Here is a 226060-nt window from a genome sequence, read left to right as displayed (position 1 = left end):
TAACTCTCAAATGTGTTACCCAAGCGTCACGCGTGAAACGCAGGCCCGTTTTTGCCCCACCAGCAGGAGTCTGCTTTTCCCCACAGCTCACATTGTGAGCATTACAGTCTCACTTTCTCCCTTCGTCTGCAGGAGCAATTTCATGTGTTATTTTGCACTCCTTGGATGTTGATAAAATAGATGTATTACACAGTTCCTTTTTGTGAACTGCCTTCATGCGGTATTCTTATGTTGTTTGCATTCTTCTTATTCACTTAATATGAGCTCTTTATATGTTATAGTTTCATGCTCATGCTGATTTTAAATTTTATATGTGAGAAAATCTGTCTTGAGCCTTCCAATTGTTATTTTACTTAGAAGGACCTTATCCACTCCCAAATTTTAAACATAACCTCCACAACTGGTTCTACTAGCTCTGCTGTTTAGTCTTGACTCCAGGTGGAATTCATTCCATGTATGGTATGTGGTACAGATAGCAATTTTACATATTTATTGAGGCATAATTCACAGATAGCAAAGTCCACAGATCTCATGTGTCCAGATCTGCAAGTTCTAACAGGAGCCTTCGCCGGGTAACTCACCTGTCATCCAGACAGGGCCTGTCCTCACTGCCAGGGATGTCCTCTGCCCCTTCCACACTGCCCACCACCCCCGAGAGGCAGGGCCGTTCTGGATCATTTTCAGCTATTCTAGAACTCACGTTACTGGACCGCATGGTTGGCCACTCATTGTGTGTCTGGCTTCTCTCCTCTTGTTCCACAAAGCGTTACTGATCTTTCTTCAGTGCTGAAGAGATTTCCACGCTAGGCACGTTTGGCATTTGCTTGTCCACTTTCCTGTGTGTCATGTCCACCTTGGGCTGTCGCCCACTGAGCTAGGTGACGAATTCACACACACCAGTCACAGCTGGTCTGGAGTGAGTGCAGTTTATCTTTTGTTCCTTTTTTGATGAGTAGTGTACCCTAAAGTACCCTAAGGTATCTTCGATGCTGTGTTTCCTGTATTCTCGTCTGACTGTGGTCTAAGTGTCCCCCGGGAGTTCGTGTGTTGAGGGGTGAAGAGGTGGACCCTTCCAGATGGAGTCTCTGGGAACAGACAGTTGGAGAAGGCCATCCAGGGGAGCCCTGTGCTCACGTCCTCCTGGCCTTGTAAGCAGGAACAGCTGAGCAGAGGCACAGACTGCTCCGTCTCCCGTCCACACCGCTCCCAGAGGCCCCAGCAGATGGCGGCTGCCAGATGTGGGCCCTCAACTTGGAACCAGCAGTGTGAGCCGAAACCAGCCCCTTTTGCTGTGGGTGTGTCTTGAGTGTTTGTGGCAGTTGTGGAAGCCTGAGTAATAAAATATGGACTTAGATTGTGTGTGTTGTCCTTACCTTGAATTCATCTTTTTTGTGTGTGGTACTGGGGATCGAACTCATGACCTTGTGCTTGCAAGACAGGTGTGGTGCCGCTGAGCTACATCCCCGGCCCTCCTTGAATTCATCTCTGTGACTGGAGTGAGGTGGAGGTCATGTTGGCTTGTTGTGAGGTGTCCGGCCTCATCTGCTGCTCTTCAGTCTTTTCCCCAACCAGGCCACCCTGGCTTCTCTGGATACGAGGTGACACACACAAGTGGACTCATTTCGGGACTGTTCTGTTTCACCGACCTCTTGTCATCTTTGTGCCCATATTATCCTGTCTTATTATCGAAGTTCTAAGTATCAAAATTGCACATAGCTGTCAGTTTCCACAGGAAAAGCCTGATGGGAGTTCTTAAGCCTTCTAAATCAACGCTGTTAGGGTGTCCTCTAATATAACAGGAACCTGCTTGAAGTTGATGGATCTTGGCAGATGTCACCACCCCCATGACCACCATGCCAGGCCGTGGGTGCCCTCATTGCCTGTCAGGCCCTCTGCTGCCTTCAGAGCCACCCCACCCAGGCTCTGGCATTACCCTGCACCAGGATTTCCTGTAGCACATACTGTGCCCTCTGGCCTTCTTGGCTTGACACACAATTTTACCAGCTTTTTTTTTTTTTTTTTTTTGGTACTGGGGATTGAACTCGGGACCTTGCACTTGCAAGGCAGGCAGCAGAACCACTGAGCTAAATCCCCGGCCCTTGACACACAATTTTAAATTTTGAAACAATCTCAGACTTAATCGAATTCAGGACTTTGCTCTTGCCAGGCAGGCACGGCCCCACTGAGTTACATCCCCATCCCGAAATGTGCTTTTATCCCCCCTGTGGACAGTTAGAGAATAAATGGCATTCCAGTGGCCCTAACATCCTAAATGTGGCTGTTCCTACAGGCAGTAACACTGCCCTGTAACTGCCACGTCTGGGCACCGGCCCTGCGCCCCTCTATCCAGCCTCAGACCCAGGGGCTTGGCATTGTGCCCGGTACCCTCTGTGGCCATTTTCCAGGGTAGCATCAACCTGGACAAGTTCTCATCCCTTCATTTTTATGACCTTGACACGGTTGAAGGTAACTGGTTGGCTGTCTACTGGAGCGTCCTGGTTTAGGATTTGTCTGCTTTCCTGAGGGCTGGAGCCAGGCCACGTGCCTCCAGAGAAGCACAGGACAGGCCCAGCTCCAAGGGCAGCCGCCGTCGCTCCAAGCTAGGGTTTGTTTGTTACTGATGTGTGAATGTCAGTCACAATTCCAGTGGTGTTGGCTGGGCTTCTGCTACAATCAGGGCACAGCTTCAGGAGGGTGCAGATCCCATCTGCGTCGACTTCGGTTTATTCATGAGTATGGATGCCTGGTTTCCTGTTCTGTCAGTGCCTAGAATCTGTCACTGCCAGTTTCACTTGGGTGTGGCCAGTGTCGAAGCTTTCATGAGGTGGCGCTCTTGCAGCTGTCCACATGCCACAGGTCCCTGCCACCCTCTGAGGCTGTCTAGCTTTCCAGCAGCAAAATCTCCTAGGCTCATTAAGATGGCGGGGGGGTGGGCGGGCAGCGTTGAGACCAGATCTTGCTGTGTAGTTCAGATCGGCCTTCAGCTTACTAGGTAGCCCAAAGCAGGCCTTGAATTTTCAGTGATCCTCCTGCTTCAGACTCCCAAATGCTGGGATTGCTGGTGTGCACCACCGTGCCCGAGATGTTCTTTTAATCAGTACATCTGGACATGCCAGGTGTAGCGCATGCCTGTAATCCCAGCACTTAGGAAGCTGAGGCAGGAGGATCACTGAGAGTTCAAGGCCAGCCTGGACCCCATAGTGAGTTCAAGGCCAGCTAGAATTATGGAGCAAGACCCAGTTTAAAAAGAGAAACAAGGGCCAAGGATTTAGCTCAGTGGTTCCACCATCTGCCTTGCAAGCGCAAGGTCCTGAGTTCGATCCCCAGTACCAAAAAAGAAAAAGAAAAAACAATACGATACTTATTTGGCCCTTACTGTTTGTTTGGGGGACCTATGTGGAGGTCACACAGCTCCCAGGTGGCAAAGCCTCGATCTGCCCTGGCATCCAACCTGAGGCCCTGCTGTCCTGTCAGAGGCTCCCTGGGGGAGGGAGCTTCATATGTCCTTTGCTTCCTTCCATTAAATTGTTCCTGTTTTTATTATTATCTTCAAGTGCTCTTTGAGTATCAAGAAAATTCATCTCTTGTGTATGGATTGCTCACATTTCAGAGGTGTATTTATGTGCTTATGATGGTCTTCAAAAATACTAGCATTTGAGTGCACTTTTGCTCCTGTGTTACAGTAATCTCAAATCTTCCTGATAGCCAGATATCTCAAATACCTCAAATAATCTCAGATTTTCCTGGTATTCTTTTCCTTGAAGCTCCTGGCCCTGTGTGGCTGACCTCAGCTTGGGAAGGTCAAGTTATTAACTGTTATATTCTCCATTCCCTGCCAGCCCTGGGCCAGGAACTCTAGTCCACGTCTCCTGCCATGTGTTAGAGTCCGGGTGCCATGCAGCCCTTTTTCATACTGAAGGGAGAGCCCTCTTCACTGTTCTTTCCATTTGTCCTCATCATTTGCTCTGTCCACTCTTCCATTAGCTTTGCTCTGAATCGCAAGTTTCCTTCCCCGCTGAAATTCCACTTCTGGGTGGTGTGGGGGCATCTGGGAGCCTCGAGCCCTTGGGTCTGAAGCTCAGTGAGCTGGAATGGAGACGAGCCGTCCCAAGGACAGTGCTGTGGCTCTTGGTGCCAGCAGGGAGATTGGCAAAGTTCCAGGTCGACAGGCCACCTTGCCGTAGAGAGCCACCTGCCAGAACCTGTGTGTAGGAACTGCTGAAACCTGGAGGTGGCCAGGAGGCTGGCCTGTGTGGAAAGTCCACTCGGGGCACTGAGGGAGGAGCAGGCTGCCGGCCCGGGGCAGGGACAGTGGGGCGAGACCCAGGGGGACCAGTCAAGGGGGGGAGTGGTTCTGGGGGTAGAACTGGACAGGCCAGCTGGCTGGATTTGGGGGCAGCAAGGCTGCCCAGCTCTGTGCCAGGCGGAGAGCAAGCAGCCAGCAGCATGGCCCGGCTCTAGTTGGAGCAGCCACGCTGCAAGGAGAATGGACACTGAGGGCTACGGGAGCAACTGTGGAGTCGATGTGCGTGGATGCTTCGAGGCGAGCCAGGCGGTGTGCAGGATGCATAGCATTGGTGTCCAGGTGCCTGTTTAAAAGATCTTTCCAGTACTCTTGATTTGGGTCAGTTCTAACTCAGTTTCTTTCTGTCTCGGGAGCTGCAGGTCCATGGGGTCATAACTGCTCAGTGCAGCTGTCTCTAGGTTACACAGTGCATACTGAAGCGCTGCAGACCAGAATTCACTGGCGTCCTCTGATCTGGGATTGGAGGCGCCAGTGCCAGCAGCCCAGCCTGTGCACTCCTCCCATAGTCCCAGCATCTGCCGGCCAGCAGACCCCGCGTCAGGAAGATGAGGCAGGACCTGGACTTGTGTTCCTGGAGGTTCTCTGGATTGAACCCAGTGAGCACTGAGCTGTACCCCACCCTTTTCTTTTTGAGACCGGGTCTTGCTGTGTTCCCCAGGATGAACTCAAACTTGTACTCCTGTTTCAGCCTCCTGAGGAGCTGTGCTTACCGGCGCCCAGCAGGATCTTGACTTCTCTGGCTGCGGCCCTCTACCCCCTGCCTGCCCATGTGCGTGGGCTCTGACCCCCAGTTGTGCAGCAGCTGAGCCTGCCAGGCCTCCTGTACTTTGCCGCCTCATGTAGGCGTGGTTAGGAGCCTAGCTTTGTGAGCAGCTCTACGTGGACCCCACGAGTCTTGGTGACACCACCCCTGCCCCCATGCTTGGGCACTTCCTTGCAGCAGCAGCAGCCAGAGCGACACAGCCTGGTACTTCTGCCACTTCAAGGTCTTTCAGAGCCCCCAGCCTGCCCTGACCCACACACCGCCTGTGATCGCACTTGCATGGCCTGGTCGGGCCTGCGCCTTCCACTGGCCTGGGGCCCATGCAGCTCTGAGTCACCTCCCCTCGGGTGGCCTCATTGTTTCTGCCCCTAAGAGCTGCAGTCCTGTCCTGTCCCTCTTCCGTGTGGCACAGTGGGCCACCCCACAGTGTCCCCTCCCCGCAGTGCACCTCCGGGTCTTCACCCATGAATCCCCACCGCTCCTAACCCCTCCTGACCTGCTGGGCCAGGTCCTCCAGGTTAGAGGAATGAGGTAGGCGTGACAAACTGGTTATGGGGCCTGGAGGTGATGTAGGAAGGCGCGGTCAGTGGTGGTAACTGCGGCCCTAGCAGCGCTGAGGAAGCTGGGAAGGAAGATGGGTTTGGCCGAGGGGAGGTGGGCAGACTGGTAAGGGCACAGGCACAGCCAGCCGCGGCCACACTTCCGCCACACTCTGAACGCCTGCAGGGCACTTGCTGATCTTGACATGAGAACAGGGCTATCCTGCGAACACTCTTTTTTAGACAGGGCCTGAAAATTGAGCGAGATAACCTAAAGCAGCAGCTATGAAAGGAGATATTGTGTAGATGTTAGAGAAATAGAGAGCACACACTGGAGACAGTCAATCAAGGCAAAAACGGGTTCCTTGCAAGACCTAAGTGACAGGAAGAACTCAGAAGTGGACACAGCCACGATCACAGGCAGAGGGAGACGAGAGCCGGGCAACTTTGGCTGCCTGGCCCCTGGGAAGACAGGACGGAGCAGAGGGAGGCGCTGGGGCTGGCCGAGGTGAGGGCTCTGGCCCTGTGCCCTCGGGAAAAGCTCCCCCTCCCTCCCAAGGACAGCACAGAGCAGGAGAGAGACTAGGCAAAGCCAGCGAGTTACCAGAAACCAGGCCTCTCAGTACAGCAGATGATGGGGTGCCTGGCTCTGCTGGCCAGGAGGGAGAGGTTGGCTCAATGCTGGGAAACTGAACAAACATCAGCGCCCTGGCTTGCAGGAGGATGAAAGTGAGCCAAAGTGCAGAAAAGGATTTGACAGGATTTATCACCTACTCGTGGTGCAGACACCTGGAAAATAAAAAGGATTTTTGTGGGGTTTTTTGGTAACAGAGAACAAATTCAAGACCTTGTGCTTGCCAGATAGGTAGGGTGCCACTGAGCTACATCCCTGACCCAAGACAAGGGGATTTTACAATCTGACTAAGGAGATGCTTTTTTTTTAAAGAACACAGCAACTATATTTAATGCTAAAAGATCGAGAGCTCCCCCCCTGCCAAAAAAGAAAGATTGAAAGCCTTTCATTGAACACGAGGAACAGGGCAGAGGCCCCGTGATCACACTTCTGTCTGTCTTTGTATTAGCTGGCAGAATAAGTCTCAACAACAAAGAAGTAGAAAGAAATAAAAGATACAAGAATTGGAAAGAAGTTGGGTGCAGAGGTGCATACCTGTCATTCCAGCTGCTTGGGAGGCTGAGGGAAAAGGATTACTTGAGCCTAAGAGTTCAAGTCCTGCCTGGGCAACTTAGTAAGACCTTGTCTCAAAATTTAAAAAATGAGTAAGTGATAAAAATGGACTGGGAATGTACACGACCCCAGTGGTAGAGGGGTAGAGGGCTCCTGGGTTTGATCCCCAGTACTAAAAGAAAGATAGGCAAGGGCCAGGGATTTAGCTCAGCGGTTCCACCGCCTGCCTCGAAACCTCAAGGTCCCAAGTTCGATCCCTGGTCCAAAAAAAAAAAAAAAAAAGGGCAAAACACTTCAGAATAAATACTATATAAATGCACATGATTTTTGTAAAAATTAGCACTATTGAAATAGGCTAAAAATGGCCCTAATCATTGAACATATATATTGTTCTTGAATTGGAAGCTCCATATCACAAAGATGTGTATTTGCCCCAAACTGATCTGTGCTATCTCTGTCTAAAGCCCACTGTGTGTATCTGCATAACCTGACAAATGGGTTCTAAAAGTTATAATTATGGGCAAATATTCAAGAATAGACGGGAGGCTCCTGGGGAAGAAAACACGGGACATCAGCTTCCGAACCACATTTCAGCCATTAACAGAGGCACCTTGGGTATGGCCCTTGATTAGAAACGAAAGCTCCATGTGCTGCTGGTAACGGGCTTCAGGCAGTTTGAGACAGATGTAGAAACATGATGCCTGGGGCCAAGGATTTAGCTCGGTGGCACTGCACCTGCCTGGCAAACACAAGGTCCTGAGTTCAATCCCCAGTACCAAAAAAACAAAAAACAAAAAAAGCCCCATGATGCCTGACTTACATCACGCAGAAAAAGTTAGTTGCAAGTGGTGTAGAAAGGAAAAGCAAAACCACACAAGATTTATTTATTTATTTTTGAGACAGGGTCTCAATACATAGCTCAGGCTGGCCTTGAACTCAGTATGGAGCCCAGGCTGGCCTCAAACTTGCATCAATCCTTCTGCCTCAGCCTCCCCTGTGCTGGGATTACAGGCATGTGCCACCACACCCAGCATCACACAAACTTTAGAAAGGTATAGGACGCTATCTTCCCAACACCCCGAAAGAACAGGCAAGGGGTATCCACACAGCAATGACCTAAGCAAGAAGTAATTTCTAAGATTCAGAAACCAAGCTCGAAGGAGAGTTGAATACAATACCGTTGAGTTATATTAGTGTTAAGAACTTCTGCCCTTCAAAAGAACCACAGGATAAACAAGAGGCTGGCACGGGGTTAGGGGCAACATAGCAACCGCACATGTCTGATGGAGGAGTCGCCCTCAGAAAGTAGATGACCCGCTCCAGCTGATGAGAGGGGCAGAGAGGACCCAGCTGAGAAGTGGAGGGAATCTCTGAACAGCGCTTGAGGAACGAACATATGATAAGTTCTCAGCCTCTGCTAGTCAGGAGAATGCAAATTAAAGCCAACACAAGATACTAGAGGCCCCCAGACTAGCACAGCGTCAGGAGGGTGCGGCACTGTGGGCTCTGGGCCAGGGCGACCCTGCCTCTTCCTCAGTCTGGAGGAACCTGCCCTGACCCAGGAGGACCACATCGGGCTCGCTGCGGAGCCTGTATCCCAGCGGAAAGGAGACGTGGTCACATGACAGACCGGGAGGAGCGCACGCTGCGAGCGTGCCCAGGGCTTGCTGTCTACGTGAAGCTCAACGCGTGAGCCGCGTGCGCGCACTGCATGGGGTCACCGCACAGCGACAAGTGGTTTGCGCTCTGTGGGCGTTGGGGGCGAGGGGAGGGGAGGGGAGAGGCGGGAGCACGAGGTCTTCTGCGTCCTCCACAGGTCACTGGTGGCCTTCAGGGCCTTTAAAATTAAATGCCGATTATATGAGAAAAAATCCCCTGTCGAGCTCCTGCCTCGCCGCCCGCCCGCGCGGAACCGAAACACAGTGGCAGAGGCAGGACTTAGGGGGCCACAGCAAGACCCTGGCGAGGGCGGGGCTGGGAGCGGGATGCGTGGCCACGTGCGGTCAGCGGGGACTCGCCATGGGCGGCACCCACCACCCAGCTGTGGCCCCAGAGGCCGGAAGGTGAGGAGGGTGGGAGGCCAGGAGGGACCAGGGTCGAAGGAAGCTGGGAGCAGGGGACTCTGCTGCCAGAGCGGGAGCGGGTGGGACACTGAGAGCCAAAGAGCGGAGCACTGGGAGGGTTAGGGTGGCCGAGGTGTGAGCGGCCCCTCGGGTCATTCAGCGGACTTGGAGGCCACACAGGGACACTTCATGACCAGACCCCAGCCCAAGCCCCCCCCCCCCCCCCCCCCGGCTGACTCCGCTTTCTCGGGGATTCTCTCCCACACCCCAAGGGTTCCTAAAAGGCCCCTTCCCAGCCTCATCTTTCTGGCTTCACTGAGAAATGAGAACGTGACAGAAAGTCCTCATCTTCCCCCAGATTAATCGATCAGCTGCCTGCGCCTGCGTCGTCAGGTCTGTTCCTGGAAAAAGGAAAAACTGTCCCGAGTCCTGCGGCCCGTCCTCCTGGCAGCGCACCCCTTCCTGCACCAGCAGTCTCTCCCGAGTGACCCACTCCCTGCAGCTTGCAAACCCCAAGACGCCAGCCTCTACAGCACCAGAGCCCCGCATGCCGCCCCTCCCCAGCCACGGCTGCACGTTTCTGCGCCCCTCGGCACTCACGGAGCGGCAGTGCAGTCTTCCCTGGAGGTGCGCGCACCCACAAGGCACCTTCCTTGTGGTTCCTGGGGGCTGTTTCTTCCTCCAACGTGGCTCCTGCCCTGCCCAGGTGAAGGCTGTTTCCCTAGCAGCGCCTGGCTTCCTGGCGCTGCTCTGGCTGCTGTGGGCCCCGTGTCCTCCCAGTCTAGACGTCTTCCTCTGGGTGACCCTTAGGGTCTGGCAGGGCGATGCATGGGAAGAGACACCTTGGGGTGGAGGTCTCCGGAGGCCGGGGGTTGCCCCCTTGGGCCTCAGACACTGAGAGGGACAGGAGCTGAGAGCAGAGCGGGCACCAGGACTGGCGTTGGTGGGCGGGAGCAAGTGGGGGCAGAATACCAGGCCCTGCGTGTCTCCCTCCAGTGCAGGTGGGTGCGCCCAGCACCCAGGGCAGAGGGGGCACAGCTCCGGGGCACAGACCAGTGGCGGTCCATCCCCTGGTACCATCCACACCTCCGCTGCTGTGCCAGCGTGCAGTTCTCGAATCCGACTGTGCCGAGCGAACATGCTCTTCCCCTCCACGTTGCTGTCTTGGTACCGCCGCCCACATACATGTTAGCTCGGTCCAAAAACTAAGCCTCAGATTTCTCTGTTTTGAACACCCCCCCTCTAGCGCACCTGCAGTATGTTGGCTCTGAACACGGCCTGACTTCCGTCGAGACCACTTCTGTCCTCGGCAGTCCACACAAGCAACTTGCCTTTTGATTTCTCTCCCGACAGGGTACCTGGCAGCCTTCCTGCTCTCTTCCTAGGGAAGGGAATATGAGCAACTGTGTGCTGGTTGGGAAAGGAGATGTTCTGTATGTAAAGGGAAGTTTAAGCCTTCCGGAAAAGCCATTTATTATAAAAGGATATCGTAAATTGTTTTTTTAAAGATGGCCTACTCTTTCCTTCCTTTTTGAGATGGTGGTGTAAAGATGTGATGCCTTGAGCTATGGCAGCCCCTTGGGCCTTGAGGCAACATACAAAAAACCAAAAATCGTATGTGGTGACCATGACAGGGAGACAGGAGGACTGTTCCTGAAGTTGATTTTTATTACGTGAGGTTAAAACTGTGTTGTGTCAACTGCAGGGTTGCCCTCTAAGTGATCCACGGCAGGCCTCCTGCAGGGCTGCCCGGTACAGCTGTCAGAAGGGCCTTTGGGATGCAGGTCTGGGGCCCCAGGCTTGGTCTGCACCACCTGCCTGCCTTTCTGCTCTGCAGCACTAGGGTTACCCCAAGGCCCCGGGGTGGAGAGGCCCCCACAGCCAGCTGTGCGCCCTGGCCCAGACACTCGTGAGCCAGACTGGGGTGCAGACCCACGCGCGACTCTGTGGGCACAGCCCTGGCACCACGAGGCAAGTCTCTGCGTCCTTGGAACACAAATGTCACCTCTTTGAAGATGCAGCTGGTGGCGGCGGCTGAGGTACAGACGGACGCGCGTGGACTGGGCGGCACAGCAGCCCAGCTGCGCACCGAGATCCTGGCGCCCAGGCGGTGTCCGCTAGTGGCCAGGCGAGGGGCGCGGCTGGGGCTGTACACGTGCAGCACCAGCCACTGCGCGAGTCCACGCACCAGGCGGTCAGCGGGCGGGCGCGGCCGTAGCTCAGGTCTCCTCCGCGGTCGGCAACGCGGGGGAGGGACGCGGCGACGCGACCGAGGCGGGAAGGAGGCACCGGGTGCGGCTCCCTCCCCCTCTTCCGCGACTTCGCCCGCTCTGGGCCCCCGGGCGGGTGGTGCCGGGAGGGGCGGGGCGGGGCGGGGCGGGGCGGGGCGGGGCGGCCGAGGTTCGGCGCGGGTCTCGCACTCTAGGCTGCGCCGCCCGGCCGGAGAGGCTCTGGCCGCACGGGGCCGGGGGCGGGGCGGGGCGGTGCGGGGGCGGGGCCAGCGCCGATTCGCCGCGCACCGCCACGTGACCGGCCGCTTATAGGGCGTGGCGCGGCCAGCCGGGCGAGGTCCGGTGCGGTCTCGGTCTCGCAGCTCGTGGCCGCTCCGCTCTAGCGCCCTGCGCCCCGCGCCTTACCTTCCGGGGCCAGCGGGCCGGGGATGCGCGCGGTCCCCGGGAGCCATGGTCCGCTTCGGGGACGAGCTGGGCGGCCGCTATGGGGGCGCGAGCGGCGGGGAGCGGGCCCGGGGCGGCGGGGCCGGGGGCGCGGGCGGCCCAGGCCCCGGAGGGCTGCAGCCCGGCCAGCGGGTGCTCTACAAGCAGTCGATCGCGCAGCGTGCGCGGACCATGGCACTGTACAACCCCATCCCGGTCAAGCAGAACTGCTTCACCGTCAACCGCTCGCTCTTCGTCTTCAGCGAGGACAACGTCGTCCGAAAATACGCCAAGCGCATCACCGAGTGGCCATATCCTGCCGGCCGCGGGCGGGGCGGCGAGGAGGGGGCGGGGCGGGGCGCGACTGTGCGTGGTCGCGGGGGACGGGTGGAAGGGGACGCGCGGGTGGGCTAATGGGCGGAACGCCCGTGCCCCGTGGCCCCCGCGCCCTTCGTTCCCCGGGCCTGGGAGCCTGCTATGGGCGGGAGCGCGTGGCCGACCTGGAGGGCACCCGTGGGCGCCCTGTGGACGCGGCCCGTGCGCGCCCCGGCTGCAGGTGCTGCGCGTGCGTGCGCCAGGGCTCGCGGGACACGTGTGTTCCTGCTCTTGGGTGGGCACGTAGGTCTGTGTGCCTGGGCACCGTGTGCGCCTGCGCGGCCCAGGCCGGCCGAGCGGGCCGGGCGCTGTCCCCGGTGCTGACGACCGCCCAGGCGTGTGGGGCAGGCGCTCCTGACTGCTGAGGCCAGGCCTGCGCTTTCAGGTTCTGGGAGCTCTGGCCCGGGAGGGTGGGCGCGGGCCTGGTGCTCGTCCCCCCCCCCCCCCCGGCTTCCTGGTTGGTCCTTAACCCACGCACTCCTTTCGAGTACATGATCCTGGCCACCATCATCGCCAACTGCATTGTGCTGGCTCTGGAGCAGCACCTCCCTGACGGCGACAAGACGCCCATGTCCGAGCGCCTGGTGAGTGCTAGCAGGGCGAGGGTGGGCGGTGGGAGCCCTGTAGGGTCTGGCCTGGCTGAGCAGCTCTCCTACTGTAGCAGAGAGGTGGGATGGAGCCTCCATAGCTGGCACCTCCCTCCAGGGCCAGCTCAGCCCCTGATGTGAGGACGTGGTGGCCATCAGCTGTCTGTCCTGGGCCTCGAGCCACCGAGTGCCCAGCTGGACTTTGATCTAAGTTTTAAATCTAGAGGCGGCGAGGGCATTCATCCTGGTGAAGACAGGAAGGAGAAGGGCTATGGTGCCCAGGGAGGGAGGTGGCTGTCCACTTTCATTGCAGGGCTGGCAGGTGCCTTGGCGCAGAGCTGAATCTGGGTGATTTCTCCTTCCCACCATCTTCCAGGACTGACGGAAGCCCTTTCCCCTCAGGCCCACCACTCTTTCCAAACAGTCTGAGTCATTTTACCCCCACTTTCCTGCCGATTGCTCCCCAGACCCTGTGGTGGCTGCACCGAAGCACAGAGCTGTGATAATGAGGACAGGGTGAGGTCTGCTCAGGACACCCAGGATTGGTTCTCGGATAGCAGAGGGCAAGGGTAAAGGTGGGTTGGCCAGCTCTCTGGAGAGGGAGGGTGTTGTTTTAGAGTCAGCACCCCTTTGCCCAGCCCCAGCTCTTGAACTGCCCCAGGCCTTTGCCTGGGGTCAGGGTGAGGGCTCAGAGTGCAGAAGCTTGTGGGAGATGAGGCATTAAAGGGCTCTGTATGGAACGGGTGCTCTGCTGCTTTCTGGTGTGGCCTGCCCTACACCAGTTGCCCTGGCCCTGTCCTGTGGGAGACAGTAAAGCTTCCTTGGTGGTGCCCAGGAGTGGGTAGGCACCATCCAGGGTGGGCACCTGGAGATGGAGTTTCCTGGGGACCACAGAAGGCACAGGTGATAGGGTCCCTCCCCTCCTCTGGGCCTCAGGTTCCTCCACTGGTAGAGGCCCCTCTGCTCTGTCCTGATGGTGGGCATCAGCCCCAGAAGCCAGGAAAGAGGGCAGGAGTGACAGGATCCTGGGGTTCAGGCCTGAATAGCAAGGAAGTCAGGGCTGGAGGTAGGTGCAGAGAAGCCAGCGTGTGTGGTGGGTGGGCTCAGGCATCTTCTCATGGTCCCACCTGGTGCCTAGCTGTACAGGCTTCTGCCTAGAGAGAGTGTCTGGGTTAACTCAGGGGGAGGGGGTCTCCTTTGGGAAAGGGAGCAGAAAGTGCCTTTCTGACTGACCCCAGTCCAGCCCGCACCTCAGCCCTTGAGGGTGCTTGGGGAGGACAGAGCTGCAACCCAGGAGAATGGGCTGGCTCCGGTGGTGTGGTCTTCCCAGCTTCCTTCTCCCTGCTTCCATTTCCAGAGCTGCCTTTAGCCAGAGTCCTAGCTTGAATCCACTGCCTGTCCAGCCCTGGCTGTGTGCACATCTTGCATGGTCCAGGGGAGGGCTGGGGTTAGGGTCAGACTGGCCTCCTTCCTAGTGGGCTTCTTTGGGAGTGGTCCTAGCTGCTTTGCTATTTTCCTGTACATGAGCTGTCTGTGAGCCCTGTATTTTGGGGCTAGCAGTTCCCGTAGAGCAGCCGGTCAGCAGCTCTAACCCTCGGGGAGAGGAGACTTTCCTGAGTACAAGAGAGCAGGAGCCCGGAGGCCAAGGGACTGTGTGTGCAGCCCCCAGGGGCCTTGTCGTGGCTGCAGTGAGTCAGCATGGGGGGAGGGTAGCAGAACAGGAGCGCCAGGCCCCTCAGTAGCAGTTGGTGTTGCCAGGCAGGCTGTGGGCTGCCTCCACGGTGGGCAAGATGCGCCGAGGCCATGCAGTGGTCAGTGCTTCCCGTGGGAGCTGGCAGCGCTTTGCAGCTGGTGTCCAGGCTGCTGCCCGGCCCCTCCCTCCCTCGCAGGGCAGAGCGGCTCTCTGAAGGACCCAGGCTCCCACGGTCTGGAGGGAGCACACTCCGGTGGCCTCCTTTGTGGCAGCCAGTCTGCTTCTTAAAGCTCTATTTCCTGGGGCCAGGGATGTAGCTCAGTGGTGCCGAGCCTGCCTGGCAAGCACAAGGTCCTGAGTTTGGTTCCCAGGGCGGGCAGGCGTCAGTCCTCATCACGTCTAGCTAGGGCACTTTGTGCCTTGGCCTCCCACACCAGTGCGCTTGCCCACCTGCCATGCCGGCCTCTCCCAGAACCTTTCTCCCCACGCTCCAGGCTCGGCCCAGACTAGAAGGGTCTGCCCTGCACAAAGCTCCACAAAGCTCCATGACCCTGGCTGAAAAGTGGTTGGGGCGGAGGACGGGGCTTTACTAGGGTCCCCTCCTCGGCCCTGGGGTCAGTTTCCTCCAGCTGGAGTCCTTTCTCAGAATCTAGCTGAGCAATTCTTGCCCCGCCCTGGTGTCCAACGAACCCTGCCTGGGTCTGAGCCTGAGAGTGAATGTCACAGCCCCTGGGCTCAGGCCAGCCTGTCCTGGAGGTGGTAGGACCTGGGACCCTGCTGGGCAGGTGGTTTTGCTTGAGTGCTAGACTTTTTTTTTATTTTCACAAGGATTTGCATGTTCTGCTTATCTAGGAGTTTGTTGACTGCCAAGGCAGGTCCAGGACTGAGTTCTAGGCAGTATCTAGTGTTACTTAGGCAACCTTGTACAGTGGACAGAGGCTGGGTCAGACTGGGCAGTCCAGGGACTCTGCTGTCATCTCTCCCCAGCCCCTCTATTTTCTTGGGACTGGGAGTACTGTGAAGGATGTTGGAGAGGTTGCTGTGGTTAATGCAAAAAAGATTTATATCCTCACCCTGCGGGTGTCTACACTTCCTTCCCTAAGCAGGGCTGCGTGGTACAGTGGGGCAGTCCTCAAGGCTCTGTGGGGTGGAGCACACACTGGGGCGCCAGGATGCTGACATGGGGGTGCTCTCTTGCAGGGGCCTTGGCAAACAAGCACATGCAGGCTGGCAGTGGAGACTCTGGGCTGGAGATGTCAGGGGGCCTCGGGGAGGGTCAGGATGGTCCACCTTGGGGCCTGCTGTCCTGACTACGGCCCCAGGTGCAGAGGTGACTGTGGCTCTTTGCTCCTCCTCAGGATGACACAGAACCCTATTTCATTGGCATTTTCTGCTTTGAGGCGGGGATCAAGATCATCGCTCTGGGCTTCGTTTTCCACAAGGGCTCCTACCTTCGGAACGGCTGGAACGTCATGGACTTCGTGGTGGTCCTCACAGGGTAGGTGGGCAGGCCCTGTGTGCACGGTGGTGTCCCTGGGCCCTGTCTGAGACCGAGGTCTCCGTGCTCTCCCCGGGTGGGAGTGCTGCACGCTCCACGGAGGCTGACGTGAAGCGCCCTGTCCTCAGTAGATGCATCCCGCAGAGCTCACAGCTGACGGCTGCTGGATCCTGTGGCCAGTGTAGCCTGAAAGCTTCCTGCTGGGTGGTGGCTAGGTCTGCGGGTGGAAGGGTGTGGCCTGGGAGGGCACTTGACATCACCCAGGGGCCCACAGCTGCCCTTGTCAGGGCGGGGTGTCCCCTGTCTGGCTCCTGCTCCTGGACGGATGGCCCTTGCTTCACATGTCCCGCCCAGCACTTTCTCCTGAGTGCATCCTCATCACGAGCAGCTCCCAGTTTCCTAAGCAGCCAAGAAGTCTGGGGTTCAGCCTGCCACCTGGGGTGGCACTTTAGAGACTTTGTGGTCTGAGAATTGAGGCCCTGGGGCAGGCCGGCCATGTCTTTTCCCTGCGGCCTCCTGGTCCTGGAGCTCAGGGCCCAGATGGTGAGGAGGAGCTGGCTGCACTGTGGGGTCACAGAGCCTCTGTCCCCATCCATGCAGCCTGGTGTGGGGCAGTGCTGGGGCTGATGAGGGAGGGGACTGTGGGGTCCTTGGGTCTGGGACCCCACGGGAGGAGGGCGTGTTGGGGAGCGGCCTCAGCTCTGTGTCCCTCAGGGCGGCATGGCCCACCCAGGGCACATTGCATTAACGTGGCTCGGTGCCCTGCCAAGGACGCTGTCTGCCCGAGAAGGGGTAACATTGGCTTGGGGTTTGCGGAAAGCCCTCTGTGGCCCTGTGAGATCTGGGTGGTTGGCAGGGAGGGCACCCTTGGCGGATCAGCACGCCCACGTCCGGGGCCCCTGAGTGGGGCATCCGTGAGCCACTGTTTATATCTGTCTCTCTCCTGGACGCAAGTCTCAGAGGATGAGAATGGGGTCTTACTTTCCAGGGTGTCCCCTGGGCCCACCCCAATGGCAAAGTATCAGGGGCGAGGGAGGGGCCGCAGGGTCTGAGTGGGAGGCTGGGGTGCCTCTCTAGGCCCCCACGGTGTGTCAGCAATTCTGGGTCCCTCTGTGAGAGCCAGCAGAGGCTCCCAGGTGGGGGCGCAGCCTATGCTGGGTGGGGCACCCAAGGCAGCTCCCCTTCCTGGTGGCCGCTCCAGTGAGAGGAACGAGGCAGACACTGTGGCTCCCCCGCTCAGTTCCTTTCTCCGTCTGTCTCCCCTTCTCCCTCCTGCAGCCTCTTCATCCCCTCTTCCTGGCCAGTGTCCTGGCCTCTGGTCTCTGCCTCTGTGGTGCTGCTGCCTGGTGAGGGGAACCCCAGATGGAGTGCTGTACCCCAGAGCCACACCGGGCCCTTTGATTGGGCACGTGGGGATGTGGGGACCTGTGTGTCTGTCTGTATGTGGAGGGGAGGTGCTGGTCCCTAGGGCCCAAGGAAGAACCCTGTCCCCAACTCCCTGAGCAGCACGATGCAGTGCGAGGCAGGCACAGCCTTTCCCGTTACTCTGTTGTTTTTAATTAGGGCTTAGCTAATTGCTGCTCAGAAGGCCGGGGGGAGAAGGCAGACACCACCTTGGCTGTTGCCTGGTGACTGATCCGGTCCCAACGGCCAGCAGCGTCCCTCAGGCTTCTGTGGCTGGAGTGGAGGTGTGGGAGCTGCCTGAGGGGATCCATGCTGCTGCTGCCCGGGGGAAGCCTCTAGCCTGGCTCACCACGCCTGCCTGGCTGCCCCTTCTGCGCTTGAACCCTGCAGTAACTGCAGTAAGTTCTGCTGGGATGGCAGCCCTGAGGAGGGGGGTGGGGCTTGGACTGGGGCCCACAGAGGTCCCAGGGGTGTTCTGGGGACCCTGGGCCTTGTGAGAGAAGAAGCTAGGGTTGAGGACAGGGGCTGGTCCCTGGCTCTGTTGAAGGTTCCCAGATCCTGCCCCCCCACTCTGCGGGGCTGGTTCTGCCCCACCCACTCCTTTCCCAAGTGTAACCAGGGCTCTGAGCCCACTGGCTTCGGGCCTCGCTGTGCACAAAGGTGCAGAGGGCAGCAGAGGAGTATGCCCTTGTGTTCCTCTGTCCCTCCTGTCCATCTGTCCCTTCTGCTTGCTTTCCTGCTTCTCTGCCAATGCTTTGTCTGCTCATCCACTCACAGATCCCTCCTTGTTCATTGCTGGTCCCTGGGGTATTGAGGACGGGAACCGAGGCCAGCTGATCTCTTCAGCGCACTCAGCCTGAGCCCTTGACAGGAGCCCTGGATGCACCTGGGTGTGCTCTGGATCCTTCTCTCGTCCTCCTGTTCAGCCGCATTGCCTGCTCTCTCATGGTGCTCCTGGGTCGCATGCTCAAGACCTGACCTGTGTGGGAGCATATGAGAGGACTACGGCTCAGGCACCGGGAGGCAGTGGGTCCTGAGAGTCAGGGCAGGCTGTGTGCCTTGTTCTCGGGCTACCGTGCAGTGCAGGGACCAAGAGCCCAGGGTGCAGGCTGCCCCTTGCTGGAGAGAGGCCTACCTGAGGTCCTGGCTGGGCTCTCGGGATGGAGATACACCCAGCACCAGAGCCGATGGTCAGGGACTGGCAGGAAGCAGTGGAGACCCAGGGATGCTGATGGAGATCATGTTCCCAGGAGCCTGTTCTGTTCAACGAGGCGAGGCTGACGTGGTGGGATGCTCGGGTGCAGCCCAGGGTGGTCTGGGCAGGACATGTGTGGGGTGAGGGTGTGGTGGCAGTCGTCCGACTGAGTTTTGCAGCAGAGTCAGGCAGGGAGCTGTGCAGAGCTGGGGGAAGGTGGAGGTCAGGATGTCAGGCTGGGAGCTTACCTCACAACCTGTCTGAGCACAGGGCCACGAGGGACAAGTGCGTAGCTGCTGGCGCCATGCAGAACAGGAGCCTGGGGTGGGCATGGTGAGTCAGCAGAGGGATGGGGGAGTCCTCCCAGACCAGGGGTTGTCCATCAGGTTTGGAAGAGTGTATCGCTGAAGATTTAGGGTTGGGGGAAATGTAGGCGCCTGAATTGCAGAGCAGAGAAAGGAGGGAGAGTTGGAAGGGCAGAACCAGTGGGTGGCAAGTGGGACCCTCCAACCCGCTCCGCCCTCACCATCCAGTGGTCCTAGGCGAAGTCCTTCCGAGGGACAGAGTGTCGAGGGCGCCTGCTGCTGCCCACCTCGTCCAGGTTGCCGGGGACACAGCAGTGACCAAGTCGACAAGTTCCTGTTCGGGGACGTCGCCTCCTCCATGCAGATGCACGGTGGGCGTGGGCATCAGGACCCAGGCCTGGGGGTTGCGGACATTCCCTGGGTTCGGACCAGGCCAAGCAGCTCCGGCGGGTGGGGATGGGCTGAGGATAGAGGGTGGGGTCAAGTGTGCGGGCACAGGACGAGGCCCGGGAGGGCATGGAGTGCGGCTGCTGTGCCAGTGGCCTGCTGGGGCGCAGTGGGGCGACCTGGAGGGCGGGCCTGAGCGCTCCCTGCCTGCCTTCCCTGCCCTCCCCTGGCTCTCTGCGTGTCCCCGCCCTGCCAGGCCCTGTGGAAGCCCCGTCTCACTGGTGACAGGCCGGGCCTTGGAAGGCTACAGCCCGGGGTGCACGCGCCGTCGCGTCTCAGCCTGCTGCCACCCTCGTGGTCCATGGGGATGGAGGAGACTCCTGGTGCGGCCCGGCGGCTCCCCAGCGGGCAGTGCCAAGCACAGCTTGTCAGTTTACTCCAGATGAAAGTGGGATTTCTTTCTAGGACATGTAATTAGAGCTCCGGTTCCTCTTCCTGTGGGAAGAGGGCAGGGGATGGGGAAGGAAGGCTGGGCACGGAGCACAGTGTCACCCTCGCCAGGGAGGCCCGAGTGCCAGGCTGGGCGGTTGGCACCGGTGGCTCCTGCTGGTCCTGTTCTTTGGGTGACAGGGACGCATGCTGATTCAGGGCACCGGGGGCATCCGGGTGCCTAAGGCTGGGCTCGACAGAGGAGATTGTGTCAGACAGAGGGCAGCGAGGCCATTGTGTCCTAGAAGTGGCCGGAACCAGAGCCCTGGAAGGCCCTTCCTCAGTTGTGCTGTCAGGGTTCCCACTGCTCAGGTGGGAGCTCTGAACGTCCTTTTCCCTCCCCTGCCTGAGGCTTGTAGTTGTCCGTGCAGTGTCGGGAGCTGGTGGTTGGGGCTGAGTCCCGTGATGGCCCCGGGCTCCTCTCATTCTGTGGTCTGGCATCTGCTGCCAGGCCGTCCGTGGGCCTCTCTGGTGACTCAGAACAGGCCTGGCCAGGGGTCTGTGCAGCCCCCTGGTCTGGCCGAGTGTGGTGAGACCCCGCCCCACCCCCCAGCAGGGCTTTCATCCCCCAGCCCCAGCTGTGCACTGGGTGAACCTGGGCACTGAGTGCACGGTGGGTCCAGGACGATGCCCACGCCACATGCCCTTCTGGCAGGCGCCTTCTTGGCCTTCTTGTCCCTGGGAAGGCCAGAGCCCTGTGTCGGTTATGTAAGGCCTGGGATTGAGGCGCTGCCCTGTGGGTGGAGTCTCAGCCTCCCCTGGCACCCGCCCTCGCACTGGTATTTATAGAGGACCTGGCACACGCCGCCCTCTCCTTCCCTTCCCTGTCTCTCTCAGGGATCCTGGCATTTCCTAGGTGGGGGCAGACTGGGCACCCCACCCCCGTCCTCATGCGTGGTAGCTGACTGCCCTGTGGTTCTGAGCAGGGTGGGGTCTGCGTTGCTTGGGCCTGAGGCGGCTGTGCTCCCTGTCCTGTAGCTTGTCGGTCTCTGTTCTCAGTGGGAGCCTCTGCATATGTCCTGGAAGGGAGCAGAGCAGGTTTGGTCCCTGGCAGGGCTTGAGGCAGCGTGCAGACCCTAGGCCCCCACGCTGCTCAGGGAGCCCATCAGCCCCAGCCCAAAGCCCCAGGACACGGGCCCTCCACGGCTGTCACTGCAGGGGTGGGGTCCTGCCAGGCCAGCTCGGGCTCTGGGCTGCCAGTCCTGAGACTCGAGTGGCCCTCAGCCCCTCTCTCGTGCCTTCATCTGACAGGCACAGGCCCTGCTGGGTACCTCGGGCCAGGCTCCTGGCCCTAGCTGTGTGCTCCCGGGTGCACTCTGTGGCCTCCAGCCCTCTCCTCTGCTTCTCTCGGCTGGTGCCAGGGCTGTGCTTTCCTAGCTGTGGCTCCTTCCCTGGGGTCCACGTCTGTGGCAGCTGAGGTCTGGGCTGGTGACAGCACTGCCGGGTCTGGAGGGTGGGGGTGGAGTCAGCTCATCTGCCTCTGGCCATAGCAGGGATCAGGGGCTGGAGGCCCAGAGGCCTCTGGATTTCCTTTCCAGTTCTCCACAAGGACTTGGGGGTCACAGCCCAGCGCCCACCCAGTTTTGCAGGTACAGCTGGTGGGAGGGGTTCCAGGTGGGTGTGCAGCTGCGCTGGCCCGGGCAGCTTCCCTTCCCTCCTGCCTTGGAGCTGGTCCCCGGCCTCCAGTCCCTCCAGAGTAGCCCGTTTTGTTTTGGGACAGGAATCGAACTCAGGACCTTGTGCTTGTTAGGCCGGCGTGGCACTGCTGAACTAAATCCCCGGCAGCTCTTGTGGTCTGCAGGTGGGGGCCTGGCTCCCTTGGGAAACCGCACCCCCACTGCCCGGGAGGCCCCAGCGTGCTGTGCTGTGGCCAGGCTGCCGTGGCACTGTGTGGGGGTCCTGTGCCTCCACAGAGGCATCAGGAGTTTGGGTGCATGCTTTTTGAGGTGACTGGGAGCCCTGTAGGCAAGGTGTGGACCTGTGGCAGCTGCACCCTCCCTGTGTAGCTCCTCTTTCACGCGGGAGCCCAGTGCAGAGGTCGGAATGGTTGCTGATGGCTTCTCCTCGCCAGGCTGGAGCGGGTTCTGGGATGGGAAGCTGGTGGGCGGCCTCCGGCTATTGGGGTGGGCATGGTAGGCCCCTTGCCCAGTTTGCAGCGTCGCTGTCTACTCTCCAGTTGGCACCCAGCTGTTTCTGGAGCAGCTTGCCGCTGGCCTGTTCGTCCATGGACCCTCTTTTCTTCGGGTCCCGAGCCCTCACCCAGCCTCCCTTCTGCAGCTCTGTCTCTGCCTGCTGGGCCCCGAGCCTGCTGTGGGCGTCTCCCTGAGGATGCAGCAAAGCCTTGAGACCAGGTGGCTTTACTCCATTGTGATAGGGAGGCTGAGTTCTGGGCTGTGTGTGTCAGGTTCCTTCTGGCGGGACTAGCTTCCGGGTGTCCTGTGACCCTTTGCAGCTTAGGCCTACTGTGCTGTTGCTGGCATGTGGAGGACCCTGGGAGGAGTCCAGCGTCCAATATGTGTCCCTGTACCTCTGAATCCTTTCTCAGGCTTCCATGCCACCGGTGCCAGACAGGAGGGCCGAGGTGGGGGCCTGAGGAGGTTCTGGGAAGGGGGCAGCCAGTCCTTTGTGTGAGTGTGGGCTGAGCAGGAGGCCAGTGCTTCCTTCTTCCCCTCCCAGGCCGGATCAGTACTGCCACAGGCAGACAGGCGGACAGGTAGGAGTGGCGCCAGAGTGGCCAGAGATGCATGGGCACCCATTGACCCACTGATGGATTTGGGATCCCAAGGCACTGCCCCGGCTCCTGAGCTTCCTGGCCCGGAGCTGGGAGTGAGCAGTGCCCTTCTTCTCAGAGGCAGCTGGAGGGGCCAGATGGGCCCTTGAGCTGTTTGAGAAAAGGTGGGGAAAGAATAAAAACTGACCCCGGTGAGGTTTTCTTGTGGTAGTCCTGACAGTAATAGACAAAGCTCATGAGATAAGTACTGACATCAGTACCTCTCTAAAAAAAACTGAAGTTTTAATTCTGAGCTGATTGTAGATTCATGATTTGCGGTTGTCATACATAGTACAGAGAGAACAGTGCACTCTACTGTTTCCCTGATGGTAATATCTTTAAAAAACTGCAGGAGAAGCTGGATGCATTGCTGCACACTTGTACCCCACACTGAAGGAAGCTGAAACAGGAGAATTGCAAGTTTGAGCCCAGCCTGGGCAACTTAACAGCCTCTCAGGTTTGAAACTCTGTCTCAAAATAGAAGATTAACAAAAAGGGTTGAGGATGTAGCTCAGTGCGAAGGCCCTGAGTTCAACCCTTAGCACTGCAGACAAAAACTTACAAACACAAAAATGAAAGACTAAAGTTAGCATTCCCTCCTTGATGCTGACACTGATGTCATGACAAGGAGCAGCCGGCGGCCAGGAGGGACCCCTCTGGCTGCCCTGTCGTGGCCACACCCACTTTCTCCAGCCTTCCCCACCCAGTCACTAACACTTCCTCCATTGCTGTGGTTTCATCGCTGGGGGAACACTGGGTGAGTAGCGTGATACCTCTGGATTTGCTTTTCCACTCAGCACAGTGTTCGGGAGGTGACTCAGATTGTTGTGTGTCCTACTTTCTCCTTTCTGTGCTGGGGACAGGTGAAGCTCAGAGACACCATGGGTCTGGTTCCAGACCCCTGCAGTAAAGTGAGTCGTGTGTACTTTTTATTTCCCAGTGCATATAAAGGTCATGGTTACATTGTACTTCACTTTGTTTAGTTCTGATAGTGCAGTAGTAGCATTGTATTTAAAATATGTCCTGTCCTTAAAAATATTTTATTGCTGAAAAATGCTCGTGATCATTGGAACTTGCCAGGAGTGGTAATCATTTTGCTGGCCGAGGGTCTTGCCTTGATGTCCAGGGCCTTGGCTGGTCATGGTGGTGGCTGCTGGAAGCTGGGGTGGCCGAGACAGTCTCCTTGGACCACAGTGTCCTAAGCCTGCTCCATTGACTGACTCTTCTTTCCGTATAATGCTTCTCTGCAGTGTGCGATGCCGTCTGAGGGCCTTCTACAGCCAGTAGATCTTCTTTCACAGTTGGGCACAGTCCTTCTAACCCCTGCTTGTTGCTCTGTCAGCTAAGTTCTGAGACATTCTGAACCCTTTCTTGTCGGTCAGCAGTGTCCAGAGCAGACCCCATCTCAGGAAACCACTTCCTTGCTCCTCTGTCAGAAAAAGAGTTCTATTCATTAGTTTCATCCTAAGGGTGTAGGGTGTAGAAATTAGTCACATCTTCAGTCTCCACTTCTTTTTTTTTTTCCTTCAGTACCAGGATCGGACACAGGACCTTGTACTCGCAAGGCAGGCGCGGTGCTGCTGAGCTAAATCTCCGGCTCCGCTTCTGATTTTAGCTAATTCATTTGCTATTTGTACATCTACAGTTACTTCCTTCACTGAAGTCCTGTGCCTCTCAGTCACCCATGAGGTTGGGTCACCTTCATCCACACTGTTGGCATTCTGCACTCCCCCCAAGGGCCACGGGCATGCTCAGCGCTGTCTGGAATGGGTCTCCTTTCTAGAAGGCTTCCCACTTGCTTTGCTCAGATGTGTGAGAGGAATTGCTGTCTGTGGCAGCTGTAGCCTCGGGCAGTTAATTTCTTAACTGGTAAGACTTGGAAGTTGAGAGTACTCCTTGATCCAGGGAATGCAGGTGGCACTGTGTCCGTAGGCATGAGCACAGCATTAGTCTCTGTATGTCTCCGTCAGCGCCCTGGTGTGATCAGGTCATTGTTGGTGAGCAGTAATTTTAAAAGGCATTCCCCCTTTTGCCCTCAGTGCCTCAGATCAAACCCAGGGCCTCCTACATGCTAGGTAAGCACTCCCTAGCCCTTGGAATCCGTTTTTATTGAGTAGCAAGCCTTAGCAGTGTGGGTGTAACATACTTAGCCATGGTATAAATAGAGGTCCTGTTGTGAGAAGGATCTGAGTTGTCCCCCAAAAGGCTCATGTGTTCAGAGGTGGGGCTTTTGAAAGTGTTGGGCCCAGATCGCGAAGTCCCCAAAGACCACCAAGGAGCCGTTTCCGATGTAAACACACGAGGGTCGTTTATTCAAGCTCGAGCAGGGGCACTCAACCGTCACCGATGCTGCGGATCAGGATTGAGAGCCCCAAATTCCAAATCAGCAGGGTTTTTATTGTGGCTACCGCAAGGTTTGAGGATGTTCCATTTAGCAGTTACATGATTGGTTGATATTTAGCAAGCATGGGGGGTTGAGGGGTGGCTGCATGTAGAGTTTATGGAAAAAGGAACAATCAGCACATTGACAGAATGTTCTATAGATAATGGGCCCGGGAGCATCTGTTTTCTGGGCAGACAGAGGATTGAGTTAGGAGCTGTGTCTCTTTTTTTATCTGTTGTCCCACAGCAAGGACATTTTATCATTAGTTTATGGGCACAAAGGAGACTAGGGGAATAGTTGACTTCAGTGAAGTGGAATTTATGTCAAGGCCACTTTACTGTCTTATATTTAAGATGGGAGTCAAACTTTAAACTGGAGTTAGTTAGGTCTCACAAAAGCTGAGTGGATCATGAGCCCTCTTAACTCCATGGATCTGTTGATGAGATCATGATTTGATGGCATTATTGGGGGTGATAAGATTTAGGAGGTGGGAGTGGGTCCTAAAGGCTATAGGTCATGAGAGTGTGACATGGGAACTATCTTTTCCCGTCCCTTCCCCTTGGGCTGTCTCTCTGCCTCTTGGCTGCCCGGAGGTGAGCAGCTTTCCTTTAGCATGTCCCTTTGCCATGCTGTTTCTGCCTTGACACACAGAGCCAGGTGGCCATGGATTGAAACCTCTGAAACTGTGAATCAAAATAAATCTTTTATCCTTTAAATTGATTCTCTCAGGCACTTTGTCACAGTGCATGAAAAGCTGGCCAGCATAGCCGTCATCCAGATGATCCTGTTCCATTTAGTGCAGTTCTTAGGGCCTGAGGCTCTTCAGAATGGGAAGTGAGCCTCGGTTCAGCTTCAGGCCCTTAGCTACAGCTCTGACTTCTTTCTGGCTGTGAAGACTCTGGATTGTGCCTCTTTGCAGTAAGTCCGTTTTGTCCCGTGATGAAAATCTGTTGTCTGATGGGGCCACTTGCAGCAGTTACCTCAGCCAGGCCTCCTACATGCCTCGCTGCAGCTCCTGCATTAGCACTGTGCTCCACTTTGCATTTTCAGGTTACAAAGATGCTTCTTTCCTCATATCCCATGGACCAACCTCTCCAGCTTTGGACTTCTCTTCTGCAGCTTCCTGACCTTTCAGCCTTCCTAGGATTGAGGAGCGTTAGGACCTTGCCCTGGGGTAGGCTTGCCTTGCCACAGTGTTGTGGCTGGTTGCATCTTCTCTCCAGACCACTAAAGCTCTCTCATATCAGCCGTAAGGCTGTTTTATCATTCATTCATTCAAAAGTAGCACTTTTAATTTCCTTCAGATTTTTCCTTTGCCTGTGAAGATGTCTGGGTTGTTTCCAGTTTTTGAAATACCGTGAGCTGCTATATGTATCATGTACGAGTTTTCGTGTGAACATTAAGTTTTCATTTTTGGGGATAAATGACAATACAATCATCAATGCATATCACAGCTGCACATTTAGTTTTAAGAAACTGCCACAGTGTAATCCAGCGTGGCTGTGCCATTGTACATTTTCTGCATTTCCAGCACCAGCGTGTGGAAGCTCTGGTCTCCTCTCACCAGCATTTGGTGTTGTTCTCTTTAGCTGTTCTCATGGGTAAGTGGTGACACTTCTTTGTGGCTGTGAATTGCACCTCTAATGCCAACGATACTGGATATCTAGAATCAAAACAGTCCAGTTAGAACACAAGTGAAATATGTAGAGACATTTATTTGACCAAGTGGAATTTACAGATGGCAAATAAGCATCTTGGTCTCTCTTTTTTTGTCCACATTTTTTTTCCTTTTTGGGGGGGGGTACTGTCTTTGGTTTTGATACTTTAGGGTAATACAAACTCCTTAAAGTAAATTTGGAAATGTTCTCTCCTATTTTCTAGAAGCCATTGTGTAAAAATGGTGTTAGTTCTTCTTTTAGAGTTGATAGAATTATGGAGTGAATGCAGTCTCCAGTCCTGGAGATTTTCTTGGGGGGGATTTAGAGTACTGATTCAATTTCCTTAATAGTCACAGGGATATATTCAAATTATTTTATATTGATTGACTTGTGTTTGTCTTTTTTGAGGAAGTGGTTCCTTTAGTCTAATTGTCAAATTTGTGTGCATAGCTGTTTGTAGTATTCTCTCCTGACCCGATAAGTCTTAGAGGTTTGTAATGACATGCTATGTTTCTCACTTGGTCTCTTTTTTGGTTTTGTTTTGCAGTCTTGTTAGAGGTTTGTCAGTTACACTGATCTTTTCAAAGAATCAAATATTTGATTTTTCTCTTGCTTCTTATTATTTCTTCATTTTGTTTGCTTTGAGTTTATTTTACTTTTCTTTTTCTCAGTTCTTGTGAGAGCTTAGACTAGAGATTTGAAACTTTTCCTCTTTTCTAATGTTTATCTATAATTGCTATAAGTTGGCTTCTTAGCACTACTTCAGCTGCATACCACGCATTTTAATATTTTGTAATGTCAGTCTAATTTAGTTCCACATATTTTAGAATTTTGCTTTAGATTCCCTTCCTGACCTATAGATTGTTTAGATGTGTTGTTTAGCTTCCTGGTGTTTGGAGATTTTACGTATCTTTTTGTTAATGATTTATAGTTTGATTGTGTTGTGGTCAGAGAACACACTCAGCATAATTTTAGTTTTGTTACTTTGTTAAGGCTTCTTTCTTGTCCAGGGTTGGTGAGCATTAATTCCTACTGTCCTTAGAGCATTCCTTTGATGTGGACTGGATCTTGTTTGTTGAACACATTATTAATTCTTCTTATCCGTGCTAGTTTTATGTCTGGTTGTTCTGTGAAGTCTCGGAAGAGGAGAGTTGAAGTCTCCAGCTGAAATTTTGAATCTGTTTCCCATTTCAGGCTTATCCATTTTTGCTTCACATATTTTGTAGCTGTGTTGTTTGTTACGTACACTGCTGTGACTTGAGTCCCTCCCAAATTCCTGGGGGACCCTAATGCTCCAGGCAGCAGTGAGGAGAGAGGGTCTTTGGGAAGTGATTTCCCGTGGGGGCCCCACCCTCATCGATGGGATCATTGCGATGGCTGGCAAGGCCAAGGAGACCTCTTGTCCCTCTGTCTCTGTTGTGTAAGCTCTGGTGGGCGCAGCCGCGAGCCGCTACCCTGGAAGCGGAGGCTGGGCCCTCAGCAGACACTGAACCTGCTGGCTCCTTGATCTTGTTGGACTTCGGGCTTCCAGAACTGTGGGAAATAAATTTCTAGCATTTAAAAGTTTATAAACACCAGTCTCAGGTTGTTGTTTTTTTTTTTTGTGGTAACACCAGTGGACTAAGACACATAATTTAGAATGTCATGTCTTCTTAATAGACTCCATGCATGTGTCCCTCTGTGTCTGTTAGAATTTTATGTCCATTTCTCTGATGCAAATTTAGAATCTAGTCACAGCTGCTTTTTTTTTTATTCATTAAGTTTATTGGTACATTTTAGGTATACAATATAGTTACATTCATCATTGGGAATTTGTACCTGTACATGATGTATCTTGGTTCTTATTTTTTTCCCCCTTCCCCTGCCCTCCCTTCAACCCCTCCATCCTTCCCTATTTACAAAGACTTTGTTTCTGTTTTTTCTTCTTCTCGTATTTATTCTTGCTTTTCTTTTTCTTTCTTTTTTAGTCTTTGCTTGTTTGTTTGTTGTTTGAGACAGGGTCTCACATTGTAGTTCAAACTGGCCTTGAACTCACCAAGCTGCCTGGAACTCAGTGCTTTTCTTTATGTACCCTTTTCTGTCCTATGGTCATCTTAACTCCCTTCATATTTGAAGAGAGTTTTTTGTAGACGGCATATAGTTGGGTCCTGGTTTTTTTGTTCCTTAGACCAATTTTGTCTTTCATTTGGTTTATTTATACCATTTTTGTTTGATATAGCTATTGACATGTTAGGACTTAAACCTGCTATTTTTTATTTTGTTTTGTATTTGATGTTTTCCACTTTTCTGTCTCTCTTGCCTTCCTTTGAGTTACTTGAACATAGTTTAGAATTGTTTTGATTTATCTGTAATTTTTTTTAGTGTATCTCTTGTGTAGATTTCATAGTAGTTGCTCTAACTGTTGCATTATATATCCAAAACTTATCCCAGTCTCCTGGTAGTGTTTTACAGTTCACCCAAGGATAGAAATCCTACCTTAAGGCCCAATGCCATCTTCTGAATGTTGTGCAGTTGTCTGAAATATTTCTTCCTCATACATTCAGAACCACATCGGAGTATGTATAACATTTTTGCTGCAACCTTCAAACATAATTCAGTAAACCCAAAGGGAGGAGAAATTATATTGTATTTATTCCTGTCTTTGTTCTTTTCATTTTTCTTTCATTCTGATGAGTAACAATTCCTTTTCCTCATGACATTCTTTCTGTCTAGGGAACTTTCTTTTGGGGTGGGTCTGCTGGTACAGTGTGAGAAGGTCCTGATCGCCCCTCATTCTGCAGGCGCTGTTCTGGTGTAGGCATCTGGGTCGACACTTCTTTTAGCCCCTAAGAACACGGCACTTCCTTCTGCCTTCCTAGCTCGGATGAGAAGCCCATGTCTGTTGAGTTTCTCAGCTAGCTTCCAAGATGTTTTCTTTTTTCCATTTCAGAACTAGGGCTCTTGTTTGTGCCTTGAGCCAGTCTTTGTGGTTTCACTCAGCTTCTTAGATCTGTAGGCCTGTGTCTCTTGCCGAGCTTGGGGATTTTCTGCTCATAATAGCTTTCTTCTTCTTTTTCCTGCTTCTAATACCTTTGAGCACTTTTCCAGCTCTGCCTTTCATAGTCACATAGGTCCACGAAGCTCTGTTCTGCTTGCTCCTGTCTTTTCCCATCTGCTCTCTGTCTCTCTCTGTTCACGGTATCGTCTTTCATTGTGTCAATCAGTTCGCTTGTTTTCTCCTCTGTCCTCTCTGATCTGCTGTTGAGTCTTTCCACTTAGTTTTTTATTTTGGTTATTGTGGTTTTCAGTATCAAATTTTTCATTTGATTCTTCTTTATGTCCTCTTTCTTTGAAGGTACTTTTCTACTTTTTTTTGCTTTGTTCCAAGCACGCTTCTAGTTGTTGTGAAAGTATTGTATTGTAACTGCTTTACAGTCTGTATTGGGTAATTCTAAAAGGTCTATTGGGGTTGCTGGTCTCTGGTGATCATTCTTTTTCATTCAGTTTGAGGGCTTCCCAGTGTGTTGTAGGGTGTCGTCTTAAAATTTTAATTTTTTTTATTGAAACTTGGACATTTCCACCTGATTTCCCAAATCTCTGGATTTTTTTTATCCTCTGTATTAGCTGGGCCTCTCTTAACTTGGCCTTGAGGGCGTAGGGGTGACAGATCCTCAGAGAGTGGCACCCCACCAGGGTCATGCAGATGGAGGGTTAGGAGCCAGAGTGGGGACTCCAGCTGGCATGAGCCAGAGCCTCTGTTCCTAACCACTAGGCCACTGTGGTTCCTAGAGGTGCAAGAGAGGTAAAATTTACCCTATAGCCCGGGGTGGGGGGGTGTTGTAGCCCAGTTGTAGAGTTCTTGCTCAGCATGTGCCAGGCCCTAGGCTTGATCTCCAGTACTGAAAAAAAAGTACCCTAAAAAGATATGTCCTGCAGATATCCACTTCTAGGTTTGCCTGGCTGCTGTGAGTGTCCTGATCACAGCAGCACTGGCCAGAGAGTGTGTCTCTTCCAAGCTGATGGAGCACTTTAGCCTGCCAAGTACATGGTGTCCTGGGATCACCCTCTCCCAGAAAGGCAGGGTGCAAGGGTCGGGAGGTCAGCCTGAGGGCTATAGGGCACACTCCTTGCCCTGAGGAGCTGGTTTGGGGTCAGATACCATCGGTCCACTCTGTAGGTCTCACTCCGAGTCTGTACCTTGTCTTTGGGAGAGTGAGGAGGATGATCGTGTGTGGCTGGAGCTATCCTGAGATCCAAGCTGGGGCCGTGACCTTCTGCTTTCCCTGTTACTGTGTGAAATGAGGGGCTCTAGGGTTGTGTCATTGCATTTTTGAGACCTCCTGGGTCCCAGATCCAGGGCTACTGCCAGTGCCCCCACCCGAGATCGAGGCCCAGACGTGGCTTCGCACCTCAGTGTTAGCTGAGGATGGCACAGTGTTGCTGATGTCTGGAGGTGCTGGAGTCCCTGGCACACTGTGAGCAGCCTGCGGCTTCCAGAAATGGCAGTGTGGACAGGCCAGGGCTGCCCTTCTTCCACCTGTCTGAGGTTTCCTGAATTTGGAGCATCAGAGGCCTCTAGGGGAGGGGCCTGGGGAGCCCTGGTCCTGGCCTCATGCCCTCCTGGTATGGGGGCTGGGCTGGAGGGCTCAGAGGAGGCCATGGTACCTTTGCCCGAGGACAACCCCCCAACCCCTCCTGTCTCCATGGCAACCACTGGCATCTTGCATGAGAGTAGCGCCTAGAAAGACAGAATTTGGCATTCAGGCCTTTCAGGCCTGCCCTGGCTGGAGACCCCTACCTTGCTCTGTGTGAGCTGGGGCAGGAGATGTGGTGCAGACTGCCTTTTGCCGGCAGAGCATCCGATCTCCTCTGCAGCCTCACATGTCTCTTGGCACTCTCCCTGTTGCTGGGACAGGGCACAGGGTGCTGATGCTGCCACTTCATCACCCTGGGCACATTTGCTGAGTGGGGTCTTCTGGAAGCTTCCGTGCAGCCTACAGGACCCTCCCTGTTGTTCTGCATCAGAGGTGAATGACAGGGTGCTCGGGCAGCCCAGCACTTCCCCTGTCAGGTTCTGCCTGGGATCCCAGTCACCTGGACCTCAGGCCAGGTCTTGTGGACCAGGAGCCTAGGTTCCTCTGGCAGGACCCACCTCATCCAGGGTTCAAGTCAGGCCACTTGGGCTTGGTGAGGCCTGAAACTGGCAACGGGGTGAGCAGCACCCTGGATATTCCTCTGCTTTGCCCCCAGCAGGGATGGGACACCTGCCCAGATCCCATGGCTGGAGGTTCAGCACCCTGAGATGATGGGGGGCACCTGTCCCCAGACCTTTCCTGCTAACATGCTGTCCAAACTAAGCTGTGTTTGAATGTCAAAGGCATGGCCTGCGGCAGTGTGCTGGGACAGCAGACAGTATTGCTGCCCTGGCAGCGGGAGATGTATAGTTACCTCCACCTCCTTCCTGACAAAATGGGAGCCTCAAAGCAGAGCTGTTGACTTAGCCCACAACCCCCTGGCATCTGGCAAGATGGGGAGGTGTTTTTCTCTCTTTTGAGGGATAAGTGAACTCTGCTTGTGCCTAGTAGGGCAGGGACCATGAGATTCATTGCCATCCCTGCTGTAGTTTGACAGCTGTTCCATACACATAGAATGTGGACGCATGGCCTGTGTGAAACTGAGGGATTGAAATTAGTTTTTAAAAATTCATCCCTCTAGTCCCAGCACTCCGGGAGGCTGAGGCAGGAGGGTCACCAGTTCAGTTCAAGCCAGCCTGGACAGCTTAGTGACTTAGAGAAACCCTGTCTCACTCTGTCTGTCGTCACCACCCCCGCGTATCCATGTATCTCTCTCTCTCTCTCTCTCTCTCTCTCTCTCTCTCTCTCTCTCTCTCTCGACTTCTCGCTCTCCCTCTGTCTTTATTTCTATCTCTCCCCTCTCTGTCTGTGTCTCTGGCTCTGTCTCTCTGGCTCTGTCATCTTTCTGAAAGAAATGTGCAGATGCTGGCTCCAGGAGTCGAGGTTGAGGTTCACCCGCGTGACAGGGAGGGAAGCAGCTGCGAATGGTGAGAGCAGAGTGTCTGCTCTGGGCACCTTGTCTGTCTGCGCCGTGGGTCTGGTCAGCCATGCGTCTCTTTGCACAGCGCGGGGATTTCCGGTCTGTCATCCCGTTGTGTTCCTCCCCCTCCGCCTTGCGATGAATGCTCTTGCACACCTGAACTTGGTGAGGCGGACTTGAGGCAAAGGCCTCCTTGTCCTCCTCAGAGCTAGCGTTGAACAAACTCTCTTTTCACCAAAAGTTATTTCCTGTGTTTCTGTGGGGAGCAGCAGGCATTACAGACCTCAAGAGGTCCGGTAGCAGTTTTGTGCAGCCAGTCAGGAGGAGAATCTCAGCTCCTGAGCAGCACAAGTCTTTTGATTTCCATGGGGTGTGGATGGGTGGACTAGCAGCCCTCCCAGTTGGGGCAAATTGTAAGCAAAACTAATTTTTAGGGCCTTTTGTAGTACTCTGATTTGTGTCCACACGTGGGTGGTCTGAGTCGTACTCTGTGTCTGTGTGTGAAGAATATAGTACTGTTTGAATGACTTTTAACTATGAATGTGTAAGTGGATTTACACATAGGTATAGAATTACTTCTTGATTTGCCTTTTTACCCCTCAACATTGTTTTAAACATTTTTTTCTATGTTAATATATGTAGGGGCTTTTGTTTTTTGGTACTGGGGATCGAACTTGGGACCCTCCGCTTGTGAGGCAGGCGGTGGAACCACTGAGCTAAATCCCCGGCCCTGTAGGTTTATTTAATTTTACACACTCACTTTTAAACTGTAGAATAATAGACCATTGTATGCATATTCCACGATTAATTTTTTTTCCTCTTTATGAGAAGCAGTATGCATTCTGATTTTTGTTATTACCAGTAGCACTATGAACACATCTGTATGTACTGTCTAGGAGTAGCTTCCTGAGTCATAGTGCTGCTCATCTAAACATTTACTGGTATTGGCCAGATGCTCTCTGAAACGACTCTGCAGGCTGTTCGTCCTCCAGGAGAACAATTGGAAGAGACGTCGCCTGGTGTCCGTGGGGGCTAAACGAGGATGTGAAATGGTATCTCTTCCTTAATCTAACCTGAATTTTTCTGGTTGCCTGTGGTTGTGAGCATCTTTGCTCCTCCTCTTATGATTTGTTGATTTTTCTGATAAGCTTTTTGTAATTTTCAGTGAATGTTAGGAATTCGTCTGGAAACCAATCTTTTCTCTGTCATATGCATTGCAAATGTCTTCTGCACTTTCTCTGTAGTACTTCTGTGGTGCCGTGTCCATTTTATTGCAGTCCAAATTACCACTGTGTTAGGGTTCGTGACTCTAGGTCAACTTTAGATAGTCTTCCCCAGCTCAGGGCGACAGCGCTGCTCTCTCGCTTGCTTGTTTTCCAGTTTGCGGGCACACTTAGTGGCGGATACATTTAGAATCCCTATGCGAGTACTGCTTAATCTTTTTTTTGCACGCCGACGATTAGGTTCCCTAGCATCTCTTGGTGACTGCTTCATCCCTTGCCAGTCATCGGTTCTCGGTGTGGGGCTTTTCTGGGTTCTCATTTCTGTTCGTGTCTGCTGCTGGGTGATATTGATTGCCAAAGTCTTGAAGCGACTCTAAACTCAAGTGAGGGCTGCGTTGCCTTTTGTCCTTCAGAGCTGTGTGACTGTTCCTAGCCCCTTTCTCTTCCACATGAATTCAGGGATGGATTTGTTAAGTTCTGCTAAGACTCAACAGATTTTTTTGAAGAGTTTTATTGAGTTATAAATCACATACCATGCAATAGTCCCTTTAAAAATATATCACAATATTAATGTTTAAAAATTGTGGTAAGAGGGGCCAGGGATGTAGCTCACCGGCACAGCACCTGCCTAACAAGTGCAAGGTCCTGAGTTCGATCCCCAGTACCAAAAAAAAGCAGTAAGATATTTATAACTTGAAATTTTACATTTAAATCATTTGAAATGTATAGTTCAGTGGCATCACTTACATTCACAGTGTAATTCCTCAGCTATTTTCATTATCCCAGACAGAAACCCTCCCACTAATAACCCTGGCCCCCTTCCCTCAGCCTTTGGTACTCTCTAACCCTTCTGAGTCTATGAACTCGTCTTTCCTAGGTACTTCATATTGGTGGCACCATACAGTATTTGTTCCTTTGTGTCTAAGTCATTTCTTTTTTTTTTTTTTGGTACTAGGGATCAAATTCAGGACCTTGCGCTTGCGAGGCAGGCGTGGTGCCACTGAGCTAAATCCCTGTCCCACGTGTGAGTTATTTTACTTGAATAATGTGTCCCAGGTTATAGCTGGTTATGGTTGAATACTTGCCCATGTGTGCATGGATCACATTTTGATTACCGTTCCTGCATGGATGGACATTTGATTTGTTAGTGCTGTGAGCACCGTATACAAGTATCACTTGAGTTCTCACTTTCAGTTCTTCCCGGTGTCTGCGTGCCCGGAAGTGGGATTGTTGGATCATGTGACTATTTCCGCCATGGCCACACCATTTTGGATTCCCACCAGCAACACATGAAATTCTGATTTCACCACCCTCGCCATTATCTGTCAATTTCTGTTTTTTTCTTTTGTAGTTTTTGTTTTGCCAATAGCCATTCTCGTGAGTATGGAGTGGTATTTCACTTTTTTTTGTTTCTTTTCCCTCCAGTAGTGGGAATTGAACCTAGGGTGCCTTCACACTGAACTACATGCCAAGTCTTTTCTATTTTTTAAAATTTTGAGACAGGATCTCATTAAGTAGATAAATTGCCCAGTCTGGGTCTCATCTTTCTCTCCTGCTGCTTCAGGCCCCCAGAGTACTGGGATTATAGGTGTACACCACCATCATTGTGGTCTGATTTATATTTCTCTCATGATGGGTGATGCAGCACATCTTTCACATGCTCATTTGCCTTTTGTATTTCTTCTTTGAAATTAAGTTTATTCCAGTCTCTTGCCCATTTTCAAATTTTAATTTGAGTTTAAGTTCTTATTTTTTTACCCCAGATCCGTCTCAAATTTTGTCCCTTGTTGCTATGTATTTAGAGCAGATACATGAACACCACACACACACACACACACACACACGGAGGCTTCTTCACCAAGAATCTTGGGTATGCTTCAAAGGTGGTGCCCACAGGCTGTTGGTGGATTGGTTGTGGAGTATGAGAGAGAGGAGTTAGGGATGAAGGCTGGATTTGGCTTAAGCAGGTGATGGGGAAGGGAGCAAGATGGGGAGCAAGAATGAAGGGTTCTTTAGTCACTGTGACATAACAACTCTGAACTTTAAGGTATGTTTTAATACTTATTTTAAGGGAAAAAGTTCTTCAGTTGTATGATGTTTGCTGTGCTTTCTTTTTGAGATCTAATAGAATTGTTAAAAAGGAAGTTGGAAATATGGGGCTCCAGGTCTGGGTTAAAGAAATGACTGAGGAATGACAGGCGTGCTGTGGGTTTCAAAGCTGTTGGGCAGATCCTACGTGCTGTGAGCCCTGGGCCTGCAAGCTTTGAGTCTGGTGGAGGCGAAGCTGCTCGAGGCATGAGAAGGAGCCCTCAGGAAGCAGAGGAGAACAGGAAAGGGGCTGATCGGAGGGTAAGAGACAAGACTGACACCTTAGAATTGGTAAGAGGGAGACCTGGCACGGCATTTTGTGGGGAGGTGGTAAGGAGAGAACACAGCATTTTGTTGGAGAAAGCTAAAGAGAGACAGATCCCAGCACTCTAGGAGGCTGAGGCAGAAGGATCACATGTTCGAGCCTAGCTTGGGATATTAGCAAAACCCTGTCTCAAAATTTTTTTTTTAAAAAAGGGCTGGGGATGTAACTCAGTGCAGTGGCTCTGGTTCATTCCTCAGTCTCTGTCTGTCTGTCACACACACACACACACACACACACACACACACACACACCACACACAAATGAGGGAAAGGAAGTGGGGAAACCAAGGATCAACACTTTTCATGAGTTGTAATGTGAAGAGGGCAGAGAGTCCTGTGGTCAAAAGTAAATATGGTATCATCTATTTTGTTTTTAAGATGGGAGGTATTGGAATATGTTTTTATGCTGATGCAACTGGTCACAATAGTTTTTCTTTTCTTTCTTTCTTTCTTTTTTTTTTTTTTTGGTGTTTTGGGACAGGGTCTTGCTATGTAGTTCAGGCTGCCCTTGAACTCACTGTGTAGCCCAGGCTGGTCTCAAACTCAAGGCGATCCTCAGTCTCCTGAGTGCTGGGAGCACAGGTATGCACCACCATGCTCGGCTCACAATAGTTTTAATACAGTATTACACTTTAATTGACATAGAATAACTGCGCATTCATGGAGTTACAGTGTGATGGTCAGTACGTGTGTACAGTCTGTGGTGATCAGAGCAAGGTGCTGGCCCACATCGAGCATTTCTTTCTTTTGAGAGCATCTGTAACCCTGCTGACTTTGGAATACGCAGCTAGCTGTCATCCAGGGTCACCTCGCTGTGCCTTCTTAGTGCACAGAAGTTGTCCTGTGAACTGTGCCCTTTCCCCTTCTCTCCCCACATTCTGCCCTGCCTCTTACAACCACTGTTCTGTTCTCCACTTCTGTGAGATCAGCTCTTTTAGTTCACAGATAAATGAAAATGCCTATTTGGCTGTCTGGGCCTAACTTGGTTTCACTTAACACAGTGTCCTCCAGGCTCATCCATGTAACCACAGAAGACAGGATTTTATTCTTTTATGGCCTGGTAATGCTCTCCTGTATGTTTATCACGGTTCCTTTGTGCATGCTTCTGGTAAGAGCACCTAGGCAGACTCTGTCTTGGCTGTTGGGAGCTGGGCTGCATTAATATGCCAGTGCAAACGTCCCTTGGACACACTGATTTCTTTTTCTTTGGGGATATATTCAGAAGTCAGATGCTACATAGATTTCCATTACTGGTTTCTTCTTCAATATCTTTCATCAGTAGTTTGTATTTTAAAATGTTCACGATAGGGCTGTAATGCACTGCTGGGTGGCTTGAACTACTGGAAGAATATGCATGACTGTCCTTTTGGGTGGCTTTTAATTAATTTTAGTATTAATAATAATAAAGGCAATTAGATTTGTTTGTACCACTAGTTAGTGGTACAAGCCGCCTGATGAAACAGTCATGTACACACCTCCGGTGGTTCAAGTGGGGGAATGTATTAATTGTAGAGTTAAATTTATTCATGGGTATTTTTGTTGTTATTATAAATAGGATTATTTTCTTGATTTCTTTTCATCTATTTCATTATTAGTGTATAGAAATGCACCAACATTTGTATGCTGCATCTTTACTGGATTTATGAGTTATAGCAAATATATATATGTTTATGTCATGTGCATGATCCCCATCTGGTTGCTCTTTCTCTTATGTGATTGCTCTGGGTAAGACTTCAGTATCCAGTTGAGTAAGAGTGATGTAAGTGGGCATTCCTGTCTTGCTCTAGATCTCAGAGGAAATGCTTCCAGCTTTTCCCTGTTCAGTATGATGTCAGCTGTGTGTTTGTCATGTATGACTTTGCATGTTCCCACCATATTTAGTTTGAAGAGAGTTGTTATCAGTAAGTGTTGTTGAAGTTTCTAAAATGCCCTCTCTGCACCTGTTGAGATGATCATACAGCTTTTGTCTTTCATTCTGTGGGTGGAGATGAACTGTGCTTAGTGATCTGTGTATGTTGAACCGTCTGTGCATACTTGGGCTAAGTCCCACGTGATCATGGTATATAGTATTTTCCATATGTTGTTAGATTTGCTAGTATTTTGTTCAGAATTTTTGTGTCTGTATTCATCAGGGATATTGGTCTGTACTTTTCTTTTCTTTTCCTTTTTTTTTGGTGCCGGGAATCGAACTCAGGTCCTTGAGCTTGTGCAGCAGGTGGCAAAACCACTGAGCTAAATCCCCGGCCCCTGTACTTTTCTTTTTAGTTGTGTCCTTGTCTGGTTTTTCTACAGGATAACAGTGGTCATTCATATAGAATGTGTTTGGAAGGATTCCTTCCTGTTCAACTACTTGGTGTTAATTCTTTAAAAGTTTGGTAGAATCAAGAGTGAAGCCATCCAGACCTGGGTCTTCCTTTGTTGGGAGACTTTTTCTAACATTCAGTTTTATTGTTCATTGTTAGTCTGTTGGATTTCCTATTTCTTCATGGTTTAGTCTTGGAAGGTTATGTGTTCAGTAATATATCCATTTCTTCTAAGTTTTCTAGTTTGTTGGTGTATAGTGAGTAGTTGTTTCTGACAGTTCTTTTCTATGAGATCAGTTGTAATATATCCTTTTTTGTCTGATTTTTGCATCACTACTTTTTTTTCTTTTAGTTTGGCTTAAAGGTTTGTTGCTTATTTCTGCTCTGATCTTTATTATTTCTTTCCTTCTACTAACTTTGGGTTTGATTTGTTCTTCTTTGTAAGCTCTTTGAGTTATATTTTAGGTTGTTTCTTTGGTATCTTTCAACTTTTTGCTGGAGGCATTTGTTGCTGTTAACTTTCTTCTTAGTACTTATTTTGCGGTACCCCATGGGATTTTGTGTATTGTTTTCACCGTCTTTTGTTTTAAGAAATTTAAAAACTTTCTCTCCATGATCTGTTGATTATTTAGGAGCAAATTTCTGTGTAGTTGAATAATTTCCACAGTTCCATCTGTTTATTCTAATTTTATTTCATTATTGTAAGAAAAGTTACATGCTGTAATTTTGATGGGCTAATTTCTGCTCTGTCCTGGAGAATGTTCCATGTACTGATGAGAAGAATATATATTCCTCACCTGTTGGATGAAATGTTCTATGAATATCTGTTAGGTCCATTTGGTCTGTATAACTCCAGTATTACTTTATTGACTTTCTTTTTATTTTTTTGTACCAGGAATTGAACTCAGGACCTTGCACTTGCCAGGCAGGCTTGGTGCCACTGAGCTACATCCCTGGCCTATTGTTGACTTTCTGTTTGGATGATTTGCTCATTGGTGATAGTGGGTGTTGAAGTGCACAGTGATCATTGTGTTGGAGACCACCTCTCCTTTGGACTTGATAGTATTTGCCTTATATATTTGGTTGGTCTGGGGTTGGGTGCATACATTTTTACAGTTGTTATATCTTCTCGCTGAATTGATCCTTTCATCATTGCTCAATGACCTTTCTTTGTTGCTCTTTACAATGTGTAATTTAAAGTCTGTTTTATCGAATACAGATATAACCATTTCTGTTTGGTCTTGATTTCTATTTGCACGGAATATCTTTTTCTGTCCCTTCACTTTCAGTCTGTGTGACTGCTGAAGGGAGTTCCTTATGGGCAATGTGGTATTTTTCAATTTTGGAGAACTTAACCTATTTAAATTCAAGGTAATTATTGACAGGTAATGATCTACTCCAGTAATTATGTAATTGTTTTCTGGTTGTTTTGTATTATTTTTTTCTCTCTTATTGTTAATCTTTGTGGCTTGGTGGTTTTCTGTAGTGATAAGATTTGATTCCCTTCTCTTATTTGTGTTTCCACCAGTGAGTTTTATATTTTCATGATGGTAGTTATAGTCCTTTTTCTTCTAAGTATGGAACTCCTTTAAGCATTTCTTGTAGGGCCTAGTGATGATAAATTCCTTCAGTTTTTGTGTGTCTGAGAAAGACTTTATTTCTCCTTCATTTCTGAAGGCTAATTTCGCTGTGTTATAATATTCTTAGCCCAGAGTTTTTTTCTTTCAGTGCTCTGAATTCATCATTCCATTTTCTCCTGTTTTTTGCTGAGAAATCTGCTTTTAGTTAATGGGGATTTCCTTATATGTGACTTGGTGTTTATCTGTATGCTTTTAGAATTCTCTTTGTCTTTGAATTTTGAAAACTGAATTCTAATGTGCCCTGGAGAGGGCCTCTTTAGGTCTAATTAGGGTTCTTTGAGGTTCATAGACCTAGATGTTCATATCTTTTCTGAGACTTAAGAAAATTTCAGCCATTATTTTCCTGAATACGCTGCCTGGGCTTTGCTCCATCTCTTCACTGTCTGGAAACCCCACATGTAAGCATTTGTTTGACTAATAAAGTCCCATAAGTGCCGTGGGCTTTCTTCAGGCTTTTCATTCTTTTCCTCTGAAATGTCTTCACGAACTTTTTATTCTTCTCTTGTTATAGCTATCAATTGTATTTTTTAATATCAATTGTATTTCTTTATTTCATTCTTTGAATTCCTCAGCTGCAAGATGTGGGGCTTTTTTGGTACCAGGGATCGAACTCAGAACCTTGCGCTTGCGAGGCAGGTGTGGCGCCACTGAGCTAAATACCCGGCCCAAGACGTGTTTTTAAAATGATGTCTGTCTCTGTTGAATTCTCACTCAGATGATGAGTTTTTTCCTGATTTAGTTGAACTGTCTGTGCCCTATTGGTATCTCATTGAGCTCCCTTAAGATCATTATTTTGATTTCCTCTTAAAGCATTTCATACATTTCTCTTCCTTTGGGGTTGGGTACTGGGGAATTACTGTGTTCCTCTAGGACAGTGGTGGTAAACCTATTGCACATGTGCTGTTTTTCTTTTAAAGCAAAAGATGTTAATAAAGAGTTGCTTTTTCTAAACTAAAACCTCACTATTCAGGTTTAATTGCAATGTTGGCGCTTTGGGATAAATAAGTGGGTTTTGGGTCGCGTTTTGGGCACTTGTCTTGAAAAGGTTCGCCGTCACTGCTCTAGTGGTATCGTGTTTTCCTGTTTTTGTTTTTTTTTTTTTGGTACCGGGGATTGAACTTGGGTCCTCGTGCTTGCAGGGCAGGCGGCAGAACCATTGAGCTAAATCCCCGGCCGTGTTTTCCTGTTTATGTCTCTTGTTCTTTTGGTCCGACATCTAGTGTGTAGTTGCCTTTTTCAGTCATATGGCGTTGGTTCTTTTTATTTTCTTCGCTGTGAGGAGAGGATTCTTCTGTGAGTGGGCATGAGGGTGTCAGCTGAGCATGGTGTGTTAGGCTTGATTCTGGGTGGATGTAGGAGTGTGGTCCCTGTGGAGGTCCTGCTGTAACCCTCACTGTAACATTGGTGGTTGTGTCAGTAGCCTAGTGTGTGGTGGGTGTGACTTGATGGTGGGTGCCGTTCCCTATGGACAAAGCTGCCTGGCTGGCTTTGGGCCCGAGGCTATGTGGTGAGCTCTCGGTGGGCCGGGTGCCCCTTGGCTGGCTTTTGGGCTCGGCTTGGTGCGTGAGTTTGCTGTGTGCTGGCTGGCTATGCAGAGGTGCCCTGCGGGAGGGCATGGCTTGGGAAGCCCAGGCCAGGTGCAGGTCCTTGTGGGTGTTGCAAGGTCGCGGGCTCACTGAGCTGAGGGTTGCTGCCGTCTGGCTGATGGGCCGTGCTCGGCTATGAGGCAGGCTCTCTGCTGGGGCGAGGCCACTGACTGGCAGTCAGGTGCGATGGGCTACTGCGGGAGTATTAGCTTCCTTCCTGTGGTAGTCTTCCTGGTCTCTGGGAGATGGGGTTCTGCATGGGTTTGGAAAGCAGATCTCAGACTTTCTGCTGGGCCTAAATTCTGAGGAATGTGGATCATGGGCTGCGGCCACCTGGGTGAGCATGATGGATGCAGGTGGTCTCAGGAATGAGGGTACAACATGACGGCTGGGCCCAGGGTGGGATGCACTCCAGCAGTGGGTCACAGCTTCCGGGTGGGGTGAGAGGCGTACGGTTTGGATCTCTACTCTGGCAGTACAGCCATATGAACTCTGAGAACCTCTCCAAACTGTTCCTGCCCTGTGTTGCCTGTAGAAGTCTCCTAGGCAGTCTTCTGGAGCAGCAGAGGGGCTGTTGGAGGTCTCCAGCTTACTTTTCCCTGTAAAGAGAAGTCCGTCTTGGCTCCACGCTGCTCTGGTGAGGGAGATGGCGTGGGAGAGGAAGGATGTCTCTCTGTCCTTCTGATGGTATTTCCTTGGTGTTTGGGCTCTTCAGGGATCTTACGACTTCCCTGCTACTCTCCAGTGTACTTCCTTAGTCACTTTAATCAGAATTTAGTTGTTTACTTCTTTGTTGCGGTCCCGTTCGGGGGGGGGGCGGAGCCAGTGGCATCTTGGTGACATCATACCACAGCGGTTTTTCTGAGTCCTCTGAGCCCTCTGTTCTACCTTCCCAGCCCCCATTTTTCTTCTCTTCTGAGATAGGCAAGGAAGGGTAGTGCGTGGTGCAAGGCTCCACGTACTCCTTTTCCGCTCAGTGCCACCTGTCATGGGGCAGTTTGAAGTGGACTCGGGGTTCTTGGGGAATATGGTTCAGGCTTGGACTCAGGACAAGTTCATTGCTAGACCAGCGGCCAGGTGTCTGCTCAGAGATGCTGCCTTTGAATAGAGGAGTGATCAACATACAGGTCCAAGTGATGACCAGCATGTATCCTGGTGAGGCCTTTGGGGCTCAGTTCCTGCTTGACCTTGCCTGCAAGCCCCGCCCCCGTGCTGCAGGTGGTTGGATAATGGGGGACACAGGCGCGAACATGTGCTGCTCATGGGAGAAAGGACACAGCTGGTGGGAGGAATGAGTTCTTGTCAGATTCAACGTGGAAGCCCTTACTTCCTTCTTCTTGTTCCTATCAGGATCCTTGCCACGGCTGGAACTGACTTTGACCTGCGCACACTGAGGGCTGTGCGTGTGCTAAGGCCCCTGAAGCTGGTGTCTGGGATCCCAAGTGAGTCCGGATGAGAGAGTCAGGCCCAAGCCTAACGGGACCAGCAGGCTCCTTCCCTCCTCTCGCCACAGTGATGGCCGCGGTTAAGCCCCTGTAGCTCGTCTTCTTTTGGTGGTGGTGGGGGTGCTGGGGATTCAATCTAGAACTCTGTTCATGCTGAGTGCACTCCACCACTGAGCTACACACCTTGTCCCCTGAGCTTGCCACTTTTGACTCCAGGGAACCAGGTAAGAAGGGAGAGAGGAACAGACCTTTTCCAATCCATTCTGCATAGAGTCCCACAGGCCGATCCTGCTACTTTGCCCTGGCTTGGCTTCCCTGGGTGGAAGCTTTGTTGCTCCTCATAGCTGTTCCCAGCTCCTTGCTTCCTTTCCTAGGTAAAAGAACAGATGAGAGATTGATCAAGGTGATAGGGCAGGATTCCCGGGAAAGTATGCAGAGGCTGCAAAGGGCCACATGTCTTGGCTCAGGCTTAGCAGGGCAGTGAGGGGCTGAGATTGGACATGAGATACGCTCCTGGTTTGGGCCAAAGAGAAGAGCATGGGCCAGAGGGTGGCCAGGGGAATATTATGAACCAGTGACCACCCTGGCTGCTGTTCCTCCAGTCCAGTGGAAGTTTGGCTTTAGGTTTACCTGAGGACCTGGGTGGGCAGGGGTCTAGTGTGGTGTCCTCTGGAGACCACTGCATTGCTTGGCTCCTTGTGTTACCACGAACAGGCAAGAGCTCTGACCTGTATCTGGGATTATGGGATTATGACCTCCTGTGCCTAGTCCCTGTGGCCTGAACTCAGTCATGTCCTATGGCCAGTGAAAAAATACTCCCTGGTTTTGGAAGAGCAGTCCTACCTTCCCCAAGGAGTTGGGTCCGTTAGGAACTGTTGTACTTACTTCTTGGGACCCCCCTGCTTTCCCCTCTCAGGATCCCAGCATTCCCTGCTGTCCTCTCCCATGATCCTCTCCTCTTAGCTCCCAGAATTCTCTGGTCTTCCTTCCCAGGATTCCTGTCCTTTTCTCTCAGAATCCTCTCATTCTTTCTCTCAGGGTTCTGCTCTTCCTTCTCTGTATCTTATTCTCTTTCCTCTCAGAATTTTCTGCCCTTGCTCTACCCTGAGTCTTCTAAATCCATGATCTCATCAGCTAACACCCCCACCTGCTTCTCCTCCTACTTTGAGACACTACTTAGTCCACCTCTCCCTAGGACCTCATTCTTTGTCCCTGAGGACTGTCCACTCTGTTCTCCATGAGTATACACTCTTCTGTCCTTCCTCCAGCATTCCCTGCTCTATGTCCTACTTTGAGTGCTGTCGGCTCTGTCTTTGCTCCCCATAAACACTTAACATTCAGCATCTAAGCCCAAGACTCTCAGCTCTTCCTCTCCCTAGGTTCTTGTAACTCCGCCTACACCCCGCCCTGCTCCCTGCTTTACCACTTTGCTATCTGACCTGCCCTGTTCTGCCTGCTCTGGTCCCAGGTTTACAGGTGGTGCTCAAGTCCATCATGAAGGCCATGGTTCCGCTGCTGCAGATCGGGCTGCTTCTCTTCTTCGCCATCCTCATGTTTGCCATCATTGGCCTCGAGTTCTACATGGGGAAATTCCACAAGGCCTGTTTCCCCAACAGCACAGGTGAGGTCCAGTAGCAGCCCTTGGGTTTGGACAAGGATCACAGATTCATTCGTCCAGGAGATAGGCAGTATTCTAGGCGCTGGAGGGGCCTTCTAGGTACCAGACAAGTGAGGTGGTGCTTATACTCTAGTGGAGGGCACAGACAGCAATCTGATAAACACAGGTAAATAGACACATAAATGAAATAATACAGATTGTAGTGACTTCTGGGATGAAAACAAAAATATATTTGAAATAGAATAATTTGGGGCCTGCTCTACAGAGGGTGGCCAGGGGACCTCTTTGCTCAGGTGACAGTTGAACAGAACTCTGAACAGTAGTAAGAGCAGGAGCTGTGTGCTCACCTGGGCAGATATCTTAGTTACAAGTAACAGGAAGTCCAAAAGCCCTAGGTGAGGACCAGTGAGAATAGAGAGAAGTCATGGGATTCTGTGGCCATAGTTAGAACATGAGTCGTACTCTGGGAGAAACGAGAAGACAGTGGAGGGCTTTGGGCAAGATGTGGCATCTTTTGGTCTCTGACTGCTGTGAGGGGACAAAGGTGGGAATGATTGCGTAGGGGAGTTTCTCCGTGCGGGAGAGATGTCTGCCACGGCTTGTGTTTGATAGAGGTAGTTTACACAGATTAAGCCGCAGGATTTTCAGAGTATGTGAAGGATAAGAGAGAAAGAAGAGTTAAGACTCTGAGGTTTGTGCTTGAACTGTAAACACATTAAAGGAGAAAACTCAAAGGACCATCTTAGATACTGAAAAGCTTTTCCTAAAATTTAAATCATTTGTGATTAAGAAAAACCATTATCAAACTGGAAATAACAGATAATTTTGTTGAATTCCTTAAAATTTTCTGCAAACATAAACTTCATTGTAAGTTGAGAGATTTTCCTTTAGATTTAGGAGCAAGTCAGGTTGCAGATGGTTGGTTCTAGCCTATGCAGCTTTGGTAGTTATGACCAGTGACAGGAGACAAGAGAAAGAAGAGAAATTTTGTTAAGAATTAGAAAGGAGGGCCAGGGATTTAGCTCAGTGGTTCTGGTGCCTGCCTCGAAAGCACAAGGTCCCAAGTTTGATCCCTGGTACCAAAAAAAAAAAAGAATTAGAAAGGAGGAAGCAAGTTGGGCATGTGATGCACACCTGTAACCCTAGCACTCTGGGATGCTGAGGCAGGAGGATGCGATTTAGCAAGACCCTACCTCAAAATTAGAAACTGAAGAGAGGGCTGGTGATATATCTCAGTGCAGAGGCCTCCCTGGGCTCAGTCTTCAGTGCTGCAAAAACAAGCACAACAGCAACAAAACTTGTGATTGTTCACAGAGAATGCAGTCTACCTATAGACAAGCAATGGCTCCTTTTAGTGTTTATCAACATATTTGGAGAGAGAAATATATTTATGTGGTCAGTTTTGCCTTCTAACCCTGGAGGTACTTGCTTTGCATACTAGCAATTCCTCAAAATTTCTTCTGTGTTGGGCCGGGGATTTAGCTCACTGTACCGTGTCTGCCTTGCAAGCACAAGGTTCTAAGTTTGATTCCCGGTACTGCAAAAAAAAAAAAAAAAAAAAAAGAAAAAAAAATTTCTTCTGTGTTCATAAAAGGGATTTTCATGTGTTATTATACATTTTTTTAGAAATTTGCTTTTTCACTGGGAGTTGTGAGTGACGAGGACACACGGTCTGCTTGCCATCTTGGTTCAGAGATAGCAGTGTTCTGGTGTCCCTCATCCTCTCTAGCTGGTCCCCCTGTGCCTGCCAGGATGCAGTTGGTAGAGGGTCCCCGCCTGTGGGGCAGTGCAGCGAGGCCTGGCTGGAGGTCCTAGCCTCTTGTCAGGCCAAAGGTTGGGCTGACGCAGCTGCCCTGCAGTGGTGGAGCCCAGCCTGGTGCCAACCACGGCCTTGCTGCCTGCAGAGTGACAGTCAGATCTCAGGAGGCTCTGGTGGTTTGGCTGTGTAGGTGAGGAGAACTCAGGGTGGTTGGTTTGTCTGGTTCCAGCACTAAGGGAGAGATGGACGGACAGAGGTGTCTCAGCAGGGAGGTCTGAGTTGAGAAGGCTGACTGCAGGCCGGAGGAGAGACCTGGTGCAGGTGCAGGTGCAGGAAGAGAGTGGGGTATTGCTGGCTGCAGTGAGCTCTCCAGAGCCCTGGAGCCCCAGTTGGGCTGGAGAGTGTGGTGCTCTTCGTTCTCCTCTCCACAGATGCGGACCCTGTCGGTGACTTCCCCTGTGGCAAGGACGCCCCAGCCCGGCTTTGTGAGGGTGACACCGAGTGCCGGGAGTACTGGCCGGGACCCAACTTTGGCATCACCAACTTTGACAACATCCTGTTTGCCATCTTGACCGTGTTCCAGTGCATCACTATGGAGGGCTGGACCGACATCCTCTACAATGTGAGTTGCCTGGGGGTGGGCTCTGCCCTCACACCCTTCGCGATGTGAGTCACAGCTTCGGTGGGCTCTGGAGCCCCCAGGCTGTGCTCTAGGGTCCCATTTGGGGGCAGTTTCAACTAAGAGCCTCAGCTCGGCCCTCAGCCCTGAACTTCCCTAGGATGAGCTGTAGGGCCCCTGTCCAGAAGCTTTGTCAAAGGGTTCCATGGTCAGTTTATGCTCCAACTCTTGACCAAGGTCCTTCTGGGGGCTCTGGCTGAGGGCCAGGGGTGGAAGTCAGCTGAGAAAATCTCAGAAGATGCTGCTGGTGTCGATGGCAGCAGCACCATGGCTGTGCTCCCCATGGGCCTGCTCTGTGGAGACCTGTCTGGTGGTGTCCCTGGGGACTCACCCTGAGGATGGTGCCTGGGGTCACAGAGAGGCCTGGGAATTCGCCCTAACCTGCAGGTGGCCCACTGTGAACCACAACCGAACCAGTCCTGCTGGGGTCTTTTGGTCCAGTCAGGATCAGGGATGTCTGGGGTGTCTTTGGGCCAAGGCTGAGGCGAAGGTGAGGGAGCAGCACAGGGGCTTAGGGGTGCACAGAGCTGCATCCCGGGAGTACCCTGCTCACGCTGCATTTCTGGGTGGGAGCCTGGGTCCTGCAGGTTTGTTTCCTTCTTGTCTGGCCTGTCTGGTACAGGTTCCTCTTTGGTCTCCACCCCCTCACTGCTGTGCCAGCCTGGGCATGGTGTCCGTCACAGGAGTCCAGGGTCAGGCCTGTGGGAACCTGGCTCACTCCCACTTTCCCTCTACCTGGGTCTCTTTGGTGGACACTGCTATTGACTCTCAAGCAGATCAGTGCCTTTTTTGTGCGAAGACCTCCCCTGCTGCCCCTCAAAAGGCTGTGAGCACCCGGGTGTGAGCACAAGGAAGCTGCTGCCTCGGGGCTTTGGGAGGTGGAGAAGGGCGGCCTGGCCTATGGACTTGGGTAGCTGGGGGTTGTGTTCTGTGTGGGGTCCTCGGGCAAAGGGCGCTCCTTGAGCCACGTGCTTCTGGGTCCTGTGCATCCTCAAGGCCTCTCGAGGTTGTGGCCATGACTGCCAGGAACAGGAAGAAGGAGTGAGGCGGGCCCTCTGCCCTGTGCTCTCCGTGGGTTGATGGGGCCCTGGGCTGCTGTGCGGCTGGGCATTCAGCGGTCACTGGGTAGATGCTGGGGGCGGTCTCTGAAGCCTGCTGAGCAGGTAGAGGAGCAGCCAAGGGAAAGCTGCAGGGTCTGTGGACCCAGGCCCCTTCCCATCTGAGAGTCCCGGCCATGGCAGGCTCACGTGACCAAGGGAACGAGGAGCAGGGACAAAGGCACTGATGAAGACTGTGGCTATTCTCTCTCTGTAACCAACCCAGGAGCAGTTTCCACAAGGACAGGCCCTAAAAATAGCTCTGAGCCGGCCATGTTCCTGCCAGCCCCGCCCAAAGGAAAGGCTGTGTGACCAGGTCTCTGCAGCCTGCACTCAGTACATGCTGGGGCTTAGCTGGCACCCATCATGACTCAGATGCCCCTGTCTTTTTCTGGGACAGGATCCCCTAGGAGGAGATGGGTAGGAAACAGACCCCCAGGCTGGAGGCCCTGGCCAGGAAAGGGCACAGATTTCAGTGGGGACCCAGGGGCACTGGGCACGGCTTGCACAGGGGTGAGCGGAGGCATTCAGCACACGGGACCCAGATGATGGCAAGCGCCTGGAGGAGGCAAGGGAGGATGCAGAAATGTGGGTGGCCAGTGAGAGGGCGCTGGCAGACAGGGCCTGTGAAGTCTGGAAACCAGACCTATAAATGCTTCGGGGCTGCGCCTTGAAAGTTGGGCGGCGGCCCCTGGAGGCAGAGGTGACAGGATTGGCACCATGCACGACCAGAGTGGGTGGCAGGAGCTGCCCAGCTCCACTTCACCTTGCTAAGGGCCTCCAGGTCAGTGTTGGGAGACTGGACAGGAACTTGGAGAAGACTCTGGAGAGGAGCTTTGTGGGCTGCAAGCGCTGGTGCCTGGGCTCCCCATGGGAGGGAGAGATTGAGCAGGGGCCCTGCTGTTGTCAGGGGAGGCAAGGTGGCCAGGATGGATCCCAGAGCCTCTGCTGCAAAGTGGGCAGTGAGTGGGGAAGAGAAGCCGCTCTTCTGATCTGCGAAGGGCTGTGGGATCATATGGCTGCAGAGCTTGCAGAAGTGCCTTGTGAGATGTGAGTCAGCAGACGTTTTCACAGGCTAGAGAGATGACAGTATCTCAGGACAGTGCCATGCAAGAAAGAACTGGCCTGCTCCCTCCTCCACCACCCCTGCTTTGCCACCATGAGGGTCAGCAACCCCGGGGCAGGAAAGTGCTGGGCGTGGAGGACTGTGAGGCCCTGGGCTCCTCTCCCATTGAAAGGGCCAGCTGTGGGCAGCCAGCTCGGGGGACGGCTGTCCACATGCAGCATGTGGCAGTCTGACTGCCAGCTGGGACTGGACATTCTGAGACCTGAATTGAGACTTCCTGTAGGACTTTCTGTTACCCAGGAGTTCCTAGAAAGGCCATTGGACTTGATTCAAAGTTTCCTCTGAGGGCTTGGGAAGTGTTGCTCCCCTGCTGTGTGCGAAGGTGCCATGAGAGGTGGATGTTGGTTGGTGATTGAGATGCACTCAGATCTGAGGAGAGGACTGTTAGGGGGCAGAGTGACGGTTCTGTTTTGATGCTAACACAAGCGACCTGCTCTGGATTGGATGAGCAATGTGAGAGAAACAAGAGTCCAGGATGGTGTGACTTGAGCTCCTGGGGAAGGAGGTGCCACTAACAACAAAGGAAAACTTGGGAGCAAAGCACTCTTCCGGTTTCCTTCTAGTGTGGGCGGGTGAAACTCCAGGGTTTTGTTTTGGCTCCGCAAAGTTGTTGGTCACTGTTTCCATCCGGGTGGAGGTGTTGGGCCTGTAAGAGGGAGCTCAGAAGGGACAGCAGGGCCCAGGATGCATATGTGAAGTCATTGACGCATGGACAGTGCTTGAAGTGATGCGACAGGGTGAGATCGCCTGGTTGGTGACTGTAGGGGAGAATTGCAGCATTTGGAAGCCAGGAGGAAAGGGGGAGCCAGCAGAGGAGGCTGCGGTGTTGCTCTTATATGGGTGGCAGTGCCATTAGGAACGTCCTGTGTGCTGGAAGCAGAGCAGAGTTTCAAGGTGGAGATCCCCTGGGTCCGATGTTGCTGAGAGGTCAAGGAAGATGGAAAGAGAAGCCCTGAGCTTTGCATTTGGCAGGAGGAAGGTTGTTGGTGGACTTGAGGGGAGCAGACTGAGTGGTGGAGATAATAAATCCTGGTAAAGTGTGGGCCACAGCGGGGGAGGCTTCAAGTATAGCCCGCCCTTTCAAAGGAGTTGAGCCGCTGGAGGCAATCCAGGTTAGGGTGAAGGGAACTGGATTCTTACTCTTTTTTTTTTGGTACCGGGGATCGAACTCAGATCCTTCCGCTTGCGCAGCAGGTGGCGAAACCACTGAGCTGAATCCCCGGCCCTGGATTCTTATTCTTAAATTAAATCTAAAACACTGTTTTTCGAGATAAGGTCTCACTATGTAGCCCAGGCTGGCCTTGAACTCCCAGCAGCCCTTCTGCCTCAGCCTCCCAAGTGCTGGGATGACAGCCATGCACCACCACATATGGCTTTAAAATTTAAATTCTGTGAGAATTGTAGATTCACGTGGAGTTGGGAGTGTGACACAGAAGGGTCCCGTGCGCCCGTCTCCCTCCTCCTTCCTGCCCTAACCTGCAGAGCCCCACCCCGGCGTGGCCAGGGTGCCGGTGTTCACACAGTCATGCAGCGTCCCCTCACTGGGGTGCTTTCACGGCCACCTGTCTATCTTGCCTCCTCCTGGATCTCTGATGACCACTAGTCTGTTCACCAGGTCTGTAATTTTGCCATTCCAAGAATATTATGTAGGTAAAACCACACCTAATGTAACTTTTTGGTGTTGCGATTTTTGCTCAGGCATGATTCTCAGGAGATTAGCCGAGATTCTCCTGTGTGTGTGTGTGTGTGTGTGTGTGTGTGTGTGTGTGTCGTCCCTGTGTTCGGTAGCATGGGTGGATCACAGTTTGTTGATCACTGTTGAAGGGGCCCTAGGTTGTTTCTAGTCTTGGGTTATTATGGATAGAGCTGCCATACACTTTTTTGTGGTGCTGGGGATTGAACCTAGGGCCTCTAAGTTATATCCCCAGCCTTTGTTTTTATTATTTATTTTGAGATGGGTCTCCATAGCTCACTAAGCTGCCCAGGCTGGGCTCAAACTTTCAGTCCTTCTGCCTCAGCCTCCCAGAGTGCTGGGATTACAGATGTGTGCCACCACACCCAGCTAAATTGCTGTGTGTAGGTTTCCATTTCTCTGGGATAAATGCCCAAGAATGTAATGTTCTGGGTTGCTAGTAGTTGTGCATGTAGTTCAGAAACTGCAGCTCACCCAAGGGCTGTGCCCTTTCACACCCCACCAGGGCATGAGAATAGTGCTCCTCCATCCTGCCGGGCTGTGGTGTCCCCAGGCCTGCGGGGTCACCGTGCCAGCGTCTTTGCCACTCTGATGGGTGCGGGCTGGTAACACCACTGCCGTTTCTCCTGATTTCCCTTGTGAGAAGCCAGGCGTCTCCTCCTGCTCGTTGGCTGTCCACATTTCTTTTGCAGGGACGTGGCTGTCCCTCTCTGTGCCCTGTTCTGTGGGGACTGTCCTTTCGCTTCAGAGTTTCTAAGGCTCCTTATGGATTTAGGTGAGGTTTCTTGTCAGGTAAGTGGTTTGCAGATATTTCCTCCTTGCCAGTAGCTTGTCTTTTCGTGCTGTTTACCTTCTCTTGCACAGAACTAACATTTCTATACCCTTCCTCTCCCTCCCTTCCTCCCTTCCTTCTTTCCTCCTTTCCTTTCATAGTACTGGGTATTGAACCCAGGCCTTTGCACTGAGCTATGGCCTACTTTTTTTTTTTAATTCTGAGACAGGCTGCTAAGCTTCCAGGCTGGTCAGGAACCTAGAGATCCTCCTGCCTCAGCCTCTCAAGTAGCTGAGACTGTGGGTCTGCAGCACCATACCTGGGACATTTTTAGTTTTGATGAAGTCCAATTTTTCAGTTTTTCCTTTTGTGCATTGGGCTTTTAGTGAGAAGTCTGAGAACTCTGCCTCGTCCTAAATTCTGAAGATTTTTTCCCTGTGTTTCTTTATCCTAAAAGTTTTTTTTGATATTTTACATGTAAGGCTGTGATCCTTTCAGACTTGTGAGGCTTGCTAAGTGGCTCAGAATATGGGCGCTGTTCGTATTTGCACTGGAAAAGAATGAGCATTCTGCCATTGCTGTGTGTATAAATGTTGGTTACATTCTGTTGAAATTCTTCTATATCCTTGCTGATTTTCTGTCTGGTTCTTTTATGAATTGTTGAGAGAAAAATGTAGAGGTCTCTGATGTAATTGTGGATTTGTTTATTCTTTCAGTTCTGTCAATTTTTGCTTCTCTTACTTTGCAGCTCTGTTGTTGGGTACATACACATTTAGAATTGCTTGTCTTCCTGATAGATTTATCCTTTTATTCCTATATATATTCCCCTATGTTTTGGTATTTTTTGGTCTGTTTTTGCTCTGAAGTCTATCTGATACTAATGTAAGCATTCCACTTGTCTTTTATTTTTTTTTAATCTACTTTGTCTTTTGATTGACATTTGTATGAAACATCTTTTCCCATACTTCTTCCAAGGTGCCTACACTTTATAATTGAAGTGAATTTCTTCTAGACAACATATGGATGAATCATGTTTTGAAACACACTATGCCAATCTTTATCTTATAATTGGTGTATTCAGAATATTTACATTTAATATAATTATTGATAGGTTAGCGCTTAAGCCTGCCATTTTAGTTTTTATCATTTACTCTGACTTTTATTTTCTTATTTCCTGCCTTCCTGTGGGTTACCTGAGGAATTTTTTAGACTCCCATTAACTTGCCCGTGTGCTTTTGAGTATGTCTTTGTTCTTTTAATATTACGTTGTGTCTATTCTGTTGTCTCATTATTGGTTGAAGTGAAATGAAAGCTCACCTTCTTTGCATCTCCACTCTTTTGTTTTGTTTTGTGTTTTGAGACAGCGTCACTATAATGTTCAGGCTGGCCTTAAACTTACTCTGTAGTCCAGGCTGACTTCAAATTCTCAGCAATCCTTCTGCCTCAGCCTCCCTAGTGCTGAGATTACAGGTGTGCACTACCACTCTTGGCTCTTCACACTTTTATAACATAACTGTCTTAAACATTTCTTCTCCATTTGTTTAGAATCACATTAGACAATGCTGGAGTTCTTGCTCCAGCTGTCAAACATAATTTAGAAAAGTCAAGAGGAGAAAGAAAACATACTTATCTGTAACTGTACTTTGTTCTTGTTCTTTCTTCCTTTCTAATGGTTAGTGATTCTCTTTTCATCCTTTTCTTTCTGTTTAGGACATTTTGTTATCTGTGCTTTGAGGAACACTCTGCTGGTGGTAGATTCTCCTCATTTTGCTCAGTTTTCATCTTAGGAGGTCCCTGAAAGAGATTTTGCTGGGTATGAATGTCTCTGTTGATGGCTCTTTTCTTTCAGCTCCTTGAAATGTTGGGCCACTATCTTCCACCCCTTGGCTTCTCCTGAAGGGAATTCTTTGGAATCATTTTCCCCTGTAGATAAGGTGTCATTTTACTCTTGCTGTATTTTGTTGTGAATTACTTTGAGTTTATCCTGTTTGGGGTTTGTTCAGCTTTTTGAGTCTGTAGGTTTGTGTATATTGATAAATTTGGGGAGTTTTTAGTTATCATTTCTTCAAGTACTCTTTAGCTTTGCCCTTTGGGACTCTGATGTACTAAATGCTAGATTCCATTCTCTTTCTGATGGAGTCATATCTGTTGTTCTTTGTTCTCTTTTGGTGTTCAGTAATTCTCATGATCCCTGTATTCTGTTACTGTGCAGTGTATTAACATGTTAATCTTGGGCTGGGGATTTAGCTCAGTGGTTCTGCCACCTCCCTTGAAAGTGCAAGGTAGGGCTGGAGATTTAGCTCAGTGGTTTCGCCGCCTGCTGGGCAAGCGCAAGGACCCGAGTTCGATCCCCAGTACCAAAAAAAAAAAAAAAGAAAAGAAACTGAAAGTGCAAGGTCCTGAGTTGGATCCCCAGTACCAAAAAAAAAATGTTAATCCTGCAAAACACCACACTCACAGCAACATGCAAAATGATTTTTCCCAAATACCAGGGAGCCTCACGGCCTGGTAAAGCTGGCCCAGTGGTGACGATCACATCATCTCTGGACTGGCTTTTCCTGTTCCTGGTGGGATGCTGAGTTTCCACTGAGGACTGCACATTCTTTTTTTTTTTTTTTTTTTTTTGCTGCTGGGGATCAAACTCAGGTCCTTACCCTTGCGGAGCAGGCGGCGGAACCACTGAGCTAAATCCCCAGGCCTGGACATTTCTGATATTATGCGTTGTATGGAAGCCTCCTATTATAGCTGGCTTCCTCTGGCACCACTCTGTCAGGGCAGCACTGCTATCTGGTCACATGGGTGTGGAGGTCACTGGCCTCTGCTGATGCAAGGTGGGGATGTCTCCTTGCTGTGGGGTGGGGGCGTAGTCCTGGCTCCCTTGCGCCTCAAGGACCTTCCCTGGTGGGGAGGGTTAGGTGTGTGTCCTTTTGGCTCTGTGTGGTCTCTGCATGTGGTGTTGGGGCTGGCCTCATTGCCGTTGGATGGTGGTGAAAGTCCTAAGTCCATCAGCTTCTCTGATAGCACCTTAGGGTGGAGGAGGAGGGTGCCTCGTGACTGGGTGGGACTGGGTATCTAAGTGTCCCATGTTGTCTCCATTAGTACCAAAAATGGGCCAGGATTCAGTCCTCATGAACCATGGGCTGAGGAGAAAAGTCCTAGGCCCTGCTTCTGACAGCTCCCTAGTTTGGGTCCTCCCTGGGACGGTGGAAGTCTGGGTTCCCCACTGGTTTTTGCCAAAAAGAGTGAGCATGGCACTGCCTATTTCCCTGTGAGGACGTTTGGCCGGAGCAGTGCAGCTGCACTGAAAATTCCGTCTGATGTTTGCCATCTTACTGAGCTGCCCCTTTCCTGTCCCTTTGGTTAGACACGATTGGCTTCTGTGGGAGCATTTTTTGTTCATGACCATTGCATTTCCCGACTGCAGGCTCCTTCAGTTCCAAGTCTGGGACATGCAAGGCAAAGAGAAAGCCTGGGGAACTCAGGGTAGATCCTGGGGTTTCTGCACCTCTTAGTCCTGGGCTTGCTCTGTATATGATGTTCAGAGTGTTAATTGTACTTGGAAAGAGTTATATGTCTACTCCATTTTCCCAAAAACAAATCCTGATTTGTTTTTTGGGGGTTTTTTTGATACCGGGGATTGAACTCCGGACCTTGCACTTGGGAAGCAGGTGGCGGCACCACTGAGCTACCTGATTTTTTTTTTTTTTTTTTGCACCAGGGATCAAACTTGGGTCCTTGCACTTGCGCAGCAGGCGGTGAAACCACTGAGCTAAATCCCTGGCCCAACCTGATTTGTTTTTTTAAATTTAATTTAATTTTTTTAATTTAGAAAATACTTTATTAGTTTCTGTAATCAAACCCACGTAGATAAGACCTTACATATTTAATACAGTGCATTACCCCTGTACAAATGGAAAAAAAAATTAAGTTTAACATTTCTGGACCAATATGGCTGTTAATTTCTGTACAATGCCAACTCAAGACAGTAAACTGGGATAACTTTTTCCAGAGTTGACATCACAGTTAAAGTTTCCAAAGATTCAAATTATATATATGTGTGTGTGTATATATATATTTATATAAAAAGACCAATAATAGCAGTATGTTATGCATCAATAGCAGCAACAGCTTTTCCAGGTTCTGCAGTCATGTGAACAGAATTATAGAGACATCCAGCACACTCCATTTAAAAAAAGAAAGAAAGAAAAGAAAAATACCCAGAAAACAGCAGAGTTCTGTTACTGTTGTGGTACCTGGCACCATTTCTTTTTATTAGCTTCTTAATCATCATCTGGAAAGAAAACATTCTAGAGTAACACCGTTAAAACCAGCTCTGATAAAGCACAGCCACTGCTACGTATCATAAAGCAGGTACAAGATGTTTTACATTCACAGAGGTATGATACAGTACTGTCCTACATCTATAATACTAGAGGATAGAGGATACAATTAAAAAGGCGCTATTTCAGACTTGATTCTACTTTTCCAGCAGAGGGCCCCAAGGATGATATGACACAACTCTGTAAAGAAATGTACTTTCTTAGATAGGATTTCCTTTCATCAGCGGCACAAATTTAATTACTCATTCTCTTCATGAACATCAGCTAAAAACCGTTTTAAAAAAACCTGGGGTGAACACAAAACAACAGAAAAAATAATTCATACGAAGATGATTGAGTGATTTGTTTTTAAGATGAGAATAATATGACCTGACTACTGTAGGGAGTGACCCCAAGAAGGAGGTTGCAGGCTCCCAGAGCTCTAGTAGGTGACAGGGTAGAAGCTGCAGTAGTGACTTGCGCTCTTCCTGGAGGAAGGCAGCCCGAGGGTACTTTCAGGAAGGCTGGTGGCTCTGGTGGACTCTGGTCCACAGGTCTGAGTCATATGTGGGTCTGGGCAGAGATGTAGTCCAAGAGCATGAACTCAGCTAGAGTTGAGTCTCAGCATCACTTCTCCTGGGGGTCCAGGGGTCTTAGTGACCAGTCTGAGTTGGTGTTCAAGGATCAGGATCCACAAGCTACTGTCAGACCAGAGACCCAGGGCCCTCCAGGGTAGAGTCTGCAGACCCTTACCAGGCTGGGTGATGCCAGAGTACATATATCCTGACAACAGCCTGTGGAGAGCAGCCCCAGCCTTGTGACATTGCAAGGCTGTCCCCCCTGCCTCTGTCCTGCTGGGGGCCTGGCCCCAGTGTGGATTCTCTGAAGGGAGATGCAAAGGGTCAGGTGGTGCCCACCCTCTGCGCCCACCTCCCTCCTGGTTTGCTCTAGTACTAGACTCCCATGGAGAGAGGTTCTGTGTAGGGAACAGGGAAGGGAATGTTACCAGGACCTCTGCCGTGGGTCCCTCCTGTGAGCCACCACGGCACAAGGCGAATTAAAGAACAGACAGAAACGAGACTTAAGAGTGGAGAGGCTGGGTCTTGGTCCTGGTCAGCGCTGCTGATGGCAGCAAAGACAAAGGCCCCCAAGCGCATCCAGTGTTTATTGAATGCAATCGTGGGAAGGAATGGGGAGCAGGTTGCTTTGAAGGGATCCAGTGAGACACTGCGAATACCTGGCATGACGGCGCCAGACAGGGCTGTCAGAGAGTCATCACTGCTTACCTTGCTTGGATGGAACAGACCTGTACTGGGACCGGGTGCAGTTAGCAAGCAACCCATTGGATCAGTGAGAAGCCATAATTCAGGGGAAAGGGTTTTAATTGGGGTCATTGCTGACCTCAGCTCCATAACTCAGCAGAGCCCTGCCACTTCACAGACCAGGGCCTAGGTTTCTGTGGCAATCATTGAGAGAGGCACTACACTCGCCCATTAAGTCACGTAGAGCTTCAGTCTGACTCCTGATATAAAACAATACAGCCGAATTATGGAAGGCAAGCAGCAGGGACCACTCATAGCCTGCTAGTACTGGGCAGGGATGTCTGCTACAGTTCTGTACCCCCTAGCCAAGTCCACTGGGGTCCATGCACAGATGGCAACTGTGGAATCAAACTGGATTCAGGACTCAGAAGTAAAAGTATATCAAAGAATGTGTAATAATTTTAAGACCATGATAGTGGAGTTATGGAAAGCTAGAATTTAGCACTTTGAATGCTAAAATGTGACTTCTTCAATTTAACCTTAGAATGGTATGGTGGAGATGTGAAGAAATGTAGCAGGAGACTGTTGGATTGCTTATGCAGTATTTCTTACCATTGTCCAGCCCTTGTGTATTGTTCTAAAAACTAAAGTTTAAATTTTCATGTTATTGCCTGCTAGATGTGCTATTCTCTGGTAGAAAATTCCCATAGTCTGTATTCCAGGAAGTGCCTGAAATTGATTTGTGATGATTTTTAAGTCCATCTAATAAATTATATATGTTTTTAAAAATAAAAAACTGGATTCAGGGAGCTGTGCTATTAAAAGCAAAGTCTCGGGGAGATGGGCTTTCTTAGCTTTCAACAACTCAGATTGTGTGTGGGTGCCCAGCTCCCTTGGGTCGGGCACAGGGTGGCGCCATCCCCTAGGGCTTCTGGGGAACACAGTGGGGACTCGGCCGCTGAGTGGTGGGAGCTACCACTGACAGGTGCTTAGACATAGACCTTTGAGCCTGTGGGGCTCCCTCTCGGGGAAAATGCCTTTGAAGCTGTTCAGGGAGGTGGTGAGTGTCTGACCAGGCAGAGGCCAGGAATGTAGCCTTGAACAGCCTCTGGCTCCCTGGTGATGCTGGGTGATACCTAGCATTGCTGGGCAGTGGTAGAGGGCTCTGTGTCCTCAGTCCTGTGGGATCATAAGCCCAGGGAGGATCCATGGGCTGAGCCTGGACTCCTCACCTGGACCATGGTGTTTGCTTCTGAGGGAGCCTGAGAAGGCCCAGGCATACTTTTGTGGCTAGGGCTGTGTTCTGCTTGTCCTTCATCTCCTCCTTGCTTCCAGACAAATGATGCAGCTGGCAATACCTGGAACTGGCTCTACTTCATCCCTCTCATCATCATTGGCTCCTTCTTCATGCTCAACCTGGTGCTGGGAGTGCTCTCAGGGTAAGACCCTCGGTGTTCTCAGGCGGGGGAGCAGGGTGGAGTCATGTGTGGGCTCCTGTTGTCCTGGGCTCTAGTGGCCTTTCCTTTACGCCAGCCATCCTAAATGTCCCTCGACCATTCACTAGTCTCCTTCCCTCTGTTAAATGTTTGCCTCTGCCCAGCTTCTTCTGTGGAAAGGGGGCACTACTGCGTCTCATTTGGGAGTGGTCTGTGCTGGGGTTTCAGGAAACCTCAGTGGCCATAGGGAGCCCCTCGGTTACCACGGTAGGGTACAGACTTGACTCAGAGTCCTGGCTCTCCATCCATCCCAGCCCTGTCCCAGGCGCCCCCTTCTGCTCAGGTCACTTCTCTGTGCTGTGTGCTCCCCAGGAGAGCGCCTGGGGCTGGAAGTGTTTCCTGAGAGAGGTGTCCTGACCCTTCCTGGAAGTGAGCTGTGGTATGCTGGCAGTGGGCGCACAGCACCCTGCCATCTTCCCCTGGGCTGGTGGAACTTGCACAGGACTGAGGGAGCTTCGTTGCACAGGAGGTGGAGGGGGGGTCAGGCCTGGCTTGCTTCTCTGTTTCCACCTGAGCAACAGACATTGTCATGTAGACATTGTCATTCTGCCCACCCTGAAGACCCCTGCTCACTCTCAAGGAGGGTTGGGGATAGGACCCAGTGGCCCCAAGGGGCAGCTGCCATGCTGGCCTGGAAAGGATCAGACAGAGAGGACAGCAGCTGGCAGAGGCCTGCATGCTCTAGAGCTGGAGCAGCCATAGCCTCTGCCCTTTCCTGTGAGGGATGATTGCCACTAGCATGTCTTTCAGGTCCTCTGCATAGACCAGCTGAGTACATAGTAGAGGAGGTAGATGAGGATTCCTAGTCTGCTGGGGAAGCCAGGGGCTCAGAGAAGGCACCTGAAGAGGGGGCACCTCACCTGAGACCCAGGGAGGAATGAGAGAGGTGGAGGAGGAAGGAGATGCCTCAGGTCAGAGCACGGCTGGGCTAGGGGCTCAGCGGGACGGAGACACATGCTGCATGTGTGCTGCAGGGGTGGAAAGGTGTGGCATGTATGCAACTGTGGGGTGGAGGGGTGAGGCATGCATGCTACAGTAGGATGGAGAGGTGCAGCAACATGTGCGATGCATGGATGGAGAGGGATGGTACTTAGGCCCTGAGGTGGAGGAGAAGGATGGCATGTGTGTGTGCAGTGGAACAGAATCCGGGCACGTATGTGCTCCAGAGGTGCTCAGCTGGAGCCAGTGTGCGGTGGGAAGGGATGTCGGGCTGACAGGGCATGGTAGCAGTCAGGCCTGTGAGTTCATGGGCTTTGGACATGCACACTGCACAGGGCAGGGTTGGCCAGCATGCTGGGTGGGTTTACAGTGGGTGGGAAAGCAGACCCCTCAGGGTTGCCTCGTGTGTGCGTACAGCAGTCAGATGTGGCAGGGCTATGTGGTGAGGCTGTGAAGCTCTTCGCTCCCGACCCACGACCCTGGCCCCGGGAAGAGCATACGGGACGACTCCCAGGTTGGCCCTGCTGGGCCTCCTCTTAGGTGTCCAGGCCAGCACACAGGCCCAGGGCTTCCTCCCATTCCTGGGACACTGGGAGAGGGCTAGGTCGTCCCTGCTCGGCTGCTGCCTAGCAGCCTACTCTGGTCCAGCTGCAGCTCTGCTTGGCCTGTGCCAGCTGCAGGAGAGGCCAGTGTGGAGGTGCTTCAGCCTTGTTCTTCTTCCTTCCTGCAGCCTCTGTTGGGGGTTGCTCTGGGCTCTTTGTACCCAGTGAGGATGAAGCTCAGGGAGGCAAGTACCACACTGGCCCCCAGGCAAAGGAGCTGCTCTTTGGTGGGGTGCAAGCTGCCAGAATGAGATTCTGCTCATGGCTCTCAGCCCAGCTCCAGCAATATCATCACTGCTTCCCCCAGCCCAGGCCCTGCCATTCCTGGGGCATGGACCAGGGAGCCGTCCTGGGTGGGGAGACCACAGTGGACCCTTCCTCCTGGACACTCAGGATGCGGAGTGTGCAGAGGAGAAGGCAGAGGCCTGGGTAGGACTGTCTCTACTCACTGCCTGGGTGGCAGCAGCTCAGCCACTGGTGGGCACTGGCCATGGGCTTGAGGTCAGTCCCGTCAGGACCAGGTTTTCCTTTGTACTGTGGCCTGAAGACCTCCTCCATAGGGTCTAGGAACTTGTGTGTGCCTGCAGAGCTGTATGTACTCACATGTGGGGGGTGTCTGTGTGTGCCTGTGAATGGCTTCCCTCTGCCTCTGACCCTAGGACTTACACTGGGCGTCAGGGCTGGTGTGGCACGGCCAGTTCTGTACTGGTCACCCAGCTGTGAAGGGGTGGGGTCGGGGCAGGCTTAAGCGGGCAGAGGACCTCCCTTCCTGCCCATTGTGAGCCTCAGAGGTTTGATGGCTGAGGCTGCATGGCTACTGCAGGGTTTCCCTCTTGACTGTTTGGCCCATCCAGTCCTTTCTTGCCTGCTTCCTGTCTGTCCCGTCCCCGTCCAGCAGTGGCTTGTGCCTCACCTGCAGATAACAGAGTGGACATTATCCTGTGTGGAATTCTTGCCAGAGCTCTCTGGATAGCAGATAACAGGCCTGGCCTTTGGGATCCATGCCTACGCCTGCCCTAGGCAGGGGCTGGGGTTGTCTCTGCCCCCCAGAAACCCTTTGTCCCCGAGTGCTGCAGTCTGAAGAGGGTTGGCCTGGGCTGACAGGCAGGTTCCCCTGGGAAGCAGAGCTGCCTGGTGCTGTCCAGCACATAGGTTAGAAGAAGGTGGCTGGAAGGGCCCGCTTGGTCTCTGGTGCTGCACGCCAGTGGCTGTGTGGTTTCTGCACTCAATGCTCTGCTTGCTTCCCCTGCCCTGATGTGGTGCAGAGAGTTTGCCAAGGAGCGAGAACGGGTGGAAAATCGCCGCGCCTTCCTGAAGCTGCGCCGGCAGCAGCAGATCGAGCGGGAGCTGAACGGGTACCTGGAGTGGATCTTCAAGGCTGGTGAGAGTCCAAGGGGTCAGGTGCTGCACTCCTGACCTGCCTGCTGTCTCTGTCGCCAGATCTGTTCTGCCTCTGGGGTGAGGTTTGGCGGAGGAAGGCTTTGAAATGAGGAGCCCTTTCTCTCCAGCTTACCTGGAGCACAGGCACCAGGCAGCCATATGGTGCTGAGGACAGCGTGTGGCCCAGCCTAGAGCTGGTTTCTATTCCTTAGAACTGAGGGCCCTGCCCTTGATCAGAGCCCTGGCTCTGGCCTCTGGGAGTTAGGACTTTGTGGCGCCCTTCTTTGGGCCTGGTCAGTGGTCTCCTCCATGGGGCTACCCTCAACTGCTGAGGTCTCACAAGTTGTTCTCCTGTGATCCGCTGTCCTGCAGGGCAAAGTGTGGGTGGGGAAGTGGGCGGGACTCAGCACAGGGTGCTTTCTGGTTCTTGGTAAAAGCAGCCCAGCCACAGGCCTGCCAGCTGCTGGAGTGTCAGCGCAGAGGTGGCGGGTTCTTCCAGGCAGGGTCTGCACTCATCTGAAGGCGTTGCTGGGGCCTGCCCTGTTGGGATGGAGCAGGAAGGCTCTGACCCGGGCTGTGTCCCTCACAGAGGAAGTCATGCTGGCTGAGGAGGATAAGAACGCGGAGGAGAAGTCCCCCTTGGATGGTAAGTGACTCAGTGTGGAGTGCGGACCTGGGGCTGGGTGGGCAGTGCCTGTGTGCATGCTTGCTTGTTTCCCACAGGACACGCTGCTTGCTGAGCACCCACACATTGTCGCCCTAACCAGACACAGGCCAGGGCCTGAGCCTAGCCTCAACACCTACACACAGGCTGTGGAAAGCACTGTTAGACAGAGCTGTGCCAGAGCTGTGTACCTGCAAGTCTGAGCTGAACTCAGTGTCCCGGGACTTGGGGTGCTGCTGCTCCCAAAGGCTATGGGAAGCTCCTGGGACCCCTGGGCCATGAGTGGGGCTGAGGGCAGGCACTGCTGCTGTCACTGGCGTGGCTGCCAGTACAGGAAAGCTCTGCCAGGCTGCTGCACACCCAGGGGTCTGAGCAGGTCAGCGCTGGCCTTGCCCCAGGGGAATGTTTCTGGTTTCCCTGGTGGCCAGACTTCCCCACTGACCTCATTTTAAAGAGAAGAGGAAGCAAACAGCCTCAAAATTCCTTGTCTTCCCTCCTCACTGGTGGAGAGGGGGCCCTAGGGGGCCTGGAATTGTCCTGCCTCAGCCCCAGTTTTAGGACAGGAGCTCAGGAAAGGCAGCCTGCTCTGTGAAGGGATCACCTGCCCTCATCTGGGAGGTACCCTGAGGTGGGTGCCTGGACAGCAGTTCACAGAGTCTCCACTACCCTTGGTTTAAAGCAGTGTTGAAGAGAGCTGCCACCAAGAAGAGCCGAAACGACCTGATCCATGCAGAGGAGGGTGAGGACCGATTTGCAGATCTCTGTGCGGTCGGTGAGTCCCTGAGGTCTGCAGCTCTGCCGGCTCCCGGCTGCCCATGGACTGTGCACCCAGCTTCCTCCCTGTCCCCAGCCACTCCTGGCTCTCTTCTCGCCCAAATGTGTGCTCGCTCATCACAGTACACTGCTAGCTGTGGCTGTGTGGAAAGAGCCCAGGGCTGTACGGATCCCCAGCTCTGAAGGGACCGAAGGTTTCCAGGTGTCTCTCTCAGCCCTCTGTCTCCATCCTGGGCCTAGCCACAGCCCCGGCTGCTCACTCGGGGAGCAGGAGGCTCCAGTTAGCTTATCCTGCAGAGCTGTTTGGGTTTCCTTAGTATTAGAAATGTCTGGCCCTTCCCACCATGGTCTGCCCCCGTGGGTTTTGCCTCCCAGGAGGATGCAGCTGGGGCTCCACCTGCTGCTGTGGGGGGAACCCAGATGCTGGCTGGGGACGTGTGTCACTGTGTGGGCTTGTGTCAACCCACTGTACTCACCTGCTTTCCTGAAATCTGAGTGAACCAGAGTCACACCTGTGTCTTACTGGATCATTACCCTTATGAGGTAGAACCCTAATAGAAAGATGCACACAAGTGGGCATGCGCAAGTGCACTCCTCAGCTTTTTTGTCTTCACTCAGGCCCCAGAAAGCCATGGTAGCCACGCAGAGCTGTGCTTCCTTATCGCCTGCTCGTCTCGGCGTGCATGGGCGCACATACATGACTTGCATGTACACACATACATGCGTGTAGAATTAGTGCAGCTTTTCCTGTTACACAAATAATTTTCTACAAATTTTCTCATGGATACCTTTTGGAAACCCATCTCTAGTCTGATTTCATAAAAGGAAGTGAAGAGTATTAAAAAAATCTTTTTCTGTGGCTTCTAATCATTTACATAACATTGAAATTCTCTGATATTTGTAGGTGAGATGCAACTGTGAGCCATATAGTCCAAAGAGAAAGGAAGGAGGGAAGGAAGGATGAAAGAAAGAGAGAGATAGAACTTAATCAATCTTGTCATTTATACTTTGCTAAGAAATCTTCCATTTTCTCTGGGTGTTCAAACTTGTTTGTATAGAGCTGCAAGTATATTGTCATATAATTTCTTCCATCTCTCCTATATTCAATCATTTGTGTGTTTATTCGCTCAGTAAGTGTTTATTAAGTGCCTACCTTTGCTGCTAACTGAAAAGCATCGGGGCTACCGATGAACAGACAATGAAGGTGCTTCCTCTTTTGGAGTTTTTGTTCCAGAGAGGGCATCAGGCAAGTAGGAAAATAGGAAGAATGTATAGTAGGTCAGAACTGTACTCAAAGGAGGAGAGCAGGGTTGGGGGAGGTCTGAAGGGGCTGGGGGTTGCAGTTCAAAGGCCTCAGGACAAGATTTGGCTTTCAGCAAGGAACTGAGGGAAATAAGGGAGCCTCCCCAGCAGGGTCAGGCCTTGAGGCCGAGAGTCTGGCCTGGGAGGAGGCCACCGCGAGCCAGCACTCAGGCATGGGTGGGTCTGCAGGGTTACTGTCTAGCTTCTGTGGTGGCAGGGTCTCTGGGTCCATCTGAACTCTGTGTTCAAGGTAAACTGAACTAGGGGAGGGGCAGTACCAGAGTGGTGAGTTCGCAGACCTGGAGGCGGAGGGAAGGGAATGCTGCTGACTGTTCCCACTGCGGCTGTGTTTTGAAGACAGACATGCAAGGTTTGCCGAACACTTGGTTGTGGGTAGAGGAGAGACATCGGGGGACAGGTCCACAGGTTTTGGCCAGGTGGCAGAGGGCCGGAGTAGCTCTGCCTGGGAGGCAGAACTGCAGGGGAGTGGGGTGGTGGGCCTGGTTTCTGCCTCAGTTCAGGACATCCTGGGTTTGGGATGCATGTTGGAAGGCAAGGCAGATGCATGTGTTCGTGCTGGTGCCTGGCACGTGGTTGGTGTGAGATACGGGGCTGCCGGGGAAATGTGCAGGCCCCGGCTGCCTCAGATCCAGCCATTCCTTTCGGGTCCCAGCGAGTCTCTCTTTGCCCTTCTTCTTTTTTCTTAATTAGGGTCATGTGGAATATACCTATATCTATATATCTGTGTGATCATTTTAGATACCAGATTTTAAATTTCTTCTCTTGGTTTTCAGTTTTAGTTTCTTTTTTTTATATTTAAATTTATCTTTCTGGGGTTTTTTGTTTATTATTTGTGTAGTTCTTAAAATATATAATTTATTCTTTTTTCTTCTTTAATAGTGAAGGTCTTTTAGGTTTACATTTTTCTCTACATAAAGCTTTGCTGTGATTTTTCCTTTAGGTCAGTTTCTAAATAATCTTTACTTTGCTCTTTGGGTCAAAAGTTATCTTAGGAGAATGCTTCTTAATTGACAAATAGTTACAATATTTTGATTATTATTTCTAATTTAATCAGATAGAGATTGGGAAAGGTCCCTTGTAAATCTCCACACTGAAAGTTTTCCGGTTGTAGCTTCATAGCTGATTTTTAAATTTCATTAGTGTAAGCAGGAGTATGTCCTATGTCTGAGAGATGTCAGCGTGTAGGCCTGTTGGTTGGAGTTCAGTTTGTTGATCATAGTTTGCAGTTCTTTGTGATTTTTGTCTTCTGGATCTGTCTAGTTCTGAGAGGTTTTGAGCATTCCCACTGTGTGTGTTTTTCATAAAGTTCCCTTTGTGTGTCTCATGGCTTTTGTTTGTGTTCTTGGCCATGGTGGAGTTTGACCAACAGGAAGTTAGGATTGTTGTGCCTTCTTCGTAAGTTACCTTTGCTCTGTGCAGCCTGCACTGTGTGGCTCTCCCATGCCTAATGTTAAATGCCATCCACCACTCTGCTGTTTGTCACTATCATTGTTTTTTATTTTTAGAATACATTTGCCTGGTACCGCTTTCCTTTTCTGTTCTTTAACATTTTAAGTATTCTTGTAAATTTATTTATCTGGGTTTTGCTTTTTTTTTTTTTAAACTGTCTTATGGTCTTTCTCTCTTTTTTTTTTTTTTTGTTATTTTTTGAGACAGAGTCTCGCTATGTAGCCCAGGCTGGCCTTGAACTCACAGTGATCCTCCTGGCTCAGCCTCCCGAGTACTAGGATTACAGGTGTGTGCCCATGCTTGGCTGGTCTCTGTTTTTGGTAGAGTCTATTTCTGTTTCGTGTAATGTTTGAAATGTGGTTTTTTCTTTCCTCATTACTTCATGTTTATTTTTTTTATTACATTACTCTTTCCTCTATTCTTCACCCTTATTTTGCTGCTTTGGTCAAGTTATTTTTTTGCCCTGTCTCCTGCGCATTGTTAATCCCAATGTTTTTTTTTCCATTCCGTAAGTGGTATCTTCCCTTCTCTCGTTTCATAGTTAGAAATATGATTCTTCACTTCTTTACCATTGTCACCACCAAGATGCTTTCTTTCCATCATTAAATTGTTCTGTTTCCATGTATTCTGTCCCAGCCTCATCCAGTAAGGGTTTCCCTTGGACTCATCCCACCCTGGTGGAGCCAGGTCACTGTTCTTGGCACCCTGTGGATGCTCCCAGGCCCGACCATCCTGTCCCTGCCTCTGTTGCACATCGCTGAGGCCTGGCCAAAGCCCCTAATTGACTTTGCAGCGTGCTCTCTTCTCTAGTCGTGGCTCACCACAGGCCCACGTCCTCGGCATCACCCGGCTCTGCCCTTTGAGGAGCCCTCACTCGGGCATCATGTGGTAGGCTGTGAGCTCTTGCGTGCTCTCAGGAGTCCTTCCTCAGTCCTCACCCCTAGTGGAGACCTGGACTGCTGGGGCTCTGTGGGTGTGACTCTGTCTTCCAGCTTCCCGCTGCACACCAGGCCCTGGATGCTGCTGGCCACTTCTCTGTCGGCGACATGTTCTCTGCCTGGTATCTGGAAACAAGGGGCTTCATCCTGCAGGCGCAGGTCTGCTTCCGTGAGGAATGTTTTCTTCCATTTGTCTGATTATTTCATCTCCTTTCCTGGATGTCTTTACTTCCAGAACTCTTGCCATTTCATTTGCCATCTCTGGGTTTGCTCCTTTAGCTCTCTTAATGATTTCTCTCGCTACACTTCCCCTCTGTTTCACACATTACTTTACTTATGGTTATCCCCTGTGCTATTAGGGTGGCTGTCAGGCCCTGAGTTGTCTCATCTATCCTACCTGACCCCACATGACAGGTGGTTCATGTTATTTTTAAGTGAAGAGCTTCCAGGCTGTGATGTCACTAGGCCAAGGGGTGACTGCGTTTGGGTCCATGTCAGCTTGTTGCTTGATCCATGTCACTTTTACTGCCCCATGCTAGGCACAGAGACACTCAGGAGGGACTCCTCTGCCTCCTTACTGGCCCCTGGGAGTTGTTGAGTGCAGGGTGAATTATGCACTGTTTTCTGTGCTTCATTCAGGGCCTGACACAAACAGTCTACCTGTTTATTGAACAAATAGTGTTGACCAGGGCTACCAAGGACTTGGTGTGAGCTCACCCTGCCCTGCAGCACCCAGGAGAAAGGAGGCACGTATGTGCTGCATCAGGCCTTCTTCCTGTGCTGAACTCTGCTGTCATTCACAGACTGCTTCAGTTTTTCATTTTCCCCTTGCTTGAAGATCCCAGATTTTTTTTCTTGAAATTGGCTTTTTCATTATAGAGACTATGCACTGATTAAGCTAAATTTGGAAAACGCAGAAAGTTGAAAAGAAGTGGTCCCTATCTTGCATGGTTTTCCCATGAAAGCTGGGATTTGAATGCCTTATTTCTCCATTTCTGAGAGAACCCCTGCTTTTCCTGGAGCTGGGTGGGGCTGCTGCCCAGCACAGAATCGAGCACCCAAAGCTGCTAACTGCATGCCATCTGCAGGCTTTGCATCCCCACCCCAGAGACCCAGACCCAGGAAGTGCTCTGTGGGAGTGTTGACCTGGGTCTCTGCTCCTGGACCCAGGGTATCCTGGCTTCTGTGGAGCTGGGTGGTGTCTCAGTCCTTGGTTTTGCTGGCTGCTGGCCTGGAGTATGGGTTGCCTGTGGAGCTGGAGTCCTTGCAGGTCAGGCTCCCCTTACCCTTCAGTGTGTAGGTAGAGTGAGGAGCTGGGGGCCTGCAGGGACAGTGTGGGTAAGTGTGGTTTTGCACAGATCTGGCTTTTGGCACGACAGCACGTTTGTGTGTGGGTGTGGGCACAAGTGGACATGTATGGAGTGTGGACAGACACTAGTGAAAGGTTGTGTTCCTGTGAAGCCATCCTCACATGCAGCTGGCTAGTCCTCACCTGGGTGTGTCTGGTGAGCCAGGAGGGACGGCAGGGTCTCCATGGACTTGGCTGTGTGTGCACGCAGTAGTGTATGCAACTCTTGGGTCCTCTTTACCCTCCTTCCCAGGGTGGCCCTGCCTGTGTTCATGGATGTGTGCTGGTATGCATGCTGGGAAATGTGTGTGAGCACTTTTCCGGCTGGGCCAGGCATACGCTGTCAGGTGTGCATGTGTGACTAAGTAAGGGTATGTGGGCTGCCGTGGGCTGTGTGTGTTCTGCCTGTGTGCGGGCCTGTCCTTGTCTGTGCTGCCGTGTGCCTTCCCCTAGACTGCTGCTTATGAGCAGATGGTATCTGTCTGAGCTGCTGGCAGTTCTCAGCACCCAGCAGGACTGAGAAGTCCCACCAGTGAGCCAGCTCCGACTAAGGGGCAGAAACTGTCCCAGTGGCGTCCAGGCCTGGGTCGTGGGAGGAGGGCTGGGATAGAGCAGTACCTTCTGTGGGTGTGGGTCAGGTGTGGTGCCCAGAGTTGTGCATTTGCACTTGGTCCTTGTGAGGCCATTCTCTGGCTGATGGACACACTTTGAGGCCCTCCTCCTGGGCCCTGTGGACATCATCTCCCCATCTGTCTCACATGGCCATTCAGCTCATAGACAAATTCTACCAGGGCAACTGAGAGCCTGGGCGTGTACTACACGTGTGTGAGAAACACACATGCTTATACAAGCCTGCATCTGTGCCTGGGGACCCCTGACCCAGATGGTGAAGCCCCCTGCAATGCCCTAACTGGGTAGCTGTGTGCTTACTCAGAGGACATCCCAGAGAAGAACACGTGCAGATTCTTAGTGCCCAGAGCAGAGACACTCTCCACGGTGCAGGCATGTCCTGCTGCAGGGGCACTACGTGTCCGGTAGACACTGCCAGGCACAGGGACACCAGATCCCCTGGGCACCCATGAAGGCCATTTGTTTGTGTGTCAGATGCTCAATGAGCCCAGCGCCATGCAAGGGGCCCAGTGGTTAAAGGACCGCATGGCCTCATCCAGGGAGTTTGTAGCTGGGAACTGAACACAGGAGAGGGCAGCAGGCAAGCATGGTGATAGGGTAGTGGAGTCACTTCATGGCTGGGATGGTGAGGAGAACCCTGTTTTAGATGGAGCACCCCGAGAGGGGTGCCCGTAGAGGTGACTTTGAGGCCAAGAACTGACGCTGAGGAGGCAGCTGTGGAAAGGAGACGCAGAGAGAGGCATTTTGTGCCCTGGGCGTGGAAGGGCCGAGGCAGAGCAGAGGTGGTTCATGGAAGGGAGGAACTGTGGTTGGGATGAGCAGGGAGAGAAGCAGGAGGTTAGAGCAGGGCCCGCTCAACCCCAGATGGTGAGGATTTGGGGCTTTTTGGGCAGGAGAGCAGCCATACATGTACGTAAATGCAGTCCATTATGGGGCCTGTGGTGCTGAGCCTAGGTCAGCCAGTGCTGCAGGACTCTCAGACGGCTGTGCGGAAAGGGACTGGCTCGGCCAGATGTGCATCCTGGGAAGGAAGCTGGGAGCGCCTGCCGAGTGCTGGGCTTGCAGGGCTGCCTTCCCGGAAAGTGACCAGGTGCGGGGTCAGAGCTAGTGACTGCCCACCGCCAGCCCAGTTTGGCTCTCCCGTCTGGTGCCCAGCGGGCATGGGCTCCCTGAGGCCTCCGATCCCTCATCAGGCGGGTGAGGCTGGGGCCAGGACCCTTGCAGGGTGTGGCAGAGATGATGGCCACAGTTGCTTACAGCCGGCCAAGGGCCCTGGGACAGGTCCCTGGGGTGGGTGTGTCCCGCAGGGTGTGTCCACAGGTAGGGTGGCCCGCGTCCTGGGGGCTAGTGGTCCCTGTTCCCTCAGCAAGCTGTTTGTTCTGCAGGGTCCCCCTTCACCCGGACTAGCCTGAAGAGTGGAAAGACAGAGAGCTCGTCATACTTTCGGAGGAAGGAGAAGATGTTCCGGTTCTTCATCCGACGCATGGTGAAGGCGCAGAGCTTCTACTGGGTGGTGCTGTGTGTGGTGGCCCTGAATACACTGTGTGTGGCCATGGTGCACTACAACCAGCCGCAGCGGCTCACCACAGCACTGTGTATGTACCAAGGGCACTGTGTCCAGGTTTTGAGGGCCCCTCTGTCCCTGCAGGCAGGTCCTGGCTGGTGTGATACAGGTCAAGGGGTCCTAGTTGCCCAGATGACCAGGGCCAGGCCTGGCGAGGCAGACCTGTGTCTTTCTCAAAAGGGCTTTAGACCCATAGACCAGGGGACTTCGTGTTGTGCTCCTTCTGCACTGAGAATGTGCCTCCTGCCCTGGAGTCCTGAAGAGGCAGAGTCCTGGCTTCTGTATTCTCCCAGCAGCCTTTTCTGGTCATTTCCGTTCTCCTTTACCATTGATTGGAGTGTAGGGGTGTTCATGACCAGAGCGGGTTTGTGTCCTGTGTCCATGAGCCCAAGGACCGTCGTGAGTATCACAGTTGTGCTTGTCTTGGTCCCAGCTATATCTCAGAAGGCAAGGAGGAAGATGCCAAACAGAGGGGCTTCTTGTGTCTGTCCCAGTCCAGGACCGACATGCAGAGCTGACCCCATCCGTAGGCCTTTTGAGCCTCACAGTGTCCCCTCACCCACTCTCAGGGGTCAGCTGTACTCACACTGGTTGATGTCTGCCATGGTTCTGTGGAACAAGACCTGTTTTGGGCTTTCAGGATGTTCTGGCTCCCTCTAGGAGGATCTGTGGGCCAGAAGCTACCCAGGACACCCAGGAGCCTTTTCTGCCCTAGAGAGCAGCCATCCTGGTCCCTAGCCCTGGCCCAGCTGCCTGACATTCTGCCCCCGATGGTGGCCTCACCAGAGTCCTGTAGGCAGCACTGTCCTCCTGTGTACCAGGAAACCGTGCAGCTGCTGAAGGTTGCTTTGGAGTCTCTCAGGGCTCCACAGGAGACAGGTGCACATAGGCTGTGCTGGCTTGGAGTCTGGCCTACAACTTCACCACCTTCTGTGGTGGACTCTGTTACTCGTCTTGTGAGGAAAGGGCAAAGAGGCAGCAGTCATGGGGATCCCAGGCATGCTTGTTTTAGGAGCTGAGGGATGTCAGCAGATGGGGCAGGGTGAGGTAGCTGTGGCAGCTGTGTGTGTGCTGAAGTAGCCTGGTTTGTTCTAGTTCTTGTGTCCTGGAGCTGGTAGTTTGGCATCAGGACTTGGATAGGGACTGAGTTCAGTGCTGCCCTTGGGTCCACCCAGTAGAGGTTGGGGGAGGCAAGGAATCTGCTTCTTCCTCACCAGCCAGCTGGGCTGGGGCTGTTCTTCCCACGCAGGACCAGTGGTGCCCTGCCCATGTCACTCACAGTCAGTCCTGACTTCCGGGTAGCTACTGCCTGAGCCAGCCAGTGAGTGAGTGAGGGGGAGCCTAGGCAGCTGCTTGTGCCTCTAATGGGTGGGAGCACCGGGCTGGGCTAAGCCTTTCCACTCTCTGTGGTTTCCTGTAGTTCCTGTCTCCACTGCCTCACTAGGGGAGAATGGCAGGAGGGAGAGGTGATGTTTGCAGGGTGTGGATGTTTCTGCCAGTGCCCAGGTTCTGTTTGACAGCTGGGCTGACCTAATAGGACAGGGCAGGCTTGCACCAGCCTCACCTTGTGGCCCCAGCCTGAGACCTGCACCCTGTGCCCTGTGGATGGGGCCGTGTGCACCTCAGCTGCTTGTCCACTGAGAGCTCATCCCAGTACTTCGCCAGATCTTCTGAGCCCAGACTTGGACAGTGAAAGGAGAGCCGTGAGGCCTTGTCGTCCTGCGAGCTGCAAGACAGATCACACCACCGTGCCGCGTTCGAAGCACACTGGCCTCTTCCTGTACAGAGTGCCGTTTTAACTCTTCTTCTGCTTCCCCCTGGGTTGGTGAATTGGAGAGAAAGGTGAGCCTGTCTCTCGTGCCAGCTCCTGTGGCACTAGCATCTGCTAGTTGAATGAGTGAATGAGCACCTTTCTTGGCTTCAGAGGGAAGGTAAGGTGTTTGAGGCTGAGCCACATCAACAAGATGCTGGGGCTTCCTGATCCCTTTCCCTGAAGGCTTCACCTTTGGCAGTTGTTGCACCAGCTCCTTGCAAAGTTCCTGTGCTCAGATCCTTCAGGAGGCAAGCTGAGGATGTGACAGCCTCATCCTGAGGTCTAGCTTGTAGGTGGCTGGCAGTCCTGTCCCCGGGGCTTCTCCCTAGTGGCCCTGTACGCATAGGAGCCTGGGGGCACAGGCAGAGCCTTTATGATGAGTGTGGAGGGACTTGGGTTTCCTGGCCAGGAACACTGAGTCTTTGCAGGCTGCTGTATTTTCCTGCATCTGCTGGGGTGTCCAAGCTGAACTGTGTCCTCCTTTCTTGAGCAAGCCTGGCCAGAGGGTCAGTGGCATCTGTGCCTCTGATGTTGGCCTTGCGGTTTCTCCAGGTAGTGTCTCAGCTTCTTGTTGTCCTGTGCTCAGTGTGGGAGCCTAGAGATTTTCCACCTGCTTCAGAGGCCAGGCTGGTGGTCGGAGAGTTGCTCCCAGCAGCTGGTTGTCCAGGTGCTCAGGCCACTGGGGGAGAGGATCCCTCCGCTCTGTCTGTTTGCATGGTGCCAGGTGGCTGTGGAGCCAGGAACTCTGCTTGTTCTGGGTCAGGACAGGAGAGGCAGATTTCAGGGTACACAGGGATGGGAAGTGTGTCTGTTTCATCAGGAGTGGTGTTTGCTTGAGGTCCCAGTCCTGACAGAGGCCTGGGAAGGCTGGGCTAGCCTCTGACCAGTTGTAGGTCTTTTGGTGGTTTGCCTTTATTCCCTTCTTTGGCTCTGCTCTGGTCTCAGAACTGCTCCTTTGGTTGGAGGCCGGGGCACCCCTAGCCTCTGGGATGAAGTAATCAGCTGATTCCACTTTGGTAGGAGGCAAAGACAGTGGCCTCAGGCAGTGGACATACCGGGGCCAGGCAGTCACCTCAAGTCCTGATGGGCTCTGCTAGTCCCCGCATACACTCTGCCACCGGCAGCCTAGTGCCGGAACCACTGTGGGGTCACCGCGTTCTCTTGCTTCGACTTTTTCCTCCTGCTCGGGCCGGGCTAGTGGGGTTTGTGTGCCTTCCAGCATCCGCGTGGTCTTCCTCTAGGCCTGAGTCCCTGGAGGTATGGTAGTGCTGTTGCTGGGACCTCTGGGTCAAGCCCTCCTCTTTCCCCATCATTCACTGACAGAGCAAGGAGTGGACTCACGCAGGCCCTTGGCTTGCTTTGTTGCCCCTGGGGCTCTTGTTGAAGGGCCCAGGTTGTTTGGGTATCGGAGTTCTCCCTCCATGTGGGAAAAACACGTGATCAAAGTTAAAATCCAACATGATTCTGTGGGGTCCCAAGGAAGGTGTCAGTAAGTCCTTGTGGAGGCAGGGGACCTGACAAAGAGGCTGAAGGGCCATCTGCAGTCAGAGCATGGATCTGGAGGTGGTCCTCAGCTTGGCAGCCCCAGGCCTCCTTAGAGGTGTCCCCTGTGACCTTGGGCCTCTCCTGAGCTGGTCCTGGAGCTGTGTCCCATGGGCTCTGGGCACTCACTGTTGCCTGGACTGGGACGAGTGTCTCTTGTGTCCCTTTCAACCATTCTTTGATTGGGCAGGGGTTTCAGAGCATGAGGGTGCAGACTGGGTCTGGGACACCCACCCTTAGCAAGGCCTGGTGATGTGGTACCCTCTGGTCTGGGCTGAAGGCCAGGTGGAGCCTAGCACTAACCTCCATCTTCTCCCGCTTCTCCTAGACTTTGCAGAGTTTGTTTTCCTGGGTCTCTTCCTCACCGAGATGTCCTTGAAGATGTATGGCCTGGGGCCCAGAAGCTACTTCCGGTCTTCCTTCAACTGCTTTGATTTTGGGGTGAGTGAGACACCTCGTTAAGGATTCCTTTTGAGTGTCTGGTGCATTGGAGGGGTATCCTTGCCTGAGAGTGTTCACAGCCCCTCCCATATGTGTACCCCATGTGGGTTGAGCTCTGTGGTCCTGTATGGGTCCCAGAGGCTGCCTAAGACTGAGAGGTACAGGGAGATGGCAGAGGGAGCCTGACTCCTTGGCTTGACTGAGGGAGAGTGCAGTGCAGCCACTCGCTGCTGGGGGAAGTCCTCCTTTCCTCCAGCCCTGCCACAGACTCATAGTCAGCTGTGGGCTCTGTAGCGCCTTCTGTACAGCATCTCGTCACCACAGAAGCCTCAGTCCCTAGCAGAGGTGGGAGACTGTGCTTCTGACCTGTCTGTGGATCCCACCCCTTGGTGATCCTGCCCTCTTTGGGGTGAGGGGCATGATGGGCCTGGGTCAGGGAAGGCTCAGGGCAGGGTGGGTGTGGTCCAGTTGGCGTGGCTCATGTGAGTGTCCAGACCAGGGCCTAGGGCAGGGGCCACCCAGGAGTCACTTTGCCTGGCCTTGGCAGAGTGCGTGGCATGGATTGGGCACATTGCAGAGTTTGCAGTCACTGGGGCCTCCTGGACCTCATGGGAGGAAGCTTCAGCTTGGAGATTCAGCTTGACTTGAACTTCCCCTTAACTGGGACTGAAGCTTACAGTTGTCAGAGCATCTGTGTCCACAGTGACCTTGGATCTTCACACTGACCCTTGCAGCTGGTCTGAGGCTGCCCTGCTGGTTTGTGGGGAGTCAGTGCTTGGCCCAGCTTTCTGTCTTTGGGTAGTGGTTTATACTGGACCATGCTGCCTGGGGCTCTCTCTGGGGCCTGGATACTTGTGGCTCTGAGAGATGATCAGGAGGAGTCCTGTCCTCTTAGTCTTCATGCCCCTGGTCAGAAAGAAAGGCTAAAATGTGGGCCAAGGCAATATGAGACATGTGAGCCTTTTGGGTGTGTGAATCTTCTGATCCCAGCTGACTAGATCACAGGACCTGGGACAGTCTACACATAGCTGACAAATGATTCTAAAATGTACCAATTTTAAACCACTGAAACCTATTCTCACACATCTCTGTGGATCAGGAATTCATGTGTGGCTTAACTGGGTACCTCTGGCCCAGGTTCCCCTTAAGGCCCCCAGCCAGTTGAAAAGTTGCAGTCACTCCAAGACTTACTCGGCATTGGAGACTTTGCTCTTCAGCTACTCACATGGTTGCTAGCATGCTTTGTCTGGGTCACAAGACCTCTTTGTAAGCTCCCTGCACGTTTTCACAGCATGGCAACTTGTGATCTAAGGCAGTGGGAGCAGGGGGTGAGTGGATGGGGAGGAACCAAATAGAAGCTGCCTAAACTTGAAGAGGTATCCCATCAGCTTTGCTGAGTTCTTCTTGTCAGGAGGCGCAGCCCACAGCTGATGGTCACGAGGACTGTCTCAGTCTGCCTACCATAGGCTGGCCTAGTAATTCTCACCCATACCAGTGTAAGATGCACTCAGCTATCCCTGCTCCTCAGAGTCTCGCCCTGTTGAAACATCGGCTCAGAGTGTAAAATCTCATCTCGATCAAGTCCAAGTGCGGTCCGGGTGCCTTGGGTGTGGTCCAGGCACCATGGGTATGGTTGAGTTGCTATGGATGTAGTTAAAGCCTCATGAGTGTGGTCCAGGTATGTCAGGGGCACCATGGGTGTGGTCTGGGTGCTGTAGATGTGGTTGAGGTGCTGAGGGTGTGGTCTGGGTGCTGCAGGTGTGGTCCAGGCACCATGTATAGCCGAAGTGCCATAGATGCACTCTAGACATCATGAGTGTGGCTCCCCAAGTGCAGTGTTTGCACTTCCTCTTATCTGTCGCCCTGTGAAACTTGACAGGTTGTCAGCTTCTGCATCCAGGACCCAGTGGAGACAGACCTGAGAGGGCTGCCATAGACGTCCTGTTCAGTAAGGGGCCAGTGGCTAGCTAAGAGAGCCACTGGCCATAGCCGTTCTGAACCCAGCTGGATGAGTGTGGGTGATCAGTGCGTAGCTGTTCTGGCCTCGTGCTCCCTCAGGGCCTCCCTGTTCATGAAAAGTAGTCCCTCCTTTCAGATAAATAGCTTTCTCAGTCTATTTCTGACAGTAGGATTTGGGGAATCCAGAAATTTATTTTTGTTTTGTGTTGTCCTGGTTCCTTTCAGTCCAGGCTGGTGATGTTTCTACATATATGTCTGTTAAGGATATTTTGGTATTTGAGAATATCTTTGTGGTATGTTGCGAACCGGCTTGGGCTTCAGTCTGTTGGACAGAAGCCGTTCCCACAGCTCTTTGAGCTAAACTGATCTGCTGAGTTTCCTGCTGAGATGATACTGATCAGCACCCACCCTCTGGTTCTGGAGGGCCTGCGCCTCTGGACCACAGCCGGGAGGCCAGTCCATCTCTTTGGGTCTAGAGGAACGTGCCATCATGTGCCTAGAGGTGTCACTGAGCACTGCTCTCAGGCACTGCCTTTGATCTAAACAGACGTCCCGGTCTTGCGTTTGGCTTCATCGTTAAGGCCATGCCATTTCTTAATGTTGGCATCATTTATATCTGGAGAGACGGAGCATTTTTAGAACTGCACATTCTCACTTTTTCTTGTTGAATAACGCTTTCTTCAGTGTACCTCTTTCCTCTCACCTTTGTCTTAAGCAACAAGGGCTGCACCTGGAGGCAGCTTACAGAGGGATGCAGCCGTGCAGGTGCATACACACAGGACACGCACAGGTACCCGTTGGTGCACCGTGTGCATGAATACATGTACAGATACAGATGTATTCCCTAAGGCTGACATCATCCTCATTGCAGGTCATCGTGGGGAGCATTTTTGAAGTGGTGTGGGCTGCCATCAAGCCAGGAACCTCCTTTGGGATCAGCGTGCTGCGGGCACTCCGGTTGCTGAGGATCTTCAAAGTCACAAAGTATGTCATCTGTGTACTTCTGGGAGGGAGGGAGGGGATGTGAGAGTAGCAACACAGGTCCAGGAATCAGGGTACCTGGAAGCTCTTTCTGTTGCTCATTGGTTTAACTGTAGGTGTTGGTTAAAAATAGCATGTGCTCAGGCACCATTCTAACAAATCTTGTTGGGGCCAGGTGTGTCCTCAGGGTCGCTCTCCATTGGCCCCAGTGTTGGTGGCTTGCTTCCTAGTTCTCTTATTATGTGGCTCCCCATAATTCCCCACCGTCCCCTCTCTTGAAACCAACAGTCCTGTCTTCCTAGCCTTCTAAGGGAACTTATTTTATAGTTGGTAGAGGAGTTCTCAGATGGAAGTCCTTTTGCTATCCTGCCCAGTAGTTTTTTTTGCTTGTTTTTGGTACCGGGGATCGAACTCAGGACCTTGCGCTTGCAAGGCAGGTGGCAGCATCACTGAGCTAAATCCCAAGCCCCTGTTACCTGCAGGTAGAGTGAGGCCTCAGCCCCTGACCTTGCCAGAGCCAGCCCAGTGCCCACATGGCTGCTGTTGCAGCCCCGCATCCTCCTGGCTGACTCTAAGCCTGCATGGTGACGACAGTGACAAGACTGTTTTCAGCCCAGTCTCACTGGAGTCTTTGACCCTGCAAGTGCTTGCTCCCTTTGCCTATGCGGAGATGAGGTTTAAGGAGGTGGTGTGATGCAGTTAGTGATGGGGACCTGAGCTCAGACCCTGCCCCTCACTGTCAGAACTGCATGGGGATGAGAGAAAGACCCACTCCACTGTGTCTTAGCAGTAGCAGAGACTGCTCAGCCTGTCTTACCGTGGCCAGGCTGCAGGACCGGCTTGTCCTGAGTTTTGGAGGATCTCTGAAGGGTGTCCTTGGCAGCTGAGCCTAGCATCTGGGGCCCCTGAGGTCCAGTGGTCTCAGCACTGAGCCCAAGCAGGACCTGGGCTCACAGGTGGCCTCTCCTGGTAGATTAATGTTCTGTTGGTCTTTTCATTTTAAATCCAAACCCCAAATCATCTGAAGGTACATGGAAGAATGAATGAAGAAAAGGTTGAGGCAGAGTTCAATTCAGTTTGATCCACAGATGTACGCTGAGCATTTTCTGGGGCCAGTCCTCAGGCCTCCACTGCTTTCTCCTTGCCGCTGATAGGTATAAAGGAAGTGACCACAGGGGGCACTTTTTTTTCTGCACCGGGAATCAAACTCAGGGCCTCATGCTTGCTGAGCAAGTGCTGTACCACTGAGCTACATCCCTGTGCCCCGCTTTTCCCCCTAGAACTGGGGATCGAACTCAGGACATTGCGGTCACCAGGCTGGCACAGAGCCACTGAGCTACATCTCCGGCCAGGGGCCACCTGTTTCTTAACCTCAGGCCTGTGTTCCCTGCCAGGAGGTTGGTGACCCTTGCTCTGAGGCAGGCTGGCTCCTGCCAACCCAGGAGAAGGCAGGATCCCTTTTCCAAGTCTTCTACTACTGCTTCCACCAACCCTCAGGCCCCTTGTAATAGGATATAGAGCACAGCTGGGCCTCTGATGTGGATGCTGCAGAGAAGGGTGCCACCTGGGCCCAGGGATCCCCAGTCGGACCACCGTCTGTCCCTCTACCCCTCTATTCCAGGGCTGTTGGACAGGATGTGCCAGGCACAAAGGCTAGGGGAATGTCTCCGGGGGAGCTGGGTAGCTCTGGATGTCTGGTCAGCGGGCTCCTGGGAAGAGTCCCCAGAGGCTGGGGACAGTGGTTGCAGCCATCACACAGCAGTGTGGCATCGGCAGACAGGAGGAGCCAGTGGCACTTTGGGGTGGGTAGAAGGGCGGGGCTTATGGATGCCAGGGAGATGGAATTGCGTGGTGCCACTTCCTGTGCCCGATGTCCTAGTCCTTAGTGAGAGGCGCGCTCCATCGCGGCATGTGGCAGACCTGAGCTGAGGGAAGCAGTCAGCCTCTCTGGTAGGCTGAGGACAGACAGTCTGCATTTCATGTGGTGCCGGGTCCTCTTGGTGGCTGATTGGGCACTAGGGAGTAGAGGAGGAGGGCTGAGGGTGAAGTCTGTGTCTGCCTACTGAAAGGGCAGTGGCATCATTCTGCCAGAGAGGATCAGGAGCAGGTTATGGAGTGTGAGGGTTAGTGCAGCGCTGCCTGCCTACCTGCTTTGTCTGTCGTCCCTTGGGCCTCAGGCTGAGCAGCCCTGGTGACGGGCATGGGACTCCAGAGAGACGCTCAGACACACGCATGCACGCATGCACGCACGCACACACGCACGTATGTCTTAGGCCTTGGAAGGCCACAGAGGTGGATGGCTGCAGAGAGTCTGGAGGAACATGGTTACATCTGGGCACAGCCCAGGGCTCCAACCACACTGCTGCCCGGCAGGTACTGGAACTCCCTGCGGAACCTGGTGGTGTCTCTGCTCAACTCCATGAAGTCCATCATCAGCCTCCTGTTCCTGCTCTTCTTGTTCATCGTGGTCTTTGCTCTGCTTGGGATGCAGCTCTTTGGGGGACAGTAAGTGGGTCGAGGTGGGGGAGGATAGGACCAGTCCCACTGGGGAGGCAGAGCTCACAGAAGATGGTGCCCCAGGCCTCTTTTCTGCCTTCCCTTCCTGAAGGCCCTTGAAGAGGCTGGTGATGCTGAGAAAGCCACCCACCTGCAGCCCGTGACAGCACATTGTCGCCAAGTGTAGTTCTTGCTTCTGGTGGGACTGCCTCTTCCCAAGGCTTCCTGTTTTTCCAGGTTCAACTTTAAAGATGAGACTCCAACAACCAACTTTGACACCTTTCCCGCTGCCATCCTCACTGTCTTCCAGGTGAGGGCCGTGTCTCCTTGGCTTTCCTCTCCCCTGCCAGCCCGTCCTTAGCTGCTCAGCACAACCCAGATACGCAGAACCTTCCACAAAGCAGATATGAGCCTGAGCCTGGACGGGGGAAGCTGGGTACGCTGATGATGCCCCGAGGAGTAGGTATAGCTCTCTGGGGACAAGGCTTCAAGCCACCGGGGCATTTCTTAGCCCCAGGCACCTGGAATCACTTGTCTTTTGTCCACTGGGAGCATTCAGCGTTCTCAACTTCTCCAGTAATGCGTAGGCCCAGTGGCGCCTCTGTTCTCTTTCGACTGAGAAACGTGCTCACCACAACACTGGGAGGCCCAGCTTGGGCCCCTTTTCTGCATGGTAGAGACCTTCTTGGCTCAGTAACCTCTGGCCTTTTGGATGGCCCCCTTCTAGGACTCTTGTGTAGGCACCGTCTCCTTTACAGGTGCTGCCAGGACTGGTCGTGCCGGTCGGGTAACGCTGTGTTCCTGTCCCATGGTGCCTATGTGGATGGTGGGGTTGGGTGGCTGTTGTTCTGCCCATGGAGCCCCTTAGGGAGGCCCCACAGGCTGCAGGTGCCCAGGTGTGAGGAGTGGCCTTTGCCTTCCACTCTCTCAGAGAGGGAGGGGTCTCTCCCACAGGCAGACTGGGCCAGACCAGGCGATTGGTCCCAGTGATGTTCACGACTGCCCCTTCTCACGTCTGCTCCCTCACGGCCCTCTTGCTGGGAGCCCTGCGTCCATCCACTTGGTCACGGGCACACAGAGCCAGCTCTCCCAGGTGAATGTCTCCGCCGGCCTGTGAGGACCTGGGGCTGTGCCTGGCCCTCCTTCCTCTCTGCCTCACCCTCCGGCAACGCTGCCTCTTCCCTCCTCCTTGGTTCCCTAAGTGCAGGCAGCCCCTTTCAGCTCACTGTTCTCCCTTCTCTCACTGAGGCGTGGGCTGCTCTGTGTTGCTCACAGGCTAATGACCTCCAGAATCCAGGGCTTCAGTGGAGACAAAGTAGGGTGGCACCGACCACAGGCTGTCCTGAGGAGTGTGGTCCACCTGGGATGGGAAGGGCTCTTCTTCATGGGGGCGGGATCAGGCTGCCCAGGCAACAAACAGGCCAGGGAATTAGGAGGAGCACGATGTATGGTATGGCCACAGGTGGCTCCAGGCTCTGGGCCAGGTCGGGAGGGCTGTGTAGGCCCGGTGAATAGGCCTTGCCCACAGCAGTCAGAGGAGACTTCAGGGTGGGGGGCTGACAGGCTGGCAGTTAGATGGTGCTTTCTGTGTCTGTTGCCAGCAGAGGTCTGAGCCACAGTCATGAGGAAAGGTGCCCTTCCCTCAGAGGGCCCTGTGACCAGGCCTTCCTAAAAGGAGCAGAGTCCGTAGATGGTAGAGAGGGCAGAGGCACAGACACTGGACTGTATCTGGCAAGAGGCCGGTGGGCTGGGCATGGGAGACCCACAACCTCAGAGGACTATGAATGTGGCTTGGCCACTCTAAGCTCTGGGGAAGACGCCAGGCCCTTCTGCCGAGGACAGAGAGGGAGAGCTGGAGGCTGCCAGAAAGACGGCAGGACCAGGACAGCACTGGGCCAGGGCAGGCCATTATCTCCACAGGGGGCCCCTAGACCAGAGGCCTGAGCTGGACCAGGAAGGGAGTCCCCGCTTCTGAAGTGGGCCAGGCACGGTGACAGAGAGGACGAGAGAGGAGGGAGAAAAACATCCGCTTTGTGCAAGGTGACCTACGAACAAAAACTTTGCTAAACACTGACGCCCTAGGAGAGGACCAGCAGCACCCGTGGTCAGAAGGTGAAGTTATTCCGGAGAAAAAGGATGGCAGAACAAGGGCAGGGACTGTGAGCTGAGTATGCATGTGGTCCTCCAAGAGGCAAAGGAAGAGCCACGCAAACCCCAAATTGTGGGAAAAGACAAAGAATAGGTTCAACCGAAAAGGAACTGAGCAGAAATCCTGGAAGTGAAAAATACAGCTATTCAACTTAAAGAAAAAGATGGACTACACCCTGGACGTGATCCTAGGGAGGGAGGAACCACAGTTGGAATATGTGAAGAGCCCAGCACACGGCAGTATGGAGAGAGGATCGGATGTCGGGGATGGACGGGGCGGGAGCTTCAGGAGTGGGGTAGGGCTGGGGCTCAGTGGTAGAGCTCTTGCCTAGCATGAATGAGGCCTTGCCTTAGATCCAAAGGACCGAAAAGGGAGAGAGGGGAAGAGGGAGAGGGAGGGAGCGAGCAAGAGGGACCCCCCAGTGTCCTTGCAGAGGCCAAGCAAGGGTAACAGAGTAAGTCCAGACTAGCAGCACTGTGGCAAAGTGAAGACTCTAAAAGCTCTATAAAAGAAAGATCTATAAAAGAAGGACATCTAGTCTGATAGCAGACTTCTCGTGAACAATAGATGGCAGAAGGTAATGGAAGTATTGGAGTCCAGTCTCAGCCTGCTGAGTCCAGAGAACTACGGTTCCAAGTGAGGGGAGGACAGACACTTCACATAACCCCGCCCCAGCCAGTGAAAGCACTGTGAACACTTACACAGTTAAGCGTATAATTTAAAAGAAAAGTACATGACTCCAAGAAGAAATGACCACTTCAGAAGTTGAGTAACTAATAATTCCTACCCAAGCTAACAAGTCCAGACAGTTTGAAAAGTGAATTCTGCTATATATTTAAGAAGGTATTCCAGTTTTCTACAGACTACTCGCTCGAGTAACTTGGGCATGGAAAACTGAATGAGAACAAGATCAGAAAAGAGAAATGCAGATGGCTGTCACAGGCAAAGATGAAGGGGTCCAGAGGTAAAACCAGGAATCAAGTCCAGATATGGTCAGCAGCTGTCTGTGTAATGAATTCTACAGCGCTTCGCAGAATGTAAGATCAGAAATTTAGCTCATCCCGTTGCCAGATTGTGGAAGAAAACTCCAAGAAAAGCAGAGTACCATGAGCCTGGCAGCCTGGCAGTTGCCGAAGCTGGTGAGGAACGTGTGGGTTCATTATGTGCTCTGCTTTGTGCGTCTTTAACATGCCTGGAAATTTTTTTTTTCTAAAGAAAAAAACCAACACTCCTTCCAAATAAAAACTGGTAGCAGATCACATTAGTGTAAGTGGTCTTAGTACTGTAGAATAAGGAAAAACGAAATCAAGATTTTCAGAATGAAGAAGAAAAAAAAAATCACCGTTCACAAGTGCATTATGTGTGCACACAGAAAACTCAAGTGCTGTCATTGCAGACGGTGGGGACAATTTGGTATCTGTGAAGAAAAACACGAAACTGGATTCCTACCTTACATCAGTATTGAAATTGATTCTCATTGGATTAAGTCCTAAATTGAAGGAAACCTAAAATCTTAGCACACACACACGAGGCCATTGTTATTAACTCCAGATAGGGAAGATTATTTTAAAGAAGATGAAGATGCAAACCATAAAGGAAATGAGGAAGGAATTTGATTCCATTAAAATTTCTGTGTATCAGCAGACACCATTAAAAGATAATGGAAACACCCAGAGTCGGGGAGGACATTTCCAGTGTCAGCAATTAACCAAGAAGGAATTAGCTGATAGAATGTATGGGAAACTTTCACATTTCAGAAGGACAAGACAGATAATGTAGTAGGAAAGGCTAAAGATATAAGCAAGTAACTCAGTGCCATAGTGGCACGAGGGTGTGAGGAGACTTTCCCGCCTGCTCCGGTGGGGTAGGGTGTGACTGGCACAACCACCTTGGGAAACACCTGCAAGTCAAAGGTGTGAATGGCCTACTGCCCCGCAGTCTGTGAGAGAGACTTCTGACAGGTGCAGAGGAGAGACAACGGCGAAAACCTGACAGTGCCGTCAGGATGAAAAGTGGATGAATAAAGGGAGGAAAGCTCTGTTGATACTTGTACGAGTGAGCAGGTTTATGTGTTTTGACACGTGAACTTCAAAGTGGAGTCCAGAGTGAGAACATCAGGTGGAGGAACAGCGTGTGGCTGATGCCTTCCTGTGCATGCCGCGCACACAGCTGCTCTGTGAACAATGTGTGTGGCCTGCTGCAGGATTGTGGATCTGTGATTGCGGCTCCCCATGGCGATGGTTGTGGGCAACAGGAGCCATGCAGTTGTGACAAAATGTTAAGTCTCTACTTTGGTGGACAGGTGTTATCCCCTGTACTTTTGTATATAACCAGGCTGTGAGGATGAAGCCACAAGGCCTGGTGGCAGGGCCTGGGAGAGTGAAGGCCATCATGTGTCCCTTAGCAGCTCGTGCCCCTCTCTGCCCTCAACTCCTTTCACAGCAATAGCATTGCCTCCTTGCTGGCCTTGCTCACCTCTCTTGGAGCTTCCCAATTTTGCTGAAAACCTAGAGTACATTGTCTCTTAACCTGACCCAGGTCGGTATGTGTCCCAAATGTGCTTTCGGACATTTTTCTGCAAGATCCTAGGCTGCCTAGACCTTTGGAACCACCTTCATCTAAAGACCCTTGAGTGTGCCCTAATGTGGTATGCCCCGATCTGCCCCTGGGTGTGTGCACATGCACTGTGTGCAGTGCGTGCAGGTGTGCCCTGTGGTGTTCTCCTGCAGATCCTGACAGGAGAGGACTGGAATGCAGTGATGTATCATGGGATCGAATCGCAAGGTGGGGTCAGCAAAGGCATGTTCTCCTCCTTTTACTTCATCGTCCTGACGCTGTTTGGAAACTGTATCCTTCTGGGGAGCTGGGGTGGAGGTGGTCCACCTCCATTTTTCCTCCCATTCCCCTGCCCTCCATTCAACCCCTGCACCCCCCCCCCCCACTTACAAAGACTTTGTGCCCCACTTCAACAGGACACTTCTTATGGCTACCCCTTGGCTCCCTCAGGAGGACAAGGAAGGGGAGGGACTTGTCAGTTGTATGTTCTTAGAGCTAAATGCAGATGCAAGGTCCCCAAGGTTAGCCCAAGTGACAGATCTAGAGGCAGTACACATGGCAGATGTTGGCTTAGGAAACACTCTAGCAGCCTTCTGGGGCCCACAAAAAGGTGGGAAACTTGGAAGGCCAAAGGCAGCAGGGCTTCCTACCCTTCTGATTTGATAGAATTTTGGCACCCTGCTGTCAGAAATCTCCTCCTGCTGAAAACCACCCCTGGCAGAGAGATGCGGAAAGACTCCCATGGAGGGCTGCGGAGGGCTTTGTCTACAGCCTGGTGCTGGAGGACCATGTGCAGGGCCAGGCACACACAGCAGCTGGCAGTGAGCTCTGCTTCATGCAGAGGCCATGTGGGAATGTGTTGGGGCCCAGGAGAATCCAGAAGACGGAATCCACAGGGTTCGTGATGCAGGGTAGGGTTCAGCCAGGAGAGCCAGATGCAAAGGTGGTTGCTACAAACGCATGTAGGAATGCAGGCCCAGGAGGCCACTCTGGGGGTGTAGCTCTGTGTCAGATCTGGCAGGACCTCGGAGTATGCCTTCTACCAGGCTCCCAGGGGCTACTGTGCTGCTAGGCTGGGTCCTCTGTGCGGAGAACTTCTGTGGTAGAACCTCCTAAAGCACCTCAGAAAGACCTGAGCTGGGATAAATGTCTTGTGAGTTGTCGCAGCCAACCTGCCTGCTCCGAGCATCTCTCTCCTTCTTGTGTACTCCTCACCTCATCTCTCTCACTGTCCTGGTGACCACCTATCCCTCCAACTTTGCTCCTCCTGTTTCTGTCTCTTGCTTTCTCTCTCCTGACTCCCTGTCTTACCCCACCAGGAACTCCTGCCTCTGCAAAGGCGTCCTGTAGGTGACAGCTCAGGTCCTGGGCCCCAGGATGGGGGTCTGGCCTCACATGACTGAGTGTGAGGACTCAGAAGGGGCTGGAACTTGGGGGACAGCATTTGCTTTGGAGATGTGTGAGCCTGGGCCAGTGCAGGCCGCTGTGGTTGGCAGAGGGAGGCGGCTGCAGTGTTAGCCTCAGCAGGGGACGGTGGTGTCCAGGAGATACTGCTGTCCCGGAAAAGTAGTGGCTTGCCTCAGTAGGATCCCAGCACTCAGGCCAGACATGTCACCTGCCATGTGTCCATTCCCAGTCCAGTCAGGGTGGCTTCTGCTACACTTGTGTGTCCCTTTGGCTGGGCTCCTAGGGCATAGCCCTTAGTCCTCGGCATGGAAGGGCCTCTGAGCAGTCCATGGTTGTGCCTAGCATTCTGAACATTGCTTCATTGGAGATCAAGCTCTTCATACATGAGACATTTTTGGTTGTTAGGACTGGGACTACAAGCATCAAGTAGGTCGGGGGTGCTGTTCCACGTCCTGCCATGCCTGTCCAGCCCAGTGTGCCAGTTGTGCCAAGGTTGAGACCCCTGAAATGATGAGATGACCTAGGAGGGCAGGCCTTGTGGCTGTAGTCTGGTGGGACCAGTGGTGGTCACAGTAGGGAGGGCTGCTGTCAGCATAGGGGACGGTCCTACAGAAATACTCAGCAGAGCGATGAGCTCTGGCCAGAGGCAGCACCCCGTGATGGGAGGAAGATGCCTTTTGCAAGACACTTTGGTGACTCGAGATAAGAAGAGTGAGGGCCTTCCCTGGAGAGATTTGCAGAGGACCTGTGCTGTGCTGGGACCTGGGGCAGGTCATTTACTTTTGTGCTTTGGCTTCCTTGTTGCTGACTGACGGGGGTAGTGGCAGCCTCTTGCCTCGGGGTTCCTGGGGTCAGGTCAGGGTAAATACAATGCTGGGTGTTTGGGCTGCTCTATACCTTCTAGCACTGGTATTGTTCAGGAGAGCTCCTCGAGGGAGGGGCGCCCAAGAGTCCTTGTAGGAATTTGATGTGAAAGGAAAGGGGAAGATGAGACTGGAAGGCATCTGGGAACCACCTAGGACGGGAGCAGGGTAGTCACTGTGGTCTGGGTCGGCATAGGTAGGTTTGTGTACTGACTGTCTGCCTGGGGAGGTGTTGGAGCCCCAGCCAGAGCCTGTGAAAACAGATATTTGTTGCAAGGCTTTTCATGCTGACCAGAAAATGGGAGAGGTAAGGACAGGCAGGCAGAACCTGTGCTCTCTAAAGACAGATTGACCCAACACAACCTTGATGTCAGCCCTGAAGAGCTAGATGGGGAAAGGTCCATGTGGCTCTTAGGGGAGATTGGGTGGTATGAAACTGAACAGAGGAGGGGATAGATGGGGCTTGGGGGGGGGGGAGAGAGAGAGCTGGGGCTTGGTTAGGGGGGTATCTGGGGACAGCAGGGGTCTGAGGGGCTGGTGGTGCCAAGGGAAGCAGGCTGGAGTAGCGTTGTGATCTGGGGAAATGGGAGCCCTGGGGGATGTGACTCTGTGGGATGGTTTTGGAGCTGAGGGCTTCCTTCCTTAACTGGAGCCAACCAGATACCCTGCTGAATGTCTTCCTGGCCATAGCTGTGGACAACCTTGCCAACGCCCAGGAACTGACCAAGGTAGGTAGGGATGCCACTTGCAGCCTGGGTGTCAGGAGAGGATGGGAGTTAGTTCAGGTCACTCTGGATGAGGCTGCAAAGTCATGGGGGAGGTTCTGGTTATGGCTCCATGTAACTGTTGTTCAAGGAGTGTCTTGCGGTCTGAGCAGTTGGAAGTTAGTCTGGGCTCATGTTTTAGCTGTGGGAACGTGGGCTAAGAAGGCAGACTAACGGACAGGTTCCCAGAGCAGCTGTGGCCTGGGGAGAAGGCTGGACAGGAAGGAGGGGTTCAGACTGGGGAGGGCTGTCCCAGCCTCAGGAGTGAAGGCCACAAGATGCTCCCATCAGAGCAAGCGTGTGGTGTCAGGGAAGGATCCCCTAAAGATGAGGTGTGTGAGGTGGGCCCTCAGGAAGGTCCTGCTCTGGAGACCCTAAAGGGCAGTGAGGGGACACCTGCAGTGCTGCCTCAGATTCTGGGCATGGCTGGAGCCTGGAAGAGCAGCTGGTACTCTGTCTCAGCGCATCTGTGCCACAGCAGGATGGCCTCTCCAGGCAGTGCCCAGCAGGTGCCATTCAGTATTTGTCTCTCCTCCTAGAGCCCAGTGGGGGATGTGATTACACGTTTCCCTCTGTGGTTTCCCTTCAGTTGACATGGCCCCCTACCTGGTCATCCTTGCCTCACGGCCTTGGACACCGCGGTGGCTGGCCACCCAGGGTAGCCTCAGGCCTGTGCTGTGGTTCTGCAGTACCACTGGCCTGCCTGTTGCTGTCATTAACTTGGGGCAAGGCTTAGTCTTATTGTCTCAGTGTTCCAGGCCCTGGGCTGCCTTGGCTGGGGAATCCATGTATCTGTGTATCCATAGATGTCAGGTTTTCTGGGACCACATGAACTTGAGGTGCTTGGCAGCATTGATGATCAGATAATCAGTTGTCCCAGGGCAAGGTGAGCTTGAGTTCCAACCCTCCCAGTATTTTCAAGCTCTCCTGTGGGTGAGGATGTGCAGTGGAAGCGATTTCCTCAAGGACCTGGCCACATATACCTTCTGTGATTGGCTCTGACTTAGGGATTCCTCCACCTTGCAAGTGGGACTAATGGAGGCCTGTCTCTCTGGCCATCGAGCTTGCTCAGCTGACCAAGAACCCCAGAGTGTAGGGCATGACCTTTCCCTTCCTTTATAGTGGTACCTCAGTTCGCGAACTTAATTTGTTGTATGATTTTGGAAAAGATGGCCATGTTTATGTTTGTGTGGAAAAGATGGCCATGGTTGTGTTTGTCACCTGATGAAGAGTTTGCAAACAAAAACAAAATTTTGCCAAACATTTCTGTTTGCAAACCAAATTGTTTGTAAACAAAAGCATTCGTGAACAGAGGTACCACTGTATTTCCATAAATACAGTATTCTTTATTTTGTGAAGTGGGAATAAACTTAAGTTGACTCCTTTGTAGACCTTTTAGGTGACTCTAGAATAGTCCTTGAAGTGATTAGGGTGCCCATGCCCTAGAGGGCTGTTAACCAGGAGTGGTTCTAGGCCTTTGAGGAGGGCCTTGCTGGGAGTGGTCTGTGTAGACTAGCTTTGTCTTCTTGCTGGGCCTAAAACCTGAGGATCTCTTCTCTATGACAGAACTTTTCAGAAAGCTATCAGGGGATTTAATTTTTGCCATTATTGTGCCTCTAAGAGCAGATTCATGGATATTTTGGGGGGATGTTAGGAATGCCAGTTTCCAGGGAAACCAGGTAGGCCTGGGCTTGGGGGTTTTGTGGAAGCCGTCATGGTCCCAGCAGTTCAGATGGCCCCTTTTAGGCCATGAACTCAACCCAGAGCTGCTGATCCAGAGCCCAGAAGTACAGCATGTTGGTTATGACTTGGGGTCAGAGTCAGACAGTCTGTCCAGATGTCCATTCTTCCCAGGCAGAAGGCAGAGGTGCCTGCACACACATAAGCATATGTCCATCCCTGGGGGCAGAGAGCCATGTGGAGCTTTACAGCCATAGCTGGGGTTGGTTGGAAAGGTGTGATCTCATGAGTCCAGGCAGAAAATCCCAAAGATTGTGTGTTCCCCCACTGGAGTGCTCCTGGTAAAAGCCCTGGGGACAGTGTTGGGCAGAACCAGCCCTCCCTCCTAGCTCTGTAGGGAAGTCAGCATTGCTCAAGTAGGACAAGTACTCCTGGGGGAGGCAGGTGGGATGAAAGGAGGGGCAGATTTATATTTTACCATTAAGTCTGAACTGCATGGTATAGACAGGTAGAAACATCAGGTTAATTAATAGCTTGGTACCTGAGGCAGAAGCTTAGGGATGAAGTCAAGGTGCAAGCACAGATGTGGGTCACTAGCTTGTGAGCATCTGGAAGATGACATAGTGGAGAAGATATGAAGCAGGAACTTTAGTAGTGAACTTTCTCATTGCTGAGGCACGATATGTGACACCCACAAATTAAAGGAGGAGAGGTTTAATTTGGGTCATGCTTTTAGGAGATTTCGTCCATGCTCGGCTGGTGATGCAGAAACATGGCAGAAGGGCATGGTAGACAAAGATGCTTAGTTCATTGCAGCTTGGAAGCAGACAAGGGGAACAGCACCTGAGGCCATACTTAGCACTCAAGGTTGCATCTCCATAACCCACCCAGACATACTTGGAAGTGTGCTTTACTAATCCCCTCGGCTTTTTACACTTGATTTTAGCCAAAAGGCCGAGAAGCGATCCCCCAGGCCTTTCAATCCAATGAAAATGACATATGTCATGATTGATGGTTACAATCCATCCCTTGTCAACTTGATACTCAAACATAGCTCCTTAAAATATACTTAAATGCCAAATGAGCACAGTAGTAATAAGTTAATAATTCCACCTAATATTTTATAGTTATCTTAGTGATAAATGAAAATATAATAATCTCTTCCCCAAAATCTCAGCAGTCTCTGCATAATTCAAAAGTCCAAGTCCAAGTTTCTTCTGAGACTAAAGGCACACTCTTAGTTGTGAGCCTCTGCTTAAAAACAAAAAACCACTTTACATAATTCTAAAGTATAGTGGCCCAGGGTAAACATTCCTATTCCAAAAGGAGGAATAGAGAGAAAAGAATTGGACCAAAGCAAGACCAAAACCCATCAGGGCAAACATTAAGTCCTGTAGCATCATGCCTGTCATCTAGGACACATGGTAGTGAGATGTGATTTTCACAGCCTTATCCCTACCCCCGTGACCTTGCTTGTTGCAGCCCACATGTCTTCTTTCTTGGGCTAGCTCCTGACTTTCTGAGGTCTCCACTACATCTTTTGCTTTATTCCCACAGCTCCAAGTACCTATCTCTCAGGAGTACCTTGCCTGGCCCCCCAGGCCTTCCTTTGAAATCTGGGTGGAAGACTCTCTGACTCACACAGCCCTGCATTCTGTATGCCAGTAAAACCAGCATCATGTAGACAATGCCAAGATCTTCCACCAGTGCAGGCAGTGCCTGGATGGCTGCGCATGACGAAATGAATCCAGGGAACCAGTTCCTCAGGCGGCCCTTCTTGAGTAAGGGACCCAGGGGCTTCACAGATGAGTGTATTATTATACTCTCGCACATTTGAACCTCTGATGGGTTGAGTCTTGATGATTCCTGAGATGCCCTCAAGGTATCTTTCTTATTGTCCCTGTACAAAGTATCTGGTTTCTTTTTTTTTTTTTTTTTTTTTGGTACTGGGGATCGAACTCAGGTCCTTGTGCTGGTACAGCAGGCAGTGAAACCACTGAGCTAAATCCCGGCCCTGGTTTCTTTTTAGTTTATTTTGTTTTGTTCTGTTTTTTTGGTACCGGGGATTGAACTTGGGATCTTGCACTTGCAAGGCAGGTGATAGAATCACTGAGCTAAATTCCCTGCCCTGGTTTCTTTTTAATCATACTAATCTCTTCAGTAACCACACTATCTTTGGTCTCAACTTTGCAAGTGGTTCCTGTTGAGCTAAAAGTTAAGCTTTTCAAATTTTTGTGGTTTGCTTTTTGCTCCTAATCCTCACTATAAATCTGGCTAAAAGTAGCCAGCAGTACCCACACCACAGCCTGAATGTTGGGCTGCTTTAAATTTCTTACATCAGATCATTAAGTCCACTGCCCTTTATCTCAGTCTCAGGCAGTCTTGAGATATGGGCAAAATGTAAACAGTTTTTTTGTTGTTGTTTTTTGTTTTTTTGCCAGAGTGTAACATGTGTGGTCTCTAGTCCAATTGCAAATGAAGTCTTGTTCCCAACTGAAACCTCCTGAATCTGGCCTTTACTGTGTCACATCCCTGTTGACGTTCTGGTCTTCGGAGCTCTGATGAGAATTATCCATCAGGCTCTCCTTGCAGCATTCTAGAAATTCTCTAGCTCATGCCTCTAAACTTTTCAAACTGCTCCTACAGACTAGTTCCAAAGACTTCAGAACCTCATAGGAATAGTCACAGGAATGACCCCACTTCTCTGGTACCAATTTTCTGTATTAACTTCCTTACTGCTGAGACATAATACCTTACACCCACAATTTAGAGGAGAGGTTTAATTTGGCCTATAATTTAGGGTATTCAGTCCACATTGGCTGACTTCAAGACAGAGCAAAGATATTTAGTTCATGGTGGTCAGGAAGCAGAGCAGGGGAACAGTGCCTGAGAAAGGAGCCAGGAACCACGTGTCACACCTTCACACCAAGGTCACACCTTATGACCTACCTAGACATACCCAGAAGTGTGCTTTACTAATCCCTATGGATTAATAATTTTTAATCCAATAAAGTTGACATCACAATTAATGGTCACACTTTGGAACCATCACTCTTGAGCCACAGTCATAGGACAGGAGCCCTTATAGGTACCAGAGAGGGTTGGTCTGGTGGGTCATAGGGAATCCATATCCGCATGGTAGCTGGCTGCCTGGCTTCATGGTACAGAGGGAAGGAGGGGCACAGAGACCCTCGGAGCAAGAGCTGACAGGATGCAGTGGTCCTAGCACTCTGAAGGGACAGCTGTTTCTGTATTTCAAACAGGATGAAGAGGAGATGGAAGAAGCAGCCAATCAGAAGCTTGCCCTGCAGAAAGCCAAAGAAGTTGCTGAAGTCAGCCCCATGTCTGCCGCCAACATCTCCATTGCTGCGTAAGGTTCCTAGGAGCAGATCATGGGTGGTATGGGACAGTAGCAGAGTCCATGGCCAGGCCAAACCCGGACCCCACTCCAGAGACTTCTTCAGAGCTCTCCTTGCCTTGATGAGGGTTTATAAGGACATAGTCCTCCCCAGAGCAGGGTCTAGAGGAGCCCTAGGGCTCAACCCATTAAAGCAGTGCAGGTTCCTCTCACGCTGAGCTCGGCAGGATGCCTTCACATTCAAGGTGGGATTGGCTGTGCTGCAATATTTGCTCACTGGATGGTCTTGGAGGCTCTAGGGCCCTCCCCAGACAGAGCTTGGGAGTCAGTTCGGGGTGAGGAGTCAGCATGTTGCTCGTATGTATAGATTTTCAGAAAGATGTTTGGCAAGCCAAGGGGTTCTATGTGGAACCTCAGCAGTTCAAGAGACTCCACGGAGCTTCCAAACGTGTCCCTGAGAATGTTTTGTTTTGGAACAGAGGTCAAGGAGCTTCTGAGGTGAGAAGGGTGAATGTGGGGGTAAGGCTGAGTGCTGGAGGGAGTTGGTCACCTCATTAGGAGGGTTGAGGACTTTAGAGTTTGGGCCAAAGGCAGCAGTGGGCTGTGGGGAGGCAGCTCCAAGAAGGGAAGCAGGAAAGCTGGAAAGCTGGCTGGGCTTGGTTGTAGGATAATGGTAGAGCACTGTTGCTCACTCTGAACTCCTGAGCGGATGTGTTAGCACGCGGATGAGCATGCTGGGTATGAGTGCATGTATGAGTTGCTTGGTCATGAACATGTGAGTGCATGTCTGTGTGAAAGCTGCCAGTGCATGAGAGTGCTCTCGTGGCCTTGTTCTTGCCCTGAAGCTTCTGTGGAGATGGCATTTGCAGAGGACTGGTCTCCAAGCCAAGTAGAAAGCTCTGGCCACAGGAGAGATTCAGCGGGAAGAGGCTGCAGCCCTCAGGGACCGTTGCAGGGAGCTAGGCAAGCTGTGGACATGGCAGCCTTGCTGCCAAGAGGCTCTGTGATCAGTTGTATTCTGTTCTCCTTGTCTGGCCAATTCAGCTACTTAGTCCTTTGGTCAGTTTAATGCAGTACCTTGGTCCTGAGGTTGTTGTGGCCCAGCTGCCTTGCCTCCTGTGCTCCTCCACGTGAGTTCTGCACGGTAGTGGGGTCTGTGGGGGAGAGATACTAAGCAGGTGTTTGGCTCACTCAGCTCCTGGCCCACGTGGCCTGTGGTATGTCTGTTCAGCACCTTTCCACTGTTCCTGGGGTGAGTGCTTGTCCTGGGCCCCTTCAGAGTGGTCAGTCCTGGAAGTGTGAGGAGCTTATCCACTCCCGTCTGGGCCAGGACCTTGGAGAAGAGGGTGCAGTGCCCTCAGCACAGCCCTGAAGAGCACATAATGGCACCAAAAAGGAAGTCCAGACACTTTCTCCACCACCCTTGGGCCTATTGGAGGCACAGAGCACCCTGGGCACAAGGGACATGACACCAGCTGTTGGCCTGAGTACCACAGTAGTTTCTGGATGGGAAAAATGCTTCTGTCCTGGGCATCCACAGGTGTTCTGCCTCACCAAGTCCTGAGAGCGGTGTCTACTCCAAAGCCAGGTCACAGCCCCACACTCAGCCTGTGTCCCCCCCCAGGGCTGGCTGTGGGTCCTGTGAGCCCAGGTCAGTGCTGCTGCCTGAGTGGTATGTAGTCAGAACCCTGACACCACAGGAGACCTGGGATGACTAGAGAGGCCTCCTGGAGTGCGGAAGGAGCCCGCATTGGGAAAGGCCTGTCCTGCCGTGTGTGGCTGCTGGTGTGAGACTGCATCTGCTTCTGTTTCTTGCCTGTCATGCTGAGACTGCTGAGGGTCGAGATGTCTGTGTTCATTTCTGCAGATTGAGCTGTGGATCTGGGGAGAGAGCCTGGCCCCTAAGCAGGTCGTCCTGACCCTGCTCGAAGCTGCGTGTGTAGCTTGTGCTCAGTGGGGATGGGTGGGGGTGGCACCTGAGGTGTTAAGAGGCCTGCAGCTCCGGAGGCAGGTGATGGACGTGCAGACCCCCAGAGGATGGTCAGCCCTGTGTTGGTGGCCCAGGAGGCAGCCCCTCAGGCTCCTAGGAGAGGAGGGATGCTGGGCTTGATGTCCCCCTCCTGGTTCCCTGTGTGGTGGCACCCCAGCGCTCCCCTGGGCTTCTGTGCACTGGTGCACACACACACCATCTAACACCCTCGTACTCTCACGCATCTCACTCGTGCACAGTCACACACACTCGTGTTCACACACTCGCAGTCTCACACATTCATACATAATGGTAATCCCCACCCACTCTCAACTCTCCAACACATGTCCTTCCACACCAGCCCTTTGGGTAAGTGTTCTGTCTGCTCCTTACAATTGTGTAGCGACTTCAACCCTGAGGAAGAAGCACCTTCCTCCCCAGGCTTCCTGGGGAGCCAGTGTGAGGGGTAATGGCTGTAAAGAGGCTTCTGGTTTTTCTTTGTTGGAAAAGCTGCTGCACAGTCACTGGGAAGAGGCTGGTATCTTAGTCAAGTGGAAGATGAGTTGGTGACTGGTGTCTTTTGCCCCTAGAGGGGTCATGGCGAATTGGAAGCAGCTGGATTTGAGCCTGGGGGCTGAGGGGCTGGAGTGGAGTCGAGATCAGATGCTCAGGGGAGGCAGATGGGCCAGCTGTATGCAGGGGAGGATGCTGTTGGCTCCCACACTTGGCTGGCCATTCATCTTGAAGGCCAGGAGCCCACTCAGTCACCTGCCAAGTCCTGCAGCAGAGGGAGGGGGGCTGTTTGGATTGTAGGAGTGGCTCTGATCTTTCCAAACCCAGTGCCATTCTTGCAGCAGTGTGGCCTGAGTCACTATTGACCCATGGGCCTTGCAGATGACTGCTTCTCGTCTTTTAGCCATTCAGGATTTGCCATGTTCACGTTCGCTTCTTTTCTGCACATGTCGAATTGGTCCTCAACTTCTGTCTTACCCCAAGGTCTTGGCAAGCACCCCTCTAATGCTGCCTCTCACCTCCTGCCCAGAAGTGCACCGCAGCCTGTGCCTCTCAGAACTCTCTCGGTTTTCTCACTTCTGTTTGTGTTTTATTTCTTGCATGTGCAGCTTTGTAAAGCAAACTCGAGGTACTGTATCTCGCAGCTCATCTGTCTCCAGCGTAAATTCACCGTGAGTCGCTCCGCTATGATACTCCATCCGTGGCTCCATGATTAGTACACATACCTGCCCTCCACTCCTCACTCTGCTTTCCCACCTCAGTCATTGGCTTCATGGGCAGCTCCAGGCCCACCTTTGGACACCTGGCTGGGAATAGTGGGCATGCTCCCTGACATCCCCTCTCTGAGCTCAGCCCGTCCTCCTCTTCCTCCTGGTCTCTGGCTCTTTGTCTGCTGTCAGTCTGTGCAGTTGCTCTGGTGGCCCAGGATCACCTGCTTCTCTGAGTGGATGAGATGCTACAGCTCAGTGAGGCCGGGGCCTGTGCAGAGATGGCAGGGAGAATTCTTGGGGGCTCACAGGGGCATTCACAGTTTCCCCCAGCTCTTCCGCTTGGAGGGAATGTATCAGTGGTTCTTGGGAAAGTCTGTTTTAGCACAAGTAGAGCTCACTGTGGAGCTCATGGTATATGGGTCAGATGGAGCCATAGGAATTCTGGGCTGGTCCTTCTGGAGGTGAGACCAGCCTAGTAGGCTGACCATTCCCTGGGCAGCTTCTCCTGCAGGATACTTCTGGGTGGCTTGTCCTCTAGGATTTCCCCTTGAGAGTGAAGCTAGACCTGGCCAGTAACGGTCCCTGAAGTAGTTGAGTGCAGTTGGGCCACCTGAATGCCATGGCCAGGCGCCCTCCCTGCATCCTGGTGGTGGTGATTATGCCATCCCTCCCATGTGCCTCCGTGGCAGCCAGCGTAGTGCTGGGCTCAGTCTTTCCACAAGGACTGGTTACTGCTGGCTGTTGGGGCCCTGATGTCTCCTGGAGTAGGAAAGAGTGGTTGATCCATGTAGTGAACAAGATGCGGATGTGGCATGGACCATTTCTCCCAGGGCTGCCTCATATGCCAGCAGCTATGGGTGGCCGGCTGTCTCAGCCCGGAGACACTCAAGGCTCTTTTCTGTGGTTATCCGCAGTGCCCGGTTGGATGTGGCAAGCTGTCCTCCCTGGCACAGCCAGGTTGCTCCTCCACGATGGGCCAGGACATCGCGAGAGGAACTTCTCTGTGATTCCTTAATGAGCCCTTCTAAGTAAGAACTTCCTAGACTGGAGTTGCCAGCCATACTACACTGGAGGCTGGAGAGGCTCAACTCATTCTTGGGTTCTTGCATTGCTTGCGAGCTCGGTGAGGAAGAATAGAGTGAAAGACTTACGCTGGGCAGAGGTTAGTGGGGTTTGTGTGCCAGACAAAGCAAGGCCAGAGGTAGCAACTAGGGCAGGGGAGGATGACTTTGATACCTACAAGGAGGTGAGACCCACTGTGAAGATTCAGACTTGGGATCCGTGCAGAGGAGCCAGTGGTGCAGCTTGGCTGGGGCAGATTTGTGGCAGGGGGACCCATGGGAATGGGCTGGGTGGGCAGGTGGTCTTTGCCCAGTTGGTCAGTGCCCTGGGCTGCCTGGTAGTCATGAGAGGGCCCAGCCAGCCCCATGGTGCCCTTAGCCTCACAGACGCTCTGGTGTCTTCAGCTGCACTTGAGGTGATTCCTGCACAGGAGAGGGAGGGGAGAGCCATGCGGCCTGACCTTCGGCTTCTGTGTGTTTCCCGTTGTCTTCACTGTCTCACTGTGGTGCTGGCCCTAGGCTGTGGCTTCATCTGAGGGACTTCCTCCCTGCTGGCCAGGGGCTTAAGAGCCAGTGCAGCTTGGGCTCTGGACTGACGGAAAGGCTGGAGGCAGTGACCTCACTGGGCTCGCACACCTGGGGAGTGTCTGTCCTGGCGCTGTTCCATCTCATGCTGTCCAGCCCTGCTGAGAGCTGGGCCCAGTGGGTTGGGGTCTTTACAGGGCATCCTAGGAAGTGAACTTAGTGCAGCTTCAGTGCCAGGGGCTGGCAGATGGCTGGCATGGGCCAGCATAGGGCCCTCACTCACCCTTGTCCTGCCTACGCCACTCCAGCTCTCAGGAGAAGCACACACACTTTTCACTCTTACAAGTGCTGTTATGGAAGGAGGTGGCTTCCACACTGGAGAAGGGACAGGCTTTGCTCTCCGTCCACCCTGAACGGGTTGACAGTAAGGACAGGGCTTCTCCCATACCTGACTGACTGTCCTTTCAGGTGGCCTGCTGGGCTCCATAGGTGCAGCTGCAGGATATGCTTTCCAGGCAGCTGGGCTCTAGCTGAGGCCTCGCATTTCTCTAGATACTTTTTTCACTTCTGCCCCTGTATGTGTCTTATCCTAGGTCCATCAGTGACTCACTGTGGACCCTGAGCAGGTCATATCCTCTGTCTAGCTTAGCCCCCCACCCCTAGAGTGGTACCTCTTTGAGGTGGTTGCAAGGGCTAGTTGAAGTGTGCATGGACCCCAGGGCACCGACGCCACTGCTGTCATTGCTGTGGGCCCTGCCACTGCCTCGGCTATCCAGGAGCCTCCAGAGGCTGAGCCTGGGGCTTGGGCCTCAGATGAGGTTTCTGCCTGGTGTCAGTGGGGCTGGGGCCGCCTCCTGTGCCTTATTCAGCAGAGTGCCCGGAGCTTTCCACACACCCCGTGGAGCCCCCTGCACCATGTAGGAGCAGCAGATCCTAGACCAGTGGCTCTGGTATCCTGTGGACCATTTGCCGCCCCTGTTGCTGCAGGGCTCCAGAGCCTCACCTGGCTCTGTTCCTGTTGGATGGCGGTGTCCTCAGGGAGATGAGAAGGGAGCCTTAGTGACCACGTGAGACGTCACTGCCAGCCCCAGTCTTGGCTTCTGGGCTTCTGGTCAGACTCAGCGGCCCCCCAGACAGGGCCGACCACGTCGGGGAGGCCAGTGTTCCCTGGGCTGTGCCTGCTTCGTGTGGTGCCGGCCCCCTCCTGAGCCCCCGGACTCCTGGTTGGCAGCTCCCCGTGGGAAGCAGGCTGGGGCCAGCTCTGCTGCAGTGCTCGGGCAGGGCCAGCTCCCCAGGAGGGCGCCAGGGACCTCCCTGTCTTCCCAGGGCCACCCCTCGTTGCCCCTTTGGGCCTTCCTGGCCAGCTGACCACCTGCTGGGACCCTGTGCCAACTCCTGGTGCCAGCCAGCCCCTGCCCTGCACCCCTGGGACGTGGGACTGTTGCCCACCTGCTCAGGAGTGCCCCCGAGCTCACCCCCTCCCCAGCCTGGTGCTGTTCCCCTGCACGGTCCTGTGGGACACGTGAGAGAGGTGGGGCTGAAACTTGGTCCCGGTCTTCCCCACCTGGTCAGCATCACTCTGCCAGGGATCTTGAGGGCTCCTGCCGCCTCTCCCTCCTCCTTGTGCTCCCTGCACCCCCTCCCCATCCCTCCATTGCTATTTGTCCATCTATGGCTTCCCTGCGCAGCAGAGTGGCTGGGCAGTAACACTCATCGCAAGTCTCCCCGCAGCAGGCAGCAGAACTCGGCCCGGGCACGGTCCGTGTGGGAGCAGCGAGCCAGCCAGCTGCGGCTACAGAACCTGCGGGCCAGCTGTGAGGCACTGTACAGTGAGATGGACCCCGAGGAGCGACTACGGTATGCCACCTCACGCCACTTGCGGCCCGACATGAAGACGCACCTGGACCGGCCTCTGGTGGTGGAGCACAGCCGAGATGGACCTCGGGGTCCCACCGGTGGCAAAGCCCAGTCCGAGGCCACGGAGGCTATGGACCCACCTCGACGGCACCACCGGCACCGAGACAGGGACAAGGCCCCCACCACGCTGCCCTCAGCCAGTGAGCAGGCCCAGGACCAGGCAGGTGCACAGAGAGCAGACCGGATGGACGGCGCGGAGCCAGGGGCCCGGGGGGAGCATGCGCGCCCCCGCCACAGCCGCAGCAAGGAGGCCACCGGTGGCCAGGAGGCCCGGGGGGAGCGCAGCCGGGGCCCTGAGGGCGGCAGGCGCCACCACCGCATGCACCGGCATGGGCCCGACCCGAGCAAGGACAAGGACAAGGACGGTCCTGTGGCCAAGGGCGAGCGGCGAGCTCGGCACCGGGGGCCCCGTGCAGGGCCCAAGGAGGCAGAAAGTGGCGAGGAGCCTGGGCGCCGGCACCGAGCGCGGCACAAGGCACCACCCACGCAGGAGGCCATGGAGAAGGAGGGCGAGGGCCCCGAAGGGGACCAGGAGGTCCGGAGCCGCCAGCTCAAGTATGTGACCGGCCTGGAGCAGGCCTGGTGCTGGGCGGGGACTGGGAGTCAGGGCCCTGTTTGTGTCGTGCAGGGGAAGGATTGGCCTGGGTGACGCCCTCCTGTCCCGGCTGACGGGCCAGGGCGACCAGGGCAGGCAGCCCTTATTGCTGCTGTTGGCCCCTCTGTCTGGGCAACATGCTCAAAGCTCCTTGGCACAGAGTCTGCTCAGCGAATGTCAGGCATCATTTTAAGCTACCCCAAGGGACAGAGGGCTCAGGGGAAAGCTGTTGTGTTTAGTGTGCACTGACAGGGAAAAACAGAGTGGCCTGACACTGCAGCAGGGTGAGGCCAGAGACCCTGAGGGAAGCCTGAGCGGGGTGCGGGGCAGGGCAGTACAACTGGAGAGGGCCGGGCTGTGTGGCTGTGACAGAAAGGTCCCCAGGCCACCTGATGCTGCAGGAGGCCTAGGGACAGGAGCCTAGAGGCTGAGCCAGCATCTCCACACACCAAGCAGGACAAGCATAGGTGGAAGCCACAGCTCAAGACCAACTAGCTGAGGCCCTGTCTTTGTGTGCAAAGCTCTGAGCTGGGCCTTTGGCCTGGTGGGACACCTGCTGGGGTGGCCCAGGGAAGCATCCTGCTCTGGACTTCTTCACACTGCGGGCAGTTCTGTTCTGTGTATCTCCTCTGTGTCTACATGTCTGTTTATAGTGTGTGACTTTGTGCCAGAGACAGGCAGATGAATCAGCCCCCATACATGCCTTTTGGACCTAAAGACAGAAGTGTACAGGTAGTAGAAACCTTACAGAATGACAGAACAGCAGAGGAAAGGGTGAGGTTTACTTGCCCTTGGTTGGTGTATAAGGAGCTAGGTGTTGCAGATTGAACAGGAGTTTGGGATTGCATCAAGCTCTGATGTACATTCTTGTTTGCAGGGACCCTCCCTGTGACCTGGAGGCCCGTGGGGTGATGGGTGTGGACCCTGTGCATGCACTCCCCAGCACCTGTCTTCAGAAGGTGGAGGAACAACCAGAGGATGCAGATAATCAGCGGAATGTCACTCGGATGGGCAGTCAACCCTCAGACCCAAGCACCGCTGTGCATGCCCCAGTAACACTGACAGACCCTGCTGGGGAGACCACAGCAGTTCCCAGTGAGTATCACTCTGCAAGCTGGGGAAGGGCCACTTTGTGCAGGTCCAGCTACCCTTCCCTCCTGCTCCCTGGCAGCTGCTGTGGAGCCAGTTTGCCTCTTCGAATTGTTCTCTGAGCTGGAGAGAAAGTCGTTTGCAGTCAGCATCTGTCCTTTGATAGCACTTGATTTTCTAGTGACCCAGAGGTAACTGAAGGTTAAGCTTCCTTTTCTTTCCTTCCAGAAATGTTTGTGAGTTGCCAGCTAATTCCAGGCACTGTGTTAGAGTGCTGGAACACAGAGGAGGGAAGTAGTATTGTCAGAGACAGACCACAAAACTATCTTGACCCTTTATAGTTGCACAAAAGCTGCTAAGGATTGTGGGGGCTGCCTTGACTGAGGCTGAGAGCTCGTGAGTGAGGAGGGGGTTATCCTACCTGCTCCTGTGCTCCCAAGGTGGTACTTTGAGGCTTCCCCAGACTTTGCCTGAACTGTCCTTTCTTCCCTCCCTAACCCTCACATGTGCCTATGACCTCAGCTGAGCAGGCACTGAGGGCACAGGTGAACCAGCCAGTCTAGAAGGGAGAAACCTGCAGGTAACAAATCTGCGCTCCTTCCGCAGTGAGGAAGGTGCATAAGCATCTCATGAGCACCAAGGAGAAACCATTCTGAGGGCACAGGGGAGTGACCAAACGAAGGCCAGCACAGTGTGTGGTGTCAAGCAGACCGAGTGAGCTTGCTCAGTTGCCCCGTACGCATGCCCACATTTGCAGTTGCAGGAACTGTAGCCTGGCGCATGATTGTAGGTAAAATAGTGGAAGGAGGTGGAGTTTGGCCTCTCAGCCTGCCCTCCACCTTAGGTTACTTGGAAGAAAACTGGTCATAGTCCATTTTCTTGCTTCACTTCTCATGGGCACAAGTTAGTTTTCGCCTTGTCAAACTCCTTATTTGATTCCCTCTGGATTAGCTAGAGGATGAACCCAGGGTCCCCACCTGATTTTTGTCCACAGGAGCCCAGGTGTGACCCCTCTCCACCCTATATATCCCCTTGCACTCCATCCCTGTTGGCAACCACTGATGTACTTTATCTAGAGTGTTGTCTTTTCCAGAGTGTTGATAGGTGCAGTCATACAGTGTGCAGCCTTTTCAAATTGGCATCTTTCACTTAGCAGCATGCACTCAAGGTTCTTGCGTTTCGTTGTGTAGCTTGATAAGCTTATTTCTTTTTAGCACTGAATTAAAATCCATCGTCTGGATATACCAGTTTGTTTATCCATCTACCTATTGAAGGACATCATGTCTACCTAATTTTTGGTAATTATGAGTAAAATTGCTCTAGGCATTCATGTGTGGAGATTTTTTTTTTTTTTTTTTTTTGGTACCAGGGATCGAACTCCGGTCCTTGCGCTTGTGCAGCAGGCAGCGAAACCACTGAGCTGAATCCCTGGCCCATGTGGAGATTTTTTTTGGCACCTGAGATCAAACTCAGGAGCTCGCACTTGCGAGCCAGGCACGGTGTCGCTGAGCTAAATCGCTAGCCCTGGACATACACATTTTTAACTCATTGGGTTAAATACCTAAGAACATGATTTGTTGAGTTGTATGCTAAGACTATGTTTATTTTTGAAGGAATTACCAAATTGTCTTCTAGAGGGCTGGGGATTTATGCTCAGTGGTTCCACCTCCTGCCTCGCAAGCACAAGGTCCCCAGTTTGATCCCCAGTACCAAAAAAAAAAAAATTGTCTTGTAGAATGGCTGTATCATTGGGATTTCCACCAGCAGGGAATGAGAGTTCTTGTTGCTCCACATCCTCGCCAGCATTTGGTGTTATCAGTGATTCGGATTTTAGCCATTCTATTTAAGTGTATAGTGGTATCTTGTTTTAATTTCCAATTTCCGAAGGACATGATATCGGGCATCTTTTACTATGATCTCTGTGTCTTCTTTGGTGAGGTTCCTGTCTTAGTCTTTGCCCACTGTTAAATTGGGTTGTGTGTTTTATAATTGTTGAATTTGAAGAATTCTTTGTATATGTTGGATACAAGTCTTTATTAGACATGTGTTTTACAAGTATATTATTTATGCCAGTCTGTGACTTTCACTTTTTATTCTCTGAATATTTGGTGTTTTTGATTGTTGCTTTTGGGGGCTAGGGATTAATCTGATCCTTGCTGTGACTTCTACTAGAAGCAAAAATGTAGGCTATTGAGTTTTGTATGTTAATTATATATCCTCCTACTTTTCTGAGTCTTGAAATTGCTTATTAGTTTTAGTGTTGATTCTCTTTGTTTTTTCCAAGTCTGTTGTCAAAACATCAATGAATATAGCTTTAACTCTTCCTTTCCAAGTCTTAGTCCTCTTGTTACTAGTTGTTTGGTTGTGCTGATGAGTTAGTGGGTACTGTTATCTTGCTTCTGTCTATACTAAATTTTAGATTCTAGTGTGGGGCCTGTAGGGCTTTGTGAGTGTAGAATCATGTTATGGTATCTATTAATTCCTATTTCAAAAAGTGTTTTATCTAGCAAAGATGTTGAATTTTGTTGGTCTTTTCAGTATCCATAGAGATTATATTTTTCCCTTAAGTGTGGAGATATATAGCAATGAATTTCCTAATGTGGAACTATCTTTGTAATCTTAGAATAACCCTCATTTGGTTATTATATTTATTTTTAATACGCTATTGGTTTCTGTTTAATATTTTACATAAGATACCTGGATTGATGCCTTGAGTGAGCTATGTTCTATAGCATCCTCATATATGTTTAAACATCATAAGGTTTAAGATATCATGCTTTTGCTCAACTTCATTACTCCATTCCTGAAAATCAGATGTTTTGAATGGGAGTCCCATTTTCTATAAATTTTGTTTCATTTCATATTCCATTCCATTCCATTTGTACTGAGAATTGAATCCAGAGCCTCACACGTTAGTTAAGTGCTCTACCACTGAGTTACACCCCTAGCCTTTCCCATTTCTTTAGATGTTAACAGATTATGAAGTACCACATGTCAACTCAAAATCCCCAGTTTCCTAAAATATAGCTAAGGCATAGTTAAATATTGAAAAGCCACAGTATCATATTAGGACATAAAATGAGTAACATTTTTTCCTGATCAGCAGCTAAAATAGCTATTAATAAGTGATTGCTTTGGACACCTCCTCTGTTGAAACTATTGAACTTTTGAAAAATAACTATACATGATTGTGATAATTTATCAGGTGAATTTACACTCTTGCCTGAGTACAGTTTTACTTTGTTTAAAAGGCTGTATTGACTTTTAGGGATGTAAACATTCTTCCTACTTTTAACATCAGCCAAAAAATCAAAAGGATTGTAATGAGACAGTTTTACAAAATTGTAAGTTTGTATCTGAAAAATTAGAGGACCTCTACTGGCAAGTTCTACTTGAGGAGCTATTCTGTGGGATATAACAGTTACTGGTTAGTAAAAAGAATTGGAATGCTTTCTTCTTTTCCTGTGCTCTGGGGTAGTCTAAGAACCATTAGGTTGGGCATTGTGGCGGACACCTGTAATCCCAGCATTTGGGAGGCTGAGGCAGGAGGATTGCACAAGTTTGAGGCCAGCCTGGGCTGCATAGTGAGACCCTGTCTCAAAAAGAAAACAAAGCAAAACAAAAAAAGAACAGCCATTAAAATTACATGGTCTTTCCGTAGACTGTTTTTTTTGAGATTGGGTATGCCTGGTCTTTTTTTGCAAGGTAATTCTTCAGCAATTTCTCTATTTCTGTGTGGATATCGGTCTGTTTAAACATTGTAGTCTCCTGAGATGAGTTTGGTAAATTATATTTCCTTTAAAAATTATCCATCTGATTTAGCTTTTCTAATTTATTTACATAAACTTATGCAAAGAAGTGGCTTGGTTTTTGTTTTACTTTGTTTTTGTTAATTTCTCTCTGGTTCAGTGATTTTTCCTCTTGTCACTTTTTAGTCTCTGTATTTTTAGGTCTCTCTCCCTTTCCTTTGCTTCACTAGATTATCTAGTAGTTTATGTGTTTTATAGACTTTCATAAAATGAAAATCATTAATTCTACTATAGTTTTTAAAATCATGACGTTTCGGGCCAGGGATTCAGCTCAGTGGTTTTGCTGCCTGCTGTGCAAACGCAAGGACCCGAGTTCAATCTCTGGTACCAAAAAAAAAAAATCGTGTTATTCCTTTTATAACTTCTTGAGTTAGATATTTTATTCTTTACTGTTTATTACATGAGTATTTAAGGATATGGATTTTCCTCTGATCACTAATTTAATTGTATTCCACAGATCCTGAACATTTGGTATCTCCATCTTAATTAAATTTTTAAGTAAATGATTTGGTTTTGGCTCGTATTTATCCAAGGCATGTCTTTGTAGATTGCTTGGGTTTTTACCTACAGAATTATCTGCAAATGCGTGGTTTTATTTTACCCTTTCTGCCACACAGACTTTTATCCCCCTCCTCTGTTGTGCTGGGCGACAGCGCACTGTGCTGGCAGCACTGGTGAGGATGGACACTCCCTGCTCCCATTTTTTGGGAAGGACTGTTCATTTTCCATAATTTTAGTATGATGTTACCTGAACAGTTTTTATCTTTTTGTTTTTGTAGCTGTCCTTTATCAAGTCGACAAGATTCCACCCCATTCCCCTTTTTCCCAAGTTTTTTTTCCAAGTCTATTTAATGAAAAGAACTTTTTGTCATTAATGGTTGAATGTTGTTAAATGATCTTCTGCATCAGTTTATATAATCATGTGCTGTACACCCTCTTGGTTGTTGTGCGTAATTATTTCTGTATGTTGCCCAGTTCTATTTCTTATACTTTGTTAAGGAGTTTTATCCAAAATTTATGAGGGATATTGGTCTGTAGTTTGTTTTTTTGTACTGTCCTTGTCTGGCTTGTGTATCAGAGCAGCACTGGATCTGTGCAATATTTTGAATTTAATAGAATTGTTCTCTCTTCTGTTTTCCATAATAGATTGTGTTGAACTGGTGTTACTTTTCTCTTAGATATTTGGTAGAATTTTCCAAAGACATGTTTCTCTTTTTCGGACTTTTAAATTAAAATATTCAGTTTACTTTGCAGTCATTAGGCTGTGCTATCTCTTTTAGATTGGGTGAGCTGTAATGTAGTGATAGCCCTTTTGTCATTCCTGCTATGGTAATTTGTTGTCTTCTCTCTTTTTTCTTTGTTAGTCTTGCTCGAAGTTTGCTAATTTTATTGATATTTTTAAAGAGCTAGATTCTTGTTTCATTTGTTTTTCTCTATTATCTTTGATTTCAATTCTATTTAATATTTACTCTATAATTTTCTTCTTATTTTGCTTTATGCTTATTTTGCACCTTTTTACTTTCATGAAGTAGGAGCTTAGATTATTGATTTGTGTCTTTTCCTCTTGTGCAACGTAAACATTTAGTGCTAAAAATTTCCCTCTTGGCACTGTTCTGCTCTATGCTGGGTGATCACATGATATATTTTATGGTGTTTTTTTTTTTTTTTGTTCAGTTGTTTTTAAAATGTCCCTGAGACGTTTTCTTTGACTCATGGAGTACTTAGAAGTGTGTAATTTAGTTTCCAAGTACAGTATTTGGGAATTTTCTGAAGGTGAGCCACTCCCAGCGCCCAGGAGAAAGCTTCCGGGCCACTGTACCACCCCGTCCCCCAGCCCAGAGGAGGTGAGCTGCTCCCAGCACCCAGGAGGAGGCTTCCAGGCTGCCATACCACCCCCCTCAGCGTAGAGGAGGTGAGCCGCGTGGGTGCCAGCAGCACCCCCCCCCCCACGACAAAAGAGGATCTGGAAAAAATAGAATCAGAAATAATATCTCAGATAACAGCAGAGATTGTGCCCATAGTGCAAGACATGATTAATAAATCTAGAGAGGACACAGATAGAAAAATACAGGAGCTGAGGAACATGATGGAATCCCAGCATAGGAAACAAATGGAATCCATAAAACAGATGCAAACAGATTTCCAGGAGATTAAAAACTCAAGGACCCGGGCTGGGGATTTAGCTCAGTGGTTTCGCCGCCTGCTGTGAAAGTCCAAGGACCTGAGTTTGATGCCCGGTACCCAAAAAAAAAAAAAAAAAACAACTCCATTGAAAGTCTGTGTAGCAGAATGAGCCAGTGTGAGGACGGAATTTTACATATAGAAGATAGAATTGTAATTAGTGACCGAGCCAATGTGAGGACAGAATTTCACATATAGAAGATAGAATTGTAATTAGTGACCAGGAAAAGAAAAATATCTTAAAAATAGAAAGGGACCATGAGAAATAGATCCAGCAGCCACTAGACGGTGCAAAGAAGAATAACATAAGGCTGATCAGAGTCAATGAAGAAACAGGATGACATTAAAAAAACTGTTCCCAGAAGTGATGGCAGAAAACTCCCCAAGCAGGGGAAAAGAACTCGACATACAGATAAGTGAGGCATATAGGACTCCAAATAGCCTTGATCAAAAAAAAAATCTACACATAGGCATATAATAGTTAGGATTCCAGAAACCCAACAGAAGAACAAAATTCTACAAGCAGTTAGAGAAAAGAAACAAATCACGTACAAAGGAAAGCCCATCAGAATCACAGCAGACTTCTCAACGCAAACCCTCAAGGCAAGAAGATCTTGGAGTGATGTATTTCAAGCCCTAAAGGAAAACAGCCTCCATCCCAGATTGATGTACCCTGCAAAACTATCTTTCAAAATTGATGGAGAAATAAGATACTTTGATGACAAAGAGCACCTTAGAAACTTCATGAATACCAAACCAGCACTCCAAAAATTTTTAGACAATATCCTAGGAAAAGACAACAAGGATCACAACCCCAGGAAGCCCAGCAGAATGAATCTGTTGGGTACGACAAGAAATTAAACGCAAAGTGGGGGAATCCAACAAAAAGAAAAAGTCATGACAATGATAAGTCAATATGTATCAGTTATAACCATCAGTGTTAATGGTCTCATTTCACCAGTGAAAAGAAATAGACTGGCCGAACGGGTCAGGAAGCAAAATCCAACAGTATGCTGCATACAAGAAACACACTTAATTTAAAAAGAAACTCATAGACTGAAAGTTAAAGGGTGGAAAACAATACTCCATGTGACAGGAACCTGAAGAAAAGCAGTAGTTATCCTCTTTTTTATATCAAGTGGATTTCAACCCAAAATCTGAAACACTTCTGATCCCAAGAATTTCAGATAAGGGATAGTCAATTTCTATGTACAAATCTATTGTGAACATATATTTTCATTCCTCTTAAGTAAAAACTTAAGAGCAGAACTGTTGGTTCTTAACAGTAATACAAGAAATTTCTATATTGTTTTCCAAAATGGTTTTATCATTTTACATTCACATTAGCAGTATTAGAAAGTATTAGAAAGTTCTAACTGGTTCACACCTAAGCTGACATTTGTTCTTTTAAAACTTTTAACTTCATCTCCCTAATGAGTGTATAATATGATCTTGTTATTGTACTGATTAGTATTTTTCTGATTCTAGTGTTGCACACCTTCCCTTGTGCCGTACTGGCTGTTTATCATCTTCTTGTGTCTACTTTTTAATTGGGTTGTCTATTAATGAGCTGTAAATGTTCTTTATATATTCTGGTCATAGGTTATATGTATATAAATATGGTCTGTTTAAGGGCTACTTTTCATTTTCTTAACAATGTCATTTAAAGTTCTAAATTTTGATGGAATCTCATTTATCAATTTTTTTCTTTTATACATCATGTTTTTCGTATCCTAGGAAATTCTTGCCTACCCTAAATTCATGAACATTTTCCCTTATAATTTCTTCTTAAAGTCTTATAGTTTTAGTCTTTCATATTTACATTCATAAATCCTTTCAAGTTATTTTTATGTGTGGAAATAAAGAGTTGAGGTTAATTTTTTACATACGGATAACAAGTGTTCTAGTACCATTTGCTGAATACACTGTCTTTTCCTCTGGTCTTGAGTTGAGTTTATGTTCTATAAAATGTCAGTGTTAAATAATCTTTCAAAACTCAGTGGACCATATATGTGTGGTTCTATTTCTAGATTCTCCATTTTATTCCAATGATCTATATGTCTTTCCTTACATGAACACTGCCTAGATTACTATAGCTTTAGAGGAATTCTTAAAATTAGATAATAAATGTCTTCCAACACTGTTTTTTTTTCTTTTTTACTTTTCTAGGTCCTTTGTACTACATAACTTTCAAATTTCAATATCCAATTCTTCATTTATAGCAAGTATACGGGCCGAGAATTTACCTCAGTGGTTCTGGCACCTGCCTTGCAAGCGCAAGGTCCTGAGTTCGATTCCCCAGTACCCAAAAAAACCCCAAACAAAAAAACAAAGCAAGTATACATAGACCTGAATTTTTATATATACCTTGTGTTTTCTAATCCTGCTAAATTCAGATACAAGTTCTAGGGGCTCCTAGAGATTTATTAGTATTTTCTCTGTAGATGATCATTTCATCTACATATAAAGATTTTACTCCTAGGCCGGGGATTTAGCTCAGTGGTTTCGCCGCCTGCTATGCAAGTGCAGGGACCCAAGTTCGACCCCAGTACCAAAAAAAAAAAAAAAAAATAGAAGATTTTACTCCTACCTTCCCAATCCTATGCTAATTGTTTCTTTTTATTGCCAGACTGTTTTGGTTTGGGCCTATGTTTCAAAGTTTAATGAACAGATGAAGAGTAGGCATATCTGCCCTTGTTCCTCAACTTAGGGAGAAAGCATTGTATCTTTTCCATTCATACAAGGCATTTTGCTGGAAATATGGAGTACATGTCTTTGATCTGTTGAGAAGTTTCTGTTCTATTTCTAGTCTCCTGATAGCTTTTACCATGAACAGCTGTAGAATTCAGTCCAATACTTTTTCTCCAACTAGTGACAGGATCATATGGCTTTTTCCTTTCCTCTGTTAAAATGATGACTTTTGGGGGTGGATCTTCCAATGCTGAACCAACACTGCCATCCCTATAATAAAACCACTTTCTACATACTGCCAGATCTGACTTCTAATAGTTTGTTTTGTTAAACAAATTTCTATCTGTGTTCATACTTTTTTCTTCTGTTATCTTTATCCGGTTTTAGGATTAGCACAATGTTGATTTCCTAAAATGAGGGGAGAAGTGTTCCTTCTTTTTCCTGCTTTAAATGTTTGATATAATTTATCAGTTAAAATGTATACAAGCCTGCCGTTGTCATATAGGTAGGTTTTCAAGCTAGGAATATACTTTCTTTAATAGGTGCTATTCAAATTTTATATTTCCTCCAGAGTCAGTTTCATTAATTTGTCTTCCAAGGTACTTCTTAGAAGTTGTCAAATTTATTTCAAAAAAGATTTTTGTAATATGCTTTCTATATCCTTTTAAATTCTGTAAAATCTGTGGTAATGTCCTGCAAATCTTGATATTGTAATTAAAACAATGTATAATTGATATTGTGTAATAGGAAGAAAAGGTCTAAAGGAGTAGGGGAAGTGGGAGGGCTAGGGGAAAGGAAAGAAGGGAAAAGAAAAAAATATGAGAAAAAGAAAAAAAAATGGAAATAAAGTCTTTGCAAATAGGGAAGGGTGGAGGGGTGAAGGGAGGACCGGGGAAGGGGAAAAAAATAAGAACCAAGATACTCATGCAAAGGTACAAGATCCCAGTGATGAATGTAACTGTATTTTATACCTAAAATGTACCAATAATCTTAATGGAAAAAAAGAGAGAAAATTTTCTGTTGTCTTTCTATTATTGACTTCTAGTTTTGATCACTTTGTGATCAGCAACCATAATCTGTATTATTACTGTTTTTAAAAAATTTGTTACAGTTTGTCTTGGGGCCAAGATATGAATGTTGGACAAGGACATGTGTTCTACTGCTTTTGGGCGGAACATTTTGCAAGTGCCAGTTAGGTTCTGTTGCTTAATAGTGTAGATGAATTTTTCTGAATGTGTAGTGTTTTCTGTCTAGGTCTATCAGTTATGGAAAAAGATGTTTAAGTCTCCACCTCTAAATGTGGATTTGTCTGCTCCTTTCAGTCTGTGAGATACTGGTTCATGTATTTTCAGTCCTGTTGATGGGTACCTGAACATTTTGGATTTGACTTGGTGGAATGGACCTTCTGTCATTGTGTGATGTTCTTCTCTGTAGCTGGTAATTTTTTTCTGATCTGAAGTATATTTTATTTATTTATTTATTTATTTTGGTACTGGGGATCAAACCCGGGACCTTGTGCTTGTGAGGAAGGCAGCAGAACATCCCCGGCTGAAGTATATTTTACTTTCTATGAATATATCTACTCTTGCTTTCTTTTGATTGGTATTTGCATGATACATCTTTTTTCATCTTTTGTTTTAAGCGCAGGTGTATAGTTATATTGGAAGTATGTTTCTTGAAGATAGCATGCAATCAGGTTATTTCTAATCCACGCGTCAGCCCTTTTACTTGGTGTGTTTAGACCATTTAATGTCACTATTGATAGATTAGAGCTTAAGTTTGTTATTCTGTTTTTTATTTTCTGTTTTTCATTTTTCTGGTTTCTTTTTTCTGCCTTTTTGTGTGTTACTAGAACATATTTTAGAATTTTATATTGCTTTGTCTGTAGTTGCGGGGGTTTTTTGGGGTTTTTTTTTTTGCGGTACTGGGGATCAAATTCAGGACCTTGCGCTTGTCAGGCAAGTGCAGCACCACTGAGCTACATCCCTGGCCCTGTCTGGAGTATTTTTGAGCATATTCCTTGTATAGATTTTTTAGTGGTTGCTTTAAGTATTACATTATACTTGCATAAGTTTCCCAGTTTATTGTTGTCATCATTTTATGAGTTTGAGTGCGGTATAAAAGCTTTACCTCTCTGTATCCCCCTTTTTCTTCCCCAATTTATAATATAATAGTTGTATTTTCTCTACATACTTTTAGAATCACATCAGATTGTGTTGTGACTTTGAATTTCACTGTCAAACATAATTTAGAAAACTTAGAGAGAAGGAAAGTTAATCACTTTTTCGTTATCCTCCCTTCCTGCTAGTCCAGTATTTCTGTCTTCACTGTTTATTTTCCGTTTGGAGGGCCTTCCTTAGTCTAGTTTAGGTCTGCAGTGGACAGGTCCTCATAGTTCTCCTTCATCGGAGAATGTCTTGATTGCCCTGCCTTCCTGAAAGGTATTTCTTCTGGGTATAGAATTCTGGGTTGACAGTTCTTTTTTTTTCAGCCCTTGAAAAAACGTGTGCCTCTTCCTTCTGAGCGCCATGGTTTCTGATGAGAAATCCACTGTCATTCGAATTGTTTTCTTCCTATAGGTAAGATGTTTCTCTCGCTGCTTTCAAGGTTATTTTCTTTATATTTCAGAAGTGTGAGCCCAGTGTGTTTTGGCATGGTTTCCTTCAGGTTTATCCTATTTGGTGTTCATTCAGCTTCTTGAATCTGTAGGTTAATGTCTCTTGCCAGATTAGGAAATATTTCATCCATTGTGTCTTTGAATAAATACTTCTGTAGCTCTACCCCTTTTCTTTTTTATTCCAGGCCTCTGATGACACAGATGTTAGATCTTTTGTTATATCCCCCAGAAGCTTCTGAGCATATTGACTTTTTTCCAGTCTGTTTGCTTTGTTGTTCAGTGTGGATAATTTGTTTTCCAGTTCACTGATTCTTCCTCTGTCTCTCTATTCTTCAGCGAAGCCTATCTATTGAGTTTTTAATTTCAGTTATTGTACTTTTCAGTTGTAAACTTTTTGTTAGCTTTTGTTTCTTTAATGAAATTGTCTGTTTTCTATTTGTTTAAATTGTATTTTCAGTTGGCTGTTGAGCATTTTTATGATGGTACTTTCAGCAGCATTGTCAGTAATTCTGACCTCAATATTATCCTGGTACATATTGTTCATCTTCTTTCATTCAGGTTGATTTTCTGGTTCTTGGTGCAATAAGTGTTTTTGATTGAAATTTAGATACTTTGATATTATATTATTTAGATCTTCTGTTTCAGCTGTCTGCTGTGTCACCACTCTGCCAGGGGAAGGGCTGGGGGTTGGGGTGGAAGAGTAGCTTCTTTGCTTGACCTCCATTACGCCCAGTCAGAGGGTGCTCCTCATACTGCTGGGCTAGGGTGGGAGGCCTAGTTCCCCACAAGGCCTTTCTTTTTTTTTGGTATGGGGATCGAACTCAGGAGCTAAATGCCCAGGCCCTCGACAAGGCCTTTCTTATGCAGTCTTGTTGGGAGACGTAAGAGGCCATGTCACTGTGGCCCACATGGCTGCCACTGACACACAGGATTGGCCCCACTACCTCTGATTCATAGTAGAAGTCCTGGCTTTCCAATAGGACTTACTATGGCTGGTAGGGAAGGGTTGCCTCCCTACTATTGGTGTGGCTCAAAGTTCAGGCTCCGGGCCGGGGATTTAGCTCAGTGGTTCTGTCGTGTGCCTCGCAAGCACAAGAACTCGAGTTCCATCCCCGGTACCAAAAACAAACAAAAAAGTTCAGGCTCCCGTGTAGTCTTTACTGGCATTGCATGGGCTGTGGATCTTGTTACCACAGAGTGGATGAGAGTCCCTGGCCCTGCTTGGCTCTCTCTGGTTCCACCCCAGCAATAGCTTATGTTTGCCTCATCGTAGGTGTGGAACAGAAAGAAGTCTGGGACCCCTCCTTGAGGCTATAGCTTTGCTATGAATTGGGCTGTAGTACAGTGATTAGTACCGCTAACATCTCCATCCTGCTGAGTGGCCCCTCCCCTAGTCCTTTCAAGTGGGAAAGCTGCAGGCACTTTACAAAATCTGTACCTGTTGGTATTTATGAGTTGTTGGCTTCCCTGCCACAGGTCTGGGGTATGTGAGGCATAAGAGAAAACCAGAAAACAAAAATGTATTGTTATGTCATTTCTTGGATCCCAAGGTTCCCCAGCCAACCCACCTCTGCATTTTATCTTTTGGGATCTTATGTTTACCATATAGATGATGTCCAAGGATCAGATATATTTAGTTGTACTTAATGGGATGAATGGGGTAGGATGATTCTACTCTGTCCTTTCAGAAGCTGAAGTCTTGAGTCAATACTTCTTTATGGTTTTATTTATAGATGTTCATTATGGCCTGTTAAACAGAATGTCCCCTTCCCATTGAATTACTTTGGCGTTTTGTCAAAATTCAATTGATAGGTGTTATTTAATGTCAGAAAAACATTTCTGGGTTTATAGTTTTCATTTTTATATATCAGACATTTCAGTTTTATATATGTTGGATTTATTCTATTGTATCTATATGATAGATACAACCTATCTAATTGTGTTGTGTTTTGTTTGTTTTTTTCTAATTGCTTTTAAGTCTCATTCTTTATTTCATATTTTTTTCCTCTGGGCTCATTTCACTCCTGTCTTCTTTAATTCTTGCTACACTTTTAGTCATAGTTTTTCTTCATTCGACTCCTTGAGCTTTATGAAATCATTTTGTTTATTTCATTTTATTTCTGAGACGATTTTGTCCTTACCTGCAGTTTTTCCACTGAGTTTGATCACCTCACATCTCTCAGTTGTCCAGCCATGTTTATTTTGAGCATTCAAGTCTAATTTGTAGGATTCTTAGTAGCAATTGCTTTTATAATTATATTCATTTCATGTTGGAAAATTGTATAAATTTTGCACTGCTGTATGTGTGTGTAGTATTTCTACTAGCTGAATAGTTTTCATCTTTACTTTGTTCCTTCCCATAGAAGCTTTGCATGGATGTTGAATTCTTTTTTCAGATAAAGATAAAATGTGCTGAATTTTCCTACACTAGCAATTATGTGTGGTTCTGTGGAGCACGGGGGAAGGGTTTGGGTCGTCCACTGGCTTTCTAGTTTGAGTGCCCTCTCCTGTTAGCAGAATGAAATGCCATTCTTTGGATTCTGGGGGATGGGTCTGTCTGGTTCTGATCCTTGGGTGAGATCATACCTCTGCAGTGCCTCGGCTGCAGCTACTGGCGTCTTGCCACAGAGCCACACACGTCTTTCCCCTTGGAGATTCTCTTTTCTTTGAAGCAGGGGCCAGGTTGGCCAGCTTCCGTCCCACGTCCTTCCCAGGTCCCTTCTGCTGGCCCAGTGGTCTCCAGGCCCAGTGGTGTGGCCCACTTGGGTTCAGGCTTGTTCTCAGTATTTCTCTACTGAGAAAGGGGCGTGGGTGAGGGTGGGACTCCTCCTGCAGGGTGAATGCTGGCTGGCATCCATATTCAGATCACTGCCCCTACCTGGCTACACTCCCCTCTCCTGCTTCCTGTCCCTGCCTAGCACTGCAGGTCTCAGGTGTTTGTCTCCCTACTTCCCTGTAAATTCAAGTTTAATGTTCTTGTCTGCTATGGGCTGTAGACAGCTTATGGAGGACGTGGCTCTGGAAGAGTATAAGTGGGGGGAGGGGCTGCTGTGTTTACAGGAACCAGCTTGTATTCTCTTTCTAGTTTTTCTCCTGGGTTTCTAGTTATGCCCACCTTTACATTTCTAGTGCCTTCCCCTCCTCATCTCCTTGGAAAGCCCTTTTCCCCCAGTGGTTGGTCATTTTAAATATTTCATCAGTGTCTCAGTCTTGTTCCTTTTTGATTTTCTTTATTGTATCATTGTTCTGTGTTTTCTCTTTCGCTTTCTTTATCTGTACTGTGATGTCCTTTCTCCTGTTTATTAGTTGAATACTCAGCCCATGACCTTTGGGCTTTTCCACCTTGCTAATGTGTCTTAAGTTTTAGGTTTAAGAATTTAGTTCTACACAGTATAAGTTTTAAAACTTGTTTTTGTTTTAAATCTTTTTCTTCATGTTTCATTATGAGTTCTCATTTGATTAATAGGTATGGTTTTCAATTTCCAAATGGTGGCAGAGGTTTCTCTATGTGATATTTTCTTTTTTGGTACTGGGGATCGAACTCTGGACCTTGTACTTGTGAGTCAGGTGGCAGAACCACTGAGCTAAATCGCCAGCCCTTTTTCCTATTGATTTCATTATTCCTTTTGGTATTTCAATACTCCTTATATTTCAGAGAATTATTTGGGTTTCTTTCTTGTTTTTCCCCTATTCTGCTTGAAGAACATCTTTCCTAATCTCTTTTATTGAGGCATGGTAGTGGTTAATTCTCTTGGTTTGCCTGAATAATCCATTGTGCCATTGTTTGTGAAAAGTGGTTTTTCTTTGTGTAGAAAAGGAAACTAGCTTATTATTTTCTTTCATCATAATGAGACTATTCTATTGTCCACTGCCTTCTGCTGTTCTGTGGAGAAGGCAGTTGTTAGTCTAAATTGTGATTCCTTTGTGTGGCTCTGTCTTCTCTCTGTGGCTGCATAAATAAAACTTTTTGTTATGGAGAGCTGAGGGAGGGAAAGTAGAGACCAATGTAGCAGTCCTCCTCGAGTTGAGTGCCACCCGCAGCAGTTACCCTGTTTACCAGTCTTGTTTCACTTGCTGTCTGTGTATCGTGTTTGGGATAAATATGCCAGTAGGCTTCTCCATGAAGGAGTTAACATAATCACAGTAGCACCGTTGATAGTAATTCCTTCAGATTGCCTGACATACACTCTAAGTTCAAGTTTTGCCAGTGATCGCGGAAATTCTTTTTATACTTATTGTGTTTGAATTGGTGTGCAGGCTTACCTGAAGCTACTCAGTCTAAGTCTCTTTATAGCAGTTTCTCCCTTCTGCTTTTCTTCATGCCATTTATTTGTTAAAGAAGCCATGTTGTTTGTCCCATGGAACTTTCTACATCTGGATCTGGTTGACTGCATTACGGTGTTATTCAGTGTGTGCCTCTGTCTTTATCACACCCGGTAATTAGAGTAAGAGCAGAACAGGGTTTCTGAACCTCGGCATTACTGGCTTCTTGCTGGCAGCTGCCTTGTGCATTGTAGGAGGTTTAGCAGCACCTGGCTCTGCCCTCTAGATGCCGGCGACACTGCTTATCGCGAGACCCAGAGAGGTCTCTAGGCAGTGTGCAGACTGCCCATCTGAGAGACACACAGGGAGACACTTGTTGGGGAAGCAGCCAGCTCTCTTCTTTTGGCGGCAGCACTTCCACTGCATGATGACTGACAGGGCTGGGTCAGGGATGGAGTCTCTGGGTGATGGATAGTAAGATGGACCAGTGGGTTCAGCTGTATCTAGTCTCCATCAGATTCTCCACCAGCCTTTTCCTGAAATGGCTCCAGTTAACACATTGGTGATGTCACTAAGGTCGCAGAATGGTGAATTTATAATTCTGTCTTTCTGCATTTATTGTAAGGAAGATCTTACTTCATGAAATGTTTGTTACCTTGAAATGTAGTTTACAGTGCATTAAGCAAGAGATATGCTTAATTCTGTCCTTTTATTTATGAGTTTTCAAAATAGTTGTTGACTCCAGGTGTACAGTGAGAGATTTAATAAAATGATTATGTCATTATGAAAGTTTGGATTTAATATGATTGATACGATCCAGTCCTCTGAGGTTACTGTTACTTCTGATGCCTAAGTTGTTCCATCTGGGCCAAAGTCCAGCCCTTCAAGTTGGCTTTTGTGCCTCCCACATGCCTCTGGGAGTCTTGGCACTGGCTTGGTTGTTGCCTCTGATGGCATGTACCAGGGCCGTTTCAGACATTTCTTGCCCGGACGTGGAATTGGCCATTTCTCACTACTACAGGTCTGTGGTCTGTTTCTTCCTGGGGTGACCCTGAGCCTATGACAGAAGGGTACAGATGTGACAGCTCAGGCCTGAGACTGACGGTCAGGTCAGCTTTGGGGTGGGTTGGGAACCCTCATGTCCTGGGGAGCTAACCCTTCCCTTGCAGGGATTTGTCTGCAGTTACACCTGGCATGGCTTCTTCATGTCCCTGGCCTGCTTTCTCACTTGTTTCTGCTTGCTTCTGGGAGCACACCCTTCACCATGCATATCTCAGGCCCTTTCGTGGACCCTGACCCGACACCGTGGTTGGAGACCTCATGGTGGTCATTGCTACTGGATTCTTTTATTGCTTTCAGGCTTTTCTGTGGACTTTTTTTTTTAAGAGAAAAATATGTTATTTTGTGGCATTTATAATTCACATAGAAGATTATAGAATATAATCTATGTTCTGTATTTGTGTGTTATCCTGAAAATTTTGTCCTTTTAATTTCCTTATTCTGTTTTAAGTGATATCGTTAAAACCTTCTATTTTCAAATCATACGCTCCTACTATGTAGAAATACGAGCAGTTTCATCTGTCGACTTTGTGTTCAGCCAGACACCAGCCACGCTTGATACTCTACACCATCTCCCTGCAACCGCTTGTTTTCCAAGTAGACACTGTTGTACATATGCAAATATATTTTTTTTGAGCCATAGAGTCTTTAAAGTCTTTCCCTATTCACAAATGTAAAATTTTCATCTTAGTCCTTTTGTTCTCTTAATTTCCAATTTAATTGTACTGTGATTAGACATTGTGACTTGTGTGACAGTTTCCTTTGAGATTTATTTATAGTTGCTTATGGCTTGGCATTATGGTCAACTTTCTCATGGTTAACTTTTGTAAGTGTTTTACATGAGCTTAAAAGGAATATGTTTTCACAAATTTTGGGAGCCTTGGGCTTTGTGTATTTGTCTGTTAAATAAAGTTTGTTAGTCGTGTTGCTCAAATATTCTATATATAGTATTCAGTGATATTTTGCCCAGTTGATTTTCCGACAATTGGAAGAGCTGCTTTGAATTCTCTTTCCCTGTGTATGTTTACTTTTTAAGGCAATTATCTTGAATAATTTGAAATGTGTAGTGTAATGTAAAAATAATCTACCACGTTACTAAGCACTATTACATGCATTTCTGAAGTAGTAACTGCTTCTGATTTTATTTTGTAAGGTTGTTTTTCTTTTCTTTTCTTTTTTTTTTGGTACTGGGGATTGAACTTGGGACCTTGCATTTGTGAGGCAGGTGGCAAAACCACTCAGCTGAATCTCCAGCCCCTTTTCTTTTATTTCTTTTAAGAAACTTTCTATTGTGCCTGCCTCGCAAGCGGCAAGGTCCCAAGTTCAATCCCCAGTACCAAAAATAAAACAACTTTCTATTGAACTGATCTATAGTGCTAGTGAAAAGACCCTTTCTTTTAAAACAGTTAAGTAATTATCCTCTTTAATAGCTCTTTTTGTTTTAAAGTGTAATTTCCTGAGTAAATACAGTTTCTTGGGCTTTGTTCCTTTTAAATGAGCATGTGCTAGGTATATCTTTTTGTATCTTTTTTTTTTTTTTTTTTGGTACCAGGGATCAAACTTGGGTCCTTGTGCTTGCAAGGCAAGCAACGGAACCACTGAGCTAAATCCCTGGCCCTCTTTTTGTATCCTTTGACTCTTTGAGGCCTTAGACTCTAGGCTTGTCTCTTGGACACTGTGTATAACTGTACTTTACAATCTCTAGCTGGAGCTCATCAGCTGGTGAATGGATAAAGAAGATGTGTTTTATTTATAACATGGAGTACTACTCAGCTGTAAAGAATGAGAAACTAGAAACATTTACAGTTAAATGATTGAGGCCATACTCTTAAGTGAAATAAATAGGACATACATGTGTAAATATCGAATTGTTTCTCTGGTGTGACAAACTAAAAGTATAAATGAGGACCAAAATGTATAATAGACAATGTGAAATAGGAAGAAAAGTTCCGAAGGGGAAGTGTAAGGGGAAGGGGGGAGTAGAGGAAAGGAAAGAGGGGAAAGGAAAAAAATATGAGAAAAGGAAAAAACAGAAACAAAGTCTTTGTAAATAGGAAGGTGTGGAGGGGTTGAAGGGAGGGCAGGGGAAAAGGGAAAAAAAATAAGAACCAAGATGCATCGTGTAAAGGTACAAATTCCCAATGATGAATGTCATCATATTGTATACCTAAAATCTACCAATAAACTTAATGAATTTAAAAAAAAAAAGTAAAATCTCTAGCTGGATAGTCTCTGTCATTTAATTGCAAACTTAGTCTGCTCATAATTATTTTGACTACTGATGTACTTGGACTTGCCTTATCTCCGATTTTAACATTTGTTGCATTTTCTAAGCTTTCCCTCTGTTTTTCCTTTTAATTTTTTTTTTTTTCTGGTACCAGGGATTGAACTCTGGATCTTGCACTTGCGAGGCAGGCAGCAGAACCACTGAGCTAAATCCCCGGCCCCCTTTTTCCTTTTAATATTGAATAATTGACTATTTTCTTTGTGTGTCACATTTTTTCCTTTTCTAATTTAAAAACTATAAATTTTATTTCCATTATTTTCATGGTTACCCTTGCAATTTTATCAAACACGTAGAACAAACAATAGTTATTTTATATGTTAACATTTCTTCGAGCAACACTCAAACCTCAGAGTAGAAGCTTCAATCACATTTTACCTGGCTTCTTTGTTTTTGCTGTTCAGGATTTTAGTCTATGTAAAAATCCCACAAAATAGAAATTATTATTGTTTTGACTTTATAGAGATAATGTTTATTTGAATTTTCTAATTTATTGGCTCATTGACCTTTGACTTTTTGCTACTAGGGAGCGATCTCAGGATCTTGTGCTTTTGAGGCTGGCAGCGGCACCACTGAGCCAAATCCCCGGCCCTAGGCGTTTTTGATATCCATTGTACAGTGCTTCATATAAATACTGAATATTTTTCTTAGCTGGTCTGCGATTGCATGTTTTTAATTTTTCACAATAATATAATTTATTACAAGCTGGGTGTGGTGATGCATGCCTGTAATCCCAGCACTCTTTGAGACTGAAGCAGAAGGATCACATATTTGAGCCCAGCCTGGAAAATTTAGGGAGATTCTGTCTCAAAAATTTTTTTTTTAAGTTTTTTTTTTTGACTGGGGATCGAACTTGGGACCTTACGCTTGCGAAGCAGGAGGCGGAACCACTGAGCTAAATCCCAGGCCCCCTTAGAAAGTTTTTTTAAAAGACAGGAGATAACAGCTCAGTGCAGAGACCCGAAGTATAGGGCAGGGTGGAGGGAGGAGAATTTATAACAAAGACTTTGAGACTACTGACTTTTGTATGCATGCTTGATATCCTTCAGAGGCAGTGTTTTATGACTAGAATTTTGTAGGCCTGTTACTTTCTCATAGATTATATAAATTTACATTTTCAGCATGGAAATTTGATAGTACTGTCCTTGTTTCAAAAGAGATTGCTTTCAGAGCGCATGCAGGCGGCTTGCCTTAGCTCTGGAGCTGCTGGCTGTGGGCTGTTCTCCTGTTCAGCTTGTGGCTCCTCCCCAGCCTGGCTGTTTGCAGAGTGGCCAGTGGAGGGGAGGGGCGGAGGGGAGGGGCGGAGGCTTGGTCTTCACAGTAGACTCCGGATAAGCACCTTCTTTTATTTTTTTGGTACGGGGAATCGAACTCAGGACTTTGTGCTTGTGAGGCAGGCGCGGTGCTACTGAGCTAAATCCCTGGCCCAAGCACTTTCATTTGTGTTGATCTTTTTAAATTTTATTTTTTATTAGTACATGTTTTCAATATGTAGTGATTACGTGCAGTGTGGGGATTTGATATGCATATACTTCACATTTTTTTTTTTTGTACCGGGGATCGAACTCGGGACCTTGGGCTTGTGAGGCAGGCCCAGAACCACTGAGCTAAATCCCCTGCCCCACATCACATCTCGATCATGTTGACTCAGACCCCTTTCCATCTCTGCCAGGACTCTGTCCTTGTCTCTTAATGTGGCTCTTTATTTTGTTCTTTGAAGTGCCCATCGTTCTATTCTGGGCCTGTCGCATTATAGAAGTACCACATGATATTTAACCTTTTATGACTTATTTTTGCTACTTAGCATCCTCTTTGCTTTTATTTTCTTTAAAGAAGTAAAAACAGAATAGGGCAGTAGGAGGTGGCTCAGGTTGCTGCACTGTCCTCCTTGGTGTCCGTCAGGCACTCTGTTACCCATGCGTCCTGAAGTACACATTAGCATAGTTAGAAACCAACACATAAGAGGATTCTACACAGTTTACCAAAAGAGGAGCAATGCTCACAGCCGTTTTAACCCAAGAAATGTGGTTTCTAGGTGCGGAGCTGTGAGTACAGGCTGGGGGAGCAGAGGAGCAGCCAGGAGGGGTGGTGAAGAGTGGCAGCCCAGCCCCACCCAGGGTCGAGGGTGGCAGGTTGGGGCTGCAGGAGGAGCCCTGGGCCACATTGGGCTGTCCAGAGTTCAGGGAACGGCTGTGGTTCTGTGGGCCCCTGCCGGCTCCTGCGCTGCCTTCCTGCTGCTCCAAGACCATGGCAGGTGCAGGGAAGGACCCCCGAGGCTCCATCGTGCTCAGCACTCGTGGCAGGACAGCATCCACACTGAGGGAGTTGGGTCTGCCTCATGCCTGTCCCTCTGCACCCCACAATGTGAGAGGCAAGGCAGTGCCTGTCAGGGCGTCTGTGGCAGGCAGTGCTCGGTTTCTATTCTCGCAGTCTCCGTTGTGTTTTACCCAGGTGAACTCGTGTTCTTAGCCACACACTCTTCCCTGGGTGGCCTGCCTCACCTGTGTGTAGCACTGATGTGGGCTTTATGGGTGCTGCACTCCTAACTTGGAGGCCCTGTGTCCTTATAGGTGGTAACGTGGACCTGGAAAGCCAAGCAGAGGGGAAGAAGGAAGTGGAAGCTGATGATATGCTGAGGAGTGGCCCCCGGCCCATTGTTCCGTACAGCTCCATGTTCTGTCTAAGCCCCACTAACCTGTGAGTCTTTGCGCCCACCCTTGCTTCTTGCCCTGTCCATCCACTGCTGGGCCCACACGAAGACCATAGCCAGCATGCATGGGATATGCAACTGCGGGAATAGACTCTGCACACTTTGTTCACTGAGCATCTCTAGCCATCCAGCAGTCCCAAGAGGCACTTCCCATCACCTCCTTCTATAGACGAGGACACAAAGGCACAAGTTGTTGTCGGAGGTGGAACTGGCATACCCTCTAGAGCTGTGCCCCGCCCTGCCCTGCAGCATGAGCTCCATTGCACACAGGGCCCCTTTATCCCTGTCATATTTAACACCTTCCTCCAGCCACCTTTCCACCATACTGTTGCCCATGTGTGCATGTGTGTGCGTTGCATGTTCATATGTCAATCATGGGTCCCCTCCTCTGTTTATCACAGTTTGTCATCCACTCATCAATCCCGTGCTTTCGTGAATCCAGCCAGTATTTATGTGCAAACAATATTCTAGGTGCTGGTAATATACAGTGGTGACAAGACAGACAAGAATACCTGTCCTTGCTAAGAGAGTGGGAGTCTGGGCTGGTGGGAGAGAAAGACAACAAACAAGACAGTTCAAGAGACATAAAATGTCAGCGATGAGTGCCAGGAAGAAACATGAATTGGAGGTGGATATGTGGGCTGCTGGGGGCTAAAGCTGAATGGAGAGGTCAGTGGTGGGGCTCAGAAGTGAAGTAGAACCAAGACTTGAGGAAGGGGATGGAGAGGTAGAAGAAAGCTGAGACATGGACACTACCCCAGGGAGGAGAGCAGAGAGCAGCAGTGTCAGATGGACCCTTGCTGATCTGCCTTGGATCGGTCGGGTCCCTCACCTAGCCCTCCTCACTCGGCCCCCTTCCTGCTCCCTCCTTCCTTGCCTTCGTACACACACACGCACACGGTTGACAGCTAACCCTGCTGTGCTAGTGGATAGGAGTAAAATGGTAACAGACTGAGTGTGCTGGGGAGGCAAAGGGTCAAGTAAGGCCAGCACAAAGGAGGAGCTCGTGTTCCTTAGAATAGGGCACTGAGTAGAAGCAGAGCTGCAAGTAGCCAAAGCAGCTGAGCTGGAAAGCTGGAGAAAAGCGGCTACCAGGAATCCTGTGGAGGACCTTGGTGGTCCCTGAGGAGCATGGAGGAGCATGGGAGGGATGCACGGTGGGGGCCCACTGATCGGGAGAGAGGAGCCTACTCAGTAGGTGGTCAAGGAAGAGACTGGCATAGTTTGACCTGGGTGGTCCTTGCAGAGAGGTTGATGTAGGGGTGAGGGGCAAAGACAGGAGGAACTGGCAGCAGGTAGTGCCTGTGGCAGGAGAGGTGGACTGGCCCCTCCATTGGTTTGTGGCTGCTCTTTCTGGGCCACCATTTGGAGACTGGCCTTGCTGACCTGGCCACTGTCTATTGCTGTGTGGTAGCATTTGTCAGCATTGCAGAGCCTCCTATGTATTTTGACGCTGCTCACTGGTGTTCTGCCTGCTGGCATGGAGCTTTCTGAGGCCAGGCGTTTGCCTGCCTTGGGCACTGCTATGCCCCCAGTGTCCAGCAGATGCCCAGTGTTGAACAAGCCAGTGAGAGTCAGCAGGTGACTGAGCAGAAGGCGAGTGTGTGGCAGTGTGTTCTCATGCAGCCTGGGAACGCACCCCGCACAGGAATCAGACACCATTCTGAAAGTGAGGGAGGCCTGCCTTCTGCAAGCGCTGGTGCTAAAATCCCTCCTCTCTGACCCAGCCCTCCACCTGCTGCAGCACATGTGTTCTGTAAAGAGGCAGATGAGCAATGGTGTCACCTAGGGCCACAGGCAGTAGGTAAATGGGTGGACACAGTTATCTTCCCCATTCACATACAGGGCAACCTGCAGGCTGTCATTTGCTGACCTTTGGCTCTAGGGTGCCCCCTCAAGAATCTTTCCCCATCAGTCACTTGGTTGCTGTCCATTGACCTCGGGGACACTTGGCGAAGCCCTTCCTGCAGGAGAGGGTGGCATGCATTCCAGCTCATGGGCCCCGTGGCGGCATTGTGTTGTCCTCCCAGGCTCCGTCGCTTCTGCCATTCCATTGTGACGATGCGCTACTTCGAGACGGTCATCCTTGTGGTCATTGCCCTGAGCAGCATCGCCCTGGCTGCCGAGGACCCTGTGCGGACAGACTCGTCCAGAAACAATGTGAGTGGCCCTGAGGGCCAAGCTTGCCACTAAGCTATGGGACCACTTGGGGCGCGTTCCCAGGGCTGTGGGGTGTGGTGTGGGGGTCCTGGCTCCTCACCCAGCACCCCTCCTCTCTGGCTGTGTCTGCCCTCTGGTTCAGAGTCCGGGCTTCGACTGGCGGGGGCCTGGCCCCTGAGGGAAGCCTGTCTTAGTGCGCCCCCGGCTGATGGTCATCTGCTCGGTTCTAAGGGAAAGCTGGGGCTCCAGGGACGGTCCTGGCTCTGCTTCCTGCCCAGCCTCGGAGAGTAACCTTCCTTTTGGTTCCAGGCTCTGAAGTACATGGATTACATCTTCACAGGTGTCTTCACTTTTGAGATGGTGATAAAGGTGAGCCATGGTTCCCATGGTCTCCAATGGGGGTCGTTTAGGATGTGCACCACATTGTGCTCAGTGATGATGAGGGTGTCTGCTACATGTCACGATGTATTCTGAGAGGCACTAAGGGTCCCCCCAGTGGCACCTGGTCTTGCTACTTGGCTCCTGAACACATGGGTTCCAGGCTCAGCAACTTCCCGGGAAACAGGTGCACCCAGAGGAGAGGGCCGTGTGGCCTCAGTTAGAGGACAAGGAGACCCGGAGAGTGAAGTGGCTGGAGGACTGTGGGAGTGCAGGCCATAGACCAAATTTCAGTGGGTATTGTGTTTGACAGTAGGCTGAGTCTGTCCTGCCATGTCAGCCTTCATTTTCCTTCACAAGTTGGCCCTTACCCACATCTGACAAGGTGGCTCTCGTGTGTGCTTACACAGGTGTGCATTCACTGCAAGTGGACATGCACATGTGTGTGTACACTCACAACTTCAGTGCAGGAAAAAAGCAGTGGTAGGAGTGGCAGAGCCAGGATGTGAGTAGAGATCTGTGAAATTCCAACCAGTTCTTCTCATTGCCCTGAGCTGATCCTCTGGGGTCTGGGCAGGATGTGAGCTCCCTAGGCTCAAATGTGTGCCTGCTGCCCCATGATGGAGGGCCAGAGGGAAACAAGAGACTTCACAGTCTCGGTAGGGCTCTGGGGAGGTGAGGAATGTAGGAAAGCTGTTGAGATGTTTGAGTCAGAAACCCTACTGAGGGTGTTAGAGGGTGTGGCCTGCCCGTGCATGGGAGGGGTGCCAGAGCGGCACTGCTGCCTCTGTGTGCAGAGTGCTCTGTGGCTGGCCAGCCCTGCCTCCCTCTCCTGGGATAGAATGGGATACTCTAGGTGTGCTTCTCCCCTGCAGATGATTGACTTGGGGCTGTTACTTCACCCTGGAGCCTACTTCCGGGACCTGTGGAACATTCTGGACTTCATTGTGGTCAGTGGGGCCCTGGTGGCCTTTGCCTTCTCGTAAGTAACCACACTCGCTACAGATCTCGTGGGTGCAGCCCCAGAACCATGGTGGGACTGGGTGAAGAGGAGAGGCAGACCCTGTCAGCCGTGCTGGGTCTTCCAGACCTGCCCGTGCGGCCCCTCCCTGCCTGCCTAGGCTTGAGTGTGCGATGTTAGCAGGACCGAGCCCTGTCTGTCCACAGCTCAGCCCGGAGTCTGGGACTAGGTAGGCATGCAGGCTCTGGCTTTTTGTCTTTTGTCTTGAGGAGCCCTTCTGAGGCCAAGCGCCTGACTGGCGGTTTCCTCCCCAGCCAGAGCCGGTGGGCGTCTTCCCCTTTTGGGGCAGACACTTCCTTCCGATCCTGAGGGAGTAGTGCCTAGCCTGGCAGTGGCTGGGACTGGAGTGGGGTTCCCCAAACCCTGAGTGGAGGGTGTGACGCTCGGCTGGGCCAGGGGTGGGGGGACACGGGACGTCCTGGGCGAGAGTGTGATGAGCAGGACCGTGGTGGAGGCCAGGTACTGAGGGAAGGGCCTGCATCTTCGCTGCCCCTCTGCTCTCCCACGGCACTGACTCTGTTCTCTTTGTCTTCCTGTTGCTGGACTCTCGGTAGGAGCTTCATGGGGTAATGCCTTCCCCGCCCCCTGCCCCACATCTCAGCACAGCCAAGGCCTCTGGCTGTCCCATCATCGGCCTCACTGCACTTACCCACCTCCGCCTGCCTGGGCTGCATGCCGCCAGGAGCCATCCCTAGGCCATCATCCCTGCCATGCCTGTGGGGCCGGATCGGGGCTGGGGTGGGCTGGGGAGTGTGGCCTCTGGTGAGGTTTCCAGGGAGCAGGGTGTCCTGAGTGAGCACTGGAGGCTGAGACCTTGGCCCAGAGTACAAGGAGGGATCTGAGTGGGAGCAGCTGCTGCGGCCGTAGCCCCGGGTCCTGGCCACTCCAGCGTGCTTTCCCATGCGGCCTCTCTGAAAACAGTGACGCTTTCTTTCCTTCTTCTGTACACCACCTTGCAACGCCTAGTCTCCTCAGGGTGTCTTCATGGACCTTCTTCTAATGACAGAGGAAGCAAGAACTTGGCCAGAGTGTCAGCAAGGGGCCTTGAAGTGGGGACTGCAAGACGGTAGAAAGGGCTTCAGTTAGGAGCAGTGTTCAGCCCTGCGGCCCCGAGCCCAGGGGCGCTCTGCCTGGAGACCCCTCTCCACCCCCTGCGCTGGGCCACGGTGCAGTCTAGAGTAGTCCCCCTGTACCCCTTCTGGAGGACAGAGGAAGCAAACTGGGAGGGCATGTGCAGGGCCTCCATGGTGCGGGGCAGTGGCAGTATCTGAGCCTGGTGTCTCGGGCAGCTTGGTCTAGTTTGCAAAGGGGGAGAAGTGGGGGCTGAGCTCCACTTTTCTTGGGAGAAAGGCCTGGGATGGGCAGTTCCTCCTGCTCAGCACAGAGTTTTTCCAGTGCCTGAGGGAGCCACTGGGGCAGGCCCACTGTTCCAGGCAGGCTGGGCTGGATGTCTTGAGGAGTGGCCTCTGAGCAGCCTGGGCAGGGCTCTGTGTGAGGGATGCTGCCCAGTCCTGAGTGCTCCTTGTTGGGGTGAGCGAGACTTCCTCAGTGGGGAGCTTCTCACACAGCTGGCCTCGCCTAGACAACCAATTCCTGGGTCCCCAAGAGGCAGAGGCAATTACCTAGGTCTGCTCTGGCTGCTGTGAGGGCCCTGATCTGGGTCCTTTAATTCTGGGCTTCTGAGCCTGCTTCTGGTGTCAGAAATTTTCTTTTCCTGACTGCTTTTCTCTGTGTTAGCCCTTGCCTCTGTATTTGTCTAACTTTCTCTTTCTTTACTCTTCTTCCTTTGCCCTTCTTCCTTTTGGTCAGTTTCGTATCACCTGGAAGAGGGTGGGTCCCTGAGGACAGGCAGGTGGATTGCAGAGCAGGAGCCAGACAAGCCTGTCCATGAGAAGCAGGAAAACACGGCCTCTAGCACCCAGATCAGGCCCCAGCACCACAGGGCTTACTCACAGACCCCCCCCCCCCTGGCCTCCAGCCACATGGCAGGCCCCTTGATGCTCTTTGTTGCTGGAAGCTGCTTTGGGCCCGGTGTCAGCACTGGGAGATGGAAGCAGCTGTCGTGGTCTGAGCGAATGGGCTCTTTCCACCCACTCAGTTGTCCCTGTGTACCACATCTGCTAAACTGGCCCTGGCCTGGGCCCTTGTCCTCAGATAGGGCCCAGAGCAGGCAGCCACAGGGAGAAACCTCCTGAACTGGGTCCTCTGTCCTGGAGACTGAGACAAAATTCGAAGGGCCCTGTGAACCACACCTCAGACTGGGAGGGAGCAAGGCACACCCTTGTACCTTGCCTATCTGCATCTTCGGCTTCTCCCTTCTAGAGGATCCAAAGGGAAAGACATCAACACCATCAAGTCCCTGAGGGTTCTACGTGTCCTGAGGCCCCTGAAGACTATCAAACGGCTGCCTAAGCTTAAGGTAGGAGCCTGGATTTGGGGCTTGAGGATGTGTGTGCAGTGCAGTGTGAGTGGTGTGTGCACGTGTGTAAGACTGTGTGCATCTTCTCAGATCACTCCCCTGCATGGGGAGAGTGGCTTGCTCAGCCCTACACCCCCTCAAGCGGAGCTTGATCTGAGCAGTCTCTCATGAGCCCCCTTTTCTGTAGCCCAGGAGCCCCCAGTGAGGCTTGATGTTTTCTTCAATGCTTCAGGGCAAGGAGGGGGCTGCCCAGGGGCACAGGATGTGGGGGAGGAAGCAGCCAGCAGGCCCCCCAGAAAGTGCTTGATGGGCTGGGCCGTGGAGGGTGGGCACAGCTGAGGTTCTGGGTGAAGGAAGAGGATAAGCCCAATCTTAATAGTTACTGAGCCTATACTTCCTGTCCTTCATCTCTTTTATTTGTTTTTTGGGACCGAGGATGAAACTCGGGTCCTTGCGCTTGCACAGCCTGCGGTGAAACCACTGAGCTAAATCCTCTGCCCCCCCCCCCCCACTTTCATCTCTTTTAATCCTCCAGACCTATGTTGTGGGCTCTCATTACCAGCTGGGCACTCAAGCCTTAGAGACACTGGGCCAAGTAGAAACTACAGACTCCAAGCTCAAACTTCTTAAAAAAAAATCTGCTTGGTGTTTGTAACTTTGCTCGAGAGTCAAGCCGAAAACCCAACCTGAAGAAACTTGTACGGGCTGAGTGAGTCATGCGCTGTGTCTCACTGCAGACACAGAGGGGTGATGCTTCCGTCTAAGCACCACTCTTGCCCAGACAGCGTACAGTGCTCATGGTCGTGTGTTAAACATTCGTCACTGGTTTTTTGTGTGTGCTTTATTTGCTTAAAATATCATAACCATGGCTCCAAAGAAAGTCAGTGATACCAGCAGTAAAGCTAAGAGGAAAACTGTGAGAACCAAGATAGACTTAAAGAAAGAAATCACTGCAAAACTTGTTAAAGTCCTAGAAAAATGAATTTTTAAGTGTGCATTTTGGGCCTCAGAACCAATTATCTGGCTTTCCATTATTTCTGATGGGAAAAATACATTCAGTTCTTGGACTTTTTGGTGTTCAAACACAAATTTGGAGCAAGTTGAGTTCCACAACTGCAGGGAACACTGTACAAGAACAGTTTGTCTAGAACTCATGTCTGAAGGGGTGGGTGGGAGGTGACGTGGGCAGGCCCCCGAGCTTCCAGGCCAGGAAAAGCCATGCCTGGTGCGGCCGAAGGGCGCTGTGCGGCAGGTGCCTGCTGGCCAGCATCTCTGGAGATGTGGGTCTGCAGGGTCTGGGAGCGGGCCGCATGGGAGGAGCGGAACCTAAGAGAAAGCCAATGGGTGGTGGTCACAGACCACTGTCCGCCTGGGGCCCCAGAACATGCCCTGAGTCCCTGTCCCGTGGTCCTCTGTATGGGCCACAGCCTGGCTGCTTTGTCTTTAGACTGGCCATCCTGCCGCACATAGGCAGGAGCAGGGCAAGGCTAGGACAAGAGGCATTCCCTGACAGGCCTGGCCCCTCCTGGCTTTTTTCTGTGGCCCGATCGCAGTTCTCCTGGGCAGCCAGCCTCTTCTAGCACCTGCTGCCCATGCCATCGATCAAGGCCGGGTGACCCCTTCATGAGGGAAAGATAGTGGCCACCTAACCCCGTGCTGGTGTTGGCGGTAGTGTCTTTCGTGCTTGGGGTCTTCAGTGCCCCTCGATGTCTGGGCCTCACTGGTCCTGAGTTGCCCGGCCTTTGGCTGCCTGCCCTGTACTCCCTGTTGGTCTGCCCACACCCGACCGATCCCCTTAGCCTCACCACTGCCACTTCAGCCTCCGGGGAGTACTCAGCCCCTCCGCTTGTTATGGACCTGCTCCTTCCATGTGGCCCCTCCGCTCTCACAAAGCTCTGCTCTCCTGCCTGCAGGCTGTGTTTGACTGTGTGGTGAACTCTCTGAAGAATGTCCTGAACATCCTGATTGTTTACATGCTCTTCATGTTCATATTTGCCGTCATTGCAGTACAGCTCTTCAAAGGGAAGTTTTTCTACTGCACTGATGAATCCAAGGAGCTGGAGAGGGACTGCAGGTAAACTGAGGCAGGGTGGGGAGCACTCAGCGCCAGGATGGAACTGCTAGTGTTCTTCATGGACCAGGTGGGACTGGTCAGAAGGCTCAGGAGACTCCTCTGCAAAGTGGGGACACGCAGTGGGGCCTGGCTGGGTAATGCTGGTAATGAAGAGGGGTCTCCCGGGGAAGAGCCTCAGCAGGGTTTCAGCATGGTTAGGGACAAGCTCTGCTTTGCCTGCAGACATCCAAGGGTCTCACTGTAGTCACTGGGGTATTGTGCCCCAGGGTTATCTCAAGCTAAACCCTAGCTAGAGATCTAGCCTGGGCTATACGGTCAGAGGGGCTGCTCACAGCTGGGGATGCTTTCACTGTCCATGTGATGCCTCACATCTGCCTGGGCCCACTCTACCCTCAAGACAGGAGAGGTCCCCTTGGGGAGCAGATATCAAAATGAGCACCCTACCTAAGGTCAGTTGAACAGTTCTTTCCTACTTGCACAGCAAAGGTCTCTGTTGTTGCTGGTTATGTGGATGTCATACAACTTATTGATCCATTCTGTGATGGGTAGACATGTGAGTGGTTTCCATCGGGGGCTGTCCTGAGCAATCCTACTATAAGAATCCCATGTGGGTATCTGTTGGGGGAGCATGTGCAGACATCTGGGAGGTCAGTCTAGGAGGGGTCGTGGGTTGTGCCTGTGTCCAGCTTTGCTGATATTGCCAAACACTTGTTGACGTGATTCCTCTCCAGCATGAATGAGAGAGCTCTTTATTCTCACTTGATGTCTTCTGTCTTGCTCTTCAGCTTTTTGGAATACAGTGGTTTGATTTATGCTTGTGAGATGACTAGTAAGGTTGCACCTCCTTTCCTAGTGGATTGGCTTCTCAGATGCCCTTTCATGGGTAGTGTCCATTTCAAGTATTTACCCATTTTCCTGTGTGGGTTGTTTGTCTCTAGGTTGATTTGTAGGAATTCTGTCACGTCCTGAGTAGGGACCTTCACATGATCTTAGGATTATAAGTGTCTTTTCTTCCTTTGTGGGGTGCTTTCAATTTTTTCAATGGGGTTTTTAAAGAACACACTGTAAAGAACAGTAGTGTCTTTTAAAGAGCAAGATTTCAGCATAGTCCCACTTACCTTTTACAATGGTACCTTGGTTCATGAACTTAATTCGTTCCACAGTTCTAAAAAAGATAGCCATGTTCATGTTCATGCAGGAAAGATAACCATGGTCATGTTTGTCACCTGATGTAGTTTGCACACAGAAACACAATTTTGCCAAACACTTGTGTTTATGAACCAAAATGTTCACAAGTGTTTGTGAACCGAAGTATCACTGTATATTCTTTTATGTTTACTACTCTCTACTCTACTTAAGAAATCTATCCCAAGATGAAGGATATTTTCTTCCGAAGTGTTGTTTCTGCCTCTCACCTTCAGATCTAGTCTGTTGGAACTAATTTTGTCTTGTAGAAGGCATGGACAGAGATACATTTTCTGAAGATGGATAATCAGTTACCTGGCATAATTTATTAGAAAAATATTACTGTCCCCACTGCAATGTTATCTTTTGGTGTTTTTAGCAGTTTTATTAAGATACAATTCACGTACCATACAACTTACTCATGTAATCCTTTTAAAGTATATAGTTCATTGGTTTCTAAGTATTCATGTGTAGATATATACAACCATCACCACTGTCAATGTTAGAGCATTTGCATCACCTCAGAAAAACCAGAATCAAAACCAGAAGTACAGGGCCAGGGATTTAGCTCAGTGGTTCCACCACGTGCCTCGCAAGCACAAGCTCCCAAATTCGATTCCCGGTACCAAACAAAACCAAACCAAACCAGAAGTACACCTGGAGAGAGAGGAAGAAAAAGAGGGAGAGGGGAGAGAGAGAAGGACAAGGAAAGAGAAGGGAGGAGCCAGGCTCTAGAATATACCCTTCCAGGTCATGTCCCCAGTGGTTTGCCTCTTCTGACCAGGCTAGGAGCACATTCAGCTGTGAACTCATCCGCTGATGAGTATAGCTCCCCTATGGTCAGTCACCTTCCAAAAGCCTCACCCCTAAACAAAGACTTTTGGGGGTCACTTTAGATCTAAACCATAACATTCTGCACCTGGTCTCCAAAATGCTTATATCCATCTCATTATGCAAAATCCATTTAGCCTCTTAAAGTCACCAAAATGTTAGCAGTTCCAGTACTGCTGAAAAGTCCAAGTGGAAAGTGTTCTCTGAGATTCAAGGCAAACTCTTAAGTATGAGGCCCTGTACAAATCTGAAAAAAAATTAAATACTTTCAAACATACAATTGCACAGGGTAAACATTCCCATTCTAAAAGGAAGGAATAGAGGGATATAATGGAATTGGACCAAAGCAAGTCTCAAGTCTAGCCAGGAAAACATTAAATTCAGGGCCAGGGATTTAGCTCAGTGGTTCAGCTGCCTGCTCCGCAAGCTCAAGGACCTGAGTTCAGTCCCCGGTACCAAAAAAAAACACCTAATGAACATTAAATTCTGTAATTCCGTATCTACCAGCCAAGGCAGGCTGTGGCAAGGTATAAATTACAGAGGGCTTGGGCAGACCTGCCTGTGATGTTGCTCCACATGGCCTGTCTCTCAGGCTGGCTCTGCTGGCTGCCTTCTGCATTCCCTGGTGGACATGGCATATTCCTGGCATCTTTTAATTTCCTGAGGTCCCCGTTGCACCTTTAGCTTCGTGCTTACAGCTTTGTGCATTGCCCTCAGGGGCACATTGCCTGCCCTCCAAGGCTTTCCTTTGAAATCTGGGTGGAAATCACCACAGCCCTACAACTCTTACATTTTGCATGTCTGAAAAACCTTCACCACGTGAATGATACTAAGGTCTGCTGCCATCTGGGACGGTAGCCTGGGGCCCTGGGAGCATCGCTGGCTGTGGCCTCTGAGTACCCGAATAGCTAACTCAGGGCAGCTCTAAATGAGCAGGGCACTCTGGGGTTCTCTTCTCAAAGTAAGGTCTTTCAAAGGAGTTTACTCTTTTTCACCTTTTAACCTGGGATGGGTGGGATCTGGGCCTTTTCTGATAGGCCCACAAGGTGTCTGTCCTATTGTCCTGATGCAAAGTACTTGGCTTCTTTTCAGGGCTAATCTTTTCAGCAATCATGCTGTGATTGGCTCCAACTTTACATACACTTACTTTCTGGCCAAGTTGCAAAATTTTCTCATCTTTCCACTGTGTTTTTGCTCCTATTCTTACTGTGGATCTGGTTAAAAGCAGCCAGTAGTACTCATACCATAGCTTGAACATTGGGCTGCCTTGAAATTTCCTCCACCAGATTGATTAGTCCACTACCTTTAAATTCAGTCTCACATAAAGTCTTAGTACATGGGGAAAATGTAGACAAATTCTTTGTCAGTATGTAACACTCATGGCCTCTAGTCCAGTTTCCAATAGAGCCCTTGTTCCCAGCTGAAACTTCATAAGCCTGACCTTTACTGTCTGCATTTCTATCAGCATTCTGATATTGTGATATCTTTCCAGTATTGCCCAGCAAGCACTGCTCACAGCATTCTAAGGCTTCGAAAGGCTTCTTCAAACTTTTCTAAACTCCTCCTGCAAACCAGTTCCAGAGGCTTCTGAACAGCATGATCAGAACAGTTACAGCCTTGGGCCCACTCCTGAGACCAATTTTCTGTATGAATCACACTTTCCTGTGACTGGGACAAAATACCTAATGCCCACAGCTTAAGAAGGAGACGTTTATTTTGGTTCATGATTGTAGTGGCTGGCTGCAAGACAGAAATGGCATGGTGGAAGGACAAGGAGAAGGAAAGCTGCTTAACCCATGGCAGCCAGGAAGGAGAGGGAGGGGAGGGAGGAAGAGAGAAAGAGGAAAGGGAGGAACCAAGAACAAGAATATACCCATCTAGGTCACCCCCAGTGATCTCCCTTTTCTTTGTTTTTTTTTTTTTTTTCAGACAAGGTCACACAATGTAGTTCAGGCTGGCCTTGAACTCACTGTGTAGCTCAGGCTGGCCTCAAATTCCCAGCAATCCTCCTGCCTCAGCTTCCGGAGTGCTGGGATTACAGGCATGCACCACCATGCCCAGCCCATTCTGTCTTTTCTGACCAGGCCACACCTCATTCTCTAAGGACTGTAGCTGCCCGTGGTTAGTTGCCTTCCAAAAGCCCGACCTCTGAACACAAGAGTTTTGGGGGACATTTGATATCTAAACTATAACATGACTCATGAATATGTCACATTTTACTTTTTTATTCACCTGTTGATGGGCTTCTGGTTTATTTCCACTTCTTGGTTATTATGGATAATGTTGCTGTAAACATTTGTGCACAAGTTTTTGTGTAGACTTGCATTTTCTTTTCTTTCGGATATTTTGTACACCTAAGAATGGAATTGACGGGTGGCATGGTGGCTGTATTTAACTGTCTGAGGAAATGCCAGATTGTTTCCAAAGTGGCTGGACTATTTTATATTCCCACCAGTCGTGTATGAGGGTTCTCATTTCTCAATATCCCTGCCAATCATTATTTTCCTTTTTGTTTTTTGCTTTTATTTAGTTATATTCATCCTAATAGGAGTGAAATAAGTGATAGCTCAGTGTGGTTTATTTTTGGTACCCGGGATCGAACTCCAGTCCTTTTGTTTGCGGGGCAGGTGGTGGAACCACTGAGCTAAATCCCCGGCCCATCAGTGTGGTTTTGATCTGCTTTTCTCCGACAATTGATGACGCTGAGAATCTTTTCATGTGCTAACTGGCCCTTTGTATGTCTTCTTATTGACCTGTTGTTTAAATTGGTTTGTCTTTTTTATTAATTTTAATAAGATTTTGTATATTGTAGATACAGGTCTTTTGTTGGATAGATACCTAATAAATACTCTCTCCTGGTCTGTGCTTTGTTTTTCACTTTCTTGATGGTATCAGTTGAAATACAGAAATTTAAAATGTTGATGAAGTTCATTCTCTCTCTTTTTTTTTTTTCTTTTGTTGCTCATGATTCTGGTTCCATATCTAAAAATCCATCCCCAGCTATGGGGCCATGAAGATTTACCCCTATGTTTTCTTTCAAAATATTATAGTTTTAGCACTGATATTTAGGTCTTTGAACTATTTTACATTAATTTGAAGACATGGAGCGAGGTTAGGGTCCAAATGTGTGCTTGTGCATCAGGACGAATGGAAGTCCAGTTGTCCGCTGCCACCTATTGAGGCCAGGTTTCAACATGGGATGGTCCTGGTACCCTTTTCAAAATGAGCTGACCGAGACACATGGGTTTCTTTAGACCCTTTATCTAACCTCTCCTCCCTTGTGTTTCCTTTCTCAGGGGTCAGTATTTGGATTATGAGAAGGAGGAAGTGGAAGCACAGCCAAGGCAATGGAAGAAATATGACTTCCACTACGACAATGTGCTCTGGGCCCTGCTGACACTGTTCACAGTGTCCACGGGAGAAGGGTGGCCTATGTGAGTGCTCCTAGCTCAGGGCAGCTGGTTAGCAGAGAGAGAGGAAGCTGAGGCAGGCACCTGTGAGCTCAGCTTACCCCCTCCAGCCCTGACATCCCTGCCCCATCACCGGCCTTCACCACACCCGAACTGTCCCTGTAGTGCAGGTTCTGATCTCCTGGGCAGCTCCCTTGATGTCTGCTGTCCCCTTGGCCAGGGTGCTGAAACACTCTGTGGATGCCACCTATGAGGAGCAGGGACCAAGCCCTGGGTTTCGCATGGAGCTCTCCATCTTCTATGTGGTCTACTTTGTGGTCTTCCCCTTTTTCTTTGTCAACATCTTCGTGGCCTTGATCATCATCACCTTCCAGGAGCAGGGGGACAAGGTGATGTCTGAATGCAGCCTGGAGAAGAATGAGGTAGGTGAATGCTCTGTGCACTCTTGGATGGGCAGCATGGGCAGAACCAGCACGCTTTCCTTTGGCACATACCAGACTCATAGCCAGCACAGGCAGGACCTCCTTGCTTCCACAGAGGAAGGCTGCTTTTGGTTAGTTAGTACCTGTGTGGAAGAGGCCTGGGCTGCCTCTGCTGCGTCTTCTCTTAGCTGGGCTCCTCATGGGCCACAGTGGGACAACACTGGGAACAGTAGGGCCACAGCGCTGGGTGCCCCCTGAGTTCAAGGTATTCTTTCTCCCTATGCAGAGGGCTTGCATTGACTTCGCCATCAGCGCCAAGCCCCTGACACGATACATGCCTCAAAATAGGCAGTCATTCCAGTATAAGACGTGGACGTTCGTAGTCTCTCCGCCCTTCGAGTACTTCATCATGGCCATGATAGCTCTCAACACTGTGGTGCTGATGATGAAGGTATGTGGGCGACTAGCTAGCACCTGTAGAGATCAGGGTCCCAGACTACTCTCTACCCAGCCTTCTTGTTGCCAGCATACACCAGAGCTGCAGTTACTTCACATCCTGGCCTGTACAGGGAGGCTGTGAGATCCCAGCCTTTGTTGTCTGTGGGCTGAGACAGTGAGAAGATTCTGCGAGAACTCGGGGGGAGAGTAAGGAGGGTTGGTTCAGGCACGGGCAGGTGTGGGGTCTGTATGCCCACTGTCCTTGGTGGTCCCAGGTGAGGTATCTGGGGCTCCTGAGCTCTCAGCCATTGACCTCATTTCTTGGGCAGTTCTACGATGCACCCTACGAGTATGAGCTGATGCTGAAATGCCTGAATATTGTGTTCACATCTATGTTCTCCATGGAATGCGTGCTGAAGATCATCGCCTTTGGGGTGCTGGTACGTGCTTTGACTCTCGTTTTGCCTTTTGGTGGCCTACATTTTGGCTCCCCCTGGTTGGGTGACCTTTGGGGACTCAAAGTTTGCATCTGGGAATTCTCTGACTCCCAAGAGCACACATGACACTGTAGGAACTCCAAGAAGGGCTGCGCTGGCTCTCACTGCTGCCTGAGTCTTGCCCCAGCACGGTCCCGGCACACAGGCAGTGCTAGGACATATGTCTCCCAGTGCTGCAGACGAGAATGCCTGCTCCAGAGGTGTCGTCTGCATGTAACTGGCTTTGTGCTGAGATTCCATCATCCTTGCCCTTTCTTGATCAAGGGCCACTACCTACACCAGTTAGCACTAACTGCTCTTCTTTTTCTCTAGAACTATTTCAGAGATGCCTGGAATGTCTTTGACTTTGTCACTGTGTTGGGAAGTATTACTGATATTTTAGTAACAGAGATTGCGGTAAGTAGCATTTCTTGTCTCCCCTCCGGGGACCCAACGTAGTTTCCTTATAGAGGGTTTTCCCCTCTGTGCATCTCCAGGACAGAGGGAGGTGCCTCCCCGGAGGAGGAGCTTGGGGGGATGGATGTTGTCTTGGTAAACGTTCTTTCTTGGATAAGAAAGTGCCTCCCAGAGGTCTTCCAGGTTGGTGGCCTGAGAATCCATCTTCTGGAGCTCCATGGTAACAGCCGACCAAGGAGACAGCAGTCTTTAAATTTGTATGTGTCTGATGTATACATATATAATAATTTAGTCTCAAAAGTATGTACATCAAACCAAGTGAAATGTCAGGATTGTGAGATAGATCAGTCTGTCTACCTATCTACCTATATCTGTCATCCATCTATTTATCTGGAGATAGTCATATCAGAAACATGGATTATATCTGAAAATTGACCAGTGCTAGGACAAAAAACTTACCTCAACAGATGTCAAAGTGTCTGAATTAAAAGACAAATGTTTTTGTTTTTGTTTTTTAGTGCAAGACATTAAGTTGGAAACAAATAGCAGAAAATCTGCTTTGTTTGCCTCAGTTTGAAATCTTTGGGAGCAGAGACTGAAATGCGGGTTCATGTATAAGTTACATCTTTAGAAGAAAAGCCAGTGGGGTCATAGCTGAGGAAGAGGAGGAGGACCAGCAGTGTCACATTCAGGGCAGGATTTGGGTCATTCCCCAGGGGACCTCTGAGATGGGGTAGGTCCTCCCTCAGAGCTGGCCCTCCAGGGAAAGGGAGCTGTGAATTTTTCTACCTCTGCATTGTATGGGGGCGCTACGGGCTCTACCAACAGTCAACCCTCAGACACCTCACCTGCCCTGAGTGCACTGCGTGCAGTCATAACACACCCAGGAACACTGTGTGCTATCACCTAGGACCATGGTGTAGGATGCAGGCTCTTGTCTGGCCCTGCTCAGCTCTACACACACCTCATGCTGGGTATGTGGTGTGTTCTACCAGCCAAGTGCTCTGGGAGACAGGTGAGCTCCCTGCTGTGTTGGTCCATGCAGAGCCGATGTCATTCTCTTGTCCCTCCACCATTCCTTCTGGAGCCCCTTACCTGCCGTCAGCATTCTCCTGCCCTGGTTGGCCTGATTAGGTGCCCAGCCCCTGGTTGCCATTCCCTTGTCTGATTCTGGCTGTTGTAATAGTCCAGTCACAGTTAAGACTGGCTATAGGAGTATCTAGGGAGGCCCTATAAAACCTCTTGGCTCCAAGACAGACTTTTTCCTGCTCCATTATTATTATATAGCAGAAGCTTTGCCCTTCCCAATAGACAGGCTCAGGTACCCTGGCCAGAAAGGAAACTCTTTGCATTGCCTGCTGGCCTTCTGGCCTGAGCCTTCCCGGTTTGTCTCTGGTTGTAGCTTTCTCTCCCGCTTTGAATGGGACCTGTAGATTCATCTAACCCAAAGTTGTGGTGAAGATGAACACTAGGTCCACATTGGTTCTCTGGAGAGCTGGTGAGAGAGGCCTCCCTTGCCTTCCATGTCCGTGCATTCCATTGATTATGCACTGTACTGTCCCAGTACTGTCTGGGTGTGGTTCACCTTGTAGTACAGCACCTTAGCCTCCTGAGGTACATTGCTAGCCTAGCATTCTGTCTGTGCTTTGGATTGTTTCAGCATTTTATCTGGGTGCTGTGGTGTTTGAGACACCAGTGGATCATCCTTTGACCACTGACTCCTTGAACCAACTTTGCTTGCCGGGAGTTGATGTTATGTGGACTTCTGTGTTGATCAGTCTGAGGCTAGCTTGCAGACCCTTATGCAGGCCAAGGTGCTTGGGACTTGGTGGCGCCCAGCTGAGGAAAATCACTGCCCCTTTCAGGTGAGGGGTATGTATGGTCAGCATACCACTGAGTGGCTGGTTGTAGCTTCCTGGTGTGGCACTGTATGGAGGCATGCTCTGAGCAAGTGGACAACACTGGCCAGGGCTAGCTAGCTCAGCCTTGCCAGGAAGGTCTTGGCCATCATAACGACTCCATTCATAGTTCTGCTGTGTACCTGTTGGGAATGGTGAGGACAGAGGCTGCCTGGCATCTGTTGTTCACTCATTAAATACTTTTTACTCCTGTGGTCCTAGAGATTGAACCCAGGACCTTGAGCATGCTAGGCAGACACTCTAGCTCTGGACTATATCCCTAGCCCTCTGTATTAAAATTTTGAGACAGAGTTTTGCTGTGTAGCCCAGACTGACCTTGAACTTAATGATCCTCCTGCCTCGGCCTCCCAGGTAGCTGGAATCACAGTATGTACTACTGTGTTCAGCTACCAACACTTGGTTTTGAGTGACCCTACAGCCATGGTTGCACTCTTGTGGGCATCTTTGTACAATACGAAGGCCTGCATACCATGCTCTTTCCAAGGCCCATCTCCATGCCTTTCCCCCAAACACCATTCTCACCAACCCCTTTTGCCCCTGCCTAGGGTCTTGGAACCCTTAAAGGCAGCTGCTTTGTCCACACACACAGTGGCTGACCATGGCACTGCCTCACCACTCTTTCAAGCTATCCCTTTGTGGAGCTGTAGTGAGGCCTGTACCAATGCATCAAGCCAATTCATCCATAAACCAGTTCCTCTTCAGGTTGCCCCCCATGGAGCAATGGCAGGGTGAGCTCAGGAAGACATTGATGTAATGGATGTATGAGGGGGAATTCTTGGCTTGCAGTTGGTGCCCACCACTGACGAGTGGTGCCATGTCCTTCTCCCCGAAGTGTCCTTGTGCTGTCACTCTGGGAACTAGTCAGCTGGTGGTATATAGGAGGTCCTTCTGGCATGTTCACCTCTCTGAGTCTTCTGTACCCCATTTAGATATACCCAAGGTGAGTGTATCAGTGTTTTCATCCCTAAGCACACCAGGTATTACTGTCACTTTGTTTACCACCAACAGAGGAGAATCTAGCCTATGAGCCATCCCCAGGGGCCCCATCCTTAAAGTCTGCTTCTAAGGAACCAGCTCAGGCCCAGTGGCTTAGGGTCAGAACCTGTGACCCAGATGTGACTTATTAGGAAATGTTCCCATTAATAGCTGCTGAAGAATAGGAGTACTGGATGAGGAAGGAGCCAGTGTCGTGCAGCTCCATGGCATACTTGTGGCTTAGAAGGTACAAGACAGGGTTGTGACCACACGCGGGTGTGAGGAAGAAACAATAGGATGTTTTGAACAGCTCCGATCAGTGTGTTTGAAAACTTAGATAAGTAAATAAATTACCAGAAAAATATAAATAATCAAATCTGACGGGAGAGAGAAAAACCTTAGATGCTTTATTAAAGTATTAAAGGAATGAATCAATAAATAATCTTCTGGGCCGGGGATTTAGCTTAGTGGTTCTGCCGCCTGTCTCGCAAGCACAGGGTCCCAAGTTCGATCCCCGGTACCAAAATAAATAAATAATCTTCCTACAAAGAAAACATCCTAGTCTTATGGTACTGCACAGTATGTCTCTACCTAAACTACAAGGAATGACCATTCCAGTGTTAAACAATTTTTTCCCAGAGAATAGAAAAAAGAATAAACATTATCTAACTGGTATTATGTGTCTAGTTTGTTGTTTAATTATTTAATTTTATTTTGAGACATAGACTTGCCGTGTTGCGCAAGGCAGGGGTCAAACTCCTGAGCTCAAATGATCCTCCTGCCTTAGCCTCCCAAGTAGCTGAGACTACAGACAGGCACCACTGTGCCCAGCTGCCCAGTATAATCTTGATACCAAAATTTTGAAAAAGCATGTAAGTTAGGGAGATCACAACCCACGCATGCTAACTAATGATGGAAAATCCTAAACAATATATAAGCAAACCAAATCCAACAGCTTGCAGAAAATATGTCAGACTTATTCCAGGAATGCAAGGTCCAATTCAGAATATCTATTACTGTAATTTACACTAATAGCTCAAAGGAGGACCGGGGATGTAGCTCAGTGGTGCTGCACCTGCCTGGCAAGCACAAGGTCCTGGGTTAGATCCCCAGTACCCCCCCCCCCCAAAAAAGCTCAAAGGAGATCAAGAGTGTGACAGTCTCAGGGATGCACAGAAGACATCCAATAAAACTGAAATTTTTAATAATAAAAATTATTAGCAAGTAGGAGTTATTTACTCAATAAGGACTGTCAATAAGAAACCCTGTACATATATAATGGTAAAATTTAGGATGAATTCCTTTTAAAATCAGAAAAGAACAATGGTGCCTCTAACCACTTCTTTTCACCATTGAGCTTCTAGCTCTGGCCAGTTCAGTAGGTTGAATGTCAGTTCCGCGGCGGGAGAGGTTTTTGCCTGTTTTGTTCAATGCCTAATTCTTTGGAAGCATTCAGTAAATACTTATGAATAGGGCTAAATAAATAAATGAAATAGGCAAGGATTAGAAAAGGAATAAGCAAAACTATCATCCTGAACAAATGCTATCATTATCTATGTGTGAAGCCTAGACTAGTGTTAAGACTACTTAATGTTCAGCAAGGTTGCTGAATACAAGATTACTCAAGTCAATTGTATTTCTTTAAAATATCAGTAATTCTGACAATAAAGCCCACAAAATATGTGTGTAAGATCTTTATGTAGAAAATTACTAAACTTTATTGAAATACATTAAAAATAGATGGGGGCTGGGGATATAGCTCAGTGGTGCCTTGCCTGCCTGGCAAGCACAAGGTCCTGAGTTCAATCCCCCGTACAAAAAAGATGGAATTACATGTTAGCTATTGTCAGTTTCATAGGATTAGTAGTTTCCTCTAAACTGATTCATGATTCAGTGTAGACTCAATGAAAATACCAATGTTTTTATTTTCTTTGGGATTTCACAAGCTGCTGTTAGATATATGAGGAAGAGCAGTGCCCCCCCCCCCCCCCCGCAAGCAGTCACGATACTTAAAATGAACAGGTGTGGCTGGGGTGGCCTGGGAGGGATCTGCTCCTGCCAGTGATGAGACTCGTTATAAAGCTAGGATATGAAGACCATGGGGCATTCAGTGGATGGAATCAAGAGCCTAGAATCAAAGCTCTCATGTACAGAAATGTGATACAGGACAGAGAGGACTGCAGCTCAGTGCGAAACGGATTAACACTTCAATAATCAATGTGTTAATTGGTGTCAGTGTAGGAAATGCTAGAAATTGGATCTCAGTTTATACCATTTATAAAAAAAAATCCATTTTAAATGGATGAAAGACTTAAATATAAGAGGCAAAACTTTAAAACTTGTAGAAAGAAAATTTAGATTACCCCTAAGACCTTGGGACAGGACTGATTTGCTAAGCAAAACATAAAGCACCAGTTATGACTGGAAGAAAACCTCTCAGATTAAGGGTTGTGCTCACCATGCCTGTGATGCATGTGTGAGGGACAGAGAGAGGCAGCGGTGCTGAGCTGAACAAGGGCTGCAATGAGCACTGACGCAGAGGAAAGGGGCACAGAAGGCCCTGCCGTCACTCGGGGCCTGGGCGGGTGACAGGCTCTGGCTGTGAGGACAGCCTTCTGACTGCTTTGTTGGGGATGTGATGGGATCCTTCCCAGTCAGGAGCTGTCTCCATTGAGTTCTGCCAGAAACAGCTAGAGATGAGTTGGGTGTGAGTCGCTCATTCAGGAGGCAATCTCAGGAGTGCTGGACAGGGTGGCGGAGCAAGAGAGGGCGCTGGTGTGGGTCACCACCGTGGTCTCAAGAGCTTAGTCTTGCCAGAGAGCCCAGAGCCAGTGTGGGATGTGCTCAGGCATTCTGAAGGGAGCTAGGGAACAGCAGTTGCTGTCCATCACTAGATGAAGGCTTCTAGGGGTGGGGGCAGAGAATGTTGAACCTCTGACACTTCTGGCCTGGCCTGGAAAACAGTGTGAACCTGGAAGTTGGTATTTGTCCTGAGGTAGTGAGCTGGGAGCCGTGGTGCTGCCGAGCATTCCCATTGGCTGGGAGCTGGATGCCAGGTGAGAAACTGCTGAACTCAGGTAGAGCAGTGAATGGAGCAGATGTGGGTTGGAAAGATAAGGCAAGAACCTGAGCCCTTGGAAAAATGGGTTCTGTGAATTAAAATGGGAAGGAATGTGGGTGGAACAGGTGACAGAAATTCAGGATGGAGATTGGACATGTCAGGTTTCCAGAGGAATTGTCCAGCAGGCAGCTGGACAGTTGGGTCTGGAGTTTGGAGCAGATTCAGGCCAGTGATGTAAAATTGGGAATCATTAGCATATAACATGGTGTCAGGTTCATGGGACTAGATAAGGCCATTAAAACCCAAGTGACTGAGCTCTGGAATACCCTAACGTTAATTAGTAACCCAGTAGAGGAGCAGAACCTGTGAAAGAAGCTAGGAGAGGATGCAGGGTGGGGGTGGGGGTGTTTCTAAACAACTAGCAAAGGTTAATGTCCAGAAGGTGCAAAGTCCTCTGTGAGGCAGTAATAAAAACAAAAACAGACAAGTGGAAAAATGAGCAGAAAGTACATTGATTAGGCATTTTACAGAACAGAAAACATAAATGGCTAATAAACAGGAAAATGTTTAACCTTGTTTGCAGTCAGAGAAACACAGATTGAAACAACATTGAGATGCCATTTCACACCCGCTGGTTCGTCAGACATTGGAAATTCTGACAGTATCAATTGTTGACAAGAATGTGGAGATCCAGAACTCACCCACACAGCTGGTGGGGGTGTCGACTTGTACGACTGACCTCTTGGAAAAGCTGACAGTACTTAGAAAGTTGGTGGTGTGCACACCTCCGCCTTCATGTCTTCCCACGGGTGCTTGTGGCAGCATTGTTCATGGTAACTGACACTGAGATGCCTAAGTACCAGCTGATGGGCTGTGTAAATACTACAGTTAGAGCAGCAGGCATGTATGTGAATGGCATCCACACCTGTAAGATACCTCTCAGAAGCAGGGTCTGCTAACTTCAACACCGAGTTTGCACAAACTACCGTTACAGAGGCTGAGAACAAGCTGGCAATAATGCATTCTAAAGATTATGGTAAAATTGTAAGGGTAAGCAGTTATTGACAGGAATTAAGGGTGGCTGCTACATCCAGAAAACAAGGAGCAAAAAGGAAGACTTCAGAAGGGGTGTGGATGTTCTGCTTTTTAAGCTAGGTGATGAATATATGGATATTTCTTTTTCTTTAACATATTTACACATATTCTTTTGTTTATATGATATGTTTTGTGGTTTTAAAAAGTTAATGAAATGAATATTCCTGGCACAAAGCCTAAACCTGTCATTTAAACAAAACCCAAGAGCTGGGCGTGGTGGCATATGCCTCTGATAGCAGTTTTCTGGGAGGCGGAGACAGGAAAATCAAAAGTTTGAGCATGGCCTGGACAGTTTGCCAACTTTTCAGACCCTGTCTCAAAATTTAAAAAAGGTTTGGGAATACAGTTCAGTGTGAAAGGCCTGAGTTTAGTTCCTAGAACTGCATACACCCCACCCCACCCCATCAAAATAACCACAAAACAAAGAACAAGATGGTCTTGTTGCACCAGCTCTTGATGTTGTGCATTTCCCACGTGGTTCTCCCTTCACTGTGTGTGCATCTCACCCAGAAACACTAGGCCCAGTGTGGTTTCCAAGGAGCAGGCTGGCTACATTTCTGGTACCTGTGGGACTTCTCCGTGGAAACAGGGACTCTTATTCATCCAGATAAAGTGATGGAAAGTTGTAAGGACAGCTTTAGGGATTTCTGCAGGTGTTGCCTCCATTCCAAGAGAGAGACCTCCAAACTCTTGCCTGCAGAGGGAGCATAAAGAGGACCGGAAGGGGATTGCTGGCTGACATCACAGACATGGAGAGCTCTTCCCAGTGGAGGCCTCCTGCAGTGCCATGCCGGCAGTGGAAATGAACCAGTGGCTGTGTCAGGCCTGACTTCAAGCAAGTGCTGCTTGGCAGGCGCTGCCCACCACGGTGCGTGGCAGGGGTGGTAGGGAGGAGAGCTGATTAGCTGCCGGTTTGAAAGTTCAGCTGTCCTTTGGCCGCTGTTACTCTTGGAGCTCAGGTCACCTTCCTGTTCTGTCTGAAGGAGAAAAGGTGAAAGCCATCATGTGGATTGGTGGTGTTTTGTGTGTTTGTTTTTCATTTGGAGCCACTTCATATGTTTACTTGGCGAATGCACTTTTTTTCTTAGGCAAAAATATGAGTGTCAGTTTCCATCCCCAGCTTGAAAATCAAAATAGAGCAATAGTCTTAGCATGGGTGCCTGGAGAAAGGGCTCCAAGCATGTACAAAACTGACATTGATTTCTTTGCCTGGAAATTTAAAAAAAAAAAAAAGTGTCTGTGAGTCATCTTTTGATTTGCATTACAAACAATGCAAATAGGTGCCGCTCTGTCTGCATAGCTTACAGATTTCAAACATTTGTTTTGATTTGATGCATTTTAAGACAAATATGCAGTTAACTAAAAATCCTGAAATTTTCTGGTTAAGTATTCAGAGTTTGAGTTTTTGCTTGTGTTGATGACTCATTTTCTCTTTTGTTTTCTGTTTTTGTTCTTTATTTACCTTAACCTACCTGCTGATTCACGCCACACAACCAACATACAATGCGAAAACCCATGTCTCCGTCTGTATGTTGTGCGCCTACTGCTCAAACCACCCTAATTTGTATTAATACGCAAATACCCATCCATGAAAACATCACATATAGGAAACGGTTGGTTTCATAACTTTAAACAGTTCTTATTGATCCTCCTTCTGCCTGCTCTGTTTTCCTCTCATTTCCGGGATTCCTGCCATTGCCCTTTGAGGCATGGATGGATTCTACTGCACTCACCTCTGGCCTCTCATGTGCTCTCCCCAGCCCCTGGGATACAACAGGGGCTTCCGAGGGTGTCCCAGGAGCTGTCTGAGTCTAGGATCAGGCCAGAGAAAGGAGGTGGGAGATTCTGGGGGCTGGGTGAGTATCCAGGACAGATTTTCTTGACAAGCCTGGCAGGAGGAGATTGGTCTGGGTCCCTGAAATTCTGTGGTTTCTGTTGCACACTATCTGTTTTCTGCTGTCCCCATCTTGCCAACACAAAAAGAAGGTTCCTCTTTGCCCAGTTGGCCTCTGTGAAGTCCCCTATAGCAACTGTCCTTCCTGGACAAGTCGTCCTACAGGGATCAGGCCTGGGGCACAGGGTTGGTGTAGGGAACAGGGGAAGGGGACGTCACCAGAACCTCTGCAGTGAGTCCTGGTCTCCTGCGAGCCACAGCAGCACACGGTGAATTACAGGAAAGGTAGACAAAAGAGACTGAGAAGAAGCTGAGCTTTGGGTCTGATCAGTGCTGCTCTGGGCAGCAAAGACAAAAACCCCTAGCATGCAGCACCTTTTATTGAGTACATCAGAAGAAACAAATGAATATGTAGATTTCAGTACTTTACAGTGGGATAAACAAGGTGTAGCAAAAGACTGGCGGGGGCTGGGCTGGAAATCTAAGGACAATGAGGAACTATGCAGATGAAGATTTGGTTCCTCCCTGGCGTCTCCCGAAGGTGTGGTCTTGTCCTGAAGCATCACAGCATCACGGGATCATTGAGGTCTCAGTTGTGATCCGAGGCCAAAATGGAATTATGTCTCGGAATGCCATAGCTGGCCTGTGGGTGGAAGAACTGGGCCAATCAAATGATTTTTCCCTAGAATTATGTAGCATTAGTCCCAACAGGTTGGAGGTTTGAACTCTATGATTCAGAAGGGTCAGAAAGGGCCTAAGTAGAAGCAGGAGGCCCTGCCCTAGTAGACGGCAGAATGCATGGCTTCCAGTTGTGTGTCACTAACCTACAGAGTTCATGTGCAACTGGGGCCTCCTGCCAGGTTTTGAAGAATTTTGAGGAGAGAGTAAGGGTGTTTGGTGTAACTCAGCTTCAGCTGTGGCTATGGAAATTTATCTAAAGAAGCAGATATTTGAGACTCCTTTTATGGAGGCTGAAGGTTTGTATAGCTGGTTCTTATAGCCGGAGTGGAAAGCTTGAGTTTTGAGAGAATAGCATTGGATGCTGCCGAAGCGCCTAGGCCATCAGCTCAGACCAGGCAACTGCCACGTCCTGTGAGGGCCCTTCCTGCCCACCTTTCCTTTTCCTCCTGCTAGCACACGTGGCCGTCAGGTGTGTGATAGATGTGTGTACGCACACTTGCTGTCTTATCCATCAGTCCCCGTTAGAGTGAAGGCAAGAGAGCACTTATTTACCACTGCAGGACCTCCTCCAGCACGGTGCATGGCCAGCAGTGTCCATGGATCTGGGTTCAGTGTCCAGGTGATATTCCGGAGCAGGACCTCATGTCCTTGTGACTGGCCAGAGGCCATGGTGGCCCTGGGTGCCAGGCACTGGTCCTGGCTGGGGTAATCTTTGTGGGGCAGGACCCTACAGAACTCGGCACATGTTGATTCCTGGCCTCCGTTATCTCTCACCACCTGGACGTGGGTGTCCCGAGTGCCTGAGCATGATTCTGGGTGAGCAGGCAGAGGCTGGGGGCTAGGTGACGTCCCCTCAAAGCGAGTCTTCCCTGCGTGGAGCGGTGTCTGACTGAAAGCAAGGTGCCAACAGGGGCCAGGCTGGCCTTGGACTGGGTGTGGCAGCTTCCTGTGCAGCAGAAACTACAGACCCTGGGAGGGTGAGGCAGGTTGCATCCACTTCTGAGAGGTCAACCGAGGCCAGAGGTGGTGCTTTGTGGCGCACAGCCCTGTGCTGCTTGTCCTTGCCGTCCTGCGCGTCGTGGGCATGGTGCTGCTCAGCCGATCATTGCGTGTGGGCGTCTGGAGCTGTTGCCGCCATCTGTCCCTACAGCACTCCAGGGTTGCCTGTCTCATCAGCCCTGCCCTCTCCTGAGTACTCACCTGGGAGAAGGACTGGGAATGAGGCCGGGCTGTGTCCCCACTTCAGGTCCTTTAGATGAGCTGGTATTCTTCACTTCTCACCTGTTTTATCAGCTTTTATCCCTTCATTCCAGGGGCCTTCATTTTCCCCAAGTCTTCAGGAAATCTTGTCTGTTTCAGCTGCCCAAGTATAGATGGCTTTGAGCTTGGCAGGCACAGCGTTGTCACAGTCCCTGTCCCTTTAGACCCGTCTGAGCATGTGCTTTCAAAATGGAGCTATAAAGAGGCTGGACACCTGTCCTCCACCCTCTGCCATCTTACACAGGGACTGCCTGACCCTGCCTACAACAGCCTTCCCTACGCCTGTCTGCTGAGGCTGGCCGAGTTTGTGTGTCCTCAAGCCCTATAGTGGCCACTGGGCACTCTTGGCCGTCAGGTCTGTCTCTGAGATTCCCTTTCCTTGGCCATGTGTGTCAGAGACCTATAGGTGTAGCAACGCCCCTTCGAGGGTTGTGGCCTGAGGCCTGTCCCACCTTCTTGCTGATATGGACAGTTGGGCCTCTTGTGCTCCTTGAGCCTTCTTGTGTTGTTCAGAGTCAGTTCTACCTCCAGAGCTCCTGCATGCCACTTGGGTCCTTCTAGGTGGCTGGAGCCTCCCACCGCAGCAACAGTCCAGAGGCCCTGCCACCGTGGTGGGTCACAGAAACCTGCCTCAGCATAGAAGTGACAGGCAGAATGGAGATCTCAGAACTCAGTGTGAGACCCATCCCTCCACGGACTCCTCACCTGGCCAAAACAGGCAGCCCTGGAGTGTCTGCCCAGGGGTCCCCTGCCCTTGTGCTTGCATGTGCTGTACTTCTGCAGCTGTCTCATTCAACATCTGTGTTCTCTTTTCTCTTTATTTGGTCACTGAATGTGACAACACAAATGCGTCAGAGCCTGAGCTGCTTGCATATTTAAAAACACCAAAATGGCAGGAAGCTGCCTTCAGGCATGTGCAGGTACCTGGTCTCTAAGTAGGCAGAAAGTGCCAGGCTCCACAGCCCTGCCCATCTGTGCTCAGATGGGTCCCCAGAGACACACTCCCTTGAAAAGGGCTTGCCAGTAATTCAGGGTGCCTGATGCTGGGGTAAGCCTCACCACCAGGTAATCTTTGGGATCTGGTCTATTCAGTTTACCTCAGTGCTTGGTTCTGAGCAGTGCCAGACATCATGGGTTCTCTGGAGCAGAGACCTGTGGTCCGAGGGTCGCATTGGTAGCTTCCAGGGCAAGAGCTTCAGAGAGGCTATACCTCCCCTTTCCCTGAATGTCTGCAGATACTGGAGTGGCCCTAGAGGAGGCGGCTGCAGTCCCAGGCAGGCAGGGACTTCGCTGGCTGAGCCTTCCCTGGAAGGAGAGGGTGTGACTGCCAAGCCTAGACAGGGGAGTCCTTTCCACGGTGTCCACTGTCACCTGAACAGCTTGGCTGTGCCCCACGAGAGGTGGTCACTATTGTAGGTCCCCAGTCCATCTCCTCTCTGCCCCACTTGGCAGCAGAGAGTTGTTTCAGAGAGCTTCTGTCTCTGTCTGTCATGGTTGGAGAGTGCCCCTAGGGTAGAGGGTATTTGCTGCATGAGAAGTGACTCATAGTGACAAGCTTTTCTTTTGGAAGGTTTTCTTGGTGGCCAGTTGCTACTTAAAACTGTGAAGCAGTAGCTCTTTTTTATTTATTTTTAAGCACTTGTCCTTGAGGCCACAGGGCCTCAGGGAGAACTTGTGGGGTAGAAGCAGCCTGCCTGAAGTTTTAGGGGGTGATTCCTGAAGGTCAGAGTGCAATCCTCCTTCTCTGCAGAACAACTTCATCAACCTTAGCTTCCTGCGCCTCTTCAGAGCTGCACGGCTCATTAAACTGCTCCGCCAGGGCTACACCATCCGCATCCTGCTGTGGACTTTTGTCCAGTCTTTCAAGGTGAAGTGCGGTACCAGGGTGGGCAGGGTGGGACAGCTCTCTGCAGGTGATTTCTGTCCCTCTGCCTTTGTCACCTTCCCAGCACACCCAGCATTCCCCTCTTTTGGCATGCTGCATAGGGGTAGGGCACACACATGTCTTCATTGGCACCTGTCAACCTATTGTAGTTTATAAAGGTATTTTGAATGATCTGTAGATTATCTTGTTAATGCCCATAGAAACTCTGAGGTGAGTTTTATGATCCCAGTTAATAGATGAAGGAACAGAGCTGCCCCTTGGCCTGGGGCCTGGTAGTTGGGGTGGAGCTGGGCCAGGCTGAGGTCTTCGGGACCTCTGACAGGGCTGGGAGTTGATGTGCCTGTGTCTCCAGGCGCTGCCCTACGTGTGCCTCCTCATCGCCATGCTGTTCTTCATCTACGCCATCATCGGCATGCAGGTGGGTGCCGTCTGCTCGGGCTGGGCTGTGCCCAGGGCTTTTGTTCACAGGAGCATGAGGGCGTGGGAGCATGGATTATGATCATTAAATGATAATAAGCGGACACTTAGTGAACATTTGCTGTGGAGCCAGATGACTGTGAGACTTTGACCTTCAGAAACACTTTCAGGGAGGGAGGCACCGAGGCTGGGCTGCCCAGTGTCCTCTTGCTAGAGGCAGACCAGCTCTGTGCCCATTCTTGGCTATTCTGTTGGACTAGCAGGGATGAAAGACAGCTCCTGACACGTCGCAGGAGATGCCGTCAGGTGACTGTGGTCACTGCATTTGATAAGTTCAGATCCCCTAGTTTAGCACATCTTTATTTTGCCAAAGAACACTTTGTAGCTATTTGGGGTTGAGGATTTTTAAAATGTAACATTCTAGCCGTTAAGCTTAGGCATCTGGTCACTTCCCAATGTCAGGGCTGGGAGATTGACTGAATGGTAGTTTATGATTGGAAGTGCCAGTACCTTAAATTTGAGCTGTTTCCTTAACTCTAATTACAAGGATTGGAAAGTTCTTTTAGTTTAAAACTTGCTGAGGTTTGATATTGTATATTATATAATCTTGCTTTGGTCTGTGGATGTAGAAGAGCATGTATGTTGTTGATCATTGTGGGAATGTGATAGTTTATAAATTTGCAGCCAGATTCCAGATTTTAGGCTGAGTATGGTCCTTGACACGTTTGTATTTCTTACCCTGAATAAAATCAATTAGAAAGGATAAAAAGCTTGCTCCATTATTTGCACAAAAGTTTCAAAAGAAATTCTCCGGTGAACTCTCAGAGCTATTACAATCTAACTCCTGACTGGGGGTGGTGACTAAGAGCAGGACCTGAAATGCATCTTGTCCCACACACAGTGGAGCCAGGACCCATTCCAGGGACAGGCTGGAGCTGGCAAGTGTGGAGCTCTGGGACCTGAGTTCGCAGCTAGCAAGTGATTGTCTGTGCTAGGAATGCACACCGGGCCCTGGGCGGTCCCCGGCTGCATGCAGACCCTCTCCTGCCCGGCCTTCTGCCGTGGCTCCTGGGACCTGCTGTGTCAGCATGCTGTGGTTCTCTGCCTCAGGTGTTTGGCAACATTGCCTTGGACGATGACACCAGCATCAATCGGCACAACAACTTCCGGACGTTCTTGCAAGCCTTGATGCTCCTGTTCAGGTGTGTTCTGTGGTCAGCCCAGGCCAGTGTCCATGCTGCGGCAGGGTGGAGGAGGGTGGGTGCCATGTGGGGACCCCTTGCTCCAGCCCATACTGCTTCCTGTTGGTGGACCTTTCCAGTTCTTTCTCTCTGCTCATCCTTTGCAAAGGGCTCCTGCTCTCTGCCATAGCCACAGAACAGATTGAAAAGAAGCCCCTCGGGGGAGATAACTGGGGGTGCCCTGGACAAACCTGCCCTCCACTCCCTTGTTTCTGCTCCCTGGTGACGTCTTTTTTTTTTTTGGTACTGAGAATCAAACTCAGGACCTTGTGTTTGTGAGGCAGGCAATGGAACCATTGAGCTAAATCCCTGGCCCCTCCCTGGTGACATCTTAATGGCTTCAGTGGGCCTATGGGGACAGGAGATGCCTGGCAAGGTCTTGCTTGGGGTGTTGGTCTTTAGCTTTCCTCTTACACCTTTACTGATACAGGGATAGCAGGGGTGAGGGAGAAGCAGACTTCAGGGAGAATAGCTGCTGACAGCAGCTGCTCAGTGGCCCAAGGAGCCCAGCTGGCCAGAGCTGCTTATCTGAATGCACCTCTGCCTCCCACCCTCAGTTCCCTGGCTCCTGGATGCAACCGAGCAGAGCAGCAGGGTGCGAGGCAGGAGGCCCTTGGCACAAACTTCGGGGCCTTCAGATGCCTCCTTGAAAGTGGGCTGAGTACCGGTTGCTGTTCCTAGATAGGACATACCCTCTGTAGACTGGGCATTGACCCTCCTTGCCTGAGAAGAGGGACAAGGAGAAGGGCTGAATATGCTCTCCTGCCTCCTGCGACTCCCTCATTTTGCCACTTATGGCTCAGGAACAAAAGGGGAAGAGCTCTTTGCAGGCATTTATAGTGAGGGTGCTGACATCAGATCCTGCCTTGATCCTTACGCAGATATGCTGGGCTGCTGCAGAGCCAGCCCTGGGGCTGCCCCCATGCCCTGCCACTGTGGCAGTTTCCTAGGAGGAGAGTGAGCTCAAACCCAGACTTGCTTTGCCAGTCTACCTGGAGAACATCTTCATATTCTTGTTTTTTTACATGAGATGAACAGATACCTTCAGGTGCACACTTTACACAAATCAATTTATTTCTCTGGACTTCAGTTGTGTTAATTTTATGTCTTCACTTATTCTGTCATGCACCACAAAGATGTGAGGCAAACCTATGATGTCAGCCTTAGTTTTAGGCCTTTGTTCTTCAAGACTTCTGCTAACCCTGAGCTCCATCAGGTTGGGCCGTGCCCAAGGTGCTGAAGGAGTGGAAGCTGGAGTAGCCTTAGCAGGGACAGAGGGGGACAAGGTCGGGAAGAGTAGGATGCTGGTAGCCCAGAACTGAGGGCAGATGTGTGTTAGGACTTCTGGAGTGAGGGGAGGCCTGGAGCGTTTGAGAGCAGTGTCAAGATCCATCTTGCTTCTTGGCCCTGTGCAGGTGGAGCTGTCATGGCGGCTTAGGAAGGTCACTGCTGCTGGCCCCAGCTGAACAGAGAAAGCTTGGCTGTTTTCTTAAGGCAGCTGAGCTGATGGGCAGGATTTAGAGACAGGGGTGTGCAGTAGTTTTGGCCCAAGCAGCTGGAAAGGCAGAGTCCTGCTTCTTGAAACGAGGATGAAGATGGCACGTGTTGGGCGGTCAGGAGTCTGCTGGGCTGTGTTGTATCCACTGAAGAGTGCTCACTGTGGCGCTAATCCTAGCACTGTAGATCCATTTTTTTTTTTTTTTTCCGTACTGGGGATCGAACTCTCAGGTCCTTGTGCTTGTGCAGCAGGCGGCGAAACCACTGAGCTAAATCCCCGGCCCCCGTAGATCACTCTTAGTAACTACTTTCTCAGGTAATGGTCAGTTTGGAAATCTAATGTCAGAGGGGTGTTTTGAAGAAACAGCCATCTGTCACATAGGCCTTGCCTATGTGTGGAAACCCAGGAGTAGGGTGCATTCACCAAGCTCTCTAAGGGCCCCACTCCCTCAGTTCATGGCTGGTGTGCTGCAGACCTTTCCTTCTACCTACCGTGGGCTCACAGCTCTGCCCTTCTCCTCAGGAGTGCCACAGGGGAGGCCTGGCACGAGATCATGCTGTCTTGCCTGAGCAACCGGGCCTGTGACCCAAATGCCAATGCCAGCGAGTGCGGGAGTGACTTTGCCTACTTTTACTTCGTATCCTTTATCTTCCTTTGCTCCTTTCTGGTAAGTCCTGGTCACTGTGCTTTTGTTTGCCTGTCTTAGTTCATCTTGGGGCTCCACATCTGTTGGTCCCTGGCTTGGACCCATGCCACATCACCAGCTGATCCCATAGTGAGGGCCTCCATACCCCCAGAGCCAGTGACCTTATTAACCCTGGAAAGAACCCAGTGGGAATGAGCTCCTGAAGGCCCCTCCTTGACTGCCATGGAAGGATTAGGTTTTCAGGGGCAGTTGCCCCTGGATATCCAACTGCTAGGAAGGTGTCCACTGTATGGTGAGCTGTGGAGAAGCAGCCGGCATGACAGTGGGAGATTGGGTTGGAGAGGTGGACTGATGGGTCCCAGTAGTGTAGATCCTCTTCTTGGTCACTGGGACCCTGGGGCCTTGAGGGAGATGTGTACTGTGATCTGCTTGGTGTTTCGCAGCTTGGCTCCGGTGAGGAAAGGGGCCACAGAGTGAGCAGTAGGGCAGTGGCTTAGAGTAAGGGGCTGGGCTGCACTTTACAGGGAGAAGTGACCTGATTAAGAAAGAGAAAAGAAAAACGCACCTGAAAAAAAAACAACACCTCAAAACCCATACCTGGAGTTTTCCGGGCAATGGATAACCTGAAAAACTCTTGAGTTTTGTGGGGTATTGCAGGCACGGGTTGGAGGGGGATAGAGATGCAGATGCCTCACAGACCTCTGGGCTGGAAATGTGAATGAGTTGCCATTGGTGTTTGGACTGTCTAGGGAGCTTGAGGACCTGCTGTGGGTCCTTGCTGTAAAGTGCATTCCAGCAACCTATTATAGCTTAAGCATCATGTGAGCGCTAGTTATAAATGCAGATTTCTGGGCCCCATCCCCATATCTATTCCTATATCATCAGGATATCTGGGAGAGGGATCTGGGAATCTGAGTTTTAAGAAGTTCTGGGGCAGTTCTGCAAGTGCTAAACTTTGAGGAGCACTGACATAAGGAAAGGTGTGAACTGAGAAGGAGGCAGAAGATTCTACCTCTGGCCACATAGGAGATAGATAGGAGCAGTAGGTCTGGGAGCTGAGATGGGGGACTTAGAAAAGTGGAACGTAGTGGCCAGAGGGAGGGAATAACCTACTCTATGACATATTGTTAGCAGGTAAAATGAGACAATGACCGAGAATGGATAGTGGAGGTGGGTGGTGATCCTTGCAGGAATAGTTTTTATTGGCATAGTGGGAATGAAAGTTTTCTGGCAGTGGGTTTGAGCTCAGTTAGAAGTGAGGGGCATTACAGGAACAGACATCTCTCCACCATACACAAGCCTTGGGATGCAGATATTTGGGCAGGGCTGGGGATGTAGCTCAGTGGCACTGCGCCTGCCTCGCAAGCGCAAGGTCCTGAGTTCAATTCCCGATACAAAAAAAAAAAAGATATTAGAGCAAATGAGCTGGAAGGTGACATGGTTAGAGTGTGAGACATATGGAGCCAAGACTGGGGAGGAGGTGATGGTAACATTGTCAGTAGTCATTGGGAATAACCAAGCTTGACATATTTTAGGGTTAGGAACTGAGATGACTTGGGGTGAGCAGCCCACCAAGACCAGGCGTGATCAGCCCATCTTTGTGGACCTCAAAAGCAACATGAATGATGGTGCTTACTGTTTGTAATCTCCACGCTTAAAAATGGCTAAAATGGTAAATTTTTTGCTATGTATATTTTACCACAGTGAAAATATAGAATAAAAAAGAATTACTACTCTGACTTTTTCCTGCCCGGGGATTTAGCTCAGTGGCACTGCCTTCCTGGCAAGTGCAAGTTCCTGAGTTCGATCCCCAGTACCAAAAACCAAACTCTTCAAAAATTGAAGAAGAGGGAGCACCTACTAACACATTCTATGAGGACAGCATTACCTGGATACTGTGGCCAAAGATGACATGTGAAACTGAAGACTCATAGCCCGTGGTAATATTGATGTAAACATCCTCAACAAAACGCTAGCAGCCAGTTCTAACATGTTTAAGAGAGTATGCCCTGGGCCGGGGATTTAGCTCAGTGGTTCCGCCGCTTGCCTTACAAGTGAAAGATCCTGAGTTCAACCCCCGGTACCAAAAAAACAAAAAAGAGTATGCCCTATGACGTAAGGAGGTTTCTCCAAGGGACATAAGAGTGATTCAACTTGAGAAAACTTGATGTTAAATACCATATTAATGGGATGAAGGGGCAAAAAATGAGCATTTCAACATGTGAGGAAAGCATTTGACAAATTTCAACACCCTTTTATGATTAACAAAAACACTTAGCAAACTAGAAATGGAAGAGAGCCTAACATGATAAAGGACTCTTATGAAAAGCTCACAGCGAGCATTCCGCTCAGTGGTGAAAGGCTGCGGTTTCCCCCAAAGGCGGGGTGAAGAGACGAGGGTGCTCGTCTCCCTCATGGACCCCAGTGCGGCGACTGAAGTCCCGGACGGAACACCTGGGCCAGAGGAAGAGGGCCGGGGGTCTAGCTCAGGGGTGCCACCTCCTGCCTCGCAAGCACAAGGTCCCGAGTTCCATCTCCGGCACCAAAAAAAAAAAAAGGAAGAAAGAAGAAGAAGAAGTATCCAAGTTGGAAAGAGGAAGTCTATGTATTTTAAGATAGCACGATTCTGTATACAGAAAATCCCACAAGTGCACACAGATGCAATACTACTAGAGCTGATAAATGAGTTCAGCAAAGCTACAGGGTACAAAATCCAACAAAAATTGGCGTTTTTATTCACTAGCAATGAAAAATCTGAAAAGGACATTCAGAAAAATAATTCTGCTTTCAGTAACATCCAAAAGAATAAAGTACCTAGGAATAAAATAACCAAGAAGGTGAAAAACTTAAATTGAAACTTCAGAAACATTGATATAAAGAAGTTAAAGAGGGCTGGAAATTTAGCTCAGTGGTTTCGCTGCCTGCTGCGCAAATGCAAAGATCTGAGTTCGATCTCTGGTACCAAAAAAACCCCCCAAAAACAGGAAGTTAAAGAAGACCCAATTAAATGGAAAATCATGCCATGTCCGTGGATTGGAAGACTTAATACTAGAAAATGTCAGTACTCCCCCAAGTGGTATATGGATTAAATGCAGTCCCTATCAAAATCTTAATGGCCTTTTTGGTGGCAGAAGTGGAAGAGCAGATCCTCAAATTCATGTGGTATTGCAAAGAAGTAGCCTAACCAGTCCTCAAAAAGAAAAAGCAAAACAGTTTTCATTTCCCACATTTCCTCATTTCAGAACTTACTATAACACTACATTAATTAAAACAGTATTGCTTGTGGGCTGGGGATTTAGCTCAGTGGTGCTGCCTCCTGGCTTACAAGCGCAAGGTCCCAAGTTTGATCCCCAGTACCAAAAAACAAAAAACCAATATTGCTTGTGTAAAGATAGATATACAGGCCAGTGGAATAGAATTGAGAATCCAGAAATAAACCTAAACATCTATGGCCAATTATTATTATTATTTATTTATTTATTTATTTATTTATTTTTGTGGTACCGGGTATCGAACTCAGGACCTTGCACTTACAAGGCAAGTGTGGTGCCACTGAGCTAAATCCCTGGCCCAGCCAATTGATTTTTGACAAGGGTGCTCATGGAGAAAGAAGTGTTTCTTTCATTGATAATTGAACTGGGAGAGAGTAGTCTCTAACAAATGGTATGAAGAAAACTATATCTGCATACAAAATAATGACCCCTACTTTGCTCCATATATAAATCAACTGATCAAAGACCTACATAGAAAAACTAAAAATATTAGAATATATAGGAGGTAAAATGTCAAGATCTCAAAATTGGCAATGGATTCTTTGGTTTGACATCAAAATCATAAACAAAAAAGAAAATTAGATTATTTGTGGTTCCTCAAAATTAAAAACTTGCATATCAGAGTACCTTATCAAATATGTGAAAATATAGTCTATAAAATGGGAAAAAATGATTACAAATCAACACATCTCATAAGAGGTTAGTATCCAGCCTATATAAAGAACTTTTAAGCCTGGCACTGCCGTGCCTGCCTGTCAGCCTAGTGTTCTGGGAGGCTAAGGCAAGAAGATAACGAGTTTGAGCCCAGCATGGACAACTTGGAGATTTAGTGAGATCTGTATCAAGAGGTTTTAAAAATGAAAAAGGAACTAGAGTTGTCGTCCAGTGCAAAGGCTCTGGATTCAGTCCTCAGTACCAGAAACAACTTTTACAACTCAAGAACAAAAGACAAATTTTAAATGGGCAAAAGATCAGAAAGGACATTTTTATTTATTTTTTTATGGTACCGGGGGATCGAACTCGGGTCCTTGTGCTTGCGAGGCAGGCGGCGGAACCACTGAGCTAAATCCCTGGCCCCAAAAAAGACATTTTTCTAAAGAAGATACACAAATGCCCAACAGTTACCTGAAGAGGTGTTCAACATCTTTGGTCATTAGGAAATGCAAATCAAAATCAAAATGAGATACCATTTTACACTTACAATGATAGTTATAGCAACATTTTTTTGAAAACAGAAAATAAGTATTGGCAAAGCTGCACAGAAATAGGAACTGTGGTTCATTACTGGTGGGAATGTTAAAAACACTGCAGTTGCTATGAAAAAGTTTTTAAGTTCCACTCTTAGGTACACAGCCGAGAGACATGAAAAGACATGTCTGCATAGAAACAGACATAGGGTCCTTACAGTATGATTCATCATACTAGGCAGAAGGTGGAGACACCACAGATGTCCGTGAATCGAGGAAAGGTTCTTCAGCCGTAAGATGAATGGGCATAGTGACACATGCCACAGTGTGGATGGACCTCAAGAGCATTGCGCTGAGTTAAAGAATCCAGACATTTATTGATTCCTTTTTCATTAAATATCCAGAATAAACAAATCGAGGGAGAGAAGTGAGATTGGTGGCTGCCAGGGTGTGGGTTGAGGAACAAGGGGTGATTAATTAACGGGTGCAGGGTCGGCTTTTCGGACTATGGAAAAATTTTAAACTGGAGAGGTGGTAGCACAGTGTTGTAAATATGCTAAATACTTCTGAATTATTCATGTAAAATGATGAATGGTATGCTATGGAAACTTTGGCTCCATTAGAAAACCCAAGCTGCTGGCTGGTCATGTCCACACTGCTGACACCACAGGATCGCCTGAGGGTGCACAATGCCCCTCACACAGCTGGGGAGGGATTCCCTCGGGTGTCAGGATGGATTGTGGGCAAGAGATCATGGAGCCTGAACTGGCGAAGGACCATAGCAGTAGAGAGCAGAGCCTTCCAGGGGCTAAATGTTGGAAGTGCATGTGTGGGATCTAGAACCTAGCGCCCTGGGGCTGAGGAGGACCTGAACAAAGCAGAGCGGTCCCTGCTGCCTGGACAACCCCGCACAACTGTGGAAGCTGAGGGCAGGGCTGGAGGGCAGGCTGAGCTCTCTCTGTGCCTCCTCTTCTCCTTCCTGACCCGCAGATGCTGAACCTCTTTGTGGCTGTCATCATGGATAACTTTGAGTACCTCACGCGGGACTCTTCCATCCTGGGGCCGCACCACCTAGACGAGTTCATCCGGGTCTGGGCCGAGTACGACCCGGCTGCATGGTGAGTGAGCCCCCGTGCTCTGTGATTCTCAGGGGTGGCCTTACCCATGGCTTCTGGGACAGGGCAGGGGCGGGCTTGGCCGTGTTTCACATAAGTGCCCCCTGCAGGTGTCAGCTGGGAGTGTCAGTCAGTCATGTGGAGTGGCACTGGTGTCCCCTTTGAGTGGTCCTTTTTCAGTCTTGTATGCCTTGATGCAGCTCCACGGTAGAGACATGGTGTTTGAGATCCTCAGTGGCCCCTCAGGAAGGTGCCTGTGTCTGGTGTCCTGGGAGGTTGGGGAGGTCTATGAGGCTTGGGGCTCTTTATGTGTGAGTGTTTTGTGCCTTCTTCCAAGGGCCGTCGATGAGGGAGAGCGTGGAGACAGCATGGTTGGACCACCCTGTGACACTCAGGGGCCTTTGAGGGCAAAAGCATTGTGGGGCTTTGGGACATTCCCCCCTGGGGGCTGAGGGGTCTTTTCTGCCATCTCCCTTGGGGACAAAAGCCAACATGTGCCTGTGTCCTCAGCCCTGGCTGTACACAGTCAGCACTTGGTGAACTTGGATTGAAACCAGAGGAACCACCAGTAGGGCTTTAGTATGTTCAGAACCCCTTGGGCAAGGTGGGAAGGGTGACCATATGGGTTCCCTAAGTGAGGGGTGAGCCATTTCCAGCCAGAGTGGGGCTTTGGAGGGTGTTGGGATCAGACAGTGAGATTGTTTGAGACCGTTTTCCATGGAAGAGCCCTGCACTGTGCCGTGCTGTGCCCAGGGCAGAGACCACATCTGGGCAGGGGTCAGCACAGCACCAGGGCTTGCACTGTCCACCTGTCCATGCCTCACCCATACCACCCACACTTGCCTGTCCTCATCTGTACTTCCCTTCACTCTCACCCGCTCTTTCGTATGTTCACTTGCTTGCTCCTTTGCTCATTTGCTTACTCATTTAACCATTCATTCACTAAATCACCCACTCTTTTACTCATTCACTAGTTCACTCATCCATTCACCCTGTACTCATTCATTTATTTACCTGCTTTTCCACCCTTCTCTTTTTCACTCACTCAACTGCTTCAGCAGTAGTTAACGAGAGCTGCTCCCTGTAAGGCAGGCACAGGAGATGTGGGGCTGACCCTGGCCTGCTGGGTAAGAATAGGTCTGCTGGTACCTTGCACACCATGAGTGCTCAGGAACCATGAATGAATGCAGGGGAAGATGACCACAGACCTGGGTCCAACTCCCTGCCTGCCCCTATCTGCCATGTGTGACTACACATTGCACCCTGCAGAGGGAAGGCCTGGAGGAAATGGTCAGGTTCCTAGTGGTGAGGCTCCTGCTGCCCACAGGCTCCTTGAGTTTCCCCTGCTGTGCAGCTGGCTGTGAGGAGCCCTCTACAGACCCTGAGGGCTTGGCCATGCTCCCTTAGCTGCCCCTTGTTCCTTTATCCTCCATCTGGAAGCCTCACCACCACTGGGTGCATTGGGAGCCAGGAACACAGACCTCTCCTGTCCAGGCTTTTCCAGACCAACAGTATCTCCATGTACATCCTCCATGTTAATGAGGAGTGAATTTACAGTTTCTGCACAGTACAGAGGAAGCATAGCAGTTGCTTATGTTTCTTGGTGTATGTGACTATTTTTTTGGCTTTGGAGACCCCACCATTTCTGATGCTTGCACATCTTTGTTCTGCAGTACCCACACTCTTGCTGGAATGCATGGGTTTGGGGATTTTTTACTGGGTCCTGTGGTCAGGAAGGCCATTCATATTTGGGTGGAGACTGGGGCGTGTCAGGCAAAGGGCAAGAGCATCTGGAACTGAGCCATGATTCAGGTGCATCTTAGGGGGACTAGTCTGATTCTGATCTGGAGTCTGCTGTTTTGGGAACATTGTCCCAAGAGGAGTATATTGCAGAAAACATACTTTGTAGGATATAATCTACACTAAAGGGCAAAGGCAAGAGCGAGAGAGAGCGAGAGTGAGAGAGAGGGAGAGAGGGAGAGAGGAGAGGGAGAGGATATGAGAATTGCATACCCAGGCCTTCCACAGTAAGCCATGGCTGAAGGTGGGCTTGGGCTGACTGCAGCTTTGTATCATGCACAATGAGGGCCCAGTCTGTTTCCCAAGTTCTAGAACTGGGGACTGGGGATGCTGCAAGCTGCAAGACTAGGGCTATTGGGCACATGATAAAGAAAGTGCTTGTCAAAGAATAGACAGCAGAAATAAGCCTTGCCCCAGAGGTGGCATGAACCAGGTCCTGTACAAGACCACGAGCCTGGAGTGACAGGCTTGTAAGCAGCACACAGAGCTCTGGTCCACAAGAGCCTCAGTCAAAGCCTAGCCCTAAATGGCCTGAGGAGGCTAGTAGCAGCTGAGTAGGCTAATATGGATCCATATCCTTGGCACAACAGAGAGGCAGCTCAAGCCTTTTGGTAGCCTCCAGGATGGATGACCACTTGGATGTCTCTTCAGTATTTGGGAGACACTTTGAAACCACAACAAAACTGTTAATTTCTCAACATTTTCATGTGTGTTTATATGAAAATATATACACGTGTGGCTGTGTGTGTACATGTATGGCAGTGTATGTGTGTACACGTGTGTACCTGTGTACATATCCATTCTTACATTTGTGTGACCCTATGAGTACTATGTCCATGTGCCATGCCTATTTATTGTGTGTGCACACATATTTGTGTATACATGAGTTTGTGCTCCTCTGTGGATATAAGTGCACATGTATATGCACATGTAATTGTGTTTATCTGTGTGTATGTATGCAAGGGAACTGTACATTCATGCGTGTCTGCCCCTGTGTGCATCTGTGATGTGTGCATATGTGTGAGTTCATTGCATGTCTGTATGCACATGCCTGTGTGTTCATGTGTGTGTGCAAGCACAGGTGCACATATGTGAACACACGCATGCTCTGGGAGACACAAAGTGGTTGATATTTAGAGCTGCTTTTTTCCTAGCTTCCCTTTCGTTGCTGCCTCAAGACTTTGTGGAATGTAAAAGCTCAAAGGGAGAATCCCAGTCACACTTCTCAAAGCAGTCTGTCTGCTCAGTTTATGTTCATCTGTCTGTCCAGTATTGTTGAGCATCTGCTATGTGTTGGGCACAGAGTGACAAGGTGAAGCAGGTGTATGCTCTCCTATTTTGACTAGGATGCATGGCAGTGCTGGAGCTCAAAGCTAGGGCATCTGAGGCCAGAAATTGCTTGTGCCATCTACCTTTCGGCCAGAACCACCATCTTTCAGAAATCTGCCCAAAGGACAAACACGAAGGGAAAGAAGAGAGGAACCCGGTATACGCCCTCTAGGCCTTTCAGAAAACACGGGGTTGTTCCTTTGGCCACATGCATGGGAATCTACAAAAGGGTGACATTGCAGACATCAAGGGATTGGGTACTGTTCAAAAAGAAATGCCACACAAACGTTACCATGGCAAAATTGGAAGAGTCTGCAATGTTACCCAGCATGCTGCTGGCATTGATAAACAAGCAAGTTAAGGGCGAGATGCTTGCCAAGAGGATTAATGTGCGTATTGAGCATATTAAACACTCAGAGAGTCGAGACAGCTTCCTGAAACAGGTCAAGAAAAATGACCAGAAAAAGAAGGAAGACAAAGAGCAAGGTACCTGGTTCAATTGAGTGCCACGCCCAGAGAAGCACACTTTGTGAGAACCAATGGGAAGGAGCCTGAGTTGCTGGGACCTGCTCCCTATGGATTCATGGCCTAAGCAGGGGATGTAGCTCTGCCATGCAGCACCTAGTTAGTGGCTAAGAGTCCTAGGCCCTACTTAAAAATAAAAAATTATCCTGTGTTGTAAGGTTTTCTTAATTGAACAGGTACGTGGTGCGTTACCTAAAAAAAAAAAATATTTGGAGCAGATTCTCATTGTACCTAGTTAATTATGTGAGGTCTTTATTCTTTGGTGTTTTTGGGGGGTTTTTTTGGCTGAAAGATGATGAGGTATTGTGTAGGTATATCCCCAAATGGCCACATATTTATGAAATATTTATATTGGCTTGAAGATGCTCTAACTCACCATGGGGAGAAAAGATATATAAAAAAAAAATGGAAGTCAGTATATGGGCATTTCAGTTGAATAAATTGTTTAAAGCACCCTAAAAAAAGAAATACTTGTGCCATCTGAGCTGAACTCAAGGAGGAAGATTGGTGGAGCCTCAGAGAAGGCTGAGGCAGGTGGAGAGGCAGGGGGACATCCAGGTACACTGCACCAGGCTGGAGTGGAGTATGCATTATAAGGGGCTGGTACAGGCTTTGAGACGTGGCTTTAAAAAGGAGTTCTGATTTTGTTTTATAGACAGTGAGAAAGTGTTTGAATCAGGGAGTGACAGTATTGGGCCCACACTTTTCATTTGGTGGCATCTGACAGGTTTGGTAAATAGGGGCCCCCATCCCCCCTGCCCCTTGGTAATAGTTCCCAGGGTCCAACAGGGTTAGCAAGCACCCTGAGTGAAGCCAAAGTGGGACTTCATCTTTCTTCCCTCTTTTCAAGAAGTACCTTGGATCCTATTGGACTGAGGGAGACTGCCGTATAGGAGAGAAGAACATTAGTGGTGACCCAAGGGTGCCAGTGCTGGAAAGAGGCTGTCTAGCTGGACCAGCAGAAAGATGGGGACAGTCAGGAGGCGCCCCTGAGGTGGACGAGGTGGAGAGGCAGGTGCATGAGAGCCAGGCTCAGAGGAAGACTTGTGGAGGGGGTCTGGCCTTCAAGAGAGGCAGGGCTGACAGAGCTGGGCAGGCCCAGGCCAGACTGACGAGGACAGGCATCACGCCATGTGCAGAGTAGATGCCATCCAGGTACTGGAGTGTGAGGAGTGTGTCCTGCCTCTGTGAAGCACGCAGATTTCTGTGAGAAGTGTTCCCTGCCTGCCTTGGGCTCTAGGAATCATAGCGGCTTGACATATCTTCTGGGTTGCTCCAGCCTCCAGAAGGGAGCAGCTTGGCCAGCCGTACCCCTCACCACCTTGGCTGCTCAAGGCTGCATCTTCCATTGCAGGCTGGGTGGGTGGGTGGGTTGGGCTCCATTTGCCTTTGTTGCCGTAACCTGTGACATTTCCTTTCCAGTTGCCGGATTCATTATAAGGATATGTACAGTTTGTTGCGTTGTATTGCGCCACCCGTTGGCTTAGGGAAGAACTGCCCTCGTAGGTTGGCCTACAAGGTTTGCAACTTCAGAGCCTCCATCCAACATACTCCCTGCCCGAACTGCAAACACAGCACACTCTCCCTGCCTGGTTTGGGAATGACAGCACCTCACCTCTTTCCTCTCGTCCTGCCCTGCCCCGCACTCCGGCCTCCTAGATGCTTTGGTTCCCTTTCTAATCTCCCAAACCCTTCATCTGGCTGGGGCAGGCAGCCTTTGGAGACAGCACATAGAGCTTCTGGCTGGGTTGTGTTGGCCAGGACCAGCCAGCCAGGTGGGTGCTGGGGGCCAGCCAGGTCCAGCCTGTGCCACAGAGACAGCCATCTGACCCAGTTCTTCCTGTAGGCTTGGGTGGGTTGGCTGATGGTCAGACAGGCCAGAGATTGAGGGTCCAGAGAAGGGGAATGTTGGTGCAAGTAGCAGTGGCTCCTCTTGGTCGGAGAGGCTTCCAGTCCCTGGGGGAGGAGAGAACAGGTGGGTGGGGCCCAAAGACAAGCCATCCTGTGTCACCTCTGGACTAATTACTCCACCCAGCAGAGGAGCCCTGTGGTCCGAAAGTGGGAGGTTCCAAGCAGATCTGCTTGCCAGGAAAGGTCCCGGCTTGAACTTGCTGTGTCTCTGGGACCCCAAGCCCTCAGGCAGGGGCTCCGGGAGTGGAGGGAGACCCAAAAGCTGGGGAAGACTCGCCACCAGCTCCCAGGGGCCTGCAGGTTCCGGGCCCTGCCGGAGGCTCGCCCTGCTTGCTGGTCCCCACCTGACTGGTCAGGCAGCACGGGAGTGGCCCAGGTCACCACCACCCAGCGCCTCCCCTCCCCGAAGTCTCCTCCCTTCCAGCCCTGACCCCAGCAGCAGCCCTGCCCCGGCCGCTTCGGGCGTCTCTGGCCTTGGAGCAGGACTTGCCTTACGGTCAAGTTCGGCTCTAGAGCTTCCAAGATCCCTGTCTGGTTTCCTGGCCTATTGTAGACGTTTCTCCACTGCGGCCTCTGGCCTCGCTCGGAAGCCAATCTGACTGTCCGGACCGCTGGTGCTGGCTGCTCCTGTGGTCTCACCCACAGCCCCATCTCCGCAATCAGCCCGCTCCTCCCGCACGGTGAAACAGCTCTTCTCTGATTCGGCCTTCTGTGTGCTTCTGAAAGAGTCAAAGCATAAACGTACAACCCAAAGCCGCCCCGATGCAGCCCTCCCTACCCCTCCATGTTCATTAGCTCAGAGCCAGCCCTGCGCGTGCCCTGCGTGGGGCTGGAGCGAGGGGTGAGGCCTGGGGTGGGGCAGCAGGGGTCGAGTCAAGCAGAGAAACCCTCATTTGACCGCTCTTGATTCTGGGTGTGTCGCCTGGCACTTGGATTAACTAGATGTGTTTTCTTGTCTGCTTCCTCCCTGGCCCTGCCCCGCTCTGCCCCTCTGCTGCCTGCCTCGTCCTGTGGACCGCCCCACTGTGCCTGCCTTTCTGGGACGGGTTTCCAGTGGGCGCATCAGTTACAATGACATGTTTGAGATGCTGAAACACATGTCCCCACCTCTGGGGCTGGGGAAGAAATGCCCTGCTCGAGTTGCATACAAGGTAGACCCTGACCCTACACCCCTGCCCCAGGAGCTGTCTGTGAGAGGCTGGGCTGCCCTGGCCTCCTCCCATCCGAAGGGTGCTCCTGAGCTCTCCCCGCTGCCGCTTTCGCAGGGCTCACCCCGCTGTCTGTCTGCACCTGGCTGCCTCACTGTTTCCCTCTTCTCCACCCTGCCCATCTCTGCTCCCATCCCAGGCAGAGGGACATGGACTGCTATGAGGCCTCTGCACTGGCCCCTGGTGCCCCATCCCTGCCCTCTCCTGACAGCCCAGAGAGGCTGGGAAGATGGAGCCAGAGTGCTGCCCTTCTTCCCTTCCTTTTCCAGGAAGAAGGGGACAGACCCATTTTCTGAACAGAGATTGTTTTGTTTTAGGTTCAGGACTACCTGCTGCACTGTTCCGTAAGGTCCTCAGGGTCTGGCCTTTGGGGATAGTTTGGGCCTGTAGGGGCCCCGCTGCTACACATGTATACACGCACACACGCGCACACACACACGCACCTCTGCTGAATTCAGCCAGTGCCTGGCCACAGTCTGCAGGGGCTTCCTGGCCCCCTGTGGGAAGGAGGCCTTGTGACATTGAGAAAGTAGGCTGCGAGGGAGGGTATTGCCAACCTGCCTGAGGTTTCCCAGCCTGCTGCAGGAGAGCAAAGGCCTCAGGCCCAGAGTTCCAGATGGCTAGGCTGTAAGAACAGGCAGGCCAGGATGCCTCCAGCCTCCCTCCTGGGGGGGAGGTGTGGGTCCCACAGCTCCTGCTCACTGGCCTGTGGCACCGCCAGGCACCCTACCCACCTGGGCCCCTCTGCTGGCACCCTCTGCTCTCCAGCAAGCTATCTGAGGGCTTCACTGGGTTTCTCCCATCCACAGTCTTTGTGCCCTCATTCTAGGTCATTGTCTGCTGCCTGATCCAGTGCAGCCTGTGGAGCCACCATGCTCTTACCTGCCACAGAGATGCCTCTGGGGTCTCCCTCGGTCCTTCCTTTGCCCATACTCGCATGTGTGTTGTACCTGCTGCATGCAAGGCTGTAGCCCTGTCTCAAGGGGGAGAGCTCTGTCCACACCGACACCGGGCTGGGCAGCCAGTGCAGTAAGACCCTTCCAGCCAAACTAGCTGGCCCTGAGGTTCTGGACAGGTTGGGGATGATGGACTTGGGCAAGCTTCAGGGGGTCCAAGGGATGCTGGAGCACCATGGCATTGTTGCTTTGTCCTGTCCTTCCCCCTCAGCATCTCAGCTTCTGGCCCATGAGGGCCTGAGGCAGGGGGTAGGAGCCCCGATGAGGGCAACCCTCAGAGTGCCCTGGACAGAGCTCTCCCTTGCGAGACCACCTGCTTGCTCCTTGTTCACTCATCCCCACTCCCCTCCCTGGGAGAGGAATTCATCCGCCTCTCACACTGCCATCGGTGCTGGTCTGCAGGGACGCCATGCTCTGGGAAGCAAGTTTCTCCTGGTGTGCAGCACATGTGTATGTGGGGTGCTGGCACTATGATTGGATGTGCCAAGTGGGGCTTTGCCAGCATTCGAGGGACAGTCTGGCTCATATCTTCAGCCCCCCTGCACCTCCACCAACCGTCACACTGAGATCTCTGGATTTGAGACCAGGGTACTGAGGGCAGGGCTGTGAGCCCTTCCCAGAGGAGGGGCTGAGGGCTTGCCTTGCCAGAGGGCCAGGCCCAGGGAGGGGCTCCTGCCTCCAGCCCCATCCTATGAGGACAGGCTAGCCGTGGTGTTCCTGGGGCTCTATGTGTCTGCATGAGCATCTTGGGTCTTTCCCCTTCTGAACACCCTTCGAACTCTCAGAGCCTGAGGCTTTAGGCAGCTGCAGGCTTGGCCTGGAAGACTGTGTTGCAGTCACATGCTTGTCCAGCTGTCCTTCCCTGAAAACCAAAGAAAGCAGGGGGGTTGGCTCAGGGAGATAGGAGCAGATGCTCCTCACCAACCCTCACCAGCTGTTGGCTGCAGTCTCCTCAGTCCTGGTTCCTTCAAGCTGGAAGGAGCTTAGTCTCTAAGGCTTCTCTGTCTGCCTTTGAGTGGCGTCAAGTGTGTCTTCTGGCCCCCTGGCTGGGTGGTGAGAAGCGAATCCTTAGTTGGGCTTGAGGTAAAGTAGGGTACCCCTCTTGGGGGCTGGGGCTCCAGGTGGGACTCTTGGCTGCCACCCTTGTCTGGATGATCCAGTTGCAGGTAGAGGGGAGGTGGGTAGACCCTTCCTGCTTATGGGCTCCTCGTTGGACCCTCCTTCCTCAGCCAGTGCCACACACCCTCTTTTCATTCATGGACTGGGGCCAAGGTCCCTCTGGCTGAGGTTGTCCCTATTTCAGAGGGATCCAGGCTCCTGGCCTGACCCCATGCTACAGACTTCACCTGGATTTCTGCTTTTCTGCAGCCAGGAGAATCAGCTCAGATTAGGGTGGGAGTTGGGATGAGCGTGAATGCTGGCAAAACTCCCCTCCACCCAATCTCACTTAGGCCCAGGCACCTGCAGGGACCACCCTCAGGCGGCCCAGGCAATCCCCCGGTGCCCGAAGCACTGGGCAGCCCTGGGATGGGGGTGACCCTGGTGCACCTAGCCTTTACCTGCTTCTCCTTGTCCCCAGCGCCTGGTTCGCATGAACATGCCTATCTCCAGTGAGGATATGACAGTGCACTTCACCTCCACACTGATGGCCCTCATTCGGACAGCATTGGAGATCAAGCTGGCCCCAGGTGAGTGAGGTAGCCTGGATGTGCAGGGAGGAGGGGAAGGGGCTGCTCTGTCTGGAAGGAGAGCTGCACAGAGCACCTGCTCTGTTGGGCACCATAATGCCTGCATATTAGTACCATAATGACCCATATTCAGGTGGAAACCTGAGGCACAGGGAAAGGGATAATTTGCTCAGAGCCAGCTAGTGGTGGAGCCAGGATTTGGCCCAGCCCACGCCTGTGAGGGGCTGTGCCTGGCCTATGCTCCCTCTGCCTTCCCTCCCTTTCAGAGAGGAGATGGGAGCCACAGAGGGGACCTGCTGCCTTGGACCCTCCCTGCCTGTCCCCTCTGCAGCCAGGGCCTCCTCTTACCATCTCCCTGGACCTCCCCACAGTTCTGTTCTCTGTTTATTGCCTTGTTGGTTTTTCTCTTTTCTGCAGCACTTATGTCAATATGTATATGCACCATTCTTTCTTTCTTTAAAGATTTCTCTTCTCACCTTTCTATTGATTTCCTTGCTTTTCTTCCTTCCTCTATAGCAACCAGCCCCCAGTAGGGCTTGTCTCTGTTGTCTTGTTCTCTCTCTGGTCTCCAGTTGGGCTGAGCTCTACCCTTGATGACCTGTTGTTCCAGGTTGTCAAACCTGAAGGTCAGTCCTCAGTCCTGTTGGACAGCTCTTCTCATTCTTTACCCCCTTCTGTGTGAAACATTTTGTGGGTCTTTTCGTGATTTCTCCACCTCTCCACTCGGAACTGTGCTCAGAAAGTCCTCTTTGACATCCTCACTCAGTCTTTTACTATCTCACCTGTTTTTTGTGCATATCATAAATTCCAGTCTTGTAATTTTAGCCCAAACTCAAACATCCTGTAAGTTATTCTTGTCTTCCTGGAGGACACTCAGCATCCTACAGTTGACTTGCCTGGACCTCACCTCCAGCTGGTCCCATAGCTTTCCCAGAATCATGAGTGGCACTCTATTCCTCCCACTCCCTAAGCCACAACCTTGGAATCATTCTTACTGCCTCTTGTTTCTTATCTCACTTCTGAATCATGTCCAATCTCTTATCATATCTTCCTGACTCTGCCTTCAAAATATATCCAGAATGTGGTCATTTCTACCCTTTGCCCACTGCCACCTCCTGGCCCGAGCCTGTCAGCGTGTTATGCATTGCTGCAGCAGCCTTTTCTCTGATCTGCATCTGCTTTCAGCCCCCTCAGTCTGCCCTCAAGAATGAGCAGGTTAAAAACCAGAAGACACTTCCCCTCTGCCATGCCGCTGGCCTTGGAACCAGCCAGCTGTGGACTGAAACCAGTATAAAGCACCAATTATCCAAAAAGAGACTAATGAACTATCCCAAGGTTTAATGACATATGTTGTGGGAGAATCCCTGAAGAAACAGATATTCTGACAAATTCCTGGTGGTAATTAGAAGGGTTTTACTCCCTTTGGAGGAGAACCTGGGTCCCGCTGCAAGCCCGTGGGCACTGCTGAAAGCCCTCTCTTCACTCCTGTGTATGTTCTGCACAAAGGGAAATGAGTATGGAGGACACAGTCACTGCAACAACCACGTGACTCTTCACCTCCTCATAATTCTCAACAATGACCTCTTTGTCACCACTCATTATTATACCAAGACCCATGACCTGCACTCTTCCTGTTGACCAGCAGGTGCTGGGGTCATCACGTATTTTCTGGTCCTGTGAAACCTACCTGCAGATGGCCTGCCAGCTTCCTCCCAGAGGGCTGCTCAGCACCACCTACCTCCAGCAGGGCCATCCAAGCTTCTCTTTGGTGGCTTCCCTCTGTCTTTTAGGGTTATTTACCCATCTGACTCCCTACCTCTGTTTTTAAATTTTACAAGACTTCCAGTTATTCAGTCCTCAGAGTGCTCGCTCTTATCTTGCAGTCATCTTCCTTTCTCCTTACTCTTCTCCTTATTTACTGAGTTGCTATGGTTCATTGTTTTAGTAATACATATGCTGCACTAGCTAAGATAGGTTTAGTTAGTGACTCTTTCACTAGTAGAAACTGACATTTTAGGTACTAAGAAAAAGAAAAAAACCTCAACATAGAACTTCTCACACACGTGATAACATATTTATGAGTCATGGAAATGATAACTATTCTTACTTGATCATTACACATTGTATACATGTCTCACATTATCACATGCACCCTCATATATGCACAATTAAAATAATAAATTAATGTGCAGTAGAAAAGGTTTTTAAAAAAATAATTGCTTTTGAATGACAGCATAATATCATTCAAAAAAGTACATCAAACAATAACTTTTTCAGGAAATAAAATCTGAAAAAAAATTCATTGTGAGCACAAATACAGCAAAAGAAATGTTGAATAAGTTTCTCGTGTAGCAGAGAGAAAATGATGGCAAGTAAAATGAAAGCATAAAGATGGGAGTAGAATCGATAGGTGAATGGATAAAGAAAATTACATGAATATATACATGCATATATATGACTACTTGTCCATAAAGAAGGATAAATTTGAGACATTTGTAGAAAATGGATGGATGTAGAAAATGGATCTGTAGAAAATAGAGACCATAAGGCTAAGTGAAATAAATCAAACACAGAAAGTGACATTTAACTTGGTTTCTCTTATATGAGAAACCCAAAATATAAATAATTTAAAGGAAAAAAAAAAGACAGATAGTAGGAAACAGAGGTAGAATTTGTGGAGGTGGGAAAGAGATCTAAAGGAGGAAGAGGGTAGGACTGGGAAAAGGGGAAATAAAAATGATCAAGGTGCAATATGTAGATGTACCAATTCCCCAAGATGAATGTAATTATATGCATCATAAACTTATACTGCTAATGAAGAAATTTAATATGTGAGTAGATATAGGAAAAAAAAACAACAACAAACCAGAAGATTAGCTAGACTGATCAAGAAGAGAAAAATCAGGCCCTTGGGCTCAATGAAGAAACAGGAGAGAGTGGAGATGACATAAAAAATCTCTTCACAGAAATAATGGCAGAAAACTTCCCAAGCAGGGGAAAAGAGCTTGACATACAGATAAGTGAGGCATATAGGACTCCAAATAGCCTTGACCAAAAAAAATCTACACATAGGCATATAATTGTTAAGATTCCAGAAACACAACAGAAGAACAAAGTTCTCCAAGCAGTCAGAGAAAAGAAACAAATCACATACAAAGGAAAGTCCATCAGAATCACAGCAGACTTCTCAACACAAACCATCAAGGCAAGAAGAGCTTGGAGTGACATATTCCAAGCCCTGAAAGAAAACAGCCTCCAACCCAGATTGATGTACCCTGCAAAACTATCTTTCAAAATGGATGAAGAAATAAGATACTTTCATGACAAAGAGCACCTTAGGAACTTCATGAATACCAAATCAGCACTCCAAAGAATTTTACACAATATCCTAGGAACAGACACTGAGGATCACAACCCCAGGAAGCAAAGCAGAATGAACCCATCTGGCATGACAAGAAATTAAATGTAAAGGGGGAGAACCCAACAAAAAGAAAAAGTCATGGCAATGACAAGTCAGTACGTTTTAGTTATAACCATCGACGTTAATGGTCTCAATTCACCAATCAAAAGAAATAGACTGGCAGAATGGGTCAAGAAGCAAAATCCAACAATATGCTGCATATAAGAAACACAGTTAATTCAAAAGGAAACTCATAGACTGAAAGTTAAAGGATGGAAAACAATACTGCATGTGACAGGAACCTGAAAAAAAGCAGGAGTAGCTATCCTCTTGGCAGATCAAGTAGATTTCAAACCAACACTGATTAAGAGAGACAAAGAAGGACACTACATCCTTGTAAAGGGAAGAATCCAAGAGGAAGAGATGACAATCATAAATATCTATACACCAAACACTAGTGCACCCAACTATATAAAACAAATACTAATGGACATGAAAAGTCATATATGCACTAATACAATTGTAGTGGGGGACCTCAACACCCCACTGTCACAAATAGATAGATCAGCTAGACTAAAAATAAGTAATGAAATACTAGAACTCAATCAAACTCTTGAACAAATGAACTTAACAGATGTTTACAGAATCTTCCACCCCACAAAATCAGAATACACATTCTCCTCAGCTGCACATGGGTCATTCTCCAAAATAGACCACATACTCACACATAGAACATGTTTAAGTAAGTGCAAAGGAATTGAAGTTATCGCCTGTACATTATCAGACCATAGTGGAGATCCATAGCAAAAGAAACTCAAAAAATTTCATAAACATGTGGAAATTGAACAACACACTTCTGAATAACCAGTGGGTCACAGAGGAAATTAAAGAAGAAATCAGACAGTTCCTTCAATTAAATGACAACGACAATACAACATATCGGAATCTATGGGACACAATGAAAGCAGTCTTACGAGGGAAATTCATAGCAGTGAATATGCATATTAGGAAAACAGAACAAGCCCAATTAAACAACCTGATGCTGAACCTCAAGCTTCTAGAAAAAGAAGAGCAGGACAACCCCAAAGCTCATACAAGGGAGGAAATTATAAAGATCAGAGGAGAAATCAATGCAATGGAGACTAAGAGAATGATACAAAAAAATCAATGAAGCCAAGAGTTGGTTCTTGGAAAGAATCAACAGAATTAACACCTTTTGCCAACCTTGTCAGAAAAAGGAAAGAAAAGGCCCAAATCCATGCAATTAGGAATGAAAAGGGTGAAATTACAGCAGACCCAGCAGAAATCCAGAGGATCATCAATACCTACTTCCAGAACCTATATGCCAATAAGATGGACAACACAGAAGAAATGGACAGATTCCTAGATACATATGAATTACCAAAGTTGAACGAAGAAGACCTAAAAATTCTGAGCAACCCAGTGTCAACTAATGAAATTGAAAATGTCATTAAAAACTTATCAACTAAGAAAAGCCCGGGCCCTGATGGCTTCACTGCTGAATTCTACAAGACATTTAGAGAGGAACTGCTGCCACTACTGTTTAAACTCTTCAATGAAATTGAAAGGGAAGCAATACTCCCAAATTCATTCCTGGAAGCAAGCATCACCTTGATCCCCAAAGCAGAGAAAGACCCAACTGAAAAAGAGAACTATAGGCCAATCTCACTAATGAACATAGGTGCAAAAATCCTTAATAAGATAATGGTAAACAGAATGCAGAAGATCATACACCCTGATCAAGTGGGATTCATCTCAGGGATGCAGGGATGGTTCAATATATGAAAATCAATCAATGTAATACACTATATCAATAGAGCCAAGGACAAAAACCATATGATTATCTCCATAGACGCAGAAAAAGCATTTGACAAAATCCAACATGTATTTATGATAAAAACCCTACAAAAAATTGGAATAGATGGTCTCTACCTCAAACTGATAGAAGCCATCTATGAAAAACCAACAGCCAATATCATACTAAATGGTCAAAAACTGAAATCCTTCACACTAAAATCAGGAACAAGACAAGGATGTCCACTATCACCACTCTTGTTCAATATAGTTCTGGAAACGTTAGCCACCACAATTAGACAAGAGAAAGAAATAAAAGGAATAAAGATAGGAAATGAAGAAGTCAAGTTGTCATTATTTGCCGATGACATGATACTCTATATAGAAGACCCCAAGAACTCCACCAAAAGTCTTCTAGACTTAATAACCAAATTCAGTCAAGTAGCTGGTTACAAGGTCAACACACAAAAATCAATAGCTTTCCTCTACACGAATGACAGACTCACTGAGAGAGAAATAGGGCAAATAATTCCTTTCACAATAGCATCCAAAAAACTGAAATACCTAGGAATCCTCCTAACGAAAGAAATCAAAGACCTCTTCTCTGAAAACTATGGCACTCTGAACAGAGAGATTGAAGATGCTATCAGAAAATGGACAGACATCCCCTGCTCCTGGGTAGGAAGGATTAATATAGTGGAAATGGCCATACTTCCAAAACTTCTCTATAGATTTAATGCAATTCCAGTTGAGATCCCAGCAGCATACTTCATAGACCTCGAGAAAACAATCCCAAAATTCATTTGGAACAAGAAGAGACCCAGAATAGCAAAAGCAATTCTAGGTAACAGAGACATGGCAGGGGGTATCACAATCCCCAACCTGCAACTATACTACAAAGCTACTGTGATAAAAACAGCATGGGACTGGCAAAGAAACAGACCTGAGGACCAGTGGAACAGGTTAGAAGATCCAGATACAATGCCAGACACACTCAGCCATCTCATCTTTGACAAAGGAGCCAAACACCCTCACTGGAGGAAAGATAGCCTCTTTAATAAATGGTGCTGGAAAAATCAGGCTTCAACTTGCCGAAGATTAAAACTAGACCTGTATCTCTCACCATGCACTAAACTAAAATCAAAATGGATTAAAGATCTAAATATTAAAATAGAAACTCTGAACCAGTTGGAACAGAGGTTGGGTAGAACCCTTGAAGACATCGGTGTAGGAAAAGATTTTATGAACAAAACCTCAGTTACCCGTGAACTAGCACAAACAATCAACAAATGAGATCTCTTCTTATTAAAAGGCTTCTGCACAGCAAGAGAAACCACCAGCAGTGTGAAGAGACAACCCACAATGTGGGAAAAAAAATCTTCACCTGCTCTTCCTCAGACAAAGGTCCACTATCTCAAATCTATAAAGAACTTCAAAAGATCAGACCTCCCAAATTTAAAGACCCAATCCAAAAATGGGCATCTGAAATGAACAGACATTTCTCAGACAAAGAATTAGAAATAGCAAATAAATACATGAAAAAATGTTCAACATCACTGGTCATTCGAGAGATGCAAATGAAAACAATGCTGAGATTCCACTTCACTCCAGAAAGAATGGCTGCTATCATGAAATCAACCAATAAGAAATGCTAGTGGGGCTGTGGGGAAAGAGGAACCCTGCTCCACTGCTGGTGGGAGTGTAGACTGGTGCAAGCACTGTGGAAATCAGCATGGAGATACCTCAAAGAACTAGGACTGGAAGTTCCGTTTGACCCCACTATTCCACTGCTGGGCATCTTCCCCAAAGAATTAAAAGAATCATACCACAGTGATATATGTGCGCCCATGTTCATAGCAGCACAGTTTGTAATAGCTAAAACTTGGAAACAGCCCAAATGCCCACCAACTGGAGACTGGATAAAGACAATGTGGTTTTTTTTTATAAAATGGAGTACTACTCAGCCATAAAAAATGAGAAATTAGAGACATTTATAGCTAAGTGGATGCACATTGAGGTGATACTCTTAAGTGAAATAAATAGGACACATGTGTGTAAATACCGAATAGTTTCTCTGGTGTGAGAAACTGAAATTGTAAATAAGGACTAAATGTATAATAGGTAATGTGAAATAGGGAGAAAAGGGGCAAAGGGGAAGGAGGTGGGAGGGCTAGGGGAAAGGATAGAAGGGAATGGGATTAATGTGAGAAAATGGAAAAATAGGAACAAAATCTTTGTAAATAGGACTGGAGGGGTTGATGGGAGGGCTGGGCAAGGGTGAAAAATAAGAACCAAGAGAGACTATGTAAAGGTGCAAATTTCCAATGATGAATGTCATTATATTGAATACCTAAAATGTACCAATGATTAGAATGAATAATCGATAATGTAAAATAGGAAGAAAAGGTCCAAAGGGGTAGGGGTAGTGGGAGGGGCAGGGGAAAGGAAAGAAGGGAAAGGGAAAATGATGAGAAATGGAAAAAATGGAAATAAAGTCTTTGTAAATAGGGAAGGGTGGAGGGTGTGAAGGGAGGGCTAGGAATGGGGAAAAAATAAGAACCAAGATGGATTATGTAAAGGTACAGTTCCCAGTGAGAAATGTAATTGTGTTGTATACCTACAATGTACCAATGAAAGAATTTAATACAAAAAAAAAAATCAGGCCAGGGATTTAGCTCAATGGTTCCTCTGCCTGCCTCGTAAGCGCAAGGTCCCGAGTTCAATCCCCGGTACAAAAAAAATAAGAGAAAAATGACCAATGTAAGGAACAAAAGAGGGAGCATCACTACAAATCCTGTTGACAGTAAAAGAAAAGAATAGCAAGGGAATATTATAATCAACATTATGTGGGTCAACTCAGCAGCTTAAGCAAAGTGGAAAAATTCCTTGAAATAAAACCCCTAACTGTCAGGCTCATTCAAGAGCCAAGCATGCTGGCATATACCTGTAATTCCAGCATTCTGGAAAGTTACAGCAGGAGGGTCGCAAGTTTGAGTCCAGTCTGGGCAGTTAGACAACTTAGCAAGATCTTGTCTCAGAATAAAATATTAAAAGGGCCAGGGATATAGTTCAGTATGAAGGCCCAATACCACACACATATACCCACATTCATCCTCTCTCTCTCTCTCTCTCTCTCTCTCTCTCTCTGTAATTACTGTATGTGTTAAACTAATAGTGAATAGCCTTCCAATAAAAATAATTCCAGGCCTAGATGGTTTCATGGGGGAAGTCTTCTAAACATTTAGTGAAGAAATAATGCCAATGCTCTAAGACTTACAGAAAATAGAAAAAGATGGAGTATTTCTAACCTACTTTGTATGAGCTTTATTCTAATATGAAAACCAGTCACAGATATGACAAGAAAATAAAACTAGATTTATATGCCTCATCAATGTAGATAGAAAATTTTCAACACAATTTTAGCAAACTGAGTTTAGCAGTACATCAAAGAAGACATGATGACACGGGAATGCAAGTGTTTGAAACTCAGTTTAATTTCCCACATTAATCAATAGAAACTATATGATATATTGATAGAAAAACCATTTGACAAAATTCAGCATGCATGCATGATTAAAAAGGTTTATCTAAACCAGGTATTAAAAGAAACATCCTCTGTGGGAAAAAAGCGCAACACATGTCAAAGAAGGGCCATGATTGGGAGCCAGAGGCAGATACTGTTACCACCAATATGGCACTCGAGTTTGCAGCCACTGTAGTAAGGCAAAAAATGTGGTAACAACAGGAAATGAGGTGCCTCTGTTCACGGTCAACATGATTACTGTGTAAGAGAGCCCCAGAAGTTTATTTTAAAAGTCACTGCAACTAATAAGTTCATATAACAAGATCATAAGATACAAGATCAGTGTACAAAAACAGTTACATTTCTGTGTACTAACAATGAATTGAAACAAAAGTCCCATCAAAATAGCATCACAGTCATGAAACACTTCTGTTTTGCTGGATAACTGAAAAAATGCATATGCAAGATAATATGCTGTAAATTTCAAAACATTCGTAACAGGAATCAAAACCATAAATAAATTGAGCATTCCAGGTCATGTCCATGGATAGGAAGACTCAACATTGCTAAGACATCAGTTCTCGTATTGATCATTAAAATCAATGGTATTCTAATCAAAATCCTTTGGTAATAATTTATAAATCAATTCTAAAATTTATGTAGAAAAGCAAAAGAACCAAAATGATAGTTTTGAAGAAGAACAAAGTTTAAGAACTCAATGAAGCTACATTGGTCAAGGAATAGGTGACAGCGTAGAGATATAGAACAATGGAACAGAATAGAGATGTGTATCATGTGGTCAAATGATTTTCACAGTTGCCAAGGTAATAAGAAAAACGTCATCATTGCTATCAAATAGTGCTGGAAAAGTTCAGACAACCATATGCAAAAAGTATAAAATTCTTGATGCAAACAGCCTTAGTTTACTCAGGCTTCCAACACAGAATACCAAAGACTGATTGGTTTAAACAACAGAAATTTATTTCTCACCGTTCTGGAGGCTGAGATGTTCAAGAGGAAGGTGCTGGCAGGGTAAGTTATATTCTGAGACCTCTTTATCTGGCTGGTAAACAGCTATATCCTTTTTTTTTTTTTTTTTTTTTGCGGTACCAGGGATCAAACTCCGTACCTTGCGCTTGTCAGGCAGGTGTGGTACCACTGAGCTAAATCCCTGGCCCTAGCTTTATTCTTGATTTGGCCTTTCCTTTATGTGTACAGGTGAAAGCACACTTGTGAGATCTCTGATGTCTTCTTACAAAGACACAGATCCTCTGGAGCAGGGCCCACCTTCATGACCTCATTCAATATTAATTACCTCTTTATAGGCATAGTGGTGGTCAGGGCTTCTGCATATGAATTTTGGAGGAACACAGTTAAATACATAGCATACACTACACTTTCACCTTCTACAACACTTAACTTGGAATAGATCATAGACACACGTAAAATCTGAAATATGAAACTTCTAGAATAAAACAGGAAAAATGTTGGCAACTTTGGGTTAGGTGAAGATTTCTTAAGATACATAACACATGAACCATTAAAAAGTGATAAGCTGAACTTTATTAAAATTAAAACTTGGTGGGCATGGTGGCACATGCCTGTAATTTCAGCTGTCTGAGGGGCCGAAGCAGGAGGATTGCAAGTTTGAGACCAATCTGGGGAATTTAGCCCCTTTCTGAAAAAATAAGAAAAGGCTAAGGGTAGAGAGCATGGTTAACATGCACAGGGCCCTGGGTTTGATCCCCAGCACACACACATACATACACACACAAACACACGCAAACTCAATGAAAGTGCCAAAAGATTTGAATGCACATCACCAAAGAAAAGCAGGTAAAATATGAAAGCAGATAAAATAAAAAAGAAAATATGTAAAGATACTTAGTATTATTAGTCATTAGAGAAAGCTGCAATAAAATAACACCACGTGCCATTATGATGACTAAAATAATTTTTAAAGAAGAGTTTTAAGCAAGGTAATTGGAATTCTTACATGTTCCTGGTGGAAACACAAAAAAGTACACCCTCTCCCAAACAGTTTTGTTACTTCTGTGGTCTAGCCTTCCCACTTAGGAAATGAAAGCAAATGTATTCACACACACAAAAAACCTGCATGCAAATGTTTACGGCTTTATTTATAATAGCCTAAATCTATAAATAACTCGTCCATCAACAGGTGATGGATAGACAAACTGATACCAATAAAATGAAATAGTACTTGGCAATAAAAAAAGACAAGCTGCTAACCAGAGCATATTACAGGTGCCTCCCAGTGTGTGAGGTGACTGTTTGCATGACATCCTAGGGTACACACCTGTGGGGACAAACATCAGTGACTGCTGGCCTGTGGCACCAACTCCTCACCAGGGTTTCCAGGGGTTGGGGGTACAGCCGTTCTACATCTTCATTAGGGTGGTGGACACATTTAGCAAAGTTCATAGAATAGCATGGTGAAAAGGGTGAATTCTATTTACATGAATTAAGCCTTAACAAATCTGGTGTTAGGGAAAGTTAAATCATGTTGTCTCTTCCTGCTGATTTCCTGTCTAGGGGTCTCTTGCCTGCCCCCTCCTTCCTAACTCTTTGTAGTACACACAAAGGCCTTGCCACTGCTGGTCCCTTTCTGCCCTCAGTGTCTCCCATACATTCTCCATTTCTTGTGAGTCTCCCTTGTCCCAAATAGAGTCATTTTGAGACTTTCTCCCTTTGCTTTTCCTGTCCTTGGCATTTTTCACAACATATTGGGCTTTTTTTTCCTTTCTGCTACTGTACTGAAGAATATAGTGCAAATTTCAGAAGGGAGTTTTGGGGAAGTTTTTGTCCCATCATCTAAAACACTACCTGACATCTACTAGCTGATCAGTAAACATTGTTGAATGAGTGTGTGAGTGACTGGAATGCTCCCACATCCTTCTGAATCCCCCAGCCCAGCACACCTACCACCTACCGCTCACCCAGGCACATGCTGGTTGGATGTTCTCTGCAGGCTCTGAGCTGCCTTCATAACATTTTTCTTCCCACCAGACCTTTCTTCCAGCACTGGCCCCCTTCCCCTGCCCCAACACCTGTCCCAGCTCTGCCCAAATGAAGGGCTGCAGAATTGCTCCTGACATCTGTCTTTCCTTCCTCTGTTGTCATGGCCCAGCTGGGACAAAGCAGCACCAGTGTGATGCGGAGCTGAGGAAGGAGATTTCCTCAGTGTGGGCCAATCTGCCCCAGAAGACTCTAGACTTACTGGTACCACCCCACAAGCGTAAGTAGGAGGGTGAAAAATGCCCTCCAGCTGCACCTTCCCTGTTCCCCCAGAGGCAGGAGGGGAGAGGCTGGAGGCACGTAGAGGTGGGGGTGGGATGCTAGCCTTGAAGATGTGGGTGTCCCAGGGGCTGCAGGAGGTGATCTGAGGTCCTACTAGTGTGGGGTAAGGTTTAAAACATCCAGAGAAAGCAGGGAGGAAATTCCAGTTAGGGCCTGGGAGAGGCGATATGTAACCCCAGGGGCTCCTAAAGCAAAGCAGGGCAAGTCAGCCCTGCACAGGGACCTTGGGAGGAGTCAGAGCTGCTCTGGGTACAGCATCTGGACCAGTCATGGGGCCGAGCTGTGGCTGAGCCGCTGAGCATCTCCAGATGCCGTGTGGTGTGATGAGGGAGAACAGGCTGCCACTTCACTCTGCTCCACCCACATCTTCACCGGCTTCTCTGCTCTTTCTCCTCCAAACCATTACCTCTGAATCCTCTCTTTGCCTGTTCTTTTTAGCTGATGAGATGACAGTGGGGAAAGTCTATGCAGCCCTGATGATATTCGACTTTTACAAACAGAACAAAACCACCCGAGACCAGATTCACCAAGCTCCAGGAGGCCTGTCCCAGGTACAGGCTCCAGGATTCCCAAGAAGTAAACCAGATACCTTGGAAACCCTGCAGCCTTTGCAGACCCAAACCATACTTGGAGAGGGTGCAGTGGCCAAAGGAGCCAGCCCCACCGCGTCTTCTGGTTGCATGGTGGTACTGGGAAGCCCTTGAGCTAGAGAGCCGGCATTTAGGCTGAGAAGAGAGAGGAGGTCTGGGGACAGAGGCCCTGGGTCACACTGCTCCCTCAATGGTAGATGATGGGAGGAAGGCGTGAGTGTCCGAGGAGGGCCCTTGGCAGGTGAAAGAAGCATCTGCTGTCCTTGCAGGTAGGGATCAGAGAGACTCACACTGATGTGCCTCAGGGTCTCCATTGGCTCTGTTCATGACTCAAGAGCTTTGGGGTCTGCCTTTCTGGTGCCATCATAGTTGTGTCTTCAGTGACCACAGGGAAAGTTCTAAAGTTCTTGGCCCCAGAAATCCAGTTCTCCCAGAGCTCCAGGCAGCAGTGACTCCACACTGGTGCTGAGATGAAACCATTCTGCCGTCTATAGTCTGTCCAACCCCAAATGGTGTAGGTAGGGAAACGGGCTCTGAGAAGTGACATACTTCAGTGAAGATGCTTTAAGGGTCCCCTGACCTGCCCCACTGTTTAAGTAGCATACTAGAGACATATACCTGGGGACAGGGAACTCTGAGCTATGTGTGGAGGAGAACTGGCTTCTGTCATGTGCCACATGTCTGCCGAGGTCACATTACAGGTTCCTGAGGCCTGGCCCCTCCCAGCTCTTCTACCTGTGCCCCTTTGCAGATGGGCCCCGTGTCCCTGTTCCATCCTCTGAAGGGCACCCTGGAGCAGACACAGCCGGCTATGCTCCGAGGAGCTCGAGCTTTCCTTCGGCAGAAGAGTTCCACCTCCCTTAGCAACGGTGGGGCCATGTAAGTGCCGGGTGCAGGGAAGTCCTGGGAGGAGTCTTAAGCCACGGGCCCAGGGAGCAGAAGTACTTTCCTTGCCCTGCCACCCTCTCTTCCCACTGGCCTCTGGTTCAACCCTTGGGGAACCTGGGGTAGCCTGTCCAGGGCCTCAACAGCCCTCTGGGGGCAGAGCTGTCTGGTCCGTCCCTGACCCAGGGCCCCACATTGCCGTGTGCCCTTCACCCCAGGTGCAGCCAAACATCTTTACTGCCTGGCAGTAAGTGGCTTTCCACTTGCCAGTTTTCTGGTGTGGACTTTGGAGTGAGCTCCTGCAATGGCAGGGCCAGCGCTGACTGGCTCTGACAGGTTGCTGTTCCAGAGTTGCTGATAAACTCTGCTCTGTTGCTGGCCTCTGGTGCCTGAAGACCTTTCAGAAATTGTGTTTCCACCTCAAACCCTCACCCTTCCTGTTTGTCACCTGTTAGTATGCTGCTTTCCCTGGCTCCCCTGATGCAGTTTCTCCCAGATCCTCATTTTGCTATTGATTTTTGAGGATGTTGCATTTTGTAGACGAATTGTTTGGATCCTTTTGCATCACTTAACCCTTGCCACAAGATTTCTTGGTAACAAGCTACCCAACACAAAAGGCATAAAACAGTGATCACACTTTCTCGCCCAGGGTGGTGGAGGGCCCTGGGCAGCTGGGCTCCACATGGAGGGCCTCCACAGCCTTCCTGAACAGTGGAATCCTGGGTATGAGGCAGATGGGGCTCTCATCATTGCCTCCAGCAGGCTCACCACCTCACGTGGGCCCTGAGAATGGCGGAGGACCTAGGTTCAGACCCTGTCCGGGCCTCTGCTCCTGCCCAGCAGGGAGCACATTGCAGCCACGTCCTGTAGACTGCAGTGGGCAGGACAAAGGAGCTTGGCCTTTGAGGGCTGCCAGCAAGATGCACCCCATGCCCAGGGCCGTGGTGGGCCTGGCCACCCACAGCCCCATGCTCTCCCTTCTAGGAGTTTGTTAGTGTCACTTTCTTTAAACGGATGATTCTGAGTGTGTGAGTGAGTATCGTTGTGGGAGAACATGCCTACTGTGTTTATCAGAGCATAGTAGTGGAATGTGTGGAAACGTGTGTGTGTGCATGTATTTCTGTGTGGTGGAGAGGATGGAGGTGTCTTTTGGGTAGGTTTGAGCCAGGCTCTCAGAAGGAAAAGGAATCTGAGTTACTTCCTGGTCGTAGCTGCTGCATGAAGGTGAGAGGAGAAACATCTGGTCAGCCTGGCTGGGTGAGCACTCCAGCCTCATGGTGCTGTGACTTCAGTGGCCAGAGCCCATAGGTTCTCCCCAAGGGCTGCTCAGCAACACCCTGGATTCTTGTCAGAATATCCTGAAGGGATGGGTGTAGCCTTCATCTCTGGCCCAGCACTGTGGTCAGGGTGTGGTCAGCTCAGGCCATCACGCTCTACACTGAGCTCCATGTATGATCAGCACCACGCCCCTTGCATGGCTGCCATGTGTGCTCAGTGGGAATGAGTTCTTGTAGGCAGAGTTAGATCTGGATGGGAGACACTGTCAGAGCATAGTAAGGGGTAGGCAGAGAGCATGTATGGCCCAATTCCACAAACACTGAAAGAGTAGAAAGGACCTTGGAGCTGGGGTCAGGGAGGGGATGAAGGGTTGCCAGCAAGTGCTCCCAGGGCGAGGCAGCCCAGAAAGGCCTGGGCCCAACATCTTCAGCCATATCAGCATTGGCAGTGTCTCTTGGGGTGCTTTTCACTTGTCCAAGCTTCACTCCCTGGCTGTGTCCATTCCCACCATGGTCTTGTGCAGCAGGATAGTATTTCACAGATGAGCCCCCATCCAAGAGTGAGGAACTTGCCAGTCAACTGGAGTCCTCTCTGGTTCCGAGTCTTGTCCTACTCTGACCAGCACCAAGTCTTTGCTTTTTTGGTGTGCCTTTACTCCAGAGCACTTGTATGCAGGAGCAGGCTTGTTCTAGGATCCCTGGCCTTGCGAGAGTGTAGCTGGTAAAGGCTTCTGGGGGCAGGGGATTTAGCTCAGTGGTTCCGCCACCTGCCTTGCAAGTGCAAGGTCCCGAGTTCAATCCCCAGTACTGGAAAAAAAAAAAAGGCTTCTGGCAGGTCCAGGGGGCCAGAAAGCAGTGCGTGGGTCTCTGACCTATGGGACATTCCTCTTCTTTTCCACAGACAAACCCAAGAGAGTGGCATCAAGGAGTCGGTGTCCTGGGGCACACAGAGGACCCAGGAAGCACTCTACGAGGCCAGGGCGCCACTGGAGCGTGGCCATTCTGCAGAGATCCCTGTGGGGCAGCGGGGAACACTGGTGAGCCCTCCTTGGGGGCAGGGTGTATGGGACAGAGCCCTGTTGGCCTGTGGGCAGGGATGGGGGTCTGTGGCACCAGAGGAAGGCATGAGGACCAGGATGGCGGGGTCTGTGGGACCTGGACGGGTGGGCGTGCCTAAGATGGCTCCCTGTGAGTGTGACTCGGAAACTGCTCTCCCCAGGCTGTGGATGTCCAGATGCAGAGCGCCGCCCTGAGGGACCCGGATGGAGAGCCCCAACCTGGGCTGCAGAGTCAGGGCCGAGCCGCCTCTATGCCCCGCCTGGCCGCAGAAACACAGGTGGATGGTTGTGGAAGGGTCTGGGCCGGGGAGAGGGGTGTGGGGACTTGGGAGAGAGAGAAGAGCACCCGTTCTTGGAGCTCTTCCAGGCGCCTGTGTAGCCTGGGCACCATCAGCCCTGTGGACCTACCCAGTACCCACATGTGCACAGCCTTCTGGGGTCTTCGAACTCTGAACCTCCAGCTCTGCTCCCTCCAGATGTGGTAGCAGCTAGGAGGTAACCCCCAGCTCTGTCCCCTCTCCAGCTCTGTGTCCCCACGGTGCATCCCTATTTCTTCCCTTTCTGGGTCTCCACTGTTATATCACAGCCTCTTTACCCTGTCCAGAAGATGACACCACTTGCCTCTGTCCATTCTTCTACTCGAGTTTCTGGAACAGCTTTTTCTGTTCTATCCCTGGACTTTCTTTCCTTCTCTGACTCCTGCAAGTCAGATTCTTTCTGGTGCTCATTTGCCTAAAGAGCAGGAACTGGCCCAGGAAATTGAGGCTCTGTGTGCGCCCTGGGACAAGCTCCTGTCTGAGGACTCTGAGAGGAGTCCACTGCATTTCCACTCTGAAGCAGAGCAGGGGCCGCATGGTCTTGGCCTCATCTCTAAGCACCCGAGCCCTGCTGGGCCCAGGTTTCCCCGCTTCATCATGTTCCTCCTCCTTCCTGTGGCTCCTGGCTCTGGGCATGTACTGTGAACTTGGTTCTCATTCCTGACTCCCGACCCCACTGCCTGGCTCTGCCCTTTGCAGTGTCCTTGTCCTCGCCTAACAGTCCACGTGTCCTTCCTGCTGTCCTCTCCTCTTCCCACTTGTGTGCTCCCTCGCCAGTCTCCTCCAGGATGTTACTGCCAGTCGGGAGGCCAAGGAGAAGTGTCCCCTGCCATGGCCGCACTCAGACTCCTGCCCACCAACAGCCCCTTGGACAGCCTAGGGGCTCTAGCCCATGTCCGGGTCCCCCATGGGGCCTGGCCTGCCTCTCTGCCCGGCGCCTGCTTCCCTGCCACCCTGTCACCCCAGGGACTCCCTCATCCTTCAGGCCATGCTCCGCCTTGTCCCTTGCCACAGCCTGCTCCTGACGCCAGTCCCATGAAGCGCTCCATCTCCACGCTGGCCCAGCGCCCCCATGGGGCCCACCTCTGCAGTGCTGCCCTGGACCGCCTGGCCCCCGGCCAGGTGCCACATCACCATCATCACCGCTGCCACCGTCGCAGGGACAAGAAGCAGAAGTCCTTGGAAAAGGGGCCCAGCCTGTCTGCCGACACAGATGGTGGTAGGTGCCCAAGGGCCTGGGAAAGCCCTTGAGCGACTGTGGCCTGAGTGCAGCCCATGGGTATCGCCTCTTCCTTGGTGTCCCTCAAGGCCCCAAAACTGGCCACAGCAGACAGGGACCTGAGGCCTGGTCTGGGCACCAGGTGAAACCACATGCCAGCCCCCTGGCCTTTCGAGCCCTGCTGAGGTCAGTCCTGCTGCCCCCGGGGTGGGGTCTGGGAAGAGGTCTCCCTGGCCCTGGGCTTGGCTGAGCTGACCTCGCCTCTTCTGGGACAGCACCCAGCAGCACCCCAGGACCTGGCCTGGCCCCAGGCGAGGGGCCCGCAGGCTGCCGGCACGAGCGCAGGCAAGGACGTGGCCGGTCCCAGGAGCGGAGGCAGCCCTCGTCCTCGTCCTCCGAGAAGCAGCGCTTCTACTCCTGTGACCGCTTTGGGGGCCGGGAGCCCCCACAGCCCAAGCCCTCTGTCAGCAGCCACCCCACGTCTCCGACAGCTGGGCTGGAGCCGGCGCCTGCCCCCCAGGTTAGCGGCAAAGGCCATGTGGCCTGTCCCGCACACCCTGTGTGCCCTTGCTTCCCAGCCGCCGTCCCTGGGGCAGTGGTTCCAGTCCCCACGGCCTCTTCTGCCTGCTTCTCCGCTACCCTCCCGTGTTCCTCTCCCCGGCCCCAGGCGGCCCCTCCCTCTCCTCCCTCTGCTCCGCTCCGTGCTCCCGAATCTGTGGCTGGCTTTTATTTGCCATTCTCTTCACACAGGGTGGTGGCTCCGTCACTGGCAGCCCCTTGCTGTCCACATCTGGTGCTAGCACCCCAGGCCGAGGTGGGCGGAGGCAGCTCCCGCAGACCCCCCTGACGCCCCGCCCCAGCATCACCTACAAGACGGCCAACTCCTCGCCTGTCCACTTTGGCGGGGCTCAGAGCAGCCTCTCAGCCTTCTCCCCTGGCCGGCTAAGCCGAGGACTTTCTGAACACAATGCCCTGCTCCAGAGAGACCCCCTGAGCCAACCCCTGGCCCCTAGCTCTCGCATCGGCTCCGACCCTTACCTGGGGCAGCGCCTGGACAGCGAGGCCTCTGCCCACGCCTTGCCTGAGGACACGCTCACCTTTGAGGAGGCCATGGCCAGCAACTCAGGCCGCTCCTCCAGGACTTCCTATGTGTCCTCCCTGACCTCCCAGTCCCACCCCCTGCGCCGCGTGCCCAATGGCTACCACTGCACTCTGGGACTCAGCACCGGCGGCCGGGCTCGGCACAGTTACCACCACCCTGACCAAGACCACTGGTGCTAGCTGCACCGCGACTGCCGTGCACCTGGCCGGCGGTGTGCGCTCCAGTTGATGAGTTTTATCATCTGCACTGGGCTCGGGCTACAGCCCCTGGACGAGGGGCCTCACTGGTGGCCTCTGTGGTAGAGGCTCCCCCTTTTACACTGGAAGGACTAATACAGCCCTTCCTCAGAGGGTTGTGGCTGTGTCTGTCCCCCTTGTGTGCTGCCTTCCTGGCTCTTGTGCCACACATCACGATCCTGAGCCGGAGGTGGCTGAGTTGAGAGGGACCCAGCGGGTCCACACCCCACGTCGTGGCCCCCAGCATCCAGGGCGTGTGCTCAGACCTGCGGTAGGAGGTCTGAATCTCGTGGCAGCACCCTGTATCCAGATTGTTGTGTGGAGGGTAGGGGCATGCCTGAAAGCATGAAGAGGGCCCAGCCATGGCCGGGCATCTCTTGCCGGCCTCTGTGATTCTGTGTCTGTCGTTGCTTGTGGCACTGAACAGCAGATGTATGTAGAAACACACTGTCCTTCCCCAATCACTGTTGCCCCAAAAGGGACCAAATCCAGAGAACGTTTGTGCTGTCGATTCCGGTTTTTGGTCACAACACCCTTCACTCTTTGTCATTTCAATATACTTGATCTAGAAAAACTGAAACTAGGAAACATGACTGAGGAAACATTAACATAACATCAACCCATAGAAAAGTCTCCACTTTTCATTGTGTGTTTCTGTACTTGTGTGAGAAGATGTTCCTGTGTGGACTGTGCCTGGCCTGGGCCCCCAGCCCCAGCAAGCCTGACAGCTGCTGCTGGACCAAGTGCCTGACCTCCAGCTCCTGGGCACTGTGTGAGGCGAGGCCTTGTGAGCTGTCACTCATGGATTATGTGAAAACTGCTTAGAACGGCAGCTGGGTAGGAAGCTCATGTCTGCAGGAGCAACAGATGACACTCAGCAGCACAGCGCAGTGAGGACAGGTGTCTTTGCCCATGTTCTTCCCACAAGAGGATTTAGGAAAGACGAAGAGCAGCAGAGTGCATGCTTGTGTGAGGCATTTTCAATCTGTTCTATATCTGATTCTCAGGGATGGGATGCCTGCCAAGTAGGGCATGATCTCTGTTGTGCATGAAGTGACTTCACCAAAAGCTAAAGGAGCGAAAGTTAGTGGGGAAGAGGGAGCTAGTGACTAGGGGGTTGGATGTAGGGCCATTGTGGCAGAAGGGAAAAAGTCATAGCAGGTGACTGGTGGAGGAGAAATGGCTCCTGAGCTATGGCTGTGGCCTCAGTTCCTCACCCCAGGCATAGGGAGGCAGTAGTCAAACCTAACCTCACAGCCACTGTCCAAAGGGAAAGCCCATAGTCAGGACGGTCTTTGGTGTGTAGAGAATGTTGAGAGACCTTCTTTCATGAAGAAGGGTGCATGTAGACAAGTCCATCAGTGTGTCCTTTGTGTTGGAACTTCAGATGATTTCTCTGTGGGATTGTTGGCTTCTACCCTATGATTCTCCTCAAGCTACGTGTGACCCATGTATGCGTGTCTGGGTGTATGTGGTTGTGTGTTGCGTGGATGTCAATCATAGGGCTATGCAACAAAAGACACATTTAATAGAAACAAAACACACAAGACCACCACTTGGTCTAGAGTTTCAGCATGATTGTGACCAAACCTTTTTATAGAATTTCCTTATGTGAAGGCACAACACTCTGCAACTCTAATGGTAACAGAGTATTTTAATCTGATAGGGTAAAATTATGCAGGAATCTTGGTCTGTGCATGTGACTCTGTGCTCACGTTGCAAAGTAGAAGGATGTGCATTTCAATACTGTTTTGTCTTTGTTCCTCCAGCCCATGTTATCTTGGGTGTCAAAATGTATACATTCCATGTAGAACCATAGTAGTCTCCCAGGCAGTCATGGGTCAAGAATATTCTTTTCTAGACTCATACAACCTAGCTAGCTTGCCTGGATTCTTTTAGGCATTGGCATTCATGAAATTACAAGAAGGGAAAGGGGTCTTATTTTCCTAACTAGGTTTGTTTCTGTACTGTCTCTTCTCAAGTTACTGTCTGTTTCCTCTAAAATATAGTGAGTTGCCAAATTTGAAATGCATCAACCAGCTATCTGCATCTGAAATCTGTCAAGCGGTGGCTGTACTTCGAACAAGTTATGTGTGCATGTAAAATATATACATATATACATTATACAAGTATGTGCATGAAATGTATATCTTCATACTTTTTGATACAATGTATTCATTTGTTAATTTTTAATTATATTTGATATAAATTGAAGGTTTGTTGTAAAACTTTATATTTAACAACAGTGTTAAAGAGAGAGAGAGAGAAGTCCCAGCCATGCAAACCAATTGGGACCTACTTTTAAAAATCCTGTGATTAGTTTACTGCCTGAGTAGTATTTACAAGCCAAAATTTGGATTCTGGTATTGTTTCTACAGTGACCTTTTGTATGAAGCAAAAGTCCTTGGATTAAAATAAAAACTTAGAAAAAAATTCCCAAAGACAAAAGCAAAACTTCCCACAATGCTACCAGGAGGTATGTGGGGGTCTGTGTGTCTCAAGCGTGCTGGATGGGTGCAGCCAGGACAGATGAGGGGAAAATGGGAACTTCTGCATCCTGCCTGTAGGCCCTAGTTAAAAACCAAGTGTGAGATACTAAGAATCAGGGTGAGCATGGCTCAGGACGGGTGGGTTCTTTGGCTCCCAGGCCTGATAACTGGACCACAATATCAGGAACCTGGGTGCCTGGAGCCCCTGGTAAGCAGTGCAGGAGCAGCTGGACTACATGGCCCAGAATTCTCTGACATCTGGAGCTCCCAGCCACCGTCACCAGAACCCCCTTTTCAGTGAAGGCTGAGGGAGCAGATTCTGGACTACATTGCCCAGAATCTTCCAGGGTATGGAGCTTACCCCTATGATGACTAGGGGAAGAGTTCAGACTATCTTGCCCAGAAACTTTGGGGGTCTGCAGGTCACAGCCAGCCTGGTGACCCCCACCCTCAAGATCAGTTCTGCCAGGCACAAGACTGCCCTGCCCAGAATGCTGTGGGTTGCAGAATGTAAGTGTGACCTGGGTGAGGGCTGTGAGGACAGAATGCTGGACCATACAACCCAGAGTCCTCTGAGACTGAGTTCCCAGGAACCTTGGCAGCAAAGGCTGAGTGGCAGGAAGCGAAACAGTAGCAGAGTACCTGGAGTGCCAGAGAACAAGTTTTCAGACCTGCAGCTCCTAGAGCAGGGCCATAGGGGGATGTGCCTCTGAGCTGAAGTCCCAGTCACCTCTGCAGTGGCCACCACAGTGCTGCATTTAATGTCTTAAAATGACCCTAAAATGGGACCAGTCACTGACAAACTCACTATTTTAAACACACCACTGCCAGAGGCATCTGCTGTGTCTTACCAACCAGCCCTCCAAAGCAAGGATTGGGGTCAAGTTAGGAGGAGGGGTTGGGGTCGGGGTTGTGGGGCTAGGAGTTTAGGGTTAGGGTTATGGAACCATATTAGGGTTCCCTACTTTTAGGGTTAGCAAACCATTACTATGGTTAGGGTCCCCCATTTTTAGGGTTAGGGAACCCCATTTTTATATACTGAATTTAAATTTTTTGTTTTAAATTTAAAATTATATATATATATATATATATATATATATATATATATATATATATGTATCTTTTACTAATAGGAATGTATAGGCTCTATAGAAATAAATGGGCTCTATTGAAATACATATTCTCCATAGGAAAATATACGGATATGCTCCTCTATAAGGGCTTCTAGGTTGTAGAGTAGCAGTCAGCTGCTGTAGTGGCTAATAGGGAGGCAGTAGTGTAGATCTTGGGGTTGCAGTTTCAAATCTAGCATCAGGTATTAGTGTACCACATTCTTAGGGTTAGGGAGAAAATGAAGTTCAGGGCTCAGGGTTGCCTTAGGTTTCAGATTGGAGTTGGCATTGAGATGTAGGGTTGGAGTTAGAGTTAGAGTTGATAAATGGAACAATTCCATGCACATTCCTTACATTTTACCAGTTAAATGGTATTCAAAGTATATTGTGGTACATTAAAGATTTGTATTGTAAAAGTTTAGAGGAAAACATAGTCCAACAAAATATAGTATATGTTGTTAACACTTCCAAGACAAAGTATTACAGACTTGAGTTAAACAGTACAAATTTATTTTCTCACAGGTCTGGAGGAAGGAGTCCAAGCAAAAGCTGCCTGTAGAATTTCTCCTGAGCCCTCTCTCTTTGATTTGAAGACAGCAGACTCCTAGCCATGTCCTCACATGGCCTTTCACGTGTTTACCCCTGGTGTCTCTTTTACAAGGACCCAGTCAAACTGGATTAGAGCTCACACACATTCTTGTTTCTCTTTTCATGGAATAAAATATTTGACTCATAAAAGGAGACACAAAAGATGCTCATTCTCCATACCTCAGGCGATATCAGAATCTGGTTGGAGGATGCCTCAGATGCTCATTTCCGCTCTGTGAATGTCCCAGGCTAGTCTAGCCAGTGGTCCCTACAGAGGGTTTTCTGGTAAAGTCTTCAGGAGGCATGACAGCCACCAGGCTACTTGTGGAGCAGTTGTGCTTTCTCCAGGCATCCACAGCCAATGGCTAGTGTCTGTCCTTCAGAGGGCATCCTGGAAATGTTGTCATTAGAGGGCTTCCCATGATGGGACCCACTCTATACTAGGCAGAATTGCCTTTAAGGTGCATCCTTAGATGGCCTTGGCAATCCCTTCCAGAAGGCAACTGGAAACATGGGAACTGCAGCCAGTAGCAGGCCCAACTAGGAAACATGTTTATACTGGAGGTCCCTGCTCCAAACTTCATGTCTATCCCTGAATTCATAGACCTTATTTTTCTGTGGGGGGAAAAAAAGAGATCCAAAAAAGAAAGAAAGAAAAAAGACTCTTTGACATTTAGATACATATTTTGAATAAAATAGACCATGTTATTGGGATAGAGGATGGCATCGAGATGGGGCACAAATTACATTGGTTGATCAGAAAAGACTTCCCAAAGGAGGGTGTGAGTATTGGCCCTTCCAAGAGCTGCAGGACCAGGGAGGAGAGAGGACACAATTCATGCATGGCCGCAAGCTGCCCAAGACCTTAATGCATCACAGCGCTATCCAGTTCTAGTAATGTCAGTGTTTCCATTCCTGTCAACCTATAAATATGAACAGCTGTTTGCTCTATCCTAAGAATCTCTGGCTGCACCTTCAGTCCAGAATTCAGTGTGATTTTGAGATATAAAATCCTAACTTGTTTCAGTTACAAATTTTTCCTACAGTGATTTCAATTAGCAACTGTGCCATGGAGAATAAAGCATAAAACACTCATTCAGCAAATATGTATGGGGTGTTTCTGTACATTATGTTTTAGTCAAGGAACAGATTATTTTTAAAATAATCATTTATGAATTGCATGTTGTTAATATACAATCCCAAGTACCTGGGAATATCCAGGTGATCATATTCTTAATAATTATCCTCAGGGATTTGACATTGTGTGACTGGATCACCACTCTTTATGTAGAGTTGGTGTTGAAAATCCTGGTAAGGATACTTTCTTCTTCACTTCTAACATACACAAAAGTATTTTCAAGTGAAATGATTAAATGATCTTACATATAAAATAAAATTATTTAAATATCATGCCATAAAATTATAATTTTAATGTGACTCCAGTAAAAGTCAGATATAATTATTTTCTGGAAGCAAAGAAGTCTGTTTATAAGCTCCATATCTTAATTCATTTTCTGTTACTAAAACCAAACACCAAGACTCAGAACTGTAGTCACAGGGGAAAGGAGTGTCACCAGGAGGATTCTGTGACCCATAGGGTGGAGAACACACAGAGCCTTCTGGGTACCCTAGTCCTGGTGGTAAGGGTGTTATACTGAGGATTTGGGGTACCACAGTGGGGGACAAAGAGCAGTTTCTGAGTACTGTAGTGGGGTGAGGTTGTCACGCAGGATTCTGGATACTTCAATGTTGGGCCTTACAGAAGATTCTTGGTACCACAGTTATGTTACCACAGGGAGGATTCTGGGACCCCTGGTGGGCAGTGCTGTGGACTCAGCAGCTGATGTCCCCAACTTTGTGACATTAGTTGCCCTGGTAAGCTGGACTCCTGCTGCCCCTCTGCCTTCGTGGGAAGGAGGCCAAGAAGACCCAGTACAGCATGGGGGCGGGGGGCTGGCAGGTGGGGTTGCTAGGTTTCAGTTCCCTGTGTGCATGAGCTCAGAGAGGTGACTGCAGAACCCTGGAGTGTGCAGTGGGCTGGGCCTAGACCTCTGGGCTGCAGCATCTCAATCTCTGTGTCTACAGGTGCATGGAAAGTAAGGCTGAGGCATCTCATGCCCAGGACCCTTGGTCCTCAGTGTGTGGTTGCAACAGCCAGCAACCAGGGTCAAGTTAGGGTAAATGGCAGGGTTAGCATTGGTATTCAATGTTGGATTAGAGTTTAGGGTTCAGGGTTGGGCTTAGGCCTTATGGGTTAAGGTAGGGTTAGTGTTTTATGTTAATGTAAGGTTTGTAACTATGTGTTAATGTTGGAGTTTGTGTTATACTTGGCATATGGTTAGGGCTAGGATTCAGTATATTGTTAAGTTCATCACAATTAGGTTAGGGTTAATGCTCTGCCAAGAAATCAATGGAGCTTTTATACGATAATGCAACTTAAGCCCACGTCACTTTTACCACTTGTCCTGCCTGGGAGAAAAATTCTTTTTTTATTGGGAAACAGTTCTTTTTCTGGACTTCACTATGGGACAGTTTGTCATGACCATGATCTTGACAAATGTAAAGAACACATCCATTTTTATTTGAATACATGTCTCCAGTTCTTTTGGATAGCTACTTAGGAATGAAAAGATTGAGGCCTACAGTAAATCTATGTTCAACTTTTCTGAGGAAATTCCAAGCTATTTTCATACACAGGCTGCACTATGTATAAGTTTTCAGTTTCTCTACATTCTTACCAGCACTTATTACCTTAAATTATACTGATGATAGGTGCTATACTAGGAGAGAAGGGGAGCCGCACTGTGGTTGTCATTTGCATTTCCTTAATGGCTGAGATGTTAAGCATGTTTGTGTTTAAATGGAGGAGTCATTTCACATTCCAGCATTCTGGTATTTGTCTCGATTGTCAGCTATCAGTACCAACATTCAGTGAGGCTGTAACTGGCACCACAAAGTGAAACTTTAAAACTTAGATTTCTTTTAGAATCCAGTGACTTCTGCAAACTTCCTTGGGCTTAGGACATAAGCTTTTGTATCTGGTTTATTTCATCTAGCATTATGGTCTCAAGATGCACCCATTTTCCCAGAAATCAATCAAATTTATCCTTCTTTCATTTTGTTTTGTTGGGACAGGGTCTCACTATGTAGTTCAGGCTGTCCTCAAACTTGCAACAGTCCTTTTGCACAGAAATGGCAAATGTTCTCAATGTATCCATAACGCTCCTAAAAAATAGAAACCAGGGCTGGGGATTTAGTTCAGTGGTTCAGCCACCTGCCTTGCAAGTGCAAGGTCCTGAGTTTGATCCCCGGTACCAAAAAAAGAAAAGAAAGAAAGAAAGAAAGAAAGAAACCAGGGCCTAGAAAAGGACCGCCCCACTGGACCAAGGGATCTTAGACTCCCTAGCATGTCTCATTGAGGACTAGGTGTTTTATAAATGCTAGTGGCTGGCCATCCTTAGACCCTGGACAATGAATCTACAGGGGTCTGCCAAGGATCCTGTTTACTATAGTAATGGGCCACACCAAGGATTCTGGGCACTGTAGTCTGGGGGTGGGGGAGTCACACCAAAAGTTCTGGGTACTGTAATCCCATGGGGGCACACTGAGGATTCAAGACATTGTATTCCATGGGGTGTGTGCGTGTGAAAAGACACCAAGGATTTTGTGTGCCATAGTCCTGGGGCGTGTCTCAGGAATTTGGGTATATTAGTTTGTGAGGGAACCTGCCTGAGGATTCAGGTATCTTCCTGTTTAACGGGGTACACTGAGGATTCTGTGTACTGAAATCTTGTGCAGTTGAGGCATGCAGAGTTTCTGAGTAATGTAAACCTGGGAGGGATAGTCACACGGAGAATTACGGGTACCATGATGGGGGAGGAGTGAGCTAAGGCTTCTGTCTATGGTAGGGTATGCATAATCTTCTGGGTAATGTAGTTCTATGATTGGGGTGTGCAGAGTCTTCTGGGTACTGTAGTTCTGGGTGTGGGCTGTTAGGCCAAGAATTCTGGGTACTGTAGTTGGGTGTGCACACCAAGCCTTCCGGGTTGGGTTACCACGTGCAAGATTCTGTGACCTCTGGCGGGCAATGCTGTGGAGTCAGCAGCTGTTGTCAGCAACCTTCTCGTGTCAGTTGTCCTGGTGAGCTGGACTCCTGCGTACCCTCTATCCAGTGGGACAAAGGGGCTGAGAAGACCAGGCTGGTAGGGCGTTCCCGCTGGATTAGAGCTGGCCACTACTGTGACTGGCCCCAGGGTGCCCACACTTGAGAGGTTCCTCCTCCCGTGACCCCCCCTGCTATGCCCAATCCTGACGCACCCCGCCACACCCCTCCTCCTCCAGAACCCAGGCCCAGCCCCTCTCACTAAAGCTCAAGGATACCCACAGCTGAGGTGACCTGGCTCCGCCCCCTCCCGTAACCCACCCTGTTGGGCCCAATCCTGGTGCTCCTGGGCTATGCCGCTTCTCTTCCCGAACCTAGGCCCCGCCCCTCTCACTAGAGCTCAAGGACACCCACAGCTGAGGTGCTCTGGCTCCGCCCCCTCCCGTAACCCGCCCTGTTGTGCCCAATCCTAGCGCTCCTGCGCTACGCCGCTTCTCTTCCTGAACCCAGGCCCCGCCCCTCCCATGACCCCGACCCCGGCCGCCCAAGGCTGAAGAGCCTGGCCACGGGGCTCTTCCTCCTGTAGCCAGGCTCCGCCCCCACTGTCGACTCCCCCTGTTGTGCCCAATCCTGGTGCTCCCAGGCTATGCCCCTCCTCTTCATGAACCCAGGCCCGCCCCTGCATGCCCCACCCATGACGCAGCCCAGGATGCCCTTAGCTGAGGAGCCTGGCCACGCCCCTCCTCCTGTAGCCAGGCTCCGCCCCCTCCCGAGGCCTTTTCAGCTGCACACCCTGCTCTCTGGACCCTTCTGCCTGCTGACTAGAGTGCGGCAGTCCGCCATGCTTTACGTCCAGCAGAGAGCGCTGCTTCATCTCTGTCCTCAGCAGGCGAGGAGCCTCCTACCAGGACCTCGGTCTCCGCCCCAGGGCAGGTCGAGGCGTGAGCACCTGCTGGCCTCACCAACCCCAGGCCTCACCTTCCCACCAAGCCTGCTCTAGGCGTCTGGAGTGTGCGGTGCAGCAGGTAAGGAGGGGTCTGCATGTGCGGTTGGGGCCAGCACGGACCGGGAGGCGGGAGGAAAAGGGCAGCCCGCCATCAGGAGCCAGGATTAGTAGAATGAACTGCAGGGTTAGCACGGGTGTTAGGTGTTGGTTAGGTTCGGGCCAGTTTTACCCTAACCTCGAGTTGTAAGGAAGTATTCATGCTGGGGTTTGTATTATCTCTTGGCATATTGTTAGGTTTATCGCTTACAATTAGGTTAGCCCCGTGAGGAAATCAGTGGCATTTTTATAAGATAATGCAATGCTTAGGCCCACTTCACCACTTACTCTGCCTGAGAGAAAACTTTTAATTCATGAATTGCAGATTCAGGCTATGTCTTTACATTCCTGTTTTGACAAAAACCTAAATTAGCTGTTTTGGGAATTTGTCAACTAGTTTGTCTGAATTTTCACAACTGGCATATGTCACAATCAGCCGATATAATTATTTCCCCTGAAAGTCAGTAGTATTTTTTTTTTTTTTTTGGTACTGGGAATCGAACCCGGGTACTTGCGCTTGCGCAGCAGGTGGCAAAACCACTGAGCTAAATCCCCGGCCCAGTCAGTAGTATTTTAACATGAAGTATAACTATAGAGTTGCTAATTTTTAGGGAAATATTGTTGGCAAAATGTAGGTGGTATATCTCATCAAAATTATATTTGTAGGAATTTCTTTAGCATACTAATTTGCAAATTCTTCTATTTATAATCTCTGTTTATATAGAATACCTCAGAACCATAATTCCTTCAGTGTAAATTACTGTTAAAATGTATTTTCAGTTTTTTAATTTAGTGACACCACTTCAGTTAAATTTGTTTTGTTTTGTTTTGTTTTGGAGACAGAATCTCACTCTGTAATTCAGGCTGGCCTTGAGCTCACCATGTAGTCCCGGCTGGCTTTGAACTCATGGTGATCCTCCTGCCTCAGCCTCCTGAGTGCTAGGATTACAGGTGTGTGCCACCACTCTGGGTTTAAACTTCTTGTTTACCAGTAACCACAGGATTGGTGTCTAACTTTCAGTGCCAGTCAGTGATGACTGTCACAGCAGAGTTAAATGGCTTTCTTGCTGTTCAGCTGTTACAGGCCTAAGATTGTTAGAGCATCTTTGAATGTCTCAACTTTTTTAGATTTTCAGTAAGTACAGTTTGTCAAATAACTTTTGAGGCACTGGGACATACCTGAATTAAGAATGAGCTCATCTTTTACTTGTCTTTATACTCAAAGTCAAGTATCCCATCTAAAGTGTGTACATACCCTGTCTGGAATTCTCACATGTCTCCAATTAGGTCAGAGACAAGAGAGGAGGAAACACTTTTGATTAAGATGTGGGGTTGGGAGAGTGAAAGAATTTTTTTGTAGACATTACTCTTTTGCAAATATTACAAATGGGGAGGGCAAAGTAGAAAAAGTATACAGTAGTGAAAACATTTGCTCTATAAATTGTTAACCTTTAGAGATATAATGGCTGCTAAAAATAGAGTCTTTACACTAAAGAAAAATTTATGCCATTTTGAAAATAAAATCTTGTTCCATAAATGCAGCCCAACTAAATATTAATGTTAGTTCACAAATCACTGCTGTCAGGGGAATGAGTAAAGTAGAAAAACTTTCAACTTTTGATTCTAAATTATGTAGTATAATCAAACATGGTCATAGAGAATTTTTATATTTTTCTTTGTACAGAGGTTATATATTCTGGGTATTTTTTTAAAGGAAATACTTTAAATCCCACAAATCAGCATTTTCCATCATTCATGAATGAACTAAGATTTTCTCAGTACTCTGAAATTTCTTTACCTTATATGCTTAACAGCTGAGATGCTGGATTTTTTTTTTTAATGTGTGATGAAGATTTAATTTCATTTCTATCCATAGCAACCAAAATTAACTAAGTTTGACATTAAACATTTGAACATCTACTGGAATTTAGAATTGCTAGATGTTCATCTAGCATAGCAGACCTGCTCTGAAATACCAGCTTATTGAAATTAGATGCTTTAATATAATTACATAAATAAATTAAAATCACTAAAATGTCATATTGCACATCAAGCCTGGATAATTCAAGTTTCTTTTCACTACTTATTTCTGCTATGTTTTTTCAAGACAATTCTTTTTAATCTAGAAATTATAACCAAGATGAACTGGCTATTAAATATGCCTTCAGAGCTAAATCTGTAGGAACATTGCACATTTCCTATCATTTTTTTTCTGACTCTTTCCACAGAAGCGAGAAGAAGAAATTCCAAGGAAAAGAAGAAATATAGACAAGCAAATATGCTTATGGTCATTCAAAACCAGATGGTTGAGCATGCTTGACTGCTATTGGTGAGTCAAATAGAAAATGACAGTATCATTTATCATAATATATTATACACAAAATTTTAACAAAGGCAAGGCAAATCAGACTGCTGATTTCAGCCATATGTTATATTTGATAGCAATTCATAGATGTGTACTACACAAAATCAAAATAAATGCCTTAATTCTTAAGGTAGAAAAGGCTGAATTGTTTTTGTATATATGACTGCCTCCACCTGAAATACTGTCAGAAGTACTTAAAGGGGAATTTATCTTGTACATGAAATTTTTAGAGTTGATAATGCATTAACTAATTTTATAAACTCTTAGACTATGTATTTGGCCTGTAAAATGTACAGTTTAATGTCAGCTATCTATAAATACTGTTGTTGGGTCAGGGATTTAGCTCAGTGGTTCTGGCACCTGCCTTGCCAGCACAAGGTCCCAAGTTTGATCCCCAGTAACAACAAAAAAAAAACCCTGTCGTATAAGTTTCTTTGGTTAGAAACATTTGGACATGTAGTGCCACTTGGGTCAGGATGTTCTTCAGTACTATTTATTTAGCAAACTATCTTTGGTTTATGCAACTAGCAAAAATTTGTATGATACAATAGAATATAGTTCTCACACTTAACTTTCATAGGAGAAGTTCTTCTGGAACCAACTTTAGCAAAATTAGAGGGAAAGTTCTAAGAATATTTAAGAGAAAAAGTTAACATTTTCAGGCTAAATAGTTGAATCTAATAAAGATAACAAATAATGTCTATTATCTCAACTCTCCAAAGTTTGGGGTTAGTGTTTAACTATCATTTGAGCTTATTCATGAGGTAGCTGAATAAAAGTAGGCAGCTAAATTTTAGTTTCATGTTCCTCCTGTATAAACAGAAAATAAGCAGTTATTGTAAACTGACTTGCAGACAAATCAGGAACTGCCCTGCATAATATTTAAGGAAAATGAACGTTTAAAGACTTATTTATTTCAACATTTAATTTTAACAATACAATAGAAAACACAAGAAATTACTTCGACAAATCTGTAGCCTTTTAAAATAGTTTTGCTTTCAATTTTATTAAGAACAGATCTCTATCTTAAGCTTTATTCTTTTAAACAGATTTTGACATTGTTATTTTGTACTACAATTTAAAAGAAAATTTTTACAAAAAACTGTCTTTAGAAACATTTTATTCAAAAGTTATACTGTTAACACGATCAATTTATAACAGAAACATAACTTTTATATTATAAAATTATGCCAATGGATCACCAGTATTTAAAAATTGTTATTAGATCATATTTGTGCCTCAAACTGTCATATATCGATGTAACCACTGGATATCTAAAAAAGAGCACACATGTATAACATATTTGAGGTTGGAAACACCCCAAATCATTGCTTTTGAACTTAAAAGGAGTTTTAGTAGAAACAAAGAGATTTAAAAGTAAAAACTCATTTTAAATACTTAATTTAAACAAAGACTACATAGACACTAAATTAGTAGCACTTTAGTTTTTATAGAGAAGCAAGCAAGCCATTTACTATCTCTTGAAACTATTAACATTAGGCAGCATAAACAAACACATTAAGATGAGGTAACATAGCTATTAACTCTATAGCAAAAGAGTTTTTAGGAATTTAAAAACTGTTATTAGAATATGAAATAAATTGTGCTTACATAAATAACTTAAAATGATAAACAGATATAATCCTCAATCACTTTGAGAGTTATTTTCTTAAGCTCATTTTCACTAGTTGACCTGTAGATTGATAAAACTCTATTTTTAGATATTTGAGCTTATGTTAGTGATATGTATCAGACATATATGAACAACCTATGAAATATATGTAATATTTAAATATATTATTTACAAATTTTAAATAATATATGAATTTATATTTAACAAATCTTTAGTATTTTAACTTAATTCTAAATAACTTAGAGCTTTTATTTATCTGTGTAAATTTTAAAAACTACATTTACACTGTATGTAAAATATAAAATATTTGACAAACACAAGTAATAATCTTAAAGCAAACTTTTGTTGAGAAAAAAATGTAAAAGTTGTCAATATCTCAAAATTCCCTTTGCATACACTATAACAGACTATTATTTAAATTTTTGAAGGTTTTTGGGGGGCTTTTGAACTTGAATCTTCATATTGACCTCAATGAATTATTTATAATCACATTTTTATGTCACCAAAAGCAAACTATTTTGGGAAACAAGGATACCCATAAGTGAATCTACTTGGAAGACTACAAAGGGAACTTTATTAATTGTGGGCATTGAAAATGGAATAGCTCAGACAATCTGGAAAGATCCAAGAACTGTAGGGAGAAATATTTGTTTTGTATAATCATTTTAGAGTTGAGTGAGTTAATATCTATGTAAATGTGGACTCAGCTCTTTCAGGAAATTAGGAAGAAGTACAGCATGGCTGGACAGTGCTTATTTAGACACACATTAGTGTATAAGACAAAATTACCTGTTTTCTTATATAGACTTGGTAAGAAGGCTTTCCAGTAGACTTTAATTAGATAATGTCTAATGAATAGAAACTTTAAAAAGTGTTTCCATTTTTTAACTTTAATAAACCATAGGAGAGGTCTGTTACCTAACTCATGCTGAGTAGAATAACCAAGTAGAAGCTGTCAGGCTCCGTAAACCACTCTTGGTTAAGAAAGCAGTCTTGAGAACATTTTGGAAGAAGCCAGTCCTGAAACTACTGTAGTCATGGCATGCAGACCACTACAGGGGTAAGAAATAGCTAGACCTGGGCCTTTACATGCTGTTTATTAAAAAGCATGATTTTCATTTTGTTATCAGGGACTCAAAGGGCATTCTTGCTATAAACTCTAACTTTTTAAACTAATGTCTAGGAAAATATGGATAGATTTTGTTATAAACCCTAACATTTTTGCCAGGAATGGTGGTGCACACCTGTAATCCCAGCACTCGGGAGGCTGAGGCAGGAGAATCGCTTTGAGTTTGAGGCCAGCTTCTGCTACATAGTGAGTTCAAGGCCAGCCTGAACTACATAGTGAGACCCTGTCTCAAAAAAAAAGGGGGCCGGGGATTTAGCTCAGTGGCGGTGCCTGCCTCAGAAGCGAAAGGTCCTGAGCTCGATCCCCGGTACCAAAAAACAAAACAAAACCAAAACACTCTAACATTTTAAACTAATGTCTATCAAAAAACAGGACCCCTGGTACAAATTTAGAAGCAGTCTTTATATTGACTATTATTATATATCATTGTTTGAGAAGCTAAATAATTTAAAATAAAAGAATACCCAGACATTGGTATATTCATATTGTCTCAATGTTGATCTTTCTGATTTTTAAGAGTTTTTAGGATTCTAACAAACTCAAAAATTTTAATTATATTTTTATGCTCTTTAATTTCCTTTTTTGAGACAGGGTTTCACTGTAATTCAGGCTGGCCTTGAACTGATTATGTATCCCAGGGTGTCCTCAAACTCACAGCTCCTGCCTCAGCTTCCTGAGTGCTGGCATTACAGGCTTGTGCAACCACACCCAGCAATTAGTATCTTTAACTTTTGTGCAACTGAAACTTTTTCTAAAGTTAAAATATCTCAAATATAAATTTGATTAGCTAATGTAGTGAAAATTTACATTAGCAGTTGAGGACACCTTTGTTATATCTTTTAAAAGTCTTCTTTTTCTTTGTTTTTTTTGAGACAGGGTCTCACTGTGTAGCCCAGGGTGGCCCTAAAAATCTTCCTCTCTCATCCTCCTGCATGCTGGGATTACAGGAATGCATCACCATTCTGACCTTTTAAAAACATTTTATAAAAGTCTTGTGATCAAAGAGGTATTTAGGTTTATGTTTTTAAGATATTGAGTACTTTTTAAAAAAAGTAATCTGGTACCATCTCAACAATATATAAATACAAGTATACAGGTAGGCATAACATTATATATACATTTATGCCAATACACATAAAGCAATGCCTTAAAGTTATAATTTATCAGCTTTTAAAAGCATATGTCTCCAGCCATGGGGGAGGATTCAGAGCTGGCACCACGCCACTACCGTAAAGGAGATGGCATCTGGTCCACCATACATGTGCTCCCATCGAATGGGGTGCTTCCGAAATGGCTCAGAACCGCTCACAGGAATACAGAGAATGGGTTCGACCCACCTTACCATATCTCCTGCCGTGGGGCAGGTTTCTGGGCTGGCACCACACAGCTCCCCGAATGCAGGTGGCATCCAGGCTGTTGTATGGCCGCTCCCATCTAATGGGATGGTACCAAAATGGCTCAGAACCAATCACAGGAAAAAATAGCATGAGTTCGATGCACCACAACACATCTCCTGCCATGGGGGAGGATTCTGGGCTGTAATCAGATCTCCGCCATCATCACTCTTACCTGGAGGCTCGCATCCTTAAAAAGATCTTAAATAGAGGCCTAGAACTGTACAAGTAAAGATGGATGCAAGCACCTGCTGGGTCCCCTGCAGGAGGTGTGGAGGGAGTGGACTGATCCAATAGTTCCTCCTGAGACTTCCTGCAGCCCAGCCTTGCACCCATTCATACATCCTGAGGCGGATTCCTCCACCATGCTTCCAATTATCCAACAAGGTAGGGCTGGCCCGGGCCTCAGGGAAGCCTGGGGCTTTGCTGTATAAGGAGCACGTGTTGCTGTCTTTTCAAGTTTTAAGAAAGCCGAATCCCTACAATTTAGATAAATCAGATGGGCACTACCAGGTTAGGGTTAAGTCTCCAAGAATGGCTTTGCAAGTAATAACAGAAAACAAAACCAAGAAAAAAGCCCAACAGTTATTGGGTCCTGAGTAATTTGCAGCCTGTTTCACCCGAGCTAATTAAAATGTAATCGGGATTGTCTGGCAATGTGTATTCTGTCAGTAGTTTTTCTTGGGAAGAGAAATCAAGCCAAGAGACCATGAGAAAAGCCTTTCACGGGAATTGGCTTGATCTAAACTGCTTCTGTAGCCGCTGCAACTGTAAAACAAATAAATCACTGCAACTGACAATAAAAAGGTGGAGGGAGGGACATCCTCGTCCTCTCTGGAGATGGGCTGGTGGGTTCTGCGTTGTGTTGCAGTGTTGTTCAAACACCCGCGTGGCATCTTCTAGGGAGAGGGACTTTGGGGTAAGGTGGTGGATTTGAGTCAGGTGTGTGGGGACAGGCACCTGCCTGGATGTCGATGTCCTGCTACCTCGCTGCAGAGATAAGCGTCGGGTTTCCCTTCCCCGCAGGCCCTGAAGGAGGCTGAGTGTCCTTTTCTATTTTCTCCTGACAGACACTGTTTGATTCCGAACAAAGGCTTGCAAAGTTCACCGGTGGGCCTCAGCTCTTCAGATCCCAACTGTGAGCCGTCCGTAGGTCGCTCTCCGGCACACTGGCGGGGAAGGCCACCCAGAGGGCTGCGGACAGACACCCCAAACTGCACCCTCCAGAACTGATCAGCGCCAGTTCCAGCTGCTTGGTTCCCTGATTCCGGGAGCCCCTCCTTTGCTGAGCCCCCTCTACTCCACTGGGCCTCGGCCGGCCGGAGGGGTACCCAGTGTAAAGGCAGAGGGCTCTGCTTCCAGTTCCAGCCCCACCTGGGAGCCTCCAGAATTTTCCCTGGGGCGAGAAGCTGGGCTGTTGGAACAGGTGGGTAGCTCAGGGGAGAGGCGAGCAGCAGAGGAGGAGGCCCGCAAGTGGGTGACTCCAGGGCCTCGCGCCCTCGGGGTCTGGGAGCTGCTCGGGGCGCCCACCCGCTTCGGTGCAGGTCCAAGGGCGCCAGGAGTGCTCTTCCAGGAGCCTCCTTCACCCCCCCACCTTCCGCACCCTCAAGCTGGAACAACCTACTTGGGCTGGGGCAGCCCCTGGCCCCGGGGATTCTTCCCCGGAGCAGCCAAGCCCGGCCCCTTCGTCCTGAGCCCCACCCTTCCCCTGCCGCTGCCGGTCCTCTAAGCCAGTGGTTAGTAAGGGAACCCTTGGAGCTGCGAGCGGGCCGCGCACTGCGCACCCTGAGAGTGCACAAGTCGGCCCGGGGGCCCTGGAGTTGGTGGAACTCCTCCTCCCTGGCGCCGAGTTGCGCGCGCTGCGGTCCCGGGAAAGTGACAAGTCCACGCGGCCACCTGGGAATCCGCAAAACTGCGCTCTGGGTCCCCCAGAAAGAGCGAGTGCCGCCCGTCCTGTTGGCTGCCGGGGAGAAGGGATTTGGAGAAGATGCCCAGGAGAGAGGCTTGGGGATCCCGGATCGTGCAGCCGACGCGGAGGGAAAGCGGGGCAGAACTTTGCGCGCGCCCAAGCTGGGAGGACCTCGCTCGCACGCTGAGGCTCCAGGGCTGCAGCGGGGATCCCGGGGTTACAGGGCGGGGGCGAGGGCGAGGGTGCGCGTACCTGGAAGTGCTGGAAGAAGGCGGACCTGCGCGTGATCTGCAGGCTGAGGCGCCTGGAGGCGCAGCGCGCGCGCCCCACTCGTCCAGCAGCCGTGCGGTTGCCACTGCCACCAAGCCGGGGCCTGGAGCCAGGCAGCCCCCCGAGGCCGCCAACCAGAGCCACAGGCACAGGGTGAAGGCCACGCGCGGCGCCCTGTACTCCATGGCTCCCCGCTCCAAGCCGGGGCCACGCTACTGGGCACCTCGCGGCCGCAGCAACTCGGCTGCAAAGTTCAATCCTCGCTCTCCAGTGCCTGCCGACCGCCCGCCCTCCCGCTCCCCGGGGGTGGGGCCGGGGTGACAGGTGGCCGCACCATTGGTCGCCAGCAGCGTGAGTGACAGGGGGCCGGGCCTGGACGCCTGAGCCGGTGCTGAGCGGGTCCAGGCTTTGCGCGGGTCCAGGGCCGCACTGACCCCTTCCTGTGCCCTGCGCCCCGCCCCGCCTTCCAGGTGAACTCAGGTGTGAGCGAGGGGAGGCGCCCTCCCAGGTAGCAGGGACCCTGGCCCTGGCTGAGGAAGGGCAGAGCGCCCCTAGGGAGGCTGTCCTCTCCGGTTCCCCACCTCCGGCAAGCCCTTCTGCTTCTGTGGTGTGGGTCACTTGCCCTGAGCCCTAGCAATGGGAAGGAGGTAAGAGAATGGAAGTGGACAGAAAATTGTCTGGATAATTGCACAATGCCTTCATGTATGACGAGGCCTGGAAAGCTGTAAAGCACTTTTGAAAGGTAAATGTTTCCAGGTTCCTAAAATTTTACTTCTTAAAATGGTTGGTTTTGAAAGGCCCTGTTGCTTATATAGGAATGGAACCTGTGTCTAAACAACTCTTAGTAATATCGGATTGTAGCTCTTGATCAATTCTATTTACACCAACAACCTAAGAAATGAATAATAAGGAACTAGTTGAAAATTCCAGGAAACTACAGGATCTTCGTTTTTCTTCTTGCGATTGCTGGGATATGTTTGGCCCAGGTGATCAATGCTTAGTTGCAAGCCTGTGGCACTATTGTGAGACAGTGGAACCTTTAAGACACAGGGCCTCCTGGGAGGAAGTTAGGCCACTGGGGATATGTTCCTGAACGGGATACTGGGAACCTAGCCCTTCCTTGTTTTGTTGCACTATGTGCTTCCCTGCATGATTTGTTATCTCACCACAGGCCCAAAGCCACAGAGCCGATTGACCATGGGCGGAAACCTCTGAAACCGTGAGCCAAAATAAACCTTTCCTCTTTGCAAGTTGTTTATCTCAGATACTTGCTACAGTAATGGAAAGCTAACCAACAGAGCCCACAAGCTGACCCCACAGCCAGTCATTACTTTCCACATGGTCTGATCCTGGAGTCTCTTAGTTTAAGTCTCACTATCAAGTCACCCTTCTCTAAACACAAAGCATGGAAGAATGAGGAGAAAGGGAGAAGCAAAGGAAGATGAGGGTGGGGGAATTTTCAGGCCCATGATGAGCTAACCTGAGACAATGTCTTTCTAGTAATATACTTAACAGCCACAGAGAGGAAGCCCTTGAGCTTGAGACCAGAGGTGTGGTTTGTGGGCTCTGTGATGAAGAAAACTTGGTGTAGTCAATATGTAGAGATTCTCTATATTCACTCCTAATCTTGAAAATGATTGTACATCTTCTCCTGCATAATATTTCTACTAGAAAATACTATGTGTAATTGCTTTTCAACAGGAAATTTCTTGCCTATCTGTGCTTTGATCACTGGTCAAAATCTTATTTCACTGAGCTACTGGTTTTGGAAAAATGTGCTGAAACAAAGACCACACACCATATTAACTGCCACCCAGGGCGATTTCTCCTCTCTGCTTTAGTGTCACATTATTACCAGGAAGAAATGTCACATAAGTATAATACATAACTTATAACACTGATTTTTTTTGCCTTATCAATTGTCAGAGTAATCAATGAAGACATATAAATTTCCCAAAATGCCCAGAGGATACTATACAACATTTTTAGCCCATTTGCTAGATGTTTTGATGTGGGTATTTGCTGAGAAATCATGTCACTTTTGTCATATGCTGAAAGGGTCAGTTGGTTCTTTTTCCTTAGAGATATGCTCTTTCAAGTCCTTTTTCATAAAAAGTTCTGAAAAGTCATGGTGAGCTTTTTTCACTACTAACAGAAGTGCTGGGGATTTAGCTCAGTGGTTCTGCCACCTGCCTCACAAGCACAAGGTCCTGAGAGTTCGATCCCCAGTACCCTCCCCACCAAAGTAAATAATAATAAAAGTGCCTGTCACTACTAACAGAATAATTTTTAAAACATTTACTCTAAAAAGACTCAATATAAATGTTAAAAATGAATGTTGAATTATATTTGTTACTTCAGTGGTTGAAATTAGAGAAGAGAAAAAGGATGTTAAGAATTTCTTCTGTATAAATTTTTATTTGGCTTGTCCTCCTGATTCCAGCATTAACGGTCTTCACTCAAATTTCAAGCTTTGTTGTGTTTTCCATTTCCAAATCATCCTCTTTTCCACTTGTCTTATACTCCTTAGATGTGAAGGTCATGTCATCATGTTCTAATATGAATTTCTCATCATCATTGCTAGCATTCCATAGCTCCTGGGTCATTCAAGCTCATTTCTAGATGATTTTAGCTCTGGAAAGAAGGTACTGAGTCATAGAGTAAAAGCAGTTTTATGCAAAAAAAAAAAGTTCCATTGATACTCCCTCCCCAAAATCATATGCTCCAGCTGGAAATTCAGTGAAATAATTGTTCCTACTGCAGGGGTCCACATTGCTCTCTTTGACCCAAAGTCAGCACTGAATTCCCAATAATGCATGTCCACATTTTCTCACTCACACAAGTCAAACCCTGTTGTGCTTTCCCTTGTGCCATTTGTTGTCAAATGCTATTTTTAGCACACATTCACATTTTCCTTACCAAAATTTCAGATAACTTGATGCTTCAGACAGAGCTCTCTTGGCTTGTGGCTTCTCCCACTTCTCAGTACCCACTGTGCCTAAGGTCTGTCATTGCTCAAATGAATTAGTTTGGTTATGAAGGGAGCTGGGCTGACCTCATGAGTCACTGGTAAGACAATTCTGAAGCCTATTCCAGGATGGATTCAGCTCTTTCCATGCATTTTGCTGCATAATAAACCACTCCACAAGTTAGTGGCTTATTTGGTTATTTTCATGATCTTGTAGGAATCCTGGGCTTAGAGGGATGATTCTCCTGCTTCATGTGATATTGGCTGCAGCTGCAGTTACACTGGGTCTTGAATGTTCTGGGTGATTCAATATGGCTCCTTCACTGGCTGTCACTTGGTTCTGTTGACTGGGACCTCAGCTATGGTGGTCTAGTGAGGTACCTCCTATCTCCTCCAAAGGTCTTTCCAGGTGGCTCTCATTGAATGCTGACTAAGTTCCAGGGGGCCAGAAAGTCCTAGAGGCATATGCCTACAACTCTCCAAAGATCATATTCTGTAGCACATCAGACTCAGGCCAGTAACAGCAATCATTATAGCTACAGTGGTAGAGGTGCTTAGTATATTGTAGCCCGTAATTTGTTTGCTTTTTTTCCCTTTGCACAAAGCTACCCTATGGTAGATGATTATTATTTTCAGTTTACAGAGGAGAATACTAAAGTCAGAGAAATTAATCCCTGGGCATTGAGCTGGGACTGAAAGCCAGAAATCCCAGACTCATGAACTATATCCTCAATCAGTCTGCTTTTGGCTTCTCAACATGTCTGAAACAAAATTTTTGACTTATCATTTGAATTTTCACTTCTCTTCAGAAGATGATTTAAATTTCAGGAGTAGTTAGGCATTAGAGGGTAAACACAAAGCTATGGGTAATTAGGTAATTTCTAACTTCTAATGATGGTTCATCCATCTATTGCCATTCCTTCAGTGAATGAAGGTGTTTTTACTTTAGAGGATCTCAGAGATTTATGACTAAGTCATGAAAACTGCGAGGAAATAAAGTGGCCTTCATCTTCCATATGCCCAAGTTTACATTATCCAAATACTTCTAGGTAAATCAGGGCAGAAATAAAATACAAAGCCACCTAAGTCAATGCTTAATTCATTTTGGTTTTCACACTTTAGTTTTGCATATGTATACTTTATCTGCTACTTTTGTCACCAATTTGCATTACTTTGTGAAAATATTCTCTGGCAAGCTTCTCACAAAACCAAAGACACTCAAGAAAAGAGAAGTAAACTCTGAAGTTACATTTCATATATGCAGCACATATATACAGCAGAATAATATCTGGCTATGAAAACAATACCATACCATCATTTGCAACAACAAGGGCGGAACTGGGGATCATTATGGTGAACAAATTAAGCCAGGCACAGAAAGACAAGTACAAAATGATCACATTCATGTGGAATCTAAAAAAGTTGATCTCATAGAATTTGAGGAGAGAATGGTGGTTATTAGAGGCCAGGGAGAGTAGTGGGTAGGGAGAGATGGGGGAGGCTAATTAAAGGGATCTAAGATATGGTTTGATGGGAGCAAGAAGCTCTGGTGTGCTACTGCACTGCAGAGTAACTGCATAAAAAGTAATTACAAAGCAAGAAAGGCTACAGACATTTTCACAATAAGGAAAAGATAAATGTTTGAAGATATAGATAAATATATTTTATATATATATATATATATATATATATATATATATTTAACCAGACTTAAAATGCACATATATATAGTGACACATCACATGATAAATCATTATGTACAATTTTCATGTTTTTATAAATCATTTTTGAAAAGCAACTTTAGTGGGGTGTTCTCTTACAAAGAAAGAGAATAGTTTTCTAAATAAAGAAGAATAGCTCCAATTTTCAATTCTTTGTGTGATGGATTATTGCTTCTCTTGTTATCTATTCAGTCAATGTCACAGCTGTTATGTTTGGCCTTTCAATGCAAAAAGTAGGAAGAATAGTTAATACTAAATGTTAAAAATGTAAATCTATTCCATTTAAATTTAGATGCTATGTCACATTAGCTTCCATGTATTCATTTCCACTCTGAGGATAAAAACACTTATGCACTGAACAGCAATTTCAGAAAGACCCGCTAGGATAGACACTTTTATTGGGAGTTATTGACTTTGAGGTATTCGATAAGGTTTTTATATACAAATATTACTAATGATATTTAAAGCCTGTTTATCTTTAGAGTGCAGATTTTCTACTCAGTAGCATGGCTGCAGTGTTACTAAGTGTTCTGTCCATGCCTCTTGCTGTGTTTTGAATTTCCATGTCACTGCTAAATGTCTTCAAAAATCTTATTTTATTTTTAAAACTAGCTTAATAAAACTTGATCAGGCACATAGCAGAATCAATAGGAAGCTAGTTGTCAGTAATGAGAGAGATTTCCTTCCTTAGAGAATGAAGAACTGAAGCATAAATCACTTTTAATGGCTCTTTGCAACAATCCATACATAACCCTTTAAGAAAAAAACAGAAAGAAAACACACAACTTCCTGTGGTGGAGGTGCCTGCTGCTTTCATGAAGGATGAAGGGATGGACTGTGGACGGTTTTCTAGGATGTCTACAAGGATAGAGATATCTGGAAGCTATTTTGGTTTCTGATGAGTGTCAGAGGCCTTGACACTTTCTCTCTTAACCATTTGAGGACATCTTTGTAGCCAGAGCTGTCTTTATATGATGGCAAATGGTGTGGGAAGGAAAACCTTCAGACTTGGATAATGTCAGCTTTGCTTTGGAAGAGTAGTCTTTAGAAACAGTTCTGTATTCTCTGTTGTCTCATTTACTTCTTACTGGATTGATTATTTTTAGAAACATTCCATAATTCTATATTTTCTGGCTTCCCAAAATGAGTGTATTTTCTTATGTCTAAAGTAGTTAACATGTGTTGCTAATTTGCCCCCTTCTCTGTATTTCAGAGTAACTCTCATTTATTTCACAAAGAGCTGAAATAATTGCTGAGAGGACAACACACCTTCTTGTCTCGGCTTGTGTCTCTGAGATGAGATGGATACCTGATTATAATCCTGTTAGCCACTAGGCAGGTACTTTTAGGGACCATTACCTGGGCTCGAAGAGGAAGGGCAGGATGCTGCCCTTTAAATGACAGTTAACATACTTTCGAACTTTCTTCATTATGGCTAACGCCCCGATCCATTCATTTTAGGTGTCCTAAACGTTGCTCTTCACAATCCTGAATTTTCCACCTGGAAGCTTTCGCATCTGCTACTTTTTAAACATTGATACAGAGCCTCTAACTGAATATGCTCAGCAATGTGCCCACATGGTGTGGAATGGTGAGTCTCTCCTGTGTGAACATAGGTAATATCCCCAGTAAAAGCCCCTTACTTTCTTTGATAGAGTAGAATATTTTCGGTCATGCCTAGCACTCTCCTTCCCTGCTGCATGTATCGACCTCTCTAGAGTGGGTACCTGTCGGCAGCAAGAGGTCAACAACCCTCAGCAGCAGAGCCCCTTCCTGAGGCCATCCTGCCCAGCTTGTACCCAGTGGTCATCAGTCAACACAGCAGCGCTGAACAAAGCTACACAAGGTAGAAGCAGACCTTTGCTGTAAGACCCACTCACTCGCCCCACGAGCTCTGAACTACCTTCTCTAAGTTAAGAGCAACTTACCTGAAGCTAAAGGCCTTGTGTGAGGCTGAAGGATATGATCTTGTCAAGTTGGAGCTTTAAATACAGAATTCTATAAGGAAGGCAAATGCTTCTGGAACATCTACAAGGCACAAGATGATCTGGAAAGATGATCGCATTTGGCATCTAGCCCTTTTCACATCCTCAGAGCCTCAGAGCCTCACCAATCTTTTGCTCTGACACTGCAATTCCTGTCTTGGAAACTAGCCTCCTGTCCCTCTGAACAGTGTGCTCTCTCCTCAATAAAGATTTATCTTTACTCCATCCTTGCCTTGGTAAATTCTTTTGCTGCCCGTATCACTGGCTCTCTGTACACCAAGGGTGCTCTCTTCACTCCCCTGTCCACCCCCACCCTGTACTGGGGGTCAAACCCAGGACCTTCACACAAAGCTACATCCCTTGCCTTTTTAAGTTTTTTAAATTTTTGAGAGAGAATGTTGCTAAGTTGCCCTGGCTGGGCTTCAATTTGCAATCCTTCTGCCTCAGCCTTCCAGAATGCTGGGATTACAAGTGTGCATCACTGCTACTGGCTACTCCTCACTTTTTTTAAGGATCCCAATTGTGCTTATGGGCTTTGTATGTATCAAGAGGTGAACCTCTTACACATAACTAGTAAGGATGTGTGGTCCAGTTGTGCTGGGGGCACCGAATCAGCCCACACCCTGGCAGCAATCCACTGGACCCCCCCCCCACCCCACTCCTTTGGCCTCTTCTCTGTACAGCCACCTGGTTCCACACTACAAAGACGCAGAGGACAAAGACGTGTTATGTACATGTACCAACTCCCCACGAGGAATTCAATCATTATGTACTGCAATAATGTACTAATAAAACTTAATAAAGAAAAATGAAAAATGACACGATAGCAAATTGCAGTGTGTGATCCTGGGTGGGGTCTTGGATCAGGCAGATAAACTGCCATAAAAAAACCCTCACTATTGAAGTTCTTCTCTTACAGTCTAGTTGTACTTGTAGGACTCTATGCGTTGATGTCAAGGCATTTTTTCATGCCTCCTTCAGTGCTACTTCCTGCACATGCACACTCTTTGGTACCTGCGCGACAACAGGCATCATAAGAACATCTGGGCACTTCCCAACTGGCGTGCACTCTGTGGCACCAGACTGCAGCGGTGGACTCTCAGTCCTGGGAGAGGTTTCTAAAACTGACATATGTAAAAAATGTGATTGAGGCCCAGTCCTCCAGACTCCTCTGTACTGAACAAGCTTTGCGGGCTTTCCCTCCTCACGTTTCCATTTGCTTGGTTTGGCTGTAGGTTGGAAGGGAGGAAAGTGGTTGGCAGCGCCTTGATGAAGCGCTCTTGAGGTCCACAGCTTTCCATGGGGATGAGGAGCTGGCTGTGCGGGGGTGGCTCAGGCTCAGAGCGGGAGGTTTTTCCCAAGACTGTGTTGTGGCAGGCTTAGAAAAGCAGGTAGGGCCCCAGAGTAGACATCCAGTGCACGGGTTATCAGCATGTTTAAAAGACTCTGGAGCAAAGGAAGTTTTAAAAAAATTGACAGAAAACATTAAATGGTCTGTTTGAAAAGACCCAGCCCTAGCCAAAGTAAAACTGACAGATCTATCCAGGACCAGGGTATAAGCAACCAATGTTTTAAATTTTGAAGGTAGGGGCCAGGGGCTAGCACAGCAGTGCTGCACCTGCCTGGCAAGCGCAAGGTCCTGAGTTCAATTCTTGGTACCCTTTGAATATATTGTTTTAGTGTAGTGTTCAGAACTGATGTCACAAACATTATTGTACCCTTTATATCTGGTATAGATTTAGCTATTGAAAATACTCCTCTAATATTTCTTCTTTATTTGTTAAGTGTGGTGCTCAATATCTTTGTGTTATTTGAGGGAGGATCAGGTTCTGTTGTGTCCCTGCCTACAGATCTCATGCATTTTCTACTAACCTCAGCAGAGGAATAAACCTTATAACACACTGCAATAATTAGATGGATCCATGGGAGACTCTCGAGCAACTAGGCAAGTATTTCCACAGGAATATGCATGTGCTGTTGCATTGGTAATAATACATAGGTAGAGTAATAATACATTGGTAGAGTAATAATACATTGGAAGAGTTTGACAGTGGTAAAAAATCCTCAGTGATATGATCATATGGAGATTGTGCAGGTAGACAAGGAAAAGGAGAGCAGTAAAGGATAGGTTATCTTGGGCATCTTTTCCAGTGACATGTCCTGACCTCCCTTACAGTGAGTCATTAGAGGCCATTCCATTGAACATCTCCACCTTCCAGGTAGGGGCATGTGTGGGCATCCATCATAGCAGGAGTCAGAGGATGTCCATAGGCATTGGTAAGTGATGGTGGGGCCCATGCATGTTGATGTGGCTTTATTTTAGGTGCAGGAGCCAAGGTAAGGGAGGAATGTGAAAGCCAATTCAGCACATATGAGTTTGTTGTCAGATGCAGGAAAATGAATGTAGAGGGATCTGAGTGTCTTGGGATTGCTTTTTCCTGGTCCAGTGACGTTGTTGTGGACCAGTGTTCTAAGCACAAAGCACAGGAATCTAGAGAGTTGAACATTTGATGAGGAAGAGTGTCTGGTGATGACAGTGTTTCCCTTGGATTAGTTCTAGTATCAGGGTCAAATGAAGGCCTCTGTGGAAGTCGTGATGGACAAGGAATTTGCCAGGTTTTCTTGTATAGCAATGTATGTGAAGAACAGGATTGTTAGACTTCCCTTAAGGAAAGTATATGCAGAGAGAGAGAAAACCTTTCCGTCAAGATTGCTGATCATCAGGCAGTTCCTAACATGGATGTAGCCTCATTCTCAGAGGCTCATGTTTCTTAATGAGGTCAGAAAACAGGCTCGGTGCAGCATGTTGTTGGCAGTATTGTAACTGGGTATCCTGGGAAGGGCCCCATGCTCACCAGGTCTTGTGAAATGTTACTGTGTTCAGATATAGGACACTTCTATTTTCTGAATATACACTGGAGGAAGCTGTGTTGGCAGCCTTGTCTTTTGTTTGCTGTTTGACATGTGTGACACAAAGGTAGAACAAGAGACTCTTCTCAACCTGTAAGTTCCTCATTTTCATGTAGGATTGCAGGTCACTAAAGTTGTTTCCATGCTCACTGTGGAATATGGAGAGGCAGAGATTCTTGTCAATTTCCAGATTTCTACAACCGGTCCTACTGACTTTGGAGGTTCTCCAGGTTTCTGTTGGAGAAATGAAGGTGTCTTTTACCAGGCTTTGTACACAGAGTTCCCCAAGGACCCAGGTAGTCAAGCAAGTGGGCCCCTCAAGTATGTTGCCCTCCACACTTCTCACATGTAGTTGTGCCAGGAGCCCTGGACTAAATTGATATTCCTGATGAGTTTTTAACGGGTTCTGATGTAATGGTGTGGCCTGCAGCACAGTCCTGTGGATCACTAGAGACATCAGGTAAGTGTGGGCTTAGCAGAATCTGTGAACATTGCACATGGGGTAGATGAGGAAGATTGCTCTGGGCCTTCTCACCCCTATCTTGATCAGGTCAGATAGGATTGCAAGCACAGTGATGCTATTGCCTGAGTGTGGACCCTTGGCACAGACAATGTCAAGTGGATGCCAAAATGGCGAGCCTTAAAGAGTGATCCTATGGAGAATTTTGTGCTTGTTTTGGCCAATCCCAAGGAGCAGTAAGCAAAGGAGTGTTTACAGGTGTCCACTTAAAAGAAGTTTGACCTGGAGTCAGGACTCTCCCTGTTAATCATCCTAGCATCCAGGTACATTTCCATTGTCACTCTGTGGTTTTGCAGGCACTGGATTTCTCACAGGGTGTACATAACCACCTTCCTCCTCCTCAGAGTTACTGAGAACTTGGTGGTCAGAACCTCATATAAATGTCAGGTAAGCATCAGGGAGCTGGTACCTGGTTGGTGACCACGTGATCTTCAGTATTCCAGTGGATATCAAGATTATAAGGAGACTTTGTCATTTTCCTTGGTGGGCATCCACTGAAGTTCTTGCCTATTGTAGGGTTGAAGGCCTATGTCCATTTGCCCTCAGTATCTTCTTTCAGATATAGATATGACTGCAGAAGTTGAGGTTCTCATGTTTCACCCTTTAATTGGAAAGTGTGGCATTCAGTACCTTCTTGCTATCCTTAGGAAGCATCAAGTGCTGATGAATCCAAGCCAGCAGGTCTGTATTTCCCACTGGTTACAGTAGAGGCATAAGTTGGATAATCAATCATTGTCATAGAGTTGGTTCCAGAGATATGCAGCATAGCAGTTTGTCAGGTATCACCCTGGGAGTGTCAATTTTCTTTTGCAAGGCTAAGCTGTCGCATGCAGGTAGAGTCCATAGACTTCAGATTTTAGGATGACATGAAGATTGGCAGGTGGACAATGAAATGTTTTCCAGTAAAGAATGGGTTTTCTTGGACATCTCTTCCAGTGAGTGGTCTAGAACTCACAGTGAGCCTTGAAATGCCATCCTGTTGAATATCTCTAGGTTTCCAGTAAGTGCAGTTGTATGCCTCCCTCCTGCCAGGTGAAAGGAGATCTCCATGGTGTCTGGTAAGTGATGGTGGGGTGCCTTTAGATTGTTGTGGCCCTGCTTTGTGTACAGGTGACTAAGGAAGCAACAAGGGTAGAACTTAGCCAACCCAGTGTACATGATTGTGCCCTCAGTGTAGAGGTCAGGAACATATATGTTGAGGGATCTAAGGGTCTTTGATTGCTATTGCCCTGGTCCAGTGACCTTTTGGTGAAGCAGACAGCTGAGCATGCAGCACAGTATTCTTAGCAGGTGAGCACTTGATGTGGATGAATGGGGATGATAGTGTTCCCCTCAGGTTGGTTCTGGAACCAGAGTGAACTGAAAGTCTTTTGTGCCAGTGGTGATAGCCAAGGAAAGGGCTGGGTGTTCTTGCAGAAAAAAATGTCAGCTGAATTATATGCTTTTCACATAGTGTTATAGGACTTCCCTCAGGTAGGTGTGCTCTGTGACAGAGAAGTTTTTTGAGATTACAGATCATCAAGTAAGTCCTAATATGGACATAGCCCATGTCTAGGGTCTTGATATTCCTGGTAAGGTTGAAAAGTAGCCTTGGCCAAATCTGTTGTTGTCAGGTACAAATCAGGGTGTTGGGAGCTCCTTGGAATCATGAAATTTTTCATATCCTGATGGATGTCAGGAGTTGGTATATAACAAAATATTCTCATGTTTCCAGAGGGGACATGCAAGAAAGCTTTTGGATATTGTAGCACTTAGGCCAATGTCACATTTACTCTCAGAGCCTTTTTTTCTAGATACAGATTTGAGTACTGCTGGTGAACTTGTGATGTTTTCTTTTTTATTTGACAAGTGTGGTGTTCAGTGACTCCTTGTTCTTTTGAGGGAGCACCAGGTGCTGTTGAATTCCAGCATGCAGACCTTCTGAATTTCATACTGGTTCCAATGAGGGAGTAATCAGGACATCAGGTCATTGTCATGGGATGAGTCCCTGAGATACAGATTGGACATTTTTGCAAATATGTCCTTGCAGGTGCCCACCTACTATTGCATGGATAGTCTGTACACACAAAGGAAGAACCTTGTAGTGTCGATGAACCCAAAGCGAAACAATAATGTGGAGATTGTGCAGGTGAACATGGAAACATCTACCAGTAGAATATAGATTTTTGTGGACATTTTTTTCAGTGAGGGAGGGGTCTGGTTTTCATTGTGAGCCATGAGATCCCATCCCATTGAACATCCCCAGGTTCTCAGGAGCTCTAAGTTTAGGCTTCCATCATCACACCAGACATGTGATTGCCATGGATTTTGGGAGGTTATGGTCAGATCTCTGTGGGTCATAGTGACCATGCTTGTGGTGCAGTTGCTCAGGGAAGTGATGAAGTGGGAAATAAGCCAAACTAGGGACTGTGAGTTTGGCTATGGTGTAATTATAGGAAAATGAATATTGAGTTATGTATGTGTTCTTGGGTTGCTTTTTCCCAGTCCCAAAACATTGTGTTGGACCAGGCTTCTGAGCAGAAAGCATGGAATCTTGGCAGGGGACCAGCTGATGAGGATGAGTGTCTCACAAAGTTGGTGTTCCTCTTGGATTGATCCTGGTACGTGTATGGTAAAAGCCTTCTGTGCCAGTGGACATAGCCAAGGAAGGGCCAGCTGTTCTTACAGAGCAAAGTGGTTGCTGAATTGCATGGTTTTCCATGGTGTGGTTGGACTTTCCTTCAGGTAGGCACATGTAGTGGTGAAGCAGTTTTTTGGAGTTGAGATTGCTGATGGTAAGGTAAGTACATGGACATAGCCTGGATCTTGGGCCTGATGATTTCAGTGAATTTAAAGAGAAGCCTCTCCCTGACCTGGTGTTTCCATGTTTTGTTACCAGGTGTTCTGCAAAGGGATTTCCTAGACATCAGGTCTTGTGAGTTGCCACCTTCAGCCATGGTTACCCTTGGTTTTTTCCTCTGTGACAGTGAAGGTAAAACAAGAATTTTCAAATGGCTATTGATAAGAATTACATTTTCATGTAGGATGTCTGGGCCCTTAGGCAGTTTCCATGCTGTTGTCCTGTATGATATGAGGCAGGGATTCTTGTGAATATCTAGGTGTCTAGTACTCCCAGTGGTGACTCTTAGAACTTTTGTAGGTTTCTGTTCAAGGAAGCTAGATTTCTCATAACAGCTCTTGTCCCTGGAGCTCTCCAAGAAGCCAGGTAGTGAAGCAAGTGAGCTCCACAAAGAGACACAGTGAACCCTGCAATTCTTACATGTGCTGGTGCAAGGATATGTGGACTAAAGCAGTATTCCTGGTGCGTATTTCACAGGGCTCCTGAAGAGGTGCATGAAGAGCTATTGTGGATCTCTACAGACATCAAGTAAGTGTGGGTTTGATGTCAGGCCACCAATGAGTTCTGCCGGCTCCATGTGCATGTGTTGGAAAATGTCCCTCAAGTGAGGGACAAGTGTTGCAAGTGAGGAAAGTGTCCCTCAGGATTTCTTGCTCCTTTATTGATTTGATCTTCCTCTGATTGGAAAGAATGAAGTCCTTGGAAATCCTACAGTCTGTGAGAGGACTCTTGGCAGGGGTAAGGTCAGGTAAGTGCCAGGATGATGGGCACTGAAGTGTTATTCTGTGCAAGTTTGTGGGCTTGTTTCTACCCTACAGGGGAACAGGAAGCACAGTAGTGTTTTCAGGAATCCACATAGGAGAATTTCTTTGATTCTGGGCAGGGTACTCTTTTCTTGACAATAATCCCAGCATCCAGATTGGTTTCAAATGTCCCTCTATTGTTATCAGGGACAATGAAATGCACATTGGCTCTACACCTCAACCCTCTGCATTATATTATTTCAGGTTGCCTTCAAAAGATGATGGTGATCCCAAGAATTCTGTGGGCAGAACCTCATACAAATGTCAGGAAAGAATCATTTTGCTGGTATGTCTTTGGGACCACATGATCTTCCATCTTCATGTGAATATAAGGAATGTGTACATAATGAAATATTCACATTTCCTTGACACACATCCACTGAAGAACACAGTTGATGTAGGGTTCAGGCAAGGGCAACATTTCTCCTCAAGGCCTCATTTTCTGGCACAAAGTTGACTGCTGATGGTGAATCTGTGATGTTTCCTCATTTATTTGGCTGGTGGGTTCAGTGCCTTCTTGCTATCCTGAGGGGGCAGCAGGTGCTGTTGAATTCCTGCAGGCAGATCTTGTGCATTTCATACTGGTGCCAGAAAGGGAATAGGTAGTACAACAAGTTCTTATGGTAGGGTTCTTCCCTGAAAGATGGATTGGAGAAGTTCTGTGGGCATGTTTTCAGGAGTGTCCATTTACTATTGGCTGACTAGTTCATGGGCATATAGGAGGAGCCTGGCAGTGGTGATGACACCTAAATGATAGGATGAGTTAGAGATTGTGCAGGTGGACAGAGAAAATTAGAACAATAAAGAATAGGTTTTCTTGGGTGCCTTTTCCAACGTGAGGTCTGGAACTCACTGTGAGCCATGAGACACCATCATGTCAAACATGGCCAGTTTGCATGCAAGTACATGTGTGGGTCTCCCTCCTAGCACCACACAGTGATCTATCTGGACTTTGGTGAGTGAATGTATGGTTCCTATGTGTGGCCATGGACATGACTTCTGTGTACAGCCTGGGGAACCACTGAAGAAGGTAGTAAGTCAATCCAGTGTCCAAGAGTATGCCCTTAGTGTGGATTGCTGGACGTCATGTTGAGGGAGTTTATTGATCCATGTAGGTAAGGAGTTTATCAATCCATGGGATTGGTTTTTCTCTGTACTAATGAGACTGTGGTGGACCATCCCTCTGAGCAGGAAGCATAGGAATCTTGCCAGGTAACCTGCTGGTTAGTATGAGTTTCTTGGGATGATGGTGTGTTCCCCTCAAAGTGGTTCTGCTGCCATGGTGGAGTGATACACTTTCTGACAGTGGAGATGGACGAGAAAGGGCAAGGTCTTCTTGCAAAGCAAAGGACATGCTAAAGAACATTCTTTTTACATGATACTGTTGGACTTTGCTTCCAATAGGTATATGCAGAGATGAAATAAATTTTTTGAGTCGAGATTGCAGGTAATCAGGTAAGTCTTAGCTTGGACAGAGTCTGGTTCTTGGGGCCTGGTGGTCCTTAGTGAGATCAAAAAGGAGCTTCTGCCTAACTTGGTGTTGCCATGTTTTGTCACCAGGGGGTCTGTGAAACTCCTGGCTGGTGGTCAAGTCTTCTGAGATTTGCCACCTTCACCCATGTGAGCCCTTCTTCTATTCCCATGAACACTGGACCTGGGCCCTTGGGCAGCCATGTCTTCTCCTTGCTGTTTGTGACAGTGAAGGTGAAACAGTTGACTCTTCCCAGTGTCTACAGGTAAGCATCGCATTTTCATGTAGGATGGTGGCCCAGTAGGTGATTTTTCCATTCTTGCTGTTGTATATGAAGGGGCAGGGCTTCTTGTTGATATACATTTTTCCACCAGCATGGATATTAACTCTTGAACTTCAGCAGATTTCCATTTTAGGGAGAAAGATTTCTCTTGCCTGGCTTTCTCTGTGGAGTTCTTCAAGGTCCCAGGTTGACATAAGTGGGCTCTCCAAACATAGTGACCACCACAATTATCACGTGCAGGTACAAGGAGACAAGGACTGAGTCAATATTTGCAATGTGTTTTTCACAGAGATCCTGATGTCACAGTGAAGCCTACATCATACTCATTCAGATTCCTACAGACATCTAGCTGGTAAGTGTGGCCTTGTAGATCTCAACTCCTCCACATGCACAGGGAGCTGATGAAGGTGTTCCTAGGCATGCCAGGCTCCCTCCCAGATTTGACAATTCTCTGGTTAGAAAGGAGGCCTGTTATCTGATGGATCCCATGGTGTATATGAGCTCAAATGGATGCCAGAATGGTGTGTATTGAAGTACTTAGTGACTCTGTCCGGGTTTTTGTGTTTCTCTTGCCCATACCCATGGGCAGTTAACCTAGGAGAGTTTGCACAGGCCACCTAAGAAAGGGTGGCTTCTGTGGACAAGAATGTTTTGCTGGCAATCATCCCAGCATCAAGGTAAGTTTTTAGTGCCGCTCATACTCTTCTGGCTGACTGAAATGCTCATTGGCTCTACACTGACATGCACTTCTTCCCTTTTTTTCCAGGTTTCCTTGAAGAGAGGGGCATGGGGATGCCAAGAAGTCTTTGGCAAGAAGCTCATATAAATATCAGGTAAGAATCAGGGTGCTGATACTTTGTTCTGACCTTGTGATCTTCAGGATCCAGGTGGATGTCAGGAGCATGTGCCTAATGACATGTGTTTCTGGGTCACATCCACTGAAGGTCTTAGGTAGTGCAGAGTTGAGAGCTAGTACCACATTCATCTTCAGAACTTTTTTTTTTACACATAGATTTGAATACTGCTGGCAAATGTGATATTTTCCCTTTTATTTAGCAAATTTTTGTTCAGTTCCTTTTTGGTCTCATGAGGGAGCTAAAGGTACTCTTGAATCCCAGCCTGCAGATTCAGTGCATTTCATGGGGCCCACATGACCTGCCAGATGCAAGGTGGCTCAGGAGGATGTGGTAACAAGGTATTCTCATGTTTTTTGGAGATGTATCCTCTGAAAGACAAAGCTAGTGAAGGGTTCAGAGCTGATGCCACATTCAACCACAAAGCTTTTTTTCTTGAATAATTTTGAGTATTAATGGTGAACTTCTGCTGTTTCCCTTTATGTGGCAAGTAGTGTTCAGTGCCTTCTTGCTACCCATAGGGACCATGACACGCTATTGCATCTGCACCATCAGATTTCACACATTCCCTAATAGTCCCGCCGGGTAGGAAAGCTGGTCGACAGGTCATTTTTATGAGTGGATTGCTGAGAGTAGGTGTTGGGGTGCTGTGGCAAGTGTTTCCTCATGAGAGTCTGCTCACTGTTTCTTGGCTAGTGTGTCATCACCAGGGAGGGCCTGGGAGCGCCTTTGGGCCCGAGTGACAGGGTGATGTGGGGACTGTGCCAATGGACACAGAAGGGCACTGGCCAAGGAACCTGTGTCCCCAGACACCTTTTGCAGTGAGCAATCCCAAGCTGAGTGTGAGCCTCGAGAGGCCATCCAATTGAACACTGCCAGATCCAGGTAAGGGTAGGCAAGAACCTTCATCACAGTGCGGTCAGAGCATCTCCATGGGCTTGGGTAAGTGATGGTTGACCCACTGCAGGCTGCTCTGGCTATGCTTTGTGTGCAGCCTCCCAGGGAGCAATAACTGAGGGAATGAGCCAGTTTTATGACCATGAGTTTTCCCTTGGTGTATGGTGCAGTACAGGAAATGTTGAGGTTCTGTGCATCCAGGAAGTGTTTTTTCTTGATCCAGTGACATTGCGGCAGAACAGCCTGCCCAGCAAGAGGCACTGGAATCAGTGCAGGTGACCAGTTGATGAGGATTAGTAACTTTGGATGATAGTTTTCCCCTCAGATTGGTTGTGGCATCCAGGTGGGGAGAAAACATTTGTGCAAGTGGTGATGAATGATGGAAAAACCATGTGCTTTTGCAAAGTATGCTGAATTACATGGCTTTAAAATGGTTTGTTTGGCCTTCTTTTCAGGTATATATATATGTATATATAAGGATGAAAGTCAGTTTGTTGAGGTGAGATTGCTGATGGTAAGGTAATTACTAATGTGGACATAGCATGAGTCATGCTTCCCTAGGGAGGTCAAAAATGAGCTTCTGCCAAACCTGGTATTATGTTTTGCCACAAGGTATCTCAAAAATGCCTTAGTCAAGATCAGATCTTGCATGTGGCCAACTTCAGCCATGGGTCATCATTTATTTTTGTTTGTTTGAGACAGGGTCTTAATATGTAGTTCAGTCTGTCTTTGAACTCACTATGTAGCCCAGGCTGGGCTCAAACTCAAAGTGATCCTCTCAGCTCAGCCTCTCGAATGCTGGGATTACAGGCATGTGCCACCATGCCCACTTTTGTTTCTCAGGAATGTTGGAGGAGGGCACATGGGCACCCTTCTGTTTGTACCACTGGTGTGTGTATGACTCAGGGTAGAACGAGAGAGTCTTTGTGGTGATTACAGGTAAGCACCCCATTGCATGTAGAATGATTAGGCCTTAATGTATTTTTTGTGTTCACAGCCAGAGATTGCTGATTGTATCCAAATGCCAATCACTGGGGATACTGACCCTCAAAACATCTTCAGGCTTCACTTTAACGGCTTTGTCCTTTCTGTTCTACAAGGACTCAGATTGTCCAACAAGTGGTCTCTGCAAACTAATGCAGTGACCTCAGCCATTCTCACAATTAGTGCTGCAAGGAGATGTGTACTAAGTCAGTATTCCTCGATGTGGTGTTGACAGGGCTACCTATGCGTGTCAGAGTGAGCCACAGAAAATATGCAGAAGGACACTTAAAGATAGATGGTAAGTGTGCATTTAGGCCCAGCACACCTGCCTGGTGAGAAGATAACAGAGGTGTCCCTGGGCATTCCAGGCCCCTACCTTGAAATTCAGGTACTTAGATCAGAAGGGATGGAGTCTTTGGCCATGCTACTATTTCAGGGGATCCTTGGCATGAATAGGGACAAATGGATGCCCAACTGGTGAGCATTGAATGTGTGATTCTTTTTTTTTTTTTTTTGGTACTGGGGGATCGAACTTGGGTCCTTGCTCTTGTGCAGCAGGCAGCAAAACCACTGAGCTAAATTTCTGGCCCTGAATGTGTGATTCTATCCAGGGTTTGTACTTGTTGGAGCACTGCCCAGGTAGCAATAAGCATAGGAGAGTTTGCAGGTGTCCCCTTAGGAGAGGTTTAATTCTGGGGATTGGACTGTGTTCCTGGCAAGAATCCCAGCATTGAAGTTGGTTTATTGTGTCACTCAGTGGTTTTCTTGTGCATTGAAATGTTCATCAGCTCTGTGTTGAAACCTTCTTCCTCATACTTTCTCCAGTTTCCCTTGAAGAGAGGATCCTGAAGTCTAAAAGCCTGTGGCCATAAATCATGCAAAGGTAGCAATCAGGGTCCTCATATCACTTTAGGGAATACATCATCTGGATCCAGATGAATGTCAGAAGGGAACATATACTGAGATGGTCTTGTGTTTTCTGGGAATATCTCCTGTGAACAAGACTTCCTGGCTTTGTGAGGAAGCATTAGGTGCTATTGCTTCCCTGCCTACAAGTCTCATCCATTTTACACTTGTCCCAGCAGGGGAATAAATGGGGCAACACATCATTGTTACGGGGGGCATCCTTGGGTAGGAATTGGGGCAGTTGGGCAGGTATCTTCTGAAGAGTGTCCATTAACTGTTGACAGCTTATCCATGGGCCCATAGGAGGAGCATGGTGGAGGTGATATACTCTGAATGAGAGGAAGATGTGGAGATTGTGCAGGTATGTATGGAAAAAGGGACTGGTAAAGAGTAGGAGTTCTTGGGCATCTTTCCCACTGGATAGTCCTGAAGAGATGGTGACCCAGGAGAAGCCAAACCTTTGAGTAGTGCCAGGATCCAGGTAAGGGTAGGCATGGGCCTGCATCTCAGTACAGGACAGAGAATCTCCATGGAACTTGGTAAGTGATGGGGGCAATGAGGTTTGTTTTGGTCTTATTTTAAGTACAAGTACCCAGGGAAGCAATGAATATGGAACTATGCCAGTCTAGTGACCAGGAGTTTGTGCTTCATATATGGTGAAGGAAAATGAATGTTGAGGGCCTGTGTGTCCTGAGATTGCCTGTACCTTCATCTAGTGACACTGGTGGACCAGTGTGCAGAACAGAATGAAAAGAATCTTTGTAGGACTAGTTGATGATGATTAGTTTCATGGGATGATAGTGTTCTCCTCAGATTGGTTCTGGTATGTGGGTGAAACAAAAGCCTTCTTTTCAAGCAGTGATGTCCATGTGAGGGCTGAATACTCTTGCAGAGCAAACTGCATGCTGAATTACCATGGTGTTATCACAGTGTAGCTGGCAAAATGCAGCAGTTAAGAAAAGTTTGTTGAGGAAAGATTGCAGATTGTCAGGTAACTCCTAATGTGGACATAGCCTGTTTC

The 226060-nt window shown here is 48.8% G+C and overlaps 1 protein-coding gene and 1 long non-coding RNA gene across 7 annotated transcripts; both read left to right on the top strand.

The window, feature by feature from the left end:
- Positions 1-8508: 8508 nt before the first annotated feature.
- On the top strand, positions 8509-11052 carry LOC110350111 (uncharacterized). Its single transcript, XR_015439715.1, has 3 exons — positions 8509-8857; positions 9216-9484; positions 10104-11052. It is a non-coding gene; the product is annotated as an uncharacterized LOC110350111 (long non-coding RNA).
- Positions 11053-11425: 373 nt separating this feature from the next.
- Cacna1b (calcium voltage-gated channel subunit alpha1 B) lies at positions 11426-212797 on the top strand. Of its 6 annotated transcripts, XM_087182898.1 has the most exons (56): positions 11426-11822; positions 12365-12470; positions 15525-15664; positions 42803-42894; positions 44366-44518; positions 46706-46896; positions 58558-58661; positions 61525-61640; positions 62229-62285; positions 62983-63075; positions 70151-70360; positions 74013-74125; positions 76956-77068; positions 79439-79570; positions 79799-79871; positions 80493-80654; positions 84440-84557; positions 87197-87264; positions 92244-92350; positions 95429-95491; positions 98848-99588; positions 100506-100723; positions 122192-122318; positions 124362-124491; positions 124801-124860; positions 125745-125851; positions 128213-128309; positions 130223-130383; positions 135696-135833; positions 136030-136231; positions 136518-136682; positions 136999-137109; positions 137479-137562; positions 150198-150314; positions 150685-150750; positions 151860-151951; positions 154011-154155; positions 159584-159711; positions 166328-166424; positions 169017-169125; positions 181012-181119; positions 181620-181732; positions 182523-182650; positions 184835-184970; positions 185153-185269; positions 186323-186527; positions 186803-187047; positions 187278-190341; positions 191989-196194; positions 197046-197181; positions 199427-199527; positions 204790-205145; positions 207070-207117; positions 211801-211926; positions 212049-212178; positions 212306-212797. In XM_087182898.1, the coding sequence occupies exons 1-48, from the start codon at positions 11539-11541 to the stop codon at positions 187806-187808; spliced, it is 7173 nt and encodes a 2390-aa protein (XP_087039024.1). In that variant the 5' UTR covers positions 11426-11538; the 3' UTR covers positions 187809-190341; positions 191989-196194; positions 197046-197181; positions 199427-199527; positions 204790-205145; positions 207070-207117; positions 211801-211926; positions 212049-212178; positions 212306-212797. The 6 variants fall into 6 exon arrangements, with proteins under 6 accessions (XP_087039024.1, XP_087039025.1, XP_087039023.1 ...); XM_087182899.1 differs by lacking the exon at positions 207070-207117 and having other exon boundaries at positions 211801-211922; XM_087182897.1 differs by lacking the exon at positions 207070-207117.
- Positions 212798-226060: the final 13263 nt, after the last annotated feature.

The sequence above is a fragment of the Heterocephalus glaber genome, unplaced genomic scaffold (genome assembly GCF_053883595.1).
Source record: "Heterocephalus glaber isolate CG9 unplaced genomic scaffold, H.glaber_assembly_v1.0 deba00001479, whole genome shotgun sequence".
Lineage (NCBI taxonomy): Eukaryota > Metazoa > Chordata > Mammalia > Rodentia > Bathyergidae > Heterocephalus > Heterocephalus glaber.
This window is presented reverse-complemented; position numbering and strand designations above follow the sequence as displayed.

Excerpts from the sequence above, each read along its gene's own strand:
- Cacna1b (XM_087182900.1), top strand. The coding sequence starts at position 11,539 with ATGGTCCGCTTCGGGGACGAGCTGGGCGGCCGCTATGGGGGCGCGAGC. Across the intron at positions 92,351-95,428 it reads GCCAACATCTCCATTGCTGC|CTTTGTAAAGCAAACTCGAG; the intron begins GTAAGGTTCCTA and ends TTGCATGTGCAG. Across the intron at positions 181,733-182,522 it reads CTCCAGGAGGCCTGTCCCAG|ATGGGCCCCGTGTCCCTGTT; the intron begins GTACAGGCTCCA and ends GCCCCTTTGCAG.